General features: G+C 40.9%; 9 protein-coding genes and 1 long non-coding RNA gene across 14 annotated transcripts in view; 4 read left to right on the top strand and 6 right to left on the bottom strand.

Moving 5' to 3' along the window:
- The window catches only part of sspo (SCO-spondin), a 62,398-nt gene extending 58,099 nt beyond the window's left edge, over positions 1 to 4,299 (bottom strand). Inside the window, exons 1-8 of the mRNA XM_058642667.1 lie at positions 3,590 to 4,299; positions 3,372 to 3,456; positions 2,842 to 3,051; positions 2,274 to 2,356; positions 1,204 to 1,374; positions 901 to 1,124; positions 666 to 768; positions 106 to 264 (exon numbers count right to left, since the gene is read on the bottom strand). Coding sequence (XP_058498650.1) covers positions 106 to 264; positions 666 to 768; positions 901 to 1,124; positions 1,204 to 1,374; positions 2,274 to 2,356; positions 2,842 to 3,051; positions 3,372 to 3,427 — 1,006 coding nt within the window. The 5' untranslated portion in view covers positions 3,428 to 3,456; positions 3,590 to 4,299. The remainder of the gene's footprint in view (positions 1 to 105; positions 265 to 665; positions 769 to 900; positions 1,125 to 1,203; positions 1,375 to 2,273; positions 2,357 to 2,841; positions 3,052 to 3,371; positions 3,457 to 3,589) is intronic.
- Positions 4,300 to 9,933: 5,634 nt separating this feature from the next.
- Positions 9,934 to 16,268, bottom strand: map3k8 (mitogen-activated protein kinase kinase kinase 8). Of its 2 annotated transcripts, XM_058641031.1 has the most exons (9): positions 16,250 to 16,268; positions 15,720 to 15,797; positions 14,802 to 15,182; positions 14,542 to 14,712; positions 13,511 to 13,772; positions 12,654 to 12,760; positions 11,749 to 11,901; positions 10,611 to 10,857; positions 9,934 to 10,507 (listed from the first exon to the last, which is right to left on the bottom strand). In XM_058641031.1, exons 3-9 carry the CDS (start codon positions 15,153 to 15,155, stop codon positions 10,383 to 10,385), a joined length of 1,419 nt encoding a protein of 472 aa, XP_058497014.1. In that variant the 5' UTR covers positions 15,156 to 15,182; positions 15,720 to 15,797; positions 16,250 to 16,268; the 3' UTR covers positions 9,934 to 10,382. The 2 variants fall into 2 exon arrangements, with proteins under 2 accessions (XP_058497014.1, XP_058497005.1); XM_058641022.1 differs by lacking the exon at positions 16,250 to 16,268 and having other exon boundaries at positions 15,720 to 15,872.
- mtpap (mitochondrial poly(A) polymerase) lies at positions 15,953 to 22,348 on the top strand. Of its 2 annotated transcripts, none has more exons than XR_009241482.1 (9): positions 15,953 to 16,540; positions 17,270 to 17,442; positions 17,580 to 17,822; positions 18,428 to 18,652; positions 19,105 to 19,316; positions 20,316 to 20,542; positions 21,496 to 21,588; positions 21,707 to 21,775; positions 21,865 to 21,942. XR_009241482.1 is itself a non-coding variant. In XM_058641007.1 (9 exons), the coding sequence occupies exons 1-9, from the start codon at positions 16,375 to 16,377 to the stop codon at positions 22,183 to 22,185; spliced, it is 1,734 nt and encodes a 577-aa protein (XP_058496990.1). In that variant the 5' UTR covers positions 15,953 to 16,374; the 3' UTR covers positions 22,186 to 22,348. The 2 variants fall into 2 exon arrangements, 1 of the variants encoding a protein (XP_058496990.1); XM_058641007.1 differs by having other exon boundaries at positions 21,702 to 21,775; positions 21,865 to 22,348.
- Positions 22,349 to 25,602: 3,254 nt separating this feature from the next.
- Positions 25,603 to 33,165, bottom strand: LOC131445101 (uncharacterized). Its single transcript, XR_009233809.1, has 5 exons — positions 32,705 to 33,165; positions 30,974 to 31,040; positions 26,038 to 30,539; positions 25,789 to 25,958; positions 25,603 to 25,700 (listed from the first exon to the last, which is right to left on the bottom strand). It is a non-coding gene; the product is annotated as an uncharacterized LOC131445101 (long non-coding RNA).
- A 1,383-nt stretch (positions 33,166 to 34,548) lies between these two features.
- On the bottom strand, positions 34,549 to 42,312 carry dars2 (aspartyl-tRNA synthetase 2, mitochondrial). The gene is made up of 17 exons (XM_058650510.1): positions 41,839 to 42,312; positions 40,948 to 41,047; positions 40,707 to 40,773; positions 40,360 to 40,461; positions 39,498 to 39,593; positions 39,252 to 39,375; positions 39,004 to 39,050; positions 38,611 to 38,717; positions 38,073 to 38,142; positions 37,619 to 37,798; positions 37,254 to 37,361; positions 37,084 to 37,146; positions 36,589 to 36,741; positions 35,958 to 36,176; positions 35,752 to 35,862; positions 35,589 to 35,664; positions 34,549 to 35,066 (listed from the first exon to the last, which is right to left on the bottom strand). Exons 1-17 carry the CDS (start codon positions 42,005 to 42,007, stop codon positions 34,876 to 34,878), a joined length of 1,983 nt encoding a protein of 660 aa, XP_058506493.1. The 5' UTR covers positions 42,008 to 42,312; the 3' UTR covers positions 34,549 to 34,875.
- A 383-nt stretch (positions 42,313 to 42,695) lies between these two features.
- cryz (crystallin, zeta (quinone reductase)) lies at positions 42,696 to 46,020 on the top strand. Its single transcript, XM_058635060.1, has 8 exons — positions 42,696 to 42,854; positions 43,495 to 43,647; positions 43,722 to 43,885; positions 44,359 to 44,410; positions 44,487 to 44,636; positions 44,725 to 44,826; positions 44,925 to 45,020; positions 45,314 to 46,020. The coding sequence occupies exons 1-8, from the start codon at positions 42,741 to 42,743 to the stop codon at positions 45,473 to 45,475; spliced, it is 993 nt and encodes a 330-aa protein (XP_058491043.1). The 5' UTR covers positions 42,696 to 42,740; the 3' UTR covers positions 45,476 to 46,020.
- A 7,979-nt stretch (positions 46,021 to 53,999) lies between these two features.
- tox (thymocyte selection-associated high mobility group box) lies at positions 54,000 to 101,229 on the bottom strand. Of its 2 annotated transcripts, XM_058641180.1 has the most exons (11): positions 101,060 to 101,229; positions 100,599 to 100,759; positions 84,372 to 84,437; positions 77,816 to 77,926; positions 73,389 to 73,673; positions 66,401 to 66,646; positions 62,990 to 63,226; positions 62,794 to 62,874; positions 61,234 to 61,719; positions 56,704 to 56,864; positions 54,000 to 55,508 (listed from the first exon to the last, which is right to left on the bottom strand). In XM_058641180.1, exons 2-11 carry the CDS (start codon positions 100,701 to 100,703, stop codon positions 55,472 to 55,474), a joined length of 1,815 nt encoding a protein of 604 aa, XP_058497163.1. In that variant the 5' UTR covers positions 100,704 to 100,759; positions 101,060 to 101,229; the 3' UTR covers positions 54,000 to 55,471. The 2 variants fall into 2 exon arrangements, with proteins under 2 accessions (XP_058497163.1, XP_058497173.1); XM_058641190.1 differs by having other exon boundaries at positions 100,599 to 101,229.
- Positions 101,230 to 119,664: 18,435 nt separating this feature from the next.
- Positions 119,665 to 134,811, bottom strand: ca8 (carbonic anhydrase VIII). Its single transcript, XM_058630536.1, has 8 exons — positions 134,490 to 134,811; positions 128,057 to 128,248; positions 127,752 to 127,876; positions 126,971 to 127,066; positions 124,886 to 124,948; positions 124,746 to 124,794; positions 124,547 to 124,659; positions 119,665 to 120,044 (listed from the first exon to the last, which is right to left on the bottom strand). Exons 1-8 carry the CDS (start codon positions 134,560 to 134,562, stop codon positions 119,910 to 119,912), a joined length of 846 nt encoding a protein of 281 aa, XP_058486519.1. The 5' UTR covers positions 134,563 to 134,811; the 3' UTR covers positions 119,665 to 119,909.
- A 4,636-nt stretch (positions 134,812 to 139,447) lies between these two features.
- Positions 139,448 to 162,729, top strand: rab2a (RAB2A, member RAS oncogene family). Its single transcript, XM_058632946.1, has 8 exons — positions 139,448 to 139,662; positions 147,029 to 147,100; positions 147,925 to 147,992; positions 150,994 to 151,076; positions 153,533 to 153,625; positions 154,254 to 154,365; positions 158,500 to 158,568; positions 161,993 to 162,729. The coding sequence occupies exons 1-8, from the start codon at positions 139,617 to 139,619 to the stop codon at positions 162,086 to 162,088; spliced, it is 639 nt and encodes a 212-aa protein (XP_058488929.1). The 5' UTR covers positions 139,448 to 139,616; the 3' UTR covers positions 162,089 to 162,729.
- Positions 162,730 to 170,995: 8,266 nt separating this feature from the next.
- chd7 (chromodomain helicase DNA binding protein 7) lies at positions 170,996 to 243,001 on the top strand. Of its 2 annotated transcripts, none has more exons than XM_058632944.1 (41): positions 170,996 to 171,330; positions 190,532 to 192,118; positions 192,827 to 193,158; positions 199,530 to 200,005; positions 208,213 to 208,360; positions 208,573 to 208,701; positions 210,412 to 210,477; positions 212,146 to 212,201; positions 213,012 to 213,126; positions 213,502 to 213,585; positions 213,689 to 213,826; positions 215,012 to 215,133; positions 215,664 to 215,907; positions 217,356 to 217,532; positions 217,753 to 217,896; positions 217,990 to 218,088; positions 218,224 to 218,413; positions 218,496 to 218,712; positions 219,298 to 219,493; positions 219,675 to 219,842; positions 219,931 to 220,110; positions 220,198 to 220,308; positions 221,746 to 221,963; positions 223,707 to 223,906; positions 224,464 to 224,623; positions 226,579 to 226,668; positions 229,109 to 229,212; positions 232,682 to 232,811; positions 233,079 to 233,194; positions 233,364 to 233,778; positions 233,900 to 234,108; positions 234,264 to 235,259; positions 235,508 to 235,674; positions 236,215 to 236,469; positions 236,561 to 236,731; positions 236,830 to 237,063; positions 237,640 to 237,855; positions 237,970 to 238,110; positions 238,680 to 238,784; positions 238,870 to 239,050; positions 239,727 to 243,001. In XM_058632944.1, the coding sequence occupies exons 2-41, from the start codon at positions 190,651 to 190,653 to the stop codon at positions 240,722 to 240,724; spliced, it is 9,966 nt and encodes a 3,321-aa protein (XP_058488927.1). In that variant the 5' UTR covers positions 170,996 to 171,330; positions 190,532 to 190,650; the 3' UTR covers positions 240,725 to 243,001. The 2 variants fall into 2 exon arrangements, with proteins under 2 accessions (XP_058488927.1, XP_058488928.1); XM_058632945.1 differs by lacking the exon at positions 170,996 to 171,330 and adding an exon at positions 171,737 to 171,970.
- Positions 243,002 to 243,793: the final 792 nt, after the last annotated feature.

Here is a 243,793-nt window from a genome sequence, read left to right on the forward strand (position 1 = left end):
TTTATGTCCAGAGCAAAATGTTTTACTAAATGAGGATAAACAACGACTAATTACTGCAAACCATTACTTTCATGTATAAACTAGTGTGTGCTGTTCTTCTCTCACCATCAGGGTTGTTGTTGTAGACTCCACAGAGCCCCCTTGTGGCTGCCAGGTGCTCACTAGTCACTGTCAGATGAACTGTATTGGACAGGTCAAACTTGATTCTCACACCAAGGCCACTCTCCACAAAAACAAAGTCCCCCAGCCAGTGGACACTCACTCCTGTTCAGAGAAGAACACACTTATACAGTTGTTCTGTTTCTGCTATGCTACATAATGTTGCTGATCAATGGCATGATAATAAGCTTTCCATCCATCCATCCACTGACACATGGAAGAGAGAATAGCATCATATTATCTACACTTTAACAACAGAACATTATTGGACTGGATCTAGAATAATAGTTTTATTTAGTATGTGAGAAGGTTCTCCAACCAGAGGGTTTGCGTATTCCCTAAACAAGTCATTGCTCAAACCATTCTACAGTTAACCTACATGTAATTTCAGACTATTATATCATATTAATACGCCATTACTGTCCTATTATTCTACATGAAAACAATATCAGACTATAAATCAGATTAAAACTGCGCTTAAATGAAAGCAGCTGAAAACGGTTTACCGTTTTGGAAAAGAGGTTGTCCATGAGCAACAGGAAGTTTGTTCAGTGTTAAGTTCCTGAGATGAATTGACACCAGATCGAGACCCAGCATCATTTTCAAAGCCTGAAAGACACAAAACATACAAGTTTTTATTGTCCAGTAGCAAAGTTAAAGTCCAAGGTCAAACTTCCTTTCAATGAAGCAAACTCAGCATCTAAATGTATGAAATATTGCTTTATCTGCCATGTTTCTCACTTTACTGCAGTCGCCTCTCTCCTCACAGACTGTACTGATGTAAACTGCCCATGTGCCATCAGCAGAAGAGGCCAGCAGGTAAGTGCAGCTGCCCTGGAAGTGGAAGTGCTTCTTGTCAAAAGTGCGGTAATGAGCTCCACCCCAGGACATGCAGGTGGCTGAGCCCTGTGGCACCCGAGAGCTACCCAGCAAACCACTGCGCACCAGTGGGGAGGACTGGGAGTCTGGAGACACGGGAGAGATGTTGAGATGCAGAAGCATCCTTGTAGTAATTTATGGTTCCATGTATGTGTGTATTCTGACCAGGAAGGAGAGTATAGGTGCAAGACAAGCAGGTGTGATCAGAGGCGTTTCTCCAGGTCAGTCCCCACATGCTGCTGCAGCACTGATCCATAGATATCAGGGAGGAGTTATGAACTCCAGGAAACTCAGCGCAACTCCAAGTAGAGTAACAGCGACCACGCACACCCACACCTGTGACACAAAGATACAGTTTTAATTTGCAGTAAGTACGTAAAGTACATTGCGACATTGTCAGAGGTGATCAGCTCCGCCTCTGCGGATGGTCTGTGCTCACAGTGTCCAGCAGAGGGCAGCGTTACCTCGGCCTGTCTTGATGAAATGATCCGGTGGCTCAGACGTCTCTGTCATTAGATACTTGGTGTGATCGATAGATTTGTTTTTGACGTAGTTTTTAACGCAAACATTTTGACCTGACAGTTTGAAAGTTTGTATATTATTAATGTTTTATTTATTTGAACTTTCTCACAAATTTAGATTTGTATTTAAGTCGCACAGTCATTGTATTTGTATTTAAATATAATATGTTCATACTGTATATATATGTATATATACATATATATATATATATATACATACTACTGCTACACTGCTGTAATACATCTATTTTCCACATGGTACTGTATATATATTGTAATAAGAATAAATTAAGTTAAATATATAAAATGAGAAAATAATAACAATATATATGCATTTATTAAAAGTATTTTATATGTTCATTTATCAAGGAAGTAGCTGCTGTTCCAATTGAAGAGATCGTACTAGTGTACTCCTGTACTATGTATATACATATATATATATATATATATATATATATATATATATATATATATATATATATATATATGGTTCATTAATACATCTTCTGATGTATATATATGTATACATGTATGCACGTATATGTATGTATATACATGTATATTAAAGATTTGTAGACTATTGAGATTTTCTGAATTACAGTTCACTTACACACATCTGCAAATGTTTATTTTAGTTCATAGTGATGCACTGCCTGTGCAGTGTTTGTGAACAACCATATAGACGTATGTCTGTGTTTGTGTTGTTGTCCTCACCCTCAGAGCAGCGTGGGCCGCTCCAACCCTCACAGCACGCCCTCACCGTCTTATTCACTGTCTCATTCTCCATCTCTGGAGGCCTGAGGTAAACACACACACACACACACACGTGAAAAGTTAAAATGTTGTATGAATTCATTCAAACGTCTCCTGGCGTTGGTACCAATCTCAGCTGACATAGGGCGAAAGTCATTGTCACAGCCTGGAGAGCCCCCCTGCCCTCCACACACACACAAATATGCAAACAGAACCACTATACCAACTGCGTGGCCTGCTCTTATGAAATAATAATAATAATAATAATAATACTAATAAAATGTGTCTAAATGTATAATCACCTGATTTTATGAACAGTTGTTTTTCATCAGCCCAGAATGACTCTTTTATATTTATATCAGTAAATCAGTGTATCAGTATCTGTTTTTACAATAAACTAAACATCTCTTAGAAAGTAAGGGTGAGGTGAAGAATATTCACTGTTACGTATAACTCAGTCAACACAGCTATAAAGCTTTTTAAACTACCCACGTTTACACAAACCAAAGCGACTAAACGTTTCACTCACTTGTACAAAAAGCAGGATGCCTTTGGCCCTTTCTGTTTGTAGTATAGTGCAATGCCGTCATCACCTCCATGTTTGACCCGCATCCTGTCCACATCAAGCCTCCAGCCCTGCGTGTTATACTGATACACCTCAGTACAGCTCACCTCCAGCTGCACACGTGGAGACAGGACTCGCTGCACTCTCTGCTCCACCACATGTTCACACCAGTGTCTGCAACATGACACACACATTTCATTTCCCTCACTAATAACACGATGACACTAATATTGTAAAGGTTTCTGTCTCACTACGTACAGAGACAGATAAATTCATATACATGTAATTCAGCAGCATTTGCACATGATTCATAACTTCAGTTAAAAACAATTTATATTTATTATTATTGGATACGTCATTCATTTACCGCAGCTTTAACCGGTTATTGTTCTGTTATAGTCACTGTGATGTGAACACATGAATCCTACACGTTTTACATTTAATCTCATTATTTTTTTCCTTTACCATATGCTGTCAAAAAGAATGATACTCACCCCATTCCCATCACAGTGTGAAGTCCAAGCAGAGTCAGCAGAAGTGTCTCCATCATCCTATTCTGAATATTTGTGATTCAAATTCCTGCCAATAAATAATAATAAGATAATCATCCATCCATTTTCTGCTTTCTTGCTTTATGTCCATTCAATATCATCAAAAACACTATGTATAAATTCTTTGTTTCATCTGCTGCTATAATTAAAGGTGTTCTTACCTGTGAAGTGCTTTTGTCAGCCTTTGGATTTTTAATTCCCTGGCTTGTTAGTTAATCTTCATGTATTTTTCATCACTGTTTTATTATTAATATTCTTGATCTGTCCAGCAGCGCGCAGTGACATTATATCTTGCTTTATGAGAGGAGCAGGACCACAGAGCTTGGGTTTTAAATGCGGGGGTTGACTCATGGGATGTACAGTAGCATCTGAACTTGCTTCCATTGGATGTTCAGTGGCAATGGCACAGCTGGAAGGTCAGGCATTGGTCACCAGATCTGTGACAGACACATCCTTTAACTTCACCCAGTCAAACATTATAGGGCGCTGTAGGTGACTGTGGGGGAGCTGGAGCCTAAGCCACAGAATAAAGACGTGTTTGTCAGGGCCTAATCCCGTAAAGAGACACTTTTCGGTAAGAACGACGGGGGCATTTATTCAATGAGGAGAGTCAACAGACCCTGAGGGGACTGAGGGCTTTCAGACGCATCACCATCCCAAGTCCCACCTTCTGACCTCTTAGTGAGTTGGCTCAAACACAGCTGTCACCACAGAGACACTAATGCAAAAGAGGAAGAAGCTACTGTCATGAGAGTTTTGCTTCAATAGAAAATGTCCAAACGGACGTCTTTATTTTCCTCCATGTTTACCAAAGCCACTTGTTAAGAATAAATGGTTCTTCATTATCATTAATGGGAATACAGGCAAGATTCAGGTGCCTTTAAAACACAAACAAAGTTAGTCCTGTATGAGTACAGTAAAGGTACAGCAGGCAGGATTTCATCAATTACCCCATAATAACCTTTCAGCAAAAGGAAAATCAAAATAGTTGAGAGGAAATTGCACCTGAGAACCTTCACTGGGTTTCATTTACAGTAAAACTACATCCATATTAGTCAATGTTAACACATCAAGTCTAGCCTGGAGTTTAACAGTTCCAAAGTGACAGGTCTAAAAGCATTGTTGTCTCATGGACACTGTACAGTGAGGACCAAACCCTCCTTTCACACTTGTCCCTCCCGTCCAATAAAGACTCAAAAAACAAACAAAAACAAATGCTTCTGGCTCCGTTTATGTGTATGAAAGCTGTGACTGAGTTATCCACACTCACTCTCTGACTGGTACTTATCAGCTGTGAATGAAAAGATAAATGCACCTGAATGGTCACACGATATATGTTTTCAAACGTGTTCATATGATGCAGATTTCTACTAAAATGGACTTTATATAAATGTCTCAAGTGAAGAGGACTTGAGTCAGAATTCACTGCAATATTAAACTGTAACGTTGTTGTTTCATGTTATGGTGGACTGTGATAAAGACAGCATACATACGAAAAGTGATCTATAAATACAGACCATTTACCATTTATGTCCAGACAGACTTAGTGAAAATGACCGTTTTCAGAAGTGAATTTTAGTCTGATAAATGCTTTTTTATCACAAATGTGTTCACTTATTACAACAAACATCTGGTGTTTGTGATAAAAGTGAAGAAATGGTTGTTTACAGTTTCAGAGATGAGCAGATGTTTGCTTTGTCACAGGATTTGTTTTTCTGGGCCTGAAAGTTCATCGGCTCATCATGACAACTCGTGAATGCTGACATTTTCTGCTGTTTGCACTTTTAAATGGATAAAAAAACCTCTTCTGTGTTCTATTCAAAATATTCTTGCTTCACTGTGTGAAGGACCTGGTTGCCTGGGTAACCGTAGGCTTCCTGCATGTGCCCCACTCAGAAGACATCCCCAACACAGCAACACCCGGCAACGCAGTGGCCTCTTCCTCCGCCCTTTCACTGTCTTCACCATCATGATGTCTTCTATTAATAAGACATTATTTATCACCTCAATGTTAACAAAAGAAATGGTCTGTCAACCCACAACCCCTTCATCATCAGGAATGGAACAGTGGAGAATATAGACCATTTCAGAAACCTTGGATTGGCTAGTTTTAGTTTAGCATACATTAATCATTGCATTTGTCTGACGCCAACGAGTGCAACATACAATCATAACCCAACAACATGATTTTGAATACCTTATTCAAACTATATTGATTGGGATAAATATAATTACATTACTAAAAAGAGAGTGAAATATAATTTTAGTCATGGGTTATTCTGACTAAAATAAGGCTAAAATGCTCAGATATTTAGTCGACTAAAACTTGACTAGACAAAAAGACTAATAAAAAAAATAAAATGACAGTTTGACATGAAGACTAAAACAAAAAAAAACATGTCGCCAAAAACAACACTACAATAAACTAACTAGCTAGCTAAGCCAAGGTTTGGGGCCAAACATGTCACTGAGCAGGGGGAAGAGGAGGAGGTGTGGACCCATGTCAGGTCTCCGTGGCTGAGGTTTAGCAGCAGCAAACATCCAGGATGCAGGATGTTCTGTGTCTGCTCCACTGGGTCAACTCCTTTTCCTCAGCATGATCTGCTTGTCCTCCTGCTGGGAATGTTTTTTCTGCCTTACTGAGCAAACAGCCTGATTCCAGGATCCACCCTCACAAACAGCTCAGATAGCACCCTGTGGTGCCGTCGCCCCTGGAAACCCGTTTTTACGTACAATGTGACAGAATGTACGGAATTCAGCGAGCACCTGCTTTGTTGTCCTTTATGTTCCTAACACCAAACTGTTTGGATCATTACGTAGATTTTAGATATTCCTTGTATATGACCAGTGAACACGGGTCTGTGTCTGCTGACTTACTAATTATAACTTCCAAGGAGGTAAAGGGGTTGGGCGATGTTGCAGTGGGGAAAAAAAGGTTTGTGTGAAGGGTAAATAACGTGTTTTTTGGAATGAGGAAAAAGAATCCAGCCCACAGCTGTCGTCACAGGCTCAGAATCCTCTTTATAGGCGAGTGCCGATGTTTTACAGGGCACTTAGTATGAGAGCTATGCATGAATGGGTGAATGGACAACGTTAGAGGGCAAGATAAAAAGACTGTGAATTGGGTAACAAGCATTCCTATAGCAAGTTCCATAGCAATCATGGTTTGGACATTACACTCTGAACAAAATACACTTTGTTCATTCTGAACTGGTGTGGCAAACACTCATGCTGCTATGTCCATTAATAATAAGGCTTTCTCTGTCAATGCACGGTGAATACATTACTACTGACAAACAATACTCGTTTATATTGATATTGTACCTTCATTTCACTCTCCATACAAACTATTGCTTTTCCATGTGTGCAGGACAGGAAATTCAAGTGTCATCATGTAATGGTGTACATATAAATTCCCCAACTTCAAAAACAAACTTACATAATGTTAATGTGAAAATAGAAGAGGTTAAAAGGTGATTGAAGTCTGTGTGGGAATGTAGATGGTGAGTTGTTGCCACCTAGTGGTTCCTTGCTGCTCAAAAGCGTCAGTAACCAGGCAGAGCAGGCCGAGGAACAATTGACGGGAGCAGACACGGTGAAGTGGCACAGAGAGATATCAAGACACAAGTTAAAACAACTACACAGTTGAATGTGAAACAATACAGGAAGGATATACAGTGTGTTATAAAATAGTGACCATGGTAGAAAAAGGCCATTACAGACAAACACCCACCCACTCACACTCTCACACCTACAGTCAATTTGAAGTGTTTTTACCTAATCCCCAATTCTACATGTTTTTGGACCAGAGAACCTGGAGAAAACCCCCCCCCCACACACACACACACACACACAAAAGGAGAACATGCCAACTCTACCAGAGAACATCATATCTGTTATTACCACCAGATGGCAGTGTTTGTCTGTCATATTGAGAAGATACTAGTGATGAATGTAAACGTGAGTCAGACTCAGAAACAACCCCATGTGACGGATTAAGAAAGAGGAAGAGTCGGGGGTTGGAACCCTGGGTGTCCCTGATGCAGAATCTGTAGTAGATAGTGCCAATGACCAAACAGGAAGCTACGCTAAAACTTGATCTGCAACTCATTATAGTGAGTGAGCTGGGAAACCAACTGAAAACCCACATCAAGAACTAGAATTCAATCTTACCCAGGGTTTTTCCTTGTTTTTGCTCTTTTCTGTTGAAATACTGTAGAACATGTTGCAGGGTCATGATCAGCCATGTAGCTTTACTTCATGACTGTGATACTGGATCAAATCAACTCTTTCACACTTCAAATGTCTTGTAACAACTAATCCTAGCACAATATTATGTATGTCACATGAAATGTAGGATCAGCTTCTTCTACTCGGGTAATGTGATTTTGTTTCTTATCTGTATGATATGATAGATGTGCTTTCTTCAGAAGCTGCTTCCGACTTCACCCCCTCCACGCATGTAAGCCGGTGTTCTGTTCCATGTTCTGCTCCATGTTCCTCGGGTCCAGGCTCTGGTTCACCATCAGAATCAATTCATACACACACAAAAAACAACGTGCATACAGCAGCAGTTTTTCTCTCTCTTTATTTGAGATCTATTATTTATCTCTTTTTAAACTTTTATCTAAATCAACTGTACAGTATTTACCCTCTGTTTTTAATCTTAAATCACTGAACGTGAACCATTCACATTGACAATGTATCATTGTCATTTACAGCTATAAAATGTGTTTTTTAAGATGATGTGTATATGAAATATTTTTAAATGTTCTTAACTTTTACCACCACATAGTGTACACAAATGATGAATTAAATCACATATCAACCATGTTTGAGAATGATTCATTGAATTACTGTCTCTCAATAACTCAATAACATGTGTTTTAGCTCACAAAACCAACTCGTTTAGCTTTGTAACATTAGCTAGCATATAGCGATAGCACAGGCCATATATCAGTAACACATAGCACTAGCTTGTTTAGCACAGACAATTACCCAGAAATACAAAATTAGTTTTAAACATTTTCTCAGAAGCATAACAGCACATAATTATGATATTTATTATTATATATTTATTGAAATGAGTGAGTAATTAGCCGTGGTCCGCAGCCGCTAGCATGCTATGCTAAGCGCTAATGGTTACTACTCACCGGTGTTTTCTGTCGACAAAAACACGATAAAACGGCGATGTCCGGCAACACATACACGCTCAAGTGCGGATACATTTCAGAATCAATAAATAAAAATAAAAATAAAGTTTTATCCACTCTTCATCTAATTATTAACATTAACTTGCTCTCTCTCTCTCAGCCACTGTAGCCGGGAAAAAACAACGGAACGATGACCGTGAGTAGTGCTTGTGTGTGACTAATGCGCACCCTGCTGGTGAAAATAAGAAACTACAACAAAATACAAACTCAACATTGTTAAACTCCAAAGAAAGTGTATGTGTAACTTTGTTTGTAACTAAAGGACGTTACAAATGAAACTAGCTTTATTAAATGTCAGATCTCTGGCAGGATAATCATTTTTAATCAGTGACTTTATCATCAAGCATAATCTTTATTTTAGGTTTTTAACTGAAACTTGGTTAAACCAAGATAACGATGATGCAAATGTTCTTGTTGAGTCTATCCCTCCCAACTTTAGTTCTGAGTGCATAAAAAAGGAGGAGTAACTCCCTGCAGTGCAAGAGTTTAGGTCCAGAATACATTTCTGACTTGCTGGCTCACGATGAACCACCACTAATGTGATCTGGATCAGGTTTGTTCTGTGTCCCTAGAACCAGGACAACACATGGAGAAAACTGCCTTCAGTTTTTATGCCCCAAATATATGGAACAGACTCCAAGAACAGTGTTTGTCTGCCATTTCAATTCATTCCTTTAAATCTAGTGTGAAAACCTGTTTGCCACTGTGTTTCAATAAAAATGAAATTATCATCACTGCAACTTTTAGTTTTTCAAATTTCTCACTTTTAACTCCCTATTTACATGTTTTTAAATTATATCTTTAATGCTGCTGCTGCTGTATTTCTTTCTTTTTCATTATGATAGTAATAATAATAATGATAATAATAATAATAATACATTTATGACATTATAATGTTTGTTTTATTTGATTTTGTAGAATTAACTAATACAGCGAACGTTATGGCAAGAGTTAGAAGTAGTAAAAAAAGATGAAGTCAGTGGCTCGTATTTTGAAAGCCAGGTTGAAAGGAAGTGGTGCTATATAAGATTGGCTAATGACTGTTGTGTATGAAGAAAAAAATGTCTTTTGTTTATAGTGAAACAGCATCTGGGAATTGTAAGTTTCACATCTTGTAAATTTGTTTTCAAAAATGTTTGCTCTGTGAAAGTGTTTGACATGTTGTAATAATGGTTTTGCACGTCCAGGCCACCATAATATACAGTGTATTCACAAGTAAAACAAAGTAGAATGAAAGTAGAAGTAAACAACACACTGTACATATTTACATTGACATACTGTGAAACACCACAGACAATGAAACAATGATTTTATTGCATACTGACAGACACAGTTTAAATCATTCATTCTGTAGAAGCTTATTTGCATAGCAAGATGACGTCGTTGATATTCCACAGGAATAAACAAGAGGAAGTCCAAAAAGAACTACATATCATACTGGTGAATACTGAGAGAATAGGATAGAGAACAGAAAACAAAACTATATATATATATTAATTACAATGGATCTCATTCAACATCTGTCCAGCAGTGTTGTCCATTTCAGGCTGAACTGCAAACATTAACTATAAGATGTCCTGACCTTTGTAAACGTTTTCATTCTGTCAGTGAACGGTGTCGCCTGCGGCTGTCCACTACTGTCAATCCTGAACAATAAAGAGCCAGCGTCAGACTAATAAAGCAGACAGAAAGTAAATGATCACTTGTATATATATATATGACATATGCAGTCATATTTATATTAGCCATATTCTGCAGCAGGAGGCCCCGTCACCAGTTTACAGTAACCTGACAAAGCCCCCAGGTCAATGTACAAGGAGCCCTTTCTTCTCATGTGGCCAGAGTCCTCGGAGTACAGAGATAATTCTGCAGAAAAGAGAAGAAAAACAAACAATTTATATGTTATGTAAGCAAACAAGAGCTTGCCAACAAGTGCAATAGTGTGTTTTCCCTGCAACAAAGTCCTTACCCTGTGTGGTGTCGTGGTGCTGACTTTGTTGGCGTAAAATGATGTGGTTAGCTTCTTCCATTGCTGAGTCGAGGCTCCAGCAGCGTGGCTGATCTTCCCTGGACGGGTTGATGGCCCCGTCCTTCAGCAGCTCCGACGCCGTGCTCCGCAGAGCCGGGTTCCTCTCCAGGGCTCGCATCAGGAAGGAACGCATGGCCAGGGTGCACTCCTCTGCTATGTCCTCCATAGGTGGTGCCTGCTTGTGTATCTGTTGGAGACAGACAAGGCAAAAAAAACAACTGTGAAGGCCTGCAAAGGACTGGCGGTTTGTTTGTGGTGAAACGGAATGAGGAAAAAAAGCAAAGCTCAGGCTGTAAATGTGAGTTAACCTATGTCACATTACTTCTCCATGACAGCAGTTTCGAGAGGAAGTGAGTAAAGATCGAAATCAAAAGAGCTGACGAGCAACATCAACAGAAACAGGACTTTGTGACCACACACCACCCATGGGTTAGGGTTTCTATGGAATGGAAAACCTTTAATAGAAAGAGCAGTGACTGACTTAATGGGTCACACTTTATGAGATGTTAATCATGTTAATCTCACATCTCATGTGTCACAGTTCCCACCCTCGGTTTATGTGACTTATACTTTAAGAAGTCAGGACACAGAAGAACAGGCTGAAATCCAGACCAGTTTATATTTTTGTTTCTACAATGACACAGAATGTAAGACTTGTATATACTGGAGTTAAAGGACGTTAACCAGCCGCATGCTACACTGGAAACCGCCTCATACAAACAAGCTGAAAGGTGACAAATACAAAACTATATTCATCTCAAATAACAAGGAAAGAGGGTTTATACACAGAGCACACTCTAGAAGTGGACACAACAACACAGGTTACATTTGGCTGCACAATTCCCTAATAAAAAATAAATGCTGTGATGTAGCACTGAAAACAATGTTGTAAGATATCTGTTCATAAATTAACTTCATGTTTAAATGAAGGAACAGAGCAGATTTTGCCACTGAGGACCATGAATGTTGTAACAACTGTCAGAACAAAAAGGTCAAAAAAGTCCGGGAGGTATCAAAGTCAGGAGGCCTGATCCTCTGGGGACCAGGACTTCTTACCACAGAACAGAACAATACTCACAATGTAGAGGTAGGACGGGTAGGCGGTGCGAGGGTATCTGCGGACCCAGGGCGGGCTGCCAGTCTGCATGTGAATGATGGTGGTGCCCAGGCTGTAGATGTCTGTCTTTGTGTCATGACCTCGACACAGAACCACCTCTGGACTCATATACATCTAAGTGACAGAAGGATCACATTATTACGAGTAGATATGATGCAGCTGCAGAGGATAATGACAAGAAATAAGGTCAAACCACAAACAGAAAACAACAAACCATGTTGTGTGTTTGTTAGGAAAGGGCAGTGCAGCCGGCCTTTGAAGTGTTAAAGAGTTCATCTCTCTCTCTCTCGCTGCTGGAAATTCCAGTCTGCTCGCCCACATTAGCATAAGCCTGAGTCCAGTTTACTAACTCTGTCTATCTTCCTATTACTGCTGGCTGTCTGCCCTGCTGGGACTTTCCAGCAGCCAGGCCCTGAAAGGCCCTGAGAGGCCCTGAGAGGCCCTGGGTCACGTACACTGACACATAAACACATGGGAAAAAACCAGGAAGACACATGGTGGGAGAATTCTCTAGGATTAGCCCAAACATTCCCCTCTGCTGCTGCACAAGCAGTCAATGAGAGCACATTCACTGAACCTCTATATAAACTACAGTATATAACCTACAGTATATCATTTACAGTGTATAACCTACAGTGTATAACCTACAGTGTATGACCTACAGTTTATAACCTCTTATAGGAACAGACAGGGAGAGAGAGAGATAGTAGTATAGATAGTAATTTGGGCTGCATCTCTCAGGAAGTCTTCCCTCGGTCATAATTCTAGAGAAACACCACACTTTGTATTACACCCGTACACACATACACACACAGCCATGGAAAAACAAGTATTTAACAGGTCAGCTCTGTGGCTCAGTGCCTCACCTCTGTTCCTCTCAGGTCTCTGGGAATGTAAATATCCTCCGTCATCTGCACTGTCAGGCCAAAATCCACCAGCACTGCTTTGTTTGACATCAGGACGATGTTACTGGCTGAAAGAAGGAAAAGAAAACAATGACATTCCACAGACGCTGACGTGTTTGACTGCTGTTGCTTTGGTATGCACGCTAGAAGCTGTTTGCTTGGAACTCTGTGGAGGACGTGAAGTGAGTCACGTGACCAATAATAGAGCATTAACAGGTTCCTCCACAGGTGTGTTTCCAGCGACCTGAGGGGCCCAACATCAAACACAAGCAGCCCCTCCCCTTTGTTCTCTTTCTTTGGCTCTCTAATGCAACACTGGGATTCAGGTGTCAAACGTTGTTGCTCTGAAATGACTTTGCTTTTAGCAGCAACTTAGCGACATGAAGACTCAATATGTTCTTGTTGTTGTCAGAACAAATATCACAGCCACTGTATTTCATGACCTGTTCCTCTGTGCTATGGCCGTCCCTACAGTGTTGTTCCTCTCTGAGGCTTAATTACATGTCATCATCACAGGCAGGAAACAGTTCCAACCACAGCAGCATCCCACATGTTAACTCTGTGTGAGCATGAGGAACAGACGACTGTGGAGAAAGCTTTGATCCCAGCAGCATCACTGTGGTATCAAACCTCAGCTTACTGCCTCCACCTGTCTGTCTTCTTCTTCTCTCATTAGTCATTAGTTCCACAGTAATCACGTCATTTCCTGCTTAAAAACCATTAGTCAAACGTTCAGAGCAGTCAGTCAGTGTTGGATTATCTATACTGACATCCTCCCTATCCTCCCTGACGTCACCTTTTCTTTGTGTCACTCTTACGTTTGATGTCGTGGTGGATGACGTTATGCGAGTGCAAGTATTCCAGGCCGCGCAGGACCTGCTTGGTCACCCAGATGATCTCGAACTCCCTCATGGGTCCACAGCTGTCCAGCTTCTCCAGCACAGAGCCGCCCTCTCCGGCCTCCATGAACAGATGGACGCTTTGGTCCCACAGGAGGGCGCCGTAGAGCTCGGCAATGTTCTCATGACGGAACCGAGCCTGGAACTCTACATCAGCCGCTTTGAAGTGCTCCATGGGGATCTGTGATGGGGATGGATAAATAAATCATTACAAACTTAAAGGAATAGCTCACCTTTACACAGTGTTGGCCAAAGATGAGACGATGAGTGTTTAATTTCACTTTACGGTGTGACAGAGAAAATCCACACGAAAGCCTCTGGCTACACTTTGATCTTCATACACACATGAGAAGGATATTAGTGGAAGAAGAACTTAAAACTGTGAGCCGGGGAAACTGAAACAGTCTGGCTCGACCTAAAGATAAAGAGAACCGAATTCTACTCATATGTCTAAAGCTTAAAAATAAAGTAGTCATATCTGGTCGGTTTTCAGAAAGATGAAAACAACAATTTGTGCTTTTATGGGAAAGTTGATTTGTGTTTCCTCACATTTAAGATTATGAAAAGTATTTTTCAGAGATGATTAACTAAGGGAGACTCATTTGATCAGATGTGCCAGTAAACCTTCTCCTGTGTGCTGATAACAGAATGTACAACACACACTGTGTCAACATAGATTTGTGACGTAGATTTGTGAAAAAAACACATGGAAAAAAGAGGCAATGTTTGAGTTCCATTTCCATTCTTGCATTGACCTTGGCCCATTTTCAAAATGGTTCTTCTTTCTAAAAACACTTCCTCTTTTACTTTAAGAGAAAACAAATGTCACGCTGACATCAGGAGTCATTGTACAAACACACTAACAGCTGCTCGCTGAACAAATCATACTTGACACTAGAATCAGACTTTCTGAGAAGTCAGCACGCAATGAGTTTCTCAGCAGCACTCACCAGTTTGCATGCCATTCTCTTCCTGGTGGTGGTGTCCTGAGCCAAGTGGACTTTCCCAAACGAGCCCTTGGGCACGAGGCCAGACCCACGACTCTTGTAGGTCAGTTTCCATGGGAACAGCAGCACGTCCATGTTGATCTGGTAGCGGCCTTTTTTTACAGCCATGTCCTTCTGTAGTGTAAATGTCAGTCATCAAATCCAACAGCAAATACAGTAAAAAGACAGACAGTCACGAGACAGACAGAAAGACAGACGCTCACCTTACTCAACAGGACGCCCATCTCCTGAGGCAGGTGCTGCAGGGCTGCCGTCTGCATGTTGGACAGCAGGTTGACAAAGGACAGGAGGTCCGTGACTGTCCCGTACCGCACACCACCAGCTCCTTCAGAAGAATCCTTATACTCAGAGGCCGAGCTCACAGACCCCCCTGCCTCCTCATTCTCATCCATCTCCTCCTGCGAGAGACCTTCCTCTACAAAAGATAAGCCTCCTTCCTCCTCCTCCTCCTCCTCCTCCTCCTCGAGCTTATACAGAGTCTCTGCAGCAGTGATGAAGTCCTCGATACTCATGTGAGCCAAGAGCATTTCTATTCCATTTTTGTATTTGTAATCCATCTTGATGCGTGACCTCTTCTGCTCAATCTGAAACAAACACCGGAGTTTAGTTTGTTGGCATTTTAAAAAGATATCGTTTAAAAAGGAGCAATGATGTTGAAAGTGAAGTCAGAGCGCACTACGCACTCACATCAGTGACAGTTCACTAAAGCATGCAAAGCCTTGCTTCAGCTCATCTAGTGTGTAACTGGGAGGGGCTTAGTGTGTCAGTGGGAGGGGTTTTGTCCAGTGTTTTCCTCGCAGTCAGGGGAGTTTCACAGTAAATCTGGGAAGCCCCTGAAGAATGTTTGGCCATTAAAATAAACACAAGTAATGCACACAAAGAATAGAAAACAAACTAACTAAATGTTTCTTGTTAGCTTTAGATTATTCATGCAAATCACAAACATTAACCTAATGCTTTTTATACAACGGACCTAAACCCTGAATCTGTCTATCTATCTGTTTTATATCAATTATTACAAAATAGTTAGCTATTATTCAGCTTTTGTTTTAGATTTCAGCTCACATCATGTTTGAAAACGTCAAATGACATTTGATCGTGAATAAAACTGCAGCACTTACCAATAATCAGGAGGTTAACGGGACTCTTGTCTCTTCATCGTGTGTCTCCAGCATCCAGCACCGACTGTCTGTCTCTGTCTGAGGGACAAAGACACGAAAACTGCTTTAAAAAGGAAGTAAACACGGGAAGTGAAGCGCCGCAACAGCAGCAGCCGCAGCAGCGGAAGAGGCGGAGCAGAGCGCAGGACAGAGGACAGAGGACATAGACGAGAGGAGGACAGAGGGGAGGAGAGGAGAAGACAGAGGATATTGGAGAGGACAGAGGGTAGGAGAGAGGACAGAAGATAGGAGACAACAGCAGCCAAGGCTTTTTCGTTTTCCTCTTCTCTTCTGTTTGACTCATGGAAAACAAATTCCCCGTTGTCTAAGTTCCGAGGAACGAGGTGTTTTTCCTGCACTGAAAAACACCTTCTACACGTAAAAGGTGTTCGAATTGTTTTTGCAATGATTTGTCATGAATCAGTCAAATTAAAAGAGGAACACCATACGTAACTTATGTAAACATTTCATATTCACAAATGTACACAAACCTTATTTATCGAGCTTTCACACCAATAACCGCTCACACGTTTAGACTCCCGTTCCAACTGGCCCCTCTCGCTTGCCGTAGACAGAGCCACGCGCGCATGCGCTGTTCACCTCGTTCCAAACAGCAATGGCGGCGTCCTGGTTCGCCGTGTTCAGGTTGCGTATGAGAGGAAAGAGTGTCGTGGTCCGACACCAAGTCCAAAACCAGGTCCACAACCAGGTCCACAACCACACGAGTGTCGGAACACACGTCGGGGCTTCGCACGTCCAGGCGGCTCCTGACCACCACAGTGGTTAGTATGGAATTATCACCTGAAAGCTAACGAGTTAGCCTAGCTCCTGTGTACAGACGACCGCTGTCTGTCTGTCTGTCAGTGAGTCTGTCTGTCTGTCAGTGAGTCTGTCTGTCTGTCAAAACTTCGTTCAGAAACATTTCTATTTGTCATCAAATTGAACTGTTGCTATTAAAAATGTAAAAGCCAAACACAGGAAATGTCGCGTCAGTGTCATAGTTTGTTTTAACATAGTTCTGTCATTATATACCTATGTTCATATATGTGTGTGTGGAAATGAGTGCTTCACATGCGACTGTTGTGTTGTTTTTGTTGTGTTCGTGTCCAACACCGTGAAAGTGACGGTTCTTTCTATGAAATGTGGGGTTGTTTCCGCTAATGAATGAGTCATAGGATACAATAGATATTTCCAGGAGCTAATGTTACAACATAGGTCTGGTAATATATTATTTCAATGTCGTTAAATGAGAGATGATATTAGTGCCTGATATGGACATCACAAACTGGAGTACCTACCAGTACCAATGCAGTCATTTTATCATTTATGAACTGTGATGAAGCTGTATTCAAATATATATTTCATTGGGACACAAGTCTAAAAACAGAGATATGATGTATTAATAAGCCACACCCTTTAACTCTACTGCAAAGTATGGTTTGACAAGTCACAGGGAATACTTCTTCTTCCATTTCTCTTGTAAGAGTTGAATATTTTGGTTGTTTTTTTAGACGAGAAGGAAAATGAGCGACGGAGGCTGCTACATGTTGTTCAGGCAGAGAGACGAGAACAAGCAGAGAGATCTGTCCTCATCAGCTGCCACGCCACAAACAGTGAGAAGAAGTTCCTCAAGCACTTGTCAAAATATGGAGACATCAAGAAACACTTTTTCTACCAAAGTTTTGTAAGTGGAAAAACTGAGCGCATCAGATTTAGTGGTGCACACACACACACACACACACACACACACACACATAAAAATCCTGATTGTGTCAGGATTCACTTTTAAATAAAGCGTGTACTGTGTCTGTCGTTCTCCAGGGTTTGTATGCTGTAGTTGAGTATTCGAGCCAGGAGAGTGTCGCCTCCTTACTTGAACACGCTGCCATACCCACTGTCAACCATGAGTCCGTGGTGCCTTTTAAATCCAGACTGCTGTCACTGAGGAGCCTCGCCTCAGTGGCCTCCGTGGGCTCAGCGGACCAGCAGTCAGGCCAACATTGCCAACCACAAACCAGCCCTCCCATCAGCGAGCTCATACAGAGACTGTCCAGAGAGGAGAGTGTGAGTACGGCTTCACACCCACAACATCAAATCCACTGACTCCACTAAGACTGCAACTAACAATTCATTCTTTGGTCCAAAATAACTTCAGTTTTCAATCATTTCAAAATAACCAGCTGTTTTAATTATAAAAAAAACCACTTAAACCAATTTGTTATTGTGTTTTAACAATTGTCGATTTAATTGTTGCAGCCAAAGTATACAACTTGCGTTAAAAGCCTCTAATGCTGTGTTTTCATAATGGTCCAGTTTGGTTTGGAATGATAAAGTCGCGGGTCACGAACCGTACCTTTTACTTCGGTGTAATGCCAACTAAAGACGTCACTGAGCCAAAAGACAACAACAATACAAAGTTAAGCTTTGTATGAGAACAGACTGCAGGCGTTTGCCTCGACTTCCATGGGATATTTACACCCGTCGTTGTTCTGTGGCTGAATAGAGTCTTTACCGTACCATTTCACTCTGGAAAAGGGTGCCAAAACAATGGATGAGTTGGGGCTGGTTATTTTGGTACAGTACCAAACCAAACTGTTCCACCGGGTGGAAACACGACGATGGTTAGGGTTAGATGTGTGAACCATGCCTGTCTTCTTATTTCCCCTCAGATAGACCAACAGATCACTGCCCTGACAGAAGCCTACCAGCTGACAGAGGAGAACATCAGGCTGCGATTTCTTGTCTGCTCTCTGCTCAAGGACATTGCGGCTGCTTATTTCCCAGAATGCACCATCAGGCCATTTGGCTCATCAGTGAATGGCTTTGGGAAGCTCGGCTGTGACCTGGACATGTTTCTCGACCTGGATGGCATTAGTGGAAGAAATGTTAAGATGGTAAGAACGGCACTAATGCACCAACTTTTAACCTTCAAGTCCAAGTGCAATGTGGGGGAAATGTAATCATTTGAAAGTTAAGTTAAATTATTGTTTAGGTAGGTGCACATTTTCTATTATTGTTATTTTAGTGTAATACTGTACAAAAGAACATTTGATGGGGATCCATGGTTGCATCTTTTTTCTTCTTTTTTAAATATAATTAAGTAGAAGTCATTCAGAATGTTAGTAAAAAAGTCAAATCTTTTTAAGGCAGTATATTATAACAATAATAATACTTATAAATCAATCGTCAATCATACTGCAACCATTTTAGTAGTCCAACCCCGCAATAATAGATAAATCATAATAACATAAATTGCACAATATAACACATAAACAGTCCCAGTGGATTGTAAGTTAGTTCTCTGTAGTTCAGAGTTACAGTAAACACGTGAACTCTTTGTTTTCAGCACAGATCAGGTCTCTCCCTCGAGTACCACATGAAGAGTGCCAACTCGGAGCGCGCCGTCACTCAGAGCATCCTGTCCGTCATCGGGGAGTGTGTGGACAAGTTCGGGCCTGGGTGTGTGGGGGTGCAGAAGATTCTCAACGCCCGATGTCCACTTGTCCGTTTCGCCCATCAACCCTCTGGTTTTCAGTGTGACCTCACGGCCAATAACAGGTTTTCCCCCCTGAACACATATTGAGACTTTGAACTTGTCACCACATCAAAAGTGAACGAGACATTGTTTTACGTAAAGAGTCTTGTGTTGAAATGTCACTCTGAGTTGGTCATAGCCAGCTCTCCTGCTTCACAGAAACTAAACTCCGATGTCTGCACGCTGGCCACAGTGAAACTGAACACGAGCAAGAATCAGGGCTTGTGTGTGTGTGTGTGTTTCACTTCTTACAAACACAGGAAACACAGTTGTATACACACCTGCTAACGTACAGGAAACCAACCGCCGCAGTTTATAAGGAAATGGTTGTGGGTGAATATAAGGGGGGACTTTTCTTAGATGTTGCTCTGAGCACTTTCCTGTGTGACAAACACACAGAAATGACTGCTGAAGGCTGCCCTCTAGAGGTGGTTTCCATGTGAGGTCAGTGAAACTCACAGCCATATTCAACATTATCACCACTGCTCATGAATGAAGTTAAATAGAGTTATTTTTCAGTCCCACAGGGGAAATTCCTTCTGTGCATTTCTTTATCTTCTACTAGAAACCTTCCTTGAATTACGAGCAGTGGGGGTTAGCGTTAGCCCTTTTTTCAACTGGTGGGGACTTGAAACGGCAACCCTCCTGTTACAAGCCAAGTTCTGCCCATAAGAAAAGAGGTTAAAATGAAATGGTCATTAGTAATACTATGAACACACATGGAAAGGCGGGAGCTGATCATCAGAGGTGACTGAGAGTTAATGTAATGAATGAGTCAGACAGAAGCTTATAGAAAATGTGCTGAACCATGAGAATGACTCCTCATGGGGTCTGCAGAATTTATATAAATATAATATAAATGTCTTTAATTTAAACAGAGGACTCTTCCTCTTGTCCTTCCATCATCGGTCCATCAGAGAACTTATGGGCCTTCATATACCAGAAAAGATGCAATTCCTTTCCTTAAGCTTTCATTTTAAACTATAAAATGCTCTAACTGTAATCCCATGTGTTCTCCACAGGGTGGCGATGAAAAGCACAGAGCTGCTCTATCTGTATGGAGAGCTGGACCCGCGGGTGCGGAGCCTGGTGTTCAGCGTGCGCTGCTGGGCCCAAGCTCACGGCGTCACCAGCAGAATTCCTGGGGCCTGGATCACTAACTTCTCCCTCACTGTGATGGTGCTGTTCTTCCTGCAGAGGAGGAGTCCACCCATCATCCCCACACTGGACCACCTCAGAGACCTGGCAGGTACTGCCCACTGGACCCAGCTACGTGTTCACCTGGTCACATTCATACGTTCACCAACAGTAAATACTACTATTCTATATCACACTTACAAACAGCAGAGAGCTTACACTTCACTCATTTAAGTGATTATTAAATGAAATGCTGATAAAGAATTCATGAATGTTACTGTTCACGTAAGAAACACCCCAACATATTACAGAATAAGTGCTTACTTCATGTGTTCACCACAGTTGTGACCGGGTGAAACGTGCAGATGTTGCAATAAAAACTTAACCACATGTTTTTCTTTAGTATATGAAGAGATTATGTGATTGTCCAGCTTCCTAAATGTGAAAGGGTTTGCCCCTCCCTCTGTGCCAGCAAGACCAGAAATAAAGAAATCTTTACTTTGAGGACAAAACAAAAGATTTTCAGGACTTTAGTTTAAAGGGAAAAAAGATTTAACATTTTCTTTTAATAGATTGAGTAAATAATGAAAAGTGTAGCTCTGCTCTGACACTTTTAGCACATGTCCAGGTTATTTTTGCAGGAGTTTTATTGATATTTTGTGACTTCAGGGCCTTTTTTAACCCTGCAGCTCTGTAACTACGTAACAATGTAACTAGCAACACACTAGTGTGGCTGTGCAGCTTCTCCATTACTCTCACCTTCTCTCTGTCACCTTGATGGCCTGATAATTACCCCCCTTAGCCAGACTCTATCACTCTGGGAAGGTGGATGACTCCGCCCCCACTGGACACACACACACGAGGCATCACTTTTTAAACAGTGGTATAACACACATTCACAGACTTATAGCTGCCATTAGTAATATGCGCCTGTTCTTTGTCTCACTGTGTCTGACTTTCATTTCCACAAATGCACAACGTGATCCATCTTTGTGTAGTTTTATGGTCATCAAATGTCACGCACAGACACTCGCCTGAATAGTTTGCCCACTCTTCTCCCACAAGGTCCCGCGGACAAGAGCGTGATCGAAGATAACGACTGCACATTCGTCAGCGACTTCAGTAAGATCCACATCCACAGGAACACTGCAGCAATGGGTGAGCACGGCAGCGTGAAGTCATGGCTACAGAGCTACAATTCACTTTAATGGACAACTACATTTCTGTGATCAGCTGTTCATGCGAACACAACTTCTCTTCCCCACTTTCAGAGCAGCTGCTGTGTGAGTTCTTTGACTTCTACGCCTCCTTTGCTTTCAACAAGATGTCCATAAACATCAGAAAGGTATAAAGTCATTATTTCTGTCTATATAGTTGCATAGAACCCTGGGCTTCTGCTGCTTCTTACAAATTCACCTTTCTCTCTCTCTTCAGGGCAAAGAGCAGAACAAACCAGAGGTCGTCCCCCTGCACATCCAGAACCCGTTTGAAACCTCTCTAAATATCAGCAAGAACGTCAACAGTACGCAGCTGGATCGCTTTGTGGCGTTGTGTCGGGAGAGCGTCTGGCTACTGCAACAGAGTGCGACCAACTCACCCAATGGTGAGAGTGGAGCCACACCATGGGGACTAGCTGCTCTCCTCCAGCCTCTACAGGTCCCTGGGAACAAAGGTCGCAAACGGAGGAGTCGAGAGCCGGCCAGTGAAAGAATTAAGAGTTTGTTAGAATCTTTAAAGATTAAGAATCAGTCGTAGATGAGCAAAGACTCCACCAGAACCTCTGCAGCGGTTACATCTGCTCGACTGTAATACCCAACATGACCACCGGAGGCTGATACTGAGTCTTGTTTGTACATACATGGGACTTGACTGTAGACTACTACTCTGTTGTAATTAAACAAAATACTGTGGAAAATGATGCAAGTCCTACGTGAGAGACTGAAGTGACGTTTACTGAACTCCTTTGAAACTTACACTCATTAATGACACGAGTTTATACTTTAAAGTCCTGAGCCCAGGTTCACTGATGCTCGCTCTCTCACAGCTGGTTTAATTCAAATAAATCTGAATGTTAATTAAATATAAAATGCTATAATAAAGGTTTTTTTTTTTTAGACTAATTGAGTATTTGATTTGCTTTGATTAAAGTGATTACAGGACAAAGTTTATTCAGTTTACCACAGCATGTAAAGTGAATCAGCTGCTATCGCGTCATCACATTAACATTTGTTATAGCAGCTTAAGTGTTTTAGCTGACGGGCTAATGGAAATAACAGTACATGATCACATGATGATTGGCTAAAGCCAGCACAGTTGAGAACGGGGGCGGCAAAGTTGGCGAAAATTTCGAATTTCTTGCAACACTGAATGAAACTCCTATAACTTCGTAATGGAAGGTCCGATCTCAACCAAACTTGAGTTGATCGATGATGGGCCAGTGCTGAAAATGTCTACGTAAAAACTGTCAAGTTTGAAAACATCGCCTCCAGGTGGTGGCAGAAAATAAACAAAAAAAAGTTACTTTACGATATCGGAAATAACTTTTACACAGATTATCGTAGCCAACTCAAAACACATTGTAGATGATGCATACTAAATGATGGCAGATCGTATAACGGTGTTGCCATGGCAACGGTAAAGTCAGATTTTTGCGACAAAAACAAACTGCTACAACTTCGCGAATCAAATTCCTACCTGAACCAAACTTGCTAGAATTGATGAATCAGCCGCCTCTTTTCTGAGGTGGCTGAGGTCCTTCAACATCTGCCGGAAAATGCTGCGGATGTTTTACGAGTCTGTGGTGGCCAGTGCCATTCTCTACGCTGTGGCGTGCTGGGGCAGCAGACTGAAGGTGCGGGACGCCAACAGACTTAACAAACTCATCCGCAAAGCCAGCCATGTTGTTGGAGAGGAGATTGACTCCCTGACAGCAGTGTCAGAGAGAAGGATGTTGTCCAGGATTAGGTCCATACTGGACAACTCCCTCCATCCTCTACATGATGTGCTGACCAGCCACAGAAGCACATTCAGCAAGAGACTTATTCTACCACGCTGCACCACAGAACGCCACAGGAAATCATTCCTGCCTGTGGCCATTAAGCTGTACAATTCCTCTGTATGATAAATAACTCTGTAAATTTATTCTTATTTTAATAGAACTCTGTAAATTTATTCTTATTTTAATAGTATTCTTTAATTTTGTAATTTTATTCTTATGTTTACTCCTACTTCTTCTTATAGTTTGTAATTTTGTAATTTCCAAAAAAATTGCTGTTACAACATTTGTTACCTTTGTACACTGGAGCGCTGTGACAAAAGAATTTCCCGCAAGGGATTAATAAAGTATTTTCTATTCTATTCTATTCTATTCTATACTCCGGCCCTGAAGACGTCTATATAAAAATATATTCAATTTCATAAACACTTCACAACACCTTCAAACTTGGTGAGGCCACTGTGGACAAGTTGAGGATCTAAGTTGCTGAAAGTTTTTTTAAAATGTTGCATGGCATACGAGATAGGGGGCGCCAAAGTTGACGATAATTCAGATTTTTCACAACAGACAACGAAACTCTTATAAATTTGCGAATCCTGTTCCAATCTGAACCAAACTTGCTATGATTGATGATTGGTTGTTGCTGAAGACAACTATGTTGCTGAAAACGGTACATTTTGAAAACAGCGCCTCCTGGTGGAAGCAGAAAATACTTAGAAAAACAAACTGTTACAACTTTGCGAATCCTGTTCCAATCTGAACCAAACTTGCTAGGATTGATGACAGGCCGGCATCAGCTGCATCTATGAAAATATTCAATTTCAAAAACTGTGCCCCCTGGTGACGGCAGACAGAATTACACTTACAGTTTTAGATGCTGCTCTAACAGGGATTGTTATATCCACCTGAAACTTGATATGCGAGACCCCAGACCCGTCCTGAACATGTCCGTAAAAGATTACCTTCCCACAGGAAGTAGAAGCCCGAAACAGTAAGTAAAGTCTAACATTGTCCGATCTGTGAAATTTCTTTGTTCCATATAACACAAATCATTAAAACCAATTCATTTTGTGGACAAAACAAGACATTTGAGAACATCATTTCCAGGTATGAGAAACCATGATCAACATTTTTCAACATTTTCTGGTCCAAAGAATAAAAAAAAAAAAATTGACTGGTGGATTAGAAAAAAAAAACAAAAAAACAGCCCCCTTCTCCACAAAAGCATCATCACAACCAAAATGTCAGTCATCTCTTCTTCCTGTCTAATTCATGATGCACTGGATGCTGAGACTGGAAGAATCGTCTCCTCGCCCCTCTCTCCACCTTGGGTCACCAGTGTTTGCAGCTAGCAACAAGCCACTGACTTCCTTGTCTACGGCTCGGTTGTCCCAGGTCTGATCTTTACTTTGGGAAACATATTGTACATCTGTGCCTCACACTTTGGAGTTTTATTTAACTGCTGAATATTTTCCTGCACTAATGTGTGGTGATTCATCACATCTACATACCTCAGAAATATTGGCATTGCATGTGTGGCTGCTCATATTATAAAATAAAACCTTTAAGCGTAAAATGGTAAAGACAGAATTAAAAGATAAAATAGTAAAAATACATCTGTAGTTAAATGAAGGCATTTTAAAGCAAAGTAGTCTAATGTTCAGTGGCATATTTTCATGCATTAGCCATATTTAGTGTTAGTGGCTAGAAGTAAGGAAGTTGTGAGTAGCAGCATCACCATCCACTGTAGCATTCCCTGCTTTAGAGTCCAATTTATAATATTCCCTTTAAAACCTTGTACAAATCCATATAGGGTTTGAGTTTTCTGGTTAAGATCAACCGAACACTTGGAGCAGTGTCAAACGTGCCAAGTCTACAGTAACAGATCAGTGCAATTCGTTTTAAAAGAATTCCACATCTTTAAGTTCAAAGCACTAACTTGTCAAAATAACACTCATCACAGAATCACAGAAAAAATACAAATCAACCATAAAGTTAACAAAAGTTTTACTTGATATAAAGAAGGCGACAAATACAAGTTTTCAATGTCAAACATTACAGGCTGAAAGTAGCAGTGTCTGTATTTTAGTGTGGTGATGCATCACATGTACAGTGTTTTGTTGTGTGGTTGTGGGTCAGTGGGGACGGGGGGGGGGTTAAAGTCCATTTAAAAAAAAAAAAAAAAAAAAAAAAGAAATCTTGGTGACCATGTCCTGTTGGGCAGAGTGACGTAGCAGCCATTGAGGCATGTGTACAGTTTGGCAAGGTCCACCATCTAACAAAAAAAATAAACAAGAGTCAGCGCACTTTAGTCTTAAGTAAATATGGATTAAACGTATTGATTACCATCTGAAACAACGTACCTGAAGACATCCCGTGGAAAAGAGGCAGAAAAGGTTGGTTCATCTTGGGCGAAGTCCTCGTCGTAGAAGGGTCAGTTCATTTTGGGCTAGGTCATCACCGCAGCCATCGAGGACGGGACTTCTTCAGGTCGTGGTGTCCAACATGGAGGAATGTGCTGTAGCGTTCATCTCTTCAAAACAAGGAAGAATTTGATAAGTCACAAGAAAAAAAAAAGAAGTAAACAAACGACAAATCTTCAGGTAGCTCACCTGGTCAAGTGTGACAGGTCCTCACATCCAGGCAGAGCTCACCGATGGATTCCCTCCCTAACCTATACCTGCCTTTCCTGTCCTACACTGACAGTTACAAACAATCTTTGCCCCAATGTCTTGGTTGGCTGCATGAAAAACTGTAAATCTCCCAGTTGCCCAGACAAACGTTCCTTCTGATTCCATAGCCTCGCCTCAAAAAGGTCTTCTGCTGAAACTCTCATTTTGCTAAGCATGAAATCAATTCCACTTTCCCGTCCTCAGATCTCATTTTCTCTCCCTGCAGCCTTTCAACAACCATTGCTGTTGTAACATCTGCAAGAGGCAGCAGTTTCACAATTCAGAGCTTCTCGTGTGTTTAACAAGACGTGGCACCAGAGTATTGACAAAGCAGACGCCTGAAAATGCTTGACTCCAATTTAAACAAATGCTTCACCATCTACATGTGATGTGATTTACACTACAAACCTGTCCATTCCAATCCTTTGTTTCAGAGGAAGATTAATGCATATCATGACAGGCTGATTTAGAAAATCAGATGGATCCTTGTCTGATTTTGGAAACTGCACAGTCATGGTATGCCACTCAGTCAGGATCCGTGGCCAGATTTCCTCACACAAAGAGAAGAAGGGGAAGGACGAAATGCCTTACCATGTTACGAGTCGACTCAATTTACCTCGTTCTCTGTTGTGTGAAGAAGATCCAGCTCATAAAATCTTGACTGATTTAAAAATTGAGCAATTAAATAACTCAAACATCGATGCTGTTGGGTCATGCAGAGAGCTTGCGATCTTTTGCATGGTTTCCCAAACATTTCGAGGTCAGATTACTGACCCCAACAATGTCAAATTCAATGATTGTCTGTCCTAAACTGATGAAGCATTTGGGTAAATTAGATCAAGCATTTAAAAGGTGTTTACATTGTTAGTAGTCTAATGACACTTCTTACCCAACACATGAAGACGCAGTGAATCAGGATACGGCTACCTTTAGCAGATGCAACAGCAGCAGTGGGTGGTGGAAGTCTGCAGGGAGAAAACAATTGATATGGAGACAAGTTGGAGGAATCATTTAATGCATAGTTCAGCAAGAGTTAAAGCGGAGAGAAACTTTAGGGCAAGTCTACAAAAATCAGAGAAGGAACTTCGCCAACACATCTAAGAGATAGAAGTTTCTCATGCAACCAACCAAGACATTGGGATTAAGCATCTTCCTAGAGACTCTAGTGTATAGTGAGGTGTTAACCCTATGCTCTATCAAAAATCCCACTTTGGATAAGCCATAAAATCCTATCATTTCAACCAGCTGCCAGCTTCACAAATAAGAGGCAAAAAACCACTTGTGTTTACATGTTTACATGATCATCGTTAACCACAAAGCTCCAGACACCAAGTCAATCCAAGAAACAAATCAAACAACCAAAAATACATTAAAAAGCTGCAGCTGCACAACAGTCTTTAACATAAAGCCAAATTCTGTCTGAATTCAGCCCACAGAATAAAGGTTTTATTTCAAGTCATCGTATCGAAAGATAAAAAGTTGGAAAATTTGGCGCAACTTTGACTTAAATAATCCAAGTTGTCCCTCTGCCAGGTTTGTGTCCTCCTAAAGAAAAGAAACGCGTTCTAATCCTGAAACCTACAATCTAATTTATGAAAGAAACTATGCAGGATAGCCCGGCATCCCTAAGACGAGTAACGCATAGTTTTGCAGGGGAAGATAAAAATCCCCTGCTGGGAGGCCTCCCACCATGACGCGCAAAAAGACTATGAACACAAAAAGGTTCAACTCCTTTAGAGGGAAATAAACTTGGCAGAGTGAGACAAGTCAGCATTAATATTGAATTTGATTTCAGTTAGCGACTACAAAGGCTGATGGCAGTGCGTTAAGTTTAAGACTTAAATGGATAACAAAAGTGTGCAAACAAATGCCAGATTTAAAGTATATCATAACATTATCCATGGGCTGAATAACACCTACAATCTGATGTGACTGCACCTACATATAAATCAAATGTTTAGCTTCATAATCAAATCAGGAACCAGTTGTCTTATCAAAGCAATTACCAGTTGAGAATAAAGGAAGACTCTTGACTGGTCTAGCTCATCATAATCAATTACTACATGTTTACAGCACTTTGAAAGAACTTTAAACAAGCTACAGTAAACTTTGATGCATTTACAACACGATTCATCAGCTTCCACGTTTGTCAACAACCCAAGTTGCAACTATGATATCTGAGATTCAAGACCAAAATTACATTTTTAAATTAAAGCCATTTCAATATAAGATACCAGAATTTCCTGCAGAAATCAGACGCCTCAAACTAATCAACTTTAAATCATCCATTTAAGTTGAGACTAAGAAAGTGACTAAATCTGACACAGGACAGACAGACGGATACGAGACACACAAGACAGACAGATACCAAACACACAGGACAGACAGACGGATACCAGACACACAAGACAGAGAGACCAGACAGAAAGACACACAGAACAGCGAGAGAGACAGTGACACATGCCATGACATGTCTTGGCATGCGTCAGTGTGTAAACAAAGGCCTTTGCACTCAGTAACGCAAAACTAAAAATTAGATTATTGTAATGCCATTGTGTCAGGCATTGTAAATGTGTAGATGCAAATTAACTTTATAAATGAAGTGGACACGATTTACCTACAAAGATCATGTGGCAAAGGCCTTCAATACTTACCTGAAAGGTAAACATTTTACCTGTTTTTGAAAGAATTTGAATGTTGTCTTATTAGTGTGTATCTTCCCAGTCTTGCAGCATAAATTTTGTTCACCTTTCTGGTGCAGCAAACTCAATTGGAGTGTTACTCTTGGTGTCTCACACTCTCTCACACACACACACACACACACACACACACACACACACACACACACACACACACACACACACACACACACACACACACACACACACACACACACACACACACACACACACACACACACACACACACACACACACACACACACACACACACACACACACACACACACACACACACACACACACACACCGGCCAAGAAAGAAAAACTACTTAACATTTGAAATTTTATTGTAACTAAAACGCAATCTAATTAAGATGGACATGCAGGGATGTCGGTGCTCCTCTTGACTGATGCTAGAAGAAAAGTACAGGTTAGTTCACTTACTGTGCATGGACGCGGAAGGCACCCATGTTTGTCTATATAAAATGACTATACGCGCAAGGCCACACGTACAAGAACACAAGTAGATCACGAAGGCGCGGGCACAGTTAGCGATCATAGCCTACTTGCATTAAAGGACGTAATGGCCATACTAAGGCTATGGCAGGGCTGCCATTCAAAGCCAGGTACTATGTTTGTAGATCACCAGGATCTACTTTAACGTTCTAGGGCTAATGGTAGATTAATGGCCACGTTGGAAAAGTGAGAGAGGAAAAAAAAAAAAGGCACAGCGGCCAAGAAGTCTAAACCTTGTGACAGAGCGTACAAAGGCACAACATTAACTTTATTCCTACCATCTAGTTTTAACCGTACACCAACATCTATTTAAACCTCATTTAAGATCTGGTCCTCCAACATCACTATAGTTTAGTGCTAATGAAAACTTTTTTTCCCTTTTAGAAGTGAGGAAAGGCACGAGGAGGGCCAGGACAGATCGACACGGCGGCCGGAACAGCGATGGCCCGCGGCCTGCGTGTTACTTACTGTCTTAAGAAACAGTTGGAAAGAAAAAGTGGTTAAGGGCAAGAAAACACCTCCATAGAGAGGCGTGTTCTTACCTTTGCATGTAAATTGTCAGTGTGATCCAGTAGTTAGCTGTGAGCAGCCAGACTAGCAAGTCAGTTGCCAACACCTAAGTACCTTCACTTTCAAAAAACACAACACACAAGTTTTCTTTTGTTTATTCCCCTACTCTGCAAACCCTAGCACACATGGAGGGCAAGAAGGTAGCCCCCCCCCCAGAGAAGACACAAAAAAAATGGACTCACCCTTTGTAGACGGACCTAAAAAGGAAATGTTAGTGCATTATAACTTATCAAGCATCTAAGCCCTTCAAGACACCAGATCTACTTTAATGTGAACTGCTGAACATAATCATATTCTCACACCATCTTAACTATTCAATCCAGGCATCTCAGTCACACACAACACCTTCATTCAGAGAGAGAATCTCAAACACTCCATCAGTCACCTCACTCTTTCAAATCACTCGCTCAGCAGTTCTACAAACATATAACCAACAAGGACCAGATCAGACCACCCAATAAAGTGGACCGGAACATACAAAACCAACCTGTGGCGTATGCTCCATGTACAACCCTCAGCTATCTGACAGATGTAAAGCAGGAGAATAGAGAGAACGTGGCCATGTTGGACAAGGCAGAGAGATGTAGGCACAGCGGCCAAGAAAGAGTGGGGACACGGCGGCCACCCAGAATTAAACCATCACACCTACTCTTTGACGATCTTCATGAAGATCAATCTGTGGGAAAACAGACAAACAAAACAATGTTTGAGTCCAGTCTCCAGCCTTGACCATGTTCAAGTTCATACTGTTACAGGTGTAAAATAACTAGGTAATGTGTTTGTATGAGGTACAGACATGGTTCACACAGCCTGAGATATAAACACTCACTTTCAGTGAAGACAAATTCTATTCTAACAGTGAAACAAGGAAATTAACATAATCACAAGTGATGTAGAATAAAGTTGATTAAGATTTAAGGAATGCCTTTTAAGTTCAAGTATAGAAATGTCAGTATCTCATACAGCCACACTCTTTAAAAACACACACAAACTAATATTATACATGTGTGATTAATGTATATGATATATTGCCATCAGTTAAATACATTATGAAAATTAGCCATAACATTTTCAATGATGCAGTAAATTATCTCTAAAGGTGTCACTCACCTTTTTTTGACAGCCTCAGGCTTTTGTATATGGCGTGTCAGACCTGGTCTCTGTGAGCAGGAAGTTCCTTTAAAAAAAAATAATAATAAAAAGTTTGTATTTTAATGACTACATTAAAAGTTTAGAATTATAAAAGACATGTATAACCCTTTTAAACATTTAACATAAAAAAACAAACAAGTCTTTCCAGTGAAAAACTCAATAGTAATGACCATGAGTGGAACAGTGAGTTAAAATAGCACAGCAGCCATTTTAACTTGTTTTTAGTCATGTTTTGTCTATTCTGATAATGGATTGGTTTAAGTGTTTGAGTTATTCTTATTTTGTTAAAAGTGTACATTTCCTCATTTATTTGCTCTATTTAAGCAATAATTTAAAGCAAATAATTTAAGAATATAAATGAATTTAGAAACAGTGAACAACATTTAACAGTTCACTAGTTGGACCAAACATGAAAATAAATCACAGGTTAATGAAAATAGAAATTAGTTGCAGCCCTATTTAAACCAATGATTTAACTGCTGTAACCAGACAAAACGGCTGCCAATTCAGATAACTGGCTGACAATGTGTCACAGCTTGAATATTGAGGTGAGGCTAATTTTGAACAAATAATTAAGCTAAGAGTAAGCCAACATTGAGCTGACAGTGAGGCAGGGCTTGGCCACATGGATGTATTATAAGAACTGGATATTATGATATTATAAGAACCCCTCTGCCTTAAAGACAATTTTGTCATGGTGGCCACTTCCGTGTACTGCAACAAAAAATACTCACAGGCCCAGAAAGCAATTTTCCCCGTTGACCACAATAGTAAAAGAGACGCCTATAAAACTGTTCACAGGACACCTCGAGACATGGACATAGGCATGTATAGATCTTTATATTCTATATTTTTAATTCATGGAGTTTAACATTTGTAAAAACCTTCCTAAAGGTCATAAAAAAGATAATGCCATAGGATAATGAGATTATTCACTAAAAACTTTTTTTATAATTTCTATTTGGATAATTCCTATTTGAATATTTTGAGAGGACCAAAAGTCAATGCCACAACTTTAAATCTACTTTTCATAAATTCATTTGAGGGATAAATGTTGTTTATGGTTTTAAAATGAACTTCTTTATACTTGGGGGGGAATTGGTATTATGTTCGAAGTATTTTGTTCGAATAGTTGATATTACAGAGTTATTATAATCTTTAAGAATGAATGAGCTTTTTGTTCTACTTGGATATAAAAGTATTGACTACATACTGCTTTAAAAACTTATTACATTTTTCTTTTACAAGGTCCAGATCATTTATCTTCACTTTGAGTAAATTAGGAGCTCGGACACGCCGAGCAAGTCAAGAACGCGGGCGGCGCGTTCACATAGCCGAAAGGCATCATGGGGGGGTAACACTACTGCGCATGCTCTACACAACCCGGAAATAAACGCGAAAGTCAGAAACTAATAAATTAAAAAAGTAAATAAATAAAAAATGCACTGGGTGAGAAACTCTATAGGAATGAACGGAACCAGATGGTCGGTGCTCTATCCAGTTCTTATAATACATCCATGCTTGGCCACCATTGAGCTAAGGCTAACATTTAGCAAATAATTAGCCACAATTTAGTTTACAATGAAGCAAAGCTCCAATAAAAGCTGTCATTGAGCAGGTCAGGTCTAAACGAGCATATCATTCAGCAAACAGCGTCACCATTAAGATAACTTGACAAAAGTTACTCACCATTCTGGACGGGCCACCAATCTGGACCAGGTCGAACACGCCATCCTGGAGCACTTTGCTGCGTTTTTATATAAGAGCTGATGCACGCGACTACATTTTCGGCGTCTGACGTCACGCCGCGGTAGTTTTCTTCTTTTTCTCTTCTATTTTTAAAGTTCCCTCGTTCTCTTTTGAGGTTTTATGGCGGTTTGTGCATTACCGCCACAAGTTCCCTCCTCCCGGAACCGTTTCAGTAGTTAAGCAACAAGAATACACTTTTTTCGCGCCTTTTTTTTCGTTCCACGGCTCGTGCAGCTTCTCTTCACAGTGACATCACGGAACTGTTGGTTGGAGTAAGATTAAATAAGAAGAGGAGGGGAGGAAGCAATCAGCGGTCATCAGCTGATTGAAAAACACCTGCGTGAAGACGACTTCACGCAGGTGTGTGGTGGCACCAATCAATCAGTCCCCTCCTATATGCTTCTTCTTCTTCTTCTTTTCTGAGGTTTTATGGCAGTTGGCAAACAACGATTTGTAGCATTACCGCCACCATCTGGTATGGAGTGTGGATGTCGAAATGTTCATCTAACTGAACTATTACTTAAACATATATATGTATATATATATACATATACATATACATATGTATATATGCATATGTATGTATATATATAGAGAGAGAGAGACACATATGTATACATATATATTTCAGAATGGCTGAACTGTAGACTTGTGAGCAGTGTTGGGTAGTAACGCGTTACTAGTAACTTCATTACTTTATTCAGTAACTAAACATGTCCTGAACATGTCTGTAAAACATGACCTCCCCACAGGAAGTGGAACACCCGAAACAGGAAGTAAAGTCTAACATTGTCCGATCTGTACAAAACTTGATATTTAAATTTTTTATTTATTTAACAAAAATACAAACAAGGCCTACAACTTTTTTTAAATGAGCAGGTGCATGGGTAGAATGCAGAAGAGAAACGTTGCATGAGAAAATAAGGAAATAAAACAAGTAAAATAAGTGATGCGAGTCGAGTTTGAAATAATCCCTTGAATTAAATTTAAAGTAGGATTAGGGATGGCTTTCATTATGGATGCAAAGGAATTACGATTAACAACTAGATCATATTTAAGGCAAAAATGTTCACGTCATCACACACCCATCATTGTCAACCAAATGAATTAAAGACCAAATACCTTTATCTATCCAGTTTTTAATTGTATCTATTGTTCCAAATCGGCGTGTTATGCGGGGTGAAATTATGATTGTACAAAAGTTTCCAATATAGAAGGACTTGCTGGTGAAACAGGGATAGTTCAACAGGAAGTTCCTGAATTTTGAAATCACACTTTAATAAAAACCCGATGCCTCCAAGGTTCTTAAATATTTCTCTGGGGATATGATACCAGAAAGTTCCACAAGTTCTCATTGTAACTTTTTTTGTTTTCATTCTTTTTTTTTTTTTGGTACAAAGATTACATATAATTACATGATACAATGGTTATTAAAAATGTTCAACTCTACATGTTCAACAATAAATGGGGTTTTATAGGCAATAATGAAGCATTTCTTTTTCTCATCTTACATGATGTCACTGTTAAGCAGCTGAATGCAAAACAAACAATATCTTTGGAGTCTGATAATACTCCTATAGTAGAGAAATGTTCTCTTATACATTCTGCTTTTATTCAAATGGTAACTGTTGGCATGAATATGGATAAACTGAAACATGATTATATTAGTGACAATGCCCTCCAGTAAAGCTGAAACTCATTTTGCAACCTTTAAAAAAATCCCAGGTCTGGTGTGTTTTTCTAGAGATGTAGTTTTATCAGCATATGACAGCTCAAAACAGTCATTAAAGTTCTGTTTAATGAAGCAATGATTAATCACAGCAACTGTCGTTTGAGGTGTTGGATTGACAGGAAATGACATCAGCAGTGACACTGGCTGTAATCTGATTATCTGAGCTCTGTGTTCATGTCATGGCAAAACCAGATCCTCCCACACAGTCACGTCCTCCTCCTCCTCCTCCTCATCACCTCTAACAGAAAGCAGAGTTCATAATCCACTCCGCGTCATCAGCTCGTCCCTGTCTCCCCGCCATTGTCCTCTTTCCTCTGTTGTCAGGGTTACAGAGATTCTCCATTTTCTCTGAAATCCCTCTATTTTTTAAAAAACAATCTCACTTCCCCTCATCTTCTCCTCCTTCATCTGTTGGCCATCTCACAGAGATGTGATAGGACTTCAGCTCCTCCTCGGACACCAAGTCAGGAGCGTGGCTCATGAGGTCATGACCCCGGAATGACTTGGGGAAAGCAATGACGTCCCGGATGCTGGGCGCCCCGACCATGATGGAGAGCAGCCGGTCCAGGCCTAGAAAAGTATGAATGAGTGAGTAAACAATGAAGGAAAATATTAACATTTCACTTGTTCACTTCATTAAATATACAGTTCTAGTTAGTGTTTTGAATGGTGATCTCTGCTTAAGTCACAGCTGCCTCTTTAATGGAAGAAACAGATCACTTGTTAGGTCATGAGCTTATTTTTGACACTTCATTAACTATTTAAACACCCTTGTCATCTAAGAGTCCATTAAAAGTATGTTAAAAGATACCGTTTTGGCTTAGGCTCTTTAATTCCACAAAAACACAGCAACAAGTTACAAGGATAACGATAATACTATATTCTGTTTTCATATCGTGTGATTTATATATATATATTTATTTAGTTTATTGACTTTTTTTCCTGTGTTTTATTGTTTTTTATACTGCTTTTGTTTCATATCCTGGCTGTTTTTTGCATTTATGCAATGTACAGGACTTTGGTCATCTCTGCTGTTTTTAAATATGCTATAGAAACAAATTTGGATTGGATTGGATATAGGGATAGCCTCACCCAATGCAATGCCTCCATGTGGTGGCGCTCCAGAGTCAAGAGCCTCCAGCAGGTGAGAGAGGAGACTGGAATCCTCCTGCAGCAGACGCATGTCAAAACTGGTAATGATTTAAAATCCGTTGTCATAGAAGACCAACCCCTGGTTCAGCATACAACGACTCACCTTGAGGATATTCTTCAGGACATAAAGCTGCTCCGAAGCTTTGTGTATACGGATGGATCCTCCTCCAATCTCACACCCATTCAGTACCAGGTCATAGTGCTGGCCAAGCACCTAGGGATGTGTAAGTGAGGACTGTGTTAATTATTTCCATATTTCACTGACCAAAGTTGACTTAAAACATGATTGGAAAGGTTCTACAGGTTTACCTTGTGTGGATCGGTGTAGAGGAGCTGTGCATGCTCCGGCAGTGGAGCAGTAAATGGATGATGGGCTGATTCCAGCTGCTCCAGCTCATCCTCTTTAGGCAAGAAGAGAGGGAAGTCCACAACCCAGAGGAAGTGGAAGGCAGAAAGGTCTCGTGGTGAAGCGCCATAAGACTCCAGGAGCTCTGCACACTGTAAGCGTAGATTACCCAGTAATGGACGCTGTGAGCCGAGAAAGAGAGTAAGAGAAGAACAGGAGACGGAATAAAGTGAGAGAGAAGGAGAAACATGAAAATCATGCATCATTCTGTCTCATATGTCTTTGCTGTGTCTATGTTTACATGGTCACCAATCAGCAGATTATCCACTTCTGAACGAGACATTATTCACATCATGATGTTTTACATGAGTTGCAATTAAGACATTAAACATTTGACAGTGGTCAGCAGAGAAGGGTTTCCTCATGGCTAACTATGTAGCAAGAGTTGCTCATGTTATTAAAGTGATGGTGACGCGATGAACAAAAACAATTGGCTGTGGACAGAACAACCTGAGCTCTGTAGAAATGCAGTATTATTCTGGTTATAATTGGAATATTATTGTTTATGTAAACATATTTCAGTGATTCTCTTACCACAGTGTGGAGGGAAGCGGCTGCTATCAGCAGCAGGTCTCCAGGTTTGGCTCCAGTCTGGTTCAGCAGCTCCTCAGTGACAGAGTCAGACAGCAGTTTTCTCAGAGGAGACTTTAATGTTCCATCTTCTCTGACCAGCACCACACTCAGCTCCTTCACACAGAACACATGAAGAAAAGCGTTATCATTATCATTATTATCATTATTATTATTATTACTACAACACTTTCCTGGCTCAGAGAGCAAGTGCTTCTTCTCTTTTGAATGCTTGGAGTTTGGTGGTTAAAAGAAAAGGGAGGATTAGAAAAGGAGGACAAGAAAACATTTCAATAAAACAAAATCAGAGTTATTTTTATTCTTTCATCATTAATTACTGTTTTTATTTATATGTATGCTTAAACATGTGTTTGCATTTGTAAAATGCCTTAAAATGGTTTGAAAAGTGCTATTTAAAACTACTATTGTAATTATTATGACGTCACAAGATACAGCTACCTGTTCAAACTGAGTCTTGGCTGTTTGTTTCAGTCCGTCCAAGTCTTTCCCAGTGAAAAGTTTCTGTGTTCAGAGAATAAATACATCACATATGAGCAAACCTGTTGTCGTCGATCACACATAGTTTCCATTAATGTGGAGATTTTAATTAATTAATTAATTCTTCTTACCGCTCCACTGGGGACACAAATTGCTTGAACGGAGCCTCGTGGACGACCGAGAGCAGATCTGAGGAACTCAATGTCTGTGGATAAGAAAAGCTCACTGAGGTCGATGAGCTGGACAGACAAACAGACAGGATTCAGTCAGAGGGACAGATACTGTACATCAAAAACAGCCTCAGTGGAATTCCCCACACTAATCTCATGTTATAATAACCATGAGGGAGAGACTTTAACCACAGTGAGTGTTTAAAAACTACAGTGTATTAATGAACAAACCAGAACAAGGTTAATTCCACGTTGCTGCAATACAGTATTCAATATTCCTTAGGTCATTTTATTTAGGTCATTTCATTTAGGAGACATTTCCTCACCTTCATACTGAATCTAGTGTCAGGCTTGTCCACACCATAGTCCCTCATGGCCTCTTCATATGTCATGGTTTGGAAAGGAACCTCAATCGGACCTGTCTCTGCGGGCCATGAGTACTGTAACATGCCCTCCACGAGGGACATGATACCCGCCTGGTCCACAAAAGACATCTCAATGTCCACCTGGGAGATATGATGACAAGATTAATCACCCGGATGACTTTGACTAGGACTGTAAACCAGATTAGTGCAGAACTTTAGAGACCTGGTCTCAAAACACCCAGACAGTGTATTATAGTAAAGATTTTCACTCATGCACCTCAGGTTTCAATCATTATACAGTAAATACTCAATTCTGAGACTAAATTGGAAAATACCAACACCAACATTGTGCAAAGCAAATAACTTCTGCAATTGTTTGAGGTGTGTGGGTTCAGTGGTCGTGCTCGCATCTTACCTGGGTGAACTCAGGCTGTCGGTCGGGTTTGGAGCCTTCATCTCTGTAGCACCGAGCCATCTGGAAGTACCTGTTGCAGTAACGTTAGAGGGACATTTGAAGGTGACAACATGCTTGCATGACAAATCAAAGCCCCCTCCTCTAAGGTGATCAAGTTGTAAACTTGTATAATAAATGGATGTGTTCAATGGCTTCAGATTCTTGAGCACTGGGCTCATTAAGGATCAAATAAAAGGGAGGAAAACTGTGTTTCAAAGACCACACATCTGGCACTGACAAGCTTTAGACGTGGTTGTTAAGGGCCAGGTGTGCCTGATTTACCGTAATAATATTATTTATTATTTAAAATTAAACAAGGTTTACTGTGGGTCCCTAAATGTAAGTGTTTCACAATTTATAAACCAACAAAATGATAAAAGAAACAGCCAAGAATGCCCTGTGGATGTTTGATTACATGGAGCAAAGAGACCCTGACTCTCAGGCTCATTTTCAGTTGCTATACAGACCATAATCCCCATATGCCACAGCCTGTACCCACCTGTCTATACCAGCCACCATCAGCAGCTGTTTAAACTGCTGTGGACTCTGCGGTAGGGAAAAGAACCGACCCGGCTCTCTGGAAGGAACCACAAACTCTTTGGCTCCCTGAAACACAGGAGAAAATACTGATCACCTGAGCTCTAACTACTAATAACAAGACACAGTTGTGTTTAAAACTTGAGATGCAAGAAAACACAACAGGCTTCGTTGTAAGTAACCAATGTCATCATCTGAGAAACTAGATTACCTGAGTTTACCTGAGACATCATAGTAAAGCTTAGACCTCAAAGCATGCTTTATTTCTTAACTTAATGTGATAGGGCCTTAAAGATTGCTCCATTCTTTGTATGTTTTCCCTATGAATTTGAAGAAATTAAATAATAATTCTTACCCCTGGTGTTCTTTTAAACAGAGTTGGGGTTTCCACATCAACAAAACCTACAAAGTAGAGACAAAACACACAGATAAAACGTTTGTGAAAACTAAGAGGGGCAAATAAATGCAGGTAACTGCATCGTAGTTTCTGCCCACCCATGAATTAGAGCTGTGCGGAATTTGATTAGATCACATGTGATCAGGGCCTGTGTTTCCAAGCTCCATGGAGTCATAAAAATGAAAATAAAATGTCACTGTTCATACCATGTGTGTTACTGAGGTATTCCCTCATCTTCATCACCAGCTGAGATCTCAGTCTAAGGTTCCTCTGCATCTGAGAAGACCTCAGGTCCAGGTAGCGATACTGCATCCGCAAAGACTCGGATTTCTGCTCCGTCAAAAACACCAACAACAACACTGTCAATGATCATTGATAACAACAACAATAATAATAATAATAATAATAATAATAATAAAAAGCTGCACTGTGCATGCATTTAAGACGCTTACTTTGACAAAGTCTTTAATCTCAAAAGGCAGTTGGCGGCACACATTGAAAACCTCCACGTTCTCAGCATGGATTTCTATTTCTCCTGTTGGCATCTCCTGTGGGTGTGAGGACACAAAGCACTTTGTCAAACTCTAAAGAGTGTGCTTTAAAATAGCGCAGAGAAAAGAAGATATTACTGTATTTATAAAAATAATCTGTGAAATCAGGACTAAGAAACATCTAAGCTGTGAGATGTGGGACATAATTTACAAAACTGACACCATGTGCTATTGAAAAAGCGTCAGCACGAGAATTTTCAGTTGCTTTTATTGTTCATTTAACGAACGCCTTTCAATGGTATCTTTTATCTCTTGGTTCAATGTTTAATCCATTTAAGATAAGAAGAGACTTTATAGCATTGTCAATGTCTGGCTCGAAGATCACTGGAGTCAGGCAGACACACTTCTCTCCTCCCTCTGGGGCATGGTGATGTCTTCAAGAGAATCAGCTGATGTTCAAAATCCTTCATTCCTTCTGCTATCAGGTTACTAAACTCTGAAAGTGCTAATTTTCTATATCCATAATATATGTATTTTAATTGATTGAGTACCTTAATTATCTTTCACCTTTTTGTCCTTCTCCAGCCTCCGTTTGTCACATGATACATGCCTTTACATGTCGTTTGTGTGTAACTGTAAGTGGGGGGTACGCTGCAAATTAATTCTGGGGTCAATAAAGTTATCTGAATCCGAATCTGAACACGCACTTTCAATTATTTTGGACAGGCTAACCGAAGTAGTAGCCATAACCTTAACTATAACCAGTAAAATGTCTACATAAACCACTTGCAAATGCATTTCTTGGACAGACACACACACACACCTTGTTCGTCTGTCCTGCTGGTCGTCTTCTGACAGTCCCTGTAACCTTGATGACGGACTCGGCTGTGAGATCACACAGCACTGCTTTCAAGTGACTCGCAGACTTAAATAAAGAGGAGAGCAGGGAAGAAATGTAGAATTACTTTCATATACATATCTAGAATACATTTAGAATATTTTAGATGTATTGATACAGTCCACTGTGCAGGAAATAGTTAAATATGTATGCACACTCTGCTGCTGGAGTAAGGAAAGAACACAGCTCAGAGAAAGAAACAGAAATTGTCATTGCTCAGTTCGGCTTGCAACATAAATATCACAGTGGTATTCAGTTGCCTTCGTCCTTACCTCTTCTTGAGGAATTAAAATCTGCGTCAGGCCACTGAAATCTCGCAGGATGACAAAGAGGTCCTGTCTGTTGAAGGCAGGAAAACATGGATCAATCATAACAGCCTTAAGACAAACACAATAAGCTAAGATGGCAAACTTAGACCTCAAAAGTAACTACAGCATCACATGGCTCTGTTAGCTATGAGCTCTCTCACTGTCACTGTTTCAAACTCAGCTCTCAGTACATTTTCTGTGATACCTGAGGTACTGCACCCAACCACACAGAGTGACCGTGTCTCCCACATGATGTGATCTCAGCTCTCCGCAGGTGTGACTCCTGAACGACCAGCTACTCAAACCTGACAATAAAATAAAGTAGAAAGTTCCACTGAGATTAAAAAAAACAAAACATACACAATAAAAATGTAAAACAACCTAAATCATGAGCAAATGTGTGCATATTGTAGCAAGTACTACATATGCAGGGATGGATCAAGCCTTTATGGGGCCCTAAGCTGAATCTAATTTGGGCCCCCCCCCCCCCCCCCCTCCAAGCTAGGAGTAGCCAGTGCTTGACTGTTATTGATACAAATAAATAAATTGCAAATCAATTGCATTAATTATAGTTGTGTTATTTACACCAAACAAGTGTGTTTATCTTTTAACCTTAGAGGTTGGTAAAATCACAAAAGTGGGCTAGTATTTATTTGCGGTTTTGTATTCAAAGTGATGCTGATACTGAAATTGAATTAAACAAGTAAACCAGTTGAATTACTTTTAAAGGCTTAGAGAAACAGATAAATGAGCAATACAAAATAAAACCAAATAGCTTTCTAACTAATCTAAATCTATCTAGATTCCCTTAATATGTTAAAATGTTTTGGTTTGTTTTTCTTTTTCTGGACGGCCCCAAAGCAGCCAGCATCCAAACGTGTGTCATTCTGAATGATTAAACAAACTATTTACAAGAGATATATTCATGTTATTTAAAAACATTTAGACTAGAATGTTGGTCAAATTCTGGATATTTGTTTGAGGTCTCCCACGACCAATCTGTGGGTCCAGACCCAGTGTTTGGGGACCACTAATGTAGCAGATGGAACTAATAATAACTATTAGAACATGATGATGTCTGAATGTTTAGCTGTACCTGTGGAGGTAGACTGCGGTCTGCAGACAGAGTATGAGCAGCTCACATGTCTGACACCAGCTCGTCCTTGACTCCAGGCGGAAGCAGAGCTGCGGCACCAGGCGGTGCGAGGTCCTCTGAGTCCAATACTCAACAGCCTCTGGAGAAACAGTCTGCTCTTTGAAGCCATAGTGTAAACACACACACTTTGACGCTCACGCTGTCATGAATGAACGGTGACAGGAAGAGGCGTGTCCCGCTGCTCACGCCGGGTAGTAACGACACTGTTATTGAACACGTACACGCTCATAAACACACGTAAACACACCGGGGAAGTGACAGAAAGCTCCGCTGTCGCGTCATGTTAAACTCCGGCACTTTCCTGGCAAATGTCTCCCACGACTCTACTCATGTAGACTGACTGTCCTCACATCACACACTTTAGCTCAATGCTACTGCTTCTAATGTCTTCCTGTCAGCGATTGACAAACAATGGCATTGCGCACCAGCGCCACCAAATGGTTAGGAGTGTAAGGGCAATTCATTTCTCTCCAGCGATCTGTTCCGTTAACTTCACACAAAAACTCACATCGCCCCCTGCTGCTCAATGATTGTCACTGTTTTGACTGTGGACAAACGCGAATGTTTTTTTATTGATACTGTTATTACGGTTTTTAGTTTTTAGACGAACAAATGAACTTATGACACTACTTTCTGTCTGTCTGTCTGTCTGTCTGTCTGTCTCTCTATCTACCAACCAACTAACTAGCTAGATAACTAGCTAACCTTTCATTTCCTGTTTGGGGGGGACAGCTCGTTACACCTCCGATCCAGCTGGTGTCGCTGTTGCACTTCTAAACAGGTTGTGTGGCGCTCTGACGGAGGTTGTTTTTAGTAGCAGCATTGAAAGCAGGAACCGAGTCATGTCAGTCAGCAGCAGGTTAATGATGAGAGCTATCCGTGTGAGTGAGTTTGGACCTCCGTCAGTCCTCAGACCGTGTTCCGATGTCCCGGTCCCGCAGCCTGGACCAGGACAGGTGAGAGAAGAAGAAGTTTTTACAGCTGCTACAACACCACGAACCGTCAAACTGCACGTTAACTTTATGTAGATTTCATAAGTTGTTGTAGGTATTAAGAATTCAGCAAGTTGCCATGATAAAGCAGGACTTTGGACAAAGTTCAAAGTCAAAAAGTTAAAATAAGTTGTATACAAAAGATTTAAAATCTAAAAACTCTAGAAAAATAAAAAATAATGTGGATTATGATCAGTTTGCGTCTGGATTTGTAGTATTTTTGATTTTGGTCTCAATATTTACTCTACTCCAACCTGAGAATACACATGTTAAAGTAATATATGAGTAGGAAGTCCCATTGAGATTAAAAAAACAAAAACATGTACAACATAAAAACATAAAGTGTAATTGAACTAAATGGTGGCCTAACAAAAACCAGCACTTAAATTACTGATATGACTATTTTCCAAATTAATTAATTACACATTAAGTGGGGGTTGAAAAAATGTTAACATTTTTTTCTTTATTTTTTTTAATCATTCTTTATAAACTTCATTTAGTCATGTAGACAGAGTCTAAAAGTTGCTGCAGTGTCACTGAGTTAAACAAGTGTACCTAATAAAGTGGTATTGAAGCGTGTGTGTGTGTCTCTGCTGTACTGTAGGTGTTGATCCGCGTCCACGCCTGCGGTGTGAACCCTGTGGAAACTTACATCCGCGCTGGGACTTACGGTCGCACTCCTGCGCTGCCGTACACACCGGGCACAGATGTAGCCGGAGTGGTGGAGACTGTTGGACAAGGAGTGGCTGCACTCAAGGTCTGAGAAAACGACAACAATATGACAGGATTAATAGTGTATACAGTGAGTGTGATGTTTTATTGTGTTGCCAGACAGGAGATCGTGTCTTCACCACAGCCACAGAGTCTGGTGGTTATGCAGAGTTCACCGTAGCAGCGGACAACTGTGTTCATAAACTGCCTGATGCTTTAGATTATGCACAAGGAGCAGCCATCGGGATCCCGTACTTTACTGCCTACAGAGCTCTGATTCACAAGTGAGTGATGATGAATGAACAAGCACAGACTCTGAGCTTTCTGTAACGTTGCCCTTTTCCCTCAAAATGCAGCAAAAAAAAACTAAATATACTATATCAGTCTTTTATAAAGTACCTAAGAGGTAGTATTTGACCAGAAAATGACTTTGGTAGAAGTTGAAGTCACTTCTTCATAATATTACTTAAGTAAAAGTCTTAAAGTTTATGACATTTACTGTTTATTCTGATCAAATAAATACAGACCATAATACCAACTCTTCTTTTGATTTTATTTGGTAGTAACGAGTAACAAAGACAGTTAGAGGAAATGTAGTGGAGTAAAAGTAAAAGTAAATAACAAAGTACAGATATGTGGATTTTGTACTTAAGTACAGTAACAAAGTATTTGTGTTTTGTTACATTATAACATTGAACTATATTAACTCGATGCTTTTGTGTGTTTCTGACTAAAATTGTTGTGCCTTGTGTTGCAGAGCCCATTCCAAGGCTGGAGAAACTGTCCTCATACATGGCGCCAGTGGAGGGGTAAACAAATGTGATGATCTTAATCATATTTACAGTACAGTGCATTCTAATTCTGCGTGTCTGTGTGTGTGTGTAGGTGGGCGTGGCAGCGTGCCAGTTGTCCCGGGCTCTTGGTCTGCGGGTGTTGGGGACAGCGGGGACACCTGAGGGAATGAAGCTGGTCCTGGACAACGGCGCTCACATGGCCTTTAATCACAGAGAAGAGGGATACATGGATAAAATCATGGTAAAAACACACAAGTCCATAAACTGCAGGAACATTGATGGTAATCTTTAGTGGGTTTAAATTTAAGTACAATTATTGTGTGTTTCAGGAGGCCACAGAGGGCAAAGGTGTAGACGTGATCGTTGAGATGCTGTCAAACGTCAATCTGAGCAAAGATCTCCAGATGCTGGCCTTTGGTGGACGTGTCATGGTCGGTAGCTCCTCTGCAGCTCGACATCACCTGTGCACACCTGTGGACATGTGATTTCTGGACATGCGTCACTTCATCCCTCTGCTCGTCCTCTACAGGTCGTTGGCTGCAGAGGCTCCATTGAGATCGACCCCAGAGACACCATGTCTAAAGAGAGCAGCATCGTGGGAGTGGTGCTTTTCTTTGCTACACCGGTAATGTAACGCTGTAAATGGTATTAATTACAGTTGTGTTATTTACACCAAACCAGCGTCACAGGGCAGCGTCTCCACATGAAACTCAACTTAACTTCAAACTTAAACCAGTTTTAATGAGAACTTAGAACACGTGCAATTCTGCATTGAATGAGCAAATCTTCACCTCCAAAAGAAAACCAACTAACTTAAGCTCAACGCTATCCTTTAAGCCCCCTGATAAACTGATGAGTGGTCCAGTCCGTCAAATAATGTCATCCTCCTCCTCCTCCTCCTCTCTCTTCTTCCCTCAGGAGGAGAAGAAGGAGTGTGCAGCGTTTCTTTACGCAGGGATGGAGGCCGGGTGGCTGCGTCCAGTCGTCGGTCCCCGGTACCCGCTCGACGAGGCCGCCCAGGCTCACCATGACATCATCGAGTCACGCGGAGCTGCTGGGAAGATCGTCCTGAGCATGTGAATGTGATTTTAGAGATTTTATCTGTATTTCTGAAACGATCACTCTAACTATAATTGAGGTGTCGGTCAGTGTTGCGTTCTCCTTTCACTGGGTTGGATCTGATCTGTTTTGCTTTTCACACTTTTCATGTGTTCAACAGCCAAAATAAATAAATATGTTTACTGAATAAAGCAAATGACTACAGTGCTACAGTCCTTTGCTGTATATCTTCACTTCTCTCTCACGTCTGTCTTCAGCTATAATCCGTCCTCTCAATAAAGACTTGTATACAATCTATATTTTTAAAAAGAGATATATGGTCACGAAACTTGTTGGTTTATCAAACAGAGGAACTGGCTGTAAAATCAGCTGCAAAATAATCTGGTTTATTATTTGCTGTTTTTGATTGCGAGAATAGTTGAATCATCGCAGGCCTATTTGTTGTTGTTGTTTTCTCGTCACCACGCGTGTGATTTGATATTCAGTCCATTGCTAAGATGCAGGTTTTGTTTCTGCAGTGTTCACTGAGTCACTGTAATTATTAAATAATAAAGGCTCCATCCTCATGTTGTCTTTTTGTGTTTCACAACAACCTCCTCACATATATCACCACCATACTATCAAAATAAATTACTATCAATTATTTTCTGTCATGTTGAAATAATACTGATGATTAAATTTAAAGGCTCGTGTGTGGACGGTGACTCTGTGTGTGTGTGTGGCTCTCAGGTGACACACACCTGCACTGAGCATGCTCCAAACATGACCTGGTAACCAAAGCCTGAGATAAATATCCACAGCACCTGCTACGGCGCTATAGCAACCAGTGAAATGATGTGAGATTAACTCCTTTAACATCACATTCAAACTAACATTCATATGGATTAATAGCCTGCGTGGAGTGTACCATGTCCCTCGTGGGGGTGGACCTTTGGGTGCCGAGCAACCGGTGAGCAGTTTGTAACAGGGTTTCCTTTCATTGATCTGTTTAGTTTAGGTGTGTGTGTGTGTGTACACACACACACACACACACACCTAAACTAAACAGTGTTCAGAAACAGAAATGAGGCGACAAAAAAAGAAGCAAGTCAATGTGTAATGTAATGTAAGTTCTCCCTGTGGTGCGTTTAAAAGAAAGAGAATATTCCTCCACCGTAGTTACCATGGGAACCGTGACTGTGCATGAAGTCCAGTGAGGCAGAGCTAAAGTTTTTCATTGCATTTCAATACAGAGCTTCTACTATGTATGTATGTATGTATGTATGTATAAATAAACACCATACAAGGTTATAATGATGAAACTTTAAGTTTATAGTGTTCATATTGTATAAAGTATTACTATTAATTTTATGTACATCTGTTCTCGTTTCTATTTGGCCTCCGTGGTGACACATGTGAAACACAGGACAGGAAGCAAAACTCAACAAAGAAAACATTTCAAAATAAAACCAGAAATAAGGAACAGAAAACCTCCTTAAAAACCTGCAGTAAAGAAAACAGAGAGAGCATCAAAAAGTCTACTGACAACTGTCCAAACATGGAGCGCCTGCTCAAACCAGGGCTCATGACAGAATATCCTGTGTCAGTTTTAATCCTCACATAATACATTCTAAATTGTACATTGACAGTGGATTACAGTCCATTAAGTGAACCAGGCTTACCGTAAAGAATAAATCACCATGGGCCTTTGCTTTTGTGCAACCGACTCAAGCCAGGATAAGTAACATAGTCCGGTTTAATCCCTAATCCTAGTTTCCAGAAACACATGCAAACCATCAGAAAACAGACCTCACCTGACCGACCCGGCCCACACGCTGTGGAGCAGAGACTAAATACACCAGGGACAATCAGACACAGGTGAGACACATTAGGGCGGGACAGACAATCAACAGGGGACAGGAAGCAAAACTGGACAAGGTACACACCAAGGAAAACCTTCAAAATAAAACTGGAAGCAAAGTAAACAGGAAACCAAACACAAAAATCAAAAACTTATACATAAACACATGTTTATATCAGATACCGTTAGAGCCTTCAGTTTTCTGCACAGTGGAGACAAACAAACCGAGATCAGATCAGGATGAATCAGAACACAATCTAAGGTTAATGGTGTATGGTTCTGCTCTAGGTGACTGTGTATGTGAATGATGTGTTTTTAAATGTGTTCAGTTCTTGTGAGAAACTAAAACGGGACATTTGGAATAAGTGCACGTTCTTTCGTGACGCAGGTTCCTCTGACACCTCGTCCCTGCTTGGTTGTAAACATGACGCTGGAACTGACCCAGGCAAACCCAGTCCCACCCAGTCTGGACACCACACTGCAGACAGAGACCGTGTGACGCGGTGGGATGCCACGGTCATACGTTCAAGATCTGGCCATCACTGCAGTCATCTGCTTCACTGGTGAGAAGGATTTCAAGATTTATTTTAAGAAACAACACTCTGTTGAATGTGTTTGTTCTCAGCTGCAGAAACAGACGCAAACGTGAGAAAATACGTTCAGTCCAACACAAGTCTGTTATATCAGTTATATCACACTGTTATATCACACTGGAGGATGAGACCCCAGTTTGTCTCTTCTTTTAGTAAAATAAAGAAAAGAAGGTCTGAGAATTGTGATTATGCCATTTGAACACAGAGAACCATCTCTCTGTCACAGCCATCAATCATGGCAGATATTTTTATTCCTGACTCTCCCATTTATCCGGGCTTGGGACCGGCACAAGGAGTACACTGGATGTGGCACCTCCCTGTGGCTGAGGTCAATTTAGAGTGTCCCGTTAACAACAATGGCAATGGGGATCGGGTGCCTTGCTCAGGGGTACCCCAACCCACATTTAACCAAGTTATTATATAAATATATAAGTATGATTCATATACTACATGGAAGGGATTGGGTTTTTGACCTATATCACTGCCAACCACTAGGTGGTGACCAAGATTCTCATAGGGCTCTGGTTGCTGGTGTCACACAATCCCATCATGCAACACAATAAAACAAAACAACGCCATTTTGGCAGGAAACTGCACTGTCGTAAACAGTAGCATATAAATGCGACCTGCGATAACGTCTGCGTTTTGTGTCAGATATACTTGTTTCCTACCACCGTGGTGGTGTAAACAAACACTTAGCTCGTTTAGATGTTAGCGTTTACAGAGTTTACAAACCAAGACGTTTGCTGGGCTAAGCTAGCTAGCTTGCCAAACATTGTTTAGCAACAATAAGTGTACAAGCTAGTTAGCTTGTTCATGTATTGTTAATAAATGTATGTAAGTCAAGGAAACCTAACTTTCACTTGGTTGTTACGTTATGGTTGTAATTTTATGCTAAAACTGTTGATAAGTGTGAATATCAGACCAGTATTTTAAGCCATTCCTCTCCTGTTGGCCTCCAGGTGGCGTTGGCTTAACTTTGCTGGCAGTCCTGATATACTACCGGGTGTCCCAAAGGAAGAAACAAAGAGAAAGAGAACGACTGAAAGAGGACGATGAAAGAAACACCACAGTAATCAGCAACCACGTCAGCCACCTCCATCCTCGGGGGAACAGGGATGCTTTTTTGCAAACTAGTGGCAATCAACAATTTGAAGGTAAAGCCATGATGATGGACACAAGGGTGGAAAACCATGGTGGTCATGTTAGGCCCAGAATGGAGGAGGATGGCAGCCATTTTAGGTGTTTGGATTGTGCCATCAAACAACAGAGGGGGGAGTGGCCTAGTCAAATGAGAGGGAACAATGGGATAAACAGAGCGATGGAGGTAGAGGAGGAAACCGAGAGGAGGAAAATGAGGATTTTGACGGAGGAAGAGAAGAGGAAACCAAGGAAAGGAATCCTGAGCATGGGCATTCCTGACAAGTTTCTTTCTCTTGGCAACTCCAACTCTGTCTCTTATCCAGGGAGGGAAACCTTCAACGAGAGACCAGAGATCTTACCGTCTTATAAAACAGACAGAGACACTGACAGCTTCAGGACTGACCGTAAGAATAATGGACATGAGACTTCTTTACACTGTGAGAGCTGCCACAGGACATACAGACCACCAGGAAGGAATCACAACCACACAAGCTTCCCTCCACAACACAGAATGACTGACAGGGATAGAAGCGTTTACCACAAACAGCTTGACATGATGATGAACAGAGACTTTAGAAGAGAATCAAGAAATGTAACATTTGATCTGGAAGGTCTGAGAAACCTAGAACAAGGAGATATCCAAGGTGAGGACACGAGGGAGGAGAAGTTGAGGAGCCCCAGACACAAGGAGAAAGAAAGGAAGAAGAAGCAATTGAAGGTGAAACTAAACTTGAGCCCTCTACGAAAAAACAAAGTCCACCCAAAAAGGAAAAACGAGCAGGGACACAGCTCTAAGAAAGGTAAGGAGAATAGAAGGGATGGAAAAGAAAGAGAAGAAAAGGAAGAGAAACCAAAGTCTAGTAAGAAAACAAAGGAAAGCAACAAGAAAACTACGAAATCGGCAGACTCTCCTGACATAGAGAAGAGGAAAAAAGAGGATAAAGACGGAAAAAGCACAAGCCCCTCTGAGCAGGAAACAACTTTAAAAAGTGAGCAAGGTGGTCGAGAAGAAACGACGCCTGCCCAGGAAGAGAACACGGACCCAGGTAACTCTCGATCTGGTGATTCTGCCAATAATGCTGACCAGCAGACTCTTTCTCCTGCCACTGGACAAGGACACAATGTGCAGACTGGGAGTATTCAATATCAGGAAGCTGGAATGGTTCTGAGGAACCAGGCCACCAACCTTTCTCTTCTGGGTTCAACCGTCTCACGATTGACTGGCAGCAGCCTCTCAATCCAAGGGGGTAACATGCTTCTCAACACCATGGCCTCAGGATCCAAATCACTTGCACCTGGCATAGCAATCAGTGGACCAAACCTGGCCTCCAGTGGTGGCCTGGGTGGCTTTGGTAGACAAACTGGTGTTGGCATCGTGTCTCCTGCTACTTCTCTTCTGGCTAATGTTGTGCATGCTAACTCACTACAAGCAAGTGGCATGCAACCACCTCTGCTTCATAATTCTCAGGTTGGAGGGCTTTCCACTAACTTAGCTGCAAACCCAGGTATTATTCCTTCACCCGGCAACCAGACATTATCTCAAAGCCAGCTGACTCCAGACAGTTCTCCTGTTGTAACTAGACAAATTAATGGTCCAGGACCAGGCCTTCAGAAAGCAGATGGTCCACATCAACCACCTGTAGAATCCCAAGCCCTCCAGACCAAGAACGGCCTTCCTATGCAGGCCCAGACACCTCAAAATACAGAGGGTTTGTCTGGGGTAACCGATCAGGTACTGGGTTTGGTGACTCCAGTGGAAAGTCTGTCAGCCAACAATAGCCAGACGGGGACTGGGAAGGTACCAGATAGTTCTTCCCTAAATGGAGGCAATGTGGGACCAGCAGTGGGATTGTCTGGTGACAACAAGGAGGCAACAGATATGTCATTATCAGGTGTTTCCGTACCTAGCGTATCTACACAGAATGGACCTTCTACAGGTGGTGCTGACGGAACTACTGCACTCCTGCAGCAGGAGTATGTGTCAGAGGAAGGAACCTCCTCCCCAAGGAGAAAACTGAGGCTGGTGCTTCCTGAGAAAACATCCAGTCGAGCACCGACGGCACTGGAGAGGAAAATACGTTAGAATCTCACACTATACTGCAAGTTCTGCCCTTGCAGGTGGTTAAATGGGTTCTTTATTCATTTATTTATGTCGGAAATACTGTATATCCAAAACATTCAGCTTTTACACACACACTCTATATGTTTCACACTGTAACTAAATGTCATTTGTAATATTTGGGGTGTTTTACATGTTTGATGTGACTTTACTTTTATAATTTAAAGACTTTTTAAAGATTTGTGACCTCAGCAAAGTGTTTCCTCGTACAGTTTTCATGTGTCTGAATAGTTTAAAAACACATGAAAACTGTGCATTTACCACGTTCAAAGAATGCGTTGGTTTCTTTTACACTGGTGTCATAAATTCACATGTGTTTTCTTGCACAATTTGCACTTTGTGTTGCAGCTTGACCTGTGGTTCCCTTTAACAGCCTCGTCTGAAGTGCATTAGTGAGTCGTGCTTGGGTTGGATTTCAGATTTGACACAGACACAGCGGTTCTCAGTGTGTTGAGTTTCACTGGTTACGCTGATGACCTCTAAATGATGACCACAGAGGGTTAAGTTTACCTAGCAACAAAAAAAAAAAACAAGATGGTAAGGCAATAACAAATAATGTAATACACGATTAAAACAAAGGAGGAATTGAGGGCCACTTTAGGTACTTAAAGACACGATGAGGCAAAACACTAATCTACTCCAATCACTAACCAAACAAACACAGAATGTGTAACTGACCGAGCCACCGATAAGAGTCTAGAGTTAGACTTTGTTAACCATGAGGTACAAACACATTAGTCTGAGGTTAAAGTTAACGATTAAACCTCAAAACAAAGAGGTCACTTATGAGCTGCTCACATCAAACCACAGCTGTGTCGTTTACACCAGGCGTCTCGCTCACAGTGTCCAGTGATTGGACAGCAGCGATGATTGGAGGGTCCAATCAGGGAGGGAGTTGTGGGCGGAGCAGCCTGGTCAACACACAGGTGCAGGTGTGTGACAACTTAACAAACCTTTACTATATCACCGTTGGTTACTGAGTTGATTATTATACATGTATCTGTCATTTGCAGTTTTCATTTAAATCTCAAATCTCACTGACGTGGGTTTGCTCTGTTAAACACATCTATATGACTGTGGTGTGAGTAAGAGGAGGATACAGTACAATGTGACAGCACTGCTTCCCAACTTGTGTTGTGCTACCCACTAGTGGGCCTTAGTGGTATTGCAGGTGGGTCTCAAACAGGGATACAATTCTCCAATATGCCAAAAGACTACATTACTAATTCCACAAGACTAGCTGGTTATAATGTGATTATGAAGGTTACATGTGTGGACTTCATGGTAATTGTGATTATTTTTGACGAATATTAACCTAAATGTTATGTTACATTTTATTTGTGTAGATTGTTTTCAGGGTCTCAAACCTGTGAAGATGACTAGCTGCAGGTCCTACTGTTGCCATCAGGGGGCAGTGTGTATCCACTGATCCAGAAAGAGGGATCTTTTCTTCTTTCTTTTTTTTGAAGCAAGCTGTAGTGGAGATTCATGGGATATAAAATGAATGGCTCTTTGTTGAGATGAGGTGTAATTAAAGAGGAGCAATACACAATCTGTCTCACACAACTGTGGTGTGTGTGTGTGTGTGAAAGAAGAAATGATAAATATAACATTCATATTACAAAGAGACTTTGTGAAAATCAACGTGGTCTTCAGGGTAAATTTTGTTACTTTCAGATTTACAGTGTGGATTAACATGAATTCAAATCTGACCGTAACAAAACAACACTGAGCCACAGACACTGAGCCACAGACACTGAGCCCAACAACCTGAACATCACACGTTTGACTCACAGTCTTTAAGTTTCTCTGGTTAACATGTTGTTAAACGACTGCTTTTTCATGCTAATGTAGTCTACTTTGAACTCTGCTTTTGGTCTCCACCAGTTCCCAAGGAAAATATGTCTTCATTAAATAAGGTAACTCTTGAGATATTGCCTTGTTTTCTTACCGTCTTTGATTACCGGTGAGTCTTTGGTACTTTTACGTTTCTCAAACTCAGATCTTTTGTTGTACAGCTCTGATGAGACTTGCTTACGCAGTAATAGTCACAGAAGGTCAGAGGTCACAGAGGTGTTGATAATTAATAGCTGAATAAATTTAAAGGCGAACCAAAAAAAAAAGAGTAACACCAAGTTCAAATTATCTATTAGAATTTTCTAAATTTAATACGACAAATATCATTTTAACAACCTCCCGTGACCTCTGGCGCCCCCTAAGGTTGGCAACCGTGGAACTAGAAGACGACAACGTCCGTCTTTATATACAGTCTGTGTCAACTTGTTACTATTTTTTAAATAAATATCTGTGTTGTGATTCTTTTATGTGAGAGAGAATGAATGGTCATTTTTACATAATTATTCTCAATTTCACCTGAATCACATATTTAAAATGATCCATGAGAAGCAAAGATGTTTCCTTCTGTGTGTCAGGACTGAACACACATTGGTTCGCAGCAGTAGTCGTACTGCGATGAATTGCTCGGCCCTTCTTTTCGTCGCCTGTAAATAAAAAACAGTGGTGACTGGAGTTCATACATACTTGTGCGATAATGTATTCTATTCTATTTCCAGGTTGTTTATGTTGATGTTACAAACACTTTCTCCTCGAGCTGATGTGACGTGAGCTCACGCAAGAAAGAAAAGAAAAAGAAAACCTATTTTCCCAGACATCAAAGGCATTTGTTTTTGCAATTACAGCTGAACCAAGTCGACTTAAATGCAAAAGGCCGCGGCGGAGACACGGTGAACTGCGTCGCAGCCGCGGCCAAAAGGTGTCGCTGATTAAAGCGGCTTCTCTGGAATAAACAACATAAATGAATACATAAATAAATAAAGGAGCGAGAAAGGCTTTGGGAGTAATGACTGCACATCAGTGCAGCACCGACTTTATTCTCAAACACATTATTAGAATCTAAAAATAATAATTAAAAAAAACAAAAACATTTTTTTGTTGTTGTTGTTGTTTGATGGTCGTTGTTGCCCAAAGTCCTTTTCATCTGCCAACGAAAAAAACCAAACAGTAATACAAAGAGATACAGAGCGAGAGCTGCCGCTCGTCAATCATCGTTAACACTAAACAAAAACTGGAATTGATTTTTTTTTTCTTTTTTAAAACAACATTAAAAAGAGTCTGCCCAGCAACAATAGTTATAGTTTCTTAAATAGCCTCTGAGCACAAGAGGAACAGAGATGGTAAAAGAGACCATGAAGCCCAATCAACCTCTCTCTCTCTCTCATTAACACTTCACACACTCACACATGCAGTTTGGATCCAAATCAATATTATCAACAGACATATGCCAGGAGGAGGAGCTGTCATCGTACAAAGGACTCGTTCTGTTTTCTTTTCTTTACACAAAAGAAATTCATTATGTCAAAGACTAAATTACACTGGATTTCTAAGCCTCGCAGCCAGAGAACAATTAAAAAAAAAAAGTACACAATTCATCTCCCTGCTCCTGCTACTTCAGAATCACATTACATCATTATTACATTATTATTTCTTTTCCTTTTTTGTCTCTATGGACAATGTATTGGACCTCGATCCATACTGCAACAAACCAAAAGGTTTGAATTTATATAGTTAATAACGAGTGGGGCGGGGCACAATTATTTGAGAATGGGTTTTGTCGTTAACCCCTTTTTGTTTGTTTGTCTGTGTGTTGTCGTGTTCCTTTGGTCGAACAATATTATCGCAATTATGAGGTAAAAGGGAGAAAAAAAGAAAAGAGAAAATCTGTTGGTTTTAAAATTGACAACTCACAAAAATTATGTTACAGCAATTTACAGTTTCTGCTCTTCAGAGTCATTATGGAGCTGATGGTACACCTCATTTTTACAAAGTGTGTGTGTGTGTGTGTGTGTGTGGAAACGCAGGGCCGGCCAGAAAATGGGACTTTTTGAAGTACAGTATATACATTTACAGCAGAGTAGCTGCACACCTCTCACTGCTGGTGTGTGTGTGTGTGTGTGTGTGTGTGTGTGTGTCTGTGTGTGTAAAATTCAAACGCTTGCATCTCTTGTGCAGCAAAAAAAAAAAAAAAATCAGTTAATAATAAGAGAGGTTTTGTGTCCTGTTCCTTTAAGGAGGATTAATGCCCACGTATTCTGTTCCATCATTCAGCTGTTTGTTGTGTTAAAACTCAGGTTTTTCAGGTGACGTCTCGAGTCGGTCGAGGTCCCTCTCTCCCTGTCTCTCTCTCTCTCCCCGTCTCTCTCTCTCTGGGGCGGATGTTGACGTGCGTCTGTGTGTCGAGGTGAGGCTGGAGGTTTTTCCTGGTGTGGCAGTTCAAGGGCTTGGTTGAGATTTTGGTCCTGAGATTAGCTCAGATACAGAGGTTTGTCTCTCTGCACGGCTCTGCACGGAGGAGAGAAAATAACAATAATAATGTGTTGATGTTATAACCAGACCAAGTCAGAAGACATTTAACATTTAAATGTTGACGACATCCAAACTATGAAGGAACGTTCATGCACTCAGAGAACACACTCCTCCGCCAAGGTTTACACACTTTTTTGTCACCTGTGTTTTACAAACCGGAGCCTGACATTTGAAGACATTCTGGATCTGTATAGCACCATGGTTCTCAGTCTGTGGTACGTGGACCACCAGTGGTACACAAACTTCCTCCGGTGGTAAAATCAGAAATACTTTTCCTACTGTATAAACCAGTATGAAACCACAATAAAATACTGATAATTAGAGTCACCGTATCTCTCGCTCCATCTCCCCGAATTCAAAGGAAAATCTGATTTTCAGAATAAAAGTGTCAGCCTTCAAATTACTGATGTTTTTTTTCTTCTTGTGGCAAAATTAAACAATATAAAAAGTGAATTACTCTTTGAATATGAAACTAAACAACTGAGATGAAAAAAGTAATCCAAGTACTTTAAGGCCAGGTTCTCAAACTGTGGTATGTGGACCACCAGTGGTACACATACCAGAGCTTAGGAACTGTGTGTATAGAAAATGAAATAAATAATGAACCAAATAAAATAATTATAATCAGAGTCACCTTATCGCTCACTCCATCTTAATCTAATTTCACTTCACCAGTGTGTGACGTAAATGTGAGGAAGAGGAGGATGATGAGGGAATAAATAATCTGCCTCCTGTGAAAAGTATTTCCACCACTGTATTTTAACGTTGTCAGTATTTTGTCAGGTGATATAAAAAGTTTGAAAAACCACTCGTATAGAACTTACCGTTTTACATAAACATGACAAACATCACCGTCATCATCTGTGACGATATCGCAGAGATAAACACGTCTGTTAAATTGTTGTTAAATGGGACTGAACCATGTCAAATTTAAATTGCCACCAAATCTGTAATCTGGGTTAGATCCAGATGAAATTGAAATTGGCACATATTTTGATAAATCAGTGAGATTCTTACCTAAATGAAATGTGAACATACTGGTGTGATTACAAAATATCCAAATGTAGACAGGAAGTAGCCAACAGAAGGACAAATGACAAAATAACATCCTTGGCGGAGGTTCCAAATGGATTTTTCAAACATCATGCAAACTTTAGAGACGAGTACTCACCCGTTGCCGTGGTAATCTGTGCTCCAGTCCAGAGACGGTGGGTGATTCGGTGTGTGTCGCCCCAGCTGGTGGTAGTCCACCGATGATGACATCACCACTCCATTATTCATCATGCCTCCACCTATTCGCTGGTACTCAGACTGAAGGGATGGAAGGTAACCCTGGAATAAAAACAACAACAGTATGTTGGTTAATAATTTGTCACTTTTATCCAAAAATCAAGTTCAAACAAATATTACTTACTTATACTTATTCCTACTATTATGATCAAGTTTTAGTCGGAAATGGGGATTTCCTACTTAAAGGGGTGTTCCCTAAACTGGAACATGCCCTCAAGTCTGATTTCCAACGGTTAATTGTACTTTTGTCTTATTTGTTTCACATCGAGTTAAGTCAGGCGTATGCGACGAAATTACTGTGTAGAGCGTTGTTATTGACTGCTAAGCTACTGCTAAGCTACTGCTAACAGCAGCTAGCCCGAGATAAGTGTGCGTCCATGTTTTTGTCCGACCTCTCTACCGGAATGCTGTCGACTCAGAAAACATGACCTTGAAGAACTCTGCTGCAACCTTTTGTCACATTACATAGGTGGCGCTAACAGCTAAGCTAACAGGTGAGTCCACAGATTTGTTAGTTATTTTGGACGTAGAAAATGTAAAAATACATCCACATGTTGCTTTTCAGATGCTTTGGTGTCACAACTGTTCACTCGGTTGTTAGGTTTAGCCCCCCCCCCAACCCCGTTACACTGAGGGCGCCCTCTGCAGGACCACGTGGTAATTACCTCAGAGAGTCTGATGCAGTGTAGGCTGTGTATCTTGAACCCAAATGGGTTTCTAAGGTTCGAGTCTGCACCACATAACCTCTGCGGTGTTCGTTATTTACAAAATGAAATGTGGTAACTGTAAACTCTACACCAGAGGTCTCAAACTCGCGGCCCGTGGGCCACACAAGGCCCCCCATTGATCACTTCATGTGGTGTTACAATGAGTTTTTGATTATTTCGAGTATGTGGGTTGCACCCGTGAAAATCTTGCCAAATCTTCTCTGCCATTGCCAAACAGCTTATTCTGCTATTGACTGTTGTTTGGTGTCGTTTATTGGAATCGGATGATTGAAGTCTGAAGAAACAAGACGTACTGGCAATTTAACAAAAGTCTGTCCCTAGTGGAACCTCCAGTAAATGCGTGGTACACATCTGGTATCAAGTAGACCTCGGGCAGATACAGATTTTAAGAAAGTACTTGCAGTAATTTGGTGAATTCTGCATTAATTGTTTAGTTTATTGGCGTGACATTTAGAAAGTAAGACAGATGCAAGAAAAAGTTTGGTTGTATATTTTGTGTATGGCTTATTTACTTCCTCCTAACTACGGGAATTAGTCCACAGGCAGAAAATCAACCTCCGTCAAATGGTTTTCTGATGAACACGAACACACATTAAGTGGGAAAGGAAACAGAGGAGTCGCAGGTTCATCAGCACTAATTACAGACAGGAGGGAGGAGGAGGGAGGGAGGGAGGGAGGAGGGGACAAGACACGAGGTTAGAGGAGAGGAAGAAGAGAAAAGGAAACGCAAGTCTCAAACCGTAAGAGATGAGAAAAGGGGAAAAAATGCGCGAAGAGCAGTAACGAAAAGCGCAGGAGTGTGTGTGTGTGTGTGTGTGAGGGAGAGAAAGAGAGGGAAGTTAATCTGAGTGCTGTGAGCAAAAGAGGAGGACAGCAGGTGGTTGGGTTCTCCCCCTTCTCCTCCCCCTCTCCTCCTCTACCTCACCTATTCATCCATTGTTTAGCAAATTCTTCTCCTTCACTCCTTCACAAAGACCCCATCTGCCTCTTTTGTCTCTCTCTCTCTCCCTCTCTTTCTCCCCCCTCCCCCATCAGTTCCCACTCTTCCCTCAGAGAATAAAAAGTTGGGAGCTCTGTCACTGTGTCCTCTCCCTTTTTTTTTTTTGCTGAGAATATGCAAAATGGGTGAGAAAGAGGGGGATTATGGGAGTGTGGGATTGAAAAGAGCACTATAAAAAAAAGGGAAGTGAGAGCTAATCCATCCACAGTTTAAAAAAAAAAAAAAAAACTATGTGGAGGAGACACTCACGATAATATTGTCTCAGACCATAATTTCTCTGCATTTCCCACTTCTTAGACGGAGAAACTATCAGGACACGATGATGGACTTACACTGAGAGACAGACCAGAGTCAAACATTTAAACATCTGTGACTAAAAAGTGAATTTTCTGTTGGAAAAATTCAGAAAAATGGACGAAATCCGTTTTAAAGCCTTGAGATTTTGCAATTTGACCTGAGTAAACAGCCCAGGATCAAACATGTTAGCAGAGGAAGAACATGGAGCTCTCTCCACTGAGTTCAGCAGTGACTGCAGCCTCACAGCAGCAGGAGGTCATGACTGTACAGTACAGTCATGACCTCAGTAGTCGGGATGGGACTGTTTTTGTGGCCGATACCGATATCACAAACTCGAGAATCTACCGATACTCATATCAGTCCTAATTGAGTCATTTTAGAACACAAACTATGAAGCTGTGAACAACACATTAGCGCTGAGTCATTTTAAAGATTCTCCAACTGTGATACAGATATTGAGAGAAGAAATAAACTACAATGCTGACTCAGTAGTGAAATGATCTGTTTGGGACGTCCCTGAACACGATAAAAAATAAAAATAAAAAGTGACATCCACAACAATGTGTTTTGGAAGAATCTGCATTTGGGACAGCATGTTTACCGGATTGTGATTATAATAACCATAACGACCAATATACAACTCTGGGAAACAATGATATGAAGCCCGAGCGCATGCATGAAGTGGGAGTATTTCTGTGGCCGCGTCACAGACTCGTTCTGGGAGGTTTCGTGTGTATGAAGACAATTCTTAAATCTATGCCATCTTTTAAAAGATATAGTATAAGATATATAGATATATAGTATAAAGAAAAGAGATATAGTATAAAATATATAGATATAGAGTATAAAGATATAGTATTAGATATATAGTATAAAGATAAGAGATAAAGTATAAGATATATAGATATATAGTATAAAGATAAAAGATATAGTATAAGATATAGTATAAAGATAAGAGATATAGTATAAGATATATAGATATATAGTATAAAGATAAAAGATATAGTATAAGATATAGTATAAAGATAAGAGATATAGTATAAGATATATAGATATATAGTATAAAGATAAGAGATATAGTATAAAATATATAGATATAGAGTATAAAGATATAGTATTAGATATATAGTATAAAGATAAGAGATATAGTATAAGATATATAGATATATAGTATAAAGATAAGAGATATAGTATAAGATATATAGATATATAGTATAAAGATAAGAGATATAGTATAAGATATATAGATATATAGTATAAAGATAAAAGATATAGTATAAAGATAAGAGATATAGTATAAGATATATAGATATATAGTATAAAGATAAAAGATATAGTATAAGATATAGTATAAAGATAAGAGATATAGTATAAGATATATAGATATATAGTATAAAGATAAGAGATATAGTATAAGATATATAGATATAGAGTATAAAGATAAGAGATATAGTATAAGATATATAGTATAAAGATAAGAGATATAGTATAAGATATATAGATATATAGTATAAAGATAAAAGATATAGTATAAGATATAGTATAAAGATAAGAGATATAGTATAAGATATATAGATATATAGTATAAAGATAAAAGATATAGTATAAGATATAGTATAAAGATAAGAGATATAGTATAAGATATATAGATATATAGTATAAAGATAAGAGATATAGTATAAGATATATAGATATATAGTATAAGATATATAGATATATAGTATAAAGATAAGAGATATAGTATAAGATATATAGATATATAGTATAAAGATAAGAGATATAGTATAAGATATATAGATATATAGTATAAGGATAAGAGATATAGTATAAGATATATAGATATATAGTATAAAGATAAAAGATATAGTATAAGATATATAGATGTATAGTATAAAGATAAGAGATATAGTATAAGATATATAGATATATAGTATAAAGATAAGAGATATAGTATAAGATATATAGATATATAGTATAAAGATAAGAGATATAGTTGCCTGTTTCCGCGTGGATAAGGTCTGGGGTGGTAAAAGATATTTAACTGGATATTGTCAAAACTATCTTGACTTTATTTATCTGAGGCTTCAATAGTTCAGGTTTGTAGAAATCATGTGTGACAGTGCATGTTGGGGGCGTGGCCTCAATAGCCCTGCAGTAAGTGAATAGTGTGCCAAGTGCTTGTGATTGAGGAATAGCATTGACGTTAAACTGTATTTGCATCAAATCTGATTGTTTTAGTCAAAGATTATTATTTACCAACTGTATTTTATGTAAATCTCCTTATTTATTCCTGTTCATTCCCATAAATTCCCATTGGTCCACAATTTTGATTGCAGGTTTACCTCGTAACATTAATGAAGAACAGACCAGCATGTTGGTGACTCACCTGTGAGATGCCAGGGGAGTGTGTCATTCCCAGTGAGTGTCCACTGAGCTGCTGGTGCTGGTGCTGGTGGTGTGGACTGTGCAGTCCACCCAGGTGTGCCTGGTTATGGAGGGGAGAGGTGACCTGGAGAGGAGGGGTGGACGTTGACACCACGCTGCCCAGGGACAGAGCCCCCTGGTGCGGGACACCGGACTGTGACACAGTGCCTCTGGAGGACAGAGCCTGGAGCTGCGGGTGCATCTGGGTGTGAGGAGGGGACGGGTGAGGGCCGAGGCCGGGGCTGGAGGCATGGGAAGGGTGGGACGGGTGAGGGTACGACATGTACATGCCTGGGTGCTGAGGGGGAGGGAGAGGGTGGGGGTGGGCAAGTGGGCTGGAGGAAGGGTGCTGGCCTGGGTGACCGGGGTAGACTGAAGGTTTGGGTGTGTACATTGAGGTAGAGGAGGAGGAGTGGGGCAGCTTCATTTCAGATGGGTCGTTGTAACTCTGGGGAAACAGAAAAAGTGTGTCAGAGAGTTGCTTGTTACCCCAGAGAGACCTGAAGCTTGTCATGTAGGGGTGCATTCACAGCAGCCTGGTTAAGTCCAGGTAAACAAGACCCTGGAGCATGTATGTGGTCGCCCAGTTTCTGTGCAGCTCGTCATTGTGAAGGAGAATTGATTTACCTGGTTAAATAAAGGTTCAATAAAATAAAAAACATAAAAATGGCCTTGATGCAGTTAATATTGGTCGCTGCGAACACAGTCTGAGACAAAACAAGGAACCGGACTGTGGTCTTAGGCCGCTAGTGCCTATGTGACTATTTTCATAATCGTTTAAACTGATGATTATTTTGTCTGGATGAATCGAGTATGTTGGTCCATAAAATGTAAATAATGATTTTCTGAAATGCATTTTGTTTCATTATTGAAAAACAACCATTATTTTAGTAAGTGATTAATGGAGTAATCGTTGCAGCCCGTGTGCTGGTCTGTTTGAAAGACGACACAAATCTTAACATTTATCCAAGAAAAAACAAACATCAACGTTTTCACTTTCATCTTGTTTTGTTGGTCATTGTTCTTGGCTCTGGAAACTCATTTCAATTTTGTTTTTACACTGAATTCACATCATAAGACTTATATATTGTGATGCCTGTCACTGTTTCTATGTGGAAAAGTGATGATGATGATGATGACACTCTCAGCTGCTTTAAAAAAAAAAAAAAAACCTTCATACACGAGTAAAACAAATGATTCCCCAGAGCCGTACAGGTAGTTTCATTGTGGAAAAGCGCGGGAAGTAAATAAAAGGAACATTTTCTCCGAGATAAACTGACAATTTGGAACAATTTTACTTTAAGGGTGAAAAAGAAACCACCCTGAAGAAAGTTTCGATTAAGTTTTTATTATTTTTCTTTGCTCTGTGAAAAAATGTGACTTGAATTCAATTACAAAGTAATAAAAAACTACTTTTTTTATTAAATAAATGACCAAAAATAAAGTTGAACTGAAAATATTGATCAATGTGCTTGTTGTGCTGAAGATAGTGTGATGTGGATGACTGAGGAAGTGTGTTTACCTGTGACACCAGGCTGGCTCTGTAGGCAGCCAGTTGTTTCAGATACTCCTTCTTTGCCGTCTCGGTCTTCTTCTTGTAATTCTGAAACACAAACGGTTTTTAACATTGTGGGAAATCGTATAACATGCATCTGTAACTGCTGTCACATTTAGATTTAGTTGATATGATCAATAATGGTGAAAAATAGAGGATCTACCTGTTTCTGTTCATCTCCCAGACCGTCCCACATGGAGGCCACTATCTTCGACACTTCCCCGAAGGTGGCGTTGGGGTTCTGGGCTTTGATGTTGGCTTGCGTGTCCCTGAAGAACAAGGCGTAGGCCGACACTGGTTTCACTGGTTCGTTGGGGTCCTTTCGCTTCTTCTTCTTTGGTGTCTTTGGTTTCTTGGAGATGTCCACCGTGGCCGGCCGCTTCTCTGCTACGCTACCATGCTAACAGGGGAAAAAGGAAGGAAAAATGAGTGCAAAAAAACTCATTTATTGATTATCACTGAATCTGATATTATTGGTTTCATGTATCGTATCATGAAGCCGGTCATCAAAAAAACAAAAGCAAAAGAGAACTTTTGGATGGAAAAGTATTTGTGAACTGAAACGAGACAGCATCATTTCCCCGTCGTTTATCTTAAAATGTGATATTCTAAAAAAAAAAGAAAAAAAGGTGACCTTCATCATTTCCTTCTTCTTCATCATTTCTGCTGCTGACTGCTGTGGGGAAGTTCCCCACAGCAGTCAGCAGCAGAAATGATGAAGCTGTTGGATGAGCAGCAAATGAGCAGTTAAAGACATTTAAATAAGTGTCTCCATGGCGATGACAAATCCAAGATGAACTCACAAATTGATGCACGAGCAATGACTGCGGATCTTGTGAAAGATAAACCGAAGTCTGTGAGGAGACGTACGAGTGTGTGAAAGATGTTCAATGTTTTCTCAAACCAACCATGTCAATTAGTGCTAATTACATATAAAAAATAACATGAGTTATTATGTTTCCATTAATAAATGAAAGGTGATTTGTCGTGAAACGAACAACTGCTTTTTTATAACCTGATACACAAATAACAGGAATGAAGTGTGTGGTGTGTAACATTAACGTCGTCATTTAATGACATGTTTTCTCAAATGAACCGTGTCAATTAGAGATAATCGCCGATAAAACGATTACAATTAGTTGAAGAATAAAGTTTCTATTAATAAATGAAAGATGTTCTTCTCATGCATATTTGTTTTTTAACTAGGGCGGCAACATTTATCAACTGTTTTGATTCATTCATCCATTATTTTTCCAGTTTTTGTTAATGATTAAAACGGAGATTTTGGTTTCTCGGTTTCTTAAATGTGAATATTTGCTGGAATCATTGAAAACTTTTATGGACTAAACAAGAAAATCGAGAAAATTATGATTTGGAGGTTTGGAAAACACCAATCAACATTAAACTACTAAACAGTACTAAACTAATCAAGAAAATATTCTAAACTTAATGAAGGAATTTAGGGAATTTATTGGCAGAAATTGAATCCATTTTTAATGTGTCTGTTGTCTATTCTAAAGCCTCAGATAAAGCCTTGTATGTGTAATTTAAAGCTTTCCAGAGGCAAACCAAGGATGTGTAAATACAGTTTTGAAATGTATTATAATATCACACACTACTGCATCCTCCTCAGTGACCATAAAGTCACTGCAGCAATTATTTGATTACTAAATTAATCGCCAACTATTGTGATGATTAAAGTTGAGTGTTTTTCTCAATAATTAAAACAAGTATGTTTTTGATTACATGTGAATATTTTGCGGTTTCTTTGCTCCATACAACCAAGAAATCATGAAAACAGAATCATAGTCAACAAGAAAAGAAACTGATGGAACAGGATCAGACAGCTAATCGATGAATCAAGAAAACCATTGTAAGTTACAGCCCTATAAGAAAGAATAGAATTTTGAATTAGAGTACAGTCGTGGTTCCATCTCCTTTTGAATCTACCACACAGTAAATAATGAGCAACAGCTTGACTTCTGAACATTCTGAAATTATATTTATAATATCTGTGGGAAAAACAGCAGTTGGACATCGTCTCCAAATCGTCCAGCCCTAATTGCAACGTGCACTGCTAATTTAGAAGGACTTTCTTTTTGCTCAAGACGACAGTGTTATTCAACACTACAGTAAGTAGAGTTTCATTTCTGTAGAATATGAGCAGCCCTGCCTGCCTGCCTGCCTGTCTGCCTGCCTGTCTGTCTGCCTGCCTGCCTGCCAGCCCTGTGCACAGTGCTGGTTTCAGTGTGAGGCACCTAACAACGAGTGAGCCGATTTCCATCTCGTTGATATGCAGGGAGAATGGGTCTATTATGACACATAACATTAACATAACAACTCCTCACTGTCTACACACACACACACACACAGCGGTTTGAGCAGCTATTCTTCTGAGGTCAGGCATCATTTGAACAGCCTTAACAAACCTTAACATAACTATTTAATTTATGCCAAACCCAAACTTTAACAGAACCACAATTCAAACATTAGCCCAGTTCCTAAGAAATGAGGTTCTGCTTCATGAGGACCAGGTTTGGATCTCTACGAGGATTACTGGTCCTGACGAGGTCAGTGTTTGTGGCCGAGAATGTCCTCAAGAGGTAACACACACACACACACACACACACACACACACACACACACACACACAGTGAGTGAGAGTGCTGCTCCAGCTAAATAAGATATGAGATGAGATATGACTCAGTAATTCCTAGAAACAGCAGATACAGTGTTTGTGTTGCATATAAGCAGCCACAACACTGAGAGCAGTAACTGGTTATATAACGTAAACAGACACTAATCCCCCTCCAGAACTGTTATAAAATCAAGGCTAGTTGTAGATGGAGGTCATTTTGTTTTAAATCTCAAAGCTTTATCTAAATGTGTTAAACACCTTTTAGTTTGAGCCCAAATGAGGAAAAAACCCTGCACCACTGTGACTCACAGGTGGTTTTTTTGTTGCTGTTTCAATTGACTGTTGAAAGATGAAATAGTGAGTGTGTCTAAACCTTTGTTTTACTTTAGGATTACTACTGTGAAGACAGAATTTGATCTTTGTTGGATGAAGACGAGAGAGAGAGATGTCTGTGTGTCTGTGTGTGTGTGTGTGGGGGGGGGGGGGGGGGCAGAATTGATCTGAGCTGTTGAACAAATATTAGGCAGAGTCAATACAACAACCTCTGCAGATCAGAGGTGAGGTTATCAAAATCAATGTTCAAAGAGGAGCAGGAGTATGAAGGCTACAGTTTGTAGAGCTCCAATCTGCCGGTTATCTTCCCAATTAATCAATGAGCAACTTGTTTGGTCCATAAAATGTAAGAAAATGTGGAAAATGATTGATGGGTGTTTCTCAAACCTGTGCACACACAAGTTTAAATGATTCATTTGTTATACGGAGCAAAGGAACTACAACATATTCACATTAAAGAAGTTGATTAATCGCTGCAGCCTAAAAATTTAATGATGTCAGTGGGTCAAAAACAAGGGTTATGCAACCAACCACTGAATGGAAAAACAGGGAAGTCTGATAAAGAAGGCGGTAATGTATGTGTAATGTGTTTGTTTTTTTTACCCTGAGTCCATCATCATTGTCGTCTTCATGTGCTGAGCTGGAGGGAGACGGTGTGGCAGATTTACTCTCTGGTGGAGAAGGAGAATTGTGGGTAATGGAGTTCCCGCTCAGCCCCAGCTGTGACTGGTTAATGGTGGACAGCTGACTCTGCTGACTCATGCCCGACTGGCTCCTGGGTCCGAGCGCCGCTTCGATTGGCTGTTGGCTGCTGGTGAACCGAGAGTCAGAGTTCACCATCTGCTGCATCTGTGCAAAAAGGATAATGGCAGTGAATGACTGTGACTGTGGCAACAATGTAAATGTTCTCTCATCACCCTCTTAATTATGGACTTTAATGATGTTTAATACTGACACTAATATCACCGTCTTGAATTCTCACTAATTATTGCGAGAGCTGCAAACTATCGATGATTCTGTTGATTATTTTTCTCGATTTATCGAGTACGTGTTTGGTCCATAAAATGTCATAAAAGTGTTAACCAAACCTGGAAATGATGATGTTCTTGAATGTCTTGTTTTGAAATGATTCAGTTTTCATGATTTCTTTGTTACACGGTGCAAAGAAAGTAGAAAATATTCACTATTAAGAAACAACTTTCAAAACACTGACACCGATCACGTGACCAGCAATGCTTGATAGCAGGTTCATACTGTAAAAATGCAAATAAAAAATCAACAGCAGCATTTTAGCTGCTCTGTGGGAGAATATGTTTTCACACAATGTCTTTGAAGTCGCTTGAAATGGCACAAATGTGTTTTCAACAGCTTCATGGTTTGAAAGGTCTACAACGACTGATATCGGTATCGGACACAAGACAAATGGCATGGTCAGTTTGTAATTGGCGGTCACAGGTCATGGTTTGTATCTTAGATTCCACACCGGGCTGAACAGAAGGTGCTGAAACTGTATCTGAGTGACATAACGTGTTCATGTAACAGACCTACTTGGACTGTGAAACAGGCTCTGCCTGCGCCCGACAGCATTCTGTACAGTCAGTGAGCATCAGAGTCCAGGATTCACTAATAATGAAATCTGATAGTAACCACGGCAACCGGCAACACAGGTCAGACAGAAGATGGGATCAGAAGCCATTTAAAACCCCAATTCCAACTCAGGTGTAAATACATCAATACAGATCTTAAAGTCTGTTTGCTTCCTGCCAGAGAGGAGAATGTTTTCATGTCCACGAGACTGACGGAAAGAGCAGATATTAGCTCCAGTTTATCACGTTGTTCACCCACGTGCTCAATCATTTCTCAGAAAGCTGTTTCCTTTGAGATAAAACAAAAACAAAAGTGAGGAGACAGAAAAGAACAGGGTCTTTCTTGCTAATGGATTGTATTGCATGTTTATTAGGGCTGCAGCGATCATTCCATCATAATCGATCACTGAATTCATCGTCAACTACTTTGGTAGTCGATACATTTGGTTTGAGTGTTTCTTCCACTTCTTAAATGTGAATATTTTCTGATTTCTTTGCTCCATATAACAAAGAAATCCTTAAAACTGAATCATGTTGGTTTGAGGACAAAAACAAGACACTTGAGAACATCATGTCGAGGTTTGGGAACTTAATAAAGGAATTTGGGGGATTCATTGGCAGAGAGTTTTAACAACAGTGACAAACATCTACATATTTTGGGGGCATTTTTTTTTAACTTTAATTAAAAGCACATGAAATGCACCTCAATAATTTGAGGTGCCACAATAATTTAGTTTTAAATATAATTCTCGCTCTCACTTGTTTGGCCTAGTTTTATTCTGAATGTGTCTTTTCTGTGTAACATACAGTATATACAGTATGTGTATTGTTCATTTTGTATCACGTGCACTGCGCTTTGATCCACCTTGTGCTTTTAACATAGATTGAATTGGAAGATCTTGAATAACTAAAGAGCATTATGACACTCTGTAAAAAAGAAAAATCTTGGTATTTAAATGTCAACATACATTATAATAATAATAATAATTGGAGTTTCACAGCAGAGGGAAATTCTCAACAGTTGTGGACGCACGTTTCTTGGCATATTTGGTTTTCCACGTCAAACCCCGAGAACTGTCTCATTGAGTAAGTCATCAGTGATGTTCTGTCCATTTCTCTGGAAAACAAAAGTGAACACTGCCAACACGTCAGCGCGGGGACTTTGACACCTCTTTCTCGCATCGTACGAACATGGGACTCGTCTGATTGCGCATGTTTACAGTTTCCCCTCGGTGAGCATCTAATGCTAAAGGATGTGGTCTTCTGTACTTGTGTGCATCAATCTGGAACCCATGACCTGAGCAGGGTTTACCGGCAGCAGGCTCTGAAGAACTGCTGCGGTATTTTTTCTTTTCTTTCTCTAACATGGGAAAAGGTCTCAGACTGATGTGCGTGTGCGCTGCGACATGCTGGAAAATAATAGCTGTGGTTTGGTACTGGTTTGGCAGGGACTTAAATGTCAAGGTAGTGAAAAGTCAGAGTATTCAAATCGTCACATCGTCCCAACACCTGCAGAAAGCTTCTACCTGCTCACCTCTCCTGTATTTAACTATTTATTTATGTCAGAACCAGAGAACCAAGCTGAGATAATGATAATAAACAACCAAACCTAAGGAAATAATCACTTTTACTGGGGAAAAAAACATTATATAGGTTATAATGTATATTATTATTTCACTTTATGGTGATGACCTCTAACTCTAAAACATAAACCTGTGACAATAAAACTGCAGGAGAATACATTTAAAGAATGGAAATATTTTTCAGCTGTAATCTACTGGGTCTGGCTCTAACATTACCGGCAGTTTACAAGAATAAAAATAAATGGCAGGGTCAGACAGCGCCATGCTGAGTTTTGGAAATAAACACGTAGACAATGGGTAAAATTAGAAGTCGGATTTTCCTTTTAGGGGTCACAGAATAACAGAGGGGGAGCCCCTCGCGCCTGAGAGATGAATGACTCAGCGCTTTAATGGGAACTTCATCTTTAGTCGGGTCACATCTTCACATAACTGTGGTTAATGATGGGATGTCAATATGAAAAGTGCAGAAATGTAATTGTAATTTGTCCTTGTTGAGCACAAACCTCCACCAAGGCCACTGAGTTTCACACTGTGTCAATAAACTTCTATCTACCGTTCAATCCTGAATCCAGATCTGTGTCCAGTTTATCACCAAAATTAAATAATACCTGTCGTACATTTCCAGAATGTTTGAATTTAAAAATCATCCTTTACTTTTTCAGTAACGCTGCTCACGGATAAAACAGAGAAACTGGAGAAAATGCAGGTAATGCTGAATACTTACTGCTCTTACGGTCAGTGGCTCCAATAGTTGGAATGCAGTGTCAGCAATTCCCATATATTGTTTCATTGATTTTTAATTATTACTATTATTATGATTACTTGTTCCATGGAATTATAAAAAAAGGAGTGTTTTGTGATAATTGACAGAATAATTGATTATGAAAATAATCAATAGCTGCAGCCCTGTTAACAGTTACAACAAATAAAAAGCACCAATGTAGGCTGATGTAGTATCTGTTTAAATAAAGGCGAGTGGACTTGCTTCAGTTAAGTTGAATATTTAAATCCTGGCTGCTGTATGTCCACACTCCTGAAAAAGCAGACTCTAAATTCTCTGATAAACTTAATTATGTTACTGACCTTTTTCTTCACCACGCAGCGTCCTGCACGTGACGTTTCCCTGCGATCACGTCGACTCTTATTTTAACGGTTATTTTTAGTCTTCTCATTAAAAGGATGAGAACCAGGTGGACTGCTTATTCTTTTTTTTAAAGGACGACAGAAACTGAACAGAGAAGTTGGACTTGGAGCAGAGAGTGGAGAACTAAATCACTGTGTGTAGTGCACCAAAATGATGCTCACACAGGTGAATGCAACCAATGAATGAAAGGTGTACAGGGGAGAGCATCGTCAACATGTAAGTTGCCTAGCAACGCAGGCTTTTTGTCAGTTTGTTTTGAGCTGCAGCCTCCGTCTATCTCAACATTTCCTCCTGCTTTAATCACATCAAAGGTGGTAAATAAATGATTTATGTCGCTGAATACACCACGTATATTAGGAATATATATATGTAGATATATATATATTTATATGAACGATATACACAGGACGATATACACTCTATAACTTGACACTTTGTTGCCTGACAAAACTTAATTCTGCAGCAAAATCTTTCAGTTGTCTCTGCGTGTAAAAAAGTGCCCCTTTTGTTTGTATATATATATATATATATATATATATATATATATATATATATATATACACACACAGATATTTTTTTCTTCTGTCCATTTCACACATTTAAAAGTGTCCCACAGTGGAGTAGAAATCAGGCTTTACTGGTTGTATTAGAGCGTTTTTCTCACCTGGAACATTGTGTTCACACACACACACACACACACACACACAGAGAGACAAGACAGGTTTCGCACATGTTAGAACTCGGTGCTCAACGGTTGATCACTTTTAAAGAAAGTGTTGTTTTGTTTTAAACCTCTCTGTAATATACACACATTAAAAATGTCAAAATGTCAAAAGTCCATGCATAAGAGTATATAGTGGCTTATATTTTGAGCGATGTGTGTGTTTAAGCTCCATTACGCTTCACATCTGACACACAGTGACTAATAAACAGAACCTGAATTACGTCGTAAATCAAATCACAATAGTATGAAGCCCCTAATGTGTTTTTTTTGTTCACTACTGTATCATAAAACAACTATAAGACAATGTTTTAGCACCAGGGACGACACACATTTCTATAAGGAAATAGACCTCCTTTTGCAAGCATAACCACTGACATGCGTTCACCTTTCAGGACGCAGGGACATAACAGGGATCTCATTTAAAAGCACTATCTGTGCACATATTAATGTATATGTAACATGTATAAAATGTAACATATAACGTGATATTCAGTTGAGAAATAAAGCATTTAATGCTGCCATGTTTCAAACTCAATAATCAATAGTATTAATAAATAAAGATATAAATCCAACAAACTACAGGCATATAATGCCATTATTTTCGATTATGTATTAAATATTAAATATCTTGTGCTTGGGCAATATAACCAAAAACCTCATCGGGATACAAAAGTCTTACATATTGATAATTATCTCAATAAATGTCACGTCATCAAAGATTAGGTTTTGCACCTGGTGAAAGTAGAAGTTAATTGTGGTTTTAAGTTGATTTACGGACAGAAAAACGACAACACTCCAAGGTAAAACATTTATAAGCATGTATGTGTTTACACAGTGCAGAAATATTATATCTATATGTATATATATTATATGTATGTGTATTTTAGGGCTCCCTACAGAAAAATCTAAAAACTAATTTCACAATTAGACATTTTCCCCCAAATCTTTCAGCTCTGTGAGAACTCTGCCTTGACTTCCATTCATTTGGACAGTCTGACAAAACCTTAGCCATAACCAGCTTGACCCTTAACCCTCCCTAACCTTAACCTATGACCACAGATCACATCTGACCTCAGCTAGAGCCTCAGAAACGGGGGTTCTGCCTCATTAGGAACAGGTTGTGGTCCCCATGAGGACTACTGGTGCTGAAAAGGTAATGAAAACAAGTACACACACACACACACACACACAGGACACCACATTGACTTTCACTCATTTGGACACACTAAAAAAAGCCTTATCCCGGAGGTTAACCGTAACTGATTCATGACTAACACTTTACCTACAACTCAAAATCTTAGCCCTAAACTTAACCAAGTCCTCAGAAATGCAGTTCTGCCTCATTAGGACCAGGTTTTGGTCTCTATGATGAGGACTACTAGTCCTGACAAGGTCAGTGTTTATGCCAGAAAAGATCCTAAAGAGGCAGGCACACACACACACCTTCATAGCCCCCAACCCATCCTCTTTAGAGCCAGACATGGTTGCTAGGCAACCATAATTCATGGGCTGGCAGTAAATGTATGTTCGAATGAGAATATAAAATCGAGCGAGAGAGAAGGTAGAGAAGGGCGGAGAAGCACAGCGACGGAGAATAGAAGCTCTCCGTCAGGTTATGAAATCATCAGCTCAGCGCTGTAAAACATTTAGGAGACAGGCGAGTCACAACCAAGTGAAAAGAAATCTGAATTTAATTAAAAGTTATGAAACGTCGCCGGTGTTAAAGCGTGATTGTAATTCATCAGGAGAGAAAGAAAGCGGGCTGAGATCTGATCATGAGGATTCACACTGACACTTATTTTAACAGGCAGATTTATTATGAAGATGCAGACAGACTGACAGACCAAACTGTGGGAGGGGGTGGGGAAAATAAAGTTTCATTATTAATAATCTGCTCTCTGTTTCTCACACACACACACACACACACACACCTCTCTGTCACCTCATGCATAGCGAGTTTGTGTGACAGTTGAAGTAATCCTAACTCTCGTGTCTGGCTTTTTTTTTGGTAACTGTATGACACAGTTAGCCACATCTAAATGTCACAGCTAAAAGCAAGAATTTCACTTTACTGTGAAACGAGAGACTTAAAATATGAAGCAAATGTCACATCGGCCAGCTGCTTTTGATTGGCTTTCAAATAACAGGGCTCCGGGCAATATCATATTTCACAAAGAGTTGAAGTGAATAAAATATTAAAGAGTGGAGTTTAAAATACTGTTTCTCTCGGCTGTTACAGGAAGTAAAGGCAAAGGACGTTAGAGGACGACACAAAGTAATAATCCACCTGCTATTAATCCATCTATTATATTTGGGTTTTTCTTTGCTTTTTAAAAGAAAAGAAACCAGAAAAGCTAAATATCTTTGGTTAGTGGTCATTTCATGGACCATTGGGCAACAGTTTACAGTGACACAGACCTAAGTTTCCAGTCTGAAAGGCTGCTTAACGGTGAGATAAAGAAAAAAAAACAAAAAAAAAACCTAAACTATTCCTTTAATTACATAGGGTTTGCCATTACACACAAATGTTGTAATTATTTTTACGACCACTTACCACAGACAGTGTGCTGGTCATCGGGCCGCCATCTGGGCTGTATGTGCCGCCATCTTGGTTCAGCATAGCGCCTCCATCTTGGCCACCGGGCATCCCGGGCAGGTCCATGCCCTGCAGCTGGTACAGGTGGTGTGGAGCAGAGCTGGGCGGAGGGTCCAGGGGGTGGTACGGTCCAGAGGGGGAATCGTGAGGGAGGTGAGGGGGGAGCATGTGCTCTGGCAGGGTCGGAGGGGTGATTGGCGGGATGTTGAAGTCGTCGTCACCCAAACCACCTACTGAGTAGGACTACAGAGAAACACAGAGACACAGGTTGAGTTGTTTTCAGGTTTTATTGTACGACTGTTCATTTTAACCCACGTTTTATGTATTTTAACTTATTTCAGTAGGGCTTTTAGATGAATTTTATTGCCTCGTGTGAGCTTTTTATGTCTTTTATTTATAACTCTACACAGCACGGTAGTCCAAGTACAAATAAAGAAGCCATGTCTGTTTATTATCTTGTTCAACACATTGTTCTTGTTACTGACTCTGTGATGATACAGTTATGGGACAAGGACAATCTGACATTAATGGTGACATAGTCAGAATGTGTCTGAAGGTCCTCGGTCATCCAGGGTCATAGTCATCTTCAGTTAGTTAGTTTAGTTAGTAAGTTTGAAGATGTTTCTTCCTCATCAGAGAGGCTTCTTTAGTTCTGGGCTGATTTAATTCACTGTGTTGATACTTAGTATTAGTCCCATACTGGTCAATAAAAATCCTATATACATATATATCACATGCTTCACTGTGCACACACTACAATAGCTCCAAAGGTCTAAAATGTATCAGACTGATATCGTAACCGACACAAAAAAAGGGGTATGGTGCCATTCCTATTCCCTAATAATCGATGGGTCTATTTAAGCCATTTTCAGCTTCTTAAATGTCACTATTTTCTCTTTTCTCGCTGCATATAACAAAGAAATCATTAAAATGTTATATTTTTTATTTGAGGACATCACCATCTTGAGATCAGGGAACATCATTATTGAACATCTTACAGATCAAACAACTCATCGATTAATCAAGTAATGAATCCATCATGAAAATAGCTGCAGCCTTAATCGTGTGTAAAAAGATCATCTACTTCTACACGAGTCACTAGAGTCTGAACTTGGAGTTGATTTCCAGAGATGGAAGACCTGCCTGTCACCATCACGTCAGAACGTCACAACTCTGTGTTGTGTCATGTCGTCGCTCATCTTCAGCCCGAGCGCCTAAGCATCACAGGCTAATTATCACTAATTATATTCCCAGCCTGATAGACAGCCTTGTGAATCACAACACAGTAATTAATACATACAAATCCCACTTGTTTGAGAGAATACCCATAGGTGGCTCTTGGAGTGTTAAAAAGCACCAAGTGCTAATCTGACACACAAAGGGGAAAACAATCCCGCTCGTAATGAAGAATTCTAGACGGCAAAGACAAACGAGAGGACGACATGAAGGAGGAAATGGAGTGAGAGAATCATGCGAGGGAAAAGTGAGAGACCTGAGGGCGAAGGGAGAGGCCGTGTTAGAGAAGCCCTCTCATACTAATCTGACAGAGGAGATCTTTTATAGAGAATGACAGCCTTTTCTGCTTGGCTGGCCACACTCTTTTTGCTCTTCATTTCTCTCCAGCGTTTTCCCCTCCACTTCTCTTCTGCCCGCTCACTTCTTTCTAATCTCATCCCCAGTCTCTCTCTTTCATCTCGCTCACTCCTCCTTCTTCTTCTTCCTCGTTCACTCCCTCCCTCCCTCCCTCCCTATCCATCTCACACCCTGGCGCAGTGTTGCGTTATGAGTTGCATGACTTGTGTTGTGTATGACGTATGACACACTCGCCATGCAACGAGCAGCCACAGTGGAGAAAACCACCTAAGTTTCACCACCGTTTTAAAATGAAATGTGTGTGTGTGTTTATTTACAAACTAAATAAATAAGATATACATTTAAAGAGAACCTCAGACACTGACGGCTAACATGGTCAGATGTTTGGTCCATTCTTCACTTGTTCTGTAATTGTGTGCATTTACATGGTATCACCATTATACTGTATGGATCAAATAAGGGATGCACGATATTATCGGCAGGATATCCACACTGGCAGCTTTATGTATTATCGTATATCGGCAAACACACCATGATGCGCTGAACTGCAGGTTAAATAAGCTGCGACCTCCTGGACTTCTATGCTGCTACCCTCTACAACTGTTTATTATTTTGCTCAATGAGGAAAATGTGCATCTACATCTGCAGTGACATGAGTATGAAAAATATTACATCCATTTTACTACAGAAGAGACTAAATGATGTCTGCAGCTGGGCACAGGGAAAAACTCTTGATGTATCTGCATATCAGATATCGTTTTAAGGTATTAAAAGGTCCAATATCATGCATCCCTAGATTAAATCTCATAAATGACCTCAAAGGTTTAGAAAGCACTGTATTTTATTGTTATATAGAGTGAACAGCTACATTGTTTGACTTTTTTCCCCTTAATGCACAACTCTTAGCTGTACAAGTGGTTTTTTTTTTTCCCCTAATTGGAATTAGATTGGATACATTCAGTATCTCAGTAGTCTGTGTGGGTGAATATCCCTTTAAAAGACAACAGCTTGTCATTGGTGGAGCGAGTTTTAGCTGCTAACCCTAGTGAAACTTGGCTCGTGTTGCCTGCGCCTTTTGGTAACTTTATTGTCTGAGCACACGTAACCATCCTTAAGAGAGCACTAACATTTCATGTACTGTATTTTATGATATTCCTGGCAACTCTAAGACTGCAAATGCAATAATTTCAGGCGCCACGGCACATGGGCTGAAATTAATCCCAAAGGGAAGTTTTAATTTTGACGCGAGTTTGAGTGCAGGAGTGTTGTGACGCTGACTCATTAGTGATTATGCATCTATACAGTCAAATCTATTGGTTTTCTAAAATGTTTCACTTCATCTTCACATGTAGTTTATGTTCCATGAACAACACGCACTTTCCTGCTTCTGAAAATACTCACTAAAGCCGCATTAGTAATTAGTTAGTTAGGTAGTTAGTTGTGTAAAAATCGCTGGATTGCATATCGTCAGAGGAAAACATAAACTTGGATAAAATCCAAAACTCCTAAATATCATGTAAACGATTCTTTAAGCACAGGATGTAAAGAGAGACACATGAATGTGAGTGATCATGTGAGATGGGTGGACGCATTTGAAAAGAAATAAAGAAAAACAGGGACTGAGTCGGACTTATATCGGCACTCGAGGCTGTGATATTGGTCATTGGAGCCATGACTATAAAACATATTTTTGCTTTGTTTTTACTGGCACCACGGTAAAAGAAGTGGAAACAGTGAATATCACAATAGTGCTGTATCACATGTCACAAAAGTTCACGTGTAAATGGAGGCGTTTCTTTGTTATCTTCTTTGTGATTCATCCACCAAGGTCTCTTGTCCTGTTTTGTAATCAAGAAGCAAGTGATTCGGTTTCTTCGTGGAGCGACACCTGGTCAAAAAGTTAGTTATCTTCACTTTGAAATCGTTTCCTCTTCCTACATAAAAATACTCACTAATAAACACCTGTGTGTTTCATGGTCCTGCTCGGTGACACACACTGCCCGTCTGTTTGCTCTCTCCCTTCTGTGTCTACTCTCACTATAATTTCTTCAAGTTCTACATAAATTACCCCTCCCTCCCTCTCTCCCTCCCTCCCTCCCTGTCTCCCTCTGCTCCCCCATTCATGTCAGTTCAATAGCTTGTTCCCTGTGCACTGCGAGCTTCTTGAAAGACTAATGTCGTCAGCATCGGCTACTTCTTGGCAAAAACTTCTCACAACTTTTATGTTCATGACACTGTCGACTTCTGTTGGACTAGGATCAGGGTCAGATACAGATAACAGATATTATATGGATCAAATTAGAGATTGACGATATTATGGGCATTATATCGGTATCGGCAGATATTGGCTTTAAAACTATCGGCTATCGACAAATAAGCTGCTACCTCCTCGACTTCTATGCTGGCCACCTTTACAACTGTTATTTTTTTATGTTGATTTTTTTTGCTCAATGAGTATAAAATATATTAAGTAAATTTTACTACAGTTAAAATAAAATATTAAATATTTAATCACGATTAATTGCATTAATGTCATAGTTTTAATCGCACATTTTTGCTATTTTTTCTCATTTTAATGCTCTTATCAACATAGAAAAGTGTATCTGCTTGCTTTGTGATACTGATGACAATTCTATTGTGATATACACTGATAATGAATCCACAGCAGATCCCTGAGGATAAGACAGGGACATAGCTTGTACATGAAAATGGCAAAGTCTTCCAGTTTGAAAAAGTGTAGTCTAGGAAGTATGAATCTCGAGGCCCTTTGTTTTTAGTGTGTCTGCATTTACCCATGGCAGGCGGTGTGTATCATGCATGTGTGTGTCCCTCCTCCAGTGCTGCGAGGGTTGGTTTTGCGGCGACACCTTGCTGAGAGGGTGAGGGGGCTGTGGCACACGGAACTGTGGGGAAGAATCACAAAGGAAAAACAAAGGTTCAAACAGGCCCATGGGTCAGGAAGAGATCAGAGGTCAAATTAAAAAGGTCATGAAACAAGAGCACAGACAAAGCAACGGGGAGGGAGGGAGAGGGAGAGAGGGAGAGAGAGACATTATTGACAAGCCCTTGACCACACAGTTACTAACACACAGCAGATTATCATCAATAAACTGTTACATTTGACGAAGGTTGGGTGAACGTTCTTGTGGTAAACTCAACACTGATGTTAATGATGAGGTTTGGATAAATCACGAGGACGATCTGTTACTAACATAAAGCAGGTTCTCATATTGGGGTCAGGGAAGCTCTGGAGCTCCAGGGCACTCTGCTGGGGGTGGGGGGGGGGGGGGGGTGCCATGATATTCAGGCCTTAAATGTTTCATAGATTACTTTGTAATCAAACAATTCTTAGTCAAATTACACCAAGGGAAACATATCTCTAAATATCTTTCGATATTGACGACTGCTTTTATCCCCAATTCTCACAGAAATACAGTTCAGTTTCATTACACTATAGGCAGCGGCTTCTCTACAAGGTGAAGGTGGAAAAAAACCAAGGCAACATAATACAATAAAAACACAATACCAAATAAAAGTATGTGTCAAATAAAAAATGAAGGAAAATAAAACATTTCACAATCATATATACAGTGCAAACATACAGCGGCTTGGCCAAGCCTCATATCTACTTCATATCTCCTTAGGCTTAAGCTGTAACAGCCAGACCCACCTGCTCCACAGGCAGTTTGATGTGGATGTCAAAGCCTTTTCATGAGACCAGATATCATTCCTCCTCATCAAGCTCAACTAGTTCAACTAGTATTTAAAAGGTACAATAATAAAAACGTACAACTCCCTCGCGTCATTCATGTTTAACATGTTGTTGAATCTCATCATCAAAAGCTAAGAGCAGGTACAGTGATGACACGGCTTTGCCTGTGCACCTTAGTCCTGGAGGCGCAACATAAAAATGATGTAGTGTGTAAATCACCTGATGTTGAAACCAAGACCCAGACTTGGTGATGTGGAACACTAAGACTCCGACTCAGCTCTTTGTCTGCCTTTAAATAAATAACAATCTGTCCCTCCTCTATTCAATAAAACATCCATGAAAAGTTAAAAGTGCAGGATTTCTCTTCTTATTCACAACATAGAGAACAAAGTGCATAAAGACTATGTATTGAACGTGGATGGAGCATCTCTTAACGTAGCGTTCTCCACCATTATCCCACAGTAAACTCCCTCTTCAGTCAGGTAACCACCCAAGTTTCCCTCATTCGTTTGAGGAGCGCCACCATGAGGAGACATGACAAAGCGACGGCCAGCAAGTAAAACGGGCAGAGACTGTTTACTTTAGAGCGCCTTCATTTGTTGATTAAATATCAATATTTGCCCTGGTGTATCAATTATCTTATTGGCAGGAATAATGGTGATACTGTATATATCACCAAATCGATGTTTGACCCACCCTGTTAAATAACAGTAAAAGGGGAAATTTAACTTTTTACTCTGAGTGTTATGTTAACACAAACAAAGAGACATTGAACACATCATGGTCAGAATTAGTGTTAAATTGACACTTTTAGTGTTACTGTACTTTCACACTGCAATATGTACTGTGTAGATAAAGCAATGAATGATCACATGATGCCTCTCTTGAGGTGTAGCAGGTTCATGTTCCCACTTGTTACATTTTTACAATTGCTCTTGGTGATTAGCGTCCAGTTACCATGGAAAACACCGGTTCTGCTTCAGCGACAGGATGCTCCGGACATCACCCCTCATAAATTCACGCATAGGGCCATAGGAATATTGCTGATGTTATTTTCCTGCCTCTGTGAGGTCTTTGTGAGCACAGATATGCTGCATCAGCCCTGAGTGAGGGAGCGCCTGTGTGTATACAGCGGTACCGCAGAGGAGGAAGAAGTGATTATCCCATCACACTGCTGAACGTCCGGGTTATACGGAGCTTTTGGAGAATTCACTAGTGAAACTTGTGGCTGTTCTCACTCGTACTCCATCCCGTTTGCAGCTGTCTCAATGTTGCTGGCGCCACCATCTGCCGTAACATGAGATCTACTGTATACACAAACACTGAGTGACACAGAGAGAGTTGTGTGGAGCTGATTTATCTCATTTGACTATGATTTGAATGTAACGGACATTGTTTTTATATTTCAAAGCTACACACACACAGACTACAGCTGAAATAACTCTCCCTGTGTGTTTTCTCAAACAGCTGTAGAGATAAATTAAATTCAGGCGTCTGCTTTGACTGCTTTGAGAGAGGAGAGGGGGAGACTGGAGGAGTGCGTGTTTGATAGTTAAATACGTAATAATGTTACCAGACTGCATTCAGCAGGATGTCTATCTGCAGAGTACATGTACTACATGTTCTAAAAGTGCTGCTCAGAGAGCTTCAGGCATCACTGGGGCTGACACACATGTATAATATGTTTATTTTTATTACGCTCTGTTATTTATTGGGGATGTTTGCTCTTGTTTTGCACCAATGACCAGAAAAAAGTGTTCTCTTATTGTGTACCTGGCAATAAATGCAATTCTGATTCTAATAACCTAGTGCAATATCCCAATCCAAAGACACTGCAGTTATTTGATTAAGATAGAATTGGTGACAAAACAGCACTGTGGTGAATTTGGTGAAAATCTTGCCATTTTAATTTGTTTGTTTTGTAAACATGTCATAATACCATGATTTGGAATAGTTTTTTCTTGTAGTGGTAGCAGTTAAAATGCAAAAAGTATCAGTTTAATTAGTCATGCCAAATATGGATCTTATTGGTATGACAATTTCACTCCAAATATTACTTTTTTTCTACTCAAGATATCTTAATGGTCTTGTTCTTGTCTGGCTCAGTCAAGACCACAGACAAATTTGTTTGTGTGAATAATTGTTGTGACTGGATTAAAAACTTCCAATAACATAAGTCTAGAATGTTTTGTCACTGATATCAGCTGATATTCATACATCAATGGTTCAACACAGTGAGATGAAAATTCAAATCTGTCTTCACTCAATCCCATCCTCTAATAAATAAATGATTGAATGAATGAATGAATGAATGTCGATGAATATATGAAAATGTTTTCAGGCTTTTTACTGCATGTAGTTATTATTCCACTGAATCTCTCTTGCTTTCACAGTGCTTAGCCTCCCTTACTCTCTCTCTCTGTCTCCCTTTAACCACCATGGTTCACCTTTGACACAAAGACTTAAGCTGCTGTTCCAGTAACGACTCAGACACACAAGGGTCAGCCTGGACTCAAAACTGCTCACATTCATCACTTCAGTGTCAAAGGTAATTTATTTTAAGACATAAAATAAAATAAATAAATCTAAATTCTTATTCCACACACAACTGCCCAATTTCCTGATGGCACAACACTATGAATAAAACATCAAACGGAGATTTTCCTATACCACAAAAAATATTCTCTATATTGTACTTTATGAATAATTTATCATGCTGTTTCTTATTAATATGGGCTTGGCAGTGAGGTAATTCTGTACCGGCAAACACACATCTTACTCCCAAGAGGCCTCACTTGGCATCTAAAAAAAATACAGAGAATACAGAGCACATGAACTGTATTACTGACAGTAAAACAGTGTTTGACGCACAATGCTGATTGCAGGGCTCTTGTTCGGTAATCTAAAAGGGATTTCATCCTCACATCGGTCATTATACTGAAACAGTACATCCGTACTACTCTGTTTTCATTTAAAAAAACGCATACATTCTGACATCAACCATCAGAACCTGAGAGCCTGAAGTGTGTTCATGTATTCACCTTTAGCAGTGAATAGACAGCTACCACCATGGTACATTAGACACTGCCACAATCAAGAAATTTATTTAATAATTACTGAAATGTAGGTAAGAGGATGAAAGATTAGACTGATCAAATAACATCATAAGTAGTTAATAATTTACATTTAAATTGCTTTAGAAGTAAATAATGTGAAGTAAGGGATGCACAATATTGGACTTTTTGCTTGATCGCTTGGGTTAGCAACCAATACTGAGATATGTTTTTCCCTGCACCCAGCAAACTTTCAGTTTATAAAATAAATAAACATTAAAATAATGACAGTCAGTGATATCAGGGGATCTTGACATGTTTGCCAACATCCAATAACACATTTTAAAGCCATCCCTAGTTGACGTGATCAAAAACACAGTTTAAATTAAAGTTTCTCTAATTCTGAATGATTCTATGAAAGCAGTTTCTAGTGAAAGTCCTGGATCAGAGTACTGGATCATCTAAGGAGGAGGAGCATTACAGGAGCATTTTTTGTGGAATAAAAAAAAAAAAAAAAAGAGAAAGCCTGGAGACAGAAAATCATTGTAATGGTTCATGTGCCTCAGGTGGTAACTGCAGTTAGTGATATTGATTTGTGGAAAAGGATGACAGGAAAAGTTTGTTTGATGCTACTGGAAATAACAGAGAAGATTAAAATAGCTGAGAGGTCAGCTCAAAGACGCCGCGCAGCACCATCAAATGATCTTCAAGGAAGCATCAACTTAAATCTCATGTGGATATTATATTTTTTCATCCATTACAGTGAAAAATAATCTGGGCAGGATAGAGTGTGTGAATGTATGAATAACTGTACTTTAAGTTCTCCATCTGCGCTTTACTAAACAGAACAGTTTTAAATGTATACTGTAGTGCAGTCTACAAACTCCAAAGTTTAATAACGCTCATCAAAGCTCGGTGTGAGTATCAATTTTATAGATACCAATACTGCTAACAATGCTGTTTACCAATTCCCTTATTGATACTACTCAATGAAGAGTGACCTTTATACTGTTAACCTTTTTACATGATACAAGTCACTCCATATTAGCAATATTTTCTGCACAAATTTACGAGTGCTTTCCCCGCCATGATGGCTGGATCTAATCACATGACTTAGCTTTGTCATTATTAGCGTTTAAGAGCTAGGAATTGGAGAATGGCAATAAAGTTCCACTAAAAGTAGCATAAGTATTGGAAGCAGCACCATTAGCACATATTTCAGTACTGACCACAGAGTAACAGGTACACTATATGGACTCAAGTATTGGGACACCTGATCATTACACCAACAGGGACTGTAATGACCTATTCCAATACATATGAGGTATTTTAATATGGAGTTGGTGGCTCTTTTGCAGCTATAACAGCTTCCACTCTTCTTGGAAGACTTTTCTGTGGTGAATTTGTGTCCATTTATTCTGTAAAGCATTTATGAGGTCAGGCACTGATGTTGGATGAAAAGGTCTGACTCACAATCTCTGTTCCAGTTCATCCAAAAGGTGCTCGATTGGGTTGAGGTCAGTCAAGTTCTTTCACACCAAACTCGTCAAACCATTATAGCCCATGCTTTGTACACTGGGGCACAGTCACGTTGAAATAGAAAACTGTACTATCTCAAACTGTTGTAACAAAGCATTATCCAAAATGTCTTGGTATGCTGAAGTGTTAAGTTTGGGTTCTAGACGACAGCGTGATTGGAACACCTGGATTCAATACATTTGTGGTCAATTACTTTTGTCCATATAGTGTACAGGTTTCTCCAAACCCATCCCAAATAATATTAAAGTTTATAAATGTCTAAAATTAAATTCACTGAGGTCCACACACTTTAAATGTCCACAACAGCATATATGAACCCTATGTGGGTGACTGTGCATTCTCCAACTAGGACAGTAGTTCAGGCAAACATGACCAGACCAACATGGAGCCTCGATTTTACATGAATGGAATTGTGTACATGGACGTATTTGTGTCACAAACTAGAACACAACACTCTGTGGACAGGAAATAAGAAAAGTATAGAGTGTAACAACAAGGTTTCCCCCTTTCCTACCGTAATAAATGACCAGATAAATGCTGACACGCAGCACAAGACGCATTCATAAACATGTCAAGTTCTGGTTCTAATACACTCTAATCACTGCAAATTACAAATTATGGGATGTATTTGTGAATTCTGAGCACACAGATATAAAACTCATTTTTGGAAGAGATGTACAACATTTAATGGGGGAACATATTCACTAGTAATTTGCTCCCTTTTAGAAAATAACAAACAGACACAAGGAAATGTCAAGGAAACTACTTCACAGGGTACGCTGAGCTTACTCACACACATTCTTGTACAGCCGTCTTAGTGCCGTCAACTAAATGCCTAACCCTAACCCTTACCTTAAACCCAAAACTAACCCTCAAAAAGCCCTTTAAAGTTGTGATGACCTGCCAAACTTTCCTCAAAAGAGTCAAAATGTCCTCAAACATAGGTTTAAAACACAAATTTGTCCTCAGAGGCTACTACAGACATGTACACACACACAAACACACACATGAGAAAAACAAAGCAGTACAAACATAAACACTAACCTGATTGGTGGAGGCGAAGTCAAGGCCTGACTCTGGCATACCCAGGAACATGGTGTCCCCGTCCACCTGGAGGGAACAGAAAGCAAGAGCAACAATGTCAACAAACTATAAAACACAGCAAACACAGAACAGTCAGTGCGGAGACAATAAGTGGAAGCGGAGGGAACAGATTGCTGGGTAACAGCCACTCCATCCACATGTGTGTGTGCTTCAGACACGGAAAATCAAGGGTTAAAAGTTATCTCTGAATGAAAAGTCACGATGGCGGACAGATTGTGGACTTATATGTAAGTCATTTACATTTACTGGACTTAAAATGTACGACAGGAAAAAGTGAATGGGTCTGAATAGTAGGGTTGCTAAGATTAATCTGTTATTTTTAAAATAACAACGCCAAAAAAAGCAAATAACCTTCAATTTAGAATGATAACTACAGCTTTTTGTTTTGTATTGCAGTCTGAGTTGCTGTATACCAACATAATCATTAATTGCAGACATAGTTAAATATGCATGTATGTATATATGTAAATAAATGATGAAAAAATAATCGCATGTCAACAAATTATTAAAATAAGATCATTTGGACGATGTAGATCGACTAGTCGCTCATGTCCATCAGGTTATTTTGCACCAAATGTCAATTAGTTTAAGTATTTATATAGAATCTCCGATGTCACTGTCCACTGTTGTGGTCCGGTATTGCTGTGTTGCATTTCTTCTGAAACCCTACCCACTTACAGTAAGATTAGCAGTCCATTGGGAGCGTGTACGTAATTAATAAATGACTTCCCCAAATCGGGGTAATAAAACCACTAAAAGGTTTGAAGGATAATTGTGCAGCCGCAGCATTAAAACAATTCCAGCTGGAATGGTGTGTCCACAAGGGAAGACAATTAAACAACAGATCACCAGGTCTGCGCACTTATCATAAATCACTGGACATCAGTTTGGTTTATTAACAGACTCTTGGTGCTTTTCACTATTGCCTCTCCAACACCACGTTCATGCATCAGACGTTGGACTCATGAAGGACCCATTCATGAGGTACCTGTGGCTCTGCCTGCTACTGACATGAGGGTAGAGTCACACGCTTAACTAATACACCGGAGAATTCCACAGTTTCAGTCCCAGACGTTTGTCTTTCTGTGTATTTTGTGAAAGCTTCAGTAGGCAGGATTGCTGGAACAAATGCTTGATTGTCGTCTCCAGGTTGTTTTGTAATCACAGCTCTCGTCTCTTCACAGGAGCTCAGACAAACACTCATTTCATCTCTGAAACCTTCTGCCGATACGACACGTTTTATCTTCTTAATCGCTTTTAGATCTTTTGTCCCCTTTGCAATTCATTTGTTCAATCAACATCTATAACTTGAGCAATAATGTGCCGTTGATTGTTTTTAGATAGTTTTTTAGGGTGGAGTGTGTTTAACATCCATTTTTTTATGTTCATTATAATTCTTGTTTTCTTTTATTCACCTCTATTTATGAGCTGCCAGTTACTTTTTTTTGATATGTTTCTAGTTTCTTAAATGTGGTTTCTTAGCTCCATATAAGAAATATATCATTAAAACTGAATAATTTTTGCTTAAACATAAGATATTTTGAGAACATCATCATTGCCCCCTCACTGAGAGGATCGCAGAGGCATTCACCAAACTCAAGACTGTTCGCTCTCCTATCTCCCAAATGGTGGAACAAGCTCCCCATCGACATCCGTAATCATGGAGACAATGATCAACATTTTTCAACATTTTCTGACATTTTGTGGACCTACTTGATTAATCGAGAAACTAAACTTAAGATTAATGGAGTATGAAAAGAATCGTTATTTACAGCCATAGACAAAGCTACAGCCAAGGACTGCTTACACTTTTTTTCCCCCTCATAAACTTTGTTGATGGATATTTAATACATCTTGTCTGTTATTGTCCCCCTGTCATCTGTTAAGTCTCCACTGCCGTGTGATATTTATTTGATATAGGTGTGAGTGAAGTTTCATGCTTCCAAGTTCAATAGATGTTGGCAACCAAACAAACTACAATGTTTTGAACAAGAATTACAATGTTTTGGACTGCAGTAACCATTTTATATGCTAAAGGTCAACAGTGTTCAGTCTGGCATTTGTAGCTTTAATCGAATATCAGCAAAATCATCTGCTGTAACCAGGACTAGTTAAATCTCACACACACACACACACACACACACACACACGGGAAAACAAAATACTTGAGATCATAAAACATATTCACGTAACAAAGGTGACCTGGGCACATAATCATTGTCTTGACAAACAAAAAAAAAAACACACAAGAACGTTTGAACAGGTGGATAGAAGTGAAGTTGTGCACTCACGCACACACAAATACACAGAAACACACAGGTGGACAGGCAGGTGTAACTGCCCTATCCATTCCCCAGCTGCTGGGGTATTATGCAAATGAGGTGTAGGTTTACAGAGTCAACAGAAAGCTAGAAAAGTCTCATGAATGACCTCTCTCTCTCTCTCTCTGTCTCTCTCACACACACACACACACACAATGTGGATGATCATGCGTCCTTACCTGCAACAGTAACTCATATGAAATGGTAACAAGTCAACAACACGAAAGGGAAAAGTGATTTTTCATCTGTTTGTCTGAGTTCTGAAATCCTACCACAACACAACACTGAACATTTACTGCAGGTCAACATAAAAGACAAAGCTCTTCTCTTCATCATTCAACATTTCATTCAAAAATAAATAAATCAACACATCCACAGCCAGAAGTAGTCAATTTATCATTCAGGGCCAATTAATCAAGCAAGTTATTGCCAATATCTAACAATAAAGTCTGTCTTTTAATTACAGAAAAGCTACATGTAAAAACAACATTGGAAAATAAAATAAAACAGTCTGAATTCTGAGATTAAAGTCAGAATTCTGTGCCGAGAGAGGAGAAAAACGTGACTAGGCCAAACATATCTTCAAAGGAAATAGAAATTCAGCTATCTGCTGCACTTGACTTTTTAAAATCGGCATCGTACATTAAAAAAAACTATATTAGGTTGAGAAAACCAGAAAATTTTTTTTTTGAACATTTTAATTATTGACAAAACACTCTCAGACCAGTTAATCAATGACCAAAACCTAGTGCGATGTAGCGGCTCGAGCAACGGTGTGATGCATCATGCCTGTTTGATATTCTCTCATCTTCTTATTACTATTTTTTTATCGTGATGTGTGATTTTGTCGCATTTTGTCCCATCACTGCTTTAAATTTGCAGTTAAAAACATGCAAAACAAACACATTTTGCATTAAATTGTGGTTGAAGGTGCAGCTTTTAGACAAAATAATGATGGAAACATGACAATTCTGCGGGAAAATTGTTTTCTTTCAGAGAGAGGGAAAGTTACAGTAAAGAGAAGTGAAAAGGATGGCAAGATTTGTTATCAAACCAATTTCTCCTACTTCATGTCTCTCGCTCTCTCTCTCTCTCTCTCTGGCTGCTCCCTCTATTCATTTCAGTGTGTGTGCATGTGAGTGTGTGCATGTATGTGTGTGTGTGGGGCAAAGCAAAGGTTTGAATAACAAGCAGCTGCCTAAGTGGATCAGGGTGGAGGAAGGGGGAAGAAAGGGGGAGAGAGAGAGAGAGACAGACAGAGAGAGAGAGAGACTATTAGGATGAATAACAAGGACAAAGGAAAAGAGAGAAATACAGTTTATTGGAGGGAAGAGAAAAGGAGGAGACGTTTTTCAAAAATCACAAGTACACTTGACAGGGAGATGTAGAAAATGTTAAAGTAGAGAATTAAAAAAGGGAAGAGAGCGCCACCGTGATACCAGGTTTCATTTAAGCTCACGCACACACACGAATCTCAGCTCATTTGCTTTTTTTTTTTTTTTTAAAAGCTAAATTGCAGGAATCATTCAGGCTTTGACAAAAAAAAATAAACCACTTAAGTGTTCAATGCAAATCTGCTTGTGAGACACAGAGGAAACCAAATCGCCATGAAAAGAAGGAGCTGACCTCCATGTTGGAATGTCCCACTTTTACATGGATTTTTTTTTTTTTTAAACTTCAAAACGCGAAATATCAAATATACACTGTTATAAATGTTGTGAAAGGGACGGCTGCAACCAAAAACCATGCAATTTTTTTTATATTATTTCTCATGTGTGCAGATTAACTTCCTTTAAGAAGAGTCTATGTTTAGCCGGCCGTCTGCTGTGAACTTACAGTATGTTTGAGTGAACGTCTCAAATAGAGATGCTGTTAAACTGCTGCCATGTGCTTATTTTTAATCGTCCGTGTTCCAGGTCTGTGTGTCAAATCATCCGGTTTGACTACACAGAATGGATTTCTGTTGACTTCAAAGAAATCAACACAGATCAGATCCGTGTTTGGGGAGAGAGAGAGAGAGAGAGAGAGAGAGAGAGAGAGAGAGAGAGAGAGAGAGAGAGAGAGATAGAGAGATAGAGAGAGAGAGAGAGAGAGAGAGAGAGAGCGACCATCCATCCATCCATCATCTACCACTTTATCCTCCACCAGAGTGTCGCGGGGACCTCATTTCTGAGGAACCGGTTAAGTCAAACGGATCCAGTCCAGCCTACATCCAGGACATGATCAAAACCTACACCCCAGCCCGGTGGAACAAGCTCCCCATCGACATCCAGACAGCGGAAATCCTCCACATCTTCTGCCGCCGACTAAAAACACATTTCTTCCGACTCTACCTGGACTAAGACAACGACATCGCACTTCATAGTTTGGCTTACTTGAAGCTCTTACTTACTTCTAGCTCTTATTTGTACCCAAATGTTTAAATGCACTTATTGTAAGTCGCTTTGGATAAAAGCGTCTGCTAAATGACATGTAATGTAATGTAATGTTTAGGGATAAGATTTGAATTGTGGTTAAATTAAGGTTAGAGTTGGGTTAAGGGTTAAACTGGTTATGGTTAGAGGTAATGCTTTGTTTCAGCTGAGAAAATAAGTCAATGAAGAACACAAAGAAGAATAACTGCCCAAACCTGTGTGTATGTGTGTGTGTTTGTACATACAAGAGGAAGTGAGAACAGTTTGGCTGGTCCTCACATTCTGTCACACATTCAGAGGGGCTATTTATGGGTTAACACTTGGTTTAAGGGTTATGGGTGAGGCAGTTAGCCATGATGGTTAAGGTAAGAGGGTAACAGGCTAGTGAATGCATCCAGGGCTTCAACTAACGATTATTTTCCCAATCGATTAGTCTTGTAAATTACATTTTCAATTCATCTGGAAATGATGACGTTCTCAAATGTCTTGTTTTGTGCGCAAATCATCATTTTACAGTTTTAATGGAGCAAAGAAACCAGAAAAAAAATCACATTTAAGAAGCAGGGAACTTGTTTTAATTCTTCAAAAAACTAGTTTGATAAATTAGTCTATAATCAAAACAGTTGACAACTCGTTTAGTAATTGATTCATTGACCACTGGTTGCAGCCCTACATGCATTATGTCTACGAGTGTCCTCTCTGAGGAAGCTGTACGAGAATGTGTGTGTGATTCAGCGAAGCAGGTGTTCATTATCTCGTTATCTCTGACACCATGACAACAATATCAAACATTGTAAATGTTTTTTTATGTTTGTTCAAGAGGCGACATTTTCCCTGGTTCCTTAACATGAGCTCAGTGTTGTTTCAGGAGTTTGGAAAACATAAAAAAAAACTATTATATATTATAATTTATTTGCAGATATTGGTGGTAATGAAACATCCTAGGGGTTGTTACCATTAGGTTGAGGGGGGGGAACAGCACAACTAGGGCATAATCGATTAATCGGTTGATTATTTTCTCATTTAATTGTTGAGTACTTGTTGAAAAATGTTGATTACAAACCAAAATGATTCCCTTTTATTGATTTCTTTAACGTGAAAATATTCATATTTAAGAAGCTGAAAAATCTGAAATCTTAATCGATTATCAAAACACTTGATTCTTTTCACAATCGATTCATCGAATAATCGTCGTAGCCCAAAGTTTAACTTCAATTACATGTCAAAAAATTATTTTCACCATATCGTTCAGCTCTAATTTTATTTCCCCTCAAGTTGTGGTATATTTACAGTATTTCCCAGACTGCACACACGTCCAGTGTCGCACGGGCGTTGAGATAAGAAATCCAAACGTTTCTGGTGCATAAACTGGACAAAAGTAGCAGAAAAATCACAGATGAGCAGAAAACTTAAGAGTCAAAAATAGTCTGATGGCAGAAGGAAGAGTGGTCAAAAGACACGAGTTCACACGTTTCAAACGTGCTAACTTCTTTTCTTTTCTTTTTTTTTTATCTACGACATTTATGACTATGATCACGAATGAAAGTAGAGTGCAAGAAAAAGTTCCAGAATAATGCCTGAGGAACTGATCCAATCTCCTCCAACACAAGTTAATTGATCCGAGGCATTGTCGCACACAAAACAAAGCAGCAGTGATTGCAGTATGTGATTTGATTGCAATATGTTTGTTTTGGAAACGAAATCCTGATAATTAGTCTCTTTTGGCAGGACTCGACTGCTGCCCATCTGTTCCATTTGGCATCGGCCGGCGTTCCCTCGACACATCGTCCCCGCGATTCCACCAACTCAGACACCTTCAGCCACATCGGCACACGGGCAACAGTCGAGCGAGTCACGCCACCGTCGGTGTGCATCGGCTGTGGGTGGGTGCTGAGGCGAGTCTGGCGAGGGGTTCTGTTACGGGAACAATGGCCAACATGGACAGACGGACGGACAGATTCACTGGTTGTTGTTCTGATAGATAATTAGACGAGATGCCAACACTTTGTCTGGTTAGGAAACTGTCGGAGGAAACAATAGCCGCGTATGTGATACTGAAAACGAAAAACACTGGGACGGAGCCAAATGATAAGATAATAACACGAGTGTAGATGTTAAATAGCTGTGACTGAATTAAAGAATGATACACCCTTTTTACATAAAAAATCAAAAAATGTCGCCAAAAATGATGCGTTTCCAATTCCACCAAAGGAAATGCATTTCAAATTAAGGCTACAGTGATTGTTACTTCATTAACCAGAAACTATTTTCATAATCAAGTGGTTTTTATTTAATAATTAAAACCAGTTTTCTGATTGTTCGGTGTCTGAAATGTGAATAGTTTCTGGTTTCTTTGCTTCACATAACAAAGAAATCATTCAATCTGAATCATCTTGGTTTGTGGACAAAACAAGACATTTGAGTTCATCATTTTCACGTTTGAGAAACACCAATCAATATTTTCTGACATTTCACGGAGCAAACAAGTACTCGATTAATCGAGGAAAACAATGGACAGGTTCATCGCTTATGAAAATAATCATTTGACTCATTATGTTATGCCTTTAATTGAAGGCTACATAGGTTCTACACATGGAAGAGAAGGGTGAGGTTAGCATACAACTCCACCAATAAATGCTGTTTTAAAAAGTTTTATACACTGCGAGAATATTGAAGGGAGTAGATTTGATCGAGACGATGACACTTGTGCTTACTGTGATGAACAAATAACATAAAACAACAGAGCATTTATTTAATGAATGTAAATTTGCCAATGCAATCACTGCGAGTGAACTCAGCCAAACTCATGGGGAGCAGAGTTATTGCTGCTACTGCACAGTAAAGTAGGTGCCTTTTACACACACACACACACACACACACACAGACACAGACAAAGACTATTACAGATGAGAATATGCAGTGATGATAATAAACTGTCCCCCACGGTGACTCACTATCAGAGAATCACTGCCTGGGGGTGGATTCTGGGTCCTGGGCTGGAGGCAGACTTTATGAAGTGCTACATGAGCAGCAGCGTTTGGAGACACGTGTTTCCATACGAGCCGCGTGGAGGCAGAGCACAAGAATGTGAGGAGGCTTCATGAGAATGTCTTTAACTAAAAAGGGCGTGGTGGTTAAATGTTGCAGTGAGTACATGCAAAGCATGTCTAAAGCCTCGGCACATTCATCCTATTTATTTTTATCGTAGTTAAAGCTGTCATTAACAAATTTGAAACGGCAATTTGAAATAATTCAGTTAGCAAATCGCAAAAGGCTACAACTTAATAGAATGGACTAAAACTTAATTACAGTATATAGAATATATCTTAGACACCATGTCTTCAATAAAGTTTATTGGAATTATTTGGATTTTGACTTGTGTTACTTATGTACTCACTTTAAGGGAGTACAAAGACTTTTGTTTGTCTTGATTTTAAAAGGGAAACGTTTGATGGTGCTGGCTCTTTTATTTCAGGCCGTATTTAAGTCTTGACAGACAGATCTGTCGCTGCGTCCACCATCAGCTGTGATTGAAAAAGTTAACACTTCATCCACACGGAAACAGAACTTTCCACTTTTTACAAGTTTTCCGTAAACATAGCAACGGATGGTTTCAAGAAACGTCTTTAATGCACGTGAAACCCTGTGAAATAACTCTAAACGCTGTAACATATATGCCAGGCCTGTATGTGGTGCTGCTACAGGAATACAGTTAGGGAGGTGGGGCTATGACATCATGGCAGATTTTCCTAAACTCGTTCTCGTGTGTATGGGTCCTCTGACTTTATTTATTTTTTTTTTTAAAAAACATTCTTATCAGACAAAACTCTTCTATCAGCTATGATTAAAAAGTTCTGTTAACATTTACTTTAAGTACAAGTTTCACCTTGTCTTCAATCTCATAAGAGAAGTCCTTGCTCTTACTTTTAACCTTTGTTTTTTACACAATAGTAGTACTTTGAAAAACAAAGTAAAAACAAATACAGAGGAAAGAATGAGCTTCCTGTTTACACCAGCACACTTAATCCCAGCTCAAATGTCACATGATACAGGGGATCCACTGTTTTTCTGATAGCAAACTATCTGGCCCATTTAATAAATATAAACACCTAATATTATTCCAAAAAGGTAAACCGGACATTAAACTTTCATTTTTATTTAATAAATCTCAAGTAAAAGGCACAAATACACCTCCTGTAAATGGTGTGGTGGTTAAATGTTGGGAACTCAAATTGGAAAATCACAAAGGCTACAATGTAATAGAATCGAACTTTATTATCGCGTATATATTAGAAAAGCAGAACTCATAGGTATGTTTGTAGGTGTATAATTTCTTTCAAATACAAAATAAATAGTTTTGTTTTCGAACATTTGAAAGATTGAAAGATTTGTGCATAATTCATGATTTCTGACCACCTTTACTGCCATCTAATATTGTTTTGAATAAGTAGACATTTTTATTTATATTATACTATAGGGTAAGAGTTATATTATATTATTTTTATTTTGAAAATGCCATTGTCAAATGAAAACATAGAAGAACGGATCATTATTTTCACTTTGTTGTCAGTCTAAAGAAGGAAAGAGAGGCAAAGAGAATGTGAATGCTAAAGTTGTACAGATTAAATGCAAAAGCCTGATTTTTCAAAATAAAAGGGGCAGCATTTCCAAAAGTGCTGGAGCTCAGAAACTCCAAATGTACACATACTGTATATATGTAGTAGAGTCTGGATACAGACGAAGGCTGACTTCTCTCCTCCCCCTTTTTTCTCTCTTCCACTTTATTTGCTTTGGAAATACCTCGCCCAGCTTTCACAGTCATCATGTTTACATTAGGCCCTCTCTCTCCCTCTTGCTGTCCCTCCTGCACCAGCCCTTCCTCCTCTCTCTCCCTCATTCATCCCATCTCATTCTGGCTGTTTTGTACTAGAGTCCACACTGACAGGGTTAGTGCACGTTAGTGTATTTTTACTTCCACATGTAAAGATTTCATGCAGATACAGAAGACAAAATCACTTTTACATGATGTGTATGGACACTCATTATAAGCAGTGTCAACCAATCACAGCTCGTTCACCTCTGTTCACATGATTAAAACTAATACTTAAGCCAGTTCATTTATGCAAAGTTGCTTTGCTAAGGGTGTACTGCACTACACACTGCTGGGGCAATAAAATAATTATGCACAGTCAAATCCAGCGGATGTCACATCCTGTTATAAATGACACAAAAGGTTGACGTAGAACCCGTGCATATCTTATGTAACATGAATCTGAAACTGTGAAGAATTCCGGAGTATGGATGGATGAGAATTTTAAAAGTATATTATTTACAGCAATTTTTAAAGCCTAATCCTGCACAAACCTGCACAAAGCCAACGTTAACAAAATGAAATGGTTCATTAACTTAACTAAAACATATGAAAATGTAAATCATTTAAATGTGACCAGGCTGTGGCCCCATGAGATTAGATCTGGCTTCACCACACAATATGCAAAGCAAATGAATGACCAGTAAAATTTATATTTTAGCTAATGTATGTTGTACAGAGCTGTCCACTGTAAATATCTTTGGGTGTCTGTCCCTAAAATTGGAAAAAAACAAACATATTATGACAGCCCTAGACAATATAGAATATGGAATGTGGGACCAGGTAAGCTTGTGTGGAACTACTGGACCAATGAGGACCTCCATTTTAGTATAATTTGAAACCACATGTGTGTGTTTGGGCAGGAAATGAGCACAACTCTGTAGCCACTGAAAGTTGAAATATAGAGAGGCCTTGAGTTAGATGTTGACAGACTCACTGGTTTTATTTCAGCAGATTAATTGCAAATTTCCAGGAAGTGTATACTTAATTAATGGAATTAATGGACATTTATGGCAATTAACTGGATTAAAATTGAAGGTTGGGTACAAATACAATTAGTCAATAATATATTGTAGTAGCATACTGTTGGCTAAAACAATCAGATCTGATGCAAATACAGTTGAAAATCACTGACATCAACAGCACACTGCAGGGCTGCTGAGGCCACACCCCCTTCATGCACAGTGTGCATTCCTCCATCAGAGGACATGGATGTTTTATAAGAACTGGATAGAGGATAGAGACCCACCCCCCTCTGGCATGCAGCTATTCTTTTCAGTGGCCACATGTGGTACTGCAACAAAAACAAACACTCATGTGGCCCAAAAACTTATTTTCCCATCGACCACAATAACAAAAGAGACACCTGTAAAACTGTTCACAGGACACCTTTTACAGACATTTATAGATTTATAGATGCTATATTTGGTATTCACAGAAGTGTATTTGTTTCATTTCCAATCCCATGGAAAGTTTCCTATTTTGAAAAATTACAAAATTCCCAAACAATAGTTCCGATGGAAATTTTCTGGAAATGTGCCAGAACTAGAGCCGAAACAATTAATCGGTGAATCGATTATTAATCGATTACTAAATTCATCGACAACTACTTTGATAATCGATTAACTGGTTCAAATTTTTTTCATGAATAAAACAAGATTATGTTTGTTTAAGCTTCATTTTGGTTTGTGGACAAAACAAGACATTTGAGAACATCGTCATTTCCAGGTTTGACGAACACCGCTCAACATTTAAGGTTTTCTGACATTTTATGGATCAAACGATTAATCGATTAATCGAGAAAATAATCGACAGATTAATCAATTATAAAAAATAATCGTTAGTTGCAGCTCTAGCCAGAACTGAGGAATTCTCCCTACCTTTGCAACTCTACACACAACAGGCTAACAACAGAAAATCAACACAGGATATAATGGGATTTCCCCCCTCTAACAAATAGTGTATTTTAATAAAGTAAAAATAATGTTGTATACATAAACAACATAGTGCTCTGATTGTCTAGTGAGAGGAGTATATAATGCTTACTAGTTTAGGGCATGGATATTTCCACGCACCCCTGGTTTGCAGCAGAGAATTAACAGACAGAGTATAAACGTTGTGATTGACCATCTGTGTTTTGATTGAATATTTTTAACATTAAAATTTTCCCTTTTTTGTCGTTAAGGGTTGAGGAGGCTGATGTGGATTGATGTGCAGAAATATGCACGTTTTTTTTTTACATTTACTACAGGGCAAAACCTAAAACCACTGCAATTTGTCTGTTTAGTTGACATGGAAAGTGTAGACCACTGCAGGCATTACATCTTTACACACACACGCGCACACACACTCGCTTTTTATACACCCTCTGTTTCTATTTTCCCTCTCTCTCTCTCTCTGCTCCTCACCACAGTAATATGATCTCTTCGATCAGGCCGGCAGAGCTGTGAATCAAAAGACACAGAAATAAAGCACAAACCTTACTGCTGGCCCAGCCCCACCCCCACTCACCCCCACCCTCCCTCTCTCTCTCTCTCTCTTTTTCTCATCTACATCATCCCTACCCCCAACAACCTTCCACTCCCTCTCTCTAGTCCCTACCCCCCAACCACACAGCTCTCTCTCTCTACATATATATATTTTTACACACACATTTATATATATATATATATATATATATATATATATATATATATATATAAATGTGTGTGTGTGTGTGTGTGTGTGTTGCTCACTGACACCACACTATTGTGTGTGTGCAAAGCCACACTTGACCACACTTCATGTTCCACACTCAGACATCATCAGTTTGTGTTCAGCACAGCAGGTTTAATTACTATTTACCGTGTGATTTTAATGATATGACGGCACAATTAAAAGAGTAAATAGTTAATAAAGACGCTGGCGGGTTCTGGCTCCACTGAGGTCAGACGCTTGAGATCAGTCATTCATTATTGATTCATCTGACGATTATTTTCTCGGTTAATCAAGTACTCGTTTGAAAATGCTGTTTCCCCAAACCTCGAGGGCCCGGTGATGCTAATAAATGTCTTGTTTTGAAGAAACAGAAAATATTCACATTTTAAAAAGCTGAAAGTTTAGAGAAGCTGCTTTAATGATCAAAAAAAACAATCAATTATCAACATAGTGGATGATTAATCTAGTAATCGATTAATAATCAACTAATCATTGCAGCCCTAGATGTGAGTCAGCTGCAGTACAAAATCCAAACTCTCTGCATTGCCTGTGACCAGAACTGGACCAATACCGATACTGAGTATCGTATCGGCTCATCCCAAGGAAACGGCCGTTGTCACGATGAAAGATTTTTGTTTTAATTTAACAGCTTCAAAGTCATTGTGATTGTTGCATGGAGGTTGGGGGCCTTCTGTCTGACAGCTTCACAGCACTACACACACACACACACACCCTCGCCAGGTAATCCAGGTGCCAAAAGATCATGGTAGTGATCATGGCAGAGCCGGCGAAAAAGAAGCTGAGAAAACCGTTGTCGGAGGAAGCGACTTTCTGACCAAGCAACAGACCACACACACACACACAAGTAAACGCGAGACCACTGTTTAAAAACGCCAACATGGCTCCACGTCATGGTCAGGAGAGGGGAAGGGAGGTGGGAGCGTCAATGATCAATGCCACAATGGATGGATGGATGTTTACGGCTGTGTCGTAAAAATATGTACAGTAGGGGGAGCTCCACAGAGAAAAAGGCGAAAAAGCGACCAAACTTGCCAAGTTCCGCTATGCAAACGACTCTTTTTAACAAAATGAATGAATGAAACTTGGACAATCATAGAGTGCAGAATCATCCATGTGGGCATCCTAACTCCTAAACTGAACACGTGGGAGTTTAAAAAGAGACGAACCAGCCCGTCAGTGCTCATGTGAAAGCAGGAGGCCAGAGCGAGTTTGACAAAGGAGCCAGTAAAAACACAGAATATGTTGAGAAAGCGTTCAGCACGTTCCTGCTGTTTGAACACGCTGGTAATTATCCCACCACAGGTCACAGGTCTGCGTCGAGTTCCCCAGACGCTGCATATGTTAGGGCTATGGTCAGATTACCAGCAACATCTGATTCAAATTTGATTCAGACCCCATTACGGTTCACATTCATCACTGCGAGCGTCCTGCATCAGAAAGTGAAAGCATCACATTGGTGTGAGCGCCACTGATGCACCTTCTTTGATACACATTCAGGAAAAAACGGAAAGTACTGCAGTGACTTTGCGGGTGAGATTCAGCTCTAGAGGGCGACACTCTCAAGTCAATGATATCCAAGTTCAGCAGACGCAAACAGAACAAAAGCCTTATAGATGCTGGTATGACCACATATTGGATATATATCTGATCCAGGTGGTGCACATACTGAGGTGATGCAGATCGGATCTGAAAATCAGATTTCTGTGTCCTCACAAGGCTATAAAAAACAGATCATCTGGTAATCTAGCCTTAATAACCACTGGGCCAATAATGACTGAAATATAACCACATGAAAAGACAGCAGAAACCGGACAGTGGACACATTGGACATTTTCATGCTTATTATTGTTTTTAAAAAAAGACCACAAAATAAAAAATAATGAACCTAAATGTCCCATTTCACTCAGATGAGACTGAACACAGGTTAATCATATCTGTCCATATCTTTAATAGCTACTCCTGATTAAATAATTAAGTAATTCATCACTGTCAAATGTGCAGAGTCTTTGGTAAATTACACTGTAAAAAAAAAACCATCTCTTTGTATACACACACACACACACACACACAGAGAGAGAGGTTTGATAACAGAAAAAACAAAAGGTGTCAATTTGCATAAAAATGACACAATCAACCAATTAAAAGAATAAAATGGTCCATTGCTGACTATTAAAGTATGATAAATCAGCCCAATTAAAATGTACCACAAATGTTGGCCATATTTTTGTCATAATTCAAAAGTTGTTTTTATGAAGTTTAGGTAATCGATGACCCCATTTCATTTTTGGAATGTTTGGTCTGCAGATTATTTTTAATTTCAAATACATAAGTCAGTAGTGGTGGCACTCGCCACTGACACTAAGATACCATATTATCACAATATTAAAGTCACAATACGATATTATCACGAAATTGCAAAAATACTGAATTTGCGAAATCTCAGCTCTAGTGAGAGTAAACACTTGGCACCATCTAGTGGATAGAAACGTAATGACGGTTACAAAAATCATTTACATATTTAAGTTCATTATTTTACAGTTGCAGGAATAAAAAGTGAACTGACCAAACATGTTGCCCAAAGAAGTCGACATCATGTTTTGGTCGTTTCAACTTACGACACACAGGAAGTGATTCCCTGAGCTATTAAAGTTAGACAGCTGCAAGCGTTCTTGCGTTCCCATTAGGAATACACGCGTTATACACGCGCATATATTTTGGTTTTAGTTTACACACAATGCCCTGCGGTGTACCCACAATGCCCTGCGTTGTAGTCCGCTTCCTGCATTTGGTTCACTTGAAGCAAACCAAGACCTACCGGGGTTCGCATCCGAGTTCGGTTGCACACCTCCCCAAACAAACAAGGACTTTTCAAGCAAACAAACTAGGGTTTGATTAAGAAGGGCTGGTGTGAATGCACCCTAAAACAGGAAGCCGAATAAGCAGCTACCTCACTGACTTCTATGCTAGCGCCCTCTACACATATTACTTTGTATATCTACATGTATATCAGCATCTGCTGTGACAAGAGTATGAAAAACAACAAACATTATTTGTTGTACATTATATATCGTTACGGCTATCAGCAAAAAGTCCAATATTGTGCATCATTACTACTTTCAGATGAAGGACACAGTGTACAAATAAGGTTATATCATTTCTGAAGACAAAACAGAGACAAAGTAATCAACAACAGCAAAGATCACCAAAAGCTACGTACTGCAGCTTTAAGATCAGCAGTGGTTTCACCCATAAAAAAAAAACACTATAATGGTCAAACCTCTAATGGAAACCAGGTTACAGATGTAGGTCTGCACACACACACACACGTTTCTAGCTATGTTCCAACCTATTTTGTTTTTGTTTGATTGTGCCGTGAATGTGACCCTGACCTTGTTCTGGAGGGAGGAATAAAGCAGAGTATCATGGTCATTTATGCCCCACAAAGCAGAAAATAAATGAGGTTTTTATTTTAAAAAAACAAACAAAAAACGTGCATTCAACCAACCATTCTAAATGTAATAGACTGAGCACAGCACCACTGTTTGTGCGTGCAACATTTTACTTTTAATCAAAGGTACAAAAAAATAAAACATTTAAAATGTGGACTAATAGAGACTCGGGATGAAACTCTGCTGAGCGGATGTAATAAGAGCCACTGAGGGAGAACCCTCACCTCCATTAGCTGCGTTAATTAACTGTGACCTAATAAAGCAATTAATTACCACTTAATTGGCAGAGCTGGGAGATGATGAATGGACAGTGAGGTGAGCTTGTTAAGGCAGCACAAAGGTGACTTTCATGTCCAAAATCTTATCTTTTCTTTCTTTCTGTATCTACAGCTTACCTTGTTGGTCCCGAAGGCCGGGTCAGGATAGGAGAGCTGCCCGAGTCTGCTGTGGTTGGACACGGCCAGAGGCTGAGGTGGAGGCGGGTAAACTGTCACATCCATGGCTCAAGGTACATCCACTTCTCCCCGCTGAAATGCGTGTCTTTCTTGTCCGTCTTCTGTTGGGAAAACACGAAAGTAATGTCCGTTTTTATGATTCCCCGCACTTTCTGTACCTTTTTTTTTTTTTTTTACTTTTTGAAATTACAGTTCAAGTTTAGCCACTGTGATAAAAACTGAACAATTGAGGCGTAAATGGAAGAGTCGTTGAAGTTTTTAGGTGGATGCTGTGCTCTCCACGCCGGCTCGCATGCTCCGGTGGCCGCCGCTCAGGAGCAAACTTCCCCGGCGAAAGGACTTTTTCTTTGACGCCCGGCGTTAACGTACAACAGTTCACTTTTTCAAACCACAAAACCCACCAGTTTTCTCTGTCTTTCCTTCGCTGCTGTCTGTGCGCGTGGAGTGGACAGTGGACGTGTTTGGACCCGTCTGTCTGTCTGTCTGTCCCTGTGTGGGACTTCTGTCTGTGAGTAGCTTCACCGCTGCTGCTCTGCTGCTGCTGCCGCGCGACTGCTCGGTGAACGCGGTGCTGCGCGAGCATCACACGTACAAAGGACGGCTCCGTCATGCTAGCGGCACGCAGCGACGGAACCCGGATGTACTGTCCGTTTTCAAAATAAAAGCGCGGACTGTGTCAGGAAATGGGGAAAAAAGTCGATCAGCTTAAAAAAAACTATTATTATTATTATTATTATTATTATTATTATTATTATTAATAATAATAATAATAATAATAATAATAATAATAAATAGACTAAAAATACTATTTATCTACTATTTCACCATTCCAATCCATACTGTACCAAACCTGAACTGCACAATGACGGAAACAAGGCATATGTTTTTTGGGGGCTCCAGAAGTGCATGACACTACTCATAAAGGGGCCCCATTAAGGGGGTTTAGATGTAACGGTGGTGAGCTGAATTGAAAAAATGTGCCAAAATTGCCTAAAGTTACACACTGCAACTTAAAATAAGTACAAAACATTGGGTTGTATTTGGTTTGTGTTCATACAGCGCTTTTCTAGTTTTGATGACCACTCAAAGCTGCTTTTGCACCAGAGTTTTGCCATTCACCCATTCACTCACTTTCATACAGCACATCTATGTGCAGCACATTTTTTCTATCACTCATCTTTCATACTCATTTACACACCGTCAGGAGCACTGTGGGGTTACGTGTCTTGCCCAACCACACATCAGTATGTAGATGAGTGGAGCTGGGAATCGAACCCACAACCTTCAAGTTGACCACTTAGCTACTGTAGCTCATTAGAATTAGAATAAAAATCATTTCAGAAAAATAGTTTCAGCCAAATTCACTGTTAATGTTTTTTGAGTTAATGCTGCTGATGTGTGCATGAAAAGAAGAAGAAGAAGAAGAAGAAGAAGAAGAAGAAGAAGAATAGGAAGGAAGAGGCCAAAAGATCTTTAACGGCAGATAAACACATTTCCACATGTAAATGTACACAAAATCACACAAAGAGGAGCTCCCTCTCTCTCACACACACAAACACACATAAACACACACATGCACACATATATATATATAGGTGGTGTCACACCTGCATATTTAATATGTTCCTGCAGACACACATTATCACGTAATTACACTTTTATGGTTAAAATGTCCATGTGCATGTTACAGTATGAGCATATGAGCGAGCAAGGGATGGAGAGAGAGAGAGAGAGAGAGAGAGAGAAAGAGACGGAGGGAGAGAGAGAGTACAGACACACAACCACAAAGTGTTGCTATATAAAAATGCAGACTGCAGAGTTTATACACCCAAAATCATGGAATGCACTTTCTCTTTTTCATGCGTTCACATTCTCTCTCTGTAGCACACCACACGCCCACACACACACACACACACACACACACGCACACACACGCACGCCACAAACCAGCCCACACATACTTAGTGCATATACATACGTGTGCAATTCACCCATCCCCCCCACATACACACATACATATATGCACCCCTCCTCTCTGAAAAAAAAGGCATAATTCACTTCCCTATTCTCCTCCCCCACACACAGCTCCTCTGCACAAAACCACACACACACACACACACACACACACACGTGTCTCCATGATTTCAGAGAACATTTCACCGACTGACGCTCATTTCCTGTAGACGCACTCCAGCTTTAACCATATACATTATATGTATATAAACCCATATAAACGCCTGTAACCTTAAACACACATATGTATACATAAACGCGTGTTATGTGAGTGCGTAAACAAAATCAGGTCCCCACAATATGAGGAATATCTAGACTACACACACGCACACATTCACATAAACACACATACATGCACAGATGCCGCACATTCTCTCACTCTCTCATACAGTTCTCACATTTCCATGCATGAGCTTTCCAACATATATGATAGGATGAAATAAATGTATAGATATGTGAAGGATGTATGTGTGTGTGTGTGTGTGTGTGAGTGTGTGTATGTGTGTGTCAGGGGATTACATTATAGATTCATAGTGCTGCACAGCTATCCACTTCTAAGTATTAAAAAAAAAAAAAAAAAAAAAAAAGACAGCCAACCTTTAAAGCTTTCCAGTAAAGAGACGAAGTAAAGAAGCAAAAAAAAAACAGAAAGAAAACAGTGTGAGATTTAAATGATGAAGTCATTTACATATTTACATTTTCTCTCGATACATTTAAAGCAACTGTGCAACTTTAAGAACGATCAGTCGCATAATGATAGATAGATAGATAGATAGATAGATAGATAGATAGATAGATAGATAGATAGATAGATAGATAGATAGATAGATAGATAGATAGGGTTTTGATGCAGCCACGGTTCTCAAACTGTGGTACGTGGTGCCACCAGTGGTAGCTGTTCTACTGTATAAAGCAGGGTATGTCATAGTGGAGTGGAGCTGAGGAATTTTGACCGGAGTGCGTCCAAAATTAAACTAATAATAAAAGAATAATCATTACAGTGTCCTTATCTCTCACTCCGTCTCAATCTCATTTCTCTATACTAGTGTGTGAGGAAGAGGAGGATGATGAGAGAGCAAATTGGATATAAATAGGATGTGACGCATCTGAGGTTTCAGGTTACAGACTATCCACATGCTGACTGACACTACATTTTCCTCTAACTGTCTTTGTTACTCAGTATCACCAAATACAATGAGAAGGAGTTGGTATTATGGTCTGTATTTACATAGAGCTTTTCTAGTCTTGATGAACTGCTTGAGTTTTCATCCATTCACACGCTCTCACAGAGGGTGAAGTGTTTTGCTCAAGGACACATATAGACTAGGGGAGCTGGGAATTGAACCCACAACTTTCCAGTTGAAATACCACTCACCCTACCACTGAGCCACCATGGCTCAATGCTGACTCCACACTTTATTAATACTTTTACTTCTAAAACTTAAGTACATTTTATATCTCTTTTCATACTTATGTACAGTTAATGTCATTTAATTTCAGACTTTAACTTAAGTAATATTATTAAAAAAAAGTCACTTTAACTTCTACCAAAGTCATTTTCTGGTAACATACTTTTACTCAAGCATCCATTTTAGGTACTTTATACAAGACTGCAGATGACAAAGAAATAATGAGGCGACATGACCCTGAAACTACGCTTCATGTTTCATGTCTTCATTGGTCTATGTTGTGTTTTATTCACCCAAGTCTGTTTCCACTGTGCTATGAATATACTGAGTTTAAAAAAAGAGCAATATTTCAAACTCTTGAAATGAAAAGAGTCATCAGACATATTCTACATTTTAAATATGACAGGTTTCAACGTCTGCAGCGAAACAGGTTTTGAAAAATAAAATGGTTACATAGGAAAATCATTTCTGCTCCACACCTGCATTCATGCGTAGGTGGCTGCATCTCTTTCTCTCTCTGCTTTAAATATAGTTGTTGCTTTTTTCAAGTCAGTGTCTGGCTGTGTGGGCTGGAGACGTAATTTGCTAATGTTTTGTGAGAGGGAAAAAAACATTGTCTCTACATTGTGTTTTCATTCTAATCTAATTAGCTGCACGGTTCATGGTAAAGTGTGAGCGGAGGGGAAACAACACGGAGCAGCTGCTGATGAACGAGATCAGAGGAGAAGAGTCAGACTGTAGCGTCACGGCGGAGGATGAATGAACGAGCAAGTTTAATGATCAGTCATCAAAACATTCATTCTATAACGTCTATATAAAAGGGAGTCATGCTCAGCATTCATACACTTTTCACTGTAATTAGAAAGAATCGTGATCCATGATAATGATAATATCACGATACTATGATTCTACAATTATCAATATAGTGCAAGACCAGGTAATCCTTTGACGATGCAGTGGATTTTTAAAGGACATTTGAATAGGGTTTCTTAGGAGCAGCCAATTAATTGGCCAATATCCATCTATCAACCAACTCCAGAGGAAAAAAAATATCTGTGTTGAAATTTACGCGGTTCACTGAATGCACCTCTTAAATCTTAAATAATTGAGTCTTTAAATAGTTTTTTAAACCTTTATTTAACCAGGAATAAAGGAAAAGGGAAGGAGCATTCTGAGGGCAGACCTCAAAGAAAGAGGACTAGGACCGTTACGGTCAGAAAGGAACCTACGGGAGCTGAGGAAGCTCGCGAAGAACAGGACGTGGTGGATAGGGTTGAAGAAAGACTGATTGCAGCTGCAGAGTGTCCAGACCACTGCAGCAGCAGAACACAGTGGATGATGATGAAATGAAAAATGTCTTTTACAAAAGTGTCCTATACATTCAGGTTTTAGAAGTTTACAACTATTCAAACGCGCAGGCTACATAATAAAATATAAAAATATACAGAATGCAGTATAAAATCACATGAATTTCTCACCAAAATCAAGATAAAGTGTAATCGAGTCATTTAAAAACACTTTGTTTGTGTCCAATGAGACCAGATCCTTTAGTTTCAGATCATTTTGTAGATTGTTCCAGCAGAAATATGTGGCTAAAGAGAAGGGATGAGGTAGTCCTACTTACACTGAGATTGGGTCATTGTGGATTAGCCAAGATATCTGAAAATGATGGGTCCAAGAATCTTCAACTCACTATTTTGGCATTTCTTCACATGTCACTGTCTATTTTTAAGAATATGAAGAAGAAGAAGAAGGACTTTGCTTTTGGTGGTTCTTCAGCACAGAAGTTCAAAGCTTCCAATCAGAGATCAGTGATCCAGAAGGTTTCGGGAAGAGGGAGAGAATAAGGATGAGGATTAAGCGTAACTTGGATCTGTGTTAAAGAACTTTGAACAGTGAGTAGAAGAAGTAGGAGATTTTAGGTACCAATAAGTCTGAAAAGTTGTCCCTCTACTTTTCTGACAGATGTAGGTGTGAAGATATGGTTGATGCAGACCCAAGAGGAGGAAATCACATCATATAATCAAATGTTCAGCCTCCATGCAGAGCTTTGATTTGTAGTCCCACATTACAGTTGAAGAACATCTGCTGGAGCCTGGATCTGGATCTACAGACAGGCTGTAAAATGTTCCACAGGAGCCAATTCGTCAGCCGACCGCTCTTCACAAGGTTAAGAGTTGTTTTAATAAAAATGTCTAAAAAATGTGCAAATTTCATCCAAATCTGTAATTTCTATTTTGAGTTATGAGATCACAATTATTGTGTTATTCTGCAGTCGACTCCTTCCTCGTCCAGTTCAGGTCGGTCATCGAGAGCACCTTATTTTTCAATTAAAATATCAATATTCAGCTCAATAATTATTTATCAAGGGTCAGAACGCCAATATATTATAATGTCTTATTGATATTTGTCCTGCTAGTACATGCCATAGAGCATGCTGGGATGTTAATTGATTAATTGTGGAGCATTTGTGTGGAAGCATGTGTGTTTTTTATTTCTTTTATCCATTTAAAGCAGGGGAGGGGAAAAAAACACGTCATCATGCAGTTCTTTGACTTGTTATCAAAGGATATTGTCTGAATGTCAAAGGAAAGGACGCTTTGGACAGGAAGACAATGAGAGACGCTGAAGTCACGCTGAAATAAACCCAGACAAACATTGATTTATTATTAAATTTCATTATGAACCTCGTGCAAAGCAGCCCATCAAGTCTCTCTCTCTCTCTCTCTCTCTCTCTGTGCTGTTTATTTAATTTCACACACACTCACACACACACACACACACACACACTGATCTGACAGTCACATATTCAACGAGTGTCAAGTCCATTGAATTCATATGCACATTTTTAGCTGAGGGTTGATGCATCATTCAAGCCTATTTTTCTCTGCTGTCAACGTTCAATACCAACTCTCATCATTATTTCATAAAGAGCTATTTATTATGCTACTGTATAATAAACACACACACACACACACACAGGTATGGGCCGCTAATCTTCTTAGGACACATATGGATAGCCTAAACCCCTTTGGTACTCAAACTGGGGTACATGTAGCAGGCAAGCTTTTGGTTGGTTGCTCGGTCAGTCGATCAGTCGATCAGTCGGGAGGTCGGTTGGTTGGTTGGTTTGGTGGTTGGTTAGTCGGTTGGTCGGTCACAATTCAAATCTTAACCAGTTCCTAGGAAATAAGGTTCTGCCTCATTAGCACCAGGTTTTTTGTCTCCATGAGGACTACAGGTCTTGATAAGGTCAGTGTTAGAACAAATACACACAGACACGTTTCCTCTTCCTCTTCTTCTCCTCCGTCTCAGAAATGATCACAGATGCTGTGAAAAGCTAACGTTCAACAAAGAAAACGTGCGATTGAATCCGTACGAAAGTGAGTAAATAAAGAAATATGAAAGATGTAGGCCAACACACATGAGGTGACAGGTGTGACGATGTTTTGTGTAATGTGAGGCTGCAGGTTTGTGTCTCGTGTGTGACCACGGTTCAATTCCAGCTGTTGACCTTTACTGCATGTCATACCATCTCTCTCTCTCTCTCCCTTTGTTCTCCGTGTGCCTCCTCACAAGCGACTATCGCACAATAATGTCCAACATAATAAGAAATAATCATGAGAAAAATCTAATTTCTCAGTGCGTAGACAATGTTATTATGGTGAGCGGTGAAGTTCAGCTCAGGTGTCCCACATGTCTCACGATCGTCTCTGAGACAACGTTACACCGAAGACACCACCAGCAAATACAAGCAGCTCAACTGCATCACAACAGGTGAGAGAAGCTGAAACACACACATGAAGTTGGTTTGTTTGTTTGTTTGTTTGTTTGTTGTTTTTTGAACAATTCAATTCACATAAAACCTGTAACAGAACAACCAGAAGAAACAAAAACAAAATAAAGGAAATTAGATACAAGAACAGATAAAAAGAGCATTTTAAACAAAATAATAATATACGCATGTTGATCAACAATGATTATAACTTAAAGAGCAAGACATAATGTAAAGGATTAATGGACAGATTTACTTCAGTTTACTTCGTTTTTAATTTCATTTTTAAAACAAGCTCAGACGTGGATCTGTGGGGTGATTGTGGAATGATGAACAGGTGCGTGATGGAGGAGGAGGAGGAGTCAGGTGGCTTCTAACTTCACAACTGGAATACAGGGAACTCGGGGGCTTGACTTCATTCCCAGTTCTGACTTCCAAGTTATGATGTAAATGGAACGCAGCTATAGTTCAGTATTTTCGTTTATTTGTTTGTTTTGAAAGCATGAGGTAAAAACCCACCAGGTAGGTTTTATTCTTCTTTCCCGTTTTGCAACGGTTTTCTTGATGTAAATTAATCAATAAATTATTAAAAAATCTATGTAAATATGTCAGAATTAGCACAATTGCTATCTGTAGTCCTGAGGCAGGCACCACAAATAACGCCAGAATGGACACATCTTTTATCTGATACAGTGATTTGTTTTTATTTTACTTATTTTACTTGTTTTTATTAGTTTTCCACCTAATTGCTTTGTCTTTTATGCTTTCACTTCCTGGTTTTCAGTGATCCCTGCCCCACACTAGAGGATAAATAGCTGATTTGAACAGATTATCTGGCCAAATTATCCTGTGGTGTGAGGGATTAACAGACGTGATTTCAAATGTCTAAAATCTCAATATCCAAGGAGTCTGGTGTATTTAGGGACAGCACTGCTGATCGTGAGCGGCATCACAGACCCTGCCGCTGTAATTTAGTCCAGTGACTGTGTCAGACAGAGTCTGCGCTCCGGTCATGGTGCTAAACAAATAGTTTATTCACTGATTCAATTCACTGATTCTAATGATTCAGTTACACTGAAAACAACTGCTTTACAAGTCACTACTAGTCACTCATTTGTGTGTGTGTGTGTGTGTGTGTGTGTGTGCCGTGCCGTGCCGTGCCAAGCTTGGACCATAGTGGAAAAGGGCCATTACATTTTTCAATTAAGGCCGTGTTGAATCCCTCAGGGTTTTAACTACAAAAACAACTACTAAAAGACAGTGTAAAGTTTTTTCTATGCAAGGTTTTAATCATTAAAGTTGACTAATGACTTATTTTTGGCAAATGTTTTAGCATAAGTTTTTAAGTGGCGCTCGGTGCACAGAGTCAGCTGAAGTGAAGTGAAGTGAAGTGAATTGGGAGGGAGGCAAAGTTGGAGAGAGAAGAGATAGTGTTGCTGACAGCTTGTCAGTTTGCATAGACAACAATGTTACGGTGAGGTCTGCTCTGCTTTGACAGGTTGCCCTATACACACACACACACACACACACACACACACACACAGAAAGAGAGAGAGAGAAACAAAGAGAATAGTAAACCATAAATTGGAGCACGTGGATTCAGAGTAATTGCTGGTTGTCAAGGTGATAGAAAGAGTGATATGGGAACATATATACATGTGTGTGTGTGTGTGTGTATATGTACAGCACTATATAGTGCCATACAGTGCTTTAGTGTCTGTGACGCAGCTGTGATGGAACAGGAACACAGGTGCTCAGGTGCTGCAGGAGCAGAACCAGACCCTCAAGTTTCTCTGGATTCCACAATCACAGGAAATCAGAAGATAATTGAACACTTTTCCCGTCACGGCGTGTTCGCTCTACAGCAGAAGCTGAGCATTAAGCAGTGAAAAGAATGAAGAAATAAACCTCAGTGTCACGGTGCAGCTCATTGTTGCCATCTGTTGGTGGCACATTCTCAGTCTGTGTCACTCTGTCATGTGTGTTGTGTCGAGCAGAGCAGAGCGCGCTGCGTCCACACATCCGTGTCATGGTTTACATTCAAACACGTCAAAACATGAATTGTCAAGTGAGCGTGTTCTTAAATGACCACAGAGTTCAGTGCAGATTTAGAAAACACCCACACGAAAAGTGTCATTTTAATTGCAAAAAAAAGAAAACAACTCAATTTAATCCCAGAGGGGGTTTGGAACTCGCCACTTCAGAGATGTATTAAACACAAAAAGGAACAAAGGCTTGGTTTTCATTGTCAAGCAGAGAGTTTGTGAACCCAAACCTCACCACACTGAGTTTTTGTTTGTGTTATTTTGTTTGAATTCTCCTCACTGATTTGAAGTGGATCGGATGATGAAATACAGTACTAAAGTACTAGAATGTGTGTATTTGTACATACATCTGTGAGAGGACCAAAAAAACCTACGAACCACAGGAAACAAGGACATTTTGTAAACGTGGGGACATTAAATATCCTTTTTATGGGTTAAGGCCCAACATTAATTATATATATATATATATATTGCATATATATATATATATACATACATATATATATATATATGTATATATATATATATAATTAATGTTCTTGGCATGTTCTCGGCAATGATGGCTGAGGTGAAGACTTGGTTTTAGGGTGAGAATTAAGTTTAGTTAAAGGGTTAGGGTAAGGCATTTAGTTGAGATGGTTAAGGTAAGGGGTTATAGGGCAGCCATTCCCAAATTCACACTTAAATCTTTCAACACATGCATGTGGTTATTAAAGCTGGGCTTCGTGTCATATATGAAAGGTTTAGCTTCACAACAAAGTGCCTAATTATCTGTCAACATAAATAACACATTTATGAATTAAAGTGCATATATTGACAATATTAGGCCTTTATGCTCATCGGCTGACTGACACTGGATATTTACACATAAAATACTTTGAATATTGCTATATATTACCTGCAATACTAGGTATAGATAAAATAAAAATAAAACATAACTTAAACGTGTTTCTTAAAATCAATTTTATATATTTTACAGCAATTTGAAACTTCATTACAAAAAAATGTTTATATTTAATGCCCACATGCAGTGCCTTCACAACCTACTAGGGGGCCACGCCCCACACTTTGGGAATCACTGTCCTAACTAAGACTGCTGTACAAGAATGTGTGTGTAATTGTATTTCTATTTTTGTGAGGACATTTTGTCTGAGCTCCACAACTTTAAACAGGTTTTTCAGGGTTAAGACCTGGTTTTAGGATTAGGGTTGGAATTGGGCTTAGGTTTAGGTTTGGATTAAGGGTTAAGGGTTAAGGGTTAAGGGTTAAGGGTTAAGGGTTACGGGGTAAGGGTTAAGGGTTATGGTTAGGCCCTTAATTGTGATGACAAAAACCATGTCCCCATTACATTTTATGGTGAAGACATGTTTTAAACTTAGGTTACAGTTAGGGTCAGGGTTAGGATTCGTGCAGTACTAGTTATGGTTCAGGTTACATGACAATGTCCTCTGAAGCCAGTGTGTGTGTGTGTGTTATATTATTCCAGTTTGTCTAAAAATCACGTGTCTGGCTGCTTATCCTGACCCAGACCGGCCAGTAAAAGTAATCCATTTTAACATTTATAGAGCAATCTCTGTGCCGTATATCACAGAGCTATCTGCTATGACGCACACACACACACACACACACACACACACACACACACGCACGCACGCACACACACATGCCTGAATGGCCTAATACAATGACACAGAGAGATTGATTCAGGCTCCTAAACAGGCCACATCCCTTCATGTTAAATCATCTTCTCTTCTCTTCTCTTCTCTTCTCTTCTCTTCTCTTCTCTTCTCTTCTCTTCTCTTCTCTTCTCTTCTCTTCTCTTCTCTTCTCTTCTCTTCTCTTCTCTTCTCTTCTCTTGTCCGTTCATCACTGAGATTATTGCCTGGTATAATAAAAAATGCACAAACACAGAACAACCGTGGTCTAAAACAGACGGAGAGATGGACTCTGAGAGGAGAAAGAGGGAGAAAAACAATTGAGAAAAAAACAGAGAGTGTCCAAACAGGGAGAAATGGAGCGCAGCACATCAATCATTAGGATGATTATTATGGCAGTTGTCATGGCAACATCCTCCCTTCCCCCTCTGCCTTCCCCTCGCTCGCTCTCTCTCTCTCCCTCTCTCTCTCGCTCCTTCCCTCCTCTCCTCTCTTCTCTCTTTCACTGGGAAATCAATTCAAATGCACTTAAATGCCACGGTTGGAATAGAAAAGATGCATTAAGTGCAGAAGGATATAAGAAAAGGGAGAAAATGAAAGAATAAAGTCAACATCATAAAATGATGCACAATAAAACAGGTTTCATTATATGTTTCTACATAATTTCACAGCTTCAGCTGCCTTAATTAACATGAGTAAAGATTAAAAAATAATAATAAAAAGGATAAAAGTACAATCTTTCTATGGGCGGCCACTACACTGTTGAGTTTATGCGTCTGTATTTCAGTTTGCTTTGTGTTATCACACACAGTGGGAAGAAGGAGCTGTTCTTCCAGCACAACACTCATCAGTGTTTTTGATGAGGACAGATGGCGGCAACACTAAAGGTTCATGCGAAAAATAAGAAGCACACGCTCATGTGTGTCTGTGTGTCTCTGTGTGTGTGTACTTGTATTTATGTCTTTGTGAGGTCCAAAAAACACATACACCTATCTTTGTGGGGACATTTTGTCTGAGTCCCACAACTTTAAGGGCTTTTTTAAACCTTACATTGAGTGATGGTGTTATATATGTTTGTTTTTGTTCTACTTTATTTTTTTATTTAGAGTTTGTTTTCCTACTTTGACTTGATTATATTTGTATTTTGTTTACATGTTTGTATATATTTTAGTTCATTGAAAATCAAGTTTTCCTATTCATTTATCTCTGCAAGTGCAAGTGTGTCTGCTAATGTGCACAGTTTAAAATAATAAAACCTATGTATGATGAATGCTGTCATGTTAATGTATGAAGGGTGTGACAACTTTACATTAGGGGTAACGTTCTGGGAACCTTTAGCGAACGTTCTCTAAAGGTTGTACGAAGGTTGTAGAAAAGTCGTTATGGGAACGTTCTGGGAACCTTTAGACAACGTTCTTTAGAGGTTGTACGAAGGTTGTAGAAAAGTCGTTATGGGAACGTTCTGGGAACCTTTAGACAACGTTCTCTAAAGGTTGTATGAAGGTTGTGACAAAATAACGTTCTGGGAACCTTTAGACGACATTCTCTAAAGGTTGTACGAAGGTTGTAGAAAAGTAACGTTATGGGAACATTCTGGGAACATTTAGACAACGTTCTCTAGAGGTTGTATGAAGGTTGTAACAAAGCAACATTCTGGAAACCTTTAGACAACGTTCTCTAGAGGTTGTACGAAGGTTGTAACAAAGTAATCTTCTGGCAAATGTGCAACCAAAAACTAAATATTCTGGAAAACTTTCCACATCAACCACAGAGAACCAGAGGAGGGAACGTTCCCACTATGAAAAGACTGATAACGATCGAGTCATATGAATCAGGTGTTGGAGGAGGAAGGGAAACATGTAAAACATGCCGGACCAGGACTGAGAACCCCTGGGTTCAGGTAAAGGAGCTGGGGAATGCATTATGTCTATGATGTGTCCTCATTAAGACATAAAAACAAGTTTGAGTTCAGCTCTGTGAAATATCCAGACATCCTGATATTTCGTCAGAGGGTTGTTTTTGTGTTTTTAGTCTGTCTGATAAATATGTTTATACAAATACAGAACATCTGCTTTATCTATGTTTTTCTTTGTTTTATTGCACACCATGTGACATGTGTTCGCTTGGACTGGCTTGTGTTTTACCAAACCAACATTTGCCAAAACACAGTGTAATTTACTACAAGGTTTTTGTGAAATGAGGTGTTTTATGTGAAACACTGAGCAGGTGTTGGAGAGTCACTTTGGCCATGGGCCAATTTTTTTCCTTCAATTAAATATCGAGACAAAAACTGTATCTTCATCAGGAAAAACCTTATTTATTTCATTTTTCTACAAAACATGTTTTCTTTTAATCCAGAGTGCCGGGGGCCCACTTTGAAATCTGAAAATCCTCTGAGGTCCACACCCAAACCTGCAGTACCACCATATTCCACTAGGGGACAGTGACCCACACTTTGGTTAATTCTGTTCTAATCATTACTATCCTATCTCGTACAGACTAATTTAGTAAATGTATTGGTTTTACAGTTGGACATTTATTCTGTGAGCTTGGCTGTCCATTACAACAGCAGTGTTTTATTTTTATTTTTATATTTCAAACCAAACAAAACATTCAGTCAAATGGTCAACAGAACAGAATGTCTTTGAGTTGTCTGTTTTCATCAAGCTGTAATAGAAATACCGCAATTCTACGGTGGCCCTGAAGGTCAAAACACAACGATTTCACAACGATTCAAACAATTCAGGGACAGGAGACTTTTTTATTATATATATCTTCAGTAAAGCAGTGTTTCTCAGCCCTGGTCCTCAGGGAACACTGACCTGCTCACCTGAACACACCTGATTCAGATGAACATGCAGAGCTCGTCAACAAGCTCTGCATGTTCATCTGAATCAGGTGTGTTCAGGTGAGCAGGCCAGTGTTCCCTGAGGACCAGGGTTTGGAAACCCTGCAGTAAAGACACAGACAAAAAAGTTTAATTTCAGCCAGATTTCACTTCTTCACGTTGTCTGTGATTCCTTGTGTTACAGTGACACCTGGTGGCTAAGCTTTGTCTGTGTGTGGTGAGTTCACTGAGACTGAGTTGTTGTTGTTGTTGTGTGTTTTTGCTGCAGTTATGTTTTTAATGACCTGCTGTGATTGGAATCACTCACCTCGTGTGTCTGTGACTCTGATTCACAGCTTTCCAGATTTTACGTGAGAAAAAACCTGCGGCACAAACGTTTCTTGGCCATTTTTAACAATAACAGTCGGTAATAACAACACTGGACTCTGCAGCAACACGGTTACAATGTTCATGGTTCAACAAGGTTAACAGTACTTAGTGTACAACTGATTTAATACAATGTTCATTTCGAATTCTGATTTAGTTTTAGTCATATTTTAGTCCTCTCAGATGTTTTTGTCTAGTTTTAGTCGACTAAATATAATGATATTTTAGATTTAGTCGACTGAAATCTACTGGGTTTGTTTGCATTATTTAAATGTTTCTCTATCTTCCTCTCTAGTAATATTGTGTTGTCATTATTATCGGGGTCTATGGAATTAGATTTGTGTCAACGTTATTCATAGATCACTTTTCGTACTGTACAAAAGTAGCACAGAGCTGATGTTGTATTCAAATGTTTCAAAATGTACATTTTGAACATCCGTTCAATCTGTGTCATGCTGAGCCGTGAACAGCTGGGGGCAGCACAGTTGCACATTGTCTACTCTGTATGGAAGAGGATTAGGGTCATTATACAGCCATTATACTGGCACAATTCTCTGAGTACAATCTGAATTGTGTGTTTGGTTTTGGTGTTGGAGGTCAGTTAAATAAGAACGTGCATAGATACAACATTACGAGCATGGTTGACACTTATTATGACACAGAACAGATTCAAACAAGTCAACAAGTAAAGCTTCAGTTCTTTATTTCAGGGAGATCAATTTAAGATGTTGCAATGAACATGAAGAACCATGAGGATGATGTTAAGTTTGGAGGATTTCAGGAAAAGAAAGGAGAACAGAGAGCAATGGAGTTGAGCCTCAGAGTTAAGCCTCAGTAAACAAGATGAATAAAAAAAAAGATGTGGTTTAATTTGCAGAACAGATAGTTTGACAGAAAGGTACCACAGTCTAATGCGCTGCAGCCTCAGGGTCGCTATAGTATCAACACACTGTATGTGAGAATGTGATCAATAAACTGTCATGAGACCTGTTTGTGCGTCGGTGACACGCAGGGAGCATCAAACAACCACACCTCCATGAATCCACCAGTTTGCATTCAAATATTTGAACAAGCCCTTAGTTGCAGTTGTTTTAAAGAGTGTGTGTGTGTGTGTGTGCGTGCCTGTGTGCGTGTGTTGCATTCAAATCTTCTGTGTTTATTCAAGGGATTATGCAAGCGCTATTTCATATGTCAAATAATTCCAGGAAAATAATCAATGCATTAACGTGTTTGTCCACATGTGGAAAAAAGATGCTTTTGTTGCTTGTGAGAGTTTGTCAGCAGCAGATTAACCCTCAGTGTTGGCAGGTGTCTTAATGATTTAATGCATTCATAGTTAGTTATTGTTTTATATCATGTGTTTTTTTTACTAGTGTGTGTGTGTATGTTCTTGTTTTTGTTACCTCTCTAGGACTGGGACCTTGCCCCTTGTATTTCCATTTCTCATATTTCATTATAAAGGTTATATACTATATATATATATATATAATTTTTGTTAGCAAGGTCATTTGAGTTCAAAAATAATAATAGAGAATAGTCATAGACGCCCAGTTATCACCATCCTTTCAATGCTAAAAGGACAGAAGTGCCGTTTGAGAACCTTTGAGGAAAGTGTTGCTCCCAAAGATTCTGAGTCTCCCTCAGCTGAGTCAGAGTCAGAGACTCCACATGAGTCACTGCTGACGCCCTGACAAATTAGACATTTACTTGCCCTCAAGGCCTAAGTTGCAGACACCATTCAAAAGGTTTTCACACCTCAGTCTTTTTCTCATTCTTCCTCCTTAAGACTGAAGAATCTCCAGTTTCCAGTGAGTCTGTCGTCTCATCTGCTCTCCAACCTCTTCTCAGTGTGTCTGTCCGTCTCTGAAGCAAACACTCTTTTTCTCTTTTTACACACAGTTACAGATACTGTATATTCCACATCCTCTGCATACTTCTCATTACCGTAACTCTTCTGTCTTTGCCCTATGTCAGCTGAGATTGACACACGACCCTCATGTGGAGGATAAAGCGATAGAAGATGGATGGATGGATACCAGAAAGCAGAGAAATATAGTATACTTGTCATTACGGTAGCCCTCAGGACAACCGTCCAATTACAGACGAGATTCATCAGCAACTCATTCATCATCACATCAAAATAAATTGATAATCATGATGGTCATAAAAGGGTTAAGTTTAGTTGAGTCTCGCTAGGTTTCTATTTAAATGTATAACACATTTTAACCAGACTTTTAAAGATTCAGTTACAGAAAATACACCATTTTATTACTAATTCAGTTCATTGTTCTTGTAATATTTGCCCTAAGTTACGAATGACGCGGTTTCCTCATCAGTCCACTGTGTCCATGCTGAAGCAGGAGGAGGGGCAGTCCTTTTACACTGTACTCACTTACATCCACTATTTATGCACCGCCCTCAAGCACCAACACTTGAATGCAATATTTCTAGACCTTTAAGAATAAAACAGGTTGATGGAAACCAACCATTGTGTCTATTATTGTGTATATCCTCTCACTTGTCTTTCTCAGGTGGGTTTGTGTTGGTGGGACCATTTCAGGATCTGTTTACACCGTAAACAATAGTCCTCTGTTCACTGTGGCCTTCCTCTTTCTTTTGCTCCTCCATTTTCATTCATGAGGCACCATTACCTTCCTCAGTATCAACCACCCACTGTGCCTCTCTCTCTCTCTCTCTCCCTCCCTCTCGCTGTCTCTCTCTCGTCCCAACACACTTCTTCCCCTCAATCCCAAGGGTGTGCCGCAAGGGTCTGTTCTTGGTGCATGGCTCTTTATGCTCTGTTTGCTCCACCGGGGAACAGAGCGACTGACGGTTTGAAGTAACAAACACTCCGTCAGTTTGCAGGTTTATGCTCGTCCGGTTTTGTAAATGTTAACACAGCACAAACATTGGAGTGTGATATTCACTATATGGACAAAAGTGCTGGACCACACCTGTTAAGTATTGAATTCAGGTGTTTCAATCAGGCCAATGAAGGACAATATGAACACTTCAGCATACAAAGACATTGCTATGCTTCCAAATTTGTGGCTACAGTTTGAGGAAGGCTATTTTCTATTCCAACATAACTGTGCCTAAAGCAAGGACGATAAAGATATGGTTTGATTTTGAGTTTGGTGTGGACGAACTCTGACCTCAACCCCTCTGAGCACCTTTGAGATGACCTGAAACGCACATTTGTGAGCCAGGCCTTCTCATTCAAAAAAGAAAACAAAGTAAAAAAGAATGTGGGCCTGTTTCCGTCATGGAGCATCCCAGACCCCATGCTTGTTACCCTTCATGCCCGTTCAACTTCATAAACTGGAAACGTGTTGGTCACAACACAACAATCCCCTGATCCCTGCATTAATCTAATCATTTTCCTTAAACATTTCTTGCATATAGCACCTTTAGTTACCCCCCCCCCCATGCCCTCATTAGCTCAATGGCGAGATTTGTCTCATTTGTCTTTTCTTTACCCTCATTGTCTCTTTTTAGCTCAGAATGTCCTGTCCTCATGCCGCTGTGCTAAATCAAGCAACCCTCCATGTATATGTATATATATGTGTGTATATATATGTAGGCCGGTCCCAGATTAACAAGTGAACTAGGTTATTTCTTCCAGGACTTGATCCATTATCCTGAGGTTTCAGAGAATCCAAATACCTCAGGGAAAACCTTTTTTTTCCTATTTAAAGTCCATCCCTTGAGAGGAAATGTGCTGAACTATCTGAGACACAGAGAGCGGTGTTTGATGATAAGAAGAGATATAATTGTGTTGTTGTATAAATATTTATCTTAAGGTTTTCCTCAATAGGCACTAAAATAATATGCTGTTTGTTCAGCGTTTTCATGTCACCAACTAATTACAGTAAAAGGCTGCCTGTAGCGTGAAGTCAGGTGAGTTATCACCCAACTCTTCTTCTCTTATTGTCATTTCCAGAACAGATTATGTTTGTTTATCACATAAATATCCATGTTCCTCACAGTAAACTATCATTCCAGACCAGGTTGACACATCAGGAGATGTCAGGAGAAGTTCATCGTACAGTTTGAGGACCAGGTTATTTGTGTGCCTAAACCTGGTGTGGTACTTCTCAAGATCACTTTCTGAAGGTCTCGTCTCAGCCATAGAGGATTTTAAATGAAGATCAAGACCACAGCTGATTTTAAATTTCATTAGTTTTGTCATAGATAACAGTTGTTAGATTAAAAACGTGGAGTTTTGTTGGGTGTTTTTCTGGGAGAACAGTTTTTCTGTTATAAAGAATGATTTTTTGAAACAAAAACAATTGTTTGCTTAACTCCATTTATGGAAAAACACATTTTCGACGCTCAATTTACACGCGTTCAATTCTATGAAATAATATACAGTACATCCAATTTAAACAGGTTGCTTAGTGTCCGTCTGAGCGAAGAGGACATTGCTTTATTATTGCTCATTTTAATCCAAATACAGAGTAATAGTTCAAATATGCTACATCGTCACATCCTTTGACATCATATGTACTCTTTTAGATGCACCTAATTAAAGTGTCCCCAACAGCAATTCAGTTATAGTATTGAAATGCATCAAAGTTGTGTGGGAACATAGATTTTTATAAGCGTTTTTAAGTTTGTTGCAGACACAGATGCCGGTTTCCAGTCCAAACACTGATGGACCTAATGTCCACAACCTGCTCTGCTGTAGGCAGATAACTACAGAACAAAGACAAGTTGCATGTTGCAGCAAAGTAGCCAGATATTTCCCGTGGAAGTAGAACTAAAAGGGTGAGGGAAGAGGGGACGTATCACGTTCAGGTGGGAGTAAAATAACCCAAATGGAGGTAAATCCAATCCATTATAACAACAAAATCAACGACTACTTCTTTAAAGAGTGAGAACCCTCATAGACATGTGGTAAACTGACAGTGTTTATAGATGCTTTACAGTACAAGGCACGTTCACAAATACATTCTATATACACACATATTTAATTCACGCATTGTTGTATAATATCACGTTATTGGATGTTTTATTGGTGCAGAAGAGTGTGAATATGTACCAGTAATAAGTTAGTAAAACAGGAGACGTAGCACTGCTGTTACCTTCTATACTTCTATCGTTAAGTCCCATTTTGTTTGGAAATGATTCATGAGAGTCACTGGAAGGCAGCATGAACCGTCCGGTCATTGAGTGGTTGTGTGGGACGGAAGTTGTCTCCCAACATCCCATCATTGCCTTCTAGCAGCTCAGCACCTTTAACGTGGGAGCGCAGCCTCCGGAACTCCTCAATCTGCCGAGATAGAAGTGGGAAGATTTTAATTACAATTTAAAATTATTATTATTATTACTTGTTTTATCCGGCCCACGACGTCCTCACAGGTTTACCTCAAGTTTTCTCTTTCTCGGCGATGACGGGAAACAAAACGTATCAGTGAGGTTTTACTAAATCTTTACCTGGATAATACCTTTAAAAAAACCATGGTTTTACTGTAATATTATCTCCTCCTTGAATGAATATGAATATGAAAACATCGACCGTACTATTACCACATTGTTACTGTGCTGTAATGTTACCCTTTAAAAAAGTGGGTCCCTGTATAAAAGGGTTCCTCGAGCATATAAAGAAAACACGATTGCCTACACGATCACTTTTGGCTTTTGGCAATGCTAGAACTCAACGTGACTTCAAATATTTATTCTTCTCTTTCAGGGTTTCCTCAGGCTGTTAAACCCTCAGGAGGTAAAAAAAAAATATGAGAGAACTGGAACTGACGATGGTAACAGTTTGGGAATCATATGACAGCGCTATTCTTAACTTTTATTTCAGGTGATTTTAGTTCTTTTACATCAAAAATCATAGCAGATTGTTGAAAAAAAAAAATTATAATGTAATATAATATTATTATTGTTATTATTATTATTATTATTATTAATAGTAATAATAATAATAATAATAATAATAATAATAATGATAATAAATATGATTTGGCCTCTGCAGGAGCTACCATCATTCTGTGCTGTGGTGTTGGTTTAATCGGCTAAAACAAACACAATAACAGATCCTGTACCCTGTCACACAGGTCACTGTACAGGTGAACCCTTGCAGGCATAGCAACTGTTGTGCTATGCCTGCAAGCACAACACATTGTGTGTGCACTCACACACTCTAGGTTATTTAGCTCTCAGTACTAGCCGGATGTTTGAGGTTTGCATTATGGAAAAATCAGAACCTGTTTTAAAGCTGGACCAACATATATATGTATACATATGTATGTATATATATATATATATATATATATATACATATATATATACATACATATGTATACATATGTATATGTATATATATATATATATATATATTTTTTTAGAGATTGTATTTGTTTTTTTTATTTTTCTGTGTCTAATGTTCATTTTGTGTCAAAAACCTCCAAAATGTAATCACTACTTCCTTGGTCATACTTGTGTTTTGTTATTTTGCTCATAAACTGACTAATCGACAGATAAAAGCTGGCTAAAATATCATCACCTCTGTGGTGAAAGAAGTACATGTACTTGTACCACTTGTACATGTGATTGGACACACCACGTGTCTTTCACCATCTGGCAAAACCAGTCGGGAGAAGAGCAAATACAACGTTTCAACCTTCAGTCAAATCAACAGTGTAGGGAAAATAAATCATAGACTTTAGCAGGTGTTTTATTACGTAATCCTCTTGTTCAAGGGGCTATGTAGAAGATATGGTATTGGACCGCTACTATTTCATTAAAACTAAATATTGGAGAGCATTGTCCCCACTCCCACTCCCTAAACTCTCTGCCAATCCCACACGAACCAAAAGAAGGATCTATAAGTTACACTTTTACTCCACTTTTCCATAACATAAACATACATGTAAACAAAAATTAACCACAAAATCAAAATACACAAATTGCAAATAATTATCTATTTAATCATTCAAAAATATTGTATTTTATTTGTTTGAAAATACACTTTTTGCCTGCAGTGATCGGACTTTTGTTGCTCCGACTCGTTTGCACTTTGACAAACAGATACTTACAATTATTTTGTTCAGCGTTCAGAGAGTCTTCTGCTTTCGTCTACCACTCATTAACCTAAAAATATTCTCAATTCTTCAGGCAAACAGAAAATAAACTCAGTCTCTTTAGTCCAAGAAAAATGTACCTGCCAGGATTCACATTATCTGAGTGTGTCGGTCCAATGTCAAGAGATTGGATTTCTTCTAGCTTATAAACGCAGTGAGTTCCTCATACAAAAACACTACACACTACAAAAAGCCTGAACTATCCCTTTAATTGTTATGCACATTTTTGCAGTTTATAACTCCTGTTTAATCCCCCAGTTTAGGAGAGGTTTTATTGGTGGGTACACAGTTTAATTTAAACCAAACATTCAGCCACACGACCAGGGGACAAGTCTAGTGTTGAACGTTTGATCTTTCATATTAAATTGAATGTGAGTTACCTCCATTGTTTAAAGCCATTGGTTAAGTCAACTTAGTGTGTGGGCGTGGCCTGAGGCATGAGGAGACAGGAAGGACCTTTTTTATTTCCCCCTGTTAGCAATTCAAACAGGTCAGGGACATAAATGTCAGAGGATCACATTCATCGCCCTTTACAAAGAGCCAAAGGTTGATTTATAGTTAGAACCTATGATGAAGGTGATGTGACACACTCATTGATTGGCAGTGGGTGTAAACACTTCCTGTTTGCAGTAAATGCCAGGAAGCCACGGGGCAGAGCAGCCGAGTGCGGCATGATCTAAACCTACTGGTCAATTCATTAGCTGTTCAGCCCTTAACACAAACAGCTAATCTGCCAATCACATGGCAGCAACTGTGTGTATTTAGGCACATGGACAAGGCCAGGACGACCTCAGAATGAGGAAGAAACACGGTTTTAACATCTCTCTTGTGTTTACATGAAGCGGTTCAAAAAAAGAAAGTGTCCAGTGACGGGGAGAATGCCCCCCTGTGGTCAGAGGAGAATGGTTCAGAAGACCATCTCTTGACCAAGTGGCAACTGGTCTTGATGTCACCCTGGGACCATGTTGGGGGTTTAGCGATCAGAAATTCACAGACATGAGCTGCAACCAGCCTTCTGATGGACGATACCAGCTGTCAATCCCACAGTCAATAAAACTGATATTATGCTCTATTGAAGAAAACCTGTAACTAGCGAATGACACTATTAACGCCTCAGGAAAAGCAGTTTACTGAGTCAAACTGAGTTCTTTTAGCAACCAGAAGAGTGGCTATAAACACATATTCTTACTTCGGTATTAGTTTCACCCAGAAAACCGAAAGACTAGGGCCACTTTATATACATATACATACATATATATACATATAGCATACAGCACATCAAAATGTGCCACGGCAACAAAAGAACACTCCAAACACGTCTTTAAGCCCCGTGTAGACTAAGCGGTTCTGTGTTGCGCTGGTATGCTGTCATGCCATGTTAGCTGACTCCGCTATCGCCGTCTGGCCTCTGGCATCTTTATGTTGGGGTGAGCCAGGCTTCCATCGCTCGCCTCCAGCTTGTTCAGAATTCTGCTGCACGACTATTAACAAGAACTGACAGGCTATATTTAAAAAAAAGAACTAACAGGCATGAACATGCCATGAAGTTATTATTGGCCCCTTTAACACCTGGCATTAAAATGCATTTTCTGTGATCGGATTGCAATCGGATATCGCCTGACCACCTGAGCACAAGTGTAAAGCTCAGGGATGATCGAGCCTTCGAGGTAGCAGCTCACAAATTGTAGAATGGTTTGCCGCTACACATTAGGGAGGTCTCATCACCTCCTGTTTTTAAGTCTGTCTTATGCCGAGATCAGACTACATGATATTTCTGTCTTGTTCTGAGGACTGGCAACACTACAAGTATGAGCACGACTCATTATCTTTCATGACACTGCATGAGTTTGATGATCATCGGAGAGGTGGGCATTGGTAGTCCCTGGAGGAGATGTCAAAGAGGTAGGAGAACTGTTTCCAAAGCTCAATGGAACATTCTTCAGGGTCACTCTTCCACCTGACAGCAGCAGCATCCCTCTTCCTCTTCATTTATGTGCCACTACATGTTCATGACATTCATAATCTGGTCCAACACTGGAAATGTGTCAGTCACGACCAAATCACTTGAAAATTGGCCTGAATTTGTGTAGTCTGCTCCCAGCATTACTTCAGCTGTAAACTCCTTCACGGTCCCCAAGATCTTGGTTGTCCCAGAACCAAGGCTGAAGCTCTGGGGGGATCGGGCCTTCACGGTAGAAGCTCCCAAATAGTGGAATGGTTTGCTGCTACACATTAGACAGACCTCATCACTTCCTGTTTTTAAGTCTGCCTTAAAAACACATATTTTCTCTTTGGCATTCGACTCAGACTGAGTTGTTCTGTCTACATTGTGAGTTTTTGCCTCTCAGTTGTGCTCTGTTTGTGTTTTATGTTTTTTAAATGTTTGCTTTAATACTATTTGGATTGGATTGGCCCACACGCCCCAGGGTGGAAACGCAAGCTAGATCTTGGTTCACCATTCCAAACCACACTGTAGTTAGTGAAACTGCACTTTACCACTTGGTAGAAACCAGGCTTTAGGTTCACATAATCCCAGCAGAAGTGGCCGGTGGGTGTATATTAAATACAGGAAGCAGTTTATCAGATAACTAGAGTAACATGACAGAAAGAACTTGATTTCTTTTTTTCATATACTATATACATATATATATATATATATATATATATATATATATATGTATTTTACCTGCAGCTGTGAGATGGTGAGAGGGTAGCGGTAAAGAATCCAGGTCACATGTTCATTGCAGGGCGGAGTTGTCAGAGATCCTTCATACACCCAGTAGTCTCTCAGTAACGGGTCTGGGGAAATTGAAGTTTGGATAGACTTTAACACAACAAGCACAGTCTTCATGTTCATCATGCATTTAAAACTAATTTCTTCTCACCAGGTAATAGTGTGTTGGGGTTGAAGCATGGGATGATTTTGTTCTTCCCCTGATGGAAACACAGCAACACAACACTAACTACTGTCATCTTGTGCTTCTTCATGATCTAATCCATCTGCAGTTTTCAGTTTTGGTCTCACCTTGTACTGTAGGTCTTGCAGGACTTCAGTGATGGCCTTCAGACCCAGATGCTCCTTACCAATCTGATGTTTTGAAAAAAGAAAAAAACGCAGTGTCATTTGACCAGTGTATCTGACACAGGTAGAGATGTCAGTGATTGTCTCCAGGAAGTCAGCAGTTTATATCTGCTGCATCATAACAGGAAGTACACAAGAGCACAAAACTAAAGACCGAGGTTTTCAGTGGACCAGCACTCTCTGTGGTAAAAGTGAACAAGGCTTTTTGTTGCGTCTTTTAGACACTTTTGGACATTAAGGTTCCCTTTTGAACCGGTACTTAAAGACCTGAGATTTGCTGTTATGTGGTGTCTTAAGACCTGTATATACTCAAAAGATGGAGTTTAAACATCATGAGCAATGAAGTATAAGTCAGGGTTTCTGAATCCTGGTCCTGGGCATGTTTTAGATGTTTCCTTACTTCAGCATACCTGATTCAAATGGTCAGCTCGTCATCGTATGTATGTAAGTATGTACTTACATACTTGGTACGCAAGTACAATCTCTTCATTTGGAACAGCGGCGTACTTCCTTTTTTTTACGCTTTTTTTTAGGGATTTTTGTTTTTTTTATCAAAATTATGCAAGTTGAAATTTCGAAGAAGATACAAGCTTCAAATCACAGTATTGTGACAGTGAACCATAAACCTTGTATTTGAATTAGAGTTGTTTGATCACTGTGAATGCCGATATCACATTCCACTGCTTTTGTTGTTTTCTCGGCCAATCAGCTGCTCGTCACAGAGGAAACACATTGTACGCAAGTACGTACAAGTACAGACAAGTATGGATATTGAGAACGGGTCCAATGGTCTGCAGAATCCTGACAACGATCCACATATTTCAATCAGGAAACATCGAAAACATGCAGGTCAGTGGGTCACCAAGTCCAGGATGGAGAAACCCTGCCGTGAGTAATCATAATATAATAACTATTATTGTGATTAACATAATATACACAGAAGTCGGTCAATAAAATGTAATGTATGCATGAAGAGGCAACAAATATTCAAACTGCATCTCAAAATGGTCCAAAATGTAGACTTGTGAAAATATGTGTAGAAAGTTCTGAGAGTGGAAACTGGGACTCGGTCATTGCCTCGCTGCTCTGTATTCAGTGTCGGTTTGTTTGTTTCTTGTTTTCAGTTCCTCCAGTTTTGCAGTTTCCACTCTTGATTCCGTGTCTTATTCAGCCTTGTCCCTTGTCTGTGTTTTTGGACTCCTGACGTACGTTTGGATTCAAAGACTGGCTTTCATGGTTTCATGACTCAGAGATTTTTCTCTGCTCTGTTTTGGCTGTTTTCAAAGATTCAAGGTTTCCGTGGATTTCACTGGCCGTGTCTCCCTTGTGCCTGTGGTCGAGGCTAATCTGTGATGAACCCGGTTACTCGTTTGGAATAACAATTCCTACAATCCCTGGAAGGAAAAACACTTAAAGGCCACACACATGCTGACAAAGTCAATGTTTTTTTTTTAATGCAGGTCATAAAGGGGGACAAGCACACACTCTTTTCTCATCCCTCGACAGAAAGGTTCTGGGGGGAGTTTATTCCACAGCTTTGTAGCTTTATATGAATTATAAATGACTGTGTTTTTCAGATATTAAAGCTCCACTGCATGACCTTTGACTGTTTCCAGGAGTTAATTTCATTGAAAGCTTTCAAATCCAAACAGACTGAGGCTGACTCTGCAACATGCACTTGTTTTTCATCATGTAATCTTTGTTTTCTCTTTGTGTTTTAACTGTGTAAATGTGTAACTGTTGAGTGTTTTATATTTGCTGCTGCCTATCTTGGCCTAGGAGGAGGATGATGAGAGAGCAAATGATCTTATTGGGAATAAATCTGTCTCCTGTGAAAGGTCCATATATATATAGACTTTGCTTGGTCTCTTTACACCACTGTATTTTAACGTTGGTGATAATGGTGTGACTTCAGGAGCTCAGCATTTCCTCACGTGGTTCTTGGTTTAAAATGGTTCGAGAACCACTGTATTTGACAGTGAGATGGTACAGTTTTAAATATGCTAATCACGAGGAGGTCATGATCACCTGCACAAAAAGAGCGATGATGAGGACTCCGTTCCTCTTCCCAAGAGCGTCCTCCAGTGTGTTGAACAATGTGCTGTTCCAGTGAATCAGGTGGAGCTACAACACATGGAGAGACAACAGGACACGACTTGAGTTAGAGAGGTCATTGTTGTTGACGGGTGAAAGGGACAGGAGTAAGTGTTTGAGAAAACCACCAGCTGGTGGTGACTGACGGTTTGTCCATATGCGCTCTTATGTCCAGACATGGACATGACTTAGTGTAATGTACACACAGTGAAAATTCATATAATCTCAGTCATCTCTGGCCTCATTATTAATTATTATTATTATTATTATTATTATTATTAATCATGTAAGATGTCCCACTGGGAATTAATTAAGCCATGTGCAAGATCTGAGGCTAAACCTGGTAATTATATTACCCATCAATCCATTACCTTTAGTCCCCCACTTATCCTTTTTATAAGGAATAACATTATTATTTACTTAATTTTAGATTTATTCATCTGTTTTTGTTTTTAACAGATTTATTTTGCATGCTTTTATTTATTTTATTGTGTTTTATTGTGCTTTTATTGCATGCTTTTATAAAGTCATTTATAGTTTTAACAAACTTGAACAGATGCAGTCATTTACATTTTGCTGTGTTCATTTATCAAAAATACAAAAATAACATGCTAAATATGACTGTAATTAATTAATCGCAGAAGAAGAAGTAGAAGAAGAAGAAGAAGAAGAAGAAGAAGAAGAAGAAGAAGGAGAGGATGTGTGTGCTCTTTACCTCCATGGGGAAAGCCTTGAAGTTGACAGTGTGCTCTGATCCTCTCTGGTTCTCTTTGCCCCAGTGGAATCGAACCTCATGAAGCTCAAACTCATGATCGCTCGGCAGAGGACCACCTGTAACCACTGTTGACAGCACCAGAGAACCCCAGAGCATTGTGGGACAGCACAGCACAGGAAGTGGAGGACAGATCAAAGCAGTGAAAGTGGACAAAAGGCCATTATTGACAATAACATAAGCACTCGAAGCACTTCTAAAATCAGAGAGGTGTGTGTTGACATGTTGCCATATCTCCTGGGAGTCACCTGACTTGGACTTGAGAACGATGCGGACGGTGTGTCCATCGTTGATGACCTCACAGTCTCGACACACCACGTAGTTTGGAGACAAACCGACATCTAGGAGGGACGAGTCATACTGAGCCTCCCTGGAGTTTAGGTTTATGGGAGACTGATATTCGCCGTTGGCGGCTGGGAAATGGAGTCCCCACTCGACACCTGTGATTGAAAACACCCAGAACACACATGACACGTGCTGTTTTCTCTAAAGTCTAAAAGAATGAGGGGGAAACTTGGGTGGAAGTGACTTTTCACGTTAACATTTAGTTTCTTCAGTTGGACAAATATCGTGATGTATCGCTGTGTGATTGTTTGATTATCACAGAACCTTTTTCCAACAGGAAACTAGGTTTTCTGACGCTTCTTTAAACCACTTCATCTCCTGCGACTCCACAGGGAAAATGAGCCGGTTTCACACCGCGGCACACGGGAGGAGTTTGTTGTTGATCCACCGCTTGCTTGTGTTGTGACTTCATTGTTTGAAATGCTTTGTTCATGTTTACCTTAGTGGCACAAACTTAACAAACAGAAAGCCACTCCCTGTGTCCCCGTGAGCTAAACATGCTAATTGTCTCTATGGACTTTGAAGCTGAGGAGTGAGCGCTGAACAAACTTGAGTTTCCAGTCAGAAAAGCTGACGAATGACAAAAAAAAAAGCACTGAACATAATCTTAAAATACTGTAACACCGAGTGACAAACAGACCGAACATATCGCAGACTGCACTTTTCATTACTGTAATTACGCACGATTTGTGCTATTGGAAAAATTCCAACTGTTTCTGAACGCTGAGAAGTTGCACGTTAAAGCCACGTCAACAAATTTTATTCTAAATATGGTTTATACTGTTCAAATTTCAAATTGAACACGCAAAATCTGGTGTTCATGTACAACTACAGTGTTTTGTTCTGAATAAGTTGTAAATAACTGCCAGATATCGACAGTTATTCTGGAAAAATAGACAAAAACACTTTCTTTCTGCCATCTCTGCCTTTTATTCTTAAAATAAGCAAAAAAAAGACAGACATTGATCACACGGATCCCCTGCAGTCTACAGGCAAAGGAAGTGCACACAGTTCAGTCAGCTGTATTTATTCATTAAGTTGTTAATGTGTTTATTTATTTATGGTTTGTTTTATAGGGACAGATACAATATCATTGTCAAAGAGTTGTTCAATGCATGCACCATAGTGTTTCTAGCAGATGCTAATTATACGCATTTGTCCCTAGAAGTACTTGTTATGACAATAACTGTCATACTATACAACTATAAGACATTACATTCTTGTAGAAAATGACTTTGGTAGAAGTTAAAGTCATCTTTTAGAATATTACTTGAGTAAAGGTTTTAGTTCCTGACATTTACTGTACAAAAAGTACAAACAAACAAACAAAGTGAGCAATTACCATTTTGAATCTGACATTTATTGTGGCTTCTTATTCTTCTTATTATATTTAAAGCCTAATATGTACAGGCGAACAACTTCAAACGACATTGAAATGAACCTTCTGTCATGAATGGTGACAAGATCTCTTGTATTTTTGAAACTTTTTGAAACCTTTGGAGTTTGTGGAGCTTCTAGACGTCACACTATGTTTGAATTACACTTGGAGACGAAATCTGCAGTTTATCTGCGGGTTGGCCGCTCAGCTGAGAGCTGGAACAGCTGACAGCTGAAACCCAGTGTCCGGCGTGTACAACAGAAACCCGGAGACCAGAGCCTCGGTGTCGGACACGGTAAACAACGAGGTGTGTTTTAAGTACACGTGGAGACGAAATCTGCGGCTAACAGCTGGTGCCGCTAAAAACAACTAGCGACAACAAACAGGCATTAGGTCACCAACTCAACTTTTATTTTGTAGTAACGAGTAACGAAGATGGTTCACTTTTTTTGTAGGAAATGTAGTGGAGTAAAAGTAAAAGTTGTCAGAAATATAAATAACAAAGTAAAGTACATATATATGAATATTCTACTTAAGTATTGTAACAAAGTATTTGTACTGAAACAATTACTCGATTCATCGTTTTAAGGAATCAAAGCAGTCTGAGCAAAAGCTGTTTTGCAGAAGTAAATGTATATAAGACAACGACAATGAGGAATCACCTCATACAACCACATTGAAATAAACCTGAACTACCCCTTTAAAAGAGAAGGGGCTTTTTTTACGAGGCACAGTGTGGTGAAAATGACATATAGTACACACTGGTCGAGATTCATTTCAGCTTTTTTGGAGACCATGACTCGCGATGGAAATATCTCAACATTGTAAGATGTGAAAAACCTTGTGGCGTCTTTAAACAAACATATTTAGTAAAGGAAAATCACCTCACACACACACACACACACACACACACACAAAACTACACTGAGTGACTGTTCCCTCCATTCACTGTGTGGCACAGAGACTGATCACATTCCCTCTGTGCTCAGCAACTAAAGCCTTGACAACAATTCACTAAAGCCAGTGAGTGTTTCACTGCAGCTATGTGTGTGTGTGTGTGTGTGTGTGTGTGTGTGTGTAAGAGAGAGAGAGAGAGAGAGAGAGAGAGAAAGCACTCACTCTCCCATACCAAAGTCCATAGAGAATATCAACATTACTGCTGCCTCATTTGTTTCGTTTGTGTCACTTAAGTAAATCCAAATGAATGTATTTGAATGTCATTTCTAAATAATACAGTTGAACTTACCGATGATGCAGCAGTGGATCAACAAGTCCGTTTTTTGCTGTGACGTAAAATTGCTTATTTTCTCTATGGACATTGGTGTGAGGCAGAGATCTGCAACCTTCAGTATGAAAAGAACCATTTTTGTCCCCTCTCCACCCAAGTACAATGAATTTAACAGCCACAAAACCCATTCATTTCACTGCATACAATTATGATAATATCAAATAGAACTTTTTCTATAAAGACATACTTTAATATAAAAGAACGATAGTTTGTTGCATTTGTGAAATTTAAAAACTACAAAAAGAAAACTGTTGACATTTCATTATGACGACCTGGTCCATGAATGAAATGAAAAAACTAACCCTTTGAAATAATAAAGCAATATTAGGATTTCAAGTATGTGGATCCAATATCACATTTGACATAGACGTTAGATGCAACACTTTTATTTATCGTCTTGATCAGACACAGTGAGACTTCCTGCTTCAGGATGAACTGATTTCATGTCAGTGCCTCGTTCAACCATACGTCAAAAAAAACGTTCTTGAGCCACAATTCTGTGCATTGAGACAAACGACGTGACAGCAAAACACAAAAGCGACTTCTGCAAGTTCCTTATCAGTGTCTAACATCACAAGTGTCTTATATCTTGTCCTCAAAGTGTTTCCTGTGACTGTGACAAGAATGTCTTTTAAATATGATGCTACATGTTTCCACAGAACGCTGGTGTCAGCTGTTACACATCAGTAAACTTACAGGGAGGGTTTTACGCGTCGGTTACACAACATATCCCTCAGTGCTCCACAAAAGCAGCTACCTAAAGCACACACACACACACACACAAGAACGTAAGAAGCACGGTTAATTTAAGGGTCCATTGTGTGAGAATTAGCGACATCTAATGGCGAGCGTACAGATTGCACAAACGGCGAAATCCGATCAGTTCTCAGCTTCTTAAATATGAATATTTTCTGGTTTCAAAAAACAAAAAAGACAAATCATTAAAACTGAAACTTTTTGGTTTGTGAACAAACAAGACATTTGAGAACTTCATCAATTCCGGGTTTGGGAAACGGCAATTAACGTTTTGTGGAGCAAACAACTCGTTCATTATTAAAAACTAATCGTTAGTTGCAGCACTGTCCACTCTCGCTTTGTCTCTGCCATTTTCTTCTGCTTCTTTGTTGACTTATGCATCTGCGTTTCGGGATGACAGGTTCTAAAATGCTCATTTTAAGGCCACAAAAACGAAATACATTTTATTTTGAAAGGTATTATACACTTATACACACATATTAATGTGTTTAACATTCAATTTCTCCTACATATTACACAATGGACCTTTGTTGGATTGTGTTTTTCATGTCTGTAGGAAAGATTTTTGTTTGTGAAAACGTTTGAACTGTAAATTTCTGTAAAATGTTCTGTAAAATAATGAGCTGACTGACCTGAGAGTGAGTTAAAGGAGCAGTCCACTTTCACAAACACAGGTCATTCCACAAGTCAATTTGTTTTCTTTTCATATAACATCACATGACTCATAGTTGAAAGGGATTTTCTTGGCTCAGATCGAAAAATCACTGCAAAACATTAATAACTGTGTTGGAAAAATATCTTTATATTTATATATGTAATTTATAAGCATAAGACTGTGTTGAGGTGATTGTGTCTCACTGCGAGAAACATCCTCCAATGACTGAACAGCAGCATCAGCCTTTCAAGAGTAGGAATGAGCGGATGTGTTAGGCAGCATCGGTTTGTTGATCTGATATGGGTCTAAACCGTCAAATTGTAAAAAGAAATCCTCACACGTACACATTGATTTAAACTGATGGTTTGTGCAAGAGATCGCTATCGGAGGTTGCATATGTGGTCGGAAGTAGGAATTTCCGAGTTCTTGGTCAGAGGTTTTAACTAGAACGCCTAGAGGAAGCGCATTTAGTCAGTCAGTCATACACATTGGGGTGGGAATCACAGTATACCTCACAATACGATAATAATATTGCAATACAATGATACTGTGATCAACAATCTATTGCAAGACAATCATAAAGTGATAGAGGACGATATCTGTCTCACTGAAGAAAATAAAAACATCACAGTTAAAAGTGCAGGATTTCTCTGTGCATAACTATGTATGTATTAAACGTCCCTTAATGTAGCTTTCTCCACCATTATCGTGCTGTAAAGTCCCTCTTCTTCAGCCAGGTCACTTCCACCCAGGTTTCCCTCATTCATTTGAGCAGCGCCAGCGCCAGGAGACATAAAGTAGTGACGCCCAGCGAGTGAAACTGGCAGCGACTGTTTACTTTAGAGCGTCCTCATTTGTTCATTAAAATACCAATATTTGCCCTGGCGTATCGATAACCGTATTGCATGAGGAAGGTAATACGATATTTTGACCCACCCCTAATCCCACCCACTACTAAAAATCAGTGACACCCCTACATAGTGCTGTTAAATATTTATCAATGGACATGTTTGTGTTTTCAAAATATCCTCATCGACCAACAATGACCCAAAACACGTCTTCACGTCCATGTTTTCAGATGCAAATGGAACGCACCATCAGCAGAGCAGCGGGGTCAGGGCTGTGAAGTCAGTAGTGTGACGCCGTACCGGTATCGATGACATCAAACGCAACATAACAGACAACAATGGAGGACTGTTTGTCTCAAGAAGACGTCAAGCGTTGTATGAGAATAGAGTGACAATGGGAGTGACATTTTCCTGTTGTCCAATCAGCTGACTGTCGTGGGTGGAGCCAGCCTAGCTCCACCTGGACTGTACCATACCATTTTACTCTCGTACCCCCAAGGGACAGGTGCCAAGGAATGGAAAGGTAGGTTATTTTGGTACTGTTCCTATACATACTGTACCATTCCATCCATCTTCTACCGCGTTATCCTCCAATCTCAGCAGACATAGGGTGATACACCCTGGACAGGTTGCCAGTCCATCACAGGGACTCACACAGAGACAAACAACCATCCACTCTCACACCTGTGGTCAATTTAGAGTGTCCAATTTGCCTCATGCCAAAATTTGCATGTCTTTGGACTGTGGGAGGAAACCGGAGAACCCAGAGAAAACCCACACGGGGACAAGATGCAAACTCCATGTAGAAAGGCCCTCGTTCCAAACGGGTCACGAACCCAGGTCTTCTTGCAATGAAGGCAAGAGTGAGATCCACTACACCAACCGTGTGACCCCCGACTCGTCCCACTCGATGGAAACACGGATTATAATCCCACATGTAATCCACAACACAGAGAACAAGGACTAACGTGGAAAGCTGAAAGATTCCACGTGTATTACTCTCCATGTAAACCAGCAGCTTGAATTCTCTAACTTGTATGTGCCAATCAGAGACATATGGTCTCAAATGATCCTCCAGATGTCCCTCAACTTCTCTGAAGAGGGTTATAGAATTAAATTTGCTGGATTACTCCTTTAATTCCACCACATGTCAAGTTCCTCTGAGTTTTTGTAAATAAATTCAACCTCACACTGGATCATTTATCATGTGTGCTAAGTGTGCCAGAGTGTTTGACACACTCTGCTGTTATTGTGCCGCCGTCTAATTGTTCTAAAGGTTATTAAAAACAATTATTGTTAATGACATTTTGTTTTTTCAGTGCAGTAACAGACACACATGCAAACACACAGTGCATCGACCATGTCTCCCAGCATCTCCTCCCTGTCCCACAGTGATGAAGACCCTTCCTACCTTCTTCATAGCCCCAGCTCAGCTCATCCTTCCCCGGGTTGTCGTGTGACTCGTCGTTCATGCAGTCAGCCATGCTGTTTGTCTGCAGTCTCACTGCTCACTGAGGGGAGAGTGAACCAGTCTGTCCTCCCCAGTAGACTACCAGTCTCACACCTGGACTCAGACCAGAGTCTCCACAGTCAGCTGGACGGACGCCCAGCCTAAAAACTTTTACTTCACTCTTTGATTTGATGTCTTTCTTTTCCTTTTTACTCCCTCTGTCTCTCTTTTATCTCCCTCTCTGTGTGTCTGCAGGTTTATCTGTGTCCTCTCTTGCTCTGTCCTATATCTGTTCACTATGTGTAGACTGTCTGTACTTCTCTTTTCTCTCACTGGCTCCTCCCCCCATCTCTCTCTCTCTCTCTCCCTTTTCTCTCTCACTGTTATCTCTGTCTTCCTCTCTTTCTCTGCAGGTGTGCTCGCTCACTCTCTTCTCCTTTAAAAAACAGATTTCTTTTATATTCCCTTCACTCTTCACACTCGGTTCATTCAACATTTTGCGTGAATCCTCTTTATTTTTCCCTCTGTGTTACATTTATATAGAACCTTTCACAGACGTAAACCCTGCTTGAATAAAAGCGCCTTTAGCTGCTTTTTAAAAGAATCAATTTAAACAAGGTAAAGAACAGAGGCAGCAGTGCGTTCCACAGTTTGGGAGCCACTGCCTGAAAAGCTTGATCCCCTCTCAAGTCCTAAAGGTTGTTTTGGGACCTCAGGAAGCGGGCGGGTGTGTGAGGATCAGGTTCAGAGATGTAAGGAGCTTGTCCAAGTAAAAGCTCTAAAAGTAAGGACCAGGATTTTAAAATGTGCGTTCTGAAACGGTCAAGGTCTTTCTTTTAATCCCTTAGAACACAGAGCATTTAGGCTGCTTTTTCCCATGACTGTGTTTAAACAGTATATACAGAGGCTATAAGAATGTGTGATATAGAGTGTATTATATCCTTTTTTTTCAGCACAACCTAGACAAATCTGCTAAACACACGTGAGCAAAATAAATACACAAAATATTTAAAATCAGACAGCCTTTGAAAAATTTGGAAATAAGCCACAGTTCAAAGTTCACATGGCTCGTTTTTAGGAAGAAAAATAAATTGTCTATTTTGTGACTTCTGCAGAATTACTGCTACTTTATATCACTACTAAGAATGTGATATTAAATTGACCATAACTTTGACTAAACATACACATAAGAAGACCAAAAAAACACATTTTGTAAAGCCTGAAATGCCCCCCCCCCCCCCCCCCCATGTCCATATAAGGAGTTGTGTGTTATTCCCACGGCAATTAATCAAGGGTGAAAACAAGTAAAAAGGCTGCTAGAGTATATTCTAAACGAGAAGAGATAAAAGTGTGAATAATCATTTCAAGTTGGGCCTTAGACACCGGAGCTCTACATGATCATTGTTTCTCAGCTCCATCTTGTGCTGTGTCATGTACCGTGTGTGTGTGTGTGTGTGTGTGTGTGTGTTGGAATGCTGGCAGGAAGGTCATGCTGGTGTGTTTTCTGTTGGAGGCCACAGATCCACCCTTGGGTGAAGGAAACACCAGCAGTTGAGAAAACAGGCTGATAGATGCAGGGCAGAATAAAAGGTCAGACTGGACTGGAAGACTCTGTCAACTTTCTCATAGTGTATACAAAACACAATGACGCTCACACACTTTTAGCACACGCCGTCGTAAACCGTTCATTCACCACATCCAAGTGGTTTCTAATTTCAAGTGTAAAAATAGAGGCAGTGTTGTGGGGTTTTTATTCCCGTTTCTATTCCTCTCGTGGTTAATCCATATCCTCCAGGCAGCCTGGGTTAATTGCCCCACATTCTTTATCAGGAATGTCCTCTGAGTCGTCGGAATTCAGGTGAGCTCCCCTGTTTCCACGCTGGGACTGAAGAGTCTGTGTGTGTGTGTGTGTGTGATCCACATCTGATCCAGTGATATACTGTATATAAACTAGACAGGGCCGGCCCAAGCCTTCATGGGGCCCTAAGCCAAAATTTGAATTGGGGGGCCCCTTTATTAACATCAATAATAAAGCAGTAAATGACATGATGACATGGATTCTGCACAGTTGTAGATGTAGCTGCCTGACATGTTCTTACCCTTATATTATTGGCTTTAATCTTAAATGCTGGCAAAATCAAAAGAATGGCCCAATACCAAGAGGAGAATACGGTGTCAGTCACAAAATAAAGTTTAAAGTTTAAAGACTCACCCTGCATCGCCATCATGTACAAAATATGCATTTATAATTTTCTAAAGGTTTTTTAAATTGTGTAAAATCATCTCAGTTCGTTAATCGTCTCTCGGGTTTGGTCGGAATAAAGGCCTTTCTGCATGGAGTTTCCATGTTCTCCCCGTGTGTGTGTGTGTGTGTGTGTGTGTGTGTGTGTGTGTGTGTGGGTAGGTGGGTTTCCTCCCACAGTCCAAAACAAAAATATGGGCATTGCAACAGCGCCATTGTCTCGGCTGCTGTTGGTGGACGAGGTACCGTACGTCAGATAAACCATTACATGTAGTTCCTTGCTGATAAAGATGTGATTGCAAATATAACCGATGCCAGTTGTGTCCTTTTGTTTGTGTTAACTCCTGGTGAATGCAGGGCTGAGAGCCAGAGTGTGGTGCTGCAGATAAGATATAAGATACCTTGAGTCAGACTGGACCAGGACTGCTCACCAGAGACCACTCTGTGATATGATGGTGGACACCAATGGGAAAACAAGGTCAGCTCCAAACAAAAATGCTTTAAACAGTGATGGCAAAACTGAAAGATATGTGTCAGTCGTGACTTCACCCCTGAGAATCTGAAATCATACACCTATTGGACGATACCAGCTGTCAATCACATCATATGTGCCGTACGCTATTGTCTATTTTCTTCTAAATAAGAATATAATGTACAAAATTGATGTCCTAAGTTTTGAAGAAGAATCGAAGAAGACCTGATGTAGGCTCATTTTCCCATTGACTTAGGTTCAAATAGACCTCTTTTTGCTGCCTGTTGAGTCACCCCCTGGTGGCTATTCAATGAATTGTTACTTCCAGATTGGTCTCTACTGGCAAACCAGAAGTCTGTATCCACTTTAAATATATAGATATTTGTTTCACCTTTTATTGCACGAGAAAGGCAGGTGACATGAGAGTGGACCATTATCACATTTATTCATCACTTTAAAATATGGCATTTTGGCTCCCCCTGTTGGAAGAAATTAGTCACTACAACTCAACTCCATTCCCACTGTAACAATTTATTTTAATTTTATTTTTTAAACTCACAATATTGACTACAGAGAAACACATTTTTAGAATCATAAAAGATATTTTAATCCTAAAACTTTGATGTTATTTCCCCCTTTTCTTATTATTTGTTCCCTTATATTCTGAGTTTAAATTCAGTATTATACATAAAGAAACACTGATGTCACATCTGCACACGATGTCTGTCCTCATCACTTGAGTAATTTAGATGAGGGATCGATACATGGTTGGATGGTTAGAAAGTGTCCAGTTTGTCTACAGCGGTAACCATGGGAACTGGTCAGAGAAGATGGAGGTCAACCATGGAAACGCCCGAGATAAACAGCGTGTTAATCACCTATTGTTGGCAAACACTTCGGCTCTGGTGCAACAGAGTGGAAACCGGGAAGAAATCAGTGTTGGTTTTTGTGTTGTTGGCAATTTGGTTTTCTTTATTTTTCTTTTTAAAGAGTACATTTTGTCAGTATTACTCTGTAAAAGTATTAGCAAAAATCTAATATTGCTTAACCTCTGTTGTTCAAAGCTGACACTAAACAGTGCTGCATTTAAAAAAGTCTAAACTTAATTTCACTGTGTGTCACCAACTATCTGTTATCTGAAGAACAACCAAACAAACATATTCTTTCTTTTGGTAAAGAAAATCAGAAATATCAAAGTATAAACACGCATCCCATGAAACAATACCTCACTATTCACATTTTAATGTGTTTATCATTTTTACATCAGTGTTGTGTTACATTCTTGTGGTGGGTGTGGGCCTTGGAGGGTTTTGGAACAACTTTTAAGGGCCTTAACCCTCTCATATAGAGAGAATTGTGGAGTTTTCTTTCATTGTTTTGACAAACATCGACATTTAATGATGTTACCTGCCAGTTAGAACAACACAAAATGACATGGTTACATTTATCTCTCAGATCAATGTCAGTGCCTCCCACAGAGTGGCCCACTGCCCACTTGGAGGTATTACATGTGGGCCTTGGACAGGAATGTCATTATTTATGACCATTCACTGGTAATTGGGATCCAGTTTCGAGGCTATTTAACTATTATTATTACAACAAAAAATGCCTGTCTGTATAAATAACATTAGAACTGTCCTGTGTAAATCAATAACTTGATATATATCTGCTCCTGGTCTCTCTCTTCTGTCTCTACCTCACTTCCCTCTTTCCCTTCTGTCCCCCCATTTTTCCTTGCACCCCAAGCCGTCGAGGCAGATGGCAGATCTCCACTCTCCTTGCTCATTGTGTAAAATATTGGGTTTCTCTTCTCTCTATAATATTGTAAAGGTTGTGTGTTTGGTGCTATACAAATAAAACTGAATTTAATTGAATTGAATTTTGAACACAAAGGGCTTTTCAGGTGTGGCCAAAATGTAATGGTGATTATTTATGACCATAACTTGGGACAAAATATTTCATTTTTAATGTTACTTCAGTGTTGTGCTACATGCGAAATGGCGCTAAATGTCAGTGGTCGCCTTTGAAGTTTTGCTGAGGTTTTAGAGTCACAAACCCTTGAAGTTCGGGAGTCAAGATATGATGGTTGTCACCACGACAACTACCCACTACCTATGTTTTTTTTGGCCGAAGACGGGAACTCGAATGTATCGTGAAAATTTCCCAGGACACCCTGAACGCACCATACTGTAGCGTGGCGAGGGCGGGCCCTGTGACGTAGAGCGGAGGCTTCGGCTGTTTATTGTTCCTTCGTCAGCATAGGCAACAGAAAAAATACAGGCTAACAGGCTGCACGCTACCTCCTCCACACGGTTCACGGTCGGTTTAACGAGAGTGTAACGGTCGAGACAGCTGAGTGTACCAAGCAGGGGCCATGGCGTACGCGTACCTCTTCAAATACATCATCATCGGAGACACGGGTAGGCTGCAGCAGCGACACAGCCACACACACACACACATACACTGGCAGCTAGCGAACGGCTAGTAGCTGTTAGCGGTTAGCTTAGCGGGGCATTTCCGCAGTGTTGGTCGGTCCAATGACGTGGTAAAAGCGGAGACAGTGGGAATGACAGCTCCAATTCTCCCCGCTATCGAACAAATACAATACTCAAAGTTCCGTGACAGTGGCATTGAATTGTACACACGCATTATGTCACGAGCTGACACGTATTTTTACTTAACCAAAGCACTTGTTGACAGTGATAAACACATTCTGGGCCTTTTGTCTGTACGTGTCCAGGGTGGGGGTGTTAGCCACAGTTAGCATAGCTCAAGCTAAGTGCCAAGCTAGCATTGGCCGTTAACTGAATATTAAACACACAAACAACCGTCACGACCGTATTTTAACAGGCCGGTGTGTCATCACACAGGAGACAGATAATCGTGACATCGGTATATTTTCACTGTGAGTGTTATTGTGAGGTAACATTAGCTGGACGTCTTGTACAAAAGGGCCAGAACGTGAAGCTGCTCAAGCCTCCGGTATTTCTTGAAATGGCGTTGGGTAGTTGTTGTTCCTGTTGCACGACTTGGCCCGTCTTCTGTTTTCATAACTATGTCAGGTTTTTGGTTTTCTCTCGCATGCTGGAAAGAGGATAGGAAAGCAGAAGTCAATGTTGTCATGTGTGTATTTTCAGCCAGTAGCTTTAATGATCGACCTGCTCTCTGTAGTGTGTAGCCTGTGTAGCAGGTGCATTTTCACCACTGCTGTATTACCATAAAGTAGTGCGTGTGTAAGAAGAAAACCCACTATCTTTATTGCAGGGTTCTCAAAGTCAGGTGACCTGGGGGCCACTGAATGTCCAGTCTGGTCAGGAGGGGACTGTAAAAAAGACAAACTTTTTTGGGGAAAAATCAGTCAGGGTGGTTGTTATGAGCTCAAAACTATCTGACAACATTTCATTGTGATATGGCAATAATGATAGTAATGACAGTATTCACAGAATGCCAAAATAAAAGTAAAAAATGTTACATTACATTACATTACATTACATTACATTACTACATTAGATAATGTAAAATGTAGTAAAAAATGTAAAATGTAAAACTTACTAAAACAATTATAGCTCGATATTGGGATAGATATGAAATAGATTTGAGGGGCAGCAAGTTTCTAGATCTCTGCTTTAAGCCTGCCCCACACTAGAGGATTTTTTCAAATCCGACTTGGGTTTTATAAACGTGGGAGAACACGAACACGAAATTTGTAACCAACACGTACTACACAATCCAGTCAAGACGCAGGACCATGCACTTGCCGTTTAATCAAACGGGGAATCTTCAGGGAGAAGATTCCAGGGATTTGGGGTCTTACAGAAACTTGTGTGATTTAACGTAACTTCAGAATATAAACAGACATGGAGGTGGACTGTTGGCATTGGCGGTTAATAGCTGTTGTGTGTGTATGTGATGTTTTGTGCTGAGAAACTCAAAAAACGGTGGATTAAGTTGTGGCTAAGAAGACTGAAGCAACTTGGTTTTTACAAGTTAAGGTTCTAATCAAAAGTATGCAACATCCTTTTTTTATGTGAGGAAAAAAGAGCCAACTATTTTGGGGGGAAAGCAGTCAAGGTGGATGATAGGAGCCGAAAACTACATCATAATACTCCATCATGATATCGCGATAATGATATTTGTGACAATATTTCAGAGACTGTCAAAATAATAGTGTTTATTTTATATAAGTTCACAATAAAAAAATATGAATGATGCAAAATGAAAATAAACAACATGGGAATTACAAAACATACAAAAATATGTTGGTATGTGCCGCATGTGGCCCGCGTGCCGTAAGTTTGAAACCTCTGCTTCATAGATATGGAGAGAATTGTGTTGCATGATGCATTTAATATAAGAAGCTAACACCAAACATGCACTTGTGTATGTTTGTAAGTAAAATCAAAAACAGTCATCACCATATTTTTTGTGTTTTTGCACGTTAGGGATTTTTGTTGACACCGAATACTGAAGAAAGATAATCCTTATGGCAGAAATGAAAGAATCTAATTCTAATAGGTGTACGTCATGCTCATGTGTGCATCTGTTTTAGATGATTACTGGTGGGCTACATGTTTACTCCAGTGATGTTGCAAAAGGGGTTCAAGTTTTGTCTGCTGAGGTTGTTTACCTCTGGTAGTGTTGCAGCCAAGATCCAAACCCGATTTACATTTGTGCTTACAATAAAAATATTCCAGCAGTGGCCCTGTATCCAAGTTTTTTTAGTCTATTTTTGACCCAGGCTCCTCCTGGAGATTCTTAGTATCAGCAAGACTCGGTGTATCAATCCCAGTTTTCCTATAAAGCATATCACACAGTTTAATCAAATTTTAAACAAGGAAAAAAATATAAATGTTAGTTTTATCCATACATAGCTGTTTAATAGACTTCTTTCACCACAATAAGCAATGTAGCTCCTTTTACATGGTTCTGTTTTGTTGCTGCTTCCCAACTATTGATATAATCATATTTATTTATCTCACAAAGTTGTTGTGGCTTTCTCATCAGTCCACACATACCTCCTTTCATCCCCTTGTTCCCCTTTTTTTTCTGGTGCAGGGAATTGTGTGAGCTTTATTTGCTTTTCCCATTGCATGTTTTTTTTAGAATTTTCTTAGGCTTTATTGATACTCCAACTGTTCCACCTCCCTTTAAGCAAATATGCAATATGTCAAAGTGTTTTTAAATTTTCTGGGTTTCTACTCTGGGTTTATTTAAGCACAATTTGGGAACACTGCAACACTGTGGTAAGAATGTAACCAAAGCTGGAAAATCCTACAGTTTCACGAGCAACAGTTCCTCGTGTACAGCTGTTGTTATCCCTTTAAATCCTTCTTACAAGCCTTGAGAAAAGTAAAAAAAAAAAAAAAAAAAGTAGAACCTTTTTTACTTGGCTGTAACTGAGGCTTTACAGTTGCATTACTGAGCAGATTGTTAGTTTTTTAAATGAGCAAGAAAAGCTAATCAGATTTAAAAAGAAAATCTTCTAATATTCCTATTGCTTGTTCAACTTCAAGTATTTATATGTCAATAATATAGGCTGTCAGCTTTTTAAAATATCGAGACCCAAAGGCTGCAGGCCTGCAAATATTTGAAGGATGTTTGTTAAAGGATGTTTTGCTAAAACTGGATTATATGACATGTGTCAACAAACGGTTACGCTGGTTGAAATTACACATGGAGATGCCATTATGATGACATAATTAAAACAGGAAAGTGGCCTAGAGAGTGGACATGTGGGTATTATTCTGGTCATCATGAGAAATTCTCTGGTGATAAACTGAGGGCTTGATAAACCTGCACAAGCAGTTAATCCTGTTCTGTGAGCAGTCCAGGTCCAGGACCTACCAACAGAAATTAAATGGTTAAAATTTGTTTTTTCAGTTTTTTATTTTCAGTAATAAAACTCAGTTTACTAATAATTATATTTAATAATATGTACAATTATTCCTAATTTGATTTGTTAGTGTCATTTTTATAGGTAAATATAGAAAATGGGAGTGGACCAAGGAAGTTGCCCTGTAGGACCCCACAGAATTACTTTGTCAGGACCTAGGTGTCCAAGTGGTCTATGGATGTAAAATGCTGTCCATATAAAATGTTCAGTTTGTGTCCCACTGGTGAAACGTTGTTGTTGTTTTTGTCCAGTGTTGCCCATAGTCATATAGGGATTTTGGTTCAGTCAAAGTGTCTTATTAAATACTTATTTATGTGATTAATATTGCAGTAATTTATTCTTAACCAAATACTTCCTTCTGTAATAAGGCACACAAACCTTCCGTCAGTTCCCCCCCCTTTGGCTTTCATTTAGGTCGAAGCTTTTACCTTGTTTCTCCCACTCAACGTCAATTTGAAGCCGTAACTGGTCATTGTGAGTTCCCGTGGTCAGGACTGGATAACGTGGATGAGTTTAATTGCAGCGTTTCAAACAGCAGTTAACTGTGGACTCATGATCGTACGAGTCCGAGCTTTGCGATGAGTAACGCACTGCTGTATGTCCACTAGAAGTCATATTGCATTTTTCACACATCCGAGGAAGCCATGTTCATTACTGCCCCATAAACTTGTTCACACACAAAGCATGTGACTGAACTATTTTCCTAAAAGATTTTTAACCTGTACTTTCTTCGGTCTCAACTGACATCTGCTGGTTGATTCAGTTTCTTTCCAAACTGACCAGTCCACTCCAGTAAAGAACAATTGACCAAACATTATATGATAAGATATATATATATATATTTTTTTTTTTTCTTTTGGAATCCCTGCTCTACAGTTTGCAATAAAATTAAAAAATAGACACAAAATATTACATAAAAAGTTCAGGAAAGAATTACAGGGTAATTATTGGGCTATATTTTTCTCTTAAGGCAGTGGCCTCAAGCCAGCCTGGCCACAAGCCTGTTTGGTAGAAAGATTAACTTAATCTTAAGAATAAATTTTTGTCTCTCACTATGCTGTAACCTCCAAAAATAGTCGGCGTATCAACAGAACACTACGAAACTCTGCTTTTATAGTCTACAAAGTTATATTAAGGCATGTTCACATAGTAGGGCTGCAAATAACAATAGTTTTTACTCAGTCTGCAGATTATTTTATCCATTAAACTATTCATCAAATCAACATTTGTTCCTAGAAGAACTTTTTTTTAAAGTGCCTTGCATTATCTCCTACCTCAGGTAACATCCTCATGATGTTTGTCTGATTAATTGCTCAAAACCCGAATATATATTCAGTGAACAAAAATTTTTTTTAAAAAGAGTCACAGTTTTTCTATATAATAATTGATTAACAAGTAATCAATTATTACAGTATTTCTGGCAATCAACCAATCAAATATGTTTTGGGCTCTGTAACAAGAAGCTTCAAATTAAGGTGAAAAGATCTCCGAGTTTGTTTAGATTCTATTGAACACATGACTTGCATTCATTATAGCGCTTGTACATTTCATATGGAGGATGTAGTTATGTGTTGCTCACAGCGTTAATCAGCACTGTGAGTGGGTGATGTGTTTGGTGAGCATTTTTCTACAAAGGAAGTTACGTTATGATGGAACCGTCTGTTTATAGTGGTGTGTCTGATTGTACATATATTTAATACAGCAAATGGAAGCAAAACTCCCTAATGCACTGGTAGTGGAAGAGTACTGTAAGCAGGTGTCTGTTGGTTGCATACATACGTGTGATAGAGGTGGCAATGATATGATTGCAACACCTCTGTACAGCTGCACTCCTTGTGATCCCTTTACTTCTCCACCCATCTGTTATGATCCTCATCACCATGCATTTCCTGCCTAGCAACGCCACTGCCTGGCTGTGGTAACCCTTGGAAACTAAGGAGGAGGAGGAGGAGGAGGACGACAACGACGACCATATCCCTGTCATTTTTCTGTCATTCAGTTTTTCTGGTCATCTAATTTGCTTTCTTTCCCCTTTGCTCTTCACATCAGCCAGGCTCTAAAATGTTAAGTAGTACAGTGCTAAAGTTGTAGACATGAGAACTAGGCCTGTTTCGGGAGTCCAATATAATTAGAATATTAACAAAATCAGTATGGCCCAGTGGACAGAACATATAACAACCATACTAGGTTAAAATGTAATAAAATTTTAATATATTAAAAATAATATGGAATTGGATGGGACTACAGAGGAAAATTGACAGCCCTAATGAATACAGGTCACCCACCTTTTTTGACTTGGTGATTGGATTGTTTTTCTTCCTGTTGAAGAACAGAAAAACACAAACATTTGTACGTGGCAACAAGACAAATTTTCACTTTAAAGAAGCTGAAACCAGAGTCTGTTTGCTTAAATTGTCTCCAGTGTGTCACATTAAGGAGGGCTCATTGGCATAAAACTGAATATATAATGATAACTAGCTATAATTGCTTCACATTTTGCTACTGTAGCCATAGAATAAACCTACTATATGCAAGGGTCTTGCATTACAGAGGCTGCCATCTTGTAAACGAAGGAGTCGTTTTGTTTTGTTGCATCATGAAGTCTCACATTAGACGTCAGTACATTATATTACACAATTCATCTGTGAGAACAGTGATTTTCTGCGGTCATTCATTAATAATGGTTGCCGATTTCTGTTCGTCATTACACATTCAACCCTTTTTCTTTAAAAGAATGTGTATTTCCTCATCACCTGTCCTGACTTTATTTACCTTGTAGGCTTGAACAATAGGAGCATTGTTATTGCAATTCGGTCTGCAATATAATCTTGTAGGGTTAATTGCTATAGAAGTGTCAAATATGGAATAAAAACATTGCAGCCTTTGACATCTGCTGGTTAAGTAGTTTCAAATTTCAAAATGATTTAGTCTGCCCTTTCCCTCAGAGCTTAAACTTTAGTTTGAAAATACAACCAGGACAAAACGATGGTACTAATCATGAACTTAAAATTTAATGTAATTATTTACGTTGAAGTATTCAATCTAGTAGTAGTAGAAGTATCCTATCTTTTGTGTAAGAGGCATTAAAAATACACATTTCACTTATGGTGATATTTAGGGCTGAAACAATCACTCGATTTATTTTATTTTTTGAATAAAGAAAATATTGTAACAATTATCTTTTTTGATCCAGTGAACCTGTGGACAATGTTGACATGCTGCATTTCCACTTAATTAAGTTTTGAGTCTAAAATTAAGTTTGCACTGCAGACATCATCTGACCCCGTAATCCAATGATTTGCTCCAGTTTTAACTGAATAAGCAGAACTAATAGAAACCAAACATTTGAAAGGGTGAATCTTGGCACGGCTGTAATCTCAGTCTGTGGGACATTCAGTCATACTTTTAACAGGATTGTTGATGAAGGGCAGATTGAGCAGTAACCCTTTGCAAAAACGTTGGCCTTGCACATGCGTCAAAGAAGCCAGCTACTGAATTAACGCTAACAGTTACCTCAGGTTAACTAATCTGACTCGCACTAGGTTTTGTCAAAGTAGAGTGGAAGCTCCCCTGCCAGGTTTATTTGAAGTGGACAATGACTCCAATATTTCCACGTAAAGCTAAAATCAATCATTTGTCAAGGACTATAATTACTGTCAGGCAATTGCAGCTTCCCACTGGGAAATGTCACTTTGAAACGGCACAGCACTGGGTTGGGTATTAACTGGTGGATGGATAAGGTTAGGGATAAAACTTAATTTAGGCTGTCCAAATGAATTAAAGTAAGTGCAGTGTCCTAGAATAGCTATGTAAACGTGTGTGTGTGTGTGTGTGTGTACATGAAATTTTCTGTATTATTCACTCATCAATGTTGTTTTTGCTTTTTTTTCCAGGTGTTGGGAAGTCATGTCTATTACTACAGTTCACAGACAAGAGGTTTCAGCCAGTTCACGACCTCACCATTGGTAAGAATACTTAAAAATTGCAAATATGTCAATGTTAAGTCAGTATAAGCTTTTATATTACTTTCAGACTGTATAGTTGACTGTTTAGATATTCTGTATAATTTTACCAACATCATTTGTTATTGAAATTTGTGTCAAACGACTGCTACAACACTGTAGTGTCATTTACTTTTGGAGTAATTAAGTTCTTCTGTAGAACTTAATTACTTAAGAGATAAGTTGTTTGCCTCCAACAAGGATTAAACACTTTGTCACCTGTGTATTTCATACCGGCACCTGAGGTTTTTACATTTCAATCCACTGGGTCCAGAAGACTTGTGTATTTGTATAGAACTTTACCTGCTTATATTACCGTCTTGTAAAAGCTTGACAAAATCCATCTTGATCTGTGAAGATGTTGCTGAGATATACACATCTGAACTTGGTAAATGTAAATTGTGAAATCCGGAATATGAGTGACACCTAAATGACATATAATGCGATGTTTGGTGATGTGATGAACGTTTAAGTCCTCAATATTTTTTTATTTCATCAATTGAATGAATTGAACAATCGACCAAAGTAAGAGATACAAAATAGTAATAACTGAAACATTGTCACTGAGATCAGTGGTGTTGTTTCTTCCTCAGATTAGTTTTGTTTCTGGCACGTTCATAACATAACAACAAACTCAGGTGTTTGGCATGTTCTATCAGGTTTAGACTTTAGTTTTATTGTGAAATGGGCTTTAGAGAAACTTTTCCAGTTTACCACAGGATACCGATTGTATTGCATTCTCTAAATCTAACAGTTATTTGGTGGTTGATGTGTCTCTGTCTCTATAGGTGTGGAGTTTGGAGCGAGGATGATCACTATAGATGGCAAACAGATCAAACTGCAGATCTGGGATACGGTAATAAAGCCCTTGTACATACACTCTATATATTATCTATTTGTCCCAGGGTGGTGTTTTTTGTTCTGTTTCTTTCAATTAATTTAATTGAAATGGTAATAAGAGAGAATCTGAGATCAACTGCAGCATTGTGATTGTCGTTTTTTTTAAAGATGTGCAAGTAGACATTATCGAGCATTTAAATGACTTTCCAAAAAACACACACTGAAAGGAGCCGTACTTGCTGCATCAGTGAGCAGGATTCAGTGTCACATGACCACTAGTGGGCCTGCATGATCACATGACCTCTCGCGAGCATCCTCCCTGCCACATAGGTTATGCTAATAGGGGGAAACTATGGAGACACCAGCTCCTACAACTAAGTCTTTGAAATTGTTTTATTTGCGCTTGCTTGTTTTCTGCACAATTTACCTTTCACTACAGAACATCTGAATGTTTACTCAGAGTTCAGTGTTTCTACACTGTAGTTCAGTTATAAGTCCTTGAATTTGTACATTGATATAATTATTAATATTAAATATTAAAATCAAAATTTTAAAGGATATCGACTAACTATTGTTATCGAAATCCCAAAAATAATATAATTTTTAATAATAATAATTTTTTTGCCCATTACCTAATTTCAAATAATCACCCAACACCCGAGCATCTACACCTGTTGTTGATATTTACACAAATATGGGTGTAAGATTTATTTAACATGGGTGAAGCAAAAGTGGCTAAAAAAGGGCAAGGATAAAGTGGTGGAAAATGGATGGATGGATGTTTCTGCCATAGCAAGAAATGCTCCTTTGTGGTGTTGTGTGCCTGTAGTAGACCAGTTTACCAGCAGGCGGAGCCACAGCTCCATGTAAAAATGCTGCATTACAGATGACAGTGCTGATCAGTGATGTCAGTCCTTACTGTTACGGACCGCAGGTTTTCTATCCTTCCCGTAAAATAATCTCACTCACTGTGGAGCTGCTATTAAATTTGACACATTAAGATGGTTAAATGACGACCAGCAGCAGATGACGATGACTGGCCTCACGATACACCACCACTACCAAATGGTTAATAAGACCAGTTGGATGATTGTGTAGGCAGAACTTGCTGTATGAGCAAGTGTGTGTATGTGTGTGTTTCCTTCTACACACAAACATGAAGGCCAGATGGCAGACAGACTCAGCGATCCCTCTCTTTCACCCTTATTTATCATTTATTCACTAATAGCATTACCGGCTGGTTGACTGCCTCCTCCTAACTGACTGACTGAAAGACTGACTGTTCTGGTGGCCATGTAAGTTGGTGTTTGGTTCCCTGGTTGGCCTTTTGACTGGTTCTCTGGCACAATAATGTCAATAGGCCTTAACTGACTTAAGACCATGGTTCTCAAACTGTGGTATGTGTATGTCCAGTGGTACACAAGCTTCCTCTGCTGTTGTACTGTATATACTGGGGGTATGTGATTGGAGTGAAGCTGAGGAATTTTGACCAAAGTGTGTAGAAAATGAAACAAATAATGATTATGAGAGTCACCTTATCTCTCACTCCATCTTGATCTAATTTCAACATATCAGTGTGTGTGAAGTATATGTGAGGAAGAGGAGGATGGTGAGAGAGCAAATGATCTTACTGGGAATAAATCTGCCTCCTGTGAAAAGTCCATAGCTGGCTTTGCTCGACCTATTCACACCACCGTATTCTAACGTTGGTGATAATGGTGTTACTTTGAGAGCTCATATTCCAGAGAAAGACTTGGCATTTTAACTCCATATCAGAAACACGTAGTGACATAAGCACATATCACCGTACTACTTATTATTACCAATAGTTGTTTGTTTAGTTGGCGAAAGTACTACGAACAAAAAAAAAGTCAAAGGGTTTTATTTTGTCAGTTTAACAACACGTGTCGATGAAAAGTCTGTGTTAATATAGCTTTTCTTACACAGCTAGTAGTCAAACTATGACTGATGAGATCCTACTGCGTCATTGTTTTCAAAAGTCTCCGGTTTGGCTGGTTCATACTAAAACACAGACCTTGACTTTTCAAAATAAAATAGAACCAGCAGCTTTTTTTAGACTTGTTTGTTTTGGGAGCTCTAAAACGCAGGTGTAGTGTTGACACCGGGCATAACCGAAGTATAATTTATGCATTTTGTTGTATGGCTGCAGCCTTAGTCACTGACTGGTTGTCTGACTAAGTGACTGACCACTTTACCCAGCAGTTGAGTGGCTTCCTCGGTGACAAACTCGCAGCCTGGTCCACTGACTCGCTGAATGAGTCACCGGCCAACTGCTTCTAAAGTGACTGACTGACTTTTCAGATGAGGTCAGAGCAGTGTAGGCCTGCAGCTGCCAGGATAGAGCGCTGTTTTGTTTTCTGCCCCAGCTTGAACGAAACACAGACAACATTGTTACAGTACGTCAGTTGGAGACAGAGGATGAATGGACATGTGAAGGGGGGGTGGTAAGAATTCTAGATGGTGAAAGGGGTGATAGAATGAGGGAAAACCCACGACTTAATGGAAAGAGAATGAAAAGATGAGGAGGTGCTCGAGGTATGATAATGAGGGATGAGGAACTGAATGTTCAAGATGACCTAAAGAGTGAGATTGACGGTCGTATGTCATTGCAGGTTTAATTTGTGTACAGTGTGGCCTGCCATGTTGTTCATAATTACGGAAGTAGGAGAAGTAGACGCAACGCAGAGAGAATGAAGGGATTTGTGACAGAGATGGAGAAAGAGAGAACTCCATTGTATCCAGTTACAGGCTCTTCTCTGTCCTGCCCTCTCTCCAGCTGACTGAAAGTCCGGAGCTGGACTCTACCAGATAATAGGACATGTATCTGGCTACACCACCAGTCCAATGCATGTAGACCACCAGAGAGTGGGACAGTGTTCATGTTTTAGGACAGAAAGATCAGAGCCGTGAATCCTGCGGTTCCATATTTGTCCATGGTCAGTTAAATTATTAAAATTTCAATTTCTGTTAATTAATATATGTATGTGTTTCTGCAGGCTGGTCAGGAGTCGTTCCGGTCCATCACCAGGTCTTACTACAGAGGAGCAGCAGGAGCGCTGCTAGTCTATGACATCACAAGGTATGAGCAAATCAGATGTGCCCCCACATATGAGCCCCCTTCCTTTTAGATGGAAAACTCAACTTCTGAAGATGTTGTGACCTGGATGTCTGAGAACCATCACAGACACTTTTTGAGATGTAGCAATGATCATAACATTTCACCAAAGTAAAATATATAATTTGATTGAAATTGCAGGTGCAATTTAAATATGAAACCAAAAAAGTAAAAAATAGTCCACAGATTTACGTCCTGGCTTTTAAGGATAAAAGAAAGTAACACAGAACCAGATGGAATTGTTTATTTTCAAATAAAGGAAGGCTAAATTTAACTAAGAGGAGGGGAACGGGGCAGGTGGATGCTATGTTAAATCCTATAATGATCATAACAAAAAGAAAACTAACCAGGAGCGTTTACTTTGTTTTCACCAAAATAAACCGACATTTAAAATGAAAATGTTGGTGTAACTAAACATAAAACTCTCTCAGTTTGTGGAACTATTGCCTGGTACCGTGCAAAAGCACCTACTATATGCTTAACAAAGCCACAATAGGAATTTGTACTAGTTCACAAACTAGACTGTATGAGGCAGGTAATGTGCTGAGGTTCTTGGCTGGCTCATATCTTAGGATTCTGGCTTCAGTGGTTCTTGAATGAGTAATAATAACAGTGCTACATGTTGATGTTGAGCGTAGATGCTGCCTTATTGGTGACATGTTAACACTGAATAAAGGACACCAGGGTTTCTGAAACTACAGACCCTCGTACCCACAACATATATTGAAAGCACTATTAAAAATAATGGCAAATTTAATTAAAAAAGTAATTTTGAAGTCTGTAATCATGGGCTTTAGGGCTCATCCTGTGCTTAGTTCTGTGGAGTTGGTCTAAAATGTGAGTCAAACTCTGTTGTTGCCTGGCTAACTTTTTGGCAAACCGTTGACACACACCACCAAGCAGACTTTGTCAGATTCAGCACTAATAAATGTCAAATATGAGCCTCATGGTGGAGCTGAAGGAAGTGGAGCACGTCAAAGGATTAGTGAAGCCTCTGCTCACCCACATTGTTTTTCTCTGATTAGGCCTCTACTACGCGGACAAATAGTATTTATTTGGGACGACTTGTTGACCTGATTCATAGTGTCACCTATTTTCAGCCACACTTATTAATAAAAATGTGAATGTGCAGAGGAGGGGCGGTCATTAGCCTCCATCATCTGGACTGCAAGAGGGTACATCAGTGATTTATGCCTTGAAAAGCAGCATGCAGGCTCAGAAAATGTACTGCCTTTTTAAAAGAAAATCCACACTAGCATTTGCTTCGTGCCTCCACCAACGTGACGTACAACAAAATATATTGATCTTTGTAGCTGTGATTGACATGAAATTTGTTATTGATTTGTTATTGATCCCCCCCCCCCCCCACACACACACACACACAGCTGAATTCCCAAGGATTTCTGTGACCCCTGCGACTCTTTTGTGCTGCACTGTCAAACATTAGGTCAAAATTAATTTACCATTAGCCTGCTGCTGCTGCTGCTTCTTCTTCTTCTACTCTAAGCTAAAAACCAGATGTTGACACATTTCCTGGCCTGCGTGTATTCATGCTCTGGGGTTCTTGGTCCTGAACTGCTCTGTAAATACAGTCGGCTGATTTACCAGCATTTTCAGTGCTGCACAGAAGGCAGAGGGGAATTTAAAGCCTCCAGGGGCCACCAGGGGGAATCGGACATAATACCTCCAGCTTGACGGAAATGAGAGAAGCACAAGGAAAAAGCCTGTGTGAACTGTCATGAGCTGTAAACTTCACTGTACTACAAAGAAATTGTGCTAAATGGGACAGAGTTTCATGACATCAGAGTTTGTTTATTAGGTCTGACACAGGGGTGATTTTATGATGTATTACCGGGCTATTATTAGCAAGGCAGCTACAACCCCGTAACCATGAATGTTGTACATTTTTCATAGGTTTAAATACAACTCTCAACTACTGTCAAGAACATTTCCATATCTATACACTGCATTAAAGAAATAGTGCAGGATCATGCCATGAAATATCACATTATTTTAGTGTGTAACTATTTTTTTGTATTTGTTTTTCAACCTTTTAGGTGTAATTGTTCTGAATTCATTGTCATTGTAATTGTATTATACAGTATATTGGAATATAAAACATTTCAGCTGTGTGCTGGTGGCCCACATACTGAACACGTATCCATCACAGGTTTAATCCAACATGGAAACATCTCTGCTCGTATTTTATGTCTCTTAAAGAAAAACAAAACTGTTTGTTCAAATGTCTGTGAGAATGGTTTTAAATTATGAAAGAGGAAGTAACATGCACACCAATTTCCCTCTTTAGAAGGGGAAGTGGTTTGTGTGTGTTTATGTTTGAGTGATGGTGACATGATCTGTGTTTTATTTGTGATGATGTCCGTCGAGTCAAACCAGAAATCTGTGCTTGTTTTTAACAGAAGGGACACCTTCAACCACTTGACGACTTGGTTAGAGGACGCTCGCCAACATTCCAACTCAAATATGGTCATCATGCTCATTGGCAACAAGAGGTAAAAATGCCTTTTGTTGCAAAAGAATGTCTTTCCACAATGAGGGCTGCATGACAGAGGATTTAACCAGCAACAATTTAGCCAGTGCTCAAAATAAAGACGCGCCACAGTAATTTAAGTGATCAAATCAAAAACAGGAACTCAAATTTTCAGTAAACCTGTTCTCTGAAACTGAGACTATACATTATAAACCTGTGGTGTGTCAAATGAGGGCTGCTGTTCTCTGCTTCTCCAGGCTCCTTCAGAGAGAATTCACTGTTTGTACACTTCACTGTTGAAGGTGAACCTGTGGTTTTACTTTGTCATTTTGGGCTGTTTAGAATGAAGGTAAATTCATCCATTTCAAATGAAATCGCACAGAGCACGACCGGTGCAAAAAATGTTTTGTATTTCTCAGGTGATTGTAACTTTGCTTTAGTATGTGTGTCAACACTAATAGTTTATACATATGTCGATGCAACCACAGAATAACTAATACGGCTTTTTGAATATTAATTCAAACTACCAGGTAAAAGGATTAGGGTTAGACCTTTTTATAGGAATAATGTTAAGAGAGTTGATTTATAAAATGTATATTACAGAACCTTTTTCTGATCCTGACTCGTCCTGTACAAATGTTTGTTTTTAGTGACCTGGAGTCGAGGAGAGAGGTGAAGAAGGAGGAAGGTGAAGCATTTGCCAGAGAACACGGCCTCATATTCATGGAGACCTCAGCCAAGACTGCCTCTAATGTAGAGGAGGTAATAACACACACACACACACACTCACTGGAGGTTACACACGTTTTTATCTTAGTTTTCAGAATCCACTTCACATTGTAACTTCCAGTCTTTAAGATTCAGGTGAAATTATCTCCATTTGTCTGACATGGAGTGTAAAATATTTATACTGTATAGTGTTTTTTAAGGTGTTTTTAGGGTTTTTAAGCTGACCCCTACATGCTTGAAAGGAAAGGGTGAGGTGGGAGATATTCGTCAGTAATGTGCAACTAAATCCTACGTACTGTACATTGTAATGCATTTAAAGTGTCAGGTGGAGGAAAAGAAAAACATTCTGGTGTCAACAACCCTTGCAATACTGTTATGAAATTTAATTTAGACCATTGTACCAACCTGCCTACCTGCAATGTTTTCTGCAAGTGATCCACATCAGCCTCTCTTATTTGTCTGGCAGAGTGTATTTTTGAATTTATAGGGCGGCGTTTTGAGGAGTGAGCACCCAGATCATCCTTTTCCTGACTCCTCCTAGATCAGATTTCCAACATATAACTTTATAAAGTTTTTTTAGGAATGAATTATGGGTTATTATAGCTGTAAGACTGCAGTTTACATCTAAACTATAATCTACTCGCTGTAGGCGAACACTAATGCTAGGTCGCCTCTTAATCTTCTTTTATTGGGAGAAGGGCCAAAACCAGAATTTCACACACATTAGCTGATGTTTCACAGATATCAGTGCTGACATCTGTATCTGTGGTTAGCCATCTATTTGTTTAGAGCACAATACAAGCATAGAATGAATTCTCCAAAGACTATAATACTAAATACATCTTTGAATATGCAATGATTGATGTTGGGGAGAGTTGATAATCCTCAAACCCTCTGGAGGCTTTGATGATGTTTTGTCTTCTGTAAATTGATGGATGTTGATGGATAGTTTGTTTGATACAGTTTGTTTCACATCCATTATCTGTTCTGGCTCTGTATTAAAGGTCCGCTATGTAGTATTTAGCCTTACAAGATATCGGGGGAAACTAATTTGAACTCTAAATGTAGAGTAGAGAACTGTTGTGTTGAGCAGAGAGTGACCACCAGAGCTGCTCTGTTTGTAAACATGCTGCGTTCAAATGTGGGCGTTTACCATGTTCACAGCACAAACCCACTCCAACATTGTCCCGTCATATTCACAGTCTGTTAACCCTCACGATTTCTGAAAGCTAAGAGTTCATATTATACAACTTAACCAGATTGCTATCATGGGCTCCACATGAATATGACACTATATGGCTTTAATTTAATAGAAGGCCTCTCTCATGGACTCGTATGTCGATGTATGCTCACATAATTAGGGCTGCAGTGATTAACCAATAATCGGCCCATGTCCTCTCAGACTCTGCAGGGCTCAAGGTCTTGAAGAACTGTAGGCAATAATGTTAGTTTTTGTGAAAGACAAAATACATGCTCCTGGATTCCTAGGTGTGTGGATTACGCCAGAAATATCAGTCGGTTAATATCATCGTCTTGGTGAGTTAATATCATCGTCTTGGTGAGTGAACAATGAAGCTTCACTCAAGCTTGTTCTCTTATCCTTCTGTCTAAACTACTGTCGCTTTCAACCTTGTGTCTGTATGACGTCGTCTGGAGCAAACCTCCTGTTGACTCCACCGTTTACCTGTAGTGTCCGTCGCAGCGTGGCACGCCGGAGCCAAACGTCACCGGCTCCACATTTAGCATCATGACCCACGGTTAGCAGAGGGAGCACAGTGCTCCGCCTCTCGCAGAGACACACCCCTGGTGTTGTTGTGGGTAATGAATGCATGCTGTTGTCCTCTGGGACCCCTTTCTCACTTATCCAGTCACATAAATAATCCCATTCTACACAGCACAGCATGCTAGCCAAGGGCTCTCTCTCTCTCTCTCTCTCTCTCTCTCTCTCTCTCACTCTCTCTCTCTCACTCTCTCTCTCTCTCTCTCTCTCTCGCTCTCTCTCTCTCTCTCTCTCTCTCTCTCTCTCTCTCTCTCTCCCTCTCTCTCTCTCTCTCTCTGTGAGTGTGTGTATGTGTATGTGTTTAGACTTTTTTTCTAGCCTCTTGCCTGGCCTATATCATGTGAAATCACACCCCCATACACTGCAGCTCTGGGGTTAAGATGGGGGGGGTGAGTGTGTGTGTGTGTGTGTGTGTGTGTGTGTGTGTGTGTGTGTGTGTGTGTGTGTGTGTGTGGTATGATTAATTTGTCTCATTAGTGTCCTCTGAATCCTCTTGATACAGCCTCTCTCCTCCCTTCCCCTCATCTCTCGACACTCCATCCCTCCTCATCCCTTGACGTCCATCATTTGCTCTTTAGCTCCCCCTCCTCCCGTTCTCCGTCTCCATCCATTTCCTCCTCCCAGAGCTGAACCAACGTGTCTCCCTCCTGTTCCTCCCCCATGTCTTCCTGCCCACTTCCATTCATTTCTCTCTTCATCTCCCCCTCCTCCACCTCTTGCCCCCTCTTATCCATCATCCCCCCCACACACACACTTCTCCAGTGGTAAATCAACCAGTTATGGTTCATACATATTCATAACCTCCACCCCACATCCAACGACATCCAGCAGCCAATCAGTGGGCTGCTTTTGTCATGAGGCTCTGTGGGTGGACACTCGGGCTGAGGGGATGGTCTTCAGAGAGAGAGAGATTCCTTAAAGCAGCGTGTCATCATCTCATCATCTCATGCCTTCTTTCTTCCATATTTCCTCAAGCCACTATTCTCATCCTCTGCTTTTTATCTCTCCGTAGTCCTTCTCTTTTCTTGTTTTGTACCATTTCATTTCATCCTCCCTCAACTTTTTACTATTCCGCAAGTTAAATATAATTTCGGTTTTCTGTAAAATGTCTCACTATCACCTGTTCACCTCAATCTCTCTTGTTTCTACCCATTGTTACAAGTAGATTATTATTTCATTAATTAGCCATTTAGCACATTTTTATTCTCTGGAAATTAATAAACCCTGCTCAAACAATTTATTTTTTTTTTTTTCACCCCAACATTTGTTTTTTTGAATTTCTTTATACATGTATAGTTTTATCATTGTTTTTGTTGCACTGCAGTGAAGACACAAAAAGCAGTTTGGAGAAATAGGAATGAATGATGAACGTTTGAGTGATCAGGTAGTTGTTGTTTTTAAAGCATCATATATCAGCCATGAGCTTCACTGATTTCAACCATATCAGTTTTCCTCGAGTACAAACATCTGAACTTAATATTTAACGAACTCCGTAAACTAAGTGTCTGGGGGCCATGAAGCAGTTGAGGGTGCAGTGATAGGAAGGAAGGAAGGAAGGAAGTAGGACAGAGTGAGGACAAGAGTCTATTTCCGACAGGAGAGAAGTTCAGGTCGTGTCTTCGCATCTACTCGCATAAAGCAGTTCTGCAGGATCTGTGTTCCATAATCTGAAATGATTGTGTTCTTGTATTTGTTGACTCTTTAGGACCTTGAGGCATAAACACTGACCCTGTCAGGACCATTTGTTTTCATGCAGACCAAAACTTGGTCCTCGTGAGACAGAGAGTCTGTCCTGAGGAACTGTTTTAGGGTTAGGTTTAGGGTTGGGTTAGGCATTTTCTTGTGATGGTTGAGGTTAAGATAAGGGCCCTCTGCAATGCCTTATGTGTCTGAGGGTCCTCACTGAATGCTGTGTAAACGTGACTGTGTGTGTGCTGTGCATCATCTAGCCCTCAGCTATTACCATGTAAATCCCAACATCAGCCTTTTAAGCAGAAAATACCGTTTTACTTAAGTCGGTTGTTCCTACTTGACAGGAATTTTTAATAATTTCAAGATTGTAAGTATGTATTAAGTATGCATGTTTTAAGTTTATAATTATTGTTATATAAAAATTATTTGGCTTTCGTGACCTTTCATACATATTTTAGATCTTCGGCAGCTCAAATGAACCGGCACATTTCTGTGTTTGAGCGGAGAAGACCTCGGTTTGTTGCAATCTGCACTGTCACCATGAGATGTCACTAATTCTTACACATGGACCTTTAATGATGTAGCACAATGCAATGGCAACAAAGTGTTCTTGAATGTTTAATCTTCAAACCTGTTGATGAAACACTGCATGAGTATGTTTACAAATGTGAATTTTATCATTCCTTCTGTTTCAGGCTTTCATCAACACAGCCAAGGAGATCTATGAGAAGATTCAGGAAGGAGTGTTTGATATCAACAATGAGGTGAGATGCATTGTTCCCTCCCCCTTTTTCCTTCCTCCACTCACCCGTCCATTTTTTTGCTCCCTTTTTTGAGGTGATCTTCTCCTCCCTTGCAGTCTTTGTTCCCGTCTTTCTCTTCTGTGTTGTTTTTTCAGCAGTGTGTGTGGTTTGCCACGCTCCTTTTCTTCTCAAAAAGAGGGGGGGAAACCCCTCCTTTCTGCTTCTATTGACTCCAGCCATGCAAATCTCCCTCCTCTCACCTGCTTTATTTTCCACACTCCACACAATCTCTCTTCTTTTCTTTTTTTTTCACTCACTCACTCTCTCTGCTTCTGCCAGCTCATAAATTCCACACATCCCACAAGGTCTCAGTCATTTGGTAAGAAAACAAACAAGTCAGCCAGTCAGTCTGTCTGTGAGCTGTCTGTCCAACCAGTCAGTAAGTTTGCTATGCAGTTAACCAGATGGTTATCATCTTAGTGAAACAGCCTTGCAGACAGGAAAGTCGTGTCAGCACGTCACAGCCGCGGTCACACTGCTGCCACTTTACGTCGACTGAATCCAAAACTGTAGATGAGGTGTGAAAAATGTCCGTGTTTACGTTTTCTAGTACTTTTCCATAAAGATAACAACCTGTCGATTCTTGTCGGACTAACAGGGTTCCCACGAGTCCTGTCTCATGCCCTGCGTTGCTTGATGTACATAAACTAGGCCTACGCAGAACAAACATTGAGTCGTAATTACCAGTGGTGTTGTGGACACTGTCCACTGTCTCTCTCCGCCATTGACGTGAGATTCCGTGCAGAACGACGAGCGAGTAACGTTAAGCAAGAGAGAGCAAATGACGACGTGATGCCTCGAACATGAAAATTCCAACATCCAAGTTGTCCTCCCAGCACATTTGGCCCTTGAATTTGAGGGAATTGGTCATGGAAAGTTCTTGAATTTGATGTTAATCAAGGTGTTGGGCACTGTGTAACCAACAACTGAGGTCTCTGGTTTCCATTTTCTGCTGAACAAGCTAAATTAATGATTTCATCACCGCTCATAAATACCACTCGGCGGTCAGCTCCCAACAGAGGAAGTCATAATAATTGATTAGCATCCTGCATCGTTTCCTGTCCGACCGCCCTGAAGACGCTTCTTGGAGATGATGTTAACACGAGACGTCAGAATGTTCAGGCAAGTCGTGATCGATCGCGTCATAAAAACTCGTGCTGGCAACATGAGAATTAAAGCCTTGTGTCTCAATCCTGTCCTGCATGTTTGAGATGTTTACCTGCTTTAACACACCTCATTCAAACGGTGAGCTCATCATCATTACATGTCATGTCATCATCAATCTCTGGTCGAGAGAAAAAAAGTCCCACATTTACTGACTTGAATCATCAGTTTCTTTGTTCCATATAACAAAGAAATCATGAAAAGTGAGTCATTTTGGTTTGTGATCATCGTCATTACCTGGTTTGGTCAACACTGATCAACATTTTTCAACATTTAAAACAAGTACTCGATTCATCTGTCGAGTACTTGACAAACTGTATATATTCTGAGCCTGTAACACATGGAGCAGTGTTTTCATTTAGTTTTAGTCAACTAAATTTGATCATATTTTAACCAACTAAATCTATAGTGATCAGTCTTGGATCACTTCTTATTATTCCTCTCTTCTGATTCTTCGTGCCGCTCTAGCATTTCCATTTTGTTTTTATTCGTTGACAAAAGTGTCGGTAAATATCGTCGGCCAAAAGAAGTCATTTTTACGTCATAGTTTCGTCGACGAAATCAACGCTGACACGGAGCATAGACACTGGCAAAATGTCAGCACGTGTTTACACACACACACACAGGTTTTCAGTTTACAAACACAACTGTGTGTACATGTGTGGTCACATTTACATGGTCATATATCTCAGTGCTGATCCATCCAGTCACGCCGAGGATAGCTATAGACGGCGAGTGTGTGTGAGTGTGTGTGTGTGCGCGGGCCAGCCAGTGTTTTTGTTCTTCATACATAAACGTACGATGAAGTAAAAGCAGGCCAGCTGGCCAAACCACATCAGCTGACTGGCTGAGAGGAAGGGAAGCCCCGCCAGAAATGTTGGCAAGCACTATGAGAAAACACTCTCACACACACACACGCTTTCTCAGACACACACATACTCAGACACACACACACACATGGCCTGAGCTCAATAAATGTGATTTAAAGGCATACAGTGTTTCCCAGAGGCGCTACTGCTGCTGAGTGTAGGAAGGGGAGTGAAACAGAGAGAGAGAGAGAAAGATAAATATACACAGAGAGAGAGAGAGAAAGTGTGTGTGTGTGTGTGTGGGGGGGGGGGCTGAAGCTGACTGTGCTATAGCCACACACACACACTGAGAGAGAGAGAGTTTAAGGGATAAAAGAACTATGTGTCCCCCACCCACTCGCCTGCCTGTCTCTCTCTCTGTCTCTGTGTAAGTGCTTGTCTTTTTTCTCTCGTGTGCTTTTGTGTTTCTTCTTCCTCAGCCTTTGTGCACAGCAGCAGCACCTGTTGCCTCCTCTGTGATGTGATCTAATAAAAGCACCTACAGACACACTGTGCCGTGTTTATCTCACCATGAAAGCAACGACACACACACACACACACACACGTGTGCGCGCGTGTGCAAACGCCCCTCATTGTTTTTCTTAATTAAGTCGGTGAAAATGTGACGGTGATTTTCCTGTCATAATAATTTGAGGTTAGTCTTTCTCAGGTGAGGGCATAGCGTTGGAGGATCTACTGACGACGTGTATTGAATTTCAGATAACGTAAATGTTCCTCTAATTAATAACGATGTTGGTGTCAAATTAGCAGCTAAAATTGATGAACAAAAGGGGAATTTTGTAAATGAACAGTTAAGGGAGCGATTAATAGCCCATTCACACTGTTCACACAATCTTAACCTGTTGATTATTTTCCAAGTACATGTTTGGTCCATAAAATGTCAGAAAATATGAAATGATGTTCTGAAACGTCTCGTTTTGTCCGCTAACGATTCACCTAATGAGAATATTTGACCTGAATATATCTGATTAGATTTTTTACTGTTTTACAGTTGTTTATTGTGTTGTGTTTTTTACTTTGTAAAACACTTGGGTCAACCTTGGTTGTTATTTGAATGTGCTTTATCGATACATTTATGTGCAACGTTCTGTGTCGTCACATGGACAAAAGTGGTTGTAATGCGGAGGCTGCTACGAGAATACGAAAATCACGTAAGACGATCCGTCGTCTCGTGACGCGTTGTCATCGCGTTCTCGCGCAAGTTTAGTATTGAAATGTAAAGACAACACAGAACACTTTTTAGAAGTGGAGCTGAGCTTCTCTTGTCCTCAGAGAAATCACCACTGACTCGTGATGAGTGTGTTGTTTTTAACCTGGATTCTCTTCCTTTGCTTGTGTCTCCTCATCCACAGGCTAATGGTATTAAGATTGGACCCCAGCACCCGACCACCAACTCCACACTGTCTGGTAGTCAGGGAGGCCAACAGGCTGGAGGAGGCTGCTGCTGAACCCCCAAACATACACACACACACACACACACACACACACACCTCCTCCTCTTCTGTCCTCAACCCTTCCTCCTCCTCTTCTTCCTCGCTCTCTCTCTCTCCAAACCCTTCCTTGCATTTCTACAGAACTGTCCAGGCTCTTAAACAGTTTGTTAACCTCTCTCTCTCTCTCTCTCTGTCTCTCTCTGTCAGCCATGTCCTTCTATAGTCACATGATCATACCTGACGGTGTAGAGGCTGCATTGAAATAAATCATCCCGACATGTCTACGAGAGTCCGCTTCAATCGCAGATAAAAAACCACCAAGTTCAAAGTTCAGTAGTTCCATCTTTTTTTCTTTTCTTTCATTTTTGTTTTTTAAAGTTGGATAAACCGGTTTTAATATTTTATTTTATTTCAAAAAACATCCACACATCTTAATCAATGAGGTTGTTGTTGGGATAATTTAGTACCTCTGAATCATTTAAAAAAAACAAGAAAACTATATATTTTCAGTACCAGTGAGTTGCCGTCGTCCAGGTGGAGACAGGATTGTAGAGATTAAAACACACACACACAGACACACACAGACACACACTCACTTAACCGCTGACGTTATGGAATAACTCCGTGTCACGTCTGTACACGTTTGTACACGTTTGTACACGTTTGAAAAGAAAAGGACACGGCGCATCGACTGCGGGACGTGTCCCTGCACGTCCACTCCGTTCTCATGCTGTGCCCCGTCTGTGTGTGTGTGTGTGTGTGTGTGTGAGTGTGTGAGAGTGTGAGAGAGCAGGGATGATATATGTATTCCAGTAAGTCAGTAAGTGTAACATGAAGGAGGCATTCAAGTCAAGTATATAATGTCCATGGAGAAAAAGAGAGGAAAAAAAGTGCAAATGGTGTTATTTTGTGCAAACTTTACCAGTTTTTTCTTTTATGTTGTTTTTTGTTTTCGCTCTCTGTCTTTGTGTCTTTTGCTGATGATTTGTATTTAATGAACACTACAAACTGTCTGTGGCTTAAAAAGAAAAGAAAAGGAAGATAAGTGTGTTTTAAATTTGTCTCGGGAGGGAATAAAAGACCAAACCATTGAGCGTGAGAATAGATCCTTTTATCAGAAAAGGCACAGAAAGACGAGCAGGACAGTGACACAGACACTGCCGCCATCTTGAAATTAAAGAATAAAAAGACGGATTCAAAACGGATTGGATTAAAATAACGTTTATGATGATTTGTTTACAGTATTTATCAGGCAGATTCATTTCTGTGTATATATGGCTCTTCAGGTTTAGCTTTTATTTTTGTTTTCCTGTTGAAGGTGAAGCTCGACATGTTGTCATGTGCTCCATGTATTTATTTACCGGGGGCCGAGAAACAAAAATGTCGTGTTAAAACCTCCATTTTGTCATTTAAACTCAAAGGCACTGACTTTGTTTAAAGTCTCTGTAAAGTGAAAGCGTGTTAGTAACCACCTTACCGAAAAAGAAGTCGCTAAGTTTTTAAAAATAATGTTTTAAATCATGTAAAATTCTGACCGTGAATATTTGTACAGAATATTAACAGTACAGAATATTTTTCACCATTTTTTTTTTAGTGTGTAGTTTACGGACATATTGCACAAAATCATAGCTAGTTCAAGCAGCAGTCCTGCTCTCTGGCTCCCTCTTTCTGTATTAGCAGGTACTGCAGCCTCACAGCGGGAGTCTCTTCCTTATTTCCTCATCTTTGGGGCATTTTAGAAAGTGTCAGAGCTTTTGTGTGTCTTTACATCGCGGTAAGACACATTTGCGGGACAAGTCTCACACTATATGTGGGAATCGCTAGAGACACCGCGATGCGATATTATCACGATATTGCAGAAATAATTGTATTTTGCAATATGCTCGCACAACCGCTCTGAAATAACATTGATTAATTTTTTATATGCATGTTTACAATCAATTTACAATTTAATATCAGGAAAAAAAAATACTTATATTGCCACGCAAAATATCGCGATATTCCAATTTTTTCCCCCCACTCCATATACATGAGGTATACGTTGCTTTACAGGGGCTTTAAACGTTGGACGTCCGCCCTTTTTTTTTAAATGACGAGTTTGAGCGATAACACGCTGCTAATGTGACCACGCCGAGGCTTTGACGGCCCCCTGGTGGAGTCACTGAAAATGTTGCAGCATCTCACTTTTTTTAGCGAGCTTATATTCTTAACAGGCAGATACATACATGTAGATATGTATGTGTATATATATATAACTGTTAATTGACTAGAGCTTGATGGATGACTGTTTTTGCTTTGACGATGTAACGGGCAACATTTTACTGATGTTTTTGCTGCTTTTTTTGCTTCTTCTCTCTGTATCAGACTGTGTGGTAGCATTCACCTCGACTTATTATTCCTAATGCCAAATTTATAATTTTCCTGTGTTTTGTCCCCTAAAAAACAAAAATAAAAAATGAAATAAAATATAACGTGAAGAAAATAAAATCCACTTAGCTGTAATAATCTGATCTGAAATCTGCTGTCTGCCTTAACTCCCGACGTTTCAGAGAGAGATTTGGACAGCTGCCAAAATAAATCCCACTGACCTTTCAACCTACCCGTGGGTGATTTACCACTAACTAACTAGTTGCCGGTGCATCACACATTCATAGTTACACACTTAGGAAGAGGTGTGAAGTCGTAGAAACACGGGCCTCTCATCATTTCTGAGGAATCCAAACCCACGTGTGAATAAGGTCCTTCCCACCCGCTCCACACACACACACACACACACACCTGCGTATAGTACATTTGTCTCTTTATATACATATATGTGTATGTACATATATATACCCATATATGTTTATATATATATATATATATATATAGCTGTTTCCACTCTAGGCTAAAAGGACATAAGTGTAGGGAGTTTTTTGGATTTCACAGCAGCGCGAGTGAGTCTTGTGTTCTATCTTTTTCAGTTTTATTTTTGTATTCCTCAGATATATTCAGACAGTTATTGATCTTATTCTGATAATTATTCTTTGTGTGTGTGTTAGTGCAAATGTTCACACGCTTGTGTGTGTGTGGAATCCGAGGGATTACAGGGGGAGGATCAAGCCAAACCTGACGCCATCTATCTATTTATCTATCTACTTATCTATCTATAGATTGATCTGTCTATCTTATCTATGTGGCCCCTCCTCTCTTGCTCGTCCCTCCTCCTCCTGCCTCCTCCTCCTCCTCAACATTATTTGCTGTGTTTGTTCTTTGGAAAAAATTAAACGTTTAAAAAAAAAAAGGAAAAAAAAAAGAAAATGCTATCACAATAAACTATAATAAAACATTCTAAACTCTAAACATGTCATTTTCATGGTTATGTGGGAATGGAAAAATAGTTTTTAAAGGGGGGGGAGAAACAAAAACAGAAAGCTTTGTTTGTGTTTCCTGTCTTTAATAATAAAGGCTCCACATCCGTCATGTTTTCTTTTAAAATGAGCAAAGGAGGAGGAGGAGGAGCTTGTGAGCTCTTGTATCTGAGCTGCTCGACCTTAAACAGTCATGGAGACTGTGCCGCCGCCTGATGAAGGTCAGCCAGGCTGAGAGGCTGCTTGATGAATTATACATTCTGTAACTCGTATGTGGCCGGGGAAGGTTTGCATGTTCACTGTATGTGCGTGACCTTTTTCAACGGCGCTCCACATGACATCCACACGTGTGTCGCCCACCGCAGTGGCTCTGTGAACGTCACTGTGTGAGAAGGGGTTAGTTAGCACGCGGGCTAACACAAGTCAAGCACCAGAGCTAGTGAAGTCTTTCAGATTAATAAAATAAAAATGAATAAATACAAATTATAATTCAGTTTTCCAATTGACCTTTTTCATGGAAGCCATTTTGACTTGGTTCTGTAAACATCAGTGTTAGCAGGCAGGCTAACATAAGCACCAGAGCTAGTGAAGTGTCAAAGTTCAGCTTAATAATAAATAAACGTTACAATTCACAGACGCCATTTTGATTTAGCCATGTCTCACTCTGTGAATGTCAATGTAAGAGAAGAGGTTAGTTAGCACGCAGGCTAACATAAGCACCAGAGCCAGTGAAGTGTCACAGTTCAGCTTTAAAAACATACAAGTAAAATAAATAAAAATGAAGTTCTGCAATGTGCCCTTTTGAGAAGAGGTTAGTTAGCATGCAGGCTAACATAAGCAGTGAAGTATTACAGTTCACCTTAATAATAAAAGCCATTTTGATTTAGCCATGTCTCACTCTGTGAATGTCAGTGTAAGAGAAAGGGTTAGCAGGCAGGCAAACATGCTAATCTGTTAGCATGAAGCAACAGAGCTAGTAAAGTATTACAGTTTCAGCTTTAAAGAAAAACATATAAATAAACATTACAGTTCAGTTTTCCACAGACGCCATTTTGATTGAGCCATGTTTGGCTCTATAAACAAGTGGGCTAGCATGCAGGCTAGCATACGTTAGCATGAAGCACCAACGATAGTAAAGTATCACAGTTTAGCTTTAAAAGGTAAATAGAAGAAGCCTTTTCATGGAAGCCATTTTGATTAAGCCATGTCTGGCTTAGCACACAGTGAAATTAGATTAAGATTTAGCAAGAGATAAGTTGACTCTAATTATAATTATTTAACCTTTTCTTTTGTTATTTGTTCCATTTTCTAGTATTTCTAGTATTTCTAATTTTCCTACACTGGTGCTATTCAAGCTTCCACAGCTGGTGGTACAACATCATGCTCCAATCACAGCTAAGCATCTATTTATAATTATTAAACGTCATTTTATGAATTTAGCAGAAGAGTAACAGCCTCATGAGTTTGTCGTCATGTGTGATGAACGTGTTTCCCTGGACTGAGATCAGATGCTCTTTGCAGCATGAGTTAAGACGGTGGATGACGGATGAGACGCGTCCTAACTCACCACAGTCACAGTGAAGCAGCTCTCTGGACACAAATGTGCCGCATGTATGTTTTACTTCCGGCCTGAGGAGCCATTAAATATGATATACTGTGATCTGATGTCAGTGGACGGATGTGAGGTGATTTTCATGAGCACTGACTTCAGGTCTGTAGTGAACAGCATCCAAGCTGGTGACCAATGTTCCTTTCATGATTCTTGGCCCTTTAAAGCGATAGTTCAGGGTTTTGGTGGAATATGGTCCTGATGCACAGTCGGTTCTGAATGCATTGTATTGTGGGCCAAATGTGGCCCGCGGGCCTTGAGCTTTACATGTCGTAAACTGCAGTGTCACAAACGTGTGGAGCAGTGATTCTCAAACTGATGTAAGGTGTACCAGAGATTTTGAAACTGAAATTTTGTAATCGTTCGAGAATAAAATGGTAATGTTAAAAAAAGTCATAATATTACAAGAACAAAGTCACAATATTGCGAGAATAAAGTCACAATATTACGAGTATAAAGTTACAATATTACAAGACTAAAGTCGGACGATTAAAAAAGTCATATTGCAAGAAAAAAACTCATAATATTGCAAGAAAAATGTCATAATATTAAGAGAAAAATTCATAATATTATGAGAATAAAGTCGTTATTTGAGAATGGAGTTGTAATATTAAAAAAGAACCTGTAATATTGAAAGTCATACTATTATGAGAAGAAAGTCATAATGTTATGAGAATAATGTTATGAGATGTTTTTGTAATAGTTGTAATATTACAGCAAATACTCTGGGACAGAACGTGTGTTTGTGAGGACATTTCAGCAGCAATATAGCTTTTTGGGGTTAAGTTGTAGAATCACGTTTAAGTTAGAGTTGATGCTGAGCGTGCTGTTGTACGTGACTCAGTGATGTAATATTAAAGTCAACCAGAGTCCTCACAGCTCTGTGTGTGCATGTGTGTGTTTAAGGGCTTCTCACCTCAGGGATAAGAGACTTAATCTTTGCCTGTTTTTAATCTACAGAACTATTTCTGTTTGACTTAAACCACAGAATAATCAGGTTTGATGTAAATCTGTACAGTCACATATTAACTGGAGTTCTTTTATTTTACAAAAAGCAAAACTCCAACCTTAAAAAGCTCGGGTTCTTGCAGCTGCAGCCGTCTCATGATGTTGCCACTGTCATATCTTAAAGGTCCATTCAAAAGTTTTGACTGAAAATATGCAGCACATTTAAAATGTCCCTGCAAACAGAAACAGCGACGACGGAGCAACAGCAGCAGCAGCAGCAGCAGCAGCAGCAGCAGTTGATGCCACTTCCAAAGATCCATTTCCTAAAGCTGATTCTGATCGTTTTTGACTTCCATATCATGAAATACGTCGTATGTCCGCCGCTACACACAACCCCTGCAGTAATCACCCAGAGCACTTTTGCTTCCTGTTTAGACTACAAGCTGTTTTTCCACATTCTTTGTCAGAGCTGCCTCTCAGGGTGGTCGTAGAACATGTTCCAACCCAGGAATCAAAAAACAAATCACTGACTTCTTTCTGTTTTCTCACCGGCAAAAATGAAGATCTGGCTCTAAATGACCACTGTGTCCACAAGTGGAAAAATGAAATGGTCTCTTCTCTAAAGAAGCCAGAGAGACACATGGACAGTGAGGACCAGAGTGACTCTGGAGTTCTGTGATGACATGAGCACATGGCAGACAAAACTGCCATGTGCTCACACTCCCTGCACCAAAGTCCAGAGAGAAAATCAGCGATGTTGACATCACAGGAAACAGAAGTCGCTGATCCACTGCTGCATCCATCACTACGTACAAATGAGGGATTTTGTGACTTCGGGGTTTGAATTCCTTCATTCAGATTCATGAAGGTGACACAGCTTTAACCAAACATGGTGGCAGGAGAACAGCAACTCCTTTCCTGTTGGAAAAAGTGCTAAATGTGTGGGTTATAAATAATATCTCACATCGTATATTTTAACATTAACTCCCAATATATATATATATATATATATAAAAAAAATATCTACCCTAACAAATACAATAATTTCTGTATTCTATGAAGTTTATGGTCTGTACTTAAAATACAGTCGTTTTTTTATGATATCTGGTGTGTTTATGTTTAATAAAGGTGATTTGTTATGAGGAAATCTCCACTGTAACACAAATAATCATTAAATGACATTGATTTGACAACAGTGATTTTGTATGATTCAGTGTAAAATCCATGCAGTTTTGATAATAATACTTCATTTAAATATCATAAATGCAATCTTTGACTACTATATCAACCAAGAAAAGACATCACAGATGCCATATATCCAAAATCTATCATGTCACGGTATTTAACACGCGTGGATGTTTCACTTCTTCTCCTGCTCTGTGTTTTGGCTTCCGTCGTTTTTTGACCCAGAAACTGCCAAACTCGTCTCGGGCCTTTTGGACTCTTTTTTTAAGGTCGAGCTCCAGGGGAACTGCTGAGTGAGTGTGGTGAAGATGGAAGGACATGGAGGACACAGGCTTATTTTCAGCAGTCTGCAGAAACATGTATCTGTGTGTGTGTGCTTTGTTTCCCTTAGGTAAACTTTAAATATCGATATATTACGTAAGAGATAAATCACTGCGATAAGTGAGCTGATTGACTTGTGTTACTTTCTGGAGAAAGAAGGAGTAGAAGGTTGTTTTTTAAGTGCTTTTCTCAGGGGTTCCCTTCATTCCACCATGAAGGTCCTAAAATTAAAGGGGAATTTCACCACTGGAGAGAGGCCCATCTTTCAAAACTAGGTCACCTTTGATGTAGACATGTGCACTTATTTATGACATTCAAATATATCATTTCATGAAGGATTTCTTTTCAAGAAGACATCACACACGTGGCATTATTTGTCATGTGTTGGTTAAATTTGAAGTTATAGGGTTTAGTGGTCAGCAACTGGTGGCCTGTAGGCCAAACACTGGCCCGCCAGCGTTCATTTTCCGGCCCAGTAGATTTTTTTATTTATGATAAAACATTGCATTCAACAAGGAAGTTTTGTATGTTTCTTTAAGAAGAATCTCACAAATAAACACACACAAAAACTCCAACACATACATAATAGACAGTACCAAATCAAGATCCTTTCAAATACGACAAAGTCATGCAGAATTCAGAGCTCTTATTCTGCACAGCAGTAAAGGTCTATGTGTAGACCTTTACAACTTCTGCTCTGTATGATGATTATCATGATAATAAAAATGTTAATAAAAATTAGAGAATATGTTTCTCATTCAGAAACCGTTTTTAATGTAATCCTACAAATTGATAGATAAATTAGACAAATTAGATAGATAGATAGATAGATAGATAGAAAGATAGATAGATAGATAGATAGACAAAAAAACATTAAAACATTAAATGACATTCGAAAATATCATCTTTTCCAGATTCTGATCACCATTTTTTTGACATTTTCTGGACCAAACAAGTCGATTAGTCGAGAAAAGAATCAATAGATTCATCGATAATGAAAAAACACGTTTTGTTGTCATAACATCTTTCCCACAAAATACCTTTTTGTTGGAAAATGTATAAATTAATTTCACTAAATCATGGACTCAAGTGTTAAATTTCACGTTTCTAACATCTATGAGATTATTTATTGATATGTCAGATATATCAATTGACAGATCAATATATAGTGCTTTTATTGATCCATAAACCGATCAATTACTGTTTTACACCAAGACTCTTGTCACCAAACTTCCTCAGTGGTAGATGAGTGAACTCGTGATTATGATGATTTAAAAACCCAGATAACACATTTATCTTCATCAAAGAAAACTACATAACATATATTCTGGTCTCACAGTGTCAAACCCTAATCTATTCCCTGCTAATCCCTAATCTGGCAGGAGTTTTATCTCTCCAACACTGGCATAGCGGGGTCAGTGACCGCGCACGCCGCGTGTTTATCTGTACGAGAGGTCCTCGGGAGCGCGCCCCCCCTGGCCAAGGAAGGTGAGCGAGTGTCTGGAGGGGAAGGACTCGGGAGCGCGACCAAGCCGAGGAGGGATCGATCGGATTAAACTCGATTCGAGTGAAATTAACACAAAGGAGAGAGAAGAGCGACGCACACTAGTCGGCGTGGTTTGCGGACGCGACACGCGCCGGAGGGAGGAGAAATATTTCATGAAAGAGACGAAAAACTTGAACTTTTTGCGTTATTTTTCTTTTTTTCCCCTCTCTCTCCGTCTGTTTATTTATTTTTTTTCAAACCGTAAAAAAGGGACCACGGTGGATTTTTCTTGCAAGCGGAGACACTAACGCCACCAACACGGAGTTGGATTTGATAGAAAAGCCCTGAAGCTCGCCGGGTAAGCGAACAAATGCCTCCCTTATTTTGTGTGTGTGTGAATGAGTGAATTCTGAGTCCACGTGCTTTCTTGAATTGGGTTTTCTTTCTGACTATCAAGTTTCTTGTACTTTTTTTTTTTTTTTTTTTACCCCCACCACTACCACCATCACCCACACTCGTCCTGAGCCCAATCGGACCCGTTTTAATCCGTTGAGTTGGACGTTCGGGTTGTAAGTGAGTGAAAAAGAGTGCGTTAATTTGATTTTTAATTTAAACGCAGGGGGAGAAGAAGAAGTCATTGAAGGTGCGCGGAGCTCCTCATGCCGACATGCTAACAATAGCAAGTTTAGCTTTGTACCACCCGCTGTATCACACACACACACACATACACACTCTCTCTCACACACACACACACATACACACAACAGTCCCAGTAGTCAGTTGAAAAAAGTGGAAAATCTCCAGCACCGTACGCAGGAGCGTCTCTGTCTCACTGGCCGTTTATTTTCTCCTCCTCGCGGCAACTTGTTGATTTTTTTACCACTCGGAAATATTCACTTGGCTCCTGTTTTTTTCCTCCTTTTTATTTACTGTTAGCTCAGTTAGCTAATTGTATGTCGGAGAGCTTCTGGGAGACACGAGGTGGCTCGAGCGTAGAGGTGAGTCATTGACCGAGTGAATGAGCGCAGCTCCGCAAAGGGAGATTCCCAGCGGAGAATACTTGGCACAAATGCCCCGAAAAATGCCTCCATTTGTGCCGATTCGGGTAGTTGAAAAGTTTAAAGAGTGATTTTGTTCAACACCCGGTGCATGTGGGTTTATTCGGGGGGGGAACGCAGCCAGTGTTAAGTGTGCGTAGTAGTCGCTAGTTTTTATCGGACGGAAAGGACAGAGCAGCCGTGGAGGAGAAGAGGAAGGGGGGGCCAGGCGGTCATTTCCTCACACAAATCGTGTTTATAACACATAATATGCTTTAAAACATCACACTAAAACCACTCACGCTGCCCTTCAGCCTTATTAGCGAGGGGGAAGTGTTTTATTCTCCGCCGAAAACCGACACGAGAGTGTCGCTGCCCTGGGTCCGGAGCGACGTGCAAAAAAACACCGCTGATAGGCTAATTAGCCGTGCTAGCCACTGGAGCTGGAGGTTAGCCCAGCGCGAGGACACGCACCTAAGTTCAGCTAGCCTCCTGTTAGCCACTTCTCATTGTGTACGAGCTAAAATGACCACTTTATGAGGAGGAAAAACCCCTCACTACGGAGCTGCCTGGCGGTTAAAAGCCGGTGCTTATCAGCCTTTGGGGCGATTAAATAAACTTTTCGGTGCGTCATTTGTGGCACTTTGTTTTTTACTCGAGGTGAAACTGTAAAGTGGACTTTCTCTGTGGGTGTTTTTGTCGCGAGAGCTCCGAACTTTGATAACCACCGCGGCTACTACACTTGTTACTCGGGAGTGGACGGAGAGAAAAACACGGTCCACGGCACCTGCTCCGTGCACTTCCAACGCATCTTTTGAGATTCACGCACACACTCGACTTTTAGTTCATTTTTCATTTGAATCGACGCAGAGTCCGCGAGCGTACTTCAGTCTCCATTATGTGTCGGTCAGCGTTCGTGATGGTCACCCCTCCTGTCGCTCTTACACAACTTTGGCTGGTGCCAACAACAAAAAGCCCTGAAGCGCAAACACTCTTGAACACACACACACACACTCAGCCGCCGCTGTTGATTCTCACATAGTGGCTTTAATTCACAGTCTGACACGTTTCTGTAGAGATGTATCAGGGTCGTTATTTTTTCCTCCTCCTGCCTCAGAGCCAGGAGCTGCCTGCCTGCCTGCTACCCCCACCACCTTGTGTCTGTGAGCCAAGATGGCAGCTAGTCATGTTTAGCAGGCCACAGAGGGAGAGATAAGAGGCCCCGCACACACATATACACACAGCAGATGTTAGGCACTATTTGGTCTCTCGTTTGTCTGTCTCTCTCTCTGTCTTGTGGTAAAAGTTGAGGCAGCCTTTCTCCTCCTTTCAGCTTCAAAGCTGCCTCAGCTTGTAAAAATGAAATGACAACTTGGTTAGAGCTAGAAGTTGAATTGTGTCTAAATGTCAGACAATGTTGATCAAACCTGGAAATGATGTTCTAAAATGTCTTTTGTCCACAAACCAACAATTATCCAGTTTATTTTTTTGAATGGAGCAAATAAACCAGACAATATTTACGCTTAAGAAGCTGAAAAATCAGGAAGTTTCTTTTAATTCTTCAAAAAACACTCAAACCGATGAATTGATTATCAAAACTAGGGTTGGGAATCACAGGGTACCTTACGATACCAATAATAACACATTCAGTGAAGAAAATAAAATGTCACAAGTGCAGGATTTCTCTTTATTCACAACATGAAGAACACAGTGCATAAAGTCTATGTATTAAATGTGGGTGGATCGTCTCTTAAAGTAGCGTTCTCCACCATCATCCCACCGTAAACTCCCTTTTGCCAGGTAACTTCTGCCCAAGTTTCCCCTTATTCATTTAAGCAGCTCCACCGCGAGGAGACATGTAATAGTGAAACACGGCAAGTAAAACTGCCAGGGTCTTAATGTGTTCAAAATATCTATATGCCCTGGCATATTGATTATGGTATGGCGCGAGGAAGGACAATGATATATCACCAATTTGATATTTTCACCCACCCCTAATCAAAACAGTCAACAGTTAATTTAGTTATCGATTAATCGCTGCAGCCCCAATGGTGTCTGTGTATTGTCTTCATGTACTGATTGAGATCTATTTTTTTTGTGTTTTTGGACAAAATTGTACGTTACGTTGTTTGAAAAATAGCGTTTTCAGATAAAACGATCTGCGTGGGCCTATAACTAACAATCCTTTCCGTAATCGGTTACTCTGTCAATTATTTTCTTGATTAATCAAGTACTTGTTTGGTCTGTAAAATGTCATAAAAGGTTATTCAGTGTGTCCCAGACATGATATGATTCTGTTGTTAAATATAGCAAAAAACCCAGGAAATATCTGCATGTAAGAGATTGAAACCGTATTAAATAAACACTCACACCAATTAATGGATGGTCAAAGTAGTTCAACTAATCATTGCAGCTCCAGATCTGAGTGTTGTGTAAATGTGTGACCATTCAGGAATATTTCACATGCACAAGTCTGTGAAAACAGGAAGCTGAGTCTCTTCTCTGCAGTTGTGTGTTTAGTTAAAAAAACAATATCACTAACAAGAACCAACAATAGTGATTCATGTCAACAAGGGTGTCTGTTATGTGACCGACCACAAGCTTAAACCTAAAGTTAATTTTCTTCTCGGTCACAGCTGATGTCAAAGTTGTGACCAATAACAACTAATCAGGAACTGAATGCAGGTAACAGTTTCAAAGATCCTGCACATGCAGATTAAATCTGTCCCAGAGATTTCAAATAAAACACGGCCAGCAGCATTTAAAACTGACACAGCAGGTTAATGTAGACATCAGACATAGCTGGGGCAATGGAAACCCTTACCCACTTAGGAGAAAATAATAAGACATGGTTCTGCTAAGAGATTGGCGACGGTGACAGCGGCCGCCTCGGAGTTTTCAAATAGATTTGGAGCAGATTTTATGTGGAGTTTATATATGGATGTAGCTCCAGACGCTAAACTGGCATCTGTGTAATGTGTTGTGACCATGGAGTTGTCTTTACTTAAGTGGTTTTGTCATGGGGTTAAAATAATTCTGATGCATTACTGACACTCAAAGGGAGAGCGAGATATAAATTATAGTTAGTCGTGCTATCATTTTATCTTCACTTTACTTAAAATAATGGCCTGGCTCTGAATTACAGTAAGGCTCATTTATCTGCCTGGAGATAAATCTGGGTTTTTGTTATCTTTGTGTACATTAATTCCATGTGTGTGTGTGTGTATGTGTGTTTAGTTTGATTCTGTGTGCTCCTCCCACACCACGAGGCCCGAGTGATGAAGTGTAGATGTTTGTCATTCCTGTGCCCACATGCTGCCAGTGTGCCTGACATGTTCTCACACAGCCAGAGACACTAGGGGTCAGTTAGGGGATACACCACACGCTGTGACTCATATAAGAAGCATACATTAAGATTTCAGAGAATTATGCGTTTCAATTTCCACTGCACTTCTGTATGCACTGATGTGACCCCACATATGTGTCTCCACTATTTTAACACAGTGGTTCTCAAACTTCTCAAAAGTAAACCCATTATCGGCAATGTTAAAACACTTGTCAGGAGTCAGATTTATTCCCAATAAGATAATTTGCTCCTCTTCCTCACATACACTCACACACTGGTATAGAGTTATTAGATTAAGATGGTGTGAAAGTGAAATGTGACTCTTATTATTATTTCAATTATTATAATGTTTTTGTTTAATTTTCTACTCAATCTTATCAGAATTCCTCAGCTCCACTCCGATCACATACCCTGGTGTCTACAGTAGAACAGTATTTCTGATTTATTTTTTACGCAGGCACCACGGTTTGAGAACTCGACGACTCTTATTTTATTGCTAAAATGATTCTGGTGCTTTGTTTGGGGACAGGTGTCCCTCATTGTGTGACATTAGTGAGACAGCTGTCCTCTGTTGTTTTAACCAGTGATTCACTGACCATTAGTTTGAAACGGTGTTACTTTTCCGACCACTCCTCGCACGACGTGCCTTTTACCAACTCACTGTTTTCATACTAAACTTCTATAGATGAGACCAATAGAAAAGAGTGCTTTTTTTACAGCACTGAAGATGTTGTCGCCATTGTTACTGTATTTATCCATAATGTCTAATGTGTCCTTTAGGTTGGCCTTTGGAGTCATACTGTCAGAATTTGTCTTCTGCAACTTTTGCACAGCCTTTATCTGTCAAGTCTGCACTGCCTGTTTGTGGCACATCTCTGGTGGAAAGGAATGGGTTTATGATTTTTGAGAAACTCAAGCTGCCCGCCCTAATTTGCATGCACTGTGTATTGTATTTACAAGGTTGCTGCATGTCTTACCAACTTCCTTCCTGAGGACTTTTCACTCTGCAGTTTATTTTTCTGGTTTGATATCAGATTTGAAAGAAGCATTCACTCCCTGTAGTCGCACAGAAACTTTTATTTTGATAGTGGATTACGCCGAACACTGGGCTTCAGGCCAGTATAGAGATGACATTGTTCTTTCAGTCGGGTAAATGGCACCTGGTGCTGCAGTGTTTCTGCTGGACAGCTTAGCATTGAGAGGCTGGTGTTGGGTGTCTGAGTCAGAACAGTGGTGTTTGATAGAGTAGCCATTTTGTCTCCTATCATCATGTCCCTTTGGTGGAGACGAGAAATGGTGCTGTTGTTTGTCCCCATTATTTTTTTGTCCCTTTCATCTCGCCATCCATCTCTTCACCTCCACCCCCCTCATCCACCCACACACTCTCTCTGCCCTCGCATCAGAGCCCTCCTCTGGTTTCGACTCGTCATTCACACCTTCTCTGTCTCTCTCCGTCTCTGCCTGACCGCCTGTTTACACCCTTCCTCCTCCCTTTAGCCCTCACATCTCAAGCCAAGGGGTTAGCGGGGGTCTGTAGCACCATGGCAAATTTCAAAACTGAGTGTCATGACTGTCTTTCTCGCGATTCCCTCTCTCACCTGTCCTTCACACTTGTCCTTCTCACTTATCCACCCCATCCCCCTCTCTACAGCAAGGGCCTGTTGTACCAAGTCCCATGTCTTGAAGAGAGGCTGGTGTTAATGTAGCTCCCAAGTGTTTGTGTGTGGGCTGAATGTGTTTTCCCCGTGTGTCAGTGGAGGCAGCCTGTCAAGTACATCTCTGACCCATATATGTGCATTCCTTTTAATCTATCCTTGACTTGTCCCCGTGTTGATGTATGGCATCATCCTGTTTGTCTGCATCATCCTGTTGCTCCCATACTCTGTCAAATCTCACTGCTGCTGGGAGACAAATAAGCGAAGCTTAAAACCAAGGACTCTCCACTGGAAATATTTGGGAGTTGTGTGTCAACAGCTGGTGATGAATTCCATTGCGGAAAATGGCCTCAGCGCCATGAAAATCTAATGAGACAGCCGTGGCATCCATGAATCCCTTTACCTCTCCTCATTTTCCATCACAATTCCTCTCCTTGAGTGATTCACGTTGCTGAAAGGTTAATGGTTGCTGGCTTGCGGAATCAGAGGAAATGGGATATGGATCCTAAGTCGGAGAGGAAGACAGGCAAAGACAGAATAAAATTAACCACGTCTCAAGAAAAAAGTCCTGTCAGTCTCTTTTATATCACATCTCATATAGAGATTGTAACGATATGTCTCCTATTGTGTGCGTTACATTAACAGAGACGCTGCTTATTGTTTTTCCATTTTAAGGTTAAAAATGATACGTTTGTGGTGTCGCTTTTTATTACAGTTAAACTGTGTTTCACCAAATGTAACACATTAAATGAAAGTGTTGCCAATGGTGGCCCCACTTTCTGAATTTACTACAACCTTGAGTCATTGAAAATTCCATTTCGGTTGACTACTACAGCAGAGCTCACTGACTCAGGAAAATGTGCGCGTGTGTCTCAGGAGAGACGGTTCCCCAGAGCTTTATAGGAAGGACTCTGGAAGTTAATTGGTTGTTAGCCATCAGGCAGGCGGGGCAGAGAAGGGAAGTGACTAGCATCAGACCTGCCTGTCCCGTTCAGGGCACGTCAGTGGCAGTGATAGATTAGGGAGTTGTGGGGGTAGCATGCTGGTTTATTGTCCGTGTGTGTGGCTTCCTGTTAGCTATATAGAATAAAGTCATAGTCCTGTGTTGTTGGCTTTGTGGTCATTTTATTGTAAAAACACTACTTGATTTTCTTGTTCTGTTTTTTTTTTTTGAATGAGTGCATAAAACTCCTAGTTTCTGATGAATCCTGTTTTTTTTTTTTTTGTTTTTTTTATTCAATTCCGACTAGCTCTTTCAGGGTTTTCCCCAAAGTCTGTAGTAAGTCATTTGCATCAGTGTGCAGCAATTTCCCCCTCACCTTCAGTGGTTTTATGTCTGATTTTCATGTAGGTTTTCATCTTCTCCACTGAAAACTCTGATTTTCGTGTCACTGTTTGTCGCTGTCGTCGATGAGGGAGCAGTGGCCGTGATCCAGTACAATGGATTTTTTCCCCCCGTTTTGACACGTCACAATAGGTAAAAGCACAGGCGTAAATAATTAAAAGAATAATGGCGCAGTTTTATTTAGTTTCCCCCACTTTCAGGCTGCATGCTGGCTCACTGTCACACTGCGCTGACTTACAGGAACTAAACAGAGCCACCTTTAATGAGATCACTAACACCTATGCTTTCCCTGCTAATACACTTCCAAATGTCTGCAGGGAAAAGATGGGCAACCAGACCCAAGTTACTGAGCAGGGTTAAGCTTTAATTTTCATCATGAAGTCTTTGGTATAAAGTATGACCTTAAACACTGACCTGTCCTCGATTAGGTTAGTTGGGTGAATGTCAGGGAACCCTTCCACTGAGGAGTTTCAATTGCTCGTTTTAGTTCTTTAATAGCACATGATGCCAGTTTTAAGAATTGTGTTCCCATTAAGAGAAAAATGGATAATAAAGCTGGCATCGTCCAATTGGAGCCTAGTTGCAGGTGACGTCTGTGAACTTCCTTATTGTACTTCTGGCCAAATCGTCAAATTTGACGCTTCGAAGCAGGGGTTAAGATTCTTGTAGGTGACGTTGCCACCGTCGACTGATTTCATATACATTGCTTGTAATGTGTTACTCTTGAACAGTCTCGGAACTTGATGACATTGGAGTCAACAACATTTTGATAATTTTCCTCCGAGGTTCTGCTGCACGTTGACATCTCTTGTCACATCACAGTCATGCTGCCGAGGACGTCACTGAATGGTCATGAAACCAGTTTGAGACTTTTATTTTGTAACACAGAGCATTCTCATACAGAACGTAGCTGTTAGAAGATGCAAAACTGTGGTCATAAAGGGACGAATGTTGTCGGTAACAATTCTCGCATAGACTGACATTCAAACTGTGACTAATTGGTATTTAGGCCCAAAGTGAGTCAAGAAAACATTCCCACACCACCAGCAAGAGCCTGAACTGTTGACGTGATGGTGTTGATGTCAGATTGTGAGTCCACCATGTGCAGCCTCAGCAGAAATCTAGATTCATCAGACCAGGTTGTGTTGTTTGGTCTGATGCTTCTCTGCTCGTCGCAGCGGTAAAGAGCAGTTATCAGAGTTACCTTTCAGCCCTTCTATCAGCTACTACTTTCCTCCAAACTCTCTAACGTCGACACAGAGCAATTCTCTTTTGTCTGGTGTGTGTGTGTGAAAATCCCATGAGATCAACCGTTTAGAATCATTCAAATAAGCTTATCTGATGCCAACAATCATGTAATGGCGATTTTTTCCTCATCAAATATCAGCTCTGGTCCTGACGTTTATCTAGTATTCTATTCATTTCTATTCATGTGCTTGTTGTCGCCAGTTTCCTACACGAATGTGACTGGAAATTTGGACGATTTCTCACTGAAATGAAACATTTTGCAGCAGCAAATGCTTCTCCTTTACACTCACGGTCAAAAGTAGGGCTGCAACTAATGATTATTTTCATAATCGATTAATCTGTTTATATTCTTGTAATGGTTTGGTCTAGAAAATGGGGATTAGTTTTCCTCGATCCTGGAAATAATGATGTACTCAAATGTCTTTGCTTGTTTGCAAACCAAAATGGTTTAGTCTGAATTATTTCTTTGTTATTGAGACAATTAAGAAGCTGAAAAATCAGAAACCAAGTTAAACTTAAGTTAACACTCGTCCTTGTTCACCGGTCTTTGGTCTGCTGCTCCTTTTTTAATCTTTATTCGCAGCCTTTTTTTTTTCCCTTTTGCACATTTGGCTTTAATTGAAACATCCACTGTCTTCGTGTCAGTGCCGACGACCTTGGACAAAAACTGTGAGTTAATTAGTACTGGTGCACAGTGAGTGTCACATTACTATTTCCTTCATGAATTATAGGCGTTGTGATAATGCAGATACAACAGATGTTATACACCGATCACCATGGTAACATTCAAAGCATTTAGGTCAGGCCTCTGCGATGATCTTTTTGCTGTCCAGCATATGACAGTACTGACAAAGAATTTCTTAAATTTGGAAGATTTATGACAGGGGTTCTGCTTCTGCTCCCTCTGTTTTCTAGAAACAAGCTGCAGAAACTATTGGACATGTTCTTTTTGGCTCATTTTGTCATATTTTGGGGGATATTACATTGATTTGGAGACACAAATCAGCCTTTTTTGCCATTAATAGTGATATTTGGCTTCAGTTGGACTGGATTTTAGTCCCGTAATGTGGCCCATAATAGAGAGACGCATACACACACACACACCCACTGCACTTGCAGGTTCCTTGCGCCCCCCCCCCACCCCCTCTCCATCTCTGGCCCTCTGTGTCCTCTGATCAGGCCAAAAGCCGGCCAGTGGTTTTTCCTACCACATGGTAAAAGCAGGGAACAGATTGGATAAACACAGCCCTTTCCTGCTGACCCACCCCCACTGTCCAACCCCTCCCCCTCCCCAAACACACACACACACACACACACACACCCTCCCTTGACACGCACACTGCGCGCACACACACTGTCCATTAACGAAGCAGCCGTGCGTAAAATAACCAGATTTTCTCTAGCTTCACTGCTTCTCTTTTCTCTCTTGCTCTCTTGATTCCACTCCTCCTCCTCCCCCCTTCTCTCTTCCTTCCTTCCGGGCCTCAAATCCCAGCCCCAAACACACGGCCCTGCATCCCCTCACTTGAGCGTAATTACACACACAGCTAGCCAGCTCCTGCATGCTGTCCTCCATTTGGGGAACAAAGGTATAAATTATAGGGACTTAGATCCTCGTGGTAATGGGAGGTGGGTGGGTGCACACGTGTTCTCCAGAGGAAGAGGGAGCTCACTCCTTTCATGCGTCTGGTTGGGTTGTGTCTGCCGAGCTTTTGGTGTAGTTTGTGTTGTTTATCTGTGCCTGCCTGCCTTCATCTCAGAGGAAACATGGTGTTGTTGACATGGCTGAGATTTCCTGTTTTAAAGCCTGGAGGCTACAGACAATTCAGCTGCCAAAGTTGACAGTGCAGACAGGACTGCGTTGAGTTGTGCTGTTGGCTAATCGCTCTTCCTCCTTTCTTTTTTTTCTTTGTTTCTTTATTTTTTTTCCCCCTTTACTGCAACCTAACACTGCAAAGCCAGCAAATCTCTTTAATCGATGAAAGAAATGAATCCTAATCTCAGCGCTGACCGCATCGTCCACATTCCTCGGACTGAAAAGATGCACTTAACACAAAGTGTAAACGGCAAGAGATGTGTGATAAATGTCCCCACTCCACAGGTTTCTATGTTAAGATGGTCAAAAACTACACAATCTTTCACCAGGAGGCGCTGCAGCGTATGTTCTCTTCACACAAAAGTGATGCGTGGAACCAGGGTTCATTTAGCTCCATTTTAGATCTATCAATCAGGTCAATTTCTGAACTTATACTGAAGCACTCGTCCTGGTCTCTGTTTGACGCATCAACATATTTATTGTGTTTAGTCCAAATAAAACCTGACACCATGTTAATCCAGAAGAAATTAAACCAAAACAACTGTAGCTTGATTTAGCTGAAAAACTGAAAAAGTTGCACAACTCAAAGTCAAGACCCTTGACCCAAAGTTCTGAGGGAAGAATCAAAACTAAGTTCAGTATTGGGCCGATACTGGTCAAATGTACTGTATTGGACATCGTAAAAAGTAAAAACTAAAAACACTTCCTTCCAAGTGTGTTGGAGAAACGGCGTCGCCTTCAGTTTAGCATCAAAACATTTAGTTAAATCTTTAAAAATTTGGCTAAATAAAAATTATTTCACTTACATTTTACACACTGGACACTGGAGTCATGTGTGCTGGTTTTGCCTTTGAGAGAATATTTGCTCCATAGTTGGAGGATTTAAATGCTAGCTAAGGCCATTTGGTAACAATTAAATGAGGTAAAACAACTTGAATCATAAACTAATTGATATCGCACATGAAAGTCATGTTGAATCGTCCCTAATAGTTACCCATCTGTGTTTGCATGTTCTCAAAAATGCATTTTATCGTAGTTGTTTGTTAGATTTAAGGCTGAAGTAATCATTTACTAATTTACTCATCCATTTTCAGTTTCTTAAATGTGAATTATTTCAGGTTTCTTTGCTCTATTTAACAAAAATCATCATTTCCAGGTTGTGGTAAACACTGATCAACATTTTATGGACCAAACATGTACTTGTGTAATAGATAACAGATTAATCGATTATGGAAATAACCATTATTTGCAGCCCAAGTGAGAATAACTGTGCTGGAGTTGTGCGTTCATGTGTGTGATCACTTGAATTCCTGTTTGGCTCTCTGTGCACTAAAGGCTCATCAGTAATGCTCTTCAGTGAAAGCCGCCATTCATTCGCACTAACTTGGCGTTGATATTCTGTGGTTTTCAGCTTGGCCTGAACCAATGGCCTTGATAATTTGGTTCTTTTTTACGGAGCCGCACAGTCAGTGTGAATTCTTGAGCCCTGCTGGTGATCGCGATTCAATTTATCACGCCAAAGCTAAAACTATACGTGTTAGAGCCACTTGTCCGTTACATCTGGTTTCAGGAGAGGGGGATCTTGTGGAGGTGTTAATTATTTTTCTGGACTCACAGGCTCATGTGTCTGCCTCCAGCGGTGACACAACCAAACCCATTTGTTTTTTTCAATGTTTCCTCTCACTTTGTTTAATCTGGGTAATAAAGCTGTACCTTCAAGGTCAAAGTCCTGAGTTTTATGTGAGGACATGGTTTGTTTGGAGTTAAAACACACAAGAAGAGCAAGGCTTTCTCTTTCTTTCTCTAATCCTGAGATGATCTCGGCTTCCCACGCCGCCTGAGTTTCATTTCTCATGAATCACTCGTGGTTTTCTGATAGTGGTATGTAAGTTACCTACTCTGTGACCTGCTGTCAAAGACGCTGCACTGATTGTAACTTGTAACAAACAAACGTGTTAAAATGTGTGAAATCACTGCTTTTTTTTTGTTATTTTGACAATTTTTAAGATGATACCTGAGCCTGATTAATTCTCTTTCAGATCAAATGCTCAGTTATAGACCAGGATATTTTGATCACTTCCTCTTTGCGCCGCGATGCAGAACATGTTTTAATGTTCAAACCTTTCCCTTTTTGTAGATTTACTGAAAAAGATGTTTCGTGCTTACCCCCCTTAATGTGATAATTCCATTTTGTCTGTGTAGTCTCTGGCATCATTTTAAGTACCTATGTTAGGTATCAAAAATTGTCAGTTGGTTTTAGATCTTCTAGGTCTATTCTAGTTTCCTGTGTTTGGTATCGATCCAATCTGTTATTCGTGTTTGCCTAGATTACAGAGAAACATGGTAATTGTCAGAACAGTAAATAATAAGCCTGACAGAAGTCTAAAGAGAAAGAACAGGCATCATGCTGCATCTGTGACCACCTCTCTGCAGCTGAACCAGGGCTGTGTTGGTGAAAACATCACTTCCATACATGTGTATTGAACAGGTGGTTTGACATCCGATAGGTTGCGTAAATATTCTGTGTAAAAACTGACAAGATGTTTACCTAATGTGTCCCCACAAGTGTTTGTGTGTGTGTAGACAGAGTGGATCAAAATAAGGCATCATATTAAAATATGAAGAATTACATCAAAGATAATATGAATTAAATACTACAGGTGACTGCCGGCATCTGATCAGTTTAACAATCTCTGATACTTGCGATTAGCATTGCGACGTTATGCTTTATTGGCGTTTAAAAGTTCGATGTGTGTCGATACCGATATCACAACCTTGAGTATCAACCGTTACAGATATCGGCTCGATGCGGCTTTTTTTTTTTTTTTATGACCAAACAGTTAATGTCACAAATTTTGCTGATGCATTTACCTCCTGGCTATAACCAGCCATAATTACAGTCTGTGGTTAGTATTCAAATGATACTTAGGGTTTATGGATCATTTTGGGTCTCATACTTTTTGTGATATCCGATCAAGTGATTTTTACCGATACTAATGTATTCATGTATCAGTTTCAGGGTTTTAATATAAAACCAAATAACAAACCAAAATGCCAATTTAGGGGTGGATGCTATTCATTGTGCTACTTAAGACTACATGTAAAATTATAATTTTATGGTAAGAATATTAAATTGAAGTAGACAATAGTCAAGTTTGCTAGAAAATGTATGACTATGAAAATATCGAAATCATTGGCAAATGCACAGTCGGAGCAATTGGACGGCTTTGAATTCACGTAAACCCCGCCGTCCCAGAGTTGCTTGGCCAGTTCGCTAGTTGCTCTGCTCTCATCAGAGTTGTCCGAATACTCATGCATGGACATTATATCCATGCAACAGTTAATGGTGGCTGTTCAACACTCCTGTTTCATACTTATATCGCTGTGATGTTGACACTGAGTCAAAATATAAGGGCTTCTGTTGATGTGGGTGTGTTGAAATATGATCTGCTCAGTCCAGTGTGAAGACTGGTCACATGGTTAGACGCCACCGCAGCAGTGCAGTGTGAAGGGAAAAGTTTTTACAAATTGTGATGCTGCCTTAAGCTCGTACACCGACAGGAACAATGCTGTGTTTGGCAGATGGTAAAATATTAGCCACAATCAACGTTGTTCCAGACTTTTCTGTGTTTGCTCCATGTTAGGATTATATGAGCTTACATCCGCTGGACGTGTCAGCACGTGGAGGTTATGACGTGGGGCGGAGACGTCAGCGTGGTTGGTTACACGCTTCATCCTCTGATGAGATTTGACGTCTAAAGCGGCACACTGACCGATCACCTAATTCCTTCTGCACTAACAGCTGGGCCTCAGTGACTGTGTAACCTCTTTTCTGGTATAAATACTGCTCTTTCAGGACATGTAGTTTTCATAGGGACCAAAATCTGGTCCCTGGATGCGATATCGTCAACTGAAAAGAGCAGAAAGGTTGAGGTTCATCTGTTTTTATCACTCTAGTGTTTTTTTAAAGAGAGGGAGAGAGAGAACATGGATCTCTTGCCCTTCTACTTTTAAAGCCTTGCACACATGAACACGGTCACACAGTAGCCAGCAAGTGCTTATAGCAGCTACATTTATGCTGTATTGTAAATTTCAGCATTTTATAGCATGTGTCTGGCAGAGCTGACAGGAAATCAGTTGCCTCTGAAGTAGCTTGCAGCAGAGGATGTGAAAATTTCACTTGATTACTCTCACCTGCTACACACATTCACATGTGCACACAGATGCTTACATGTGTCTTCCTGTAGTGATTGAAATACACAGGAAGTGATGTAACAGTTGTGTTCAAAGATGCCACCTTTATTGCTGCGCATCAAAAAACAAAGACAAGTTTTCTGTTCGCCGCTGCTGAGCTGAGATCTTAACACTGAGAATTTACAAAATGAAGATGAAGTTGCTGCTGATTTCACGTTCTAATGTGGTGATTTGCAGAATTTCTGTATTTATTTTAGGGCTGTTAGATCTTCATCATTAATGTTGGTGCACAAAATCTGCACATGCAAAGAGTATCAAACTTTTTATTGTTTCATAGAATTTAAGTTAAAATGTAGGTTCTCCCTTATAAAATACAGAAGAAAATGATTTATTGTGTAGACTCTTGTTATTGTAGATGCTCAAACATCACTGTCTTCCTCATGTAATGTTTTCTCTCAATGATGGAGAATACAATGTATATTTAAATTAATTCTCTCAGTCTATCGTCCCCTAAAATGCAAATTTGGTACTGGTTTTTATCTCTCTAAGTTAGTCAAAGTCTTGTTTAGATGACTCATGCACTCTGGTATCATAAACTGAATTGGGTCAAATACATAATTGTCACCTTGGACCAAGCCTGTGGCAGGTTATTTTCTTTTTACAGTTATGGCACTTAAATCTGTATTATGTGTCACAACACATGCACCAAATTTACTGTATGGGCAACTAGAACGAACCCTTCAGCTTCACAAAAGACAGTAGTGATGATGTAAAGAGCTGCCAAAGGTGCGACATCTCTTATGGACAAATGTAACTACTGGAGACATGACATTCATTTAATCAGATCTTAAATTGGAGCTTTCATACCTCATAAAGTGTGATGTGAAGCCGGAGATAAAGTGGAGATTAATCGAGCCATAAAACTTTTATGCAAAGACCAACACTTTGACCAGAGATAACTGCAAGTATACATATTTTGTGGTAAACAACGTAAGCATCTGTATACTTAAATCACACATTTGTCTTAAAATATATTTCATTTATACGAATAGTTCTATTTTCTGTCACCTTTTCCCATCATTACCCTTCGATTTCTCTCATGTACACATTACATTTCTACCCTCCCGTGGTTCTGTGTGCTTGGTTGTCATGTTGTAATGAACTTGTCATTTTTACAACTCTTATAAAGACTGTAATACAGCAGATCTAATCCAAATGTGCCATGGTTGTTTGCAGTGGTGACAGAGTGGGGACTATACATTCACATGAACTGTCAACTTTGTAGTCTGACGTTAAACCCTGGGCTCTGTTGGAGTTCTAGTGCCAATGTTATTGTTATGAGCATTTAAATTAATCATATTATCATGTAATGGTAGAGATTGCCCCCGAGTCCAAACTAGATTTTTTGGGAGAGTTCATATGCTTCCATGTACTGTGAAGTTGATCTATAGTTTTAGCTACTACACCATTCTCTTGTTCCCAATATACAAGCACTAGTGGGGAATATGTGTATTAAATGACACCTCCGCTCAGCTAAGGGGCGATACATCCCCTTTCAGAACAAACAAAAACTCAAATTCTTTAAGCGCATAGCATATAATGGTCTCCTTGTCCGTCCAAAATGATAAACATACCTGAACTTCACCATGTTTTTCTCACAGTTGCCTTATTCTTCTGGGTAGTGGCGTCTCCGGGTATTTCTCGAGTCCAACTCTGATTTGACATGACATAGTAGCTCTATTCTCAATTGCATTATCAGGTTAGTGTTCTTACAACTTTGAGAAATTAAGTTTCCAACGTCCATCACTATTTGGTGTTTCTAATGTTATGCAAATGTACTAATTGAGGTTATGATTGTAGTCTGGGTCGTGGAGGCTGGAGGCAAAATACTTGCTTGCACTGAATTATGCAGCACTTCTTCTGCTGTGTTCTCACATGGGCTCAGTCAGATTTTGATGTAGGGAGCTGGCATTAGAGAATATCCGGAGGGACGATATGTGAGAATGTAAATGTCAACAAAAGTCTCTGCACTTACTCCTTAGAGAAAACCAGAACTTAAGTGCATGTCTGAAAGTAGCTTAAGTGTGAAAAGGGACAGACAGAGTGAATGAATGCCAAGTGTGAATGGTCAGAGATTACTGAGCCAAAACCCTCTTCTGGATGCAAATAGTTTTAGTTTTGGTTAAAACAAAAACATAGTATGAGGGCTTTCAATGTAACCCAGACCACTTTCAAATGTTGTAATCAGATCTCGAAGAGGTCTAATTTTTACACATCAACTGAGATGTTTACAAGGCCATGGTCTTCTTGGAATGACTGGCTACATCCGTAGTTCGCTTCCTGAATCTCTTCCCTGGTAGTTGTTGGCTAAGTTGAAAGTACAACTCATGCTAAACAACGATGGAAGGTCAGAGCAGGGATTTCTTTTATTATACCCATGAGGAGGTGTCACTTCTCATGGGTATACTTTGCATTCTCACGCTTCGGGAAGTGAAGTTCAGACTAACATCCAGCTCCAGAGATTTGAGAAACAAATTGAGCCAGCAGCATTTTCAAACTTCTACACTTTTTGGTTTTTTTATGAAAACGGTGCAACTTTGTATGCCAACTATAAGAGAATATTGAGCTCTTGAAATAACACCATTATCACCGATTTCTTCACAAGACGATAATTTGCTCTCATCATCCTCATCTTCTTCACATATACTTCAGATACTGGTATAGTTAAAATTAGATTAAGATGAAGCAATACTGTATTTGTTTAATTTTCTACCCAGTCCACTCAAAATTATTCAGCTGTACTCCAAAAACATAACCTGGTAAATACAGTAGAACAGTATTTTCCTCCAAGTACCACCAGAGGAAGCTTGCGTACCACTAGTGGCACACATACCACAGTTTGAGAACCATGGGACTAGTGTAACTGCAGCTTTAGATGTGTATGAAGGAGAGATTGATTGGTCGGCCTTGTTAAAAGCTATTTGCACAACAAAAAAAGCTTCCAGTAGAAGGCCCAACGACCCAAGTGTCTAAAGGAAGGCTTTATTACTTTAGTACTGTGTCATGCTAATGGTGACTGTTGTCTTGCGGCTCACTGAGCATGCATTCTATATTGGGCACTTTGGCGACATCCATGTTACCACATTTTCATTAAAAAAAAAAAAAAATTAGCCCAGGATTTTCAAGCAGTTGAGTATTTCAGCTCTGTATTGGAATCTGCATCCACTGTAATGTCCCATCCCTCAGATGACCTCTCAGGTACACTGGGTGGGCTAGAGCTTGTGTGAACGGGCTGCTTGTTTTCTTTACTCTGCAGTTGTTTGCTGAGCTTCAGACTGTACCATTAATAAGAAAATAGAAAGGTCATTAGTGAAAACAAGGATTTTTTTCATCCAAAGTTGATACTCAACCAGTTGTTTTTAACAATAACCCTTGTGTCTGACAGTTTTTAGTTTACTGTATTTTGAAAAACATCTGTTTTCTTGCCTGAAATACAACAGCATTGACAAATTGGTGAAATTCTGGTTATTACATATTTGTGCACTGTGTAGGAGATAGTTTTTAAGTTGAAGGCTTGAAATGCTAATAATTAGCCACATGCTTTTGTTTACCCATCACATGATTTTGATTAGTGTCGGACTCATACCAATACCCAATCCTTATCAATCTGTCCAGGAGGCAGCCCATCTCTCACCCAGTGCATCCTGGGATATGCCTGATATGCCAGACTGTAGGGTCAAGCACAGCTGTTAGCCTGCTAAGAATTCAAGGTGCTCCTCTAATCTACTTGTGCCTTCCATTTATATTTGCTGCAGTAACGTAACATTATTATGAGTGAAAAGATCAAGTAAAAACACAATTAAACAATTAGTAAAATTAATGATTAATCTATTAATTTTCCACTGTGATTCCTTCTGGTGTCTGCAATAAATGAACATGTTAAGTGAAGGAAAGAGGGGAAGGGGGAAAGTTGCAGTGCTAGAAGTTGGATTAGGTAGGTTTGTTTTTTGTTTTTTCCCAGTGCATTGAAGCAACAAGCAAACCTCCCCCATCTCGTCCTTGTCTCAGTCTCTGATGCAGCCTCCCCCCTTACATTCACGCCGGCTTAGATCCACTTAGAGTATCTTTTACCCACTCAGTCATGCAGACTGGAGTATTGGTATAATTACAGTCACCCACCACCTGGGTGTTCATTTTTCAGATTATTGTCTAAAGAATATAGTGACATTATTAATAATAAGGTAGACTTGTTATGTACATGTTTATTTTCCATTCTCAAAGTCCATCATTTACTTGGACTGAACTTACTAGCTTGTCCACGGTAGGTCTTGGTGACCAAACTGTTACTGGTAGATGGAAAAAGTTGTCTGTTGGTTGGTCGATTGTTGGCTGACTGGATGGCAGCTGCTGCTGTTCAAACAGAGTTGCATCTGCTGGGCCCTTTGTTCTAACACGCACACACTCACACACACATTCAATGATTTCCAAGTGTGTGTGTGCGTGTGTTAAAAAAGAAAGAAGTTCTTTTGTTTGGTTGTAAAATGGCAGTGGGGGAGGGTTTTGTGGCAGTGCTAATGTGTTTTGCTTTTTTAGGGTGTGTGTTTTTTTTTTTTTAATGTTTTTTTTCTGGGTTGGTTACAACTCATTACCTTGCTAAACATTCAAGTTATTCAGCTCCACCTCTGCTCTAACACTTCTTAATATGGCTACTGAAGAAGGTAGAGTGATTTGGGGAAGTGGTGTGACTGTGCTCAGTCGTGTTATGATTTAAGTTTATCAAGGCCTTTGTTGCTTGTTGACATTTTATTCTGCTACTTTGTGAAAAGACAACTTTGAATTGAGATGCTTGCTACCACAGAACATCTGATCAGCAGGATAATCCAAAAATAACTATTTATTCTCTTATGTCTCTATTTAGGAACTGTAATGAGGATGATGGAGCAACAAGCTACAAATTAGCAGCTGGCTGGTTAGCTTCTCCTCGCACAACACACCTATTCATCTCATCCCCTCCATCTGTGGGCCCCCCACCCACCCATGGCGGACCCAGGGATGTTGAGTCTATTCGGGGACGATGCAGGGCTGTTCTCAGATGGATTAGATGGTTTAGGAGGCTGCTTTCCTCAGCAGCCGGCCCCTGGCCAGTCCAACCCTCTAGCTCAGCAGACTAATCCCTCTCTGAACCACGAGCACCAGGGAAACAGGGGTTACCACCAGGGGATGATCCACAGTGCTGGGAATGGCCCAGCACAACCTAAATTGGGGCAAATGTACGACCACAGCCCGTATAGCTACGATCAGTCTGGTGCCCCTGGAGGTCGAATGATGGCCCAGAATGGTCCCAGCCAAGGGCCGCCAAATGTGAATGCGACCATGAATGGCATCGTTTCCCACTACCATAATAATCCAGCTAATGCTAGCAACCCCCACCATGGGTACCCAGGTGATGCTGGGGGAGGGGGAGGAGCTGGTGCTGGTGGGGGTGCAGTTTGGGCCCAGCAGCAGCAGCAGGGCAGATCAGCGTATCAGCAGCCTTCAACGCAGCAAGGGGGCGCCCCCAATCAGATGGGAGGCTACCAGATGTCTCAAGGCAACTACGGTGGTATGCAAGGCCCACAGACACCCAACGCAGCTCGCATGAACCAACACTACCCTCAACAGAGCATGGCACACCCTCCTGCTCAGGACCCTTCTCACTATCTGGGACATGTCGGAATGGGAGGAGCCCAAATGAGACACCCACAGCCCCAGCCTCAACCACAGGGTTATCCCAACATGGGCCACACACCCCGATACCCACACTCCCCCTCTCGGCAGCCAGCACATACCCACCAGCACCAACAGGGCATGGCAGGGTTTGGGGGAGCCCAGTACCCTGGCTATCAGGCTCAGTATGGAGCCATTGGACCCGGAATGGGCCCAAGTGCTAATACTAATGTCGGCACTAACACCAGCCAGGCCTTGGGAGCGGGACAACTTGGCCAAAGGTTTAACCAGGGACCAGGCCCAGCAACGGGTCAGCAGGGGCAACGCTATCCCACCTCAACAGCACACCAAACCCAGCCCCTTCAAACCCATTCTACCCCTATGCAGCAGCAGCCTGGTCAACAGGGCCAGCCTTTGCACCCTTTAAACCACACCCAGCACCCCCAGAATGTGCCCCAGCCTCAAAATCAGCCCCAGTCTCACCTTGCACCCCCAGCTCAGGGATCTTACCCCTCTCCCGCATCTTTGTCCCCCATGCGGGTTTTGGGTACCCCAACCCCTCCTCCCCAACAGGTCAGACCCCCTAGCGCCGGCCTGCCTGTGCCCCCAGAGGTTGCAGGGTACACAGCCCTGCAGTCTCCACCCAATCCAATGCCTCACCCACAGAGAACTCCCCCAAACTCTCAACACCAGCAGCCCCACAACATGCCCCCGAATGCAGGGCAGATGTATCCCAGTATGGGGCCTCAGCGTGGTCCTCAAATAGGTCCAAACAGGCCTCAGCTCCAGCAACAGCAAGGTAAACACCTGATGCCTTTCCTGTGTTGCATGCGCTGCTCACACTATGGTCACTTTAATGGTTTAAGCTTTTTTATTTACAGATGTAAATGGTGTAATTAAACTACAGCTTAACTGTAATATTGACAGATTAAAAGAGACATTTGATATGTATATACCCAAATATATAATGTGCAATTTTGTCTTAATAATTCTGCCAAATATTCATAGAAGTGACATCGGATTGATGATGGATTAGCTCATAAATCTCACTGTTGCACCAGAAAATGATGGAAGTAATTCACAAACATCCCTACCGTTACACTTTCAGTGCTTTTGATAAAACAATTTCAATCTTTTTACTTCTTTTTATGCTTTTTGTTGAAGCCAGTTAATGTCTATGAGCCTGTTTCATAGCTATTTGACATGGCACATTAGGAAAAGCACAGGTTTAAATAAACAAGTGATTGCTTAGTCTCATTTAGATGCCTCGCTGTCAAATTGGAAGCTGGATCGCTGTTGCATGAACTGAATGGAACAATTTTAAATGTCATCAACACTACCTGTCCTTTTACGTGTCAAAATATCTACTTTGAAAGGGGCCTATTACTGTATTATACGAATGCTTTTAACGAAGAGTACACTCAAACAAAAGAAAAGCAGCATTTAGGTAAATTTCACTGTCTAAAGATTTTGCTGATGTCGTGTTCTTCTCGCTGTCTACTCTCAGGACCCCATGAAGCTCCTGTCAGTCAGGGGGGAGACCAGCGTCTGCTCCAGGCCCAGCAGCAGACCTCTCGAAACGGGCAGCCCCTGCAGCCGGCACTCATGGGTTTCCAGGGACCACCTGTCAGTCAGCACGGAGCTGTTTCGGCCTCAAACCAGGGTTTAGCGCCACCCACCCAGAACGCTCAAACACAGCACACACACCTGCCCCACCACCACCTGCAGAGCACACCCCCTCAACCCAACCAGGGATCCAACCCATGGGTGCCTACGTCTGCCGCCCCCCATCCTCTCTCCTCACCCCCTCTTACTCCACAAAAAGTGCCTCACATACAGGTGAGTGTGCGTAAAAAACAAATGCTTTGATGTGGTGGCAGTGTGTGTGTGTGTGTGTGTGACAGAGATCACTATGTGCATTTGTTTTCATGTGTGGGTGTATTTCATCAGAATGTTTATTTTTCATGTGGGTGGGGGAATGTGAGTGGAGTGTAAGGGAAGTGTGTGTGTTTGTGTATGCATAGATGTGTGTACATGACATTTGAAAACACAGCGGTGCATTGGGCACTGGTTGTGTGTGTGTGTGTGTGTGTGTGTGTGTGTTCATATCAGTTTTTTTTTCTTTTGTGTGTACTGTCGGTCTTGTGTGTGGTTGTGTTTCCGTGTGTGCTCGCAGGGGGAATGGATTTTTGCAGCTGTTTGTTTCCTGTGAGCTGCATATCCTGAGACACGTGTGCAATACACATACACACATGCATGTGCACACACAGAGAGAGGCGCCACCAGCATAATCTCTCCTCCCTCTTGCTCCCACATCTCCTCCCCCCTCCCTCTGTAGAGGAAACCTCCCTTCCTGTCTCTCCCTTCTCCCCGTCTCCTCTGTTTCCGCTCTCAATCTGCCTGTCTGTCTACCTGTCTGTCTGCCTGCCGGTTTCTCTGATCCATTTCAAGAGTGTCATCTCTTTAGTTACTGTTGTGTAGCCGGATGTCCAGAGAGATGAAGGGTTTAGAAAAGATAGAGATATTGAGAGGGGGGTAAAAAAAAGCTGGAGGGGTGATTAAGAGATTGGGGGGGAGGGGAAAACACTAAGAGGAATGAAGTGGGAAAACAAGCAAAGATCTCAAGAGAGGGAGCCCAGGATCTCTAGTATAGAAGTCGAGGAGGGGGAGAGAGAGCAGCAGCAGCAGGAGGGGGTGGGGGTGGGAAGAGGTTAGCAGTTCTCAATGGTAACTTCCGTGTGTGTGTGTGTGTGTGTGTGTGTGTGTGTGTGTGTGTGTGTGTGTGTGTGTGTGTGTGTGTGTGTGTGTGTGTCACTGCTGCCTGCATCACGTGCCCTTGGCTTCCATTAGCTTGTTTTGTTGCTCAAAGCCCCCTTTCTCCACTGACCCATTCACACACAATAGCAGCCCTGTGGCCACGCACACAAACACACACACACACAGATATGGTCTCTCTTTCTCTTCCATTCTCATCCACACTGCTCCCCTCTGCTCAGTTACTACAGCCCCCCCCCCCACACACACACACATCACCCCCACCCCATTCCACCACCAATCCTGCGAGGCTGTGTTTTTTTTGACATTTCAGCCATCACACTCAATTTATCTGGCACTTCTGACCTAGATGCCAGGTTGACTGGTGAGTCCTGGGCATGTTGCGTGCGCTGCTCAGACTCGAGCTGTAGGCCCGACAGCCCCCGTCATTTCACACACAAACACACACAGACGCACGCGCTCCAACCGTGTGGCTTGGGATAGTGTGGTCTGGAATGGGATGGCAAAAGTGCCTGGAGAAATAGGATAGCCTATCTAGATGAGATGTGTGTGTGTCTGTCTGCGGTACAGGAAGGGAGTTCTCTCTGTGCCCCACGATGCACTTGTTAGAAAGAGCCACACACACACCCCAAGCTGGCCAGTCAGTCATGATGACTGTATGTCTGGTACTCTAAGCTCCATCTGTTCACTAAGCACGGTTATTACACATGCACACACACACACACACACACACGCATGCATGCACGCACGCACGCACGCACGCACGCACGCGTGTGCCTTCGTCAGCAGCTCAAGGTCACAGCTCCGGCACACAGCACGTGCTGTGACCTTTATTCCACATCTCACGCACACACTGTTGCGTGCAGCACTCGAGCTGACATATAACATGCCTGTCCCCCCCCGTCCCCCGTCCCCCCCACCCGCACCGCGCTCTTTGAGCTGTCGTAGCATCCATCTCACCCAGGCTGTGCAGCGTCGAGGACATGCTTCTCCTATGTTCCCTCCGTTGCCTTGTTTCTGTGAAAGTCACCAGTCGTCTGCAATTCATCAGAAATCCTTGTTAGGTGTTTTCATATAAGAGTGCTTTCAAGTTTGCATTTTTCATGTTGAGCAGTCGCATCATCAGAAGTGGTGGATAGAATTTGGATGTACATGTGATCCGTCTTCTCAGAATGGAAACCTCTGGAGAACCACAGCAGATCAGTTTGGCTGCACTGTTGTTATTAAAGGCGACTCAGAGATGGATATGGAGATAACAAGTGTGCTAACCATGCCAAGCTACTTCTTTGCTGATTTATCGTGGGTGTTGTGATCGAGAAAATGATTATTGGGAACTCCACCTCACCCGCCCATAGAGAAGAGACATACAGCAGCAGAATAAGGAGACCCCTAATCTGCTGGAAAAACACTTGTCGTGTCATCACATTCTTTTAGCAACATTCTTATTAACTCAACAAGTTACACGTATACACAGAGCCTGTGATAACGTTGTGTACTGTGGTATTAAAACGCTTTAATTTATCGTGGTATTAATTCCGTTACCACGAGAGCCCTGTTCTTACGTACACACACTTAATATCTTCAGAGGTTTAACTGGTACTTTAGGCGAGAGGCTCATCCAATAGGCTTCAAGTTCATTTGCCTTAATGTCTTCAACGTAACTTATGAAGATGTCTGAAAACCTTCAGTCACACTGAATAGTTCAGTTAGTAATTTTGTTTGATTCATTACCAGCTTGAGCTACTGTATGTTCAGGGTTCTCCTTTTCAAAAACAATGTGCGGTATTCTCCCCTTCACTTCTCGGCTCATTGGCCATCATATAGAAGGTTGAAGAAAGCTACAGGTTTAATGTTTTGCTATATGACAGACTAAGGCTGGTGTTCGAAGGTTCAGTTGAGCTTCGGGACGGGGGAGTGAAAGCAGCAAGATTTATTCACTGTGCAAAAATGATTTCATGCAAGTGAGGATGTCAGTTTGGTATTAAAAGGCATTCAACGACTGCATGTATTGAATAGCTCTTTCATTGCCTCCCAAGAGTATCATAAAACAATGGGCCAGTAGTTGTGATTCTTTCACTGTTTGAATGAAATTCCTACTAAATTCTCAAAGAGTCATGCAGAGGTTTTGCAAGTACAAACACAAAAGTTAATAGAGGCTAGTGTTGAGGGTGAAAATGGTCAGATCTTGATGAATGAACACGCCATAATCTACTGACTGGTGGGAGATACTGTATTTAGCAGCTGTCAGTTTTTGGAAGGCATGGAAGAACAACAGAATGGAAGGACGGTGAAGAGAGACGCTGAATCAAAGAGGAACATATTTCCTTTCACTCCATCCTCTGGGAGTCTTAAGTGTTTTTTTTTGCCTCAGTCCCTTCCCCCCTCAACTCCATGACTCACCTTCATCCTCACACTCTGTCCTCCATCCTCCCTGCATCCTGATCGAGATGACACTTGACACTCTTCATCTCCTGAGTCTGTTGATCTAGTCACGCAGCCCTCAGTTTTTAATGGATGGTTTTTTTTATTGGAGCCTGGATTCTTAGTGCTGTGAAGGCCCTCTTGTTTTGCAGATTCTTAGGAAACCCTAAATCCCATGCATGAAAATAAACCAATCCTGGGACATTAGTTTAGTCCCTTGCAAAACTTTATCACCTGCTAAGGAGGAGCCAGTAGTGCTGTTGGTGGTGCCACAATAACCATCTCAGTTTCTAAATGTGGACACTATTGCAGTGTTCCCGTCATGGTGCGGTTCAATCTGGATAGCTTCCGTTTCGACTGAGAACAGTACCTTTTACTTAGTCGACGGTGTGTTGAAGAAACACCGGTCACAAGGGAGTGACTTTTTTCTGTTACCTAATGTCCTGACTGGTGTGGTTGGAGCTAGTCTAGCTCCTCCCCATTTTGCTGTGGTATCCTAAGGGAAGGGTGCCAAATGGAATGGATGGGGCCGGTTGTTGTGGTACTATTCCTTTATGAAAATACCAAAAAAATATGCTCCGTACTGTACCAAACCGAAGCGCTCCACTCGATGGAAACACTACTTTTGATTCATAAATGCTGCAGCTTTGCATATTTGACCAAAATGTCACCCCACTTGTCAAAACGATAATGTTCATTTCAATCTGAATAAGCTTCAGTTCTTCCTCCAGAATGATCTACACATAGGATCCAGCTATTTTGAAAATGATAAAATAAATAAGACACTTGAGAGCATTCCTATTTTGAGGTTTTGTTAAACGGTGATAAACATTTTTCTACATTCAAGTGAATAGTCAAGATAATAATCAACAGACTAATCTATTATGAAAACGATCATTGGTTACTTTTTGCTATAGTGGTTCATTAAGAGTTTGAACCTATTGCCATGGGTGGAAAATTAGCATCTTTTCTCTCAAGTCTCTAAGCAAGTCAATCCCTGTTCAAACAAATCTCCAGCATCTCTTTGTCGACGTACAGTTTACGTGTATCCATTCTTCTCAAAGTCATAGTGTGAAGCAGGTAGATCAACAGGTGTGGGACCTGCCCTTCATGTGTGAAGTCGATGCCTCAGGTGGTGCAGATAGCTAATACCAATACCATCATGTAGAATCGTAGCGATGGGCTGTGCTGTTTGCCGATTTTTAATTGAATTCAGTTATCGATGAGTTTTGCAACCCCTGTTTCCAGAAGCCGTGGTAGAAAATGATGACACTTTTAATTTCTGCACAACACCAAACCTGATGCAGGACTCCAATCTGTGTGTGTGTGTGATTGTGTGTGTGCGTGATTGTGTAAACACTTGGTGTGTCTCCGTTGTCATTCATGTGATTGATTATCTGGGAATCTTGGCAGGAGGACAGATTTATCGCTGGGCACCGCATTCCCCTCATCTGTCTCTCTCTCCCTGTCTCTCTCTCTCAGCTGCACTACACACACATTTACTCAGGCAAACACACACACATGCATATACCCACACACACACACATACTCACGCCCTTTTGTGTTATTAAGTGGCTCATTTTACGTGTGTCAGCAGGTGTTTGTGTGCAGAGGTTTGTGTGATGTGTGACCTTGCAGTTGGGATGTGTGTTTGTGTCCGTGTGTGTGTGTGTGTGTGTGTGTGTGGAGCTGCTGCTGTAGCATTTTGCTCTGAACTTGCTGATGCTCACACACACACACACACACACACACACACACACACACACACACACACACACACCTCGCTGACACACTTTTACACACTGAAGTACGCATACACGCGCTCTCAAAGGCCCAGTCTCTCTCTCTCTCTCTCACTCTCGTATGATACATGCACACACACTCCCTCGTTGTGGCTTTTTGAAGTATGGAGATAATTTATTCGTGTCATGATGCCTGATTTCCCATCTGCTACTGGGACCCTGAGCAGCTGGAAAGAGAGGAAGCAAGAGGGAGGGAGGGAGGGATAGAAGAGAAGGAACGGGAGGAGAGGCAGCTGGAGAGGCTCCCAACAGCTGGTAACCAGTTTCCTGTCACAGAAAGCTTACTTGGGAGCAATGAGGAGGAGGTGGAGGACGAAGGAGAGAGGGCTTTAGTCTACAGGAGAGCAAGGGAGGAGGAAAAATGAGGTGTCAGCCGGTTTGTTTACTGAGGTTAGCTGCTGGAGGAGGAGGAGGAGGAGGCAGTAGCGGGGAGGAAACCGTAGCAACAGGGAGTCCTGGAGAGAGATGGGGGAGGTGGCTGTCTTGTGCGTGGATGAAAGGATGTATGGATGGATGGATAGATCTAGCCCTCTTTGCTCTGTAGTCTGCCACACTGACAAGTCAACCCTCCACCCTACAGTGTATCAGCACTCACTGACAGCCCGGCACGGCAGGGCTAGTGTCGAAGGAAAATATAAGCAAACATGCTTGAAATGTTGAAATATATCGACAGTGATTTAGATTATTTTTAAGCGTAGTAAAAAGGATTTCTGCCTGTTTTTTTCCTTGGGTTTGAATCTTTCATTTTTGAAAGATGTGTGCAGCTGTTGTAGTTAATGTGCTTTACCACTGCTGTTCATTTGTTCATACCCTTTTTATATTATCCTACATTTAGGTCCTTTAAAAAAACAATAGTTTGATCCATAGATGTTTTCTGTCCATTTGAAAACTAAACTTTAAACTCTAATGTATTCATCTAAATGTTCTCATTTTCTTATTGTAAGTGACAAAATAGTTCCACTTTTAAGGATTTCTTTATTCTTATTTTGTTTGAAGGCAGATTCAGTACTAATTTTTTGGGCAATTGCACTCTTTTTATTTTGTTATTAATATTCTTGTTGGATGTTTGTTTTGCTCTCTGTTTTGTATTGTTGTGCAGCTGATGTAGCGCTTTTGCCCTGTATATAAATATATTTGGTTTGATAATATCATCAGAGGTGCTTTCTAACTCGGTGACATTTATTTATTTCTCCTTCCTTTTTTTTTTTTCAGCATTCCCCCACGGACCCGTCAGGCGATGCCTCACTGATGGTTCCTGAAAGACTGACCGTTGGCGCTGGTGTGCCCAGCCAGCCTATCAGCACAGAGCAGTCCAGCCAACAGGAGACCAAGCCAAAAAAGAAGAAGAAGAAGAATAAAGCAAAAGTAATGGATGGAGAGCAAGAGGAGGAAGCCAAGAAGGTGGCGAAAGGAGGAGCAGAGGAGGACTTTAAGTCGGAGTTTCCCAGATTAGGAAGTGATGTAGGTGAACAGGTTACTGGCACAGGAATTGTAGAGGGAAGTTCACCAACAGTGGAGGAGAAAAAGAAGAAGAAAAAGAAACCAAAGGAGAAGGCAGAGGTCAAGGAGCCTAAAGAGCCCAAGACCCCGAAGACGCCCAAAACGCCCAAGACCCCCAAAGAGCCCAAGGAGAAGAAAGCCAAGAGCTCCACGCCCAAGACCAAGACCCAGACCACCAAGAAAACCAGGTAAGAACATCAGTACATGCACAACACTGTGTTTGAGTGCCAAGAGTTACCCCAAGAATCCCCCAAGACACATCGACAAGGACACATTTACATTACGTGTATGAAAATGAAGGAGATCGGCTCATATTAAAAACCAGCTGGCAGTAGTATCATCATCATCATCACCACCATCTGACATCAGAAGCACTGCCAGTCCTTACAGTAGAGTGGTGACATTTATCATGATAATTATCCTCAGTGATGTGACTTTTTATCCTTATTGTTCAGCCCTATGCTGATAACCCTTGATTGTATACTCTGGTTTGAAAAGTGAAGCCCAGGAAGTAGGGCGGAAGTAGCATTTAGCCACCAGGGGGCGATTCCACTGCTTTGAAAGCTCAGTTTGAATGTAAGTCGATGGTGAAATAAGCTTCTGCTTCTCACTTGATTTAAAACACCAGTAAACATTTTCCTTGAGCAGTTAATGGTCTCAATCATTAATCTCAAGTCCTCAACAGAACATGATGTCAATTATGTTCCCATTTGGAGGAAATGGACAATGAAGCGCATATGAGTGGACTCTTGTTTGATTGCCTGGTTGTCTGTGATTTTCAGGTTTTGACAAACTGTAATCGCAGCAGACAAGTCACTGCAGTCAGGGCTTCACGTAGAGACAAAGTGAAAGATACATTGATATTAGACTCGGCTAGTTATCAATAGTCTCCAGTCACGTAGTGTGAACGATTCACATGAAATTTGATCGGCATGTGCCATTACAGGGCGAAAGCAGCGGAAATCTGAACATCAATACTCTTGTGAGGAGAAGGAAAAAGAGCAACACAGCATCAAAAAACAGGACAAAGAACACTAAAAATCTTCACCACCACTAGTTACTGCAAGAATCCCAATCGGAATAGGGTTACAACTTTAAAGTTGTATAGTGTGATCTCTGCTTTAGTCTCTCTTTCCCCCCACCCCCCCCGTCCGAGCCACTGGTCTCTCTCCCCTCTCTCTTTCCCCTCAGCCTCTTTTATCTAGAGGAAGAGGGAGGGCCAGAGCAGCAAGCAGGGGTCAGAACTGGGGGAGGTGTGTGTGTGTGTGTGTGTGTGTGTGTGTGTGTGTGTGTGTGTGTGTGTGTGTGTGTGTGTGTGTGTGTGTGTGTGTGTGTGTGTGTGTGTGTGTGTGTGTGTGTGTGTGTGTGTGTGTGTGTGTGTGTGTGTGTGTGTGTGTGTGTGTGCCCACACTCATCGGCCAGTTGAAGAGTCGGGGGTGGGGAATGTGTGAGACTTGTAGTGAGTGTGTGAGGCAGGGAGGGGGCAGGCCTTTTGTGTTTATGTGCATGCGTGTGTTGGAGGAGGAGTTGTTGGTAATCTTTGTGGCAGAAAATGGCGTCTGATGATAATGAAGGCGCTATGCTGCTGACCACTCCACAGCCACAAGTGTGTGTGTGTGCGGGCGGAGGAAATTTGGGGGAGGGGATTGAGTTCATCCTTAGTGTGTGTGTGTGTGTGTGTGTGTGTGTGTTGGTAAACTAGCTGGTGTCAGGCTTTCCTCCATCTTGAGTGGCGGCCCGGAGCTCTCAGGTTAATTTAGCATAATAATGGCTGCTGGCCATTCACTGCCACTCTAAAATGGTGGACAATCACCCAACTATCTTCTCTTTTCTTTCTTGTCCTTTCCTCTCCCTCCAATGACACCTCCTCCTGATGGAGTTCCTTTCATCTTTTACTCTCACTCACCCCATCTCCTCTGCGTCTTTCCGTCCTTCCTTCTGATTCAAGCCAAGGACTGAGATTTTTATAGATTTTTTTTGACGTTGTCTTTTGCATTTATGCACATTAAATGTGCATATTTTTGAACGAGGTTTGGTATGGCCCTCATAAAGTTTAGCTTTTCATTAGTCATGATCATGACTGATGGGAAAGCCAGGCAGTTTGTCTTAAGGTCTTGGAGACATGTTAAAGTTCTTAGTTTGTGAAGTTAAACTTTGAGTTATTCTTTCCATTTGTTTTATTAATAAAAACACTGATCTTAAAATCCTCAAAGCCTTCAAATTAACATTCTGAAACCTCACTCTTGCTGTAGAGAAAACACTCTTGTGAGGGCCACAGTCACATATGTTCCATTGCGTTTCTGGGGGGATTTATATACGATTTCCTACTGTGGGTGGAGAAATAAACCCCCAAAGTTAGAGCGTTTCATGTGGCCTATACCATGCTACAGGGTTTTTCTTTATGCACTGTAAGCATTACAGTTTGCACTAATAATCTCCCACAGACTGAAACCTTCCTTATAATTGCTGGAACAAGGATGTGAGGCTGTACTGTTGTTAACCCTTTGAAATTGGGCAGCTGTTTAATTTTCGCTTCCTTTTTTCCAGCTGGTTGCATTAGCACCACATAATAATGTGAGTTATGCATTATCAGACTAACTTATCAGACTTAGATTCACCTTCAGCAAGACATTGGATTAACTAAAAGGTTTCTAAACAAATTAGAATCATGTTCTATTATATTTTGATTACTAATATTAGACGTATTGTTAGTGTAGAAAGCTAACTTGCAGTATACTGAGTCGAGGTCTTTGAGGGCGTTACGTGTTTTGTTTTTTAACTTGTTTTAAGTTAAGAAGGCTCATGGATGTATGTTCTTGATTGACACGAGGATGAACAGGTTTCCCAGATTGCTATAGAATCTATAGTGTTTCCCAAACTTTCTATATGGGGACACACTTTTCAAAGACGGCAAACTGTTTACCCAAATCACAACGTTAGACAATGACAAATTTGTTTGAGGCCCTTAAAAAAAATCTCCCTGGACCCATTTGTGACTCCTAACCCAGGCTCTGGGAATCGCTGCTATACATGGTTTGTCTTGTGGGTGAAAGGGTTAAATGGAGTTGTAGAGGCTGACTTGATAAATGGAAACCTGAGTTGTATTAAACACTGTTGGTGTGAGCTGCTGAGAGGGAGGGAATCAGGTGGTTTACTTGTCCGTTTAGCTCACTCCTCTCCTTTGACCTTGCTTTCTCTCTCCATCCTTCTTTTGCGTAGCGCTCACTCTCTGCTCTGCCCGTCTATCTCTCACAGTGGAAGTACATCTATAAATAACCCAGCGCTCAGCTGCCACACCCTGCCTATGTGAGTGCATGTGTGTGGGGGTTTTGTCAGGTGGGGTATTTGTTTGCTGGTCACTTGTCAGACAATGCATGGAGACAAATACAGCACTTTTTTGATCACACATAAGAGATATTTAAGTGTTGCCTTCTGGCTTCTTTTATTGGTGTTTATGTTTTTGTGACTCATCACAGCAGCAGGTGTCCCTTACACCCAACCCCCCACCCCGTTTCTGGCTTCCTCCTCAATTTGTGTCTTTCCCTCCCCATATTTTACTCCATGGCTCTGCTTCCTGTCGCTCCTTTATCCTCCCTCCGCTCATCTGAAAGGAGCATCTCACTCACTCACTGAGACACACAAGCCCAGTGCACCACAGCTGTCCACAGCGTGTGTCAATGCAGTGAGTGGATGAGAGATGGTGGTGGGTGGAGCTTAGTGACACCTGGACAGAAGCGGCTGTATGTGTAGACCTCAGATGTTATGCATGGATTTAAAGCCCTTACCTGTTGGCAGTAAGTTTTTATCAGGGTTTTTTATTTTGGTTACTTCACTTCCTCATGCATGTACTGTTTTCCTTCAGTTTTATGCTGAATCACAGTTGAAGCAGTGTTTATTGATAAGCCAGTTATTTTAATTAGGTGATGACTGAGCAGCACTTGCTTCAGTGTGGCAAGGTTCACTCTGGTAAATGAGTGACACACTGTTCCCACAGGTCCTTGAAATCCTTGGAGAAGAAAGTTCAAAGTTTTAGGAAATTCCCTGAAATAGACATGGGTCATTGAAAGTGCTTGAAATTTGTGCAAGGAAGCAGCTAAGTTGATATTTGAGTAAACGTCTCACTTGTTTGTTACGACGCCATCTACTGTTTCATGCGCCCTGCATTGCTTGATGTGCATAGACTAGGCTACTGCAGGACAAATGGCGAGTCATAATTACTAGCAGTGTCTCTCCACCATGGACTTGCGATTCCATGCAGAACACAGAGCGACTAACGTTAATCAAGAGAGAGCAAATGACGAGATGCTCTGACAAGTCACCCTCCCATCTTAAGCCGTGTCAGCATATTCAGTCCTTGAATTTGTGGGAATTGGTCCTGGAAAGTCATTGAAAGTGGGAACCCTGGTGACATTAACACAAGGTGTATTAAGAATTCCATTGTAAATAGTACATAATCCCATTAATCAGCATGCTTATTGTCACCGTCGGGCCTTGCACTTTTAAGATGATATTTCGAAGGATCAACCTCCCTTTAACTCATCAACTCAGATGACCATGTGAGCTTCTAGTCTGGTCAGGATTTAGAGAAAACAACTAATCAGTAGAGGTGGATGGTACAAGCTCTAAAGTATATAGCTGTATCATTATTTCATCATGATATAGCACTCACGACATTTGTGATGTTTTACGTAATTGTAAAAAAAGTGCTTGATACAGAATGATACATAATTTACAATTTAAAAAAAACAAAAACATTTATGATTTAAAATATCAAAAACACACGTTAAGTGGCTGACCATAGGAAATAAATTGCTGCGCGGCATACGAGTGAATTTACAAGCAAATTTACTTCAATGTGTGTTGTGTCTTGGGTGTGAGCGGAGTACGTTCAAACACGATGATAAGATTCACATTGACAGAAAATCAATCGTTTAATAATGAAAATTAAACAGAATGAGGAGGACATGTGCGTTTGCTCAGTCACAGATTATTATCAGCTAATCTTCAATTGATTGGTAAATTGGCATATGTGCTTTGAAGTCCGATTAGCTCAACCTGTTTATTTATGGCCATAAATTTCCCGAAGGGCAACTACCTGCACTTGCAGCTGCTCCTGCTTCACTGGCTGGACCAGGAGCATGAAGATCAGTTCAAAAACAGGGCGCAGTATGTCGTCGGTGTGGAGGCTATAATGTGTGCCGGGGAAGCACAAAATCTAGAGTATGGTGAGAGTGGAGGTAAGAAAAAAAACAGGAAAAGCAGAATACCAGACACAAACCACTTCAGCCAGCAGCCGCTCGTATGACCCTGAAAGTCGGAAAGTGCAGGCAATAAGGACAGGACTCATGGAATTGATAAGATAAAATGATTGTTAGTGGGTTGGGTCACTGATATCACATCACTGCCACCAGCAGTGACTATTGCAGCTCCCGTCAGATCAGAAGCTGAGATGTCGATGCTGTGATTATTAATTTTGTACCCATGTAGGTGGCAGGAAAACAAACTCTGTGTAGTTTGTATTACAATAATAATGATTATTTTTGGATATATTAACTTTCTCCACAATTATCTGGGCACCCTCATCCCAAAAATACACTGGTTGCGGAACAGTTACTCTGATTCGCCGTCCATTCTAGTCAATGTGTCAGAGTCCGCTGGTTTGCGAACGTCCGCGTGTCGGGTTCACTCGGTTGTGGAAGGTCAGAGAGGAAGTAGAAAAATAAATGATCCAGTTTACTTTTCAGTATAAAACATCCTGTGTTGACACCACATCGTATTTCACTTAAATACATCACAGAAAGAAAACCTTGCAAGCCCGGCGCGCTCCTCTTTCTTCGGGCGGTAGAAATACTGCTGTGTTTGTTGTGTTTACGACATATACGGTTTATATCTTGCGACTCCAGCTGTCCAGCGGCGCGGAAGCGGGCAGACGTGTGTAAATTGGCGGAGCTGTGCGCATCATCCATTCTGCAGTGTGTTGTGGGGGTCAGATCTTGGACTGGTATTGAGTATCGTATCGGCTCATCCCTAGTAAAAAGGTTTCTGAATGGAGTGATAGCGGAGCGCAAAATAAATGTATTTATGCCTCAGAGGTTTTCACACGTGTTGAATTGTTCGACCCGGTGAAGATATTGGCCAAGTGGACAGAAACATGTAGAGAAGGATTGTTGGAACGAGTTGAGGCAGCAGAGGTAAAGAGTGAAGAGATGGAGTGAGCACAAAGAGTCGGAGTGATGGAGAAGTGAGGCCATGAAGAAGCCAGGAAGAAGAGAGGGCAGAAGGCAGCCAAGTGGAGAAGTGTGTGTTTGTGTGCATGCATGTGTGTGTGGCCAGATGGCTTCAGCGTGTGGCGACCAGCCAGAGGAACAGGTGCAGGTCACATGACCAGCCGTTACCACGGAGATCGTGATTGCTCTTGGCGTGAGGATGAAAGGAGAAGGGCCCCAGGGATACAGAGGGGGCGAGAGAGGAGGAGAGAGAGAGAGAGGCACAGAGCAGGAGCGAGGGCGAGCGACATAGGCACAGAGAGGGAGAGCGAGAAATGCAGGCATACAGTACTAGAGAGGGCAAGATCAGAGTGAAGCCAACACACACTCACAGTAGAAAAGACATTTTATTTTCAGTCCATGTTATGTTAAGTGAGTGATTTATGTCAAGTGAGCAGCACAGTTGAGTTTTGTTTGCTGGAAACATTTCTCCTGGATTTTATCTGATGTTACAAATTAACGTTGATGCCTCCATAACTCCTGCTGTTAATCTGAAAATCTTACTGTTATCTGTTCAATGCACTTCAGCTTTTTTTTTTTTTTACACTGGGCAAAGATCATTTATGAAGAGAAACAGTCACATGCTAATGTAACTCGCTGCTGCTGGAAAAAGGTACAAAGATAAAGAGTTTGTGCAGTATATTCTACAACTGCACAAAACTAACTCCAGTATTTGTATGCTTTCAAAAGTCAACCGTGTACAGACAGGCACACGGGAATTTTTCTGCAGAACATCCAGAGTCAGTCATTTGAAAGGCAGAAAAAGAGAGTTACAAAAATAAAGTAGACGTGCCAAAAAAACAAGGCAAGGCAACAGTGATCCGGCTGTTTATCATCTTAAATACTTTCATATTGTACCGCAGGAAACGGTCAAAACTAAGATGAGCAGATAAGTTGAAGGCTTAGCTTGTTTAATCAGGATTTCTTAATGTTAATATCAAATCCTTTATTTAGTATGATGAGGTCTCTCTCCACAGAGTTGACTGTGGTTGACATTTTCTACCCTGCTACCAGTTGATTGGTTGAAAAGAGTCGGTACACTTTGCAGTGGGTGACTCCAGTTCTCCCAGATTGAGCCGGCTCCGCTTGCTTTCCATGCCAGAGATTAGAGGAGGCCTGGGGGCCTCTTAACCCTTCCCCCCTCCTCCCTCTGGGGCCTCTCTCTCTCTCTGTCTGTCTGTCTGTCTGTCTGCCTGCCTGCCTGTCTCTCTCACATACTCTCTCTCATTCCCTGTGTCTCTGTCTCTCTCTCACCCTCTGCCCCCCCTCACCCTTCCTCTCTGTATCTCTCTATCTTGCTACCTTGCTCCCTCCGCCTCCTTGCAGTCTTTCATCATATTAACCCCCTGTGTGCCAGAGCCTGAGGCACACTAATGATTTCTAAATGGGTAAATCAAACATGGCGACCACCCCTGGGAGACACACACACACACACACACAGACACACACACAGGTTTGTGTAGCTATTCTCCTTCAGACACTGCATTGACTTCCATTCATTTTCATGGCCTAAACAGAGTCTTATCCCTGACCCTGACTTTGGTAACGGGGAGTTGTCTCGTGTGTGTCTTAACAAAATGCCACCTTAGAGCTGGATGTTATTCATTATGCTACTTTACACTACATGCAACCTTTCTTTAAAAAATCCTGTAAAAATATCAAAACGATGCCAGTAAACGGTATTTGCGTTTGCTAGAAAATGCACAATGACTTGTTAAATAGACAGTCCGATGGCTTGCACAGTTTTTAAGTTTTACGTAACCTCCGGTGTTTGTCTGTGTGCCACTGTGCTATTGCAAAATATAATTGCACAATACATATTCTTGCTGGATCTCATATCCTGATGTACGGGGTCATGTGACATAGAATGAAGCCTGTAAACTCACCGTACCTTGCCATCAGTGTTTCCCTCATACTCTCATTCCCTTTGTCCTGCTTAACCATAACTATTTAATGCCTTACCTTAACCTAACCGCTATTCAAATCTGCTTCATTAGGACCAGGTTACTGATCAGAAAGTGTCCTAAAGAGGTGACGCGCAGAGAGAAATGCCCTGTGGCGTGTAAAAATGTGACCAATCTGTGGATTGTTTTTCAGCGTAAATTAATTTTTTCCCTCTTTCATTGCAGCAGTAAGAAGGTGGTCGAGACGGAGGTTGGGGCTGGCAATGCTAAGAAGGATTCCAAGAGGAAGAGGGAGTCGTCAGTCAGCGATGATGTGGAGGTGAAGACTCCACCTCCATCGCCTCAAGAAGAGGAAGATGATGACGGTGTACAGGTACGCAACCCATGAATGATACTATACACCAATCTCTGACTTTCTGGTCACGTTAAACTTCAGGACATGTCCAGAATCGTGGTTAATCAGCCTGTGTAGATAGACAGAAGTGTCGTTGTTTAAAGGCTAAGCACACAGGGCCTCTCTGCCAAATTCACATGATGCATCAGCGGCGACACTGACACCGCTGTGTCTCTTCCTTTCACCTGCAGAAGCGCCGTTCCAGCCGCCAGGTAAAGAGGAAGCGTTACACCGAGGATCTGGAGTTTAGAATTTCAGACGAAGATGTCAGTGGAGACGACTCATCAGCACCTAAATCCCCGTCTTCATCTCAGCAACAGGTACAGCTTGTGTTTCCTTTACTGGCTTATTACATGTTGGTGTGCAGCCAAAAAGTGATAGAATGAGAAAATACATTTTTGTTTAGAAACACAGACTCTGCTCTTTTTGTTTGAAAACTCTGGGGCTGCAGTTTAGTGTGGACAGGCAGAAACACGAGCGCTTTGGAAATGATAGTGCAGTTCCCCACATTCACTTCCTGATTGTTCTTATCAGTCGCGACTGGATTATCAGCTGTGAATGTAAAGCTCCGTTTAAACTTCCTCTCAGTTTGTGGTTGCATAACAGAAATCCTTCCTCTTACTTTCCACCAGTGAGTGGTAGTTATTTTCTGAAACTAAAGCACATAAGTGAACATTTAAGGAACGGCTTCCTGTTTGCACTGAAATACTCGTCGAGGTGCAGATTGTTTTCATTTAAAAATGCAGTAGTATGGATGTAGCCGCTCTTAGAAAGTTATCCTCTTGTGGCCAATAACACACACTCGTCAGCTCGTTTTATTATTATTATTTTGGATTAATATCTCATACCAACAGACATTTCCAACAACTGGTTTATTTCATAAACAATGACTTGTGTGCAGTGCATTGTTGTCCTGTGTTCATGAAGGTTGTTCTTACCTTTTTCTTTATTTAGATTAAAGCTTTTCAACACATTTTAATAGTTCTTCTCAGTCTGCCAAAATGTCGACATAGTGCTGATATGAATGTGCCCGGGAGGTCTGCTGTCTCAGGGTTTATTTATTTATTCATTCTGAGCTTATTAAAATAGCCTAACTATTTTAACCACAGGATCAACATATTGAGCTGGAAGATGGCAAAACAAGTGTAATGTATGCTGAATGGAGAGCTTGCCCTAATTTTAAATGGAATAACTTTGTGACTTACATGTGCTAATTAATTAATCTGCACATGCAGCAGTGGCAGTACTACTGTGGGTATCCGTGGTTTCAGTCTTTGGTTCAGAACACGGACCGTATGCATCTTCCAGTTTGTCTATTGAGGCTGTTCCGGAAGTAACGCTTTATTAAATGTTTATCACATTTAAATGGAAGTCTGTGAGAAACTGACCTTCACTTGATTGACAACCTCAGTAAATATTTTCCGGACGACTTCATGGTCTCAACTGCTAGATTTGGATCTTCTATAATAAAACGTGATGTCAATTTAGTAAATTATGTTTCCATTGAAAGGAAAGTGGACGACTTTTGCAAAATCTCATTATGGCACGATCGATTAATCTGATTGATTGAGTACTGTTCCATAAAGTGTCAAGTGGTTCAGAATATTTAAAAAAAGGTGATGAATTAAAGGCAAAACTGTAGTAAATTTTGAGCACGTCCTGGTAAAGGCACTGGTGTTAACTTTATGCCCAGTGATGATAAAGAACTAAACTTAGTTATAAGTAAAATAAGGATATACAATATTATTGGCACAATATCGGTATCTGCAGTTATTGGCTTTAAAACATATTATTGGATATCGACAAACACGCCCATGATCTGCCGATATGACTAATGATTACAACAGGAGGCTTTAAAAAAAGCTTCTACCTCCTTGACTCTTATGATGGCGCCCTCTACAACTATTTTTGTTTATTTTATGAAAGTAATCTGTCTGGTCCATTGTTTGCCTCTGCATCTGGGTAAATATGGATTCAAGCTGGTGGTATAGTCATGTGACGGGCTGTTTTTCTTTAATGTGTGATTTCAGGATGTGGCTGAAGCTGAGGGTCCCATTGTGGAGAAGATCATGGGTCTGCGCACCTCCAAAAAACAGGTGAGACACACACACACGCACAGATACACCAATACAATAGACGAGCCCTCATAGTCACTCTAGCTTGAGTCATGGTTTACGTCATCTGATTAGCCGCTCCACAGCTGGCCTAAGCAGATTACGCACGCACGCAGCCTCAGACAGTATTCATTTGGTAAGCAGAGACAAGAGTTCTTATATTTCGGTGCGTGGAGCTTCTGGTGTGTAAGAGAGGGTGTGTGTGTGATTGACTGTGTGTGTGTGTGTGTGTGTGTGTGTGTGTGTGTGTGTGAAGACTCTGCTTTGTTTTAGATGGCTTGTCTAAAGAAAGCTCATCCCTGAGCCAACACATGCATGCTCATGAAGTTGCCAGCCAACTTTCCTTTGCTAGCCAGCTGACACACACACACACTTAAACACACCCTCGTGCGAGCGTGCACGTGCACGTGCGCACACATTCTCAGCTCCATTCAGAGTTGACCCTGCGCTTGGCTCGCAGCCAAAACCACAACACTAGCTACACCAGACACCAAGCTAGCATTTCCTCAGGCAGGGAGTGTGTGTGTGTGCGCGTGTGTGTGTGTGTGTGTGATTGATGATTCATGGCATTACAGTAGTAGTAGCATGGTTGGAAGTGTGTGTGTGTGTGTGTTACAGTAGTGATGGGGAATGGCTGCGCTTTAAAGAGCTAATTATATGGTATTCATTTCCTCTTTGTCACGGACGCTGTCGCATAGGGAACGAACGTATATTGACCACACAGGGAGCTGAGCACCTACAGGTGTTTGAGCCCCCCCCCCCCCCCATTCAGTTCAGTTTTATTTATCTCAAATAAAAATATAAAAAAGATATTTCAAACATTATTTAAAGCTAATTAAAATAATGTGTGTTTTGAGAAGAGATTTAAAGGCCTCATCTGCTCTGAGCTCTACTTGAGTGTCTGTTGTCAGTCACTAATTGCAAAATCTAATTTTCGTAATTTTTTTCTACATTTGAATGCTTTTTTTTCTTTTTTTTTAATCCCCCTAAATTGTTTTTTTTATCCATATGGAACTTGTATTTTGGAGCATTAGACCATTGAAACATCCCAGATTAGTAGTTTGCTGTATGTACTACAGCGTTCACAGTCGTTTTGGGGTGGGGTTGTGTGGAATGTTTGCAGAAAACATTTTAAAAACAACAAAGAAAAATATATTAAAGGTGTATATATCTGCGTCCATGGGGATGAGACCTAACTTCCTCCGACCTAATGTCCTCATCTTTAAAGCATGATTTATATTTGGCCAACTTTGCCTCATACGCAACTGCACACTGTGATACTGACGGAAGATGGATTAAACAATATTTTCGCTCAGCAAGAGAATATCAAGCAGCGTGAAGCCTCTTTCAAACGTGAAAATGTCGTGCCTTTTAATCCACTTTGCTGTTGAAATGTAAAAATCAGGCACTGTGGGTAAAATAATGGCCCGTTTGGTTCCGTGTAAACAAACGGAAAGGGACGTAACGCACACGGTCTCTGTAGAAAAGGAGGCTTTAGCCTCAGTGACCGACCTGCAGGTGTGACACTAATAGGCAGCACCACTTCACCAATTCAACCATGTTGTATAACAATAATGAGCCACTTCTGCTCTTTCACCAATGCCGTTGCTATATTCACACTTATTATTAACCATTTTTTTCCCTTTCCAGCTGGAGGAGGGGGAGGAAGTGGAGGTGGAGGAGTTCTATGTCAAGTTCAAGGGCTTGTGAGTAACACACCATTTTTTTTTTCTTTCACAGCAGGCCTTCCTTTTTTCTTTTTTTTCTTTTTTTCCACACACTCCAGCGTCTCCAAAGGCTTTCAAGTGTGAAAAGCTCAGTATATTCAGCCTGAAAGCCTCTGTGACTGTATTCCTCCCCCCGTGTTTATTTTGTTACAGATTCACTCTCATCAATAACACAAAAGTGGTTGTTTCCCATGATGCCACTAAATCCGTGCTGTTTTTATCCGGCTTTTCTTCTGGGGATTTTAGGGGGAATTCCACAAGGAATTGTGATGTTATTTTGCTTTTCACATCATTTAGGTTCACTATCTTCAGAATGTTTATGGAGAAAAACAGTGATGTTTTTTGGGGTTTTTTTTTTTCAAAGCTCACTCACACAATTAAAGAAAAGGTGGGAAAATATGCTCATTGAAAGCATCCTAAAAGAAAGAATTGAGCATTGATAAAGTTCTACCAATCTTTATTTAAGTTGTAATTAACTATTCCCACTATTCCTGATGGGAGCCAAAGCTGATAAAGGTGCATTGCAGGGTACTTTTATTTGAGAGTGAAGGCCAAATAAACACAGGATCAAAAGGGTTTTTTGACCAGTGGGAGTGAGATGTAATGAAAAGAAGATTCATGGACTGTCCAAGCAGCAAACCATACTCTTTAGACTGGAGAGCTGCATTTTTCCACATAAAACAATGTCCCAATCTACCAGTCTTTAGTTGTTCATCCTGCATCCACCTTTAACCTTTCGTTGCAACACTGCTGTGTTCCCTGACTCTGACTCTGTCTCTCGTGTCTCAGTTCGTACCTCCACTGCCGCTGGGCAGAACTACAGGAGCTGGAGAAGGACAAGAGAGTGCACCAGAAGATCAAGAGGTTTAGGGCCAAGCAGCTACTCAACAGCTTTATAACTGAGGTAAGACGTGAGCTCCACATTATCTGCCCCTGAACTCAGAAAGAGTCGCATCCACTTCACTTATTGCACGTCACCATATTGTGAATTTGATTATTACATTTTTGTTTTTGAGTACATTTTAAATCTCAGACATTAAAGGCTACATACACAAAACATTTATATATAATAAGTGCCGCTTGGGCTGTTTTTAATAATATATTAATGCTACGTAGGAAGAAAATGAACTTAAAAATTTGGATGAGTGAACTTAAGATGAATTTAAATGGTTTCCTCATTCATATGATGCAAACATGAAATTATCTGACCAACAAATGGACTCTTAAGGAAACGGTCTCCCTGCCTCGGAACAATAAAAGTCTACTTGCTTCTCTCCAGATGGACGATGAGCCTTTTAACCCGGACTATGTGGAGGTGGACCGTGTCCTGGACATTTCAGAGAGCACAGATGAAAACGGAGAGGTGCTTTGATCTTTTCTTGTCATCTTTTTGTGGCTCTGAGCCTCGGGCTTTTCTCTCAAACTCGGCACACTCACCGAATCTCCCCCTCCTGTTTGTGTGTCAGATGGTGACCTTATATCTGGTGAAATGGTGCAGTCTGGCCTATGAAGACTCCACGTGGGAGCTGAAGGCCGACATCGACCAGTCGAAGATTGACGAATACGAGCGCATCGTAGCTCGCACACCCAACACTAAGAGAGTGGTAAGTAGCCACGTGTGTGTGTGTGTGAGAGCGTTTGATGGATGCTCTTTGGGTGCTATCAGTCTCCTCCCAGTAGGCGTGTGCATGTGCGTGTTTGTGTGTGTTGGCCTGCCGCCTGCTCCTTCCTCCTGCAGATTTACAGCTCCCTTAATGCTCTCCACAGGGCCACGTTCTTGCGGTCTTACACATTCACACACACACACACACGCCCTGCTCTTGTGGCCAGACCAAACCACTAACTGTGTGTTTAATGCTGAACAGAAGCAGCTGACTGGCTGTGGTCTTTCTCTCCATCACTCCTTTCTTTTCCTGTGTCCATCTCTTTAACTACTGCCTACTGTTTCTCTTTGAAAGACCATGTTAGAAAGGCTCCAGGGCAGCACATGGAGGCAGTTATATTTTTAGCTACACTAGTGCTGTGGCTCAGGGGATGGTTATTTTGACTAACAGAAAAAATGTGTGCGAATGTTGGACCGTTTCTGGCCGGGATTGATCCATCTCAAAAAACGGAATCTAATGAATCTGCTGCTCACAAAGTCAACATGTATATAGTTTGGTGCATGATTACACCTCCGTAGAACTAGGGTTGCATGAATTCACATGGAAAGTTTCCACTTTGGAATATTTGGGAAATTTCTGGAACTAAAGTTCCCAATCCCATGGAAATTTACCAGGAATTTTCCGCCCCTTTGCAACACGATGCAGAACTAAACCACAATCCCATTTGTGTTCCAATTTTATAAAGATGTTGAAAGAATCAGAAAAAGAACTCTAAACTAAACAAAATGATCATGACTTCCTGTCAATTCCTGCTCCTGTAAAAACATTGGCTGTAGGATGTAATTCTTCATTTGCAAAGTAGCTCTGGCTGATTTTATCCTTTTTTACTGCTGTGGAAACATGGCGGTGCAAGATGACAGCCTCAGTAGAGCAAGGCCCTTTCCTAAAGTATACATTAACTTGTTATTCTAAAAACCAAACAAATTTTAAACCCTCTTAAATGTTTCACACTGGTCCTTTAAATGTCAATCAGCTTGCTGAGTTATATCTGAATTTGCTATAAAACCTAGTTTAGACTCAGCTTTACTCTTTCTAAAATGACCTGTTCTCCACTGCTGCTTTGACAGGGATTATAAACCTCAGAATATTTATTTTTTAACTTGAAATAATTTCTCCTGTGTTCAGGATCGGCCTCCTACAGCCGACTGGAAGAAGCTGGAGGGCTCCAGAGATTACAAGAATGCCAACACACTCAGGGAATACCAGCTGGAAGGCCTCAACTGGCTGACTTTCAACTGGTACAACTCGTAAGTTGCAGTACTCATTGTTTTTTTTTTAAAATTGGAATGAGTGTTACCACGTGACTCCACTGGACTGTAAAGTGGATGTTAATCTTGAGTCTGAGCAAACATTTGTACTTTTTTTCGTCTGTGTTCTAAATGATCTGGAATATCATGGATATGAGATTAAACTCCAGGACTGGAAAAAATGAAGAAATTCACTCTAATCTTTCCGTCCAGATGACAACTCATTAAACACAGCAGTGAATATTTTCCAAATCGTTTCACGTTTTGTTTTTATATTTCATTGCTGGTGTGGAAAACAGACTTTGCTTTGGAAAAGCAGTGCTAATAAACGGGCGGGGGAATGTTTTTAGATCATGGAAACCACGTTGACATCATCAAACTAAATTATATAATCTTACAGATGGTGGAGTCTTTCGTAACTGGAAAGAAGGCATTACAGTATTCACCTGTAGAGTGATATTGGAATAAGAATAATGTGAAATACAGCCTCGCTCATGTCCACATCTTTCTTTCTTTTCTCCTTTCTATAGACGTAACTGTATCTTGGCTGATGAGATGGGTCTGGGAAAAACCATCCAGTCCATCACGTTCCTTTATGAGATGTACTTGAAGGAAATCCAGGGGCCATTCCTGGTCATCGCCCCGCTCTCCACAATCCCCAACTGGGAGCGGGAGTTCAGGACCTGGACTGAGCTCAACGCGGTGGTCTACCACGGGAGCCAGGCCAGCCGCAAGACCATCCAGGCCTATGAGATGTACTATAGAGACGCACAGGTGAGTGTCTGGTTTGAATTAGCCTAATCAATGATGGCAGTAATAGTAATGGTCTGTTATGGCCTTACAAGAAACCACTGTTTAAAAATACAGACCAGTAAGCCAGAGTAGTAAATAAATAACAAATAATATCAAAGAGATGCATTTCCTGGCAGTTTTTATTTCATTATAATCAGGACAAAATATTTTTAAAATCTGTCAACGTCTTAGCTAAGCAACTCAAGACCTCTGACTACTTGATAAGTTTGCTTTAACATAACATCCACCACAGTTATTACGTTAGATTTGTGTATATGGTCTTAATTTTGGTTTTAACAAAATGTCTTTTTGCCATTTTGCTTCACATTTAGCCAATGACCTATTTCTAACTGTGTTAAAATGTCTTTTTATTATTAAAAGTCTGCTGTAAAAACACCACAGCGTCTTCTACAGATGGTACAGTAGATGGAATATATGATGTTCTTGTGCGTGTGTGCTTATGAGGGTCAGCAGATCTAAAACCAGCTTGGTCAGGAAGGGGGATGGACAGTGTCAAATCTTTACAGTCTTCAATCTTTAAGCCATATACTGTAAGCTCTGACTAAAGAATGTTACGAACATCTCGTCGAGTGACCTTTGCCACAGTGAGCCTGTGAAGAAAATAAGATGTTGGCTTGTTCCTAATCCAGGCTGAGACGATCCTCAAGGTCACTGAGCAGAGACGCCGTGTTCTGATGTCCTGTCCTGTCCTGTCCTGTCTGCTTTAATACATAAAGCAGGGACATGCAACACAGACATGAGCCCATTTGGTTCTACATGGCCTGTTATTAGATTTATATAATGTAAATGGATGGTGTGTTGTGTTATTTGACCTGGTTTGAATGCAGGAGACAAACCCAAGTGGACAAACCTGTTTTTGTATCAACGGAAAAGCTTTTTGCAGTTGATAAAAACAAGGGCTGCGAAATAGTTTGTTTTCATAAAAGATTCATCTGATGATTATGTTCATGATTAGTCATTAGGTTTATAAAATACCTCCCATACCTCAAAATAGCTATGTCCTCAAATGTTTTATTTTCCCAAACCAAAGATTCTGAGTTTACTGTTAAATGAAACCAGAGATTCACATTTGAGAAGCTGAAATCAAAATAGTTGAACATTAAGTCATTGATTTATCATTGAATATTGGATTAATCAATCATTGTTATTCCATTCTTAACAGATTTGCAGGATAATAGTTACACTTTTAAAATCTACACACACACAAACTAAATTTCCACAGTTGAGAAAAGGTTGAAGTAAAGAGGAACTGTTTTCTATCCCTTTATAAAATTAGTCAGTGACGCACAGCCGTATTACTCTTACATAAATGGGGTCAGCTGGTAAAGGATGTGGAAACAAAGACATTAAAGATAAGTCTTAATTAACCTTTCCTCCTCATTTGTCTCTCTTGACCTTCTTCCCTCCAGGGTAAAATAATAAAGGGAGTGTATCGGTTTCATGCGGTGATAACAACCTTTGAGATGATTCTGACCGACTGTCCGGAGCTTCGCAGCATCCCGTGGCGCTGTGTGGTGATCGACGAAGCCCACCGCCTCAAAAACCGAAACTGTAAACTACTGGAAGGGCTTAAAATGATGGATATGGTGAGTGGCAGTTATTGGGAGATGGGTGTTTAGACACAGAGCTAAAAATAAGATGTTTTGTCTAGTGGAATTCTTTTTTTATTTGAAGACACGTTGATAAATTGGCTTAGGACCAGTGTCATGATAAAATAATTCCTGTGTTTAATCTGTCCTGTTGACATCCTGCATTCTTTTTTAGAAACTCTAAATATGTCTTTCCTGTCTCTGGTTTCTCCTGCAGGAGCACAAAGTTCTGTTGACAGGAACTCCCCTCCAGAACACTGTGGAGGAGCTGTTCAGCTTACTCAACTTCCTGGAGCCGGAGAGATTCCCGTCTGAACAGACATTCATGACTGAATTTGGAGACCTTAAGACTGAAGAGCAGGTAAAAGAACAGCTCACTTTCCAAACGTTCATTCTCGGTTTAGTAAATTCCCTCTCCAGTTGAGTTAAGAGGTTGTTTGTGTACATGTTTTAGGTTCAAAAACTGCAAGCTATTCTAAAGCCCATGATGTTGAGAAGACTGAAGGAAGACGTGGAGAAGAACCTGGCACCAAAGGAGGAGACCATCATTGAGGTAGGACTTCTTTGCATATTCAAGTTATGTTCTCCTTTAGCAATACGAGCAGAACAACAAAACAAAACTTTGTTAAGAGGTGGACTTTCTTAAGAAATTAGTAACATGTTCATTAACTGTTGTTCTCAACATCAGGTGGAGCTGACCAACATCCAGAAGAAATACTATCGGGCCATTCTGGAGAAGAACTTCACCTTCCTGTCTAAAGGAGGTACAGGGGGAGGAGGAGGAGGAGGAGGTAGCGGTGGAGGAGGAGGTGTCCCCAACCTTCTCAACACCATGATGGAGCTGAGGAAATGCTGCAACCACCCCTACCTCATTAATGGTAAATATACACACACACACACACACACTGCCATGGTGTTTCACACTCATGATTTATCATCGTTTCTTGTGATCTTGTTTAGGTGCAGAGGAAAAGATTATCGAGGAGTTCAGGGACTCCCACATCCATGCGAATGAGATGCCGGACATGGCCCTCCAGGCTATGATCCAAGCTGCTGGCAAGCTGGTGCTCATTGACAAGCTGCTGCCCAAACTGAAGGCAGGAGGACACAGAGTCCTGGTGTTTAGTCAGATGGTCCGCTGTCTGGACATCCTTGAGGACTACCTCATCCAGAGACGGTGAGTGGAAACGGTGCAAAGTTTAATCTGATGGCAATGATCAATGGAAAATAGAAATGTTCTATTCCATAGTTTTTGATTTGAGGCCTTTAATCCTTTGTGGATATATGCCGATTCTCAGTAGCTGCTTTCAGACCTGCAATTAAGTCTTAATATTCTCCAGACACTGACTGTATGTAAGAGTGCAAACGTCTGCAGATGTAGCTCCAGACTCTGGACAATGTCTGATTTTCATTTCATGTCTAAAAACAGCTCTAGTGATATGATTCTTACCAAGCTTCCCAGTCTGCATATAAAAATTACATTTTGTGCCAAAAATTGTTTAAATAAGTGAATTCATAGCAGCAGAATGTATCCTCAAAGTAACAGGTGGGGGAAACTTGATCTGGCACACTGACTGATTTAATAGGACTGAAAGTGGAACTGCGGATGTCATTTCTGAATTTAAAGTGACAGAACATGACGGACAAGACCAGAGGCAGAGAACACTTTAACCATATAACATGTTAAATTTTAGACCGTTGTCTCATTACATGCTGGATTTGCACCGATAATTCACACCTATGCTTCAAACTCTGTGTTCAGATACCCCTACGAACGCATCGATGGCAGAGTTCGTGGTAACCTGCGGCAAGCAGCCATTGACCGTTTCTCCAGGCCGGACTCGGACCGATTTGTCTTCCTTCTGTGCACGAGAGCTGGAGGACTGGGCATTAACCTGACTGCTGCAGACACCTGCATCATCTTTGACTCGGACTGGAACCCTCAGAATGACCTGCAGGTACGAACCACGCGATGGTCGTGATCTACTCTTTTGTGATGACTGGTTGGTCGTACTGCAGTTGTCAAACAGCGTCATGCTTTTGCTGGATGTAGTTTACTTCACAGTTGAATGTGGATTAAAGAGTAATATTCTCTACGGAACCGTGTTTCTAAATTTCCATTGTGTCCTGATCCACCAGGCCCAGGCGAGGTGTCACCGTATCGGCCAGTCAAAGGCCGTCAAGATCTACCGCCTGATCACCAGGAACAGCTACGAGAGAGAGATGTTCGACAAGGCCAGTCTGAAGCTGGGGCTCGACAAGGCCGTGCTGCAGAGCATGAGTGGACGGGAAAACGCCAACAGCGGGGTACATACGTCAATAACTTTTTGGTTCATTTATTTCCCGGAAGGCTTGTCCACATTCCGTCTAATCACTGACGTACTCTGCGTTGCAGGTCCAGCAGTTGTCCAAAAAGGAGATTGAGGACCTGCTGAGAAAGGGAGCTTACGGGGCTCTAATGGACGAGGAAGACGAAGGCTCAAAATTCTGTGAGGAAGACATCGACCAGATCCTCAAGAGACGAACGCACACCATCACCATAGAGTCTGAGGGGAAAGGCTCCACGTTTGCAAAGGTTTGATCTTTTCCTCAGTCTAAAGAGTTAAAAGCACTGAGTGAAAATAACCTGGAGTCGACCAACACGTCTCGTCTCTGTCTGCAGGCCAGTTTTGTTGCGACAGGCAACCGAACAGACATTTCTCTTCAGGATCCAGACTTCTGGCAGAAGTGGGCCAAGAAGGCTGAGCTGGACCTCGACGCCATGAATGGACGGGTAAATACTCACATACGTACATCACAATCACATGGAACATACATGTACCTGGTATATGAAACACAGACCTGGTGTAGATACTGTATATAATAATTGAATGCATCCCCTTCAGGGTTTTGAACAGGTCCTTGAAATCCTTGTTTACAAGGTCTGAAAGGTGCTTGAATTTTGCTATTAAGTGCTTGTAATTGGTCTGCACAACAAATGGCTTTCTGAACTGAAGGTTGCCCATTGAAAACACTTTGGTTAACAGTGATTTTTCTTGAACCTCACATTAGGTTAATTAGGGGTCTCTCTTTAGATTAGAAACATTTAGAAACAAAGTCGAGGGAACTCTCTTTTAAACTGTTAAATACCTTTAATGTAGGAGCGTGGTCTTCTTAAATCTTACAGAAAACGTGTATATACCAACACGTTTCAGCTTTAAGCCTTCATCATTGTTTTCTTTGACATGGTTTGAAAAGTTAACTTATTAGATGGAGGGAAAATGAAAACTGCTTCACCTGGCCGTTATAAAACAATTGACCTTGAAAGAGCTTGGTAGTCGCCTTTGGAAAAGGTGTATGAACTCTCTACCTTGTTGGTTGTGTCCTTTTATTGACCAGTGTAAGGGAAAGGCAAGTGAGCTGGCAAGAAATGGAACAAGACCGAAGCAGAGAGAGATTAATATTGACAGTTGAGAATCTCCCCTCTTCCATAATTACCCATGTTTCCCTGCTCTCGCGTGTGTGTGTATGAGTGCATAAGCTGCTTAGCTCCACTTAACAGAGCACAGATGCTTAGAGGGTACAGAGATATCACTTAGGCAAGAGCTTAAACACACACATACCCAAGCTCAGTCACACTGTTACACAAGCATTGACGGGCATCTTTATATTCGTCCTTTCCTCCCGTCTCTATATTTGCTCACTTGTTTTCTTTGAGTGTCCGTCCCTCTTTATTTCTTCACCTCTCTGCTGCTGCTGCTGCTGCTGCATCTGCGTCTCTGGTGGAGTAACCTCCACCGACACAATTACTCTTACTCCAGCTCTATGAGCGTGAATATGGGCTGCTCCCCTGGGATTTCTTACTGTGATGTTAGAATGAAAATAACTGCTCTGTGATAATTGAAGAACTAACAACTGCCATGTTTGCACATAATAATGCGCCTGTAAGGGGAGACGGTGTAATTAATTGAACAAAAATTCATTAGACAACATAATTAATGTCAGGGAATGTTTGAGCTGGGCAGCAATTTTCTCAGTGTCATAAAATACCCAATTAATCTGATTCTGTGTGATCACATTGTGGATACATCACGGGAACAAAGCACAAGCTGTTTTGCATATTGTTATTGTTGCATTTCCAGCCATCTGTAACTGCAACCAGGTTGCATAAGGTATTGTAAAGCCTTCAAGGCATGTAAATGAAATATTATCATTTATATTTTTCCTCCAGAACACACTGGTGATTGACACGCCCAGGGTGAGGAAGCAGACGCGGCACTTCAGCAGCGTCAAAGAGGACGAGATGATGGAGTTTTCCGAGCTGGAGAGTGACGACGACGACGAGCCCAGCAGCAAACCGTCGTCTAAACCCAGGCGACCCCAAGAAAAAGCCCAGGGCTACCCCCGGTCTGAGTGCTTCAGAGTGGAGAAGAACCTGCTCATCTATGGGTCAGTCATATATTCATGTTTTATATAAACATCAGTTATTCAGGGTTCCCACGGGTCCTAGTAACGTTGTTTTGAAAGTGCGACTACGCACATTTCAGCTAGTTTTGTCTGTTCAGGCTGCTGAAAAATAATGGTGGTGCAAATGGAAGTCCTGCCAAAATCAAGACCAACATAGGGGTTCTTTTACTTTGGACAATAACCTTTTATCATTGTTTCCCAACATGGCTGTCTTGCACACTTTACTTAATCCCACCCTCATAGCCCCTTTATTTGGTGGGCAAGACATTGCAGGTAGATTTTTTTTTTTTTTTTTTTTTTAATTAAACCATTTGGTTGCAATGGAAAAGACGCTGGAAGATTATGAACCAAAATGTTATGACAGTATAATATTTTTCAAACTCATCAATATTGACGATTATTACGAATAATGAAATTAAAATATAGATTTTTGCTCTGACCCGTCATATTATCATTGCAGTATTTAATATTATTGCAGGTTTTCCTCAGTCACTGAAATTCACTTTTCTTTTTGACTTCTTGTCATTGAAAAAGCTTCCAGTTGTCCTTCAGGAAATATCTCAGCTTGACATGTCGTAAAATCTACTTAACATTAATTTCACCATCACGACAATTATCGGATACAATGCAAGTTTCTGTTCCTCTGCAGCGACACTCACAATTCACAATAACTGGCCTGAAAGTGGGATACAGGACTACAGTATACTGCACACATAGAGGCAATTGACACACTTACCATAGATTGTGATGAGTCTGGCGGAGCCATCCATTTTCATGGCTGATTTGGCGTGACTGTGTGTATGTGTGTGTGGAAGAGGGAAACAGTGGCGCTACTGAGATGTCAGCGTTGTTATTGTTACAGTCTAGTCTTTTGGCTCGAGGCTGTAGGACACAAAAACACACACTGACTGGGCCTGTCCTCGCTGCTCAGCGCTCTGTTGTCTTTTCCCATCAGCCACCTCTCTTCTCCCTCACCCACCATTTTACACTTTCTGAAATAGTTCAGAGTAATTCTGGATCACATGGTTCACTGGAGATTAGGAAGAACCCGGTGGGGGGGGGCGGGGGGGGGAGAATTTAGCTGAGAACAAGCTTGCCACACCAGCCTGTAGGGTGGCTTGATGTTGTGGGCGGGGTTTAACTGCAACACGCACACACACACTTTCTTGTACAGCGTTCTTGACTAACCTCAACCATAAAATGTAACCCTTAAAGTTGTGAGGCCAAACTTTGTCCTCACAGTCAAACTTTGTATACACACACACACAGGTTTGCGCAGCTATTCTTTTTAGGACACTGTATTGACTTTTTTCATATGGACAGTCTAAATATAGCGTTATCCCCAATTTTAACCCTAACTCATATCCTCAGAAATGAGGTTCTGCACACAACTCTGATAAAATTGAAACTGTTGCACGGGAAAATAAATGTAGATTTAATTTAATCCTAAACAGTGAGACAAACTACTTTTAATATACATTAAAATAGTATGTTATCACACTACAGTAATACAGAGTGTATTCATTATTGCATTGTACTTAATAGCTCCTTTTACTTATTTCAAGTTTCTCCCCTGATTTGACAAATCCAACAAACTCATTTGCCGTCACATATGTCTTGGTTTGATTCATGTGTTGCACATAGACTTGTGTAAGTCAGGAGTCGGGTTGTGTCCATGCGCTCACCAGCTCCTCCTCATCTCTTCGTCTCCATCTCGTGATTTAGTTGGGGGAGGTGGAGTGACATCCTGGCCCACGGTCGCTTCAAGCGCCCGCTGAAGGAGGCCGACGTGGAAACCATCTGCAGGGCGCTGCTGGCATACTGCCTGCTGCATTACCGTGGCGACGAGAACATCAAAAGCTTCATCTGGGACCTGATCACACCAAGTGCAGACGGGACCACCAAGACCCTGACCAACCACTCTGGTAACACACACACACACACACACACCTGATTAATTCTCTTTATTTATTTTGGGTTACTTATCGTTTTTATTTATATAAATCAATAAAAATGCATAAAGGCAAAATAGCTGAAGCCAAAGCTTGTTTACTCACACATGAAAACAAATGATTTATGTTAGCACTTTTTTTTTTTACATGTTTCCACTTCAATGTTTAATTGGTTATTGCAAACTTCAAATATTCTTGTAAATCTTGTGCAGCCTGTGCTGCATGTTTTAACATTTTGAGAACAGTTTGATGTCTTTAGGTTTTAAATCGAAAGCTTAATTTGAAAAGACAGAATTTTGCATATCACAAATGCTACAATTTCATTTTTGCCATGACGTTATAAAAAAAATGTAATATTTGCATGGCTTTAAGTTTACTTCCTCATATCACAGCACACTCACAAGTTATTATATACATGCTGTAATTATTAGATTAATTAGATGTTTTCCCTGAATTGTTCAGCCCTACTATTGGAAATGTTTGAACAAGGTGCTCAGGTTGTGACTGTCCGTGTCCCCCTCCACCCGCAGGTCTATCCACACCAGTCCCTCGAGGAAGGAAAGGCAAGAAGGGAAAGACCCCGGCTCCGCCTCAACAGACTCCACGAGCTGATTGGCTGGCCAGCTGTAATCCGGACCATTTACTGCAAGAGGATAGCTACAAGAGACACTTGAAACATCACTGTAACAAGTAGGTTTTTTTTTTTCCTCCAGCACCTGAAACACCGTCACAGCCAGTCACTGTCTCTTACTTGACTTGTTAACCTTTAGAGGCCACATACAGTTTCTGGCTTGGTTTATGTTTCCTCAGTAGAAATTTCCAATGTGAATGGAACTGGGACATTAAAACCAGGTCAGAGACGCGTGAGTCTGAGTCGACTGCAAACAGACACGGAGCACATTTTAAATAGGGGGCAGCAGTCAGCAGTCTCTCTGTTTTCTTAAGCCCAGATAGTTGGCCAGATTTCGATTTGAGGCTGGTTTGAGCAGATTATCAGACCAAATTATCCTGTAGTATGAGGGATTAACAGACGTGATATCAAATCAACAGCAGTTGGGGCGTGAGCAGAACCCCGCAGTACGAAAGTACGAAGTTGTGTACTTTTGTTAAGAACCGTAACTTGTACACGCCAAGTTGATTCATCTTCTCAGCAACAACTTCATGCAGTTTCTCAGCACTCGACTATTAACTGACGCCACCAGAAGCCCACCTCCATATTCTGAAGTCACGTTAAATTACGTGAGATCCCTGAAATCATTTGATTTAAGTGTGTGCTCCTGCATATGTGCTTTCTCAGGATTAAAACATTGAAAGACTATTGTGTCTGTGCTCTCCCACGTTTTTTCAAAATCAACTCGGATTGAAAATCCTCCAGTGTGGGGCAGGCTTGTACACTTGTACAGGATTCTTAGTGAGGACACACACGGACTAAATCCATTCTATCGCCCCTTCGGTCCCCAAAACCAGCTCGTTTCCTTTTGGTTTCCAGTTTATTTTTGGTCCTTATGAAGATATACATACAAGCAGACGCTCTTGCTTGGTGGTCAGCTCTATCCTGTTGTCAGGGAGATTTGCTTCTTTGCCCTCCAGATTCAATTCCAAATTTTATTCCCCCCCCCCCCTTATGGGAGGAAGTTTGTTTATTTGTGTGTGTGTGTTTGAGTGTGTGCATGGCTGTGTGCCAGGCCAGGTGCTAGGCAGGCAGCAGACCTGTTGGAAGTGTGTGAAAGACGCACACACGCACGCACACACACACACACACACACCCGCGCACACACACTTGGGGGTGATTATGTGGTGCCATCTGCTAGGCTGAAGCACAGCGTTGTGTGGCTAATCAGGCCTGGCACATTGATGGATGAGCACATACAGCCTGCCAACAACACACACACACACACACAGCAACTTGTCCAACTTGCAACTTAAAGCACAGACGTACACACACTGCAGAATGAGTTGCAAATGACTGTCTTTAACCCCCTTACACTGAACTTTCTCTTCCCTCCCTTCCACCACCTCTCTCTCATGGTTCATTTTATCCTCTGCCTCAGTGTCTCCTGTTCCAAACGCCATGATTGGCATTAAATCTTGGTGACAGATCCGGTGACAAATGTTTACATTGAACTATATCTCACACACACACACAGACACACACACAGTCGAGCAGCGTTTTCCAAAGCCAGGAGGTCAAATCTGACTCTCATTCTCCAGCCTTGACTGAGGTGATGGATTTGACTGAGGGAGATTCTGGAGCAATTATTTTAACTGGCAACATCTGTATGAAATGCAAATGCAAACAAGTTTTAGTTGTTTTTTTCAAAGCGGCAGAAAGGGGAAAAAAAAATAAAAAAATCCTCCAGGATGTTTTCCATCTGAATAATTTAAGATCAAACAGTGGTTCTGTTTGATTGCACCTCTGATACTTCACACAGCTTTGTGACGAGTGTTGTTCATGTAATGAAATATGATGTCACACGTGAAATCATATTTAAGACAGGAAAAATCTAAATTCCATACACTGATGAATCTTTATAAACAAGCAAATTAATGCAAATAATCATGATTGATTGATTGATTAGATTATTGGGATTCTTCTGTCTTTGTTGAGCTTCACTAACATTTTTACCGTCTTTACTGTTTCCCAGGGTGCTGCTCCGAGTGAGGATGCTCTATTATCTACGACAAGAAGTTATAGGTGACCAGGCCGAGCGCATCCTGGAAGGAGCCGACACCAGGTTTGTATATTTATATCTACTTTACACACAAAGTCCCGGACTTTCTGTCTTCATTGTCGTGTCCCGTTTACCACGCCGTCCCACAGGAACACAGGAGACACTCTTATTTTCACATTTCTCTTCAGCTCGTGTTTATTTTGTGCAGCTTGTGAACATTTGAATGCTCCAGCTAACTGCTGCTCATTTACTGTTCAGTTTGGAGGTTTTTCTTCACCCTTGTCTGTTGGCAGTTGAACGTCAACAGAGCTGGTGTCGAGCTAACGTTTCTCAAACTGTGGTACGCGAGCTTCCTCTCGTGGTACTTAAAGGAAAATCAGAAACACTGTTTTACGGTTTATACCAGGGTATGTGATCAGAGTGGAGCTGAGGAATTGTGACTCTACTTTACTAGTGAGTGAAGTATATGTGAGGAAGAGGAGGATGATGACAGAGCTGAATATTTTCTCTGGTGGTACCTCGTATAAGAAGTGTGAGAAACACGAATGGTGATAGTATGACGTCAAACATGCCTCAATCAGGCACGGCACGTTTTTTTCAGTCCAACTCAACATAAGGTGAAGCTTATTGTTATTAATAGTGTTGCCTCTGAAAATATAAAATGATAACCATGATTAGATCGATTGATGTCCATAATGAGCATGAGTGTGCAATGAATTATTACTAGCGTCTATTTCTGTCTGTTCTCGTGGCCTCGTTGGCAGGTTTGCGTCTCTTTGTGACAGATGCAACAAGCGTTAGGGAAAATAAAACCAATAAATGGGTCACAAACGAATAAAAGGCCTGTTGAACATATTTTGAAAGCCGTTGCCCACTGTCATTAAGTAGACAGCATCTCAGCAGTCACAATGGTGTTGATGTGAAGGTCAGATTTGCCGCTCACCTCGCCCGTTGATCTCCATCTTAAATCTCCTCCACTGCTTCTTCCCCTTTTTTCCTGTCACTCTACACTTTTCCTGGCATCTGTCCACGTCTCCCTCACTCTGCAGTGCACTTTAGTCTGTGATCATGTCCCATCCCCCGCTCATCACCCTTTCACCCAGATGTGAATGCATTTATAATTTGGAGCACATGCACTTCATGCTGATCTCTCCCACTCCCTCTCCTCCTCTCTTTCCCTCCCCCAACTCAGTGGCTACTGTGACACACCCATGTGTGTGAGTGAGTGTGTGTGCACACCAGACGTGAGCATACGGGTTGCTACCGTGCCAACATATGCCAGGGGGATTTAGTGTGCCAGTCTTGGCTCGCATGCTTATTTGTGTGTTGCCAAGGCCGCGCATGCTGCTGTTTGCAGAGATAAGAGACTGTTTCCCGGTTCCTTCTCTCCTCCTGAAGCCCTTACACTCTCCGTCTATTGTGTGTTGTACCCGTTCTCTCTATAACTACCAGGAAGCGCTTACTTTTCTCCACCATCATGTTTCCATAATTGTGCTTTGTTTGGTGTCACAACACAGAATTAATCCTGCAACAGCTGTGCATAGCGAAACAGTGTTTTTTTTATTATTTTTATGTGCGTGAATAATCCTGTTCTTGACCAGATGTTTTTTGTTTAGGCACATGTAAATAAAAAGAGCATAGTGTGGATTTAGTCGGCTCTCTGCTTTAAGATGCACTAGGCAAAATATTTGTATTTATGTAGCCTTTATTTAAGCAGGTTAGTCCCGTTGAGATAGAGGATCTCGTTTACAAAGAACACACACGTACATTAAAATGTCTCCAATCACAAACAGAGACAGAATGAACCATATGAGGAAAGAGGAAAGGAAATGGGACCAAATACAGACTTTCCTTTCCCTAAGTAGAGTGGTGGTGTTTTCAAAATGAGCATTTTAGTGCTCCCAAGATGCCGGTTCAGTGCGGATAAAAAGTCTATAAGATAAACTTACGACACTTCTGCACCTATAGTACACCATGCTCTTGTTTGCAGCTTTTTGACCAATCACAGGCCGGTTTAGAGAGATAGAGAGGAGCTCTGATTGGCTGTTCTACTTACAACCCTCTCTGTATAAATGTCCCCTTAATGGAGAGATCACAATTCCAGGCCTGATAACACCTGACCAATGTTTTCAACCAAAAAAATGAAGGGAGAGACTTAAAGAAAGCAGTATAAGACATGTTGGTACCTGCTCGGAGAGATTGCTTCAGGTCATGAGTCATGTATGAAACAAGTGTGTGCTCATTTGACGAGAGCTATAAACCCAAAACAGAATGTTATGTATTCATGTATTTTTAATGTGTGAATACAACTCAACACTCAAGTAGGACTGCTATTATTAATGGATTATTGGTCTTTTTTGTGGTTATTAATACAATTTCTGCTTCTTAATGTGAATGGGTTCTGGCTTCTTTGCTCCAAATAACATTCTTGTTTTGTCCACTACTCAAAATGAGTCCGTGTGTGCTGACGGTCAGTGATGTGATCTGTTTATCTCTGCCACAGTGAGCTGGATATCTGGATTCCCCAGCCGTTCCACGCCGAGGTCCCGGCTGACTGGTGGGACAGTGAAGCCGATAAATCCCTGCTCATCGGCGTCTTCAAACACGGTAAGAGGCGCACGCCAGCGCGTGTCACATGCTATCTGTACATGCAGACCTAAATCTTCCAACATGGCAGCCATTTTACACACACACACACACACACACACACGTCAGCGCCCTCAGACACTCACTGAGACACTCCAGTGACTTCCAACCCAGTAAGCATCAAGCATGACACACACACACACACACACACATCCCTGTCAAACTGGGTGAGCGCGCACACACACACAAACACACCCCACCCACTACTGTTGCCACCAGTTGATTGGTGTTGCTATGGTGATGGCAGAACGCAGCTGGCAGGGTCAGCATGCTATCGGGAGTGTGATTGATTGCTGGTTTCACCACCGTGTTTGTGTGTGTGTGTGTGTGTGTGTGTGCTGTACAGTGTGTTACAAGTGTTAATGTTGTTAAAGCAGATGTCAAAGTTAGAATGACCAAGTCCTTCCTCTGTGTAAACTGTTAAACTGGTTATATCGGATCATCCTCTGGTAAATGTTCCAGTCGTGTTAATGTGCCAGCGACGCACATGTGCGCGCTGACTGCCGAGTGTGACGCCCAGTGACAGGCGCCGTCTAATTGTTGTGTGTGTGGAGACCCTCATTCATATTAATTTGGCATAATTGTCATAATTTTTCCATCATTGCCACTCTCTATGATTCTATTAGGAGACACACACACACACACTCAACCATAGTTAATCATAATCCTCATTCACTAGGGAGGCCCTTTAGGGGGCGGACTAACACACACACACAGTGAGCTTTGTATGCCGACACACACACACAGAAAAAAACAGAGCACCTCTCTCACAAACACACACACACACACACATAGACAGAAGAGTGATGGCCTATAAAGGCCCTGATGATTAACATTTGGCTGTGGGTGCAGAGTTCTGTCTTTGTGTGTGTGTGTGTGTGTGTGTGCGAGGATGACTTTCATTTAGCCGTTCTCACTGTTTGAAAGTACAAATCAGGTTAGGTTTAAGTAATTTAGGATAGTTGTTGAGGCTTACATTTAGATGCAGGACCTCAGACGTCAGCGATGGCACTTTTCCACGACACAACAACTTTTTGCTTTTCCATTAACGACAGTACCTGGTACCTGGTGCAGTTTTTTTTAACTACCTTTTCTGGTGAGGTTCCAAGCGTGCTGAGCCGATACTAAATGTGACGTCAACAGACTGCCGTCATGAGCACAATGTAACCAAACAATGCTGAACTGTAGGTCAGTTAAAGAGACTAAAAAGTCCTGAAGACGCATTACTCGCCAACATTTAGCTGACTTTGCTCGGTCTATTTACACCATTGTATTTTAACGTTTCTTAGCGACTTTACTTCAAGAGCTCATTGTTTTGTCAGGTGGTGCTTTGTATGAAAAGTTTGAGGACCACTGGTGTCGAACGCGAAGAGTGATAATATGACGTCGATCATGCGTGTAGAAGTGTAGAAGAACTGCCTCAGACTGCAGATAAAAAGTGGATGTGAAAATCTGGTTTGCCTGTTGATGCCAACCCAGAAGTAAGAATATACTGTATAGCCTTCAGGGGGCAACTACCCTGGTTGTGAAAAGAAGTGTTTGAATGGAAGAGAAAATGAGTCTAATTCTTGATTTATACCATTTTTCTGAGGAGTAAATTGCTAGATTCAGGTCTTCTTCAATAGAGTATGATGCCATTTGGAAATGTGCTCCCATTCAGCGGATAATGGAACGGTCTGTGAATTACCAGTATATAGAATTTCCAAATAATTATAAGAATTTCCATGTAAAAACATGATGGTCTTAAAAAAAAGCCATTCTGGTTAATGAATGATTGTACACTAATTATTTTATCTTTAATCATTTCTGCTGTGTTTAATTTATCTTTAATTTTACACACTGTGCGTTTAAAAATAAGTCCACAGAACTGACATGAGCCCTCACTTACTCTATGTTCTGGTCACATGACGGTAAATGTGCTTCAGTAAAGCGTTTAAATATTCAGAGATTTATGGATCATATCGGATTTTGCTCATCTTTCCTTTTACGATACCTGATCCAGTGACCAGTGTCCATCAGGATGGATGGATGAAAGGTTGAAGGCGAGGCGCTGTGGTCGTCATGGTGGCCCCTCCCCTCTTCTCATCTTTACTCCCCAGTCACCTGACCTCTCCTCTCCTGTCTGCCTCCCCTGTTTTTCAGTTTCTTTTCCTTCACTCGTCTCCCCCCTGCACCCACACCCCAGTGTGTCACAGTGGGACCTGCACATTCTAATCTGTTCTGCCTGAATGCTTCTAACGGACACACACACACACACACACACACACACACACACACACACACACACACACACACAAGCGCGCGTGCTACTTTTCTCACACCCACCAGCTCATTTTCACAGACATCATGACGCACACTTTTTTTCTCTTCACCCCCCCCCCTCTCTCGCTCTCTCTCTCTCTCTCTCTCCCCCTCTCTCTCCCCCTCTCTCTCTCTCTCTCTCTCTCTCTGACACAAATGAGCACCTGCAGGCTCACTTGGATAAGCGCGCACACACACACACACACACACGTGCTGGACAGTTTCACATGTACGCACACACACACACACACACACACCCAGGCTGTCTGTCTTGTCAGCAGCTGGCTCCTGGGGTCTGCCCTTCTGCTGCAGTTTTTGGCTATTCCCTTATTTAATATGGATGCACAGTGTGTGTGTGTGTGTGTGTGTGTGTTATCGTGTCTGTCGTAGCTTGATCTAGAAAGCACAACTTCTTTTACCCGTCTTTGGAGGAGTTTGTTGTGACCTTGGGCCTGTGTTGACAAGGCATGGAAATATCTTGACAAATAATTGCGACTCGGACTATTTTTGCAATAATAATAAAAGATAAAAAAAGTAAACCAGCATAGTCTTTTAGCAATGTTTTTTTTTTTTGTATTTGTGCACAAATGAATCGTTGTTCAGCTACGATGCTGCCGAAAAAAGACTAAAAATAGGATCCGTAAATCCTAAAACATACGATCTGTAAACCCTAACATTCCCATCAAATGTCGTACGAGTGGTTTAAAAGGGAAAACTGATATGATCAGTATTAGTAGTAAGTCAAAGTTGTGATATCGACAATGTAATGATCAAATCAAGATATCACTGTTCATGTTGCTGTCATGTTATGTGAGAGAGATGCATTTTAAAGTCAAAAAAAAATCAAGGAAACATGATCATTGTAAATCACAAGTTCCTGGAAAGACGCAGTCTCTCCCCTTGTGGCACTTCAAAAAATCACTAGGACTGAATGTAGTATTTTCAAGTCTGTTGTGTGAAATATTCAGGATTTTCTGAGATCAGCTCTTTGTGACAAGATTACCGTTGGCAATATTATTGTACAGTGAACAATCTACAATATTATTGCGATTCTCACAAATATTGTCGTGTAATTGATTAGTTATTGATCGAGTACTGACTGAAATCTGTTCCTTTTTTTATTTTTTAGGCTATGAGAAGTATAACTCGATGCGAGCCGACCCCGCCCTGTGTTTCTTGGAGAGGGTAGGCATGCCGGACGCCAAGGCTATCGCCGCTGAGCAGAGGGGCACCGACATGATGGCAGATGGCGTTGATGGGTAAGAGCTCAGGCTTCACTGACCACAGGGCTGTTGTACTTTATTCTGCTCCAGGTCTTCACCTGGCTCAGTCATGCACTTTCCTTCTCTTGCTTCACGGTCATTTATTGCTGTTGCGATATATTTTTGTTGCATAAATACAACATTTGTAATGACACACATTAACCAGTATGTTTATTACGCTGCATATTCTCCAAATGGAGACTTTTGAGTGGTTTTATGTTGCTAAAATCACAAACTTAATGTGTCTGTCGCCATCTTCTACAGTGAGGACGACGATCCAGAGTACAAACCATTACGCATCCCTTTTAAAGACGACATGGATGACTTCACTAACTCTCCACTGGATGACAAAGACGACGCTGTAGAGGGAGAGACTGAAGGTAAACTTTAAATCCACTTGGAACTAGAGGATAAACAGTGTCAGTGTCAGCAGTTGATCAATTAGCTCTCGTCATTCTCCAGAAGCTGGTTCAAACTTTACATTTGTACAAATTATTTACATTATCCTTCACACTCCTCTCTGTCTTACACCCTCTGGTGCCACATCAGGTCAAAACGGTCAAGGTGCACCTACTGTAGGCGGAGCCTCAGGCGCCAACGAGCGGCTTTATTGGCCGGCAGCGTCGGCTCTCACGGCCCGCCTGCGTCGCCTCATCACAGCGTACCAGCGCTCCAACCGGAGAGAACAACTCCGTCAGGAGGCCCTCAACCGGCCTGATGGTCGCCGCCGCCGCCGCAGGGAGTTCCTGCCTACCATCTCCATGGTTACCGAGACAGGAGGAGGGGCTACTTACATCCAAGATGGATCTGCGGTGTTCATGACAGAAGGAAGCCCATATCTGACTAAAGGAAGTGCTTACTTTGCCAAAGGTGGACAGTTGATAGCAGAGGCTTCACCAGTGATGACCACCACCAGCTCCCTGATGTCTGATGGAGCCATGTACTACAAAGAGAGAAGGCAAAGGTACACTTACATTCTATGCCGTCCATCCATCTTCTACCGTTTATCCTCCACCCATTTGTCATAAATGTCATATCAAATCAAACGGTCATTTACTCACACCTCCCCCCCCCTCCTCTATCAGATGGACTCGCCGTGAAGAGGCTGATTTCTACCGCGTCGTCTCCACCTTTGGAGTCGTCTATGACACCCAGCATCAGAAATTTGACTGGGCACAGTTCAGAGCCTTTGCTCGACTGGACAAGAAAACAGATGAGAGTCTGGAGAAATATTACTACTCGTTTATTGCCATGTGCAAACGGGTCTGCAGAATGCAGGTCAAGACTGAAACAGGTAAGAGGAAACCTGCAGGGCCTCAGGAGGCCACGGTGTACGAGGGGGGGTTTGTTTAATCAACTATGGGATCAGTTGTTTTGCAACGGGGAAAAAAATAGTTTCAAGTGAGTATAATTTATTATTAAAGACTTAAAAACATCCATCTCTTCCAGAACTCCCAGACCCGACCCTGATCATCGACCCCATCACTGAGGAACGTGCCTCTCGTACCTTGTACCGCATCGAGCTGCTCCGCCGCATCCGAGAGCAGGTCCTTCCCCACCCCTTGCTCTCTGAGCGCCTCAAGCTCTGCCAGCCCTCCCAAGACCTTCCCGAGTGGTGGGAGTGTGGCCGCCATGACCGCGACCTCCTCCTGGGGGCATCTAAGCACGGCGTGAGCCGAACAGATTATCACATCTTAAACGACCCTACGTTGGCCTTCCTGGAGGCCCACCAGCGCTTTACCAGCCAGCGTGGGACTGGTGTCAGCATGGGGATGATGGGAGAGATGACCAAAGCTGGAATGGGAGCAGCGGAAAGCGCCGCTGCGCCGCTCCTCTCCGCCGCAGAGCTGGCGAGCGCCGCAGCGGCTGCCAAAATTGCTGTCGATGCAGCTAAAGAGGTTAAAACTGAGGAAGGGAAATCGGAAATGGAGGTGAAAATGGAAACCGAGGAAGGAGATGTCAGCGACATTCCACCTGCCAAGACTGAAACTCCTGATGAACAGAAGACAAATGAGGGAGAGGTCGGAAAAGGGAAAGAAGAGACTGCTGCTTCACCAAGAAAGGAGGTCAAGGAGGAGGAAGAGGAGACTCAGCCTAAAGTAGAAAAAGAAGAGAAAGCAGAGGTGAAAGAAGAGCCAAAGGGTGAAGAGGAGAAGACTTCCAAGCCGTCAGATGAGGAAGATCAAGACTTGGCAGAGGAGAAGAGACTTGTTGACTCTCAAAGGGACCAGGAGGAAACGACCGCTGAGCTGTCGGGTCATCTTGACACTTCTCCTAAAGCACAACCAGACAACAAGGCTGTGGAGGAGGAAGAGGGAGAGGAGAGGGAGAACCCCGAGTCTCCCAAATCTCTGAAGTCAGCTGATACAGAGAAGAGCCCAGAGGAGGAAGAGGAGGAGAGGATGGATGAAGATGACAAATCTGAGAAATCCTCTCAGGCTGAAGGTATTTCATTGACTGTTTTTATGTCTTGTGTGTGTGTGTGTTCACATTCCTGTTGACCAGTTTTTGTCCCGGCCTCCATCGTTGCTGACACGGGCCTATTTCTGGTGTTTCCCCTCATGACTTGGCAGAGTTTTAATGAGTCTAATTTCCAGGGGCTGGAGAATAAAATGAGTTTAGATCCCTCGATAGCGCTTTGAAAGGCCTTTTTAATTAAGAGATGTGGAATGACTGTCCCTCTCTCTGCACAGCGAGCGCCGCATCAGAGCAGAAGAACTTCGACGAGGAGAGCATCGCGTCTCTGAGCACTTCGGCCCGTGACGAAACCAGAGATGGATTCTGCCCCGACGACCTGCCAGAAACGTCTGTGCTGCAGGCCTTACAGGAGCGAGCATACGGCTTCTCATTCTGGCCTAAGGTGAGTCTTTTTAACAGGAAACTGAGGGCCAATCGCTTATAAATGTTCGGTATTTATCATTCATCATCACCTTAAGACTTTATCCTGTAATTTTTCTGTTTTTTGTGAAATGATCGTCAGGTTTTTTGTACATAAACGTTGAGTTAAAATGATCAGTAATCACTGATCTTCCTTCTGTGCGTTTGAGCTGCCACTTTGGGAAAAGCAAGACCTCAAACTTGAGCTTCAAATGTTTTGGCTACAGTTGCTACGCTACTCACAATGCAGAAATGTTGCATATTGTATCTTTAGTTCCTGTCCAGGGAAGAGAGTTTGAACAGCTGAGGTTTTTAATTTAAAATGTCTGCACAGTAATTGTCGGCCATTGAAGACTCACAAAGTGATGAATAGTAAAATACAATCAAATATTCCTATTAAAAGTCCCATATCTGCTGGGTCGAATTTCAGAATTTAAAGTAAACAGAAATATAGTGTGTGTGTGTGTGTGTGTGTGTGTGTGTGTGTGTGTGTAAGCGCTCATGTTCTCTCTCTGCCTCTTAGGATCGAGTGATGATTAACAGGATGGATAACATCTGCGACACCGTCCTGAAGGGAAAATGGCCCGTCAACAGACGCCACATCTTTGACTTGGTTGGCAACATGTTGCCGGGACATAGTTCCTCAGTAACCACAGCAGCATTAGCCACGGCAACGGACAGCCCGCTGCAGAGGCGGAGCCTAGCCGAGCTGACGATGGCGGGCATCCATACACCGTACAGCGCGAGTGAAGACAAAACACTATCGACACAGGTTCATGTGAGTGTCTGTGTCTTCCTGACACACGTTGCAGTTACTGTAGGTGTCGTTAACGTGATGAAGGGTGTAAATGGTTGACCTGGTGTTGCAGGAGGGCGCTCTGAGCCTGACGTTACCCCGCCAGAGGAGAAGGAGGAGAAGAAAGATTGAGATAGAGGCGGAGCGGGCGGCCAAGAGACGCAACCTGATGGAGATGGTGGCTCAGCTGAGAGAGAGTCACTCTGCTGCTGAGACCCAGAGTCAGGCCATAGACCTCACTAAGGTCAGTGTCGTCCCGCGTCGTCCCGCCTGCACCGTGATTGAAACATTTTGCTGTGGAATAATTGCGTTGTTATTGACTGACTGATGTTTGCCATGCAGGGTATGCACCATCACCACAAGGCCTCGCCCTCATTGGCCGGTTTTCCAAGTGCCCTGGTCGCAAGCCCCTCCCTCAAGGCCCAGATGGAGTTGCTGCAACAAGCCCAGCCCTCTGGACAAAGAGCCAATGGCTCACTGGAGGCGGAGCCGCCAATCATGAGGAGGAGGAGAGGCCGCAGGAAAAATGTGGAAGGCCTGGAGCTGCTCTTCATGGGCAACAAGAGAGCAGGAGGGGTACGCAGTTCATGGGAATGCTGACTCGGCAGTTCAAACTTTTTGTTCTCATTGTCATGTCATTATCCACGGTCACTTATTCCTTATACATTTTTTGGGGCCAGTTTCAACAGCAACTAATTCACTGGGTGTCTTTGAATTCTGAAAAGTCCTAAATTGTCCAAAATGAAGGCCTTAGTCTAAGGTTAAGAGAACAATTATCCCTTAAAACCTTCAAAGTTTTTAAAATGCCATCAACACAGTAAACTAGATTTTGTTTGGAGGTCTTTGACAACAGTTGGTCAAACCTGTGGTTTGCATTTCCACATAACGACCATTTTCATCTGCTCTCTCTGTGTTTGGAAATCGTCCACGCTTACAATGTGACAATAAACATGTCACAGATTAACATCACCTTATTTATCAATGGTCTGCAAATAAACTAAAGCCTATTTTGTACATTTAAGGTCTTAAATCTCATCAGATTTACATTTGTTTTCCTTAAGCCTGCAGATACCAATAACAAGGGTTTTATACTTTTAAAGAACGTTATTGTACATAGGAATGAACGTTTTTTCCCTCTGTGCCACCGTGTAGGGCGCTCAGGATGATGCTGACGTGGCGGTTGTGGAGGCGGTTCAGGAAACCTCCCGTGCCCACAGGTCCATCACCGTCCCTGATCAGAGCCCCAGCGCCAGGTCTCTGGCTTCTGGAAGTCTGGAAGACGAAGACGCAGCGGTGTCGAGCAAAGACCTGGGAGAGTGGCTGAGGCAGCACCCGACGTACGCCATGGACATGACTGGATACACACCAGTACGTACCCCACTCTTCATTTTCTACCTGGTAACTGATGAAGCTCAGGCTGTCGCTCCTCTGCTTAAACTCTTTCTTTCTTTCATTCTTTCTTTCTTTCTCTTGTTGCTACAGAAGAGTGAGGAGTTGCTTCTGTCTCAGTTCTCGAAGCCCAAGCAGAAGCGCCATCGCTGTCGAAACCCCAACAAGATCGACATCAACACGCTGACCGGAGAGGAGAGAGTCCCTGTGGTCAACAGACGCAATGGACGCAAGGTCAGCTGATATAAACCATGAGATCAGATTCAGAGGGGTTCCATTTTCAAAATATGATCTTCCATTTGTCAAAGCTGTTGTCAAAGCTCTTTCCAAGAGCCTGAAAGTCGACATTTGTAGAAATACAGATTCAAACAAAACAAACAAGGCTACAAATGTTTTTATTTCATTATTGGGTTTCTGTCAGGATTACAGTGTCATTAAGTTTTCTAATTGTCCCATACTTGATTTGCATGGCTTTATTTAAGATGTACTGATTCATCATTTGTAATTGATTAAAGCGCAGTTTGTTTTTGCAAATTTCAAGTTTCAAAAGTATTTATAGCTTTTGTATAAAATCCAGGCAGGTCAGTTACAAGCAGAGTTAAATGAAGGTGGTTTTTACTCTCACATTTCAACCAAGAATGATTGTACATCATTTTTCAACTCTTTATAAACCTCTGCAATAAACATATGTAGTGAAGAACTTATCAGATTTGGTCATTTCATCATTTAAAATGAAAGCAATGAATCATGTTTTATTTCATCTCTTAACTCATTTCACTTCCTGTTTGTTTTTGGTTTATTAGATGGGCGGGGCCATGGCTCCACCAATGAAGGAGCTTCCCAGATGGCTGTTGGAGAACCCCGAGTTTTCCGTCGCTCCTGACTGGACAGACATCGTCAAACAGTCGGTTAGTGAACAAGATCAAATCCACAGACGCACTCACTGATTGACGGACCACAAAAATCATTGCTAACCAGTGATCCTCCTCACAGGGTTTCCTCCCCGAAGCCATGTTTGACCGCCTTCTGACCGGCCCTGTGGTCAGGGAGGAGGGCGTCCGCCGCCGGGGACGACGACCCAAATCCGAAATCGCCAAAGCAGCAGCTGTCGCACAGGCAACGGCCGCCGCTCAGGCTGCTCAGGCGTCGCTGGCAACCGCTGCTTCATCTGCAGGTACAAAAACAACCAGAAATTAAAATACAGAATAAGATTCCCTTCTATTGCAGGTCATACCTGTTTAACTCTGGAGTCTAATGTTTCCCAAATGTCATTTTATTAAAATGAACAAAGGTCTAGTGTGTCGTTTGAGCTGCTGTTGAAATAAGAACCAGAACGTGTGTAAAATGGAACAGTCAGTGGTCAGGTGTGTTGTGATGATGAGGACCAGGCCTTAGAGACTGAGGTTAGAACCTTGAGCTCTCTAAAGCCATGGAACTAAAAACTGGAGAAAGAATATTGAACTGAAAAAGAACTGGAACCAAAAGAACCGTCTTACTTTATCAATACAACATTATTTAAATTTCAGTTTATTCACTGAAAAATGTATTCACCTAATTGATCAAGGGGTTTGTGATATTTTCATCAATATGAAGAGACAATAGTGCTGTTTCATAATAAGCCATGTTATTTTCCTGACACGTAGTTCCACATTTCCACTGGATGACGTTAGATAGGTGGCGCTGTGGCGTCGCTGTGGTGTCCCCGTGGCCCGGTTTGCTCCCAAAATGCCGCGTCCGTGTGAATGAAAGGACAAAACGATGGTTCTCTAAAAATCCTGCAAATGTTGTTGTGACAGAGGCTTAAAGCTCCTGTGTTCACCCCGTCTGTGTGTGTGTGTGTGTGTCTTCAGGAGGCATCAACCCACTGCTGTTGAACAGTCTGTTTGGAGGGATGGACTTGTCGTCTCTCCAGAGTCTCCAGTCTCTTCAGTTGGCCGCTGGTCTCATGGCCTTCCCTCCCGCCTCCGACCCAAAGCAGGCTGCTGCCAGCGCCGCCGCCGCCTCCATGCTGCCGCTCATGCTGCCTGGAATGGGAGGCCTGTCCAACATGGCCGCCCTCCCCAACATGTTCAGCTTAGGTGGGCTGTTCGGCGGCAACCTGATGACGGCCGCCGCTGCCGCCGCTTCCTCCCACTCCGGCGCCGCCATGGCAGCGTTGGCGAACACAAACGGAACAACGGAGGGAGACGGCGGCGCGACGTCAAGGAGGAAGAGGGAGGCAGAGGAGGGAGACGAGGACGATGATGACGACGATGAGGACGAGGGACACGAAGGAGCAGGGAAGGACAAAAAGAGGACGGAGAAAGAAGGCGCGAAATCGGGTAATGATGTCACTGCGGCTGCTGAGATGCCAGCTGTTGACTCGGCCGAGGCATCCATCAACGGCGATGCCGCCGCCCTGCTGGCAGCTGCCGGCATGTCCGCCAATTCTCTGGCGTTCAACCCCTTCCTCCTCTCCACCATGGCTCCCGGCCTCCTCTACCCCTCCATGTTCCTCCCCCCGGGCCTCGGCGGCCTCAGTCTGCCCGGCTTTCCCGCCGCCTCCACCCTCGCAGAGCTGCAGAGCGCCATGGCCGGAGTCCTGGGCGGAAACTCCATGTCCTCCACTCCCCCGAGAGGCACCGGGGCGGAGAGGAAGGGTCTAAAAGCTACAGTCGCAGCAGCAGAGGAGGAGGACGAGGACGAGGAGGACGATGATGACGGGAAGGAGGAGGGAGGAGAGAGTGACTTAGTTGAGGAGGTGGAGGAAGGAGCAGAGGATGAAATGAGAGACGAGGCTGACGAGGACGGAGGGATTGGAGAAGGAGAGGAAGACGGAGATGGAGTCTCCGCTGAAGGACAAGAGTGACTGAACAGCCCTGGGACATTTCCTCACCTCTGACCTCCCACTTCCTGTCTCCTCCCCCCTTGTCACGTTTACACGCCTCCACCAGAAATATCCAAACTATTATGAAACCAGTTTCTTTACGTTGTTGATGATGATTTCTTTCTTTCTCTCTTTTTTTTCTTTTTGGGCGGGTATATTTACTCTGCGTCTGAGAGGATGAAGTGTGTGTGTGTACGTGTGTGTGTGTGTGTGTGTGTACGTGTGTGCGCGCACGCGTGTGTGTGTGTGTGTGTGTGTGTAGTCAGGGAAAAGTCCTCACAGCCGCTCGCTCAGAGTCCGGCTCCTCTTCTTTAAAGACTGTTGTTTTTAGTTTTATTTCTATCTGGTTTCTGACAAACTTTCTCTTCCTCAATCCCTCAAACCAGGACTTTCACGAGGTTCCAATAGTGCTATTATTATTATTATTATTTTTGTTATTATTATTGCTGCTTTCAGCTCTGTCGTTTGGATTGTTTTGTTTTTTTTGCTTCTTTCTTTGGTCTGAACTGTTTTGTTGCTGTTAATCGTCGGCAGCAGAAAGAAAAACAAACAAACAAAAAGAAAGAAAACAGCATTACAGCTGACCCGGCTGTCTGTCTGACAAAGCTGCTGCAAAAAAGGAATTGTGGGTAATGGAGTTGAGCTGCTCTGTTTCAGAGCAGACTGTAGTTCTCACACATATCAGAGCAGGTCGACACTGAGGAGGAAACAGAAACTAGACAAAAAAGAAAAAAAGAAAACTCAGTCTCACACACTGACTACACACACACACACACACACACACGTCAGTCACATACTTGAACACACGCACACACATTCTCACCACTAAACACACACTAAACCCCTCTGTCATGTGACTGTGAGAGGACGTCCTTCCAGCTGTGTGTGTGTGTGTGCTGAACTGATTAAACTCAGTCCCACACTGTTTAAAAAAAACAAAAAAAAAAACAATCTTAAAGTCTTTCCACTGCTACGTCTGAATCCTCTCCTCCTCCTCCTCCTCCTCCTCCTTCCTCGTCTACTCTGGATGGAGGCGGCTGGTTTTGGCTCAGGAGTGGCACACGGGCTTTTCTGATTGGTCCGTTTCAGCCGCTGAAAAACCAGCCCCTCCTCGTCGTGAACGTTTCAGTGAGTGGGCGGAGTCTGCTGGTCCACGCACACGTGGATGATGTGAGGTTTCAGGTTTTTCGTTCTATGTAAAGGGGGCACATGTTTTTGTTTTTGTGGGTTTTTTCCCTGGTCGCTGCCACGTTTGTTTTGTTGTTGTTTTTTTAAATAATAAAAGACGTTCTTCTCTCTTTTCCTTCACATCCCATTAGTTTCCAGACCAAGTGCTGCTCCCTCATGACCTTCTCTTTAAATGACTGTTGCTCTAGTCACACACACTGACACCAGACCTGGCCAGAACAGGACAGGGACTGAGACGCTCGTTCAACAAGAGTTTGGACACGTTTTTATTTTATTGTTTTTGGATTTATTTTTTTCCTTCGATTCAAGAAGTTGATTTAAATACTTGAAAAGCGCGGCAGGTGTTTGATTTGTTTCCATTCCTGAGGCCAGTTCAAGTGTCTGAGATGAATTGAACGCTGCGGTGATTCAAATATTTGAAAGTACACTCACACACACACACACTCACATTCACACACACACACACAACAAATGTGGCCAGGTCGTATGATTAACATTTGCTAACACAACCCGGCAGATGAAGAGAGGCAGAAAGTGGCAGCGAGACAAAGACGCCCGCGTCTCCTCTCTAATGCTGAGACAGCAGCAATAACCAAGGCAGCTTTTGAATGTTCCAACATTTCTCTCCCCACACACACACACACACACACACACACACACACTATATGAATAACCACAAGTGTCATATGAATAGAAAAACAAAACTAAAACTGTAAATGATGACAAATAAGTACTGCAATCAATTTTGTCTCACTCTGTTCCTGTTGATGCACTGGTGTTAAAGAGTTAAAATAATCAGGTACCTTTATATTACTTAGCTACTTTTCTTGGAAAAAAAAATGGACTTTTTGTTACTTTTAGCCAGCAAGCTGAAGAGCATTACCTCAAAATTCTTATCTAGCCTTGAAGTTTACAGACATACCATGTAAATGTTTTTTGTTTTTTTTCCTCTCTTATTTTGGTGTGTGTCTTTTTGTTTTTTGTTTTTTTTTTGGAGACATCATGTATGATGAATTGTAGCTATGATGCTTTTAATAAAAGTGAATCATGATATTCGCCTAGGAAACCAAATCCACCGTCTGTTTCTCTTTTTTTACTTTGGATTAAATATTTACAAATCTTTTCACTTAACAGCTCAATGTGACACTGATGAAACTAGTCTGGATCTTTGTCTTGATCACCACCAAAATCTTGGGCCAAAACCTCTCCAGATCTTAAAGGTCTTCAAAAATATTGACTTTTGAAACTGTGTTTTTTAGACCTCGACAAGTCTGGAATTTTGTGTGAAAGTCTTGGAAAAGTCTGTGGAGAAAAGTTCAGCACATGCTAGAATGTTGAGTCTGTGGCTGAGTGAGTGCTGTGGCTCTGCCGTGTCATAATAATGCATCCAGATCTTTACCGCTGCATGTATCAGATGCTGGGCAGGACACTGGGCGATGTCCGACACAAGAATCACACCAAACGATGCTCAACTGTAGATCAGTTAAAGCAAATCCTGAAAACATGTGTTAATCTCCAACATTTAGCAGCGACGATGTACGGCGCCGTGGTGGATTAAGTGACAGCACAGCTGAGAGCCGGCCATCGTGAGCCCAATCACAACCACGTTCAGCTGTATTTCCGTTCAGTGACTCGTTCAGTGTCAGACGGAGTCTGAAGTGACACGTGTCGTTAGCTCAGTGTGTTTTTTGTGCTTCATGAACGTCTGAAGTTTAAAAACTGGATGAAAAAGCACCGGACCTTAAAGTCCAACACAGAATCATTTTGCAAATATTTGGGAGCCGTCTCCAAAGCAAGAAGAACTCAGGTCTGGCTGTCGTTGCATTCATTCATTCATTCATTCATGCTTTTATTAAAGTTTTC

Source organism: Solea solea, chromosome 1 (assembly GCF_958295425.1).
Source record: "Solea solea chromosome 1, fSolSol10.1, whole genome shotgun sequence".
In the NCBI taxonomy this organism is placed as follows: domain Eukaryota; kingdom Metazoa; phylum Chordata; class Actinopteri; order Pleuronectiformes; family Soleidae; genus Solea; species Solea solea.

Bases quoted from the DNA above. Each gene is read 5' to 3' on its own strand.
- map3k8 (XM_058641031.1), bottom strand. From the start codon at position 15,155: ATGGATTACAAATACAAAAATGGAATAGAAATGCTCTTGGCTCACATG. The intron at 13,773-14,541 runs GTGAGTGCTGCT...TCCCCATCACAG, and splicing joins AGAGAATGGCATGCAAACTG to ATCCCCATGGAGCACTTCAA. The intron at 11,902-12,653 runs GTGAGGCACTGA...TCTGTCACTTAG, and splicing joins GAGACCTGAGAGGAACAGAG to ATGTATATGAGTCCAGAGGT.
- mtpap (XM_058641007.1), top strand. From the start codon at position 16,375: ATGGCGGCGTCCTGGTTCGCCGTGTTCAGGTTGCGTATGAGAGGAAAG. The intron at 17,443-17,579 runs GTAAGTGGAAAA...GTCGTTCTCCAG, and splicing joins ACTTTTTCTACCAAAGTTTT to GGTTTGTATGCTGTAGTTGA. The intron at 19,317-20,315 runs GTTTTCCCCCCT...TGTTCTCCACAG, and splicing joins GACCTCACGGCCAATAACAG to GGTGGCGATGAAAAGCACAG.
- dars2 (XM_058650510.1), bottom strand. From the start codon at position 42,007: ATGGCTTCAAAGAGCAGACTGTTTCTCCAGAGGCTGTTGAGTATTGGA. The intron at 41,048-41,838 runs GTACAGCTAAAC...TTTTATTGTCAG, and splicing joins ACCGCAGTCTACCTCCACAG to GTTTGAGTAGCTGGTCGTTC. The intron at 39,376-39,497 runs GTAAGCGTCTTA...TTGACGGAGCAG, and splicing joins AGATTAAAGACTTTGTCAAA to AAATCCGAGTCTTTGCGGAT.
- cryz (XM_058635060.1), top strand. From the start codon at position 42,741: ATGTCAGTCAGCAGCAGGTTAATGATGAGAGCTATCCGTGTGAGTGAG. The intron at 43,648-43,721 runs GTCTGAGAAAAC...TTGTGTTGCCAG, and splicing joins AAGGAGTGGCTGCACTCAAG to ACAGGAGATCGTGTCTTCAC. The intron at 44,411-44,486 runs GTAAACAAATGT...GTGTGTGTGTAG, and splicing joins TACATGGCGCCAGTGGAGGG to GTGGGCGTGGCAGCGTGCCA.
- tox (XM_058641180.1), bottom strand. From the start codon at position 100,703: ATGGATGTGACAGTTTACCCGCCTCCACCTCAGCCTCTGGCCGTGTCC. The intron at 63,227-66,400 runs GTAAAAAAAACA...TTCCCCTGTTAG, and splicing joins ACAATGATGATGGACTCAGG to CATGGTAGCGTAGCAGAGAA. The intron at 62,875-62,989 runs GTAGATCCTCTA...TTTGTGTTTCAG, and splicing joins TGGGAGATGAACAGAAACAG to AATTACAAGAAGAAGACCGA.
- ca8 (XM_058630536.1), bottom strand. From the start codon at position 134,562: ATGGCTGACTGCATGAACGACGAGTCACACGACAACCCGGGGAAGGAT. The intron at 128,249-134,489 runs GTAGGAAGGGTC...TTTCAATCACAG, and splicing joins GAGCTGGGGCTATGAAGAAG to GTGTCGAGTGGGGACTCCAT. The intron at 127,877-128,056 runs GTGACTCCCAGG...TGCTGTCAACAG, and splicing joins CGTTCTCAAGTCCAAGTCAG to TGGTTACAGGTGGTCCTCTG.
- rab2a (XM_058632946.1), top strand. From the start codon at position 139,617: ATGGCGTACGCGTACCTCTTCAAATACATCATCATCGGAGACACGG. The intron at 151,077-153,532 runs GTATGAGCAAAT...TGTTTTTAACAG, and splicing joins CTAGTCTATGACATCACAAG to AAGGGACACCTTCAACCACT. The intron at 158,569-161,992 runs GTGAGATGCATT...CCTCATCCACAG, and splicing joins TGTTTGATATCAACAATGAG to GCTAATGGTATTAAGATTGG.
- chd7 (XM_058632944.1), top strand. From the start codon at position 190,651: ATGGCGGACCCAGGGATGTTGAGTCTATTCGGGGACGATGCAGGGCTG. The intron at 221,964-223,706 runs GTCAGTCATATA...CTCGTGATTTAG, and splicing joins AAGAACCTGCTCATCTATGG to TTGGGGGAGGTGGAGTGACA. The intron at 235,260-235,507 runs GTATTTCATTGA...CTCTCTGCACAG, and splicing joins GAAATCCTCTCAGGCTGAAG to CGAGCGCCGCATCAGAGCAG.